The sequence below is a fragment of the Oncorhynchus mykiss genome, chromosome 12, assembly GCF_013265735.2.
Source record: "Oncorhynchus mykiss isolate Arlee chromosome 12, USDA_OmykA_1.1, whole genome shotgun sequence".
In the NCBI taxonomy this organism is placed as follows: domain Eukaryota; kingdom Metazoa; phylum Chordata; class Actinopteri; order Salmoniformes; family Salmonidae; genus Oncorhynchus; species Oncorhynchus mykiss.
The window spans coordinates 93,418,625-93,706,982 of record NC_048576.1 but is presented as its reverse complement, the minus strand read 5'-3'; the positions used below and the strand labels follow the sequence as shown (position 1 = coordinate 93,706,982).

The 288,358-nt window shown below is 42.9% G+C and overlaps 9 protein-coding genes and 1 long non-coding RNA gene across 26 annotated transcripts in view; 5 read left to right on the top strand and 5 right to left on the bottom strand.

Moving 5' to 3' along the window:
- Window positions 1-23,845: 23,845 nt before the first annotated feature.
- Window positions 23,846-38,701, top strand: LOC110487422 (NACHT, LRR and PYD domains-containing protein 3; the record flags this gene model as incomplete). Its single annotated transcript, XM_036939554.1, has 9 exons — window positions 23,846-25,746; window positions 29,654-29,827; window positions 30,391-30,567; window positions 30,746-30,971; window positions 31,254-31,270; window positions 31,562-31,735; window positions 37,380-37,550; window positions 37,639-37,688; window positions 37,817-38,701. Coding segments are annotated over 9 exons (3,426 nt in total), but the record flags the coding sequence as incomplete, so codon positions are not given.
- Window positions 38,702-46,293: 7,592 nt separating this feature from the next.
- Window positions 46,294-79,457, top strand: LOC110487463. 6 transcript variants are annotated; one of them, XR_005035210.1, is made up of 8 exons: window positions 46,509-47,418; window positions 48,176-48,227; window positions 48,387-48,412; window positions 51,540-51,873; window positions 64,971-65,081; window positions 70,284-70,941; window positions 71,045-71,156; window positions 79,292-79,457. It is a non-coding gene; the product is annotated as an uncharacterized LOC110487463 (long non-coding RNA). The 6 variants fall into 6 exon arrangements; XR_005035213.1 differs by lacking the exon at window positions 48,387-48,412 and having other exon boundaries at window positions 70,284-70,379; window positions 70,769-70,941; window positions 79,292-79,451; XR_005035211.1 differs by lacking the exons at window positions 46,509-47,418; window positions 48,387-48,412 and adding an exon at window positions 46,294-46,378.
- Window positions 79,458-104,843: 25,386 nt separating this feature from the next.
- Window positions 104,844-162,146, bottom strand: LOC110534257 (DNA polymerase delta catalytic subunit-like). Its single transcript, XM_036939243.1, has 27 exons — window positions 162,000-162,146; window positions 158,470-158,656; window positions 158,020-158,133; window positions 157,542-157,682; window positions 157,099-157,224; window positions 156,564-156,732; window positions 154,313-154,427; window positions 154,104-154,233; window positions 149,471-149,637; window positions 149,254-149,358; window positions 147,508-147,648; window positions 139,248-139,358; window positions 138,791-138,982; window positions 138,602-138,690; window positions 138,152-138,268; window positions 136,916-137,029; window positions 134,742-134,889; window positions 133,073-133,168; window positions 132,822-132,959; window positions 132,193-132,368; window positions 129,445-129,597; window positions 129,162-129,264; window positions 128,908-129,040; window positions 128,022-128,135; window positions 125,503-125,555; window positions 108,122-108,219; window positions 104,844-105,096 (listed from the first exon to the last, which is right to left on the bottom strand). The coding sequence occupies exons 2-27, from the start codon at window positions 158,654-158,656 to the stop codon at window positions 105,009-105,011; spliced, it is 3,318 nt and encodes a 1,105-aa protein (XP_036795138.1). The 5' UTR covers window positions 162,000-162,146; the 3' UTR covers window positions 104,844-105,008.
- A 3,634-nt stretch (window positions 162,147-165,780) lies between these two features.
- LOC110487423 (glycogen [starch] synthase, muscle) lies at window positions 165,781-193,129 on the top strand. Of its 5 annotated transcripts, none has more exons than XR_005035207.1 (17): window positions 165,781-165,965; window positions 170,667-170,785; window positions 174,552-174,733; window positions 176,534-176,725; window positions 181,396-181,581; window positions 182,731-182,875; window positions 183,142-183,259; window positions 185,585-185,705; window positions 187,085-187,191; window positions 187,317-187,376; window positions 188,077-188,269; window positions 188,746-188,872; window positions 189,285-189,380; window positions 189,645-189,808; window positions 189,887-189,967; window positions 191,289-191,859; window positions 191,998-193,129. XR_005035207.1 is itself a non-coding variant. In XM_036939245.1 (16 exons), the coding sequence occupies exons 2-16, from the start codon at window positions 170,668-170,670 to the stop codon at window positions 191,535-191,537; spliced, it is 2,139 nt and encodes a 712-aa protein (XP_036795140.1). In that variant the 5' UTR covers window positions 165,781-165,965; window position 170,667; the 3' UTR covers window positions 191,538-193,129. The 5 variants fall into 5 exon arrangements, 1 of the variants encoding a protein (XP_036795140.1); XR_005035205.1 differs by having other exon boundaries at window positions 191,975-193,129; XR_005035204.1 differs by having other exon boundaries at window positions 191,952-193,129.
- A 635-nt stretch (window positions 193,130-193,764) lies between these two features.
- Window positions 193,765-203,691, bottom strand: aspdh (aspartate dehydrogenase domain containing). The gene is made up of 8 exons (XM_036939261.1): window positions 203,593-203,691; window positions 202,065-202,124; window positions 200,909-201,053; window positions 200,745-200,829; window positions 200,180-200,329; window positions 197,984-198,207; window positions 194,834-194,973; window positions 193,765-194,716 (listed from the first exon to the last, which is right to left on the bottom strand). Exons 2-8 carry the CDS (start codon window positions 202,117-202,119, stop codon window positions 194,679-194,681), a joined length of 837 nt encoding a protein of 278 aa, XP_036795156.1. The 5' UTR covers window positions 202,120-202,124; window positions 203,593-203,691; the 3' UTR covers window positions 193,765-194,678.
- A 1,825-nt stretch (window positions 203,692-205,516) lies between these two features.
- Window positions 205,517-209,668, top strand: LOC118937787 (lysoplasmalogenase-like). The gene is made up of 3 exons (XM_036939262.1): window positions 205,517-205,791; window positions 205,953-206,196; window positions 208,487-209,668. Exons 1-3 carry the CDS (start codon window positions 205,741-205,743, stop codon window positions 208,939-208,941), a joined length of 750 nt encoding a protein of 249 aa, XP_036795157.1. The 5' UTR covers window positions 205,517-205,740; the 3' UTR covers window positions 208,942-209,668.
- Window positions 209,669-209,967: 299 nt separating this feature from the next.
- LOC110487438 (hsp70-binding protein 1) lies at window positions 209,968-216,407 on the bottom strand. 3 transcript variants are annotated; one of them, XM_036939257.1, is made up of 8 exons: window positions 216,211-216,407; window positions 215,458-215,588; window positions 215,129-215,327; window positions 213,181-213,405; window positions 212,781-212,936; window positions 211,169-211,259; window positions 210,966-211,077; window positions 209,968-210,116 (listed from the first exon to the last, which is right to left on the bottom strand). In XM_036939257.1, exons 2-8 carry the CDS (start codon window positions 215,575-215,577, stop codon window positions 210,036-210,038), a joined length of 984 nt encoding a protein of 327 aa, XP_036795152.1. In that variant the 5' UTR covers window positions 215,578-215,588; window positions 216,211-216,407; the 3' UTR covers window positions 209,968-210,035. The 3 variants fall into 3 exon arrangements, with proteins under 3 accessions (XP_036795152.1, XP_036795151.1, XP_036795150.1); XM_036939256.1 differs by having other exon boundaries at window positions 211,169-211,265; window positions 215,458-215,583; window positions 216,211-216,405; XM_036939255.1 differs by having other exon boundaries at window positions 211,169-211,265; window positions 216,211-216,404.
- A 2,043-nt stretch (window positions 216,408-218,450) lies between these two features.
- LOC110487430 (elongation factor Tu, mitochondrial) lies at window positions 218,451-233,860 on the top strand. Its single transcript, XM_036939253.1, has 10 exons — window positions 218,451-218,562; window positions 219,186-219,232; window positions 219,465-219,609; window positions 219,825-219,991; window positions 223,428-223,697; window positions 224,794-224,926; window positions 227,495-227,599; window positions 228,396-228,547; window positions 233,189-233,308; window positions 233,418-233,860. The coding sequence occupies exons 1-10, from the start codon at window positions 218,493-218,495 to the stop codon at window positions 233,586-233,588; spliced, it is 1,380 nt and encodes a 459-aa protein (XP_036795148.1). The 5' UTR covers window positions 218,451-218,492; the 3' UTR covers window positions 233,589-233,860.
- Window positions 233,861-234,394: 534 nt separating this feature from the next.
- LOC110487416 (NACHT, LRR and PYD domains-containing protein 12) lies at window positions 234,395-273,759 on the bottom strand. 6 transcript variants are annotated; one of them, XM_036939236.1, is made up of 16 exons: window positions 273,362-273,484; window positions 272,519-272,627; window positions 267,936-268,875; window positions 266,031-266,144; window positions 265,855-265,920; window positions 260,511-262,262; window positions 260,180-260,353; window positions 259,878-260,051; window positions 248,809-248,982; window positions 245,357-245,470; window positions 245,144-245,257; window positions 244,881-244,946; window positions 242,644-244,410; window positions 242,315-242,488; window positions 235,558-235,731; window positions 234,465-235,324 (listed from the first exon to the last, which is right to left on the bottom strand). In XM_036939236.1, exons 3-16 carry the CDS (start codon window positions 268,100-268,102, stop codon window positions 235,312-235,314), a joined length of 5,043 nt encoding a protein of 1,680 aa, XP_036795131.1. In that variant the 5' UTR covers window positions 268,103-268,875; window positions 272,519-272,627; window positions 273,362-273,484; the 3' UTR covers window positions 234,465-235,311. The 6 variants fall into 6 exon arrangements, with proteins under 6 accessions (XP_036795133.1, XP_036795134.1, XP_036795131.1 ...); XM_036939235.1 differs by lacking the exons at window positions 272,519-272,627; window positions 273,362-273,484 and adding an exon at window positions 273,538-273,759; XM_036939234.1 differs by lacking the exon at window positions 272,519-272,627 and having other exon boundaries at window positions 273,362-273,515.
- A 12,815-nt stretch (window positions 273,760-286,574) lies between these two features.
- LOC110487420 overlaps window positions 286,575-288,358 on the bottom strand; it is a 17,366-nt gene continuing 15,582 nt past the window's right edge. The window contains exons 16-17 of the mRNA XM_036939553.1: window positions 288,284-288,358; window positions 286,575-288,045 (exon numbers count right to left, since the gene is read on the bottom strand). The exon at window positions 288,284-288,358 is cut by the window's right edge and continues 86 nt beyond it. Coding sequence (XP_036795448.1) covers window positions 288,285-288,358 — 74 coding nt within the window. The 3' untranslated portion in view covers window positions 286,575-288,045; window position 288,284. The remainder of the gene's footprint in view (window positions 288,046-288,283) is intronic.

The following is a 288,358-nucleotide window of genomic DNA, read 5'->3' as shown; positions in this document are numbered from 1 at the left end:
GTATACTAACCAGTCAACATCATGACAGAACATACTTAATGTACAGTATACTAACCAGTCAACATCATCATCATGACAGAACATACTTCATGTACAGTATACTAACCAGTCAACATCATCATCATGACAGAACATACTACATGTACAGTATACTAACCAGTCAACATCATGACAGAACATACTTAATGTACAGTATACTAACCAGTCAACATCATCATCATCATGACAGAACATGCTCCATGTACAGTATACTAACCAGTCAACATCATCATGACAGAACATACTACATGTACAGTATACTAACCAGTCAACATCATGACAGAACATACTTCATGTACAGTATACTAACCAGTCAACATCATCATCATGACAGAACATACTACATGTACAGTATACTAACCAGTCATCATCATGACAGAACATACTTCATGTACAGTATACTAACCAGTCAACATCATCATCATCATGACAGAACATACTACATGTACAGTATACTAACCAGTCAACATCATGACAGAACATACTTCATGTACAGTATACTAACCAGTCAACATCATGACAGAACATACTTCATGTGCAGTATACTAACCAGTCAACATCATGACAGAACATACTTCATGTACAGTATACTAACCAGTCAACATCATGACAGAACATACTTCATGTGCAGTATACTAACCAGTCAACATCATGACAGAACATACTTCATGTACAGTATACTAACCAGGCAACATCATGACAGAACATACTTCATGTACAGTATACTAACCAGTCAACATCATCATCATGACAGAACATACTTCATGTACAGTATACTAACCAGTCAACATCATGACAGAACATACTTCATGTGCAGTATACTAACCAGTCAACATCATGACAGAACATACTTCATGTGCAGTATACTAACCAGTCAACATCATGACAGAACATACTTCATGTACAGTATACTAACCAGTCAACATCATCATCATGACAGAACATACTTCATGTACAGTATACTAACCAGTCAACATCAACATCATGACAGAACATACTTCATGTACAGTATACTAACCAGTCAACATCATCATCATCATGACAGAACATGCTCCATGTACAGTATACTAACCAGTCAACATCATGACAGAACATACTTCATGTACAGTATACTAACCAGTCAACATCATGACAGAACATACTTCATGTGCAGTATACTAACCAGTCAACATCATGACAGAACATACTACATGTACAGTATACTAACCAGTCAACATCATCAACATCATGACAGAACATACTTCATGTGCAGTATACTAACCAGTCAACATCATGACAGAACATACTTCATGTACAGTATACTAACCAGTCAACATCATCATCATGACAGAACATACTTCATGTACAGTATACTAACCAGTCAACATCATCATGACAGAACATACTTAATGTACAGTATACTAACCAGTCAACATCATCATGACAGAACATACTTCATGTACAGTATACTAACCAGTCAACATCATGACAGAACATACTTCATGTACAGTATACTAACCAGTCAACATCATGACAGAACATACTTCATGTACAGTATACTAACCAGTCAACATCATCATGACAGAACATACTTCATGTACAGTATACTAACCAGTCAACATCATGACAGAACATACTTCATGTGCAGTATACTAACCAGTCAACATCATGACAGAACATACTTCATGTACAGTATACTAACCAGTCAACATCATGACAGAACATACTTCATGTACAGTATACTAACCAGTCAACATCATCATGACAGAACATACTTCATGTACAGTATACTAACCAGTCAACATCATGACAGAACATACTTCATGTGCAGTATACTAACCAGTCAACATCATGACAGAACATACTTCATGTACAGTATACTAACCAGTCAACATCATGACAGAACATACTTCATGTACAGTATACTAACCAGTCAACATCATGACAGAACATACTTCATGTGCAGTATACTAACCAGTCATCATCATGACAGAACACACTTCATGTACAGTATACTAACCAGTCAACATCATCATCATGACAGAACATACTTCATGTGCAGTATACTAACCAGTCAACATCATGACAGAACACACTTCATGTACAGTATACTAACCAGTCAACATCATCATCATGACAGAACATACTTCATGTACAGTATACTAACCAGTCATCATCATGACAGAACATACCTCATGTACAGTATACTAACCAGTCAACATCATCATCATGACAGAACATACTTCATGTGCAGTATACTAACCAGTCAACATCATGACAGAACACACTTCATGTACAGTATACTAACCAGTCAACATCATCATCATGACAGAACATACTTCATGTACAGTATACTAACCAGTCAACATCATGACAGAACATACTTCATGTACAGTATACTAACCAGTCAACATCATCATCATCATGACAGAACATACTTAATGTACAGTATACTAACCAGTCAACATCATGACAGAACATACTTAATGTACAGTATACTAACCAGTCAACATCATCATCATGACAGAACATACTTCATGTACAGTATACTAACCAGTCAACATCATCATCATGACAGAACATACTTCATGTACAGTATACTAACCAGTCAACATCATGACAGAACATACTTAATGTACAGTATACTAACCAGTCAACATCATCATCATCATGACAGAACATGCTCCATGTACAGTATACTAACCAGTCAACATCATCATGACAGAACATACTACATGTACAGTATACTAACCAGTCAACATCATGACAGAACATACTTCATGTACAGTATACTAACCAGTCAACATCATCATCATGACAGAACATACTACATGTACAGTATACTAACCAGTCATCATCATGACAGAACATACTTCATGTACAGTATACTAACCAGTCAACATCATCATCATCATGACAGAACATACTACATGTACAGTATACTAACCAGTCAACATCATGACAGAACATACTTCATGTACAGTATACTAACCAGTCAACATCATGACAGAACATACTTCATGTGCAGTATACTAACCAGTCAACATCATGACAGAACATACTTCATGTACAGTATACTAACCAGTCAACATCATGACAGAACATACTTCATGTGCAGTATACTAACCAGTCAACATCATGACAGAACATACTTCATGTACAGTATACTAACCAGGCAACATCATGACAGAACATACTTCATGTACAGTATACTAACCAGTCAACATCATCATCATGACAGAACATACTTCATGTACAGTATACTAACCAGTCAACATCATGACAGAACATACTTCATGTGCAGTATACTAACCAGTCAACATCATGACAGAACATACTTCATGTGCAGTATACTAACCAGTCAACATCATGACAGAACATACTTCATGTACAGTATACTAACCAGTCAACATCATCATCATGACAGAACATACTTCATGTACAGTATACTAACCAGTCAACATCAACATCATGACAGAACATACTTCATGTACAGTATACTAACCAGTCAACATCATCATCATCATGACAGAACATGCTCCATGTACAGTATACTAACCAGTCAACATCATGACAGAACATACTTCATGTACAGTATACTAACCAGTCAACATCATGACAGAACATACTTCATGTGCAGTATACTAACCAGTCAACATCATGACAGAACATACTACATGTACAGTATACTAACCAGTCAACATCATCAACATCATGACAGAACATACTTCATGTACAGTATACTAACCAGTCAACATCATGACAGAACACACTTCATGTACAGTATACTAACCAGTCAACATCATCATGACAGAACATACTTCATGTGCAGTATACTAACCAGTCAACATCATGACAGAACATACTACATGTACAGTATACTAACCAGTCAACATCATCATCATGACAGAACACACTTCATGTACAGTATACTAACCAGTCAACATCATGACAGAACATACTTCATGTACAGTATACTAACCAGTCAACATCATGACAGAACATACTTCATGTGCAGTATACTCAATGCAAAATAATAAGAGAAGAAATACTATGATATGAAAAGTATGAGATGACACACAAGAACTGATAAGAGGGACACCTGTTCAGAAGTACAACATACATAATACTAAATGGCTAATTAAACCTGGTTTTAACAAATCATTCTATTCTAATACTACAGCTATATTTTTCTCGATAGTGGAGTCTTCACATCCAGACCACCACAAGGGACTATCAAATACCCTTCATGGTGATTCAGATCCTCCTACTGTGTGTGTATTCATACTACTGTGTGTGTATTCATACTACTGTGTGTGTATTTATACTACTGTGTGTGTATTTATACTACTGTGTGTGTATTTATACTACTGTGTGTGTATTCATACTACTGTGTGTGTATTCATACTACTGTGTGTGTATTTATACTACTGTGTGTGTATTTATACTACTGTGTGTGTATTCATACTACTGTGTGTGTATTCATACTACTGTGTGTGTATTTATACTACTGTGTGTGTATTTATACTACTGTGTGTGTATTTATACTACTGTGTGTGTATTTATACTACTGTGTGTGTATTTATACTACTGTGTGAGATCTCTAACCAAATCCTTCCAATGTATGTATTTATTTTAGTACCTACCAATGAACTAAAAAATTATATAGAAGCACTCTTACCATGTTAAACAGGAGTCCAGTAACAGAGACTCTTACCATGTTAAACAGGAGTCCAGTAACAGAGACTCTTACCATGTTGAACAGGAGTCCAGTAACATAGACTCTTACCATGTTGAAACAGGAGTCCAGTAACAGAGACTCTTACCATGTTAAACAGGAGTCCAGTAACAGAGACTCTTACCATGTTAAACAGGAGTCTAGTAACAGAGACTCTTACCATGTTAAACAGGAGTCCAGTAACAGAGACTCTTACCATGTTAAACAGGAGTCCAGTAACAGAGACTCTTACCATGTTGAAACAGGAGTCCAGTAACAGAGATTCTTACCATGTTGAAACAGGAGTCCAGCCAGAGCTCTTTCTCACCGTCACTAGAAAATAAATGTAGACAGACACTGATGGAACTTCCTCTTCTCTTTTTGTCATAGTTTTTCCTTAGTATTTCACGCTGAATAATTACCAGGCCGAAAATATACCTTTAGGTGTGTGTGTGTGTGTGTGTGTGTGTGTGTGTGTGTGTGTGTGTGTGTGTGTGTGTGTGTGTGTGTGTGTGTGTGTGTGTGTGTGTGTGTGTGTGTGTGTGTGTGTGTGTGTGTGTGTGTGTGTGTGTGTGTGTGTTTTTTCTCCTATTTTTGTGGGTACCTAAAATCAATAAAACAAGTACAATTCTCCATCGTGGGGACATTTCCCTCATCCCTTCCCTAAGAGGACAAAGGCTATTTTAAACTTAGGGGTTAGGGTTGGGGTTACAATTAAGGTTAGAGTTAGTGGCTTATTAGTGGGCAGTCTCATGAAAACCCCACAGCACCTCACTATACCTTATAGTGGTTTATTAGTAGACAGTCTCATGAAAACCCCACAGCACCTCACTAGACCTTATAGTGGTTTATTAGTAGACAGTCTCATGAAAACCCCACAGCACCTCACTAGACCTTATAGTGGTTTATTAGTAGACAGTCTCATGAAAACCCCACAGCACCTCACTAGACCTTATAGTGGTTTATTAGTAGACAGTCTCATGAAAACCCCACAGCACCTCACTAGACCTTATAGTGGTTTATTAGTAGACAGTCTCATGAAAACCCCACAGCACCTCACTAGATCTTATAGTGGTTTATTAGTAGACAGTCTCATGAAAACCCCACAGCACCTCACTAGACCTTATAGTGGTTTATTAGTAGACAGTCTCATGAAAACCCCACAGCACCTCACTAGATCTTATAGTGGTTTATTAGTAGACAGTCTCATGAAAACCCCACAGCACCTCACTAGACCTTATAGTGGTTTATTAGTAGACAGTCTCATGAAAACCCCACAGCACCTCACTAGACCTTATAGTGGTTTATTAGTAGACAGTCTCATGAAAACCCCACAGCACCTCACTAGACCTTATAGTGGTTTATTAGTAGACAGTCTCATGAAAACCCTACAGCACCTCACTAGACCTTATAGTGGTTTATTAGTAGACAGTCTCATGAAAACCCCACAGCACCTCACTAGACCTTATAGTGGTTTATTAGTAGGCAGTCTCAACCGTATGAGTGAAAGGTGGATAAGACTTCTTCTTCATCTTATGCTGTAATAACGAAGCTGTTTTATTCTGACTCTGTCCTTACAGAACTCATACAGAGAGTTAAAGAGGAACATAAAGCCAGTCTGAAGAAGAAGTTTAGGTTTGTGTTTGAAGGCACTGCAGAGGAAGAAACTCCCCTCAACAGCATAAAAGTATACCCAGTTATCAAAATTTACTGTGATTAATAACTACGAGAAACCGTGTCATGTCATGTGAAACCGTGTCACTGTCATGTGCATATTTTGTTAATCACCTATATAATTACTATTTTTTTGAATCACAGTTATTAATTAATTTAATCATAATTTTTTTTATTTATCCGTTATTTTACCAGGACAGTTGACTGAGAACACGTTCTCATTGTAACGGTCGTCGTATGAAGGAGAAGAGGAGGACCAATACGTAGCGTGGTAAGTGTCCATATTTAATAGAACAAACTGAACACGACAAAATACAAAAATAACAAACCGAAACAGTTCAGTGTGGAACACACAGACACAGGAAACAATCACCCACAACTCAAAAGTGAAACCAGGCTACCTAAGTATGGTTCTCAATCAGGGACAACGATTGACAGCTGCCTCTGATTGAGAACCATACCAGGCCAAACACAGAATCCCAAATTATAGAAAAAGGAACATAGACTGCCCACCCCAACTCAAGCCCTGACCATACTAAAACAAAGACAAGACAAAGGAACTAAGGTCAGAACGTGACGCTCGTTTACAGCAACGACCTGGGGAATAGTTACAGGGGAGAGGAGGGGGATTAATGAGCCAATTGTAAATTGGGGATTACTAGGTGACCGTGATGGTTTGAGGGTCAGATTGTGAATTTAGCCAGGACACCGGGGTTAACACCCCTACTCTTACGATAAGTGCCATGGGATGTTAATGTGTTGATATTCTCCGTAGGCTCGACCTGTTGGTTGTTATAATGGAACGTAAAATAACTGTCTCAGGCGTGGCTATACCGAACCCCCTGCCCCGTGGCTATGTAAGGTCCATGACAGGGGTTTGGGCGCAGTAGCCCTTGAGCCCGACAGGAACGAGCAATCCTTCTCCAAACAATCCGTGACCTATATTCACAAGATTATAAACACAGGCCTATGACATTACTTCATTAGAAGTGTAGCCTACATAAAACACCGTGCCATTACGCACACATTCGGCTGCTGGCTGAACTGTTACTCTCTAAAATATACTATACAAGGTGTTGGTATAGGCAGGGGCCTGAGTATAACATTGCAGTGAATTCAAAGGTTACCATAACAGGGCCTGATGCACGCAACTTCATGTCCCTTTGCAGTCTGACAACGCACCATGGCCGTTAGAATGTTATTGCAAATAAATTCATAAAAAATCCTACAATGTGATTTTCTGGATTTTTCTTTTCTCATTTTGTCGGTCATAGTTGAAGTGTACCTATGATGAAAATTACAGGCCTCTCTCATCTTTTTAAGTGGGAGAACTTGCACAATTGGTAGCTGACTAAATACTTTTTTTGCCCCACTGTATGTAGCCTGTTAATATTTGTTACGGTTTTCACATGCCAACCGTTGTTATGCTACTTTATTGATAAAGCAACACACACAGTATTTAAATACTTGGATGGCTCACAACTTCCTCCGGCTAAATCAAGAGAAGACCGAGCTACTTATTATTGGAGCCAAAGCGCACAGAGAGAATCTGGACTTTAAAACAGCAGGTAAAACACCTAGGTGTCATTTTAGATTCTGAACTCCATTTCCATTACACATTAGAAATGTAACCAAATAGCTTTTTACCACCTTAGAAACGGCCGCACCTTGGCAATGTTCCTATCTCAGGCTGATACAGAGAGACTCATCCATGCTTTTATTACAAGCAGGCTTGACTACTGTAATGCTCTCCTGTCTGGTCTACCCAAGAAAGCCATTGGTCAACTGCAAAACATACCGAATGCTGAAACACGGGTACTGACCAAAACCAGACAGAGAGCACACATTACACCGGTATTAACCCTTGTGTGGTGTTCATGTTTTTCACCCAATGTTCGTGGGTCGGATGGACCCACAACATTATTGAGTTTAAAACAATACAGCCATAACAATTTACGTAAAAAATACTTAATACTTGACTTGAATCAATTACAAGCAATATATGATCTGCCAGATCACATTTATCAATAAAAATGCTATTCATTTTTTTAAATAAAATGTGATTTTTGTAAACAAAAATCAATTATAATCAAGACATGGAATAAGTCATGTTTATCTTGAAAAAATATAAATGAACAAGGTTGTCATCACTATTGATGTTTATTGCTTTGAACTGAACAAATTGGAAGGACAAATGTTACATACAGTATTTGATGGAAATGATAAATGAGCCCCATTGGACACAAATTAAGGCCTTTCTACACACTACCTGAGGGACTGGAGTTTTACTGTGTGTGTGTTGCAAATGTATTTCTTGCATTTGATGCACGTGTACTGTGTCTTCCTGTCCTTCTTGGGTCCACACACATCGCAGTGCTTCTTCTTGTTGCTACCGGCTGCAATCTAGAATGATGAAAACACTTAGTTCAGGAATTTTACTAACATCTCACTCACACATATAGTTACAGCAGGCCAAGGTAGGAGATTCAGACACACACACATGCAACAACATCACTCACACTTACTTCTGGTATTGGAGTTGTTGGTTCTGTGGGTCTTACGGATGGGGCACCAGCATCCTCCTCACGAAGGCTGCAGAAGCTGGGGTCCTTGGGACATGTTGCCTCCTCTGGATTTGAGGTCTTACCAATGCCTTGCCCAGCTCCTCGAGAAAGAGCCGTCTCCTCTGGAGCTTCCCTCTGTTCCAATCTGGGTTCATCCAGATGACAAATGCGTTGTATGCCGAGATGTCCAAGATGTTGAAGAATATCACAAGTGGCCAGCGCAGCTGCAGCCAGTCACCAGCTTGTCTAAATTGTCCACCCTCCTGTTGTGGCATTGTAAATCATTATGATTTCTGGATTTTGATGTTCCTGGCCACAGATTCTCCCATCCCTATGCAGCGTACTCATGAGTACCACATTTTTTGCCTTTCTTTGGCACATGACACTAGGGACGTGTCGGCCGTGAACACAAACTTGGAGGAATTGATAGGCCTGTTCCGTGTATTCAACAGCTGAGGTGGGAGCTCTGGCTTGTTTTTTCCTACTGTTCCTTCCATCGTCAGCTTCCTCTTGAGGAGCTCCTGTCCCAGCTTGTGCGAAGTGAAAAAGTTATTGCATGTGATGCTGTGGCCACAAAGTCCCTGTGTCACGTCCAGGACAACCCACATCCATTGATTGGTTCTTCTCAGGGGCTCCTCCATCTGGCTTCCCTGTATACACTTGCAAGTTCCACACACGTGATGAAGCAGCATCACAGGCAGCCCATACCTTGATTCCATATTTTGCGGGTTTAGACAGTACGTACTGCCTGAAGGGGAAGCGGCCCCTAAATGGCATAAGCTGCTCGTCAACAGTAACGTTGGGCCGAGGGTTGTAAAACAGGGGGAGGCGGTCCACCCACTTGACCCACACTGACCTGATGCAGCTAGCTTGTCTCTGCCACCAAGCTGGTCTGGTGTCTCAGTTATCGAGATGAATAATCCTGGAAATAATGTGAAGTTTTCCAGAGACATTGTTGCACGGAAAAGTTCTCTGCCAGTTTCTGCATCCCACAGGGATCCTGTGGATTCCCCATTGGATATGAAAACACCAGCAAGGATAAGAACCCCAAAGTATGCATGTAAATGAGTTTGGTCCATCTCCTTCCATCTCTCTCCAAAATCACACCTTCCCTTCAAATTAGTGCAGTTCAGAATGATTTTTTGGATGGTGTCTGGGAGGAACAATTCAAAAGAAGACTTTATGTCCTACAGGCTGCTGATGAGCTGGTCCTGGGGCTGATGGGCTAGTCCTGGGGCTGGTTGCTGATGGGATGGTCCTGGCTGCTGATTGGGCTGGTCCTGGGGCTGGCTGCTGATGGGCTAGTCCTGGGGCTGGCTGCTGATGGGCTGGTCCTGGTTGCTGATGGGCTGGTCCTGGGGCTGGCTGCTGATGGGCTAGTCCTGGGGCTGGCTGCTGATGGGCTAGTCCTGGGGCTGATGGGCTGGCTGCTGATGGGCTGGCTGCTGATGGGCTAGTCCTGGGGCTGATGGGCTGGCTGCTGATGGGCTGGCTGCTGATGGGCTAGTCCTGGGGCTGGCTGCTGATGGGCTGGCTGCTGATGGGCTAGTCCTGGGGCTGGCTGCTGATGGGCTGGCTGCTGATGGGCTAGTCCTGGGGCTGGCTGCTGATGGGCTGGCTGCTGATGGGCTAGTCCTGGGGCTGGCTGCTGATGGGCTGGTCCTGGGGCTGATGGGCTGGTCCTTGGGCTGGCTGCTGATGGGCTGGTCCTGGGGCTGGCTGCTGATGGGCTGGCTGCTGATGGGCTAGTCCTGGGGCTGGCTGCTGATGGGCTGGCTGCTGATGGGCTAGTCCTGGGACTGGCTGCTGATGGGCTGGCTGCTGATGGGCTAGTCCTGGGGCTGGCTGCTGATGGGCTGGTCCTGGGGCTAATGGGCTGGTCCTGGGGCTGGCTGCTGATGGGCTGGTCCTGGGGCTGATGGGCTGGGTGCTGATGGGCTGGTCCTGGGGCTGCTGCTGATGGGCTGGTCCTGGGGCTGATGAGCTGGTTGCTGATGGGCTGGTCCTGGGGCTGGCTGCTGATGGGCTGGTCCTGGGGCTGATGGGCTGGTCCTGGGGCTGGCTGATGATGGGCTAGTCCTGGGGCTGGCTGCTGATGGGCTGGTCCTGGGGCTAATGGGCTGGCTGCTGATGGGCTGGCTGCTGATGGGCTAGTCCTGGGGCTGGCTGATGATGGGCTGGCTGCTGATGGGCTGGTTGCTGATGGGCTGGTCCTGGGGCTGGCTGCTGATGGGCTAGTCCTGGGGCTGGCTGCTGATGGGCTGGCTGCTGATGGGCTGGTCCTGGGGCTGGCTGCTGATGGGCTAGTCCTGGGGCTGGCTGCTGATGGGCTAGTCCTGGGGCTGGCTGCTGATGGGCTAGTCCTGGGGCTGGCTGCTGATGGGCTAGTCCTGGGGCTGGCTGCTGATGGGCTAGTCCTGGCTGCTGATTGGGCTGGTCCTGGCTGCTGATTGGGCTGGTCCTGGCTGCTGATTGGACTGGTCCTGGGGCTGGCTGCTGATGGGCTGGTCCTGGCTGCTGATGGGCTAGTCCTGGCTGCTGATGGGCTGGTCCTGGCTGCTGATGGGCTGGTCCTGGCTGCTGATTGGGCTGGTCCTGGGGCTGGCTGTTGATTGGGCTGGTCCTGGGGCTGGCTGCTGATGGGCTAGTCCTGGCTGCTGATGGGCTGGTCCTGGCTGCTGATTGGGCTGGTCCTGGCTGCCGATTGGACTGGTCCTGGGGCTGGCTGCTGATGGGCTGGTCCTGGCTGCTGATGGGCTAGTCCTGGCTGCTGATTGGGCTGGTCCTGGGGCTGGCTGCTGATGGGCTTGGTCCTGGCTGCTGATGGGCTGGTCCTGGCTGCTGATTAGTCTGGTCCTGGCTGCTGATTGGGCTGGTCCTGGGGCTGGCTGTTGATTGGGCTGGTCCTGGGGCTGGCTGCTGCTAAGGAGCCACACATGTCAAGATATTTATTTGTTGTGTCCCTCCCCCAATTTGTGTGGAAAAACACTGCATTTTTTACAATGTATCAAAAATAAAGTATTGTAATAGCATTGTTCAGGTTCCTGCAAGACATTGTGTAGTTTCACACACTTCAAAGGTTAAAGAGAGCGAGAAAAGTGGGAGATAGCACCAATAACCTGTCTGTCTGTCTGCCCATGTTGAAACAGCAGGCCCAGTGAGGAGGAAGACAGTGAAGACACACAACAAACCTTTGTTTCATTTTGACATTTTTACCAACACACACACACACACACACTTTTTCACACTTTTATTACCCTCAGGCGGACACAAACACTACATATGTAATATAAATGTGTAGGGGGGTGCAGTGTGCACCCAATGAAAATGTGTTATTTTAGTCCAATGAGTCTCAGGTTGAAAAAATAATGAATTGTATAATTTTTATTTTAGTAAACATTTAAAATGAATCATGACACAAGGCGAGACCCAGATGCAGACACAGGAGGCAGATGGTTGGAGTCTTACAATATTTATTAATCCAATAGGGTAAGGCATGAGAATGGTCGTGGACAGGCAAAAGGTACCGAGTCAAAAAGGTACCGAAGGGCAGGCAGAATCAAGGTCAGGGCAGGCAGGATGATCAGGCAGGTGGGAAAGTAGTCCAGAGTCAGGCAGGATGATCAGGCAGGTGGGAAAGTAGTCCAGAGTCAGGCAGGATGATCAGGCAGGTGGGAAAGTAGTCCAGAGTCAGGCAGGATGATCAGGCAGGTGGGAAAGTAGTCCAGAGTCAGGCAGGGGTCAAAACCGGGAAGACTATCAAAAAGGATAGCAAAAGGTGTACAGCAAAAAACACACTGGCTGATTTGACTAACATACAAGACAAACTGGCACAGAGAGAAAGGAAACACAGGGATAAATACACTGGTACAGAGAGACAGGAGAAACACAGGGATAAATACACTGGGGAAAATAGCAACACCTGGAAGGGGTGGAGACAATCACAGAAACAGGTGAAACAGATCACGGCGTGACAAAATGAGTCCCACAGACCCGAACACCACACAAGGGTCTCTGCAATGGCTGCCTGTGAGTTTTAGAATACATTTTAAGATTATTCTGTTGGTTTTCAAATCAATCCACAGTCATGCACCCCAATACATATCAGACATGCTTTTAAGTTATGTACCCAGTAGGTCCCTCAGGTCCTCTGGCACTGGCCTTTTAACTATCCCAAAGCCCAGGACCAAGAGGCATGGAGAGGCAGCCTTTTAACTATCCCAAAGCCTAGGACCAGGAGGCATGGAGAGACAGTCTTTTAACTATCCCAAAGCCTAGGACCAAGAGGCATGGAGAGACAGCCTTTTAACTATCCCAAAGCCCAGGACCAAGAGGCATGGAGAGGCAGCCTTTTAACTATCCCCAAGCCTAGGACCAGGAGGCATGGAGAGACAGTCTTTTAACTATCCCAAAGCCTAGGACCAAGAGGCATGGAGAGACAGCCTTTTAACTATCCCAAAGCCTAGGACCAAGAGACATGGAGAGGCAGCCTTTTAACTATCCCCAAGCCTAGGACCAGGAGGCATGGAGAGACAGCCTTTTAACTATCCCAAAGCCTAGGACCAGGAGGCATGGAGAGACAGCCTTTTAACTATCCCAAAGCCTAGGACCAAGAGGCATGGAGAGACAGCCTTTTAACTATCCCAAAGCCTAGGACCAAGAGGCATGGAGAGACAGCCTTTTAACTATCCCAAAGCCCAGGACCAAGAGGCATGGAGAGGCAGCCTTTTAACTATCCCCAAGCCTAGGACCAGGAGGCATGGAGAGACAGCCTTTTAACTATCCCAAAGCCTAGGACCAGGAGGCATGGAGAGACAGTATTTTAACTATCCCAAAGCCTAGGACCAAGAGGCATGGAGAGACAGCCTTTTAACTATCCCAAAGCCTAGGACCAGGAGGCATGGAGAGACAGCCTTTTAACTATCCCAAAGCCTAGGACCAGGAGGCATGGAGAGACAGCCTTTTAACTATCCCCAAGCCTAGGACCAAGAGGCATGGAGAGACAGCCTTTTAACTATCCCCAAGCCTAGGACCAAGAGGCATGGAGAGACAGCCTTTTAACTATCCCAAAGACTAGGACCAAGAGGCATGGAGAGGCAGCCTTTAGTTACTATACCCCCTGCCTCTGGAATAGCCTGCCAGAGAACATGAGGGGGGCTGAAACTGAGTACATTATTTAAAGATCTTAAAACAAACATTTTTAGCTTTACTTTTGCTTTCAGTTTTAAATAGTTATTATTTTGTTTTTTTAATCCTCTTTTATGTTTTTATTTTCAGATTTTAGATTTTTTTTCCCTGTGAAGTGCATTGTATTTTAGCTCATTCATGTCTAAAATGTGTTATATAAATAGAGCTTGATTTGAGTTCCAGAATTAGTGGGCATTGGAATGACCCTGGTGCTTCCTCCACTGCAGCCTCCTCAGCAGTTTATTAAATCCTTTGCAGGAGCAATATTTTCTTCCAGGCTTTTTCCCTTGGAAAGGGTAGTGACTATTAATACATTAATATAATAATTAAACAGATGGAGTTTTGGAAAAGGAGGTACTTTAGTCAAAACACCTCCATCTAGTGGATGTATAGTGCCATTACAATGAGTAGGAAATCACTATTCAAGACAAGGCTGGAGGAACATACTGTTTCTATAAAATAATGAATAAATGATGGAGGGGATTTGTTTTACAGGTAGCCTAGTGGTTAGAGTGTTGGGCCAGTAACCGAAAGGTTGCTGGATTGAATCACCGAGCTGACAACATAAACATTGGTTGTTCATTCCCTGTTCCCCGGTAGGCTGTCATTGTAAATAATAATTTGTTCTTAACTGACAAACAATTGAAAGCAAAATGTACAGAATTGTCAACAAAAAGAACACATCAAAAGCAAAACCCCCAAAACTTATAAGCAAATAATTTTAAAGCGAGAGCAAAACTCTATGACAAATATTTGAAAACGAATGCAAAAATGGTTTTCGGTTCAACTTTCCCAGCAACCAATCCTATTGAATACATGTTGCCTACGCTCTTGCCTGCATGTACTACCTTTTGGTTACGCTACTCGTATATTTTCTTTCGATGTCTGTTTCTTTGCTTAAACTGCCAGTCTTTTAGATTGCAAGTTGTACCATTATTTTCCCATGAGGCGTAGACAATGAGTCTCCATTAGTCTGCTAGTTTTGGAGTGACGGTTCGTCTTAACCCAATCAATGATTTGATGTGTCATTGGCTCTGACCCTTCTAACTACTTAGGTAAACATATGAATTACCTGTTGCACAACGTTCGGCGCAGGTGTTGGTAACAGGTTCGCCATGTTCAGAATATAGGGGAAGATTTGGCGCGTAGTGGTGAAGTCAGACCGTCTACTTAAGTAGGCAATAGAAAAAAAGCATGTCTTTTTTTTCTCATTGAGATAATATCTCTTTTCCAAGAGAGACCTGGTCCAATAGCAGCAGGGGGAACAACGTTTCAGACAAAACAACTTACATACACTAACACAACATTAAACAAAACTATAAACACACATACAGTACAACAATTACATATTACATTAAAAACACAAACATCTTGACTAAAAACAGCTGGCCTAAAAACAATTACACTCTTCTATGATATATACATCGATCAAGTGTTTAAACTCCACCAACGAAACTAGATCATCACATTTTAAAATGTTCAGGAGAGAATTCCAGGACCACGGTGCTAAGTAACTAAAACTATTTCTACCATGACCTGTAATAATTTTTGGTACTGTTAGAAGCAAATCAGAATGTAATTGATATTTTAATACAATGCCAAAAAAGATGCAACACTGTTTCTGGGTGGACCCTCTGCATTTACCAGTTGGCTCACCAATAGGATATTATGTGGGAACCAATATTCTAGAACGGCGCTTATCTTCGTAGAGATTGTTTGTTGACAGTCCTGCTGTGCCCTGATCTAAGATAACAACCTGCCAAGATAGGGGTTCTCTTTCTCTTTCATTCTCGCTCTCTCTGTCTTTCTTTCTCTCTCACACACACACAATAACATGACATTCACACCGCAGTAAATTTCTATTACCAGAAAGGTAAGGATCTTCTTTTAATAATTACAATATGTTCGATTTGTTTTGGAGTAACTTCTGAAGTAAATCTTTGTTGAACCGAATATTTCGATTCACCTTAAGGAGGAATGGAAACACTAGGATTTACAACACCAGCTAACTGTAAATCGCCATATTGGCATTGTTGCGTCACTGGCAGGAGAGAACATTATGGAACTCCCAAAAATGGCTGAATTTACCAAGTAGCTCAGAGTCTGAGAATTCGTTTATTACAGAGAATGAAATTATGTTAGTTAGGGAGCCAATAAACCTACTGAAGCCGTTCATGTTTGAGCCGACCGTTGCCCGAGATCAGAGTTTGTTTTCGTAGCAGTAACAACACAGATATGCCGCCTGAAACACCTCAGCTAGAGGGTCTGCGTAGCAAAACTAACAGGTGTGAGTGGGGATGCTGCCAGATAGAGTAGGAGTGTGTGTGTGTGTTGTAGAGAGATGGTGGCGAAACAGCACAAAATCCCAGCGGATGGTGGCTGTATTACATCCAGTCAGAGGTTCCAGTCAGTCTGTCTGGATGGTGGCTGTATTACAGCCAGTCAGAGGTTCCAGTCAGTCTGTCTGGATGGTGGCTGTATTACATCCAGTCAGAGGTTCCAGTCAGTCTGTCTAGATGGTGGCTGTATTACATCCAGTCAGAGGTTCCAGTCAGTCTGTCTGGATGGTGGCTGTATTACATCCAGTCAGGTTCCAGTCTGTCTGGATGGTGGCTATATTACATCCAGTCAGGTTCCAGTCAGTCTGTCTGGATGGTGGCTGTATTACATCCAGTCAGAGGTTCCAGTCAGTCTGTCTGGATGGTGGCTGTATTACATCCAGTCAGGTTCCAGTCAGTCTGTCTGGATGGTGGCTGTATTGCATCCAGTCAGGTTCCAGTCAGTCTGTCTGGATGGTGGCTGTATTACATCCAGTCAGGTTCCAGTCAGTCTGTCTGGATGGTGGCTGTATTACATCCAGTCAGAGGTTCCAGTCAGTCTGTCTGGATGGTGGCTGTATTACATCCAGTCAGGTTCCTGTCAGTCTGTCTGGATGGTGGCTGTATTACATCCAGTCAGAGGTTCCAGTCAGTCTGTCTGGATGGTGGCTGTATTACATCCAGTCAGGTTCCAGTCAGTCTGTCTGGATGGTGGCTGTATTACATCCAGTCAGGTTCCAGTCAGTCTGTCTGGATGGTGGCTGTATTACATCCAGTCAGAGGTTCCAGTCAGTCTGTCTGGATGGTGGCTGTATTACATCCAGTCAGAGGTTCCAGTCAGTCTGTCTGGATGGTGGCTGTATTACATCCAGTCAGGTTCCAGTCAGTCTGTCTGGATGGTGGCTGTATTACATCCAGTCAGGTTCCAGTCAGTCTGTCTGGCGATGTATTTATTGGACGTGTTACTAATCGTTATGAAGGACTTCCTGGCTGAAGAGGTTTGTCGACCAGTCTGCCAGTCGACCAGTTAAATAATTGGTGACATTTTGCTTGATTATAAATAGTTTAAGGTTAATATCTGTAGTGGGTAGGTGCTCAATATATATATAATCAGTATCCTATAGAGATGTTTTATCAGCGCTGTTTGGCGCTATGGTAACACATTTACCTTTAGATTAGATGACCGGAGTTGGAATCGCAGACATCATGATTCATGAAATCTCTTTCTAACCAAATATGGGGCGTGCTCATTATGTGATTTAGTTTCGATATCAGACTAACTTTTCTTATGATTTTTCCAGTTCACCCTATGGGCAAAAGGGAGAATTGGACGAGGTGTACGGAATCTCATCCCTGAGTGTGTCGTTTCTTCTATATGTAAAAATAGTATTAGTTAGCTTGTCTGGTATAAACAACAGGTTCAAGCGTAACCAGATAAAACTACTTTCAATACGTACTAATCCCATGTCCCTGCCGCTACAGAGACTTCAACCAGCTTCCACTGCCATCTATTGGAAAGGAATGGTAACCACGCTGGGCAGCTAGTTGGCAGAGTTAAAGTAGACTTCAATAATATATGCCATTTAGCAGACTCCTTTATCCAAAACGAACAGGGTACATGGTCGTGGAAACAGATCAGAAACAGGATTACAATTTTGATATCATGGATGGTCAGTCCTTGCATCTATAGCTCTGTCTATGAATTTGTGAGTGGTTACATTTCTCCAGCCCCGTCCCTCAGCTTTTTACTGAATAAGGAGCAGGGAGAACACTTATTGTTTCTACTGATGATTCCCACCTTAAGAAAATAAGATGCAGATTAAATACACACCAAAATATGTTCCAGATACTATAAATGTCCCATCACTCAGACAGTTAGTGAATACACAGCATCCAGCACAGCAAACAATCAAATGTATTTTACAAAAGCCCTTTTTACATCAAAATAATAACCACAGTGGTTATAGAGGGTGCAACAGTTCAACACCTCAGGAGCAAATGTCAGTTGGCTTTTCATAGCTGAGCATTCATAGGTTGAGAGAGAGTCGAAACAGCAGGATCGGGACAAAGTAGCACATCCATTGAAACGGGTAAAAAAATGTGTGGAAAAACTATTCCACTCCGATTCCCTTAATGGGTGGGTGTTTTTTAGAATTAGCTGTTGAATCGCCTGCTCCTTCTCAGAACACCAGCCCGCTCCCCCAAAGTGATTGATAGTATATATATATTGGCTCGCTCTGTGATGATTGTGATTCTGAGCTCTCAGGTTCACACAGCGAGTTCTGGTCTTCAATGACCTCACTCTCCGTCAACTCCATCTGTGGCGTATAGGGGACTCAGTATCAGAATACAGGACTTGGTTGTATACTGATGGTCGTGAGCACAATCTAGCTGGGCCCTGAGTTCTTCAGTGATCTTCTCCACCGCAGCGCAGGAACACTCTGGCACCCAGGGGTCAGTTTGGCATGCTGTACTAACCGTTCTTTCCTGTTGGTAGATAACAAATAAGGCACCTATTAGGCTATAGTTAGTTGAAGTCGGAAGTTTACATACACTAGCCAAATACATTTAAACTCAAGTTTTTCACAATTCCTGACATTTCATCCAAGTAAAAATCCCCTGTCTTAGGTCAGTTAGAATCACCACTTTATTTTAAGAATGTGAAATGTCAGAATAATAGTAGAGGATTTTTATTTAAGCTTTTATTTCTTTCATCACATTCCCAGTGGGTCAGAAGTTTACATACACTCAATTAGTATTTGGTAGCATTGCCTTTAAATTGTTTAACTTGGGTCAAACCTTTTGGGTAGCCTTCCACAAGCTTCCCACAATAAGTTGGGTGAATTTTGGCCCATTCCTCCTGACAGAGCTGGTGTAATTGAGTCAGGTTTGTAGGCCTCCTTGCTCGCACACACTTTTTCAGTTCTGCCCACACATTTTTTTATAGGATTGAGGTCAGGGCTTTGTGATGGCCACTCCAATACCTTGACTTTGTTGTCCTTAAGCCATTTTGCCACAACTTTGGAAGTATGCTTGGGGTCATTGTCCATTTGGAAGACCCATTTGCGACCAAGCTTTAACTGATGTCTTGAGATGTTGCTTCAATATATCCATATAATTTTCCTCCGTCATGATGCCATCTATTTTTTTAAGTGCACCAGTCCCTTCTGCAGAAAAGTACCCCCACAACATGATGCTGCCACCCCCGTGCTTCACGGTTGGGATGGTGCTCTTCGGCTTGCAAGCATCCCCCTTTTCCCTCCAAACATAACGATGGTTATTACGGCCAAACAGTTCTATTTTTGTTTCATTAGACCAGAGGACATTTCTCAAAAAAGTACAATCTTTGTCCCCATGTGCAGTTGCAAACCGTTGTCTGGCTTTTTTATGGCGGTTTTGTAGCAGTGGCTTCTTCCTTTCTGAGCGGCCTTTCAGGTTATGTCGATATCGGACTCGTTTTACTGTGGATATAGATATTTTTGTACCTGTTTCCTCCAGCATCTTCACAAGGTCCATTGCTGTTGTTCTGGGATTGATTTGCACTTTTCGCACCAAAGTACACTCATCTCTAGGAGACAGAACGCGTCTCCTTCCTGAGCGGTATGATAGCTGCGCGGTCCCATGGTGTTTATACTTGCGTAGTATTGTTTGTTCAGCTGAATGTGGTACAAAATTGCTCCCAAGAATGAACCAGACTTGTGGAGGTCTACAGTTTTTTTCTACGGTCTTGGCTGATTTCTTTTGATTTTCCCATGATGTCAAGCAAAAAGGCACTGAGTTTGAAGTTAGGCCTTGAAATACATCCACAGGTATACCCCCAATTGACTCAAATGATGTCAATTAGCCTATCGGAAGCTTCTAAAGCCATGACATAATTGTCTGGAACTTTCCAAGCTGTTTTAAGGCACAGTCAACTTAATGTATGTAAACTTCTGACCCACTGGAATTGTGATACAGTGAATTAATAGTGAAATAATCTGTCTGTAAACTATTGTTGGAAAAATGACTTGTGTCATGCACAAAGTAGATGTCCTAACCGACTTGCAAAAACTATAGTTCGTTAACAAGGCATTTGTGGAGTGGTTGAAAAACGAGTTTTAATGACTCCAACCTAAGTGTATGTAAACTTCCAACTTCAACTGTATATTCAAAAATCACTACATAAACTTGAAATAAACAATAGCCTTAGAGATTTGCATGTACCTCCTCTGCCTCCTGCAGTCTCCTCCAGGATGAAAACATGTTTGGGAATGAAGATGTCATCCTGTAAACAAACGCTTTGTTCAGACAACTGAACCCCAACTTCAGTTGGTATCAACAAGCTACCTGTCTTGTATGCTTTGTCGACAGACAGACAGACAGACAGACAGACAGACAGACAGACAGACAGACAGACAGACAGACAGACAGACAGACAGACAGACAAACAAACAATACAGGGAAATGTATTTTTCATCAAACATTAGCTATGTCAACTTCAGTCTAGCTAAATGAGGTGGAGCTAACAAAACATTACAACAAAAATCTGTCAACAAAAATATATTACATTAACGTTACTTAACTATCTGAGGTGGAAGCTATCTGACATTACCTAATAACAGGAGTACACAGAAACTGTTGCAACTTTAGTTGCAGTTGAGTTGCTTGCTGACGTTATTTTCTGGGGGGGGGTGTTACACAAAACACTTCAGATGCAATTAGGTAGTTACATTCAACTATATGTAACGGATGTGAAATGGCTAGCTAGTTAGCGGTAGTGCGCGCTAATAGCGTTTCAATCAGTGACGTCACTCGCTTTGAGACCTTGAAGAAGTGGTTCCCCTTGCTCTGCAAGGGCCGCGGCTTTGAGCCCGGCGAGGGGACGAGGTAAAGTTATACTGTTTCATTGATGCTGTTGACCCGGATCACTGGTTGCTGCAGAAAAGGAGGAGGTCAAAAGGGGGGTGAGTGTAACCGATGTGAAATGGCTAGCTGGTTAGCGGTGGTGCGCGCTAATAGTGTTTCAATCGGTGACGTCAGTTGCCGCATCGAAAGTGCCCTTCATCGCAAAGTCTGCCTCCGAAGTGCTGTCTGCACATCCTACAAGCTCAAGCTGGCATGTCCTTCCTCTTTGGGACATGAAGCCACTTCTTCAAAAGTTGTGGGTCATTGGGCAGCTGATGGTAGTTTACCAAGGGATTCTTTTGGAGCCAATTCCTATAGCCTGGCGCTATACAGTTCATGTTTGAATGACTACTTGTTGTTGCCATCTTCGTTGTCCGCACCTGACCTCACTCTCTTCAATTCACTCTCCGCGTGAAAGCTCAATACCACAGACAATTTGCTATGGCAATTTAAAATAGCGCTGACCATAGCTCAAATAAACCTAGTCGGCGATCAAAATACAAAAAATATAGATGTTTTTATGTTAAATGAACATAGTTTAGTGCTTAGATCTACTTCCTAAACGGTTTCCATTCCCCTTTAAATCAGATGCTACTGATATGGTGGAACAGAAGGGTTAAGTGTTCTCGACAATTTTATCAAACTCGAATGGATTTGCAATACATAAGAGTAAAATCTATTTGTAACTGTTTTCTAGGTAACAGCTATTGTCTTTTAATTTGGTAGGGTTTAGAACACATTTTCTGAAGAATACAACAAAAATGTTGTCATGAGTTCACTCATGTTCCATAGATTGAGATTTGAGAGAAAGAGATGGGGAGCAATTGCTCCAAATGGAGGAGAGAAGATGGGGACACAACCACTTTCTCCAAAAATCAAAGAAGAAAAACGGGGTACACTGAAGGGAGGATCGCAGAGGGCAACAGTCTCATTGGTGGAGAAACGCCCTGTCAACAAAGGTGAGACCAATTTCCCTGAAATGGTTTGTCGGTTTTGCCTTGTGTTGTAGTACAAAGGGTGAGGACACAGGGGCCAGTGTTACCTCTATTTATCTCTTTGTCTCTCCTAGTCTTCCTAGCCTACAATCCCCGTTCTCACCAGCATACAATCCCCGGTTTTCCCTCACAGCTGAGGGTGGAAGCAATCTATGTGCCCCAGTGATCAGCAATAATGAAGTAGGAGGTAGCATCAACATCACTCAGAACATCACTCAGAACGTCATTCAGAACAACGGTAAAAACATAACTCTTTCTTTACATAACTGTGAGGAAAAAGTATCCACCTGCACATTTAAATTCATACTGTATTCAAGCAAGTCACCTTCAGAACTGTAGGAGAATATCATATATTTTCATTTTTTGTTCAAATTCTAGATGACTCCTCCCAGGTTGCACAATGCAGTGACACACAAAAAAGGTAAGGTGTCAAACATTTTACTTTAGAGAGTGTGTGTGTGTGTGTTTAAAATAAAAGTTTTGTGGTTGAACCCTCTCTCTCTTTCTGCAGTGAGTTGCATGGTGATCTATTCTACCTGTCCCCAGAGTGCAGAGAGACCCAAAGCGTGTCGAGGAACACACACTGCCATCCACTACCACCACAATATGAAGATAAAGACAAAGAAGACTAAATACATCTTTAATTATAAGCACATCATATTATGATGTATGACATAGGAGCTAATAGGTTATATTGCATTGTGTATTGTGCATATGCATGCACATATAATGCATTATGAAGAGGGTATTCATAGGAGATGTTACCATAGATACAGTATAAGTAAGTGTGGACTCAAAAGGAGTAGGATGAGGAATGAGTTGAATAAGATGACTACTGATAAAGGAGTAGGATGAGGAAGGGTGAATAATTAGTTGACTTCTGACAAATTAAGAAAAAAACTATGAAAACCCCACAGCACCTCACTAGACCTTATAGTGGTTTATTAGCAGACAGTCTCATGAAAACCCCACAGCACCTCACTAGACCTTATAGTGGTTTATTAGTAGACAGTCTCATGAAAACCCCACAGCACCTCACTAGACATTATAGTGGTTTATTAGTAGACAGTCTCAATGAAAACCCCACAGCACCTCACTAGACCTTATAGTGGTTTATTAGTAGACAGTCTCAATGAAAACCCCACAACACCTCACTAGACCTTATAGTGGTTTATTAGTAGACAGTCTCATGAAAACCCCACAGCACCTCACTAGACCTTATAGTGGTTTATTAGTAGACAGTCTCATGAAAACCCCACAGCACCTCACTAGACCTTATAGTGGTTTATTAGTAGACAGTCTCATGAAAACCCCACAGCACCTCACTAGACCTTATAGTGGTTTATTAGTAGACAGTCTCATGAAAACCCCACAGCACCTCACTAGACCTTATAGTGGTTTATTAGTAGACAGTCTCATGAAAACCCCACAGCACCTCACTAGACCTTATAGTGGTTTATTAGTAGACAGTCTCAACCGTATGAGTGAAAGGTGGATAAGACTTCTTCTTCATCTTATGCTCTAATAACGAAGCTGTTTTATTCTGACTCTGTCCTTACAGAACTCATACAGAGAGTTAAAGAGGAACATAAAGCCAGTCTGAAGAAGAAGTTTAGGTTTGTGTTTGAAGGCACTGCAGAGGAAGAAACTCCCCTGAACAGCATCTACACACAGCTCTATATCACGCTGGGAGAGAATGAAGGAGTTAATAAAGAACATGAGGTTTGGCAGATTGAATACACATCCAGAAGAGAAACATCGTCGGACACTCCAATCAACTCTAATGACATATTCAAACCCTTAGCTGGACAAGAGAAAGAAGAGAAGAGACCCATTAAAACTGTGCTGACAAAGGGCATTGCTGGCATTGGAAAAACAGTCTCCGTGCAGAAGTTCGTCCTTGACTGGGTCGAAGGAAAAGCCAATCAGGATTTGGATTTCATCTTTGTCCTCCCTTTCAGAGAGCTGCATTCGATCAAAGATGATGAGTTAAGTCTTCATGGACTTATAAATGACTTCCACCCTGAACTTACAGAGATAAAAGATGCAAAGATATATGCTACCAGCAAAGTTCTGTTCATCTTTGATGGTCTGGATGAAAAGCGACATCCACTAAAGTTCAATACCAAGAGGGTGACTGATGTTACAAAGACAGGTCACAATGTAGATGTACTGGTGACAAACCTCATCGAGGAGAAGCTGCTTCCCAAAGCTCTGATCTGGATAACCTCTAGACCTGCAGCAGCCAATCAGATTCCCCGTAGATACATCAACCTGGTGACAGAAGTAAGAGGGTTCGATGAGCGACAGAAAGAGGAGTACTTCAAAAAGAGGGTCAAGAATGGGGAAGTTGCCAGAAGAATCATCGCACACATTACAACATCGAGAACTTTCCAAATCATGTGCCACATACCAGTCTTCTGTTGGATTTCCGCTAAGGTTCTTGAGGAACTGTTGAGAGAAAATGTGAATGGAGAAATCCCTACAACTCTGACTGAGATGTACACTCACTTCCTGCTCATTCAAATACAGCTGGCACAAAAGGATCCTGGGCATGAGAGGGATACACAGAAGATCTGGGAATCAAATAAAGACTTCCTTCTGAAGCTGGGGAAGCTAGCGTTTGAACACCTGGAGAAACGCAATCTCATGTTCTATGAGGAAGACCTGAATGAATATGGCATTGACATCAGTGAAGTTGCAGTCTACTCTGCGTTGTGCACAGAAATCTTTAAAGAAGAGAAGGTGTACAAAAAGAAGGTGTATTGCTTCATGCATCTGACCATTCAGGAGTTTATTGCTGCCCTCTTTGTTTTCCACTGTTTCACAACCAAGAGCCTCAAGACGTCATCGAGCCTCAAGTCTTTCCTGATGGAAGGTTCAGAACCATATCTCAAAGCTATCTTGGAGAACGAGCCTGTAGACCTTCCCTTGGATGAGTTGATGGAGATTACCATGTACAATTCTGTGTCCAGAGAGAATGGAGAGATGGACATGTTCCTCCGCTTCCTTCTTGGAATGTCTATGGAATCCGTTCAGTGCCTCCTACAAGGCCTGCTGCCAAAGACAGAGAACAGTTCAGAGATTGTTAAAGAAATGAAGATAATACTCAAGGAGATGGATCTAATTGATGTCTCCCCTGAGAGGTGCCTCAATCTCTTCTCTTTGACTGAAGAAGTTAGAGACCATTCCCTACATGAAGACATTCAGAGATATCTGTCAGAAAAGGAAGCAGACAGAGAGCTCTCACCCGCTCATTGCTCAGTACTGGCCTATGTACTTCTGATGTCAGAGAAGGTGTTGGATGAGTTTGTCCTGAAGAAATATAAAACCTCCCAAAAGGGTTTTTTCAGACTTCTTCCAGCTGTGAGGAACTGCAGAAAGGCAATGTAAGAAAGATCGTCAACATTCACACATACCAAATAACAATGAATATACTGAATTGTTATTGTTTTCATTACCCATTACCTCTTTGACCCGAAATGCAATAAGCATGCTGTTGAGAAATCAGCATAGTCTGTATTTGGACGGCTGTTAGTATGGAACATATACACTGGTGTAGCTGAGTTTCTCCGGACCCCCATAAAGTCGGCATTTGGGGGACCCCCCCCCCCCCCTCCCCCATGATGTGGTTATCTTCCGTAATATGGCACGACCGTGATCAGATAAAGCGTTTGTGCTGTGTTTTTGTGCACAACTTGGTCTTACCTTTTGTTTATCCATTTTGAACAACACACTCACTCTCCAACCGAGTCCGACCTGATTCACTCACTTAAAAAAAAAAACTTGATGGCCAATTAACTGGGGAAGCAGAGGCAGGCAGCAATTAGATGCATGAAAACGATATTGTCTGATTCACCTACCACCCATGTAGATTGGACACCACGCTTGCTACATGTGGAAATTAAAAAGGAGGGTTACTGTCAAAATGATTTCTTTAAATATTTGTATAAAATTCAGACACAGGTGTGAGATGACGGGCACATGGGACCCCTGAGTATACTCGGCCCACTTGATCTCGCACGCCCAACTATAAGAGGAGAGGTAGGCTACTTAACTGAATGTTATTTTCTTAGCCAGGCCCATCTTTTCAAAGAAAACACAATTGAATGATATCCCTATTTGAGCGAAATAAGTAGTTTTGTTGTGATCACAAGAAAATCCTAATAATTTAGGTAAATAGCACCACAGTCAGGGAGAAAAATCTAAATGTTCAATCATAAATTGAGAACAATTAGTTTCCCTGGCTACTTAAACAGTAAAAAAAATAATTTCCAACCCTAGAATATAATTTCTCAACTGAAAACTGTCAACTTCTACTGGATTTCCCCTTTAAAGCTGGAATCCGCACAGCGCCACTGTTCACCCCAATACCTTTATCAGTGTTTTTGTTTTGTTTAAGAAACGGAGGAGAGGAGTGTCCGGCAGAGTGTTCTGGGGGGAACCAAACAGTGTTCGTTGTTTGAAGTAACTTCTTCGTTGTTGTAATATCCCAGAAGCACGTGGCAGTTTCACCAAGAACGGACTCCAGCTTTAATGGTGCAGACGTTCTAACGTCAGGCTTTTTTGGCCTGAATGTTTAGCACTCTGGGGGCCTCAAGTTGAATGTTTAGCACTCTGGGGGCCTCAAGTTGAATGTTTGGCACTCTGGGGGCCTCAAGTTGAATGTTTGGCACTCTGGGGGCCTCAAGTTGAATGTTTAGCACTCTGGGGGCCTCAAGTTGAATGTTTGGCACTCTGGGGGCCTCAAGTTGAATGTTTAGCACTCTGGGGGCCTCAAGTTGAATGTTTAGCACTCTGGGGGCCTCAAGTTGAATGTTTGGCACTCTGGGGGCCTCAAGTTGAATGTTTAGCACTCTGGGGGCCTCAAGTTGAATGTTTAGCACTATGGGGGCCTCAAGTTGAATGTTTGGCACTATGGGGGCCTCAAGTTGAATGTTTGGCACTCTCCAGGGATGATAAAGAAAAATCTTAAAACAATTACTGTGTATTTACAATCCCTTTCTCCAAATGGATTACTCATTTACCTAGCACTTGTCAATTTATAAATTACAGTGCATGGAAAATGCTTTTATTTCTATCGGAAAAAAATAAAGTAGATGCTTTTTCAAACACTGAACTTTTGGGGCGGCAGGTAGCCTAGTGGTTAGAGCGTTGGGCCAGTAACCGAAAGGTTGTTTGATCAAATCCTTGAGCTGACAGGGTAAAAATATGTTGTTCTACCCCTGAACAAGGTAGTTAACTCACTGTTCCTAGGCTGTTATTGTAAATAAGAATTTGTTCTTAAAAACTTCTTATGGCTGCAATCCCGTTAATGGGATCGATATGACAACTGCCAGTGAAAGTGCAGGGCGCCAAATTCAAAACAACAGAAATCTCATAATTACATGTATTTTATACCGTTTTAAAGGTAATCTTGTTGTTAATCCCACCACAGTGTCCGATTTCAAATAGGCTTTACAGCGAAAGCACCACAGACGATTATGTTAGGTCACCACCAACTCACAGAAAAACACAACCATTTTTCCAGCTAAAGAGAGGAGTCACAAAAAGCACAAATAGAGATAAAATGAATCACTAACCTTATCTGATGAAGATCATCAGACACTCATAGGACTTCATGTTCCACAATACATGTATGTTTTGTTTGATAAAGTTCATATTTATATTTTTTTAAATCTCAGTATACATTGGCGCGTTACATTCACTTGTTCCAAAAACATCCGGTGATATTGCAGAGAGCCACATCATTTTACAGAAATACTCATTGTAAATGTCAATGAAAATACAATTGTTAGACATGGAAATATCTCCTTAACCTCTCCTTAACCTCTCCTTAATGCAACCGCTGTGTCCGATTTCAAAAAAGCTTTACGGAAAAAGCAAACCATGCAATAATCTGAGAAGGCGCTCAGAAAAAGAAAAAAAAATAATCTGCCATGTTGGAGTCAACAGAAATCAGAAATAACATTATAAATATTCCCTTACCTTTGATGGTCTTCATCAGAATGCACTCCCAGGAATCCTAGTTCCACAATAAATGTTTGATTTGTTCGATAATGTCCATTATTTATGTCCAAGTAGCTACTTTTGTTAGGGCATTAGGTACACAAATCCAAACACTCGTGCAGGTCCAGCATAACGTCGGACAAAAACTTCCAAAAGTTATATTACAGGTCGTAGAAACATTTCAAACTAAGTATAGAATCAATCTTTAGGATGTTTTTATCATAAATCTTCAATAACGTTCCAACCGGAGAATTCCTATGTCTGTAGAAAAGCCATGGAACGCAGGTCGCTATCATGTGAAATGCGCGTGACCAGGACCTGGCTCTCTGCCAGACCACTGATTCAAAGAGCTCCCATCCGGCCCCACATCACAGTAGAAGCCTCATTCTAGAGACGGTTGACCTCTAGTGGAAGCCTTAGGAAGTGGATCATAACCAATATCCCACTGTGTATTCAATAGGGGCTGGGTTGAAAATTGACCAACCTCAGATTTCCCACTTCCTGTTTGGATTTCTTCTCAGGTTTTTGCCTGCCATATGAGTTATGTTATACTCACAGACATCATTCAAACAGTTTTAGAAACTTCAGAGTGTTTTCTATGCAATACTAATAATAATATGCATATATTAGCAACTGGGACTGAGGAGCAAGCCGTTTACCCTGGGCACCTCTGGGCACCTTTCATCCAAGCTACTCAATACTGCCCCTGAGGCCATAAGAAGTTTTAACTGACTTGCCTAGTTAAATAAAGATTAAATAAAATACAAAAATTCCACCTTGAACCGTCAGGTTCGCTCGACCTTCTTCATGGTTTCCTCACGCGTAAAGGTGGTGGAATTAAGTCAAGGTCAGAATAGGGTCAGTCTGTAGACACGCCTCAAGGTCAGAATAGGGTCAGTCTGTAGACACGCCTCCACCACACCTTCATTCATTCAAGCTCCACCTCAAATGATTAGTGGGTGAAAAGTATTCAAGGTCAAAAATACTCAGAGAGAATCACATAAAAAGGGAATTACATTCCATTTAAGCTCGCTTAACTCAGGTCAGAATCGGGGCCTGTGTGCAAACAGAAATTATGGAGAACTGTGCAGATCCAAATCCTCACAGGAATAATTAGGGCAGCAGGTAGTCTAGCAGTTAAGACCGATGGGCCAAGAACCGCAAGGTTGCTGGTTCGAATCCCTGAGTTGACTAGGTGAAAAGCAAGGCCCTTAACCCTATTCACTCTTGTAAGTCTGCTAAATGACTCAAATGTAGACTAAATGTAATTTTCCTCTGTTTCTGCAGAATTGAAGGCGTTTATCTGGATAGATGGTACTGTGCAGCGTTGGCCTCAGCTCTCCAGTTACCAAACTCACCATTGAGAGAACTGCACCTGATAGATTTAATCTTGATGGATTCAGAAGTGGATGTGCTCTGTACTGGACTGTCTAGCCAAGACTGTAAACTGGAAGCACTGAGGTAATTGAAGAGATTTTTTTATTTGATTTTTTAAAATAGAAAAATACATTTTATGTCAGCAAGTGCCGTTGAATGATGAGGTAGCATTTTCTTTCTTGTATGTGTTAATATTTTCTTTGTCACGACAATGACCATTTAGGCAAACATTTGCCTCAAATTGACTTATGCCTTGTTCACGTGCTAGTCGCAACTAGGAAACTCTGAAATCTTTGACTTGCTAACTGGTTGTAGTTTTACGCGTGCCGCGTTCAATTAGTTAGCAAGTCGGAAATGTAATAGTTTCCTTCTTCTGACTAGCACGTGAATGCGGCATTGATCGAGCATCTGATGCAATTATGTAAGATTTTAGTTCTGGGTGTCCAAGATGACATATTACTGCAAACCATGTGCTAATGCCACACCGAAACAAACTTTCTCATTAGTCGTCGCACCAGTCTGGCATCGATACCAGTTATGTTACGTGCATCTGTCCACAAGATATAACAGCATGTCTCACAAAACAATCTGCCTCAATGTGTTGATGAAACAAGCTGCCTTAAAATGCATTATATCTGCAATTGCAGTCTCTGCGGGAATGGACTCGTAAAAAAGGGCCGTGATAATTTGGTCTCCTCTATAAAAACAGTTCTCAGCTGCAACCTGAGAGAGCTGGGCTTGAGTAACTTCACACTGCGGGATTCTGTAGTTGAGGTACTCTCTACTGGACTAGGGAGTCAACACTGTAAACTGGAGATACTGAGGTCAGTAGTTTTTCTGTTAGTACATCGATTTGGACTGTGAATTCAAAGTCATTCATTTCTTTGTCAGGGGTTGTTTGATTTACTAAATAAATGTAGGCGTTTTGATTTAGCATGTTGGGATCTTTGAATTACAAAAAAAATGCATGTTATAATAAAATGAAATAAATCTTGTGTACAGGCTGAATCGAAATACACTAACAGACGACTTCTGTGAAGTACTAGTCTCCGCTATCAGCTCAAATTCCTCTCATTTGAAAGAGCTGGACATTGTTCACTGTGACCTGATCGATTTAAGAGTGGAGCTGCTCTCCACTGGACTCAAAAGTCCACACTGTAAACTGGAGAAATTGAGGTCAGTATGTTTCTTGTTCTCAGGTTTGTATTTCTTGAAGGATATAGGCAGGGTAGCCTAGTGGTTAGAGCGTTGGACTAGTAACCGAAAGGTTGCAAGTTCAAATCCCCGAGCTGACAAGGTACAAATCTGTCGTTCTGCCCCTGAACAAGGCAGTTAACACACTGTTCGTAGGCCGTCATTGAAAATAAGAATTTGTTCTTAACTGACTTGCCTAGTTAAATAAAGGTAAAATAAATAATGCCTGATTCTTTTTACTGATCTCCACAATCAACTCCACACTTTCAATGTTGAATAAATATGATGGAGCATTTCTAGAACATCCCGTGGACAGGCAGTGATCAGGGGGAGGTTATACCAAATACCAAGACACTAAGTACATATTCCTTGGAGCAAGGTTAACATAGCAGGTTAACAGGGATGTCATTAAGAGGCCAATGTTGATTTTAAGACAGCTACAGAGTTCAACAGCTGATATAGGAGAAAACGATGCATGGATCTAAAAACAGATCTGGGACACAGGATAAAAGGTTTGGGCCAAATCCAAGTGAACAGGTCGCTGAGTAAAACAGTTTCAATCGTGATGGTGGCTGGCAGGGACTGGGGACTTTCTGTCTTCATAAGTTTCTTCTTTTCATTTAGGCTCTATCAATGTAATCTCAATAACAAAAGTTGTGAAGCACTGGCGTCAGCTCTTCAGACCATCCCCTCACACCTGACAGAGCTGGATCTGAGTAACAATGACCTGAAGGATTCAGGAGTGAAGCTGCTGTCTACTGCACTGGGGAATCCCCACTGTAAACTGGAGACTCTGAGGTTGGTAGGCTACTCTCTTCTCTATGTTTTGTTATTATATTGATTGAATAATAACATTTGAAAATAACAACTCATTTGCATATACATATGAGCTTAATTGAATAAATTAGGACGTCATTTCTCTCTATCCAACCAACTCTTTCTAAGGTATCGGCCCAAAGAGAATTTTTATCTGCCCCATCACAATCTCCCGTCAACTTTTACTATGGCTTTTACCCAAAGACATGCGACATTAGGCTACTTATCCATGGTTGGAGTCATCTAGGGCTCTATTCAAACTGAAGCCTTACAGATTCCTTGAAAGAAATGTGAAGGTCATTTCCGATTCCGCTGACATGCAGCGTTTAACGTGAATGCATTATCCGCTAAAGCGGGAACAAAGCCTTTTATGTCCACATGGAGTTTTTTTTACAGTCAGTACAAGCTGTGTTGGAATTATAAAAATAAAAAAAAACAGTTTTGGAACTTTTCTGAGTTACAAAAGACCATCACAGACTGCTGTCATTATGCACATTCTAAAGTTCAAACAGAATACCAGAATACTTCTCTGCATGCTTTAGTGTCTAGGAAGCCAAGACCACTGGACTTGGTGTATGTAGGAGCAATTTATTTTCGTGAATAGGGTGATGAACCTAATAAAGCGGCAACTGAGTGTAGATATCACAAACAACTCCTTTTGAGCAGTGTCTGTCTGTTATACGTTTGATCAATGGGTATAATGATAAATCTGATCCCCAAGGTCCTCATAGGCTCACGTGGATATATAGAGTTGGAGGTAAGGAAAAAAATATGAAATAAGGACATTAAAATACTGCAGAATTTTGTCATCCACATACAATATGTATTTTAAAGTATAAATGCCCTTCTAAGACCACTGTCTTTCTGGATGTTTTAAAAGGTTTACAAGTAGTTATTTCTGCAAGGAATGTGAATTAAAAGGTATTTGGTAATACCTATAATGTGTGGTAGTTGCACACATCCTTGCTGAATTATGTAGAGCTGGGCCAGTTTATATTTTTTTCATGCTCTTTTGTGAAAAACCACATTTTCACAGAGGCTTTGTGCTAGCAGTTTAAGAGAGAAAGAGAGCAAATAGCATAGGGACAGCCTGGTTGAAGTCCTAGTTTTAATGATTAGTGCCAGTAGATTGCAGAGGGGTTCACATACAGTTCAGAGAAAAATCATAATGTAAACATTCATTCAGACCAAAAACAAAACATGTACTGTCCACTTCTTATATTAGTGTTTTTATTGTTATCCACCCTCTTATATATATATACCCATGCTAATATATATATATATACCCATGCTAATATATATATATATACCCATGCTAATATATATATACCCATGCTAATATATATATATATACCCATGCTAATATATATATACCCATGCTAATATATATATATATACCCATGCTAATATATATATACCCATGCTAATATATATATATACCCATGCTAATATATATATACCCATGCTAATATATATATATATACCCATGCTAATATATATATATACCCATGCTAATATATATATATACCCATGCTAATATATATATACCCATGCTAATATATATATACCCATGCTAATATATATATATATATATGTACCTATATATATATATATACCTATATAGTATGTACGTACACTACCGTTCAAAAGTTTGGGGTCACTTTGAAATGTTTTTGAAAGAAAAGCAATTGTTTTGTCCATGAAAATAACATCAAATTGATCAGAAATACAGTGTACATTGTTAATGTTGTATATGAATATTGTAGCTAGAAACGGCAGATTTCTTATGGAATATCTACATAGGCGTACAGATGCCCATTATCAGCAACCATCACTCCTGTGTTCCAATGGCACGTTGTGTTAGCTAATCCAAGTTTATCATTTTAAAAGGCTAATTGATCATTAGAAAACCCTTTTGTAATTATGTTAACTTCTTGAATCTACTTGAGACGCACATGTCCCAAGTAGGCACCTGGAAATGCAAATGCGCTACGCTAAATGCTAAATGTACTCGTTAAAACTCAAACCTTGATCAAAATTCACAAGCAGGGTATTAAATTAAAGCTACACTCGTTGTGAACCTAGCCAGCAAGTCAGATTTTTAAAATGCTTTTCGGCGAAAGCATCAGAAGCTATTATCTGATAGCATGCACCCCCCAAAATGCCAGCTCGACACGTAAACAACAGATTTTGCGATAGACGGCGCTACCCAAAACGCAGAAATAAAATATAAAACATTCATTACCTTAGACGAGCTTCTTTCTTGGCACTCCTATATGCCCCATAAACATCACTATTGGGTCTTTTTTTCGTTTAAATCGGTCCATATATACCCAAAATAGCTTTGTATTGAAGTAGTGTCATTCAGAAAAATTCATCGTTTTTAAACGCTGCGTAATTTTTTAAAATTAAAAAAGTCGACGATAAACTTTCACAAAACACTTCGAAATCCTTTTGTAATCCAACTTTAGGTATTAGTAAACGTTTATAATCTATCAAAACGATTACAGGGCGATGTCTCTTCAATAGGTCCTCACTTCAAAAACAATGCAATCTGATCTCTCCTTGAACTGCATCCGGGTGAAGACTTGAAAACTTGGGGTCAGACAGATGGATTTTCCAACAATTAATTCGATTGAAAATTAGTACAATGGCGCCATCGTGCGGAATTTGTATGAAGTGCAGGCAAATTTCCATTAAATTCTGTTGTCCTTTAACAACTGGTGGAAGTGACTTATGGAAATTATTTTTTGCTTTCAGAGAGCAGTTTTTCTTGCGTTTTTCAATGAAACACACGCTCTGTTATAGTCACAGCCGTGATTTAACCAGTTTTATAAACTTCAGAGTGTTTTCTATCCACACATACTAATCATATGCATATACTATATTCCTGGCATGAGTAGCAGGACGCTGAAAAGTTGCGCGATTTTTAACAGAATTTTCAAAAAAGGGGGGGGTAGATCTAATTAACACAGCTGAAAACTGTTGTTCTGAATAAAGAAGCAATAAAACTGGCCTTTAGATTAGTTGAGTATCTGGAGCATCAGCATTTGTGGGTTCGATTACAGGCTCAAAATGGCCAGAAACAAAGAACTTTCTTCTGAAACTCATCAGTCTATTCTTGTTCCGAGAAATTATGGCTTATTCCATGCGTGAAATTGCCAAGAAACTGAAGATCTCGTACAACGCTGTGTACTACTCACTTCATAGAACAGCGCAAACTGGCTCTAACCAGAATAGATAGAGGAGTGGGAGGCCCCGGTGCACAACTGAGCAAGAGGACAAGTACATTAGTGTCTAGTTTGAGAAACAGATGCCTCAAGTCCTCAACTGGCAGCTTCATTAAATAGTACCCGCAAAACACCAGTCTCAACGTCAACGTGCTTGCTTGCTAACCACGTTTTGCTAACTGCTAGCTTGCTAGCCCCAGTCTGCTAACTGCTAGCTTGCTAGCCCCAGTCTGCTAACTGTTAGCTTGCTAGCCCCAGTCTGCTAACTGCTAGCTTGTTAGCCCCGGACTGCTAACTGTCTGAATCGCCGTGTCCCCAGCCAGCCCAACCACTCACTGGATCCATATGATCACTCGTCCATTACTGTCCTGGTTAGTGATTACTGTCTTATTTCACTGTAGAGCCTCAAGCCCTGCTCAATATGCCTTAACCAACCATGTTGTTCCACCTCCTACATATGCGACGACATCACCTGGTTTAAACGTCTCTAGAGACTACATCTCTCTCATCATTACTCAATGCCTAGGTTCCAATGTATTCACATCTTACCTTACCTTTGTCTGTACACTATGTCTTGAATCTATGCTATCGTGCCCAGAAACCTGCTCCTTTTACTCTCTGTTCTGAACGTGCTAGATGGCCAGTTCGTATAGCCTTTAGCCGTACCCTTCTCCTACTTCTCCTCTGTTCCTCTAGTGATGTAGAGGTTGATCCAGGTCCTGCAGTGCCTAGCTCCACTCCCACTCCCCAGGTGCTCCTATTTGTTGACTTCTGTAACTGTAAAAGCCTTGGTTTCATGCATGTTAACATTAGAAGCCTACTCCCTAATTTTGTTTTACTCACTGCTTTAGCACACTCTGCCAACCCAGCTGTCTTAGCCGTGTCTGAATCCTGGCTTAGGAAAACCACCAAAAACCCTGAAATCTCCATCCCTAACTATAACATTTTCCGCCAAGATAGAACTGCCAAAGGGGGCGGTGTTGCAATCTACTGCAAAGATAGTCTGCAGCGTTCTGTCTTACTTTCCAGGTCTGTAGCCAAACAATTTGAGCTTCTACTTCTAACTTTCCAGAAACAATTCTCTCGCCGTTGTCGCTTGCTATAGACCACCCTCTGCCCCCCGCTGTGCCCTCAACACTATCTGTGAATTGATTGCTCCCCATCTATCTTCTGAGCTCGTGCTACTCGGTGACCTAAACTGGGACATGCTTAACACCCCGGCCATCCTACAATCTAAGCTTGATGGCCTCAATCTCACACAAATTATCAATGAACCTACCAGGTACAACCCCAAATTCGTAAACACAGGCACCCTCATAGATATCCTCCTAAATAACTCGCTCTCCAAATACACCTCTGCTGTTTTCAATCTGCATCTGTAATGGGTCTGCGATCAAACGACCACCCCTCATCACTGTCAAACGCTCCCTAAAACACTTCTGCGAGCAGGCCTTTCTAATTGACCTGGCCGGGGTATCCTGGAAAGACATTGACCTCATCCCGTCAGTAGAGGACGCCTGGTTATTCTTTAAAAGTGCCTTCCTCACCATCTTAAACAAGCATGCTCCATTCAAAAAATGTACAACCAGGTTTTCTCTTGGCGTGTAGTTTCCGTGTCAGTATGTTTTAATCCCCATCGATATATCAACTTTGATAAATAAACAAGTGGGTCTGAACTTTTTGTTCCATGTCCACACATTTTTTTTTTGTTACCCCTTTTTCTCCCCAATTTCGTGGTATCCAATTGTTTTACTATCTTGTCTCATCGCTACAACTCCCATACGGGCTCGGGAGAGACGAAGGTTGAAAGTCATGCGTCCTCCGAAACACAACCCAACCAAGCCACACTACTTCTTAACACAGCGCGCATCCAACCCGGAAGCCAGCCGCACCAATGTGTCGGAGGAAACACTGTGCACCTGGCAACCTTGGTTAGCGCGCACTGCGCCCGGCCCGCCACAGGAGTCGCTGGTGCGCGATGAGACAAGGATATCCCTACCGGCTAACCCGGACGATGCTAGGCCAATTGTGCGTCGCCCCACGGACCTCCCAGTCGCGGCCGGTTACGACAGAGCCTGGGTGCGAACCGCAGTACAGTGCCCTTAACCACTGCGCCACCCGGGAGGCCCATGTCTACAATTTCCAACGATACCCCCATCTTTTTGAGACATCGTTTCACACTTTTCCCCGATAGTAAAGTACAGGAGAAAAGGTGCTTTGCAAAGGTAATCTTATAAATATTGTCTATTTCTATTTTGAAAGCAATCCTATGGCAGAAAGGTGTATCATAAAGTTGGCGTGTCTTGAACCTTGTAATTTGGTCTCATGTCTGAATCTGCTGTGAGTAATAAAAGCAGGATTTATGTGCCAAAGATCGTCATTACCTCTCTTTGCAGGCTGCCGTTCTGTAGAGTCACAAAGGAAGGCTGTGATTATCTGGCTTCAGCACTAACGTCAAACCCCTCCCACCTGAGAGAGCTGGACCTGAGCTACAATTACCCAGGAGACTCAGGAGTGAAGATGCTCTCTGCTACTATGGAAGATCCAGCCTGTAGACTGAACATCAAGTAAGTGCAGTTGATGAAAATAATGCAAGATACTCTAGTAAGACCGTTGAGTATATTCACACTATCTGTTCTCCTGCCTCTCGCACAGTATTGACCAGAACGATGAGTGCTGGGTGAAACTGGAGCTGCTGAAGAAGTGTAAGAATACATTATACTTGACATAAAGTATTATACTACATATCGTTTTTAAATAGTTTGACAGCCCTGGTAACAATACACTCCTGATTTAATCCAGCTGATCCTCTCCTCTCACCTCTTGTCTACAGATGCCTGTGATCTCACACTGGACCCAAACACAGCAAACAAACACCTTTCTCTGTCTGAAGGAAACAGAGTGGTGAGATATGAGATTAAGAAACAGCCGTATCCTGATCACCCAGAGAGATTTTATGACGCTTTTCAGGTTCTTTGTAGAGAGGCTCTGACTGAGCGCCATTACTGGGAAACGGAGTCAACTGATGACGTTGTTCTCGGAGTGACGTACAAAGGAATCAAAAGAAAAGGCAGCATCTCCAATGACGTTGTCATTGGACACAATGACAAGTCCTGGTGTATGGAGTACAAAACACATTTTTGTCATAATGGCGCAGATATTACATTCCCCCCCTTTAGGAACCACTCTAGGCACAGAATAGGAGTGTATCTGGACTGGCCGGCCGGCACTCTGTCCTTCTACACGGTCCTCTCTGAAACATTGACCCATATGTACACATTCCACACCACATTCACTGAGCCCCTCTATCCAGCTTTTGGACTAGGTAGCTGTAACCCTTGCTCAGTGTCCTTGTGCCAGGTAGAGTAGCCTTCTCGGGGTCCTGGAGGAACACCTGGGTCTCCATGACAACAGTCACACACACAACCGTGGGACTTGATGCGGTTGACAGTGGTCATGACTTCAGATATGGACATTAATACATCAGATGATTAGATTATATTCCTGTGACTGTACATCCATGTTCTGTAATGTTAGTGCAGTTATGTGAAATGCTTTTGACTTTGAATAGGATACAATTTGTTGTTAAGTGTGATCAAATACTTTGTAAATATTAGTTTGTTAAATATGTGTTGCTTCAAACAGGAACCACAACACACCCGTCTGTCTGTGTACAGGAGGCCAGAGTTTCTCAAGAGAAATAAAGCTTTGGTTTAGACACTCATTTAATTTTAGCATTGACTGATATTGGTCAATGTTGGTGGTGAATATTGAAGTGAATTTGGTGGATAAACACACAACCTTCTGGACCAGATAGAGGTATTAACACACAACCTTCTAGACCAAATAGAGGTATAAACACACAACCTTCTGGACCAGACAGAGGTATAAACACACAACCTTCTAGACCAGATAGAGGTATAAACACACAACCTTCTAGACCAGATAGAGGTATAAACACACAACCTTCTGGACCAGATAGAGGTATAAACACACAACCTTCTGGACCAGACAGAGGTATAAACACACAACCTTCTGGACCAGACAGAGGTATAAACACACAACCTTCTAGACCAGATAGAGGTATAAACACACAACCTTAATTCCTATTGATTATTTTTTATACATGACAGGTTAGGAGCAGAAGCAGGGAGACTGAGTGGAGGGAATAGAAATGCGTATATGGTCCTCATATGTATTTTGACAGTAAAGCTACAATTTGGTTCTATAGTCCAGCATTTCTGGATTTGAGATCAAATATTTAATATGATGAGACAGTGTAAAATGTCACCTTTTATTTGAGGGTATATTTTATGCATATCTCTTTCATAGTTTAGAAATGAAAGCACGTTATGTATCTAGTCCCCCCATTTGAAGAAGTCTTAAGTATTCTGACCAATTCACTTAGAGCAGTGTTTTCCAACTCCGGTCCCAGAGTAGTCTACTCCCAACAGCACACATTTGGTTGTTTCCCCGGAGGTACTCGAGGACCGGAGTTGGGAAACACTGACTTAGAGTGTATTGAAGTAGACAAATCTTTAATATTTAGTCACATATTCCTTACACGTAATAACTACATCAAGTTGGTGACTCTACAAACTCGGATGCATTTTCTGTTTGTTTTGGTTGTGTGTTGGATTGTGTTTGGCCCCATAGGAGCCTGAAATGTAACCTGTTAGAAGTGAAGAACAGTAAAAAAGAAAATGACCTGCTGCTTTACCACAGACGACAGTAACACATCGGTTATCACAAAATGAGCACTACACAACGCTTTTTCTAAATAGTACAAAACCACAACCACTTTTGGTTCAATGCAACTGAGATCTTCTAGACTGAAGACAGACAACAATGACAAGACACATTTCTACAAAAATAATATAATAATCATCTGCCATTTAGAAGACACTTTTATCCAAAACAACTTAGGAATCCCGGGAATCGAACCCACTATCCTGGCATTGCAAGCGCCATGCTCTACAAACAAAACTCCATTTAGCGACTTCCATTCAACTAAATATTTCCATTCAACTACACACTGACTTTGCATTCAACTAAAGTAGGCAAAAACAACCACACATCACAATCATTGCAAGTAAAACCTTCAAGAAAATAGCAGCTATCTGAAGGGATACGTTTTTCAGACAGATGGGCAGACACTGCTGTTCTAAACATCAAGGAAGGAAGTCACACGCCTCATGATTCCAACAATTTAATACAACCATTGTTGAGAGACTCCCTTTCTTTCTTTGGATACTGTTTACCCTCCGTTACTCAGCAACTCTACAAACAGTGTGTGCATCAGCCCATGCTTTTTAAGGGACTGCTGCTCTGATAGCTTGGTTACTGGGGGTTGAACAGGCAACATCTAGTTTGTGTGTGTTAGTGTATGTAGCATACAGTGGGGCAAAAAAGTATTTAGTCAGCCACCAATTGTGCAAGTTCTCCCACTTAAAAAGAGAGAGGCCTGTAATTTTCATCATAGGTACACTTCAACTATGACAGACAAAATTAGGGGGGGAAAATCCAGAAAATCACATTGTAGGATTTTTAATTAATTTATTTGCAAATTATGGTGGAAAATAAGTATTTGGTCACCTGCAAACAAGCAAGATTTCTGGCTCTCACAGACACTCGTTACCTGTATTAATGGCACCTGTTTGAACTTGTTATCAGTATAAAAGACACCTGTCCACAACCTCAAACAGTCACACTCCAAACTCCACTATGGCCAAGACCAAAGAGCTGTCAAAGGACACCAGAAACAAAATTGTAGACCTGCACCAGGCTGGGAAGACTGAATCTGCAATAGGTAAGCAGCTTGGTTAGAAGAAATCAACTGTGGGAGCAAATATTAGGAAATGGAAGACATACAAGACCACTGATAATCTCCCTCGATCTGGGGCGCCATGCAAGATCTCACCCCGTGGGGTCAAAATGATCACAAGAACGGTGAGCAAAAATCCCAGAACCACACGGCGGGACCTAGTGAATGACCTGCAGAGAGCTGGGACCAAAGTAACAAAGCCTACCATCAGTAACACACTACGCCACCAGGGACTCTCATCCTGCAGTGCCAGACGTGTCCCCCTGCTTAAGCCAGTACATGTCCAGGCCTGTCTGAAATTTGCTAGAGAGCATTTGGATGATCCAGAAGAAGATTGGGAGAATGTCATATGGTTAGATGAAACCAAAATAGAACCTTTTTGGTAAAAACTCAACTCGTCGTGTTTAGCGGACAAAGAATGCTGAGTTGCATCCAAAGAACACCATACCTACTGTGAAGCATTGGGGTGGAAACATCATGCTTTGGGGCTGTGTTTCTGCAAAGGGACCAGGACGACTGATCCGTGTAAAGGAAAGAATGAATGGGGCCATGTATTGTGAGATTTTGAGTGAAAACCTCCTTCCATCAGCAAGGGCATTGAAGATGAAACGTGGCTGGGTCTTTCAGCATGACAATGATCCCAAACACACCGCCCGGGCAACGAAGGAGTGGCTTTGTAAGAAGCATTTCAAGGTCCTGGAGTGGCCTAGCCAGTCTCCAGATCTCAACCCCATAGAAAATCTTTGGAGGGAGTTGAAAGTCCGTGTTGCCCAGCAACAGCCCCACATCACTGCTCTAGAGGAGATCTGCATGGAGGAATGGGCCAAAATACCAGCAACAGTGTGTGAAAACCTTGTGAAGACTTACAGAAAATGTTTGACCTCTGCCATTGCCAACAAAGGGTATATAACAAAGTATTGAGATAAACTTTTGTTATTGACCAAATACTTATTTTCCACCATAATTTGCAAATAAATTCATTAAAAATCCTACAATGTGATTTTCTGGAGAAAAAAAATCTAATTTTGTCTGTCATAGTGGAAGTGTACCTATGATGAAAATTACAGGCCTCTCTCATATTTTTAAGTGGGAGAACTTGCACAATTGGTGGCTGACTAAATACTTTTTTGCCCCACTGTATGTGTGTCTACCTGGTACAGAGCACATCCTCATGGAGAGAGCCCTGACAGCGTTGACACTGTGTCCACAGGTGAGAGAAGCGCTTCTCCAGAGTACTTAAGTGGAAGATCTAGAATTCAAAGACATTCACCATTAGTAAGTATTAATCAAAGAGATTCAACATTAGTAAGTACCAGTCAGAGATTCACCATTAGAAAGTGTACTGAACAAAAATAAATGCAACATGCAACAATTTCAAAGATTTTGCTGAGATACAGTTCATATAAGGAAATCAGTCATTTGAAATAAATTCATTAGGCCCTAATCTCTGGATTTCACATCATTGGGCAAGGGTGCAGCCATGGGTGGGCATAGGGCCACCCACTGGGGAACCAGGCCCAGCCAATCAGAATGAGTTTTCCCCCACAAAAAGGGATTTATTACAGACAGAAATATTCCTCCACACACCCCCTGCCCCCTCTGATAATCCCGCTGGTGAAGAAGCCGGATGTGGAGGTCCTGGGCTGGTGTGGTTACACGTGGTCTGCAGTTGTGAGGCCGGGTGGACGTACTGCCAAATTCTCTAAAATGAAGTTGGAGGTGGCTTTTGGTAGAGAAATGAACGTTCAATTCTCTGGAAACAGCTCTGGTGGACATTCCTGCCATCAGCATGCCAATTTCAAGTTCCCTCAACTTGAGACATCTGTGGCATTGTGTTGTGTGGCAAAACTGTACATTTTAGAATGGCCTTTTATTGTTCCCAGCACAAGGTGCACCTGTGTAATGATCATGCTGTTTAATCACCTTCTTGATATGCCACGCCTGTCAGGTGGATGGATTATCTTGACAATAAGGATCAAAAGCTTACTAACAGGGATGTAGAAACATTTGTACACATACAGTGCCTTGCGAAAGTATTCGGCCCCCTTGAGCTTTGCGACCTTTTGCCACATTTCAGGCTTCAAACATAAAGATATAAAACTGTATTTTTTTGTGAAGAATCAACAACAAGTGGGACACAATCATGAAGTGGAACGACATTTATTGGATATTTCAAACTTTTTTAACAAATCAAAAACTGAAAAATTGGGCGTGCAAAATTATTCAGCCCCTTTACTTTCAGTGCAGCAAACTCTCTCCAGAAGTTCAGTGAGGATCTCTGAATGATCCAATGTTGACCTAAATGACTAATGATGATAAATACAATCCACCTGTGTGTAATCAAGTCTCCGTATAAATGCACCTGCACTGTGATAGTCTCAGAGGTCCGTTAAAAGCGCAGAGAGCATCATGAAGAACAAGGAACACACCAGGCAGGTTCGAGATACTGTTGTGAAGAAGTTTAAAGCCGGATTTGGATACAAAAAGATTTCCCAAGCCTTAAACATCTCAAGGAGCACTGTGCAAGCGATAATATTGAAATGGAAGGAGTATCAGACCACTGCAAATCTACCAAGACCTGGCCGTCCCTCTAAACTTTCAGCTCATACAAGGAGAAGACTGATCAGAGATGCAGCCAAGAGGCCCATGATCACTCTGGATGAACTGCAGAGATCTACAGCTGAGGTGGGAGACTCTGTCCATAGGACAACAATCTGTCGTATATTGCACAAATCTGGCCTTTATGGAAGAGTGGCAAGAAGAAAGCCATTTCTTAAAGATATCCATAAAAACTGTCGTTTAAAGTTTGCCACAAGCCACCTGGGAGACACACCAGAAATGTGGAAGAAGGTGCTCTGGTCAGATGAAACCAAAATTGAACTTTTTGGCAACAATGCAAAACGTTATGTTTGGCGTAAAAGCAACACAGCTGAACACACCATCCCCACTGTCAAACATGGTGGTGGCAGCATCATGGTTTGGGCCTGCTTTTCTTCAGCAGGGACAGGGAAGATGGTTAAAATTGATGGGAAGATGGATGGAGCCAAATACAGGACCATTCTGGAAGAAAACCTGATGGAGTCTGCAAAAGACCTGAGACTGGGACGGAGATTTGTCTTCCAACAAGACAATGATCCAAAACATAAAGCAAAATCTACAATGGAATGGTTCAATAATAAACATATCCAGGTGTTAGAATGGCCAAGTCAAAGTCCAGACCTGAATCCAATCGAGAATCTGTGGAAAGAACTGAAAACTGCTGTTCACAAATGCTCTCCATCCAACCTCACTGAGCTCGAGCTGTTTTGCAAGGAGGAATGGGAAAAAAATTCAGTCTCTCGATGTGCAAAACTGATAGAGACATACCCCAAGCGACTTACAGCTGTAATCGCAGCAAAATGTGGCGCTACAAAGTATTAACTTAAGGGGGCTGAATAATTTTGCACGCCCAATTTTTCAGTTTTTGATTTGTTAAAAAAGTTTGAAATATCCAATAAATGTCGTTCCACTTCATGATTGTGTCCCACTTGTTGTTGATTCTTCACAAAAAAACACAGTTTTATATCTTTATGTTTGAAGCCTGAAATGTGGCAAAAGGTCGCAAAGTTCAAGGGGGCCGAATACTTTCGCAAGGCACTGTAATTTGAGAGAAGTAAACTTTTTCTGGTGGAAAGGAGAGGGGGGTTGGTAGTGCGGGACTGGAGGAGAGGAGGTGGTGGGGGACTGGAGGAGAGGAGAGGAGAGGGGGGTGGTAGTGCGGAACTGGAGGAGAGGGGGTGGAGAGGATGGTGGAAGGAGTATAGACTAAACACCACCCACAAAACTTTGCCCTGTCTGGCAATCCCGTACTTTACCTGTTTCTGCCTCCCACGACTTGGACGAGGGGTTGGCTTTCGGCAAGGCAATGATAGAATATACAGTGGGGAGAACAAGTATTTGATACTCTTACCATGTTAAACAGGAGTCCAGTAACACAGACTCTTACCATGTTAAACAGGAGTCCAGTAACAGAGACTCTTACCATGTTAAACAGGAGTCCAGTAACAGAGACTCTTACCATGTTGAAACAGGTGTCCAGTAACAGAGACTCTTACCATGTTAAACAGGAGTCCAGTAACAGACTCTTACCATGTTGAAACAGGAGTCCAGTAACAGAGACTCTTACCATGTTAAACAGGAGTCCAGTAACAGAGACTCTTACCATGTTAAACAGGAGTCCAGTAACAGAGACTCTTACCATGTTAAACAGGAGTCCAGTAACAGAGACTCTTACCATGTTAAACAGGAGTCCAGTAACAGAGACTCTTACCATGTTGAAACAGGAGTCCAGTAACAGAGACTCTTACCATGTTGAAACAGGAGTCCAGTAACAGAGACTCTTACCATGTTGAAACAGGAGTCCAGTAACAGAGACTCTTACCATGTTGAAACAGGGGTCCAGTAACAGAGACTCTTACCATGTTGAAACAGGAGTCCAGTAACAGAGACTCTTACCATGTTGAAACAGGGGTCCAGTAACAGAGACTCTTACCATGTTGAAACAGGAGTCCAGTAACAGAGACTCTTACCATGTTGAAACAGGGGTCCAGTGGGAGCTCTTTCTCACCGTCACTAGAACAGTAGAAACACGTAGACGAACATTGATGGACTTCCTCTTCTCTTCTTCTATTTTTGTCAACGTTTTTTCCTAGTTATTTCATAATAAGTATTTGCTCACCTACCAACCAGTAAGAATTGAGTGGAACAGCATCAACATGTAACATGAAAACGAGTTCAGTTTACCTGAGTGGCCTGCTCAGTTCCCAGACCTCAACACAATAGAGCAGGGTGACAAACTCATGTCTGCGGGTTTTGGGCTTTTTCCTTTCAATTAAGATCTAGACAACCAGGTGAGGTACAAGGTTGGAGCGAAAACCTGCAAACGCTCCGTGGAATGAGTTTGACAAGTGCAATGGAGCATCATTGGAATGAGATGGAACGGGCTGTTCACAACATGAATGTACTGCTGTCCAATCTGCAGCAACTGTGTGATTCCATCATCGCGTCAGCATGGACCAACATCCCTGTGAAACGTTTCCAACACCTTGTAAAATGCCCCTAATAATTCAGGCTGTTCTGCAGGCAAAGCGGGTCTGACCCGGTACTAGATGAGTGTATCTAATAAACTGTCCAGTGAGTTTAGAGCACTTCCACCCTCAGCTGTGAGGGCATACAAGGATAGAAGAACCAACACGCAAACACATGTTTTATTGTGAAATAACTAGGAAAAAACGTTGACAAAAATAGAAGAAGAGAAGAGGAAGTCCATCAATGTTCGTCTACTCTACGTGTTTCTACTGTTCTAGTGACGGTGAGAAAGAGCTCCCACTGAACCCCTGTTTCAACATGGTAAGAGTCTCTGTTACTGGACTCCTGTTTCAACATGGTAAGAGTCTGTTACTGGACTCCTGTTTCAACATGGTAAGAGTCTCTGTTACTGGACTCCTGTTTCAACATGGTAAGAGTCTCTGTTACTGGACTCCTGTTTCAACATGGTAAGAGTCTCTGTTACTGGACTCCTGTTTCAACATGGTAAGAGTCTTTGTTACTGTGTGGCGAAATCTGCACGGAGCCTTCACCGTGCGCTGCCACTTTAAGAGCGCATGAGCAGTAAAGGAAGGAGGAAATAAAGAGAGCTCGATCAGCTCTTTGGGAAGGGGCTCTTGGGTGGCGCGACAGATTGATTGTGTGTGCGCTGTGCTGCAGAAGATGTGTTGTTTTCTGCGTGTGTAGTTTATAAAGTATTTAACTCAATCATCGGTGTGACAGTTCCAGGTCGTGGTTGTTTTCGTTTGGGATCGCGGCAGTTATGGATCGCATGGATTAGTAGCAACATTGTTGCGAAGCTTTAACATACAAACCAACGGAAGGTCAGACAGTACACCGGCACGCCCGAAGACCACAGCTAAGATCTCTCTTGTTCTCTTTCTCTTCCCTCTATCGTTCCAGTGCTTTACCCTGCAACAGACTCTATTTTTCAAATGCACTTCCCATTGAAGTTCATTAGAGGTGGACTATTATTGCCATGCCAGAAGTATTTGGGTGGACATTTTAGTTAAAAGGGAGGTTGCTTGCAAGTTGTGTATTATGTGAACTGTATTGAGGTGAGGTGTACTAATGACATGTGGCCGAGAAGATTTTGGACATTTTTAAGGCCTTTGGTGTCTATGAACACCCCCCACATTCATACCCTCTACACTCATTCACTGGAAGATAATACAGAGTATTGCAAATCCTCTGATGACTGGGTTCTTTCTTGTATGAAGTTGCTGTTAAATTGCTCTGCCATTATTAGTATTAGTATTATTGTATGAGGTATTCTTGTTGGGGTTACCCCTGTGCTGTGATGTGGGTTTTATATGGTGTGTGTTCTCTTTTCTCTCCACTGGCTATCTGGTAAACAGGCTACACTCTAGGCAGTCTCTTCTGCTGATGTGTGTGGGTCTGGTAGTGGTTCTCTCTATTCTACTCTTTTCCTTTCGGCATGGTTAATACCTGCTTGGCGCCCGAACAAAATTTTTCGTTACCCCTCTCTAATAAATACCGCTACAACTGGACTCCTGTTTAACATGGTAAGAGTACTTCTATATTATTTTATCTTCGTTCAAGTTCAACTAGTTCATTGGTAGGTACTAAAATAAATACATACATTGGAAGTATTTGGTTAGAGATCTCACACAGTAGTATAAATACACACACAGTAGTATAAATACACACACAGTAGTATAAATACACACACAGTAGTATAAATACACACACAGTAGTATAAATACACACACAGTAGTATAAATACACACACAGTAGTATAAATACACACACAGTAGTATAAATACACACACAGTAGTATAAATACACACACAGTAGTATAAATACACACACAGTAGTATAAATACTGAATCACCATGAAGGGTATTTGATAGTCCCTTGTGGTGGTCTGGATGTGAAGACTCCACTATCGAGAAAAGAGAAGTTGTAGTATTAGAATGATTTGTTAAAACAAGGTAGGTGCTACAGTCTTCAGAGGTGGGGAGAGATCTTTGAGAGGGGAAATTGACAGATGGCCGCAGAGTGAGGGACTAATTATCCTGCAGATGACTGTTAGGAACTTTTAATGTAATAAGCCAATTAGTAGTATATATGTTAGTATTATGTATGTTGTACTTCTGAACAGGTGTCCCTCTTATCAGGTCTTGTGTCCTCATACTTTTCATATCATAGTATTTCTTCTCATATACATTTTTAATTGAGTATACTGCACATGAAGTATGTTCTGTCATGATGATAATGATGATGCTTTTGTATCTTCTTCGTCATCTTGTTTCTCTGCAGGGTGCCGGAGCTCAACACTCCAACCTGGTAATCGTCCTGCTCATGCCTACAGGTACACTAGTTGAGATTAAATAACATTTTAGTTGTACTTGTTTGTTTACCCCCTGAAAAAGAATGATCTGGATTCATCAGTGTGTACTGTTTCCATTTGAAAACTAAACCTCACAGTACTTCTCTTTCTGTGGTTTCACTTGGATCTCTCCTGGAGCAGATGGCACAGATTTCAACACCACAAATGTAATTCTTACTTCTTGGAACTTATTTTTTAGTTTGTCAGTTAAAAACAAATTCACCAAAAGGGGTTGACATCCTATAGTATATAGTGTGACCATCTTCAGTATCAATTCATTTACGATGGAATTATGATTCAGCATCCTGATGTGTGACCCTAGGATGCATAGTAAACCTGACGTCCCAAGAATGCATATGAGTCAAGATGACCGGATAATGTAATATCTGTTTTATTTAGATGGGTCTAAAATATTATCCATTTTGTAGAACATCAATATTTTGAGTGATGATTTTGGACCTTTTCAATAATGATTTTACTGTTTGAAATGGTTTTAGTCTCTCTTCAACAGTTTGATACACATTTCAATGATAACATTATGATAATTCATAACGGCTATTGAAAATATTAGCATATTTCTTATAATTAATATAATTGTGAATAACAAAACAAAAACTACCTTAAACATGTTTTATAAAATTTCAAAACATTTATTTGAAAATCCAAAGTTTATCATCAATATAAATGACATCACTAACAATTGAATTTAGAAAACATGAACACTAAAATTAACTGTCTGTGTGTGTGTCATGCTTACTTATGCTGTCATAGTCCATGCATTTGTTACAAAGCATGTGACTGTGCTCTTTGCAGACGGGTGTGTTGCACTGAGATCAACCAGCAGCTGACTTTTCTATCCTTTGCGCTTGGGTAGAGCTGGCACCATTTCCTCTGATGGCCCTGGCTGCTGTGAGTGGTAGTGGCATGGCTCTCTCATCACCCTACATCTTTCCACTGCCTCAGTGATGACCTTTGGTATGTTGCAACAGCCTTCTATGAGCCTCTGCATGTGTGGGATCACAAGCTCTGTGACCAGCTCCTTGAGCTGTCGGGTGCTGTTCACACCTACCATGAAGTTGGGCTTCTGTGCCATAAAAATGGGGTAAGCATTGAGGGTGGCAACATCCAGCAGGTTGTACCACAGCACCATTGGCCACCTCCTTGACTGGCGTTTGCATGTGTAATTACGCACCATCTGATCCATAATGTCCACTACTCCTTTTGTGCAGTTATTGTATTTGATCATCTCTGGCTTCTTCTTCGCACTGGCCTCATCTACCGCTTTGTTGTCATGCAGGGTGCTCAGGAAGGCAACAGCCTTTCGCTGCTTCAGCACATAACTCACCATGGCCAAGTTGCCATTAAAACCAAACTCGGAGCAGTCTTACTGGGCATGTACTGTGTGAACTAATGTGGCTCCCGTGTGGAGACATTCCAGCTGTTCTCCTTGCCGTGTGGAGACATTCCAGCTGTTCTCCTTGCCGTGTGGAGACATTCCAGCTGTTCTCCATGCCGTGTGGAGACATTCCAGCTGTTCTCCATGCCGTGTGGAGACATTCCAGCTGTTCTCCATGCCGTGTGGCGAGGGGGGGGGGTGTTCACTCTAGTAAGACCCCTTTTTACTCAGTCTATTTGACTGGTTTTCACTCTCCTCGGAGGAGGAGTCCTCCCCATCTGTAGAATCATCTAGGACAGCTGGACTACAAGGTGCATCCACAACTCCAACTTGACCCACAGGCACATAGTCTCTGTCATCTGAATTGGATACCTCAGATTTTGACTCAGAGGCACCAATGGCTTCCTCATCCAGCATCTGTAAAACCATGTTGGTTGTATATCTGACAACATTCTTATGAGCCATTTACAACACAGTGAATAGTGAAACACAAAAATGTAGACAGTAGTTGTATACGCGCTTCAATCATTTGAAAAGTAGGTAAAACTCATAAAACATATTGTGGTTTTACCAATACTCCAATTATTTTAACATTAGTGTGGCTAAGTTTAGACCCCCCTTCCCACATACTTCTAGTCATCTTCCAACTACTCCCCCACCCCTCCTCTCTGATTAGCTGTTTTTGGGAAAAACATATCCGATCAACCAACAGACTGACTTATACTAGCTGCATGGCTAGCTGGCTAAGATCAAGATTAGGCTAGATGGCGATTATTATTATTATAATATAGTATACATTTCTCTCTAACTTCTGTAATGATGGACGTGCAAAAGTTATAAAAAAATATTCTATCTAAAGACATCATGTTTTGTGAGATCAAATTTTTGTAAAATACTTACATGTATCAGATGAGCAAAATTGGCTTCCGGTATTGTGAAATTGTTGACTGCAGATGTGTTGCCCACTGTAAATATATTCCTGACTGGAAAAATGTACTAGAATCAAAGGTTCCTATCAAATTCCATGAGAAATGTATATGGGGAAAAAATGTAAAATATGCAACCTTGGGGTAGTAATGCAAAAACTCCGTTAATCAATGAGTTAAAAAGGAGAAAAGAAAACGGTGGTTAACAAACATTAACAAGATATTTAATAAATACTTTATTAATTACACTGATTTTATTGTTGCAGCAAAAAGAAAGGTCAGTTTCAGTGCAATGTAATGAATTCCATAGGAAATACCTAGGTCATATTTGACCCACATATGAAAACTAGGGTTAGTCATGCAAAAACTATTTTTACTTAATTTAAAAAATTAAAAACAAAACTATGATGATGGAACGTTAAAGACACATTGTTTAAGGAATTCCTGGAATATTAGATGTCAATTTTGGGGGGAATCAATACAGAAAAAAACCATATGAATCCTCGGTTTTTAAAGGGCTCTTCTGTGACCATGCCCTGCTCTTGCACGCTGAGAATCACAGACCTAAGAGAGCAATTCAGGCACCTACAGCTTCCTGTTTGGGACTGACGTCACTTCTGGGGGGTGGATGGGGAATCCAGGGGTCAGGTTAAATGTGACAGGTAAATCAACAGAATTAATTAATCCACGTGAATACAGATAAAATCGTATTATCAATTCATTGTCCATTTTTCTCCATCAAATGTTCAACTTAAGGCAGCTATTTTCGGACGAGTTGTATTCGCACAAAGACCAACAAAAGCACGGATTATCCGTAATTTTAGGACACAATAAAAGAGGAGAATCTTCTAGAAGCTTTGGGGGGAGAATCTATTTTGCTTTACGTTACTGTCTGATATTTTACTGGATTGACTTGATCTAATAAAGCTATTTTGTTTGAAATCGAATCAAAATGACCCCCACTCTACCCAGGGCTCCGTGTTGATTTGACCCCTGACCTAGTTGTGGACGGTGAGTGGGCCGTCCTGACCTGTGGCTCCTGCTTCATGAGCGAGAATCCCACCTACAACTGGTATAGGGACACAACCTTTGACCTATACCAACAAGGTCAAGGTTATGGCCAACTACATGGAACTAGACCCGGTAGGCAGGGAGGATTCAGACAGCTATTCCTGTGTGGTGAGCGGCAGAGAGGATTCCCCTGGTCCGGCAGTGATCAGCAATGAGGACAGCGGGCAGTACTTCTGTAAGGCTGAGAATCAATACGGACCACTTGACTCTGCACCTGTGCATCTCAGTATAGCAGGTAAGATATCCATTTAATTAAGGCAGAATAGACCGGCCATACTGTAGGTCGGGCAAATGTCAGATGCACTGGTTTATATTTCTCCTATTGGGCCGTTCTACATGATGATTCATTGTCAGATAGGCTGGTTTATATTTCTCCTATTGGGCCGTTCTACATGATGATTATGCATTGTCAGATAGGCTGGTTTATATTTCTCCTATTGGGCCGTTCTACATGATGATTATTCATTGTCAGATAGGCTGGTTTATATTTCTCCTATTGGGCCGTTCTACATGATGATTATTCATTGTCAGATAGGCTGGTTTATATTTCTCCTAGTGGGCCGGTCTAAATGATCATTATTTGGCACGTAATAGACGCCTTCAGGAAAAAAGTTGGCCGGTGTGTTAGTAAAAAGTGGGCCGGTGTGTTAGTAAAAAGTGGGCGGTGTGTTAGTAAAAAGTGGGCCGGTGTGTTAGTAAAAAGTGGGCCGGTGTGTTAGTAAAAAGTGGGCCGGTGTGTTAGTAAAAAGTGGGCCGGTGTGTTAGTAAAAAGTGGGCCGGTGTGTTAGTAAAAAGTGGGCCGGTGTGTTAGTAAAAAGTGGGCCGGTGTGTTAGTAAAAAGTGGGCCGGTGTGTTCGTAAATCCCTGGGCTGATTTCTGGTCCCAGTCAGTCCTGCATTAAGCACTCTCAACTTGTCATCTTCTGAAGGTGGTCACCTTCACCAGGGTTGTCAGTTAAATCTTTTGATGTGAGTAGAAGTTGTCTTTATCTGGTAGTCGTCCTCTACCAGGTAAACCAGTGTGGCTAAATTATGCTTGGGTAGTATTTTCAATTATGTCATTTATAGAGACAGGAGTAGGGTGAGTGGGACACCTGGCAAAGTGGGACACATAAGCTTTGTAATGGATATCTTTGAATGTGTACATCAACATAACCAACGCCTGTATGTTAGTAAGGATGATGAAAAAAAAACTGGGTTCAGTGGGTATGGCGTCATCACGATGGGCGTGGCATCCCGTGTAATGACGTGTTTCTAGAGGCATAATGCTATGTAAAATAATATTATTTACCTCAGAACCCAATGTCAAGGTTAGAGAAATAAAAGGATAATTACTGTCTCATTTCAACATATTTTGTAATGGGATGTCATTACTACTCAACTTTTTGTAAATATTGACATTTTGAGAGTATCGCAGTATGTCAACCGCCTACTGTCAAACTGGGACACCCTGTTACTGGAAACGTGGGAACCTCTAGGCCATTTTAATGCAGAACCAACATTTCAGGGGATTATGAAATGCACGTTTTCTTAACAAAAATACATTTTCTAAACGGCCTAGAGGAGGTTCCCAGTAGGAGGTTCCCATACTGCGACATAATCGAAATGTCAATATTCTACATTTAACTAGGCAAGTCATTTAAGAACAAATTCTTATTTACAATGACGGCCTACCGGGGAACAATGGGTAAAACAGCCTTGTTCAGGGACAGGGGCAGACGGACAGATTTTTACCTTATCAGCTCGGGGCTCTAACCACTAGGTTACCTGCCACCCCAGGTAGTAAGAACCATTTACAGTAATTTTCATTGACAATTACAAAATATGTTGTAATGAGACACTGAATATCTTTTCTTAGTTTTTTTATAACCTTAATGTAATTTTACCATTATGCCTCTACAAACACGTCATTACACGGGATGTCACGCCCACCATGACGCCATATCAATTTAACCCATTTTTGTATCATCCTCACGTGCTTCCTCACTAACACACAGGCATTGGTTGTTGGTTATGTTATTGTACACATTCAAAAACGCTGTGCCAATTGTGCGCCGCCTTATGGGATTCCCAACCATCGCTGGATGTGATACTGACGCCTCTTGCACTAAAACGAAGTGCCTTAGGCCGCTGCGCCACTCGGGAGCCCAAAATGGGAAAGGGTGCAAATGTGTGTTCGCATGCGTAGGCTAAGTGACTGAAATGCATCAGAAAAGTAATGCAAAGTTCAGAAAAACATCAGAGAACTAATGTGTGTGTGTGTGTGTGTGTGTGTGTGTGTGTGTGTGGAGAAGATCTGCGTTGCTTTTAGTTGCTAGACGAATGATCATAAGAACTCACCTCAATTTAGCTAACATTTCCCAGCCTAATTGAAACCAAATATCCAAACGGAGATTCAGTGAAAACAAAAATCTGACATTGATTGATTTATCCATATGAGTTCTCATGCTTATCTCAAAGCAGCGCGATGACTCTGTCCCAATCAAAACGGGGCTGGAATTAACAATTGACCACATGGCAATTGCTTTACATTTATCACAACCAGTTACTGTTATTTTTTTAGGTAGCCTACCGGAGCACCATTGTTTTGTAATTATTATTAAGCCATCATTTCTGAATGAAAGTTGATAACAAAAGTCTTCATGTTGGATGAAATAATGTTAGAATGTAGGCTAAATACAACGCATCATCCAAATTACACGATTGCCTACACATACTGTAAGTGGCTAAAATAAAATATTTTTTAAATTTTAAAACACCAAATTAGGCCTACTTTATATTCGGTTTGTTGTGTATTTTTTAATTAATTACATGGCGTTTTTGGCATAACAGTAGCCCGACATTATCATGCTGTTATATTCGGTTTGTTGTGTAGATTACAAATTAATCATGAAGTTATCTGGCGAGACATGGCACCATTCTCCTGGCTATAACAGTTGGAAGACTTCGGGAGTTGCATGTAAGCACCGCTCTATGAACTAAGAGGCGCGTTCAGTATTTTTTTTAATAAAAAAAAAATAAAATATATATATATATATATATATATATATATATACACATTTAACATTTTTTTTTACACCGTTGAAGGAACGAAAAGATTCGGGGCTGACGCAAACTTATTCGGGGCTAAAGCCCCGAAAGCCAGGTCCTGGTGATGTCCATGCTACAGCAATAGACATTTGTTGTCCAAACAGTTTCTCCGCGATTGTATTTTTAAATGTTGCGATATGCCTGGCTGGCTCTCTGCTTTTCACTGACAGTCGCAACTCGACAATAATTGATTTGTCATTTGCAGCACGGTTGAAGGCTATGCGATTTAAAACAATCCACAGCTTTAAAAACAGAAAGAAGCTAATGATCCTCTGTGGCCAAATCATGCTTTCTGGTGTAGTAGTTCATTTAGAATGATTTCATAAATATATCGACACGAGTAAGCTAATTAGCTATATCATTTTGGCAATTTATTTAAATGTACTTTAGGAAAATCTCAGCTTAACCTTATGGACATGCCGCCTCTGTCTTTTAATGTTTCATAAACAATCACTTAACGAAGACGCTCTTCTTGTAGGCTAACCGCGCACATTCATCCACTCACAAAATAATTTCAGCATCCAAACCCCAACAGTGCACTGTGCACCTACAATTTGATGAATTGAAATCGACATTCATTATTATACATTCATTTATTACAACCAGTTACTGTGTTATTTTTTTTTTAGGTAGCCTACCGGAGCACCGTTGTTTTTAAATTAGTATTAAGACATCATTTCTGAATTAAAGTTGATAACAAAAGTCTTCATGTTGGATGAAATAATGTTAGAATGTAGGCTAAATACAACGCATCATCCAAATGTCACGATCGCTTACACATACTGTAAGTGGCTAAAATAAAATTATATTTTTTAAATTTTAAAACACCAAATTAGGCCTACTTTATATTCGGTTTGTTGTGTATTTTTTAATTAATTACATGGCGTTTTTGGCATAACAGTAGCCCGACATTATCATGCTGTTATATTCGGTTTGTTGTGTAGATTACAAATTAATCATGAAGTGATCTGGCGAGACATGGCACCATTCTCCTGGCTATAACAGTTGGAAGACTTCGGGAGTTGCATGTAAGCACCGCTCTATGAACTAAGAGGCGCGTTCAGTATTTTTTTAATAAAATTTTTTTAAAAAAAATATATATATATATATATACATTTAACATTTTTTTTTACACCGTTGAAGGAACGAAAAGATTCGGGGCTGACGCAAACTTATTCGGGGCTAAAGCCCCGAAAGCCAGGTCCTGGTGATGTCCATGCTACAGCAATAGACATTTGTTGTCCAAACAGTTTCTCCGCGATTGTATTTTTAAATGTTGCGATATGCCTGGCTGGCTCTCTGCTTTTCACTGACAGTCGCAACTCGACAATAATTAAATCAATCTTTTACTTATTTTAGGCGGGTCTAAAGAAACATTATGACATGAAGAAAATGTAGCCTGTGTCAGAACAACAATCATATTCTGACATGTCGTTATGTTAGGCCCTGATCTGGCTATGCCATATGGCTGTGGGCCACTCTAGTTCATTTAGCAGGAAAGATTTGCTTATATGTGGTATTATTTTATAGTAAAAACAAAATTGAACATAGTTAACTTAAATATAAATTATATTTTTCCCCAAACGATTTAAGGGAGTGCGCACATGCAGCTATTCTGTGTTGAGCGGTTAACGAAGAAACGTGTCCTCCTATATGCTTCATTTAGAGTTACGTATGCAACTTTAGTTGTGATGCAAAATGTTTGCCTACATGTTGAATGAAGTCTAATGCATAAAGGCTGAGAGATGCGACGAATGATTTGAAAAAAGTCGCATCAAAGGGAAGGCTCTGCTCTCTGTGCTGGCTCTTTGTTGTGCAGTCTCGAATTCACATTTTTACATGCATTTTACAATATTGTCACGCTATATTCTCAATTTAATCTGGTCTTTGCGTATAGCCTAATAATATATGTGTATATACTTTCGATTTAGAATTTCTGAAGAAAAAAAAAACTTCTTTTTTTTTTGTTGTTGCGCAACGGTGATGTGCCTAAACTTCAGAGGGAGGGGTTGTGGTCGCAATTGTAAATGAGAACTTGTTCTCAACTGGCCTACCTGGTAAAATAAAAAAAAGTAGTTTTTTGGTGTATCTGTACTTTACTGTTTACTTTTTTGAACTTTTACTTTACTACATTCCTAAAGAAAATGATGTACTTCATACATTTCCCTGACACCCAACAGTACTCATTACAATTTCAATGCTTAGCGGGACAGGAAAATTGTCTAATTCACAGATTTATCAAGATAATATCCCTGGTCATCCTTACTGCTTCTGATCTGAAGGACTCACGCTTCCTTTGTAAATTATGTCTGAGTCTGGCTATACATGGTGCGGTCTGGGTATTGAATCTCTTGATCCTCTCCCTGAGAATACTTTAATTAATTTTGATGTTGAATCATTATATACTAATATTCCACACGAGGGCGGTAACGTGACCCTAATGAACTACCTTCCAGTGCTGCATTTTAACATTGGCTGAAATAGTACTCACACATTCAGACGAAGGGTACTGCTATGGGATCCCCCATGGCTCCTAACTATGCTAATTTGTATGTGGGTTACATGGAGAAAGTCTATTTTAAATCCTCTCAAATGTTTTCTTGCCTAACATTATTTGGAAACGGTATATTGATTATATTGTTCTATACGGGAGTGATGCAAAACAGCTCCATGCTTTTCTTAACTCCTGTTCGTAGCATCTGAGATTTACTATGCAATCTGATACACGTCAAATCAGTTTTCTTGATCTTCTGCTCTTGTGTGACGATAATGTTCTATACACTGATCTTTACAGGAAACCTACTGGTCGTAACAGTTTGAGGGCTGACAGTTGTCACCCACTTCCCTTGAAAAACAGTTTGCCACACAGCCAATTCTGTCGAATCAAAAGAATTTGTAAAAAAAACAACAATCAGATTTCGACAGAAATATAGCTGAGACGCAAAGAAAATTCAAGGAGAGGGGTACAAAAATGGTCAGATTAATACTGCCATTGAGAAAATTCAAAACAAAACGAGACATGGCCTTTTTCAATGTCAAAGAACCATTATTGCGTTCTTTTTGCGCTATTCAACGTGCTCTGAACAAATTCAGGGAATCGTTCACAAACATTGGCACATTGATCGTATTCTCGCAGGGCAGAAACCTCAGATCAATTGGTAAACTCTGATTTACCACCCCAAGATATCCCTGCACAACGTCTATTTGCGCCACTACTGGATGGAAAGTACAAATTAAATGGCACGTATAAATGTTGATCCTTCAAACACCCCCAAACAGGGTAACCGATCCCAATCAAAGGTGCTATCAGGTGCTCCACTAAGGCAGTTTTTGTCTTCTAACTTGTCCTTGTGGTAAAAAACAATGGTGTGGGTAAAACAAAGCATGAATTAAAAGTACGTAACTCGGAGCGTCGTAGCACCATTAGGTGCAAAAACTCGACCCAGTTGCGGCCCACTTTTTGGAGATTTCGTCTACGTTATATTGGCATCGAACATGTCACCCTCCCCAGGAGGGGGTGACCTCGACAATTTATTGTTAAAACGAGAGGCTTTAATTTAAAGACCCTTGCTCCCTTCGGTCTCAACATAGACTTTGATCTGAAGCCATTATTGTGATTTTGCTATTGTAAATGTTTGTGGGCTTATGTAGCCAAATTGTATCTATGATCGTACACTATCCATTTATGTTTTTTGTATGCTATTTTAATGAGAATTAACCAATGATATCAGGCCACACCCGGCCATGATTACAGACACCGGTGTGTGTCTATTGACACTATATAAATGAGTCACCTCGCAGTGTTTTTCATTGTACCCTGATGAAGACAGCTTGTCTATCGAAACGTTGGACAGGCATCTGAGCTCCTAGAGTGTGGGGCTCACTTTTTATTTTTTTGAGGTCAGAGTTTTGCCTTGTGTTGTAGTACCAGGGTCAGGACACAGGGCTACCTCTTTCTCCCTCTCTCTCTCCCTCTCTCTCTCCCCTCTCTCTCTAAAAAGTGGGCCGGTGTGTTAGTAAAAAGTGGGCCGGTGTGTTCGTAAATCCCTGGGCTGATTTCTGGTCCCAGTCAGTCCTGCATTAAGCACTCTCAACTTGTCATCTTCTGAAGGTGGTCACCTTCACCAGGGTTGTCAGTTAAATCTTTTGATGTGAGTAGAAGTTGTCTTTATCTGGTAGTCGTCCTCTACCAGGTAAACCAGTGTGGCTAAATTATGCTTGGGTAGTATTTTCAATTATGTCATTTATAGAGACAGGAGTAGGGTGAGTGGGACACCTGGCAAAGTGGGACACATAAGCTTTGTAATGGATATCTTTGAATGTGTACATCAACATAACCAACGCCTGTATGTTAGTAAGGATGATGAAAAAAAAACTGGGTTCAGTGGGTATGGCGTCATCACGATGGGCGTGGCATCCCGTGTAATGACGTGTTTCTAGAGGCATAATGCTATGTAAAATAATATTATTTACCTCAGAACCCAATGTCAAGGTTAGAGAAATAAAAGGATAATTACTGTCTCATTTCAACATATTTTGTAATGGGATGTCATTACTACTCAACTTTTTGTAAATATTGACATTTTGAGAGTATCGCAGTATGTCAACCGCCTACTGTCAAACTGGGACACCCTGTTACTGGAAACGTGGGAACCTCTAGGCCATTTTAATGCAGAACCAACATTTCAGGGGATTATGAAATGCACGTTTTCTTAACAAAAATACATTTTCTAAACGGCCTAGAGGAGGTTCCCAGTAGGAGGTTCCCATACTGCGACATAATCGAAATGTCAATATTCTACATTTAACTAGGCAAGTCATTTAAGAACAAATTCTTATTTACAATGACGGCCTACCGGGGAACAATGGGTAAAACAGCCTTGTTCAGGGACAGGGGCAGACGGACAGATTTTTACCTTATCAGCTCGGGGCTCTAACCACTAGGTTACCTGCCACCCCAGGTAGTAAGAACCATTTACAGTAATTTTCATTGACAATTACAAAATATGTTGTAATGAGACACTGAATATCTTTTCTTAGTTTTTTTATAACCTTAATGTAATTTTACCATTATGCCTCTACAAACACGTCATTACACGGGATGTCACGCCCACCATGACGCCATATCAATTTAACCCATTTTTGTATCATCCTCACGTGCTTCCTCACTAACACACAGGCATTGGTTGTTGGTTATGTTATTGTACACATTCAAAAACGCTGTGCCAATTGTGCGCCGCCTTATGGGATTCCCAACCATCGCTGGATGTGATACTGACGCCTCTTGCACTAAAACGAAGTGCCTTAGGCCGCTGCGCCACTCGGGAGCCCAAAATGGGAAAGGGTGCAAATGTGTGTTCGCATGCGTAGGCTAAGTGACTGAAATGCATCAGAAAAGTAATGCAAAGTTCAGAAAAACATCAGAGAACTAATGTGTGTGTGTGTGTGTGTGTGTGTGGAGAAGATCTGCGTTGCTTTTAGTTGCTAGACGAATGATCATAAGAACTCACCTCAATTTAGCTAACATTTCCCAGCCTAATTGAAACCAAATATCCAAACGGAGATTCAGTGAAAACAAAAATCTGACATTGATTGATTTATCCATATGAGTTCTCATGCTTATCTCAAAGCAGCGCGATGACTCTGTCCCAATCAAAACGGGGCTGGAATTAACAATTGACCACATGGCAATTGCTTTACATTTATCACAACCAGTTACTGTTATTTTTTTAGGTAGCCTACCGGAGCACCATTGTTTTGTAATTATTATTAAGCCATCATTTCTGAATGAAAGTTGATAACAAAAGTCTTCATGTTGGATGAAATAATGTTAGAATGTAGGCTAAATACAACGCATCATCCAAATTACACGATTGCCTACACATACTGTAAGTGGCTAAAATAAAATATTTTTTAAATTTTAAAACACCAAATTAGGCCTACTTTATATTCGGTTTGTTGTGTATTTTTTAATTAATTACATGGCGTTTTTGGCATAACAGTAGCCCGACATTATCATGCTGTTATATTCGGTTTGTTGTGTAGATTACAAATTAATCATGAAGTTATCTGGCGAGACATGGCACCATTCTCCTGGCTATAACAGTTGGAAGACTTCGGGAGTTGCATGTAAGCACCGCTCTATGAACTAAGAGGCGCGTTCAGTATTTTTTTTAATAAAAAAAAAATAAAATATATATATATATATATATATATATATATATACACATTTAACATTTTTTTTTACACCGTTGAAGGAACGAAAAGATTCGGGGCTGACGCAAACTTATTCGGGGCTAAAGCCCCGAAAGCCAGGTCCTGGTGATGTCCATGCTACAGCAATAGACATTTGTTGTCCAAACAGTTTCTCCGCGATTGTATTTTTAAATGTTGCGATATGCCTGGCTGGCTCTCTGCTTTTCACTGACAGTCGCAACTCGACAATAATTGATTTGTCATTTGCAGCACGGTTGAAGGCTATGCGATTTAAAACAATCCACAGCTTTAAAAACAGAAAGAAGCTAATGATCCTCTGTGGCCAAATCATGCTTTCTGGTGTAGTAGTTCATTTAGAATGATTTCATAAATATATCGACACGAGTAAGCTAATTAGCTATATCATTTTGGCAATTTATTTAAATGTACTTTAGGAAAATCTCAGCTTAACCTTATGGACATGCCGCCTCTGTCTTTTAATGTTTCATAAACAATCACTTAACGAAGACGCTCTTCTTGTAGGCTAACCGCGCACATTCATCCACTCACAAAATAATTTCAGCATCCAAACCCCAACAGTGCACTGTGCACCTACAATTTGATGAATTGAAATCGACATTCATTATTATACATTCATTTATTACAACCAGTTACTGTGTTATTTTTTTTTTAGGTAGCCTACCGGAGCACCGTTGTTTTTAAATTAGTATTAAGACATCATTTCTGAATTAAAGTTGATAACAAAAGTCTTCATGTTGGATGAAATAATGTTAGAATGTAGGCTAAATACAACGCATCATCCAAATGTCACGATCGCTTACACATACTGTAAGTGGCTAAAATAAAATTATATTTTTTAAATTTTAAAACACCAAATTAGGCCTACTTTATATTCGGTTTGTTGTGTATTTTTTAATTAATTACATGGCGTTTTTGGCATAACAGTAGCCCGACATTATCATGCTGTTATATTCGGTTTGTTGTGTAGATTACAAATTAATCATGAAGTGATCTGGCGAGACATGGCACCATTCTCCTGGCTATAACAGTTGGAAGACTTCGGGAGTTGCATGTAAGCACCGCTCTATGAACTAAGAGGCGCGTTCAGTATTTTTTTAATAAATTTTTTTTAAAAAAAATATATATATATATATATATACATTTAACATTTTTTTTTACACCGTTGAAGGAACGAAAAGATTCGGGGCTGACGCAAACTTATTCGGGGCTAAAGCCCCGAAAGCCAGGTCCTGGTGATGTCCATGCTACAGCAATAGACATTTGTTGTCCAAACAGTTTCTCCGCGATTGTATTTTTAAATGTTGCGATATGCCTGGCTGGCTCTCTGCTTTTCACTGACAGTCGCAACTCGACAATAATTAAATCAATCTTTTACTTATTTTAGGCGGGTCTAAAGAAACATTATGACATGAAGAAAATGTAGCCTGTGTCAGAACAACAATCATATTCTGACATGTCGTTATGTTAGGCCCTGATCTGGCTATGCCATATGGCTGTGGGCCACTCTAGTTCATTTAGCAGGAAAGATTTGCTTATATGTGGTATTATTTTATAGTAAAAACAAAATTGAACATAGTTAACTTAAATATAAATTATATTTTTCCCCAAACGATTTAAGGGAGTGCGCACATGCAGCTATTCTGTGTTGAGCGGTTAACGAAGAAACGTGTCCTCCTATATGCTTCATTTAGAGTTACGTATGCAACTTTAGTTGTGATGCAAAATGTTTGCCTACATGTTGAATGAAGTCTAATGCATAAAGGCTGAGAGATGCGACGAATGATTTGAAAAAAGTCGCATCAAAGGGAAGGCTCTGCTCTCTGTGCTGGCTCTTTGTTGTGCAGTCTCGAATTCACATTTTTACATGCATTTTACAATATTGTCACGCTATATTCTCAATTTAATCTGGTCTTTGCGTATAGCCTAATAATATATGTGTATATACTTTCGATTTAGAATTTCTGAAGAAAAAAAAAACTTCTTTTTTTTTTGTTGTTGCGCAACGGTGATGTGCCTAAACTTCAGAGGGAGGGGTTGTGGTCGCAATTGTAAATGAGAACTTGTTCTCAACTGGCCTACCTGGTAAAATAAAAAAAAGTAGTTTTTTGGTGTATCTGTACTTTACTGTTTACTTTTTTGAACTTTTACTTTACTACATTCCTAAAGAAAATGATGTACTTCATACATTTCCCTGACACCCAACAGTACTCATTACAATTTCAATGCTTAGCGGGACAGGAAAATTGTCTAATTCACAGATTTATCAAGATAATATCCCTGGTCATCCTTACTGCTTCTGATCTGAAGGACTCACGCTTCCTTTGTAAATTATGTCTGAGTCTGGCTATACATGGTGCGGTCTGGGTATTGAATCTCTTGATCCTCTCCCTGAGAATACTTTAATTAATTTTGATGTTGAATCATTATATACTAATATTCCACACGAGGGCGGTAACGTGACCCTAATGAACTACCTTCCAGTGCTGCATTTTAACATTGGCTGAAATAGTACTCACACATTCAGACGAAGGGTACTGCTATGGGATCCCCCATGGCTCCTAACTATGCTAATTTGTATGTGGGTTACATGGAGAAAGTCTATTTTAAATCCTCTCAAATGTTTTCTTGCCTAACATTATTTGGAAACGGTATATTGATTATATTGTTCTATACGGGAGTGATGCAAAACAGCTCCATGCTTTTCTTAACTCCTGTTCGTAGCATCTGAGATTTACTATGCAATCTGATACACGTCAAATCAGTTTTCTTGATCTTCTGCTCTTGTGTGACGATAATGTTCTATACACTGATCTTTACAGGAAACCTACTGGTCGTAACAGTTTGAGGGCTGACAGTTGTCACCCACTTCCCTTGAAAAACAGTTTGCCACACAGCCAATTCTGTCGAATCAAAAGAATTTGTAAAAAAAACAACAATCAGATTTCGACAGAAATATAGCTGAGACGCAAAGAAAATTCAAGGAGAGGGGTACAAAAATGGTCAGATTAATACTGCCATTGAGAAAATTCAAAACAAAACGAGACATGGCCTTTTTCAATGTCAAAGAACCATTATTGCGTTCTTTTTGCGCTATTCAACGTGCTCTGAACAAATTCAGGGAATCGTTCACAAACATTGGCACATTGATCGTATTCTCGCAGGGCAGAAACCTCAGATCAATTGGTAAACTCTGATTTACCACCCCAAGATATCCCTGCACAACGTCTATTTGCGCCACTACTGGATGGAAAGTACAAATTAAATGGCACGTATAAATGTTGATCCTTCAAACACCCCCAAACAGGGTAACCGATCCCAATCAAAGGTGCTATCAGGTGCTCCACTAAGGCAGTTTTTGTCTTCTAACTTGTCCTTGTGGTAAAAAACAATGGTGTGGGTAAAACAAAGCATGAATTAAAAGTACGTAACTCGGAGCGTCGTAGCACCATTAGGTGCAAAAACTCGACCCAGTTGCGGCCCACTTTTTGGAGATTTCGTCTACGTTATATTGGCATCGAACATGTCACCCTCCCCAGGAGGGGGTGACCTCGACAATTTATTGTTAAAACGAGAGGCTTTAATTTAAAGACCCTTGCTCCCTTCGGTCTCAACATAGACTTTGATCTGAAGCCATTATTGTGATTTTGCTATTGTAAATGTTTGTGGGCTTATGTAGCCAAATTGTATCTATGATCGTACACTATCCATTTATGTTTTTTGTATGCTATTTTAATGAGAATTAACCAATGATATCAGGCCACACCCGGCCATGATTACAGACACCGGTGTGTGTCTATTGACACTATATAAATGAGTCACCTCGCAGTGTTTTTCATTGTACCCTGATGAAGACAGCTTGTCTATCGAAACGTTGGACAGGCATCTGAGCTCCTAGAGTGTGGGGCTCACTTTTTATTTTTTTGAGGTCAGAGTTTTGCCTTGTGTTGTAGTACCAGGGTAAGGACACAGGGCTACCTCTTTCTCCCTCTCTCTCTCCCCTGCACAGACCAACCTACAATCCCCAGTCTACCATCACAGCGCAGGGTGGAAGCATTGTAATTGCCTCAGATCAACTCCACAGTAGGAAGTGACATCAACATGTCGTCTCAGAACAAAGGTAGAAGATTTATAACTCTTCCACTTTCTATACATGCTGTGAGGAAAAAGTACCAGCTGGTACATTATTGTAGTCATACTGTATTTATGCCAGGTTTCCTCAAGACACCTTCAGAACTGTAGGAGAATATCATATGTTTTAGTCTTAAGTGTTATGTTTTGTTCAATATCTAGAGGACTCCTTCAAGGCTGCACAATGCAGTGCCACACAAGGGTAAGGCCTGTAGTGTGGGATATAGGGGTTCTGAGGGTACTGCAGCACCCCCCTGATAAATCAGAATACAAAATGAACAAGTAGTGCACTGGCCCTTCACTAGTCCTGTATGAGCAGACCTTAATAGTCATCAGCAGCGCTGTGCGAAAACGTTCTCCTCCCCATATAACATTCTCCACCACATCGTTTCCTGTGTGTTGTGGTTGAAACCTCTCACTCCCTTTTCTTTAACTAGTCATGCAGCTGTTAATAAATCATTGACAATCTGCCAATTATGTTCCTGTTATTACATCAAGGGGAGAACATATACATCCAATCAAATTGATTTAAAACCTCTTTAATCCTTTCACATTCTTGACAGATTTGTCAAATTGTGTAGCACAAAAAAAAACGCTTCTTTCCATGCATTTATGGCAGTGTTTGTTGCCTTGTGAGGGGAAAATAATTCAGACAAATGACATGCTCTCCTAAAACTGGTTATAATTCCAGTTCTGTTAGTGATATTAAGATTCTAACAGACGGTGTGACTTATTTTTAGGAAAAGTCAAGGACTGAGTGGAGCATGACTTTAAATGGCAGAGTAATAAATGCATACATTTTATGAGCAGCCACAATGGCTGCTTTAGCGGTTCTAGTGTTAATTATTTTGTAAATATTTCGAAAACATTTTCACTTTGGCCGGTGTGTTAGTAAAAAGTGGGCCGGTGTGTTAGTAAAAAGTGGGCCGGTGTGTTAGTAAAAAGTGGGCCGGTGTGTTCGTAAATCCCTGGGCTGATTTCTGGTCCCAGTCAGTCCTGCATTAAGCACTCTCAACTTGTCATCTTCTGAAGGTGGTCACCTTCACCAGGGTTGTCAGTTAAATCTTTTGATGTGAGTAGAAGTTGTCTTTATCTGGTAGTCGTCCTCTACCAGGTAAACCAGTGTGGCTAAATTATGCTTGGGTAGTATTTTCAATTATGTCATTTATAGAGACAGGAGTAGGGTGAGTGGGACACCTGGCAAAGTGGGACACATAAGCTTTGTAATGGATATCTTTGAATGTGTACATCAACATAACCAACGCCTGTATGTTAGTAAGGATGATGAAAAAAAACTGGGTTCAGTGGGTATGGCGTCATCACGATGGGCGTGGCATCCCGTGTAATGACGTGTTTCTAGAGGCATAATGCTATGTAAAATAATATTATTTACCTCAGAACCCAATGTCAAGGTTAGAGAAATAAAAGGATAATTACTGTCTCATTTCAACATATTTTGTAATGGGATGTCATTACTACTCAACTTTTTTTAAATATTGACATTTTGAGAGTATCGCAGTATGTCAACCGCCTACTGTCAAACTGGGACACCCTGTTACTGGAAACGTGGGAACCTCTAGGCCATTTTAATGCAGAACCAACATTTCAGGGGATTATGAAATGCACGTTTTCTTAACAAAAATACATTTTCTAAACGGCCTAGAGGAGGTTCCCAGTAGGAGGTTCCCATACTGCGACATAATCGAAATGTCAATATTCTACATTTAACTAGGCAAGTCATTTAAGAACAAATTCTTATTTACAATGACGGCCTACCGGGGAACAATGGGTAAAACAGCCTTGTTCAGGGACAGGGGCAGACGGACAGATTTTTACCTTATCAGCTCGGGGCTCTAACCACTAGGTTACCTGCCACCCCAGGTAGTAAGAACCATTTACAGTAATTTTCATTAACAATTACAAAATATGTTGTAATGAGACACTGAATATCTTTTCTTAGTTTTTTTATAACCTTAATGTAATTTTACCATTATGCCTCTACAAACACGTCATTACACGGGATGTCACGCCCACCATGACGCCATATCAATTTAACCCATTTTTGTATCATCCTCACGTGCTTCCTCACTAACACACAGGCATTGGTTGTTGGTTATGTTATTGTACACATTCAAAAACGCTGTGCCAATTGTGCGCCGCCTTATGGGATTCCCAACCATCGCTGGATGTGATACTGACGCCTCTTGCACTAAAACGAAGTGCCTTAGGCCGCTGCGCCACTCGGGAGCCCAAAATGGGAAAGGGTGCAAATGTGTGTTCGCATGCGTAGGCTAAGTGACTGAAATGCATCAGAAAAGTAATGCAAAGTTCAGAAAAACATCAGAGAACTAATGTGTGTGTGTGTGTGTGTGTGTGTGTGTGTGTGTGTGTGTGGAGAAGATCTGCGTTGCTTTTAGTTGCTAGACGAATGATCATAAGAACTCACCTCAATTTAGCTAACATTTCCCAGCCTAATTGAAACCAAATATCCAAACGGAGATTCAGTGAAAACAAAAATCTGACATTGATTGATTTATCCATATGAGTTCTCATGCTTATCTCAAAGCAGCGCGATGACTCTGTCCCAATCAAAACGGGGCTGGAATTAACAATTGACCACATGGCAATTGCTTTACATTTATCACAACCAGTTACTGTTATTTTTTTAGGTAGCCTACCGGAGCACCATTGTTTTGTAATTATTATTAAGCCATCATTTCTGAATGAAAGTTGATAACAAAAGTCTTCATGTTGGATGAAATAATGTTAGAATGTAGGCTAAATACAACGCATCATCCAAATTACACGATTGCCTACACATACTGTAAGTGGCTAAAATAAAATATTTTTTAAATTTTAAAACACCAAATTAGGCCTACTTTATATTCGGTTTGTTGTGTATTTTTTTAATTAATTACATGGCGTTTTTGGCATAACAGTAGCCCGACATTATCATGCTGTTATATTCGGTTTGTTGTGTAGATTACAAATTAATCATGAAGTTATCTGGCGAGACATGGCACCATTCTCCTGGCTATAACAGTTGGAAGACTTCGGGAGTTGCATGTAAGCACCGCTCTATGAACTAAGAGGCGCGTTCAGTATTTTTTTTAATAAAAAAAAAATAAAATATATATATATATATATATATATACACATTTAACATTTTTTTTTACACCGTTGAAGGAACGAAAAGATTCGGGGCTGACGCAAACTTATTCGGGGCTAAAGCCCCGAAAGCCAGGTCCTGGTGATGTCCATGCTACAGCAATAGACATTTGTTGTCCAAACAGTTTCTCCGCGATTGTATTTTTAAATGTTGCGATATGCCTGGCTGGCTCTCTGCTTTTCACTGACAGTCGCAACTCGACAATAATTGATTTGTCATTTGCAGCACGGTTGAAGGCTATGCGATTTAAAACAATCCACAGCTTTAAAAACAGAAAGAAGCTAATGATCCTCTGTGGCCAAATCATGCTTTCTGGTGTAGTAGTTCATTTAGAATGATTTCATAAATATATCGACACGAGTAAGCTAATTAGCTATATCATTTTGGCAATTTATTTAAATGTACTTTAGGAAAATCTCAGCTTAACCTTATGGACATGCCGCCTCTGTCTTTTAATGTTTCATAAACAATCACTTAACGAAGACGCTCTTCTTGTAGGCTAACCGCGCACATTCATCCACTCACAAAATAATTTCAGCATCCAAACCCCAACAGTGCACTGTGCACCTACAATTTGATGAATTGAAATCGACATTCATTATTATACATTCATTTATTACAACCAGTTACTGTGTTATTTTTTTTTTAGGTAGCCTACCGGAGCACCGTTGTTTTTAAATTAGTATTAAGACATCATTTCTGAATTAAAGTTGATAACAAAAGTCTTCATGTTGGATGAAATAATGTTAGAATGTAGGCTAAATACAACGCATCATCCAAATGTCACGATCGCTTACACATACTGTAAGTGGCTAAAATAAAATTATATTTTTTAAATTTTAAAACACCAAATTAGGCCTACTTTATATTCGGTTTGTTGTGTATTTTTTAATTAATTACATGGCGTTTTTGGCATAACAGTAGCCCGACATTATCATGCTGTTATATTCGGTTTGTTGTGTAGATTACAAATTAATCATGAAGTGATCTGGCGAGACATGGCACCATTCTCCTGGCTATAACAGTTGGAAGACTTCGGGAGTTGCATGTAAGCACCGCTCTATGAACTAAGAGGCGCGTTCAGTATTTTTTTAATAAAAAAATTTTAAAAAAAAAATATATATATATATATATACATTTAACATTTTTTTTTACACCGTTGAAGGAACGAAAAGATTCGGGGCTGACGCAAACTTATTCGGGGCTAAAGCCCCGAAAGCCAGGTCCTGGTGATGTCCATGCTACAGCAATAGACATTTGTTGTCCAAACAGTTTCTCCGCGATTGTATTTTTAAATGTTGCGATATGCCTGGCTGGCTCTCTGCTTTTCACTGACAGTCGCAACTCGACAATAATTAAATCAATCTTTTACTTATTTTAGGCGGGTCTAAAGAAACATTATGACATGAAGAAAATGTAGCCTGTGTCAGAACAACAATCATATTCTGACATGTCGTTATGTTAGGCCCTGATCTGGCTATGCCATATGGCTGTGGGCCACTCTAGTTCATTTAGCAGGAAAGATTTGCTTATATGTGGTATTATTTTATAGTAAAAACAAAATTGAACATAGTTAACTTAAATATAAATTATATTTTTCCCCAAACGATTTAAGGGAGTGCGCACATGCAGCTATTCTGTGTTGAGCGGTTAACGAAGAAACGTGTCCTCCTATATGCTTCATTTAGAGTTACGTATGCAACTTTAGTTGTGATGCAAAATGTTTGCCTACATGTTGAATGAAGTCTAATGCATAAAGGCTGAGAGATGCGACGAATGATTTGAAAAAAGTCGCATCAAAGGGAAGGCTCTGCTCTCTGTGCTGGCTCTTTGTTGTGCAGTCTCGAATTCACATTTTTACATGCATTTTACAATATTGTCACGCTATATTCTCAATTTAATCTGGTCTTTGCGTATAGCCTAATAATATATGTGTATATACTTTCGATTTAGAATTTCTGAAGAAAAAAAAAACTTCTTTTTTTTTTGTTGTTGCGCAACGGTGATGTGCCTAAACTTCAGAGGGAGGGGTTGTCAGGTTCTCAGGTTTTAACCGCCCTTCCTCCGCAGTCACATCCTCACCATATTTCACACTACACGGTCAATTTATCATAGAAGGTAAGAATTTCCCTTAATTACAATAGATTCGTTTTGGTGTAATATTTGGAGTAAATCTTTGTTGAACCTATATCTGTGTACTTGACAATTTATCAAACTGGGATGGCTTTGAAATACTTTGAAGCTTCAAAGAGATTTAGGAAATATGTTATACTCTAAAATAGTGTATGAACATAACTAGTGCTTTGTCACATTTGGCATTTCACCCTACAGTGGAAATTGTCACCCTTTATACACCATTTATAAAGTATGAAATATGCTTAGATTTGTGAAGCATTTATGGAGTGCTTATGAAGGCTTTATTATGTACACTATATAAAGCCTTAAAGTTGTACTTTGTTTAAAGTGAGACCAAAATATGTTCTCATGAGTTCACTCATGTTCCATAGATTGAGACGTGAGAGAAAGAAATGTGGTGCATTTGCTTCAAAGGGAGGAGAGAAGATGGGGACACTACCACTTTCTCCAAAGAGAGTTTGTCTTGTGGAAGAAAAAAGGGAGACACTGAAGGGAGGATAGCAGAGGACAACCGTCTCATTGGTGGAGAAATGCCCTGTCAAAAGTGAGGACGATTTCGATTAAATGTTTGAGGTCAGAATTTTACCTTGTGATACCAGGGTAAGGACACAGGGTTACCTCTTTCTCCCCCTCTCTCCCCTGCACAGACCAACCTACAATCCCCAGTCTACCATCACAGTGCAGGGTGGAAGCATTGTAATTGCCCCAGAGATCAACTCCACAGTAGGAGGTGACATCAATATCAACATTGGAACAAAGGTATAAACTTGTAACTCTTCCACTTTCTATAAATGGCTGTGAGGAAAAAAGTATCTGGGTGGCAGGAAGCCTAGTGGTTAGAGCATAGGGCCAGTAACAAAGGTTGGTGGATCGAATTTCTGAGCTGACAAGGCAAAACAAATCTGTGGTTCTGAGCATGTCAAGTTAACCTATTGTTCCTAGGCCATCATTGCAAATAAGAATTTGTTCTTAACTGACTTGTTCAGTTAAATAAATAAAACAATTGCAGACTGAAAAAGCCATTAGCAGCGCAGGAAGAAACCTTCCAACCAAAGTTGCCTGTGTTAAAGGAGAAGTTGTTGTTAAACCCTCTCAATTTAAGGGTATGGGGAAACATACGTTTACAATGCCTAAGCAAATGAAATAGAGGAAATAAACAATGAAAATCAACATTAAACATTACACTCACACAAGTTCCAAAAGAATAAAGACATTTCAAATGTCATTATGTCTCTATGCAGTGTTTTTTTAAATTTATTTTTATTTCACCTTTATTTAACCAGGTAGGCTAGTTGAGAACAAGTTCTCATTTGCAACTGCGACCTGGCCAAGATAAGGCATAGCAGTGTGAACAGACAACACAGAGTTACACATGGAGTAAACAATTAACAAGTCAATAACACAGTAGAAAAAAGGGGAGTCTATATATACATTGTGTGCAAAAGGCATGAGAAGGTAGGCAAATAATTACAATTATGCAGATTAACACTGGAGTGATAAATGATCAGATGGTTATGTACAGGTAGAGATATTGGTGTGCAAAAGAGCAGAAAAATAAATAAATAAAAACAGTATGGGGATGAGGTAGGTGAAAATGGGTGGGCTATTTACCAATAGACTATGTACAGCTGCAGCGATCGGTTAGCTGCTCAGATAGCAGATGTTTGAAGTTGGTGAGGGAGATAAAAGTCTCCAACTTCAGCGATTTTTGCAATTCGTTCCAGTCACAGGCAGCAGAGAACTGGAACGAAAGGCGGCCAAATGAGGTGTTGGCTTTAGGGATGATCAGTGAGATACACCTGCTGGAGCGCGTGCTACGGATGGGTGTTGCCATCGTAACCAGTGAACAGAGATAAGGCGGAGCTTTACCTAGCATGGACTTGTAGATGACCTGGAGCCAGTGGGTCTGGCGACGAATATGTAGCGAGGGCCAGCCGACTAGAGCATACAAGTCGCAGTGGTGGGTGGTATAAGGTGCTTTAGTGACAAAACGGATGGCACTGTGATAAACTGCATCCAGTTTGCTGAGTAGAGTGTTGGAAGCAATTTTGTAGATGACATCGCCAAAGTCGAGGATCGGTAGGATAGTCAGTTTTACTAGGGTAAGTTTGGCGGCGTGAGTGAAGGAGGCTTTGTTGCGGAATAGAAAGCCGACTCTTGATTTGATTTTCGATTGGAGATGTTTGATATGGGTCTGGAAGGAGAGTTTACAGTCTAGCCAGACACCTAGGTACTTATAGATGTCCACATATTCAAGGTCGGAACCATCCAGGGTGGTGATGCTGGTCAGGCGTGCGGGTGCAGGCAGCGAACGGTTGAAAAGCATGCATTTGGTTTTACTAGCGTTTAAGAGCAGTTGGAGGCCACGGAAGGAGTGCTGTATGGCATTGAAGCTCGTTTGGAGGTTAGATAGCACAGTGTCCAAGGACGGGCCGGAAGTATATAGAATGGTGTCGTCTGCGTAGAGGTGGATCAGGGAATCGCCCGCAGCATGAGAAACATCATTGATATATACAGAGAAAAGAGTCAGCCCGAGAATTGAACCCTGTGGCACCCCCATAGAGACTGCCAGAGGACCGGACAGCATGCCCTCCGATTTGACACACTGAACTCTGTCTGCAAAGTAATTGGTGAACCAGGCAAGGCAGTCATCCGAAAAACCGAGGCTACTGAGTCTGCCGATAAGAATACGGTGATTGACAGAGTCGAAAGCCTTGGCAAGGTCTATGAAGACGGCTGCACAGTACTGTCTTTTATCAATGGCGGTTATGATATAATTTAGTACCTTGAGCGTGGCTGAGGTACACCCGTGACCGGCTCGGAAACCAGATTGCACAGCGGAGAAGGTACGGTGGGATTCGAGATGGTCAGTGACCTGTTTGTTGACTTGGCTTTCGAAGACCTTAGATAGGCAGGGCAGGATGGATATAGGTCTGTAACAGTTTGGGTCCAGGGTGTCGCCCCCTTTGAAGAGGGGGATGACTGCGGCAGCTTTCCAATCCTTGGGGATCTCAGACGATATGAAAGAGAGGTTGAACAGGCTGGTAATAGGGGTTGCGACAATGGCGGCGGATAGTTTCAGGAATAGAGGGTCCAGATTGTCAAGCCCAGCTGATTTGTACGGGTCCAGGTTTTGCAGCTCTTTCAGAACATCTGCTATCTGGATTTGGGTAAAGGAGAACCTGGAGAGGCTTGGGCGAGTAGCTGCGGGGGGGGGGGGGGGGGGGGGGGCTGTTGGCCGAGGTTGGAGTAGCCAGGCGGAAGGCATGGCCAGCCGTTGAGAAATGCTTGTTGAAGTTTTCGATAATCATGGATTTATCGGTGGTGACCGTGTTACCTAGCCTCAGTGCAGTGGGCAGCTGGGAGGAGGTGCTCTTGTTCTCCATGGACTTCAGTGTCCCAGAACTTTTTGGAGTTGGAGCTACAGGATGCAAACTTCTGCCTGAAGAAGTTGGCTTTAGCTTTCCTGACTGACTGTGTGTATTGGTTCCTGACTTCCCTGAACAGTTGCATATCGCGGGGACTATTCGATGTTAGTGCAGTCCGCCACAGGATGTTTTTGTGCTGGTCGAGGGCAGTCAGGTCTGGAGTGAACCAAGGGCTATATCTGTTCTTAGTTCTGCATTTTTTGAACGGAGCATGCTTATCTAAAATGGTGAGGAAGTTACTTTTAAAGAAAGACCAGGCATCCTCAACTGACGGGATGAGGTCAATGTCCTTCCAGGATACCCGGGCCAGGTCGATTAGGTCGATTGTTGTGGTGATGTGCAATTTTAAAAAACATTTTTTTTAACCTTTAATTTAGCTAGGCAAGTCAGTTAAGAACAAATTATTATTTACAATGACGGCCTAGGAACAGTGGGTTAACTGCCTGTTCAGGGGCAGAACGACAGATTTGTACCTTGTCAGCTCGGGGGTTTGAACTTGCAACTTCCGGTTACTAGTCCAACGCTCTAACCACTAGGTACAAAAGGGAAAATAAATCAACATAAATATGGGCTATATTTACAACAGTGTTTGTTCTTCACTGGTTGACCTTGTGGCAACAGGTTATTGTTCAGCCAATAGATATGTGGGTTCATCAAAATTGGATTTGTTTTTGAAATCTTTGGTGTGTAATCTGAGGGAAATATGTGTCTATTGTCATAGATTTGGCAGGGGAAGTGCTGCTCAATTTCCACATTTTGTGGGCAGTGTGCACATAGCCTGTCTTCCCTTGAGAGCCAGGTCTGCCTTCGGCGGCCTTAATCAAATCAAAGTTTATTGGTCACATACACATGGTTAGCAGATATTAATGCAAGTGTAGCGAAATGCTTGTGCTTCTAGTTCCAACAGTGCAGTAATATCTAACAATTCCCAACAACTACCTAATACACACATCTAAAGGGGTGAATGAGAATATGTACATATAAGTATATGGATGGCCAAGTGGCATAGGCAAGGTGCAGTAGATGGTATAAAATACAGTATATACATGTGATGAGTAATGTAAGATATGCAAACCCTTATTAAAGTGGCATTATTTAAAGTGCCATTGTTTTAAAGTGACTAGTGATCAATTTAAGTGTCCAGTGATTGGGTCTCAGTGTAGGCAGCAGCCTCTGAGGTAGTGATTGCTGTTTAACAGTCTGATGGCCTTGAGATTGAGAAACAGCTTCTAACTCGCGGTCCCAGCTTTGATGCACCTGTACTGACCTTGCCTTCTGGATGATAGCGGTGTGAACAGGCAGTGGCTCAGGTGGTTGTTGTCCTTAATCTTTTTGACCTTCCTGTGACATCGGGTGCTGTAGGTGTCCTGGAAGGGCAGATAGTTTGCCCCCAGTGATGCGTTGTGCAGACCGCACTACCCTCGGGAGAGCCTTGCGGTCGAGAGCGGTTCAGTTGCCGTACCAGGCTGTCATACAGCCCGACAGGATGCTCTCGATTGTGCATCTTTAAAAGTTTGCCCGGGTTTTGGTTGACAAGCCAAATTTCTTCAGCCTCTGGTTGGACCATTTCAGTTGGTCTGATGCGTACGCCGAGGAACTTAACTTTTCACCTTCTCCACTGCTGTCCCTTCGATGTGGATAGGGCGGTGCTCCCTCTGCTGTTTCCTGAAGTCCACGATCTTCTCCTTTTGTTGAGGTTGAATTAGTGTTTTCCTGACACTACACTCCGAGTGCCCTCACCTCCTCCCTGTCTCGCCGTTTCTTGGTGATCAAGCCCACTACTGTTGTGTCGTCCGCAAACTTGATGATTGAGTTGGAGGCATGCATTGGCCACGCAGTCATGGGTGAACAGGGAGTACAGGAGAGGGCAGAGCACACAACCTTGTGGGGCCCCAGTTTTGAGGGTCAACAAAGTGGAGATGGTTTCCTATCTCCACCACCTGGGTGCGGCCCGTCAACGTCCAGGACCCAGTAGCACAGGGAGGGGCTCAGACCCAGGGCCTCCAGCTTGATGATGAACTTGGAGGGTACTATATTGTTGAATACTGAGCTGTAGTCAACGAACAGCATTCTTACATAGGTATTCCTTTTGTCCAGATGGGATAGGGAAGTGTGCAGTGCGATTGCGTCATCTGTGGACCTGTTGGGGCGGTATGCAAACTGAAGTGGGTCTAGGGTGCCCGGTAATGTGGCTGTGATATGATCCTTGACTAGCCTCTCAAAGCATTTCATGATGACAGATGTGAGTGCTACGGGGCGGTAGTAATTTAGTTCTGTTATCTTTTGTTCCTGTACCCAAGAAGGCAATGGTAGGCATCTTGAAGCATGTGGGGACAGCAGACTGGGATAGGGAGCGATTAAATATGTCCGTAAACACACCAGCCAGCTGGTCTGCGCAGGCTCTGAGGACGCGGCTGGGGAGGCCGTCTGGGCCTGGAGCCTTGCGACGATTAACATGTTTAAATGTTTTACTCACATCAGCCACTGAGAAGGCGGGGGGCGCGCAGTCTTTGTCAGCGAGTCGCAACAGTGGCACTGTATCTTCAAAGCGTGCAAAGAAGGTGTTTAGTTTGTCTGGAAGCAAGACGTCGGTGTCCGTGACGTGGCTGGTTTTCTTTTTGTAGTCCGTGATTTCCTGTAGACCCACATCTTGTGTCTGAGCCGTTGAATTGAGACTCCACCTTGTCTCTATATCGGCATTTAGCTTGTTTGATTGCCTTGCGGCGGGAATAACTACACTGTTTATATTCAGCCATATTACCAGACCTCTATCCATGGTAAAATGCAGTGGATCACGCTTTCAGTTTTTCACGAATGCCGCCATCCATCCACGGTTTCTGGGTAGTTTTTAATAGTCACCGTGGGTACGACATCTCCAATGCACTTATTTATAAACTCACTCACCGAGTCAGCATATAGATCAATGTCATTCTCAGAGGCTGACCGGAACATATTCCAGTCTTGGAGCTTGGCTTCCAATTGGTCAGACCAGCGTTGACTGGTTCTCGCCACTGGTACATCCTGTTTGAGTTTCTGCCTATAGGCTGGGACGAGCAAGATGGGGTCGGATTCTCTGAAGAGGGGGCTTTGTATGCATCGCGGAAGTTAGAGTAGCAGTGGTTGAGAGTATTAGCCCTAAGTGTCGTGCAATCAATATGCTGATAAAGTTAGGTAACATTGATCTCACATTTGATTTGTTAAAATCCCCAGCTACAGTAAATGCAGCCTCCGGGTATATAGTTTCCATTTCACATAGAGTCCAGTGAAGTTCCTTGAGGGCCGTCTTGGTGTTCGCTTCCCAGAGAGGTGTTTATCTCTGTTGGCACGATGCATGGAGAAGCCTGGTGGGTGGACCGATTCCGACAACCTATCCTATCCTGAGAGGCATGTTTCAGTGAAACAGAATGTTAGTCTCTGTCTCTCTGGAAGACAACCCTCGCTCTAATGTTGTCTAGTGACTGGACATCGCTCCCCGCTCCCGAGTATTCTACTCGCCAATGTGCCCGTTTATGAAGCCTGACCAGAAGACCACTCCATCTGCCCCTTCTGCATTGCAGTTGGTTTTGTCAGCTGCTGAGATTTGATCCATTGTCCTGGGTGGTGGCCCGAAGAGAGGATCTGCTTCTGGAAAGTCGTATTCCTGGTCATAATGTTGGCAAGTTGACGTTGCTTTCTAAAAATATACACACACACACACACACACACACACACACACACACACACACACACACACAATGCAAGGTCGCAATTGTAAATGAGAACTTGTTCTCAACTTGCCTACCTGGTTAAATAAAGGTGAAATAAAAAAATCCATTCCCCACCCCCAAGAACCTCCCAATACACCAACAACCAAGAAAATTAACTAAAGAGAGAAAAAGAGACCGAAAACAACAATGCAAAAAACAAAAAGGACAACAAGGACAACTAAAATCATAACAGCAATGCCAACTGTATATGTCTGGCACTATTACATGTATGTGTTTTGTATGAGTTTATTTGAATGAGAATGTGTGTAAATGCATGTGTACAAACACCTGCACATCAGCCTCGCCCATACCCGGGCGTGAACCAGGGACCCTCTGCACACATCAACAACAGACACCCACGAAGCATCGTTACCCATCGCTCCACAAAAGCTGCGGCCCTTGCAGAGCAAGGGGACCCACTACTTCAAGGTCTCAGAGCAAGTGACGTCACCGATTGAAACGCTATTTAGCGCGCACCACCGCTAACTAAGCTAGCTATTTCACATCCGTTACACAGGCAAACCGGCATTAGCTGTAAAAACACTGCCCCTCAGTGTTATTCAAACATACTTTTTTACTCATATCTTAGAATGATGATCAATCTCCCGCACAGCAACTCTACTCCAACTTTTCTCCAATTCCACATCCCAACCCTCAACTTCCCTTAGCCCATCCCACCTATCTCTGCTGGTCACCCTCTTCGGATTTCTATGCAACATCTTTCAACTATGCTGTGATGTTTAACGTACATTTTCTATCCAATCGAAGAGAATCCACAGATTGCGAGTTGAAGATAAATACGTTTACTAAGAGTAATAATTGACTGACCCGGTCTCTCCAGATCTCCTAACAGTACTATTTCTAGGGTCAATTTTACATCAATGTAATGCATTTTCAGCCGTTCCTGAACCAGAGACCAGAAACGGGCTACATGAGGGCAATACCAAACTAAATGCTCTATTGATTCTGTATCACAACAAACTCTGCAGTGCTTTGATGATATTATGCCCCAAATATTCAACATTTTGTTGGTGGCAAGAATTCTATGTCATTTTAGCTGAAGAGCATGAAGTCTTGAATCTTGCGTCATTTTATATATCAACTCATACACCCTGTACCATGGAATCGGTACATCAAAAATCTCTACCCAACTATTTTGCAATCTGTATGGCACAGTTGTCAACATCCTGGTCCTCAAAGGAAACTGGTATACTTTCCTATTGATGCTATTTTTATTGTGTTTGTGAACAGAGCCCCAGGACCAGCTTGCTTATCTCTCTCTAGGTGATGGCTTTGTTGTGGAATGTATGGGAATCACTTCCTTTTAGGTGGTTGTAGAATTTCACGGCTCTTTTCTGGATTTTGATCATTAGCGGGTATCAACCTAATTCTGCATGCATTTATTTTAGTCTTACTGAGATTTACTGTCAGGGCCCAGGTCTGGCAGAATCTGTGCAGAAGATGGGTGCTGCTGTAGGCCCTCTTTGGTTGGGGACAGAAGTACCAGATCAGCAGCAAACAGACAGATTCTAGTAGGGTGAGGCCAGGTGCTGCAGACTTTTCTACTGCCCTCGCCAATTCATTGATATACATGTTGAAGTGGGTGGGGCTTAAGCTTCCTCCCTGTCTCACCCCCCCCCCCCGTCCCTGTTGTTTGCCAATTTTAACAGAACACTTGTTTGTACATGGATTTTATGTCACGCTCTCTCTCTTCCTGCAGTAAGTGTCCATGTGACCTGTCCCCAGTGTGAAGAGATCCAGAACACATCGGGGAACACTCCCATCCAGCTGTTAATAAATCATTGACAATAATTCTCTAATTCGTTTCATGTTGTTACATCAAGGAGAGAACAAACATTCAATAAAATTCACAAGTTGATTTAAAACCTGTTTAATTCTTTCATTCTTGACAGATTTGTCAAATTGTGACAAAAAAAATCACTTATGGCAGTGTTGCTTGTCGACATTTGGCTTCTGGTGAGGGGAAAACCATTCACGTGTATTCCAGAGTGGGTCTGTGTAACATATGTTGATGTGGGTCTGTGGTAACTGTCCAATGTCAGTGTATGCTGCTGGTACAGACATTGCACTTTTAGGTGAATTAAAGGATTCCTGCACTGCCTATGAAGTGAATATAGAGCATCTCCCATTTCGGAAATGTCATCTAATTTATTTTATTTATTTACCTAAGTTATCTTTAGATTGTAAAAAAAAAACTTGGAGCTTGACATCACTCTGGGAGTCACATTAACGATGTACCTGAAAAGTAACTTTAAAACACACCTGTATACCAGTTGTGTATACCTGGTACAGAGCACATCCTCATGGAGAGAGCCCTGACAGCGTTGACACTGTGTCCACAGGCGAGAGAAGCGCTCCTCCAGAGTACTTAAGTGGAAGATCTAGAATTCAAAGAGATTCACCATTAAGTACAAATCAGGAGAGATTCACCATTAAGTACAAATCAGGAGAGATTCACCATTAAGTACAAATCAGGAGAGATTCACCATTAAGTACAAATCAGGAGAGATTCACCATTAAGTACACTGAACAAAAATATATGTAAAATGCTACAATTTCTAAGATTTTGCTGAGCTACAGTTCATTAAAAGGAAATCAGTCAATTTAAATAAATTCATTAGGCCCTAATCTATGGATTAACATGACTGGGCATGGGGTACGGCCATGGGTGAGCCTGGGAGGGCTTAGGGTCACCCACTGGGGAGCCAGGCCCACAAGGGCTTTAGACAGAAATACTCCTCCGCACCTTCCCGTAGTGTTGAGAATGTAAGTCAACACATTAACCACGAGGTTAACATCCCATAGTATATAGTGTGAGCATCTTCAGTGTCACTTCATTTATGATGGAATTACAATTCAGCATCCTGATGTGTGACTTACACCCCCAAGAGAGTCTGCTACTTAAAGGTCTCTTCTGTGACCATGCCCTGCTCTTCCACACTGAGAATCACAGACCTGAGAGAGCGATTCAGACACCTACAGCTTCCTGTTTGGGACTGACGTCATTGCTAGGGGGTGGATGAGGAATCCAGGAGTCAGGTTAAATATGACAGGTAAGGCCACGGCATGAATTCATCCACATGAATACAAAATAAAATCGTATTATCTATTCATCATTGTCTGTTTTTGTCCGACAAATATTCAACTCAAGACAGCTATTTTCTGACAAGTTGCATATGCACAAGGTTTTTTTTTTAGGCCAACAAAAGCACATGCTGTTTTTGACTGACAATCATTTCCTCTGTCCGCCATCCGTCATCCGTCAGCAAATGACTACCGTTGAAAAAAGCATTGGCTTCATCTGTAATGTTAGGAAAAAATAATCTTCTGGAAGCTTTGGGAGGAGAATATATTATGTTTTATGTTACTGTCTGTTATTTTGCTGGATTGACTTGATCGAATAAAGCTATTTTGTTTGAAATCACTCTACCCAGGGCTCCATGTTGATTTGACCCCTGACCTAGTTGTGGATGGCGAGTGGGCCGTCCTGACCTGTGGCTCCTGCTTCATCAGCGAGAATTCCCACCTACAACCGGTACAGGGACAAACAGTCTTTGACCTATACCAACAAGGTCAAGGTTATGGCCAACTACCTGGAACTAGACCCGGTAGGCAGGGAAGATGCAGGCAGCTACTCCTGTGTGGTGAGCGGCAGAGAGGATTCCCCTGGTCCGGCAGTGATCCTTGTAGTGGGATGTAAGTAGTGTATAGAGAGGATATTAGAAATGTATGAATTTCATCTGTTATGTCACTATCAAATCATCTATTAGTTCTGAGAGTCAGCGACCCAAAAATGGCTTTGTTTACTGACCTACATCTTAGCATTAGCTTGAAAAACAACGAAGGGGTATACTACAGCTAACTTTGATAAACAACCAGAAATAACCATTGATTTTCTGATTCATTAAGAAAGCTGAACTTCAATGTGTGTTTTTGGTTGTTCAGTCAATTAGACCATGTCATTTTAAGCTTGTTTTCTATGAATAAAACATTATTTTAGAATATTTAGTTAGCTGGCTAACTCATTGACCCTGCTTCGTAGTAACCCCCTCTGGAGTGGAAGGACCCCAGTCAGCATGTGCTAAATAACATGCCATGAACAGCTCAATGTCACCACAACATGAGCTGTGGGTGTTAATCTAGATGTCACAAACTCTCTTCATTTTCTTCTCCAGACTTCCCAAAGAACACCTCAGTGTCAGTCACAGTCAGTCCCCCTGGTGAAATAGTGGAGGGCAGATCAGTGACTCTGACCTGCAGCAGTGATGCCAACCCACCAGTGGACAAATACACCTGGTACAAGAAGAATGAAGAACAGCCAGGGTTCTCAGAAACAGGATCAGGGCAGAGTTACATCATCCTTAACATCAGCAATGAGGACAGCGGGCAGTACTTCTGTAAGGCTGAGAATCAATACGGACCACTTGACTCTGCAACTGTGCATCTCAGTATAGCAGGTAAGATATCCATTTAATTAAGGCAGAATAGACCGGCCATACTGTAGGTCGGGCAAATGTCAGATGGGCTGGTTTATATTTCTCCTATTGGGCCGTTCTACATGATGATTATTCATTGTCAGATAGGCTGGTTTATATTTGGCCTAACAATAGGGGCCTTGAGGAAAAAAGTGGGCTGGTGTGTTAGTAAATCCCTGGGCTGATTTCTGGTCCCAGTCAGTCCCTGCATTAAGCACTCTCAACTAGTCAACTTCTGTAGGTGGTCACCTTCACCAGGGTTGTAGGTTAAATGTTTTGATGTGAGTAGAAGATGTCTTCATCTGTTAGTCGTCCTCTCCCAGGTAAACCAGTGTTGGCAGCTTGATCTCTCCTACTCATCTTCTACGGCATACTGAAGAAGAGGTGAGTCCATTAGGATAGCAGGGTTGGACAGGGCCGTCACCATAGTTTCATAACATTCAGGGCTCAGTCCTGAAGACCTGGTGCTGAGGGGTTTGTAGGTCTGAGAAAAAAAAGTGCCGTTTCTAAATAATTTCCTGCAATTCTACATCATTTTACATGACTGGAGACATTACATTCATATTTTTTATACCACACAAATGATCAAAATGACAAGCTACTCTGAAATGTACAAACTGAGATCAATAAAACGAATGACCAATGTCTTAAATGCAACCAATAGTATAGACCAATGAAAAGAGTGGACCCACAGATCTCAGGCCTAAAGTATGAGGAAATTATAGTCCATCACCTTTCCAGTGCCACTCCCCTATTCATACAGATTCTTCCCTCAATTGTATTTTGAAAAATTGTCAAAACTTCCAGATACCGCGTGCTGTTAATTGACAGCCACAACTCAACAACCAGCTGTTTTATATTTGCACGGCTGCCCAATTGCGTGATTCACGACTGTTGGCAAAACACAATCTACAGCAATTAATTTAAATTATGCTAAATTATGCTGGTGTAGTATTTTCAATTATGTCATTTATTTATAGAGACAGGAGTAGGGTGAGTATTGGTTAAGTGGGACACCTGGCAAAGTGGGACACATAAGCTTTGTAATGGATTCTTTAAATGTGTACAACAACCAATGTCTGTGTTAGTGAGGAAGTATGTGGTGATAAAAATGGGTTCATTTGGTATGACATCATCATGGTGGGCGTTGCATCCCGTGTAATGACGTGTCTGTAGAGCCAAGATGGTATGTAAAATGACATTGGGTTCTAAGGTAAATAATGTTAAGGTTATAAAAACTAAGAAAGGATATTCAGTTTCTCATTACAATATATTTTGTAATGGGATGTCATTGTAAATCAAAATGACTAAATGGTTTTGTTACTAAACTTTTTTAGAATATTGATATTTTGAGTGTCGCAGTACGTCAACCGCCTACTGTCAAACTGGGAACCCCTAGGCCATTTTAATGCAGAAAAAAATGAAATACATTTTCTAAATAGGATCAAATGTTTAATTTTCTTCAAATCTGCTAAAGCTGCATTTTACTTAAAGATATTACCTCACCAACATAAAAAAAAAAAAATCGTCATGCACCAGATGAAAACATCATGACTGGTTTTGTTTATGCCACATTAAAATGCATTAGCGGCGTGTCCATAAGGTTAAGCTTTTCCTAAAGTAAATTGAATTAAATTGCCAAAATGATAGCCTAATTAGCTAACTCCTGTCTATACATAAATATTTGAAATCATTCAAAATAAGCTACTACACCAGAAAGCATGATTTGGCCACAGAGGATCATTAGCTTCTTTAAAAAGCTGTGGATTGTTTTACTCTTACAGCCGAGCCGGCAGGGCCAGCAATTTGGGAAGCGCGCTGCAAATGAAAAATGTATTATTGTTGAGTTGCGACTGAGACCCAGCCAGGCATATCGCTATATTTAAAAATACAATCGCGAAGACGCTGTTTGGACAACAAATGTATATTTCTGTACAATGGACATCAGCAGGACCTGGCTTTTGAGTCAGTCCGGAATCTTTAACGTTGCTGCAATGGTTATACAAAAAAATGTGCCGCCGGAATGCGCCTCTTAGTTCATAGAGCTGTAGTTACATGAAACTCCCGAAGTCTTCCCGAATGTTATAATTAGGATTGTGGTGCTGCGGGTGCACAGCAGAGCGACGCTCCAAACTTCTCAGAATTGTGCCATGTCTCGCAAGATCACTTAATGATTCATTAGGATTCAACATAACAATCCGAATACAATAGCATGATAATGTCAGGCTACTGTTGTACCAAAAACACCATGTCATTTCTTATGACAATTTAGGATGATTGTGCTGAAATGTTGGATTGTATTTCTCATGCGGTGGCTGTTTAACTCCATGTGCTCAGTGTGATTAGTTAGGCCGGTTAGTCACTCTTATTTACATCATTCAAGACGATCGAAATACATATTCCCATAAAACTAATTGGGATCAAATAGTTGACTGCATGCAGCATGGACGTTTCACCTGTAAAACGTGAAGAATTATCATTCGGGATTGACAGTGATGATGACCTAATTTATAATAAAGTAGGCCTAATTTGGTGTTTTAGGATTAAAAAAATAGAACATGTTCCTTTAGCCACTTACAGTATGTGTAAGCAATCGTGTAATTTGGATGATGCGTTGTATTTAGCCTACATTCTAACATTATTTCATACAAAAGTCTTCATGCTGGTATCAACTTTAATTCAGAAATTATGTGTTAATACTAATTTTAAAACAATGGTGCTCCGGTAGGCTACCTAAAAAAATAACAGTAACTGGTTGTAATAAATGCACAGCAATTGCCATGTGGTCAATTGTTAATTCCAGCACATTGTCATTGTTTTTTTATTTGACCTTTATTTAACTAGGCAAGTCAGTTAAGAACAAATTATTATGTTCAATGGCGGCCTAGGAACAGTGCCTTGTTCAGGGGCAGAACGACAGATTTTTACCTTGTCAGCTCGGGGATTCGATCTTGCAACCTTTCGTTTTATAGAAGAATTTGTTATTAACTGACTTGCCTAGTTAAATAAATGTTACAGAAAAAATAGGCTTCAAGTCATTTGACATATTGTTTTATTGTTTCAAAAGGTAATCGTTTCAATAACTATATAGCTGAAACCAATATCGGCTTCAAAGACTTACTGAATTGATTCTCGTAATTGTAGGCTAGGCTACATTCTGATAGATTATTTTAAATGTTGTTGTTACTTGACCACAAGGGATGTAATTAATAAGAATTGTTGATTCATTTATTAGGCTTTGGGGAGAGCACAGCGCATGGAAGAGAACATAGCGCAGCAGAAAGGGGTGCTGGAAGTGATGCAGAGAAATTGAAATACATTTGCCAAATTATATAATTAGGGTGAGTATTGGTAAAGTGGGACACTTTCTGAGAATTCGTTTTCCGGAACACCTAACAGAATCATCCCATTGTCTTAACCCCCAACATGATAGTATTCTAAATAGCTTAAAATCTCTACTACACTAAACAATTTTTTAAATAAATATATAAATATTAAACACCGGTTGAATTACTTCTTCAAACACAAATTGTGCGAAGACTACATTTTTTTAAGTCGATAAGGGCAAATTGGGACACCTTGGTTGGAAAAGCGGGACAGTTAATTATGTATTGTAAAGAAGGATACATGAGTATATGAGTAATTTCAATATTTGAATGATAAACTTCTATTATTAATACAAATGAAATGTATTAAAACATTCTTTATTTATTTTTGTGGAACATTAAGAATGATCATGTATTGTTATTGTGATTATCATTATTATGTATTATAAATATTATGTGTTATTATAATAATAATAATTAATTATAATGATATGATAGTCTGTATGTAATTACAGCATATAATTAAAATACAGGGAACTTCATCTAGGCCTATCAGCTCAAGACTACAAACACTAATGGACATTTTATAGAATGAAACCAGAAAGACCTTACCCCTCAACAATTGCAATAACTGTTTTATTGTAAAATACAGCAAAATGAACGTTTTAGTCATCATACATCATATGGTTATGAATATAGCCAGGTTTTTTTTTATGCTGGTGAGGTAATATCTTTCTAAGTAAAATTCTGCTGTAGCAGATTTGAGGAAAATTCAATTAAACATTTGATCCTGTTTATAATATGTATTTCTGTTAAGCAAACATGTATTTCATAATCCCCCGAAATATTTTTTTTTTAGCACTAAAATGGCCTAGAGGAGATTCCCAGTTTGACAGTAGGCGTTGACATACTGCGACACTCTCAAAATGCCAATATTCAAAAACAGTTGAGCATTAAGAAATGTATTTACAGTAACTTTGATTGACAATAACATCCCGTTACAAAATGTTATGAATATAATTTCTTCGTTTTTTATAATCTTAACATTATTTACCTGAGAACCCAACGTCATTTTACATTCCATTATACACACACGGGGTGACACGCCCACCATGATGACGTCATACAAATTAAACACATTTTTTTTTATCATCCTCACTAACACACAGGCATTGGTTGTTGTACACATTCAAAGACGCTGGGCCAAATGTGCGCTGCCCTGTGGGACTCCCAATCACGGCCTGATGTGATACAGCCTGGATTCGAACCAGGTACTATAGTGACGCCTCTTGAGATAGTGCCTTAGACCGCTTTAATTTTACATGAACCATTATGCCTCTACAAACACGTCATTACACGGGATACCACGCCCACCATGATGACGTCATGCCAGTTGAACCCATTTTTTAAATCATCCTCACTAACACACTTACCACACATTGGTTGTTGGTTATGTTATTGTTATGTACACATTCAAAAACGCTGTGCCAATTTTGCGCCGTCTTATGGGATTCCCAATCACCGCTGGATGTGATACTGACGCCTCTTGCACTAAGACGAAGTGCCTTAGACCGCTGCGCCACTCGGGAGCCCAAAATGGGAGACGTGTGCTAATGTGTTCGCATGCGTAGGTTAAGTGACTGAAATGCATCAGAAAAGTAATGAACATTTCAGAAAAAACATCAGGGAAGCTCATCAGGTAGGCTATAGGACTAATGTGTGTGTGTGGAGAAGATCTGCGTTGCTTTCAGTTGCTAGACGAACGGTCATGAGAACTCACCTCGATTTAGATAACATTTCCCAGTCTAATTGTAACCAAATATCCAAACGGAGATTCAGTGAAAACAAAAATCTGACATTGATTTGATTCTCAAAGCAGCGCAATGACGCTTCCCAATCAAAACGGTGCTGGAATTATCAGTTGACCACATGGTAACTGCTTTACATTTATTATAAACAGTGGTGTAGTGCTGTTTGTTTAGGTTGCAGGTAGCCTGCCGGAGCACCATTGTTTTGTAATTATTATTAAGCCATCATTTCTGAATGAAAGTTGATACCAACATGAAGACTTTTGGATAAAATAATGTTAGAATGTAGGCTAAATACAACGCATCTCCAAATTGCACAATTGCCTACACATACTGTTAGTGGCTAAAGGAACATGTTCTATTTTTTTAATCCTAAAACACCAAATTAGGCCTACTTTATTATAAATTAGGTCATCATCACTGTCAATCCCGAATGATAATTCTTCACGTTTTACAGGTGAAACGTCCATGCTACATGCAGTCAACCATTTGATTCCAATTAGTTTTACAGTAATATGTATTTCGATCTTATTGAATGGTGTTCCTAGGCCGTCATTGAAAATAAGAATTTGTTCTTAACTGACTTGCCTGGTTAAATAAAATGTAAACACGGGTGGCTAACCGGCCTAACTAATCCCTCTAATCCCATGGAGATAAACACAGCCACATTTCAGCACAATCATCCTAAATTGTCATAAGAAATGACATGGTGTTTTTGGTATAACAGTAGCCTGACATTATCATGCTGTTATATTCGGTTTGTTATGTAGATTACTACTTAATCATGAAGTGATTTTGTGAACAGCACCATTGAGAAGTGTCGGAGCGTCGCCTTGCTGTGCACCCGCAACACTACACCCTGATTATAAGAGTCGGAAGACTTCGCGAGTTTCAAGTAACCACCGCTCTATGAACTAAATGGCGCATTCAGGTGACAACAGTTGGGCTCCGGAGCATCTCAATGCTTGAGGCTGCATCACAACCTGCGGTGATTGGGAGTCCCATAGGGCGGCGCACAATTGGCCCAGTGTCGTCCGGGTTTGGCCGGTGTAGGCAGTCATTGTAAATAACAATTTGTTCTTAACTGACTTGACTAGTTAAATAAAGGGTAAATTAAAAAAATTCGACTACAATTTGTTTTTCACCATTACAGCAGCGCAGAAGATTCGGGCTGACCCAAAATAATTCCGGGCTAAAGACCCTGAAGCCAGGTGCTGGTCATTGCTACAGCAAGACATTTGTTTTCTAAACAGTTTCTCCGTGATTGTATTTTTAAATATTGGCATAGGGATATGTCTGGCTGGGTCTCTGCTTTTCACTGATGTCAAAACTCAACAATCATAATCTGTGTCATTTGCAGCGCCCGCCGCCAAATTCCCGACCGTAGGCTTTGCGATTTAAAATCATCCACAGCTAAAGAAAGAAAGAAAAGCTAATGATCTTCTGTGGCCAAATCATGCTTTCTGGTGTAGTTGTAACTTTACATTTTTTAAATTTAGCTAATTAGGCTATATCATTTTGACAATTTAATTAAATTTACTTCAGGAAAAGCTTAACCTTATGGCCACGCCGCCTATGCATTTTAATGTGGCATAAACACAACCAGTCACGATCAGATTGTCAAACAAGACGCTCCTGTAGACTACCGGCACACATTTGCCCACTCACAAAATAATATCGGCATCAAAATCTCAACAGTGCACCGCAATTTGATGAATTGAAAGATACATCTGTTACAAAACACCTACGTGTACTGCAATGACATTCTGCGATTTTCATTAGGTTTACACTTGTAGCCTGAATTGATGCGTCCACTGTTGACCACCCGTGCCTCGGTCTCCGCCACTTATCTCCGCCTTGTCAGTGATCGTCTGAGCCACTCATCTCCGCCTTGACAAAATGTTAAGTGTTTTCCTCAAACCCCAACGCAATTTGGAGCGTTTACCACCCGGTTTCCAGTCAAGTCGCGATCACAATTAATACATGTCCAAACAACGACAAATTACACCATTAAATAACATTACTGCATCTCAGCCGCAATGTTATTTCATGATGTAATAGCCTGTAGTTGTTTGGACAAGTATTAATTGTAATCGGCTGACGTTTTACCGTTACCGCATACCCACACTATTTATTTTTATAACCTTAATTTAACTAGGAAAGTCAGTTAAGAACACATTCTTATTCACAATGACGCCACCTGTGGCTGCCTGTGGGGACTGGGATTACAAATAACAAATACAATATAAATACCAACAAAACACACAGGGCGACGCTCCGCCACTTCTCAATGTGCCGTTCAACAAGAGAGACAAAACACAACATAAAGAGAGACCTAAGACAACATAACAAGGCAGCAACACACGACAACACGGCATGGTAGCAACAACAAAACATGGTCAATCAGGAAAGCGAGGTATGTCGGTGTGAATCGAACCCATAACCTTGGCGTTATAAGCACCAAGCGCCAACTGAGCCACACGGGATAATGTTTATAATGTTTGCACTCTGCTTATTCCACCACTTGGTAATGTGACTACATGTGGTCATGGCAGTTCATACATTTAGGCACTCTGTCAAGCAAAGGTTCATATGGATCAATCTCAGACTGTTTGTGGAAATGACCCCACACGTGGTTTAATATACACAGTATTGTGTCAACGAATGATTGATACGCTCCCAGAGATGCTAGTCCCGTGTGGCTCAGTTGGCGCTTGGTGCTTATAACGCCAAGGTTATGGGTTCGATTCACACCGACATACCTCGCTCTACCCTACTTTATTATTTTTTGTACTGGTCAGTACAAAAAAGCGAGGTATGTTATCACAATTGCATAATACATGCATAATACATGCATAATACATCACAATGGTATAAATGTCATACCAAATGAAAGACGGAAGTCTTGGGAACATATTTTGTATTCATTACATCTTCATATCTTATTTCAGTACGGAGTTTTCGACCGTTAAATAGAGTGTGCACTATTTATTTTTCCTCATCAGCGGGTACATTGTCACTTTGGATTATCAACAAATAAGAACTAATTCATTGTGAATATTTATTTTAATTTCAACTTCATTAAAGGACTCAAAAAAACAAACAATCATGCCTTTCACTCAAAAACAATAATGCTGGCAGAGCACACATTAATTAAGTGGCACGACCACTTTACTTAACTTTTAAATCGAACGTTCTCTGCCGTGCACATAGATCCACGGTAAATGTTGGAATCGGAATGGCATGTAATGCTGCAGATAAGACTTAAAACATTTAAAGCAAGTTAACAAAACAGACGTGATGTTTAAACACAGGAATGCACGGTTTTGTAACAGCCTATACGACATACATCCCGATCAGACTCATCTTCAGAGTCACAGTTCTGGCACACATACACTGCCTGGCCTGAGGTGCAAGCATTGGCCCAGTTGTTGCATCTCACACACTTCACCCAAATCTCCTTTGGAAGGCCGTTTTAAAATGGCTCCACACAGATGAGGCAGAAGCACTCTTCTTCATCTGATGATGACTCTTCTACAATTTTTTTTTTTAGCTGTCTTCTTGTTCTTTGCAGTTCCAGATTTTGACTCTCCTCCTTGCTTCCTTTTCTTCTGAAACAGCCTTTTGCTATATTGTGCCTTATTCTTTTCCATTTCTAGTGTCTGCTTCATTGGTATGTCAGTTAGAATTGCTGTTTTGCTCAGTTTTCTTCCTTTGCAAGCTGGTTTTCGGGGGCCAGCTTTTGGATATGGCCGGATGTCCTCTGGAGCTGGTAGTCTGCTGTCAGTGTAACGGATGTGAAACTGCTAGCTTAGTTAGCGGTGGTGCACGCTAAATAGAGTTTCAATCGGTGACGTCACTTGCTCTGAGAGCTTGAAGAAGTGGTTCCCCTTACTCTGCAAGGGCCGCGGCTTTTGTGGAGCGATGGGTAACGATGCTTCAAGGGGTGACTGTTGTTGATGTGTGCAGAGGGTCTGGTTCGCGCCCGGGTATGGGCGAGGGGACGGTCTAAAGTATACTGTTACATCAGCTGGGCAAGGGTGAGCTGGTGCTATCATATGAACTGGGTAGGTCTGTGTCTGAGCTCGTGCTAGGCAGGGCTGGAATGGTGCTGGGGCCTGGCAGGGCCATTTGCACACACAGATTTTCTATTGGGTTATTGACTGTTTATTCTATGTGTAACTTTGTTGTTTGTCTCACTGCTTTGCTTTATCTTGGCCAGATCGCAGTTGTAAATGAGAACTTGTTCTCAACTGGCCTACCTGGTTAAATAAAGGTGTTCTCAACTGGCCTACCTGGTTAAATAAAGGTGTTCTCAACTGGCCTACCTGGTTAAATAAAGGTGTTCTCAACTAGCCTACCTGGTTAAATAAAGGTGTTCTCAACTAGCCTACCTGGTTAAATAAAGGTGTTCTCAACTGGCCTACCTGGTTAAATAAATCAAATAAAAGGGATGGAATGTTGCTGGGGCTTGGCAGGGCTGGGTTCTGAATGGGGCGATCTTTAACATAGGATGGCGCAAACTCGGTTTCCAGAAATACATCACTGTTGTAAGGTTGTACCCCAGCCACCCTAAAGCCAGCCCGAATGTTCAAGGGGGTTGCAGCCAGAGGATAGGCGATTGCCACAATCCCAGGAGTCATACATTTACATTGTCTTCCCGGAATTGCCCCTCATCCAGGCATCACACGCAGTGTTGATGTGCCTCTTCAGCGGCCCGTAGACAGACCTGTCTAATGGTTGAAGCCGATGAGAGCAATGGGGTGGGAACGACAGCATAATTGCTATTTTCTTTGGCATAATTGAGTACATCAGTGGACAGATGAGACTTGTGGTTTTGTCCGAAAGGAGGAAACAGGGCTTCTCCTTTGAGCACTTCATATTCTCGACGAAATGTTCCAGGAAGTCAACAAAGTGCACATCTTTCATCCACCCAGAGGGATTTGCGGCCCAAAATAAATGTCAGCTGACCTAGTAACATACTGAACAAGCTGCATCTCCAAATCAGGTGAAAAAACCTGCCGTGGCTTTGATTAGCCAACCACTGTTGTTGGCATGGCTGTCTGACTTTCAACTCCTTCTCTGGTAAACTTATGACAATACCGAGTCAGATTACAGTAATGTATGTCAAAATCCTTGGCTGTACTCCTAATTGATGTGTTATGCAGCCTCACTGTCTTTAACATTATGCCAGGTGGTGTGCTGCCATTCTGTTTTTATTTGATCATTTCTAACCATCTTTCCTTCCTTCCAAAATACATTTCCTCATGACATATTCATTACAGGCTTACTACACCCACCTCCCTGTCTACTATCCTTGTTGCCACAATGCAACTCATGACACTGTATGAAGTAGTGTGCATGTCTGTGGATATACTGTTTCATACAGTAGGCATGTAGTGTGTTGCTACACACATACCAGAGCCTGTCTTGTGTAGTTCAGGGATATGTCTGCTGCTCTAAACTATACGTATATATAATAATCCATTTACAGTAACATGTAATACTATTACCAGAGCTGATGTCACAATGTCACCATGTTCTATGTGTCTGTATACTATTACCAGAGCTGATGTCACAATGTCACCATGTTCTATGTGTCTGTATACTATTACCAGAGCTGATGTCACAATGTCACCATGTTCTATGTGTCTGTATACTATTACCAGAGCTGATGTCACAATGTCACCATGTTCTATGTGTCTGTATACTATTACCAGAGCTGATGTCACAATGTCACCATGTTCTATGTGTCTGTATACTATTACCAGAGCTGATGTCACAATGTCACCATGTTCTATGTGTCTGTATACTATTACCAGAGCTGATGTCACAATGTCACCATGTTCTATGTGTCTGTATACTATTACCAGAGCTAATGTCACAATGTCACCATGTTCTATGTGTCTGTATACTATTACCAGAGCTAATGTCACAATGTCACCATGTTCTATGTGTCTGTATACTATTACCAGAGCTGATGTCACAATGTCACCATGTTCTATGTGTCTGTATACTATTACCAGAGCTGATGTCACAATGTCACCATGTTCTATGTGTCTGTATACTATTACCAGAGCTGATGTCACAATGTCACCATGTTCTATGTGTCTGTATTCTATTACCAGAGCTGATGTCACAATGTCACCATGTTCTATGTGTCTGTATACTATTACCAGAGCTGATGTCACAATGTCACCATGTTCTATGTGTCTGTATACTATTACCAGAGCTAATGTCACCATGTTCTATGTGTCTGTATACTATTACCAGAGCTGATGTCACCATGTTCTATGTGTCTGTATACTATTACCAGAGCTGATGTCACCATGTTCTATGTGTCTGTATACTATTACCAGAGCTAATGTCACCATGTTCTATGTGTCTGTATACTATTACCAGAGCTAATGTCACCATGTTCTATGTGTCTGTATACTATTACCAGAGCTAATGTCACCATGTTCTATGTGTCTGTATACTATTACCAGAGCTGATGTCACCATGTTCTATGTGTCTGTATACTATTACCAGAGCTAATGTCACCATGTTCTATGTGTCTGTATACTATTACCAGAGCTAATGTCACCATGTTCTATGTGTCTGTATACTATTACCAGAGCTGATGTCACAATGTCACCATGTTCTATGTGTCTGTATACTATTACCAGAGCTGATGTCACAATGTCACCATGTTCTATGTGTCTGTATACTATTACCAGAGCTAATGTCACCATGTTCTATGTGTCTGTATACTATTACCAGAGCTGATGTCACAATGTCACCATGTTCTATGTGTCTGTATACTATTACCAGAGCTGATGTCACAATGTCACCATGTTCTATGTGTCTGTATACTATTACCAGAGCTGATGTCACAATGTCACCATGTTCTATGTGTCTGTATACTATTACCAGAGCTAATGTCACCATGTTCTATGTGTCTGTATACTATTACCAGAGCTGATGTCACAATGTCACCATGTTCTATGTGTCTGTATACTATTACCAGAGCTGATGTCACAATGTCACCATGTTCTATGTGTCTGTATACTATTACCAGAGCTGATGTCACAATGTCACCATGTTCTATGTGTCTGTATACTATTACCAGAGCTGATGTCACAATGTCACCATGTTCTATGTGTCTGTATACTATTACCAGAGCTGATGTCACAATGTCACCATGTTCTATGTGTCTGTATACTATTACCAGAGCTGATATCACAATGCCACCATGTTCTATGTGTCTGTATACTATTACCAGAGCTGATGTCACAATGTCACCATGTTCTATGTGTCTGTTTACTGGGGCAAGTTGTCACATGTGAAGACTTGCCCCAAGGTCATCGAGACAACTTGTCCCAAACTGACATGTGTGCTAATGTTTTCTAAATCTCAAAGTTAAGACTGCAGCTGAAGTATCAAAAGACACATTACTGTCTCCTCTACTCAGTGCAAAATTGTAATTTTGAACATTCATATCTAAAAGTATTTTTTTCATAATGTAAAGTGCCAATATTTTACTTTGAAGGAGAAAAATAAGAAACTTGTGCTCACCTCAGATTAGTGACTGACCAAATGTGAACAGGAAGTTGACCATAGAACATGTAGTCACACAAAGTAGCTATTCTAGTGTTGGAGGTATGAACAACTTAACCGTGTGACAACTTACCTCGCTCATCCCTACAAAAAATGAATGCACTCACTTACTGTAAGTCACTCTAAATAAGAGCGTCTACTAAATGACTAAAATGTAAAATGCTTAGTGATACTGAGTCAAGCGCAGTGCATGTACTGTAGAAAGAAAAGAGGAAGCGAGAGAATCACACCGGTAACTTATTTCAGCCCCACCCCAACACCCTCCTATTTCAGCCACATCCGTTACTGACAGGTGTTTAAAATCGAGCACACAGCCATGCAATTTTCATAGACAAACATTGCCAGTTGAATGGCCTTACTGAACAGCTCAGTGACTTTCAAAGTGGCACCGTCATAGGATACCACTTTTCCAACAAGTCAGTTCTTCAAATTTCTGCCCTGCTCGAGCTGCCCCGGTCAAATCAAATTTATTTATATAGCCCTTCGTACATCAGCTGATATGTCAAAGTGCTGTACAGAAACCCAGCCTAAAACCCCAAACAGCAAGCAATGCAGGTGTAGAAGCACGGTGGCTAGGAAAAACTCCCTAGAAAGGCCAAAACCTAGGAAGAAACCTAGAGAGGAACCAGGCTATGTGGGGTGGCCAGTCCTCTTCTGGCTGTGCCGGGTGGAGATTATAACAGAACATGGCCAAGATGTTCAAATGTTCATAAATGACCAGCATGGTCAAATAATAATAATCACAGGCAGAACAGTTGAAACTGGAGCAGCAGCACAGCCAGGTGGACTGGGGACAACAAGGAGTCATCATGCCAGGTAGTCCTGAGGCATGGTCCTAGGGCTCAGGTCCTCCGAGAGAGAGAAAGAGAGAATTAGAGAGAGCATACTTAAATTCACACAGGACACCGGATAGGACAGGAGCAGTCCTCCAGATATAACAAACTGACCCTAGCCCATCGACACAAACTACTGCAGCATAAATACTGGAGGCTGAGACAGGAGGGGTCAGGAGACACTGTGGCCACATCCGATGATACCCCCGGACAGGGCCAAACAGGAAGGATATAACCCCACCCACTTTGCCAAAGCACAACCCCCACACCACCAACTTACCATCCTGAGACAAGGCCGAGTATAGCCCACAAAGATCTCCGCCACGGCACAACCCAAGGGGTGCCTCAACCCACTCAAGTGACGGGAAGATCACATCAGTGACTCAACCCACTCAAGTGACGCACCCCTCCTAGGAACGGCATGAAAGAGCTGTAGTGTAAGTGCTGTTATTGTGAAGTGGAAAGGTCGAGGAGCAACAAAGGGAAATGGTTGTCTGCACAAGATCCGCAACAGGAAGGAAGCCTGACATAATTTTTTAAATGTAACCTTTATTTAACTAGGCATGTCAATTAAGAACAAATTCTTATTTACAATGATGGCCTACTGGGGAACAAATCAAAGTTTATTTGTCACGTGCTCCAAATACAACAGGTAGACCTCACAGTGAAATGTTTACTTACAGGCCCTAACCAACAGTGCAATTTTGAAGTAAAAATAGGTACTAAGTGAACAATAGATAAGTAAAGAAATAAAAACAACATCAAAAAGACAGTGAAAATAACAATAACGAGACTATATACAGGCACCGGTTAGTCGGGCTAAATGAGGTAATATGTACATGTAGGTATAGTTAAAGTGACAATGACTTTGATTAAGTATTTTAGGTCAGAGTTTTGTGTTGTAGTACCAGGGTAAGGACACAGGGTTATCTCCCTCTCTCTCTCCCTCCCTCTCTCTCTCCCCTGCACAGGGTTATCTCCCTCTCTCTCTCTCTCTCTCCTGCACAGGGTTATCTCCCTCTCTCTCTCCCCTGCACAGGGTTATCTCCCTCTCTCTCTCTCTCTCTCCCCTGCACAGGGTTATCTCCCTCTCTCTCTCTCCTGCACAGGGTTATCTCCCTCTCTCTCTCTCCTGCACAGGGTTATCTCCCTCTCTCTCTCCCCAGCACAGGGTTATCTCCCTCTCTCTCTCTCCTGCACAGGGTTATCTCCCTCTCTCTCCCTCCTGCACAGGGTTATCTCCCTCTCTCTCCCCTGCACAGGGTTATCTCCCTCTCTCTCTCCCCTGCACAGGGTTATCTCCCTCTCTCTCTCCGTCTCTCCCCTCTGCAGGGTTATCTCCCTCTCTCTCTCCCTCGCTCTCTCCCCTGCACAGGGTTATCTCTCTCCCTCTCTCTCTCCCCTGCACAGGGTTATCTCCCTCTCTCTCCCTCTCTCCTGCACAGGGTTATCTCTCTCCCTCTCTCTCGCCCCTGCACAGGGTTATCTCTCTCCCCTGCACAGGGTTATCTCTCTCCCCTGCACAGGGTTATCTCTCTCCCCTGCACAGGGTTATCTCTCTCCCCTGCACAGGGTTATCTCCCTCTCTCTCTCTCTCTCCCCTGCACAGGGTTATCTCTCTCTCTCTCTCTCTCTCTCTCCCCTGCACAGACCAACCTACAATCCCCAGTCTACCATCACAGCGCAGGGTGGAAGCATTGTAATTGCCTCAGATCAACTCCACAGTAGGTGACATCAACATGTCGTCTCAGAACAAAGGTAGAAGATTTATAACTCTTCCACTTTCTATACATGCTGTGAGGAAAAAGTACCAGCTGGTACATTATTGTAGTCCTACTGTATTTATGCCAGGTTTCCTCAAGTCACCTTCAGAACTGTAGGAGAATATCATGTGTTTTGTTCAATATCTAGAGGACTCCAAGGTTGCACAATGCAGAAATTTGGCCTGTCACCTAAAACCCTCAAACTTTTATAGATGCACAATTGAGAGCATCCTGTCGGGGTGTATCACCGCCTAGTACGGCAACTGCACCACGCACAACCGCAGGGCTCTCCAGAGGGTGGTGAGGTCTGCACAACGCATCACCGGGGGCAAACTACCTGCCCTCCACGACACCTACACCACCCGATGTCACAGGAAGGCCAAAAAGATCAAAGGAAAACAACCGAGCCACTGCCTGTTCACACCGCTATCATCTAGAAGGTGAGGTCAGTACAGGTGCATCAAAGCAGGGACAGAGAAACAGCTTCTATCTCAAGGCCATCAGACTGTTAAACAGTCACCACTAGCACAGAGGCTGCAGCCTACATACACAGACTTGAAATCATTGGCCACTTTAATAAATGGAACACTCCTGCAGCGCCAGCTGTGCCATCAGAGTCCCTGGTTTCGCGCCCAGGCTCTGTCGTAACCGGCCGCGACCGGGAGGTCCGTGGGGCGACGCACAATTGGCTTAGCGTCGCCCGGGTTAGGGAGGGCTTGGTCGGTAGGGGTGTCCTTGTCTCATCGCGCACCAGCGACTCCTGTGGCGGGCTGGGCGCAGTGTACGCTAGCCAAGGTGGCCAGGTGCACGGTGTTGCTTGTCCATATATTTATATATTCTTAATTCCATTCCTTTACTTAGATGTGTGTGTATTTGTTGTGACATTGTTAGATATTACTGCACTGTCGGAACTAGAAGCACAAGCATTTCACTACACCCGCAATAACATCTGCTGAACATGTGACAAATAAAATTTGATTTGAGGAATGGCTTCCATCTGGCCACTGTGCTGCAGAGATGGTTGTCCTTCTGGAAAGTTCTCCCATCTCCACAGAGGAACTCTAGAGCTCTGTCAGAGTGACCAGCAGGTGCTTGGTCACCTCCCTGACCAAGGCCCTTCTCCCCCGATTGCTCAGTTTGGCTGGGCAGCCAGCTCTAGGAAGAGTCTTGGTGGTTCCAAACTAATTACATTTAAGAATGATTCGGTCCACTGTGTTCCTGGGGACCTTCAATGCTGCAGAATTGTTTTGGTACGCTTCCCCAGATCTGTGCCTCGACACAATCATGTCTCAGAGCTCTACGGACAATTCCTTCGACCTCATGGCTTGGTTTTTGCTCTGACATGCACTGTTAAATGTGGGACTTTATATAGACAGGTGTGTGCCTTTCCAAATAATGTCCAATCAATTGAATTTACCATCGGTGTACTCCAATCAAGGTGTAGAAACATCTCAAGGGCTCTCATAAAGTGTTTGATTAGATTTTAGATTGCATTGATGTCAGAGTGATTAGAGGGACAAGAGTGCCAAGCAGTTATCCAGGCTATTAATGACCATCAGCAGCATCAGATGTAAAGAAGCCTAATTACCGTGACTAAACGGTCATGTGGAATTTGACTGCCATCATGACTCGTGACCGCCGGTGTGGTGGTAATACGGTGGCCTGAACACTGAACAACAATGAGACAGCCTATAGGGAGGAGGTCTGGCAGTGTGGTTCCAGGACAAAAACCTCTCCCTCAACATGATCAAGACAAAGGAGATGATCGTGGACTACAGGAAAAGGAGGGCCGAGCACGCCCCCATTCTCATCGACGGGGCTGTAGTGGAGCAGGTTGAGAGCTTCAAGTTCCTTGGTGTCCACATCACCAACAAACTATTACGGTCCAAGCTAGAGGTCGACCGATTAATCAGGGCCGATTTCAAGTTTTCATAACAATCAGATTTTTTTTACACCTTTATTTAACTAGGCAAGTCAGTTAAGAACAAATTCTTATTTTCAATGACGGCCTAGGAATGGTGGGTTAGCTGCCTTGTTCAGGGGCAGAACGACAGATTTTTACCTTGTCCGCTCGGTGATTAGCTTTTGTAATCTTCCGGTTACTAGTCCAACGCTCTAACCACCTGCCTTACATTGCACTCCACAAGGAGCCTGCATGGCAGGCAACCTGTTACGCGAGGGCAGCAAGAAGCCAAGGTAAGTTGCTAGCTAGCATTAAACTTATAAAAACAATCAATCTTCACATAATCACTAGTTAACTATACATGGTTGATGATATTACTAGTTTATCTAGCGTTGCATATAATCGATGCGGTGCCTGTTAATTTCTCATCGAATCACAGCCTACTTCGCCAAACGGGTGATGATTTTGCACTGTCGTTGTACCAAACCTTACCACAAACATCAATCAATGCACGAGTGCATATTTAGTTAATATTGCGTGCTAACATGCATTTCTTATAATTAGGGAAATCATGTCACTTCTCTTGCGTTCCGTGCAAGCAGTCAGGGTATATGCAGCAGTTTGGGCTGCCTGGCTCGTTAAATTCTGAAGTCCATTTAATCCTAACAAAGACCGTAATTAATTTGCAAGAATTGTACGTAATTATGACATAACATTGAAGGTTGTTCAATGTAACAGGAATATTTAGACTGATGGATGCCACCCGTTAGATAAAATACGGAACGGTTCCGTATTTCACTGAATGAATAAATGTTTTGTTTTCGAGATGATAGTTTCCGGATTCGACCCTATTAATGACCTAAGGCTCGTATTTCTGTGTTATGTTATGGCTCTTGGGTTTCCAATCATTGTCTGTTTTCCAAATGGAACCCTATTCCCTACGTAGTGCACTACTTTTGACTCAAGCCTTATGGGCCCTCATCAAAAGTAGTGCACTACATAGGGAATAGGGTGCCATTTGGAAAACACATTCATTCTGTTCCCCTGCACATGTTTGATAGAGCAGTCTGACTGAGTGATGGTAGGCAGCAGCAGGCTCGTAAGCATTCATTCAAACAGCACTTTCTTGCGTTTGTCAGCAGCTCTTCGACTTCAAGCCCATCAACTCCCGAGATTAGGCTGGTGTAACTGATGTGAAATGGCTTGCTAGTTAGAGGGGTGCGCGCTAATTGCGTTTCAATCGGTGACGTCACTCGCTCTGAGACTTGGAGTAGTTGTTCCTCTTGCTCTGCAAGGGCCGTTTTGTGGAGCGATGGGTAACGATGCTTCGAAGGTGGCCGTTGTCGATGTGTTTCTGGTTCGAGCCCAGGTAGGGGCGAGGAGAGGGACGGAAGCTATACTGTTACACTGGCAATACTAAAGTGCCTATAAGAACATCCAATAGTCAAAGATATATGAAATACAAATGGTATAGAGAAATGGTTCTATAATTCCTATAATAAGTACAACCTAAAACTTCTTACCTGGGAATATTGAAGACTCATGTTAAAGGAACCACCAGCTTTCATATGTTCTGAGCAAGGAACTTAAATGTTATCTTTTTTACTTTCTTCTCCAACACTTTGTTTTTGCATTATTTAAACCAAATTGAACATGTTTCTTGATTTTATTGATGTATTAAGTTAAAATAAGTGTTCATTCAGTATTGTTGTATTTGTCATTATTACAAATAATAACATTTAAAAAATCGTCCGATTAATCGGTATCGGGTTCGAAAAATGATAATCGGTCGAATTCTAGTCCAAGCACACCAAGACAGTTGTGAAGAGGGCACAAAAACACCTATTCCCCATCAGGAGAAATATCTGGCATGTGTCAGAAGGTTTTACAGCTGCACCATCAAGAGCATGGTTACATCAGCACCTGGTATGGCAACTGCTCAGCATTCGACTGCACGGCACACAGAGGGTAGTGCGTACCACCCAGTACATCACTGGGGCCAAGATTCCTGCCGTCCAGGCCCTCTATATACCAGAGGAAGGCCCTAAAAATGGTCAAAGACTCAGGCCACCCTAGTCATAGACTGTTCTCTCTGCTACCTGCACGGCAAACGGTACAGGAGCGACAGGCTCATACCCCAAAGCCATAAGACTGCTGAACAGTTAATCAAATGGCTACCCAGACTATTTGTATTACGCTGCTGCTACTTGCTGTTTTATCTATGCAGTCACTTTACCCCTACATGTACATATTACTGACTAACCTGTACCCCCTGTATTTAGCCTCGTTATTGTTATTGTGTTACTTTCTTTTTTACTTTAGTTAATTTAGTACATTTTTTAAACTCTTATTTTTATTAACTGCATTGTTGGTTAATGGCTTGTAAGCAAGCATTGTATTTGGTGCATGTAACAAATACAATTTGATTTGAAATAATTCACTCAGGTAAAACAGCATAGCTGTTTCATTCCTTTCTTAAAATGTACTGACAGTTGCAACAGTCACCTGACATGCATGGCTCTTGCCCACAGGACCGTTCGTCCGAGAGCGACGTTGATCGCCGCGTGACCCCAGACCTCCAGCATCCATCTATTCAGGTAAAACAACATGGCAATTGAAATTGCATGAACTTAGAAGGTAGACTGACATCTTTAAACAGTAGGGACCTTAACTCTCAACTTTTGTGGCAAAAGGTAACTGCGATAATAACTTAGCCATCTTAGAAGTTGGCAGGTTTTTAGGTAAAATGGGAATGTAGTTCCTCAACAGGTCAGATATTTGAAGGTGGTGTTTACAATATCCACAATATATTTAATGCCGAGTGCCAAACAAAGACTCATACAGTCACATTTTCTAAAAACTTGGTATGGCCAGGATCAAACACCCAGCCTTTTGACTTCAAAACAGAAACTCTTACCACACGACTACAGGGTAGGCTCAGTATTTGGGAACAATATCACAGTACAGGTTGATGACAGAGATGCAAGCCAACAAGAGCTGTCTTCTCATTATTCACCTTCTGCATTTGTCTGTTTCTTAGTGATCTACCTTCCTTCATGTTAACACTACGGCTATAAGCCTCCTTCTGACCTGGGTATCTGTTGTGCTTACAGGTAGACAACACGGGGGGACAAGGCAGGGACATCAGAAATCAAGTCGGAGGACGAAAATGCAACATCTATCCAAATGCAAAAATGACTGCACAAGTACTGGACAGTTTCAGGACAAGTTTCTAAATGTCCTTGAGTGGCCCAGCCAGAGCCCCGACTTGGACCGATCGAACATCTCTGGAGAGACCTGAGTTATCGGCATATTCAACACCGTTCATGAAATATATTACCTTCAACAGTGTTATCCTGTGATAAAGCCATCAATGTTTTGTGATTTTTGGTGTCGTAAAAATGTTAGCTAACAGGTTAGCAATTAGCATGTTAATCGGCATCATTACCATGGTCTCCCAAGTGGCGCAGCAGTCTAAGGCACTGCATCTCAGTGCTAGAGGCATCACTACAGACCCTGGTTCAATTCCAGGCTGTATCACAATCCAGCCGTGATTGGGAGTCCCATAGGGTGGCGCACAATTGGCCCAGCGTCGTCTTGGTTTGGCCGGTGTAGGCCATCATTGTAAATAAGAATTAGTTCTTAACTGACTTGACTACTTAAAGACGTATTAGCACCTTACTATTTTGTTTAAAAAAAGACAGCAATTTTTCATTGGGTTAATCCTGTGGACTCTTAAATGGTTCTTCACCAAATGTCTCAATTCGTTTTACTGATTAATATTTTTTGAGAAAGTAGAAATGTTTACGTCAAATTAAACTTTAACTTCAGTGAATGACAAACACTTGGAGTTTGTTGCAGAAATGCACTTGGCAAGTAAAGGAAGAAATACACAAGATGGGTTGAATAAAAAATATATATATATTTTAGACATGCATTTGATTTTTTACAAATAAATCTCAACCTCCCTTGTCACAGAAATCCACTGTACACACCTGCAGTGGAACCAGTGTTGGCAGAAGTCACAGCACACCCATGGCACCGTGGGCCTACACTCCTGCGGGGAGCTTGCAGGCAGATCACTCTCCCTGCAGCAAGCACATCAGATGGTCTTTTATTTGAAAAAAATAATCAAATTGATTAACATGGTTTGCAATGTATAAGTACTACAGCAACAATAGTAATTGACAACTGAGAGGGATACAAAACAACAGATTATTTAGTACCCGAAGGAGGTGCCCATGGGTGGCAGGTAGAGTTTATCTCTCCCTTTTATTTGCTGTAGTTGAGAGAAAAAGTAGTGTTAGAGCCTGTTTCATGAAAAACATTTTCAAAATGTATACATCAATACATCTGGAGGAAGCTGCAGAAGTTGGAGGAGGTGGACATGCTTTGAGGGCTGGTGCTATGTAAAGAGAAAGAACATCTTTAAAGATTTGTAGTTTTATAAAACACAAAAATACTTAAACATATGTTACCTGTGGAGATGGCTGTATTCGAATTGCAGGGGTCAGGGACACCAGACGAGGCTGCTGTGGTGGTGTTACCAGGGGAGATGGAGGGGGCAGTTGGTCCACGAACTGGAACAGGGCCTAGGACTGGAGCAGAGGCTGAAACTGGAGCAGGGACTCGGGCTGGGACCGGAGCAGGAACAGGGGCTGAGGGTCCTCCTGTGGTCACTGGAGAGGAGGTGCTGGTGGAAGTCACAGTGCAACTGGTTCCAGGAGGCAGTGCTGGGACCGAGACGGCATTAAATGGGACCCTTCAATGGCTGAAGGGTCAAAAGGGAAGAGGCCACAGTTCCAAAACATAGTGCCCCGGGGATCCAGCACCTTGTGCCTGCTCTGGTCGCTACAAAACCCTCATTAAACACCAATGGTATTCACTATTCAGGATGTTTTACAGCTTTGTCATTTAACAATTTCATTTGACATGATGAAGTCACAAAGGGCCGGAGATAATTACAGACACCTGTGATAATCTGAAGTACCTAAAAGGGCCACTAGATTATACTTTCCAATTTAATTTAACTAGGCAAGTCAGTTAAGAACAAATTATTATTTACAATGATGGCCTACCCCGGCCAAACCCAGACGACGCTGGGCCAATTGTGCGCCGCCCTATGGGACTCCCAATCAAGGGCAGATGTGATTCAGCCTGGATTTGAACCAGGGACTGTAGTGTCACCTCTTGCACTGAGGGAGCCCAATTACAAATTATTCTTAAAATTCTGGTAGTTTACTGGGAAACGTATAAAGTTCCCAGTAACATGCCGTCCCTTTGCAAGCCCTACCCTAGACCAGAACTCCTACTGAGATGCTTCATAAATACAGGCCTTAGTCTACATCAACACAGCATGGGAACCCTGAAATGTAGTTTATTAGAAGTGTATAGTAACAAATGACTGCTGCTTTGCACAGGTTATCGTAAAATACCCACTACACAACTTTCAGTACTCAACACATTACAACATCCACCACCATACTTTTGGTTCAATGCAACTGAGGCCTTCTAGACTGTAGACAGACAAGAATGACAACACAATTCTACAAAAAGATGCCATTTATTTGGATTCATATTTCAAGAAAATAGAGAATAAGTGTAACATTTACAATTCTTGCAAGACAATAGAGTACAAATCCTTTCCAGGAGAGGGAACGAGGGGGAGAGGGGGGAGCCGGTGAATATGGAGTCTGTTGGTTCTGTCTCTCACCATCCAAAGCGAGACACCAGCTTCTCCTGATCATCCAGATCTTTCTGCACCTTCTTCCTCATGTAGAATATGGGACAGTCCCGGCTGGGTAGAGGGAGACACAGCAACATTGACTTAATATCATATACAGTGGGGCAAAAAAGTATTTAGTCAGCCACCAATTGTGCAAGTTCTCCCACTTAAAAAGATGAGGCCTGTAATTTTCATCATAGGTACACTTCAACTATGACAGACAAAATGAGAGTAAAAAATCCAGAAAATCACATAGTAGGATTTTTAATTTATTTATTTGCAAATTATGGTGGAAAATAAGTATTTGGTCAATAACAAAAGTTTAACCCAATACTTTGTTATGTACTCTTTGTTGGCAATGACAGAGGTCAAACGTTTTCTGTAAATCTTCACAAGGTTTTCACACACTGTTGCTGGTATTTTGGCCCATTCCTCCATGCAGATCTCCTCTAGAGCAGTGATGTTTTGGGGCTGTTCAACTCCTTCCAAAGATTTTCTATGGGGTGGAGATCTGGAGACTGGCTAGGCCACTCCAGGACCTTGAAATGCTTCTTACAAAGCCACTCCTTCGTTGCCCGGGCGGTGTGTTTGGGATCATTGTCATGCTGAAAGACCCAGCCGCGTTTCATCTTCAATGCCCTTGCTGATGGAAGGAGGTTTTCACTCAAAATCTCACGATACATGGCCCCATTCATTCTTTCTTTTACACGGATCAGTCGTCTTGGTCCCTTTGCAGAAAAACAGTCCCAAAGCATGATGTTTCCACCCCCATGCTTCACAGTAGGTATGGTGTTCTTTGGATGCAACTCAGCATTCTTTGTCCGCTAAACACGACGAGTTGAGTTTTTACCAAAAAGTTATATTTTGGTTTCATCTAACCATATGACATTCTCCCAATCTTCTTCTGGATCATCCAAATGCTCTCTAGCAAACTTCAGACGGGCGTGGACATGTACTGGCTTAAGCAGGGGGACACGTCTGGCACTGCAGGATTTGAGTCCTGGCAGCGTAGCGTGTTACTGATGGTAGGCTTTGTTACTTTGGTCCCAGCTCTCTGCAGGTCATTCACTAGGTCCCCCCCGTGTGGTTCTGGGATTTTTGCTCACCGTTCTTGTGATCATTTTGACCCCACGGGGTGAGATCTTGCGTGTCTTGGCCATAGTGGAGTTTGGCTGTTTGAGGTTGTGGACAGGTGTCTTTTATACTGATAAGTTCAAACAGGTGCCATTAATACGGAGGACAGAGGAGCCTCTTAAAGAAGAAGTTACAGGTCTGTGAGAGCCAGAAATCTTGCTTGTTTGTAGGTGACTAAATACTTATTTTCCACCATATTTTGCAAATAAATTCATTTAAAATCCTACAATGTGATTTTCTGATTTTTTTTCTGTCATAGTTGAAGTGTACCTATGATAAATTACAGGCCTCTCTCATCTTTTTAAGTGGGAGAATTTGCACAATTGGTGGCTGACTAAATACTTTTTTGCCCCACTGTATGTTGATGTGTATTTCAGAGTGGGTCTGTGTGTAACAGATATGTTGATGTGGGTTTATGTGTGGTGAGTGTATTTCAGAAGTGAATATAGAGTATCTCCCATGTCAGAAGTGAATATAGAGTATCTCCCATGTCAGAAGTGAATATGGAGCATCTCCCATGTCAGAAGTGAATATAGAGTATCTCCCATGTCAGAAGTGAATATAGAGCATCTCCTGTTTCAGAAGTGAATATAGAGTATCTCCCATGTCAGAAGTGAATATAGAGTATCTCCCATGTCAGAAGTGAATATAGAGTATCTCCCATGTCAGAAGTGAATATAGAGTATCTCCCATGTCAGAAGTGAATATAGAGCATCTCCTGTTTCAGAAGTGAATATAGAGTATCTCCCATGTCAGAAGTGAATATAGAGTATCTCCCATGTCAGAAGTGAATATAGAGTATCTCCCATGTCAGAAGTGAATATAGAGTATCTCCCATGTCAGAAGTGAATATAGAGTATCTCCCATGTCAGAAGTGAATATAGAGCATCTCCTGTTTCAGAAGTGAATATAGAGTATCTCCCATGTCAGAAGTGAATATAGAGTATCTCCCATGTCAGAAGTGAATATAGAGTATCTCCCATGTCAGAAGTGAATATAGAGCATCTCCTGTTTCAGAAGTGAATATAGAGTATCTCCCATGTCAGAAGTGAATATAGAGTATCTCCCATGTCAGAAGTGAATATGGAGCATCTCCCATGTCAGAAGTGAATATAGAGTATCTCCCATGTCAGAAGTGAATATAGAGCATCTCCTGTTTCAGAAGTGAATATAGAGTATCTCCCATGTCAGAAGTGAATATAGAGTATCTCCCATGTCAGAAGTGAATATAGAGTATCTCCCATGTCAGAAGTGAATATAGAGTATCTCCCATGTCAGAAGTGAATATAGAGTATCTCCCATGTCAGAAGTGAATATGGAGCATCTCCCATGTCAGAAGTGAATATAGAGTATCTCCCATGTCAGAAGTGAATATAGAGCATCTCCTGTTTCAGAAGTGAATATAGAGTATCTCCCATGTCAGAAGTGAATATAGAGTATCTCCCATGTCAGAAGTGAATATAGAGTATCTCCCATGTCAGAAGTGAATATAGAGCATCTCCTGTTTCAGAAGTGAATATAGAGTATCTCCCATGTCAGAAGTGAATATAGAGTATCTCCCATGTCAGAAGTGAATATAGAGTATCTCCCATGTCAGAAGTGAATATAGAGTATCTCCCATGTCAGAAGTGAATATAGAGTATCTCCCATGTCAGAAGTGAATATAGAGTATCTCCCATGTCAGAAGTGAATATGGAGCATCTCCCATGTCAGAAGTGAATATAGAGTATCTCCCATGTCAGAAGTGAATATAGAGTATCTCCCATGTCAGAAGTGAATATAGAGTATCTCCTGTTTCAGAAATGTCACCTAAGTATTTATTTACTGAAGTTATCTTTAGATTGTAAACAAACTTGGAGCTTGACATCAACCTGTGAGAGTCACATTAACGATGTACCGGGAAGTAACTTTCAAACACACACATCTGTATACCAATTGTATGCATTTGTGTGTGTGTGTGTACCTGGTACAGAGCACATCCTCATGGAGAGAGCCCTGACAGCGTTGACACTGTGTCCACAGGCGAGAGAAGCGCTCCTCCAGAGTACTTAAGTGGAAGATCTAGAATTCAAAGAGATTCACCATTAGTAAGTATTAATCAGAGAGATTCACCATTAGTAAGTATTAATCAAAGAGATTCAACATTAGTAAGTACTAGTCAGAGATTCACCATTAGTAAGTATTAATCAAAGAGATTCAACATTAGTAAGTACTAGTCAGAGATTCACCATTAGTAAGTATTAATCAGAGAGATTCAACATTAGTAAGTACCAGTCAGAGATTCACCATTAGAAAGTGTACTGAACAAAAATAAATGCAACAATTTCAAAGATTTTGCCGAAATACAGTTCATATAAGGAAATCAGTCAATTTGAATAAATTCATTATGGATTTCCCATGACTGGGCGGGGGTACAGCCATGGGTGGGCATAGGGTCACCCACTGTGAAGCCAGGTCCAACCAATCAGAATTAGTTTTTCCCCACAAAAGGGCTTTATTACAAACTAAAACTCCTCCGCAACCCCCCCTCCGACGATCCCACAGGAGAAGAAGCCAGATGTGGAGGTCCTGGGCTGGCGTGGTTCCATGTAATCTGCGGTAGTGAGGCCGGTTGGATGTACTGCCAAATTCTATAAAACAACTTTGGTGGCGGCTTATGGTAGAGAAATGCATATTAAATTCTCTGCTAACAGCTCTGGTGGTCATTCCTGCAGTCATCATGCCAATTGCATGCTCCCTGTGGCATTGTGTTGTGTGACAAAACTGCATATATTAGAATGGACTAAATAAGAAGATTATAGTAGTATAAACAGCAGAGGCTGCACAAATATTACTACTCTTATAGAGACCAGTGGAAGGACCAAGGGAATAGAGCTTCAAGGTAAATATTACTACTCTTATAGAGACCAGTGGAAGGACCAAGGGAATAGAGCTTCAAGGTAAATATTACTACTCTTATAGAGACCAGTGGAAGGACCAAGGGAATAGAGCTTCAAGGTAAATATTACTACTCTTATAGAGACCAGTGGAAGGACCAAGGGAATAGAGCGTCAAGGTAAATATTACTACTCTTATAGAGACCAGTGGAAGGACCAAGGGAATAGAGCGTCAAGGTAAATATTACTACTCTTATAGAGACCAGTGGAAGGACCAAGGGAATAGAGCTTCAAGGTAAATATTACTACTCTTATAGAGACCAGTGGAAGGACCAAGGGAATAGAGCTTCAAGGTAAATATTACTACTCTTATAGAGACCAGTGGAAGGACCAAGGGAATAGAGCGTCAAGGTAAATATTACTACTCTTATAGAGACCAGTGGAAGGACCAAGGGAATAGAGCGTCAAGGTAAATATTACTACTCTTATAGAGACCAGTGGAAGGACCAAGGGAATAGAGCGTCAAGGTAAATATTACTACTCTTATAGAGACCAGTGGAAGGACCAAGGGAATAGAGCGTCAAGGTAAATATTACTACTCTTATAGAGACCAGTGGAAGGACCAAGGGAATAGAGCGTCAAGGTAAATATATGGGTGTTTGCTTGGTTTAAAGAGTTATAAAGAAGTGTGTTAAGTGATTTACCTCTGCAACATTACTTGGCATAGCATAGCACATTAAGGATTGATTGAGCATTATTGATGTATTGGGACTGTATAACCATTGAATTGTAATAACGTGTCATAACAGGATTAGGCAAATAGCCCTGAATCCTAAGAATTTCCAGTGAAGACTGATCAACTTCACTAGAAATTGTTGGAACAGGTAGAAATTAATTATAAAATGATTAAGAAACACCAGTCTCTATTCAAAGTGTATAACTACTTTGAAATTGTATTATTTCCTTTGGAAAGTAAAGCTAACATAGTGCGTAAATGACACTATGGACGTTGTATGAGAAATAAGAAAGTACTATAGAGTTTATAACTAAATAGGAAATCTATACAAACCTCAAGGTGAAGGTATGGAAACAGGAGTGAATTATTTTCAACATCGTCAGCGCAGGCAGATGATGGTGGAAAGTCAGAGAGAAAATCTGGGTCAGAATAGATTTCCTCAAGTAGGAAATGCAGTAGTCGTGAATAGCAGAAAATGGTCGGAATTAACCTTCAAATGGCAAGCAGCCCTTAATAAAATAAAATTAAATAAAAAAATAAAAACTGCTAGGATTCGCTCCCCAAGAGAGGCAGACTTGGTGGAGTAAAGCAGGAACCCAAGCAGAAATAGGGGGAAGGCAGGCAGAACTCGTAGTAATACGAAATTGGGTTCTAATACAAGTCATCCCAGAAAAAGAAGAGGGGCCAGAGGATGTCAGTGTGTATTGTGGCAAAGTGGCCTTCTATGCACAGCCCTGGTACCCCATGGCAATGGCCTTGCTATAAGATGGGACTCCAACCAATCTAGGAGACACTAGTGTAATGTTGAGAGCCATGCAGGGAGACTCATGTTAAGTATTTAGGACAGAAAAAAAGATGAAGGTAGAAAAATAGTGATTCTATACGCATTAAATTTAATTATGAAAATAAATATGTTACAGTTCTTAGGGATAATAAAGTACTGTAGATAATGGATCCCATACTACGCAACATATATAAAATTATTGATGAGACTGAGTTAAGATTAACCCAGGTTATTGTTAGATAAAATACAGTGGACCCCCGAAAGAGAGATTTCATTAGTACAGAAAACATATGCTATGTTTAGCAGTGTTTTGGCCTTAAATAATCATTTGAAGGTTTGTCTCTAAATAGTAGAAAGATGACAAGAATATATGGCATCTGTTGTGACCCAGGGTCATTGAGAGTATCGGGTTAATTAAGTTGAACTATATAATTATCTTATAGGTTACTACATAGAAATGTTGAGTTCTATAAAATTCATTAGTGCAAACAGGGAGACAGTGAGACAATATTTGGAAACAGAAACCATATCTGGTACTGACAGCTGCGGCAACAGGAAGCAGATGCGGAGGCGAAAAAGGACGGTTTTAAACAACAGCCATTAAAGCAGCAGTTAAAACGAGGAAGTTAAACATAGACATAACTACATTGAAAGAGATAGATAGTGACACGTGCAAATGTATTAGGTCAGTTAGACACTGACACAGGAGTAGGGGAATGGGACTTTACATGGAAGTAAATAATGTAAAGAGAGGCTAGTCAAAGAAAAAAAAAGACAGCCGAAGTGCAAAGAGGGGACACCTCAGGATGGACTTCAAAAAGATATGAAAATAATAAACCACTTAGGGATAAATATGCTACAAGGAGAAGAAAATCTCCTCAGCATATCGGACGTTTACAAGTAAGGGGAGTCATAAATATGAACCATTTTTAACCTGTTAATGTTCCAGAACAAATAGAGAGAGTCAGAACAGAAGCGGCCTTACCAGAGAAACATATTCATCAAATAATAGAAAAGCTAGGTAAGAGAAAAGTACAGCAGTTTAAAAAGGACTGTGGAACCCTGGGACCGAGTTCGCACACAAAATAATTGGAGGAGTATATAAGCCAGGGAAGTAATGCAAAATAGCCAGACACAAAAGAGGCCTTAACCAAGTTGAATACTGCAGGCATGAAGCTTAACTAAACCAAAAGTTAAACAGGGCAAAAGGAAGTGAGCTTTCTCAGGTTTACAATTAGCGATGGTGCAAGCAAGAGTTACCTAGAGACAGTACAGGATATGATAAAACCACAGACAGTGAATGAAATGTAGCAGTGCCTAGGCAAGCTAGGCTACGTCCGCAACCACATACCAGGCTACAGCAGAGTTGCAAAACACTGCTATAAAGGTTTTATAAGAAGAGAGGACCAAATAGATAAATAAACAGTTTGTCAGAGAAGCTCTAGTTTGGATAGAAGAAATGGAACATCATGGGGAAGCTAAAAGACATGTCAGGCCAGGCACAAACTAATGAACCCAGAAATACACACCTCTATGGATCTTTGTGAAACCAGAGGGAGATGGGTTTCTGTGGTAAACAACTGAACGGCCCAGTAATGAAATATACTTCAGAAGGAGCAAAAATGGCGCTGCTTGAGATCTATTGGAATAAGATTGTAGCTCTGGCACAAGGTCAACAAATAATCATAAACGATAATGAATTGAATAACCTATGGGCAGCCAATAATACCAAAAAGATGCTAGGGGTGACCACTACCACTTGGGATAAGTGGAGAAATGTGGTGGGAACAAAAGGGGTGGTCTTTATTGCAGATAAAGGTGGGGAACAAGAAGATGAACCCCCAACATCAGAGAGGAAAAGACACAAGGTCCCAAAAGAAAAACCTAGGGACATAGTTGTGTTCACAGATGGCAGTGAAAAGGCAGAAAAGACCAGATGGGGCTTTATAGTAAAAATAAAGCTACAGGAGACACAGTAATGAAACAAAGCAGAATCATCACAGGCACGGCACAAAAAGCAGAAGTGATGGCAGTGTTAGAGGCCCTTTTACACTGCACAGGGGCCAACTTAAAGAGAACAGTTACTACTGTGCACAGGCCATGACCTCAGGGAAAAACATTTGGCAGAATAATGGGTAGAAGCAGACTTTAACCAACTAGGAAACAGAGAAGTAGATGAACTAGTCCAGATGGGCCGAATAGTCCTCTACAAACAGGAAAGAGATAAGCTTAAAGCACTTCATGAAGATTGGGGACATTTGGGTTCACAGATATTTATGAAGAGGCTAAAAAATGAGGGCATATTATATACTAGAGAGGAAGTTCTAGATATATGCGCTCAGTGTGCTACCTGCCAGTGTAGCCGGTGCTATATACTGCACCGCTGTAACTCTGCGTTGTGTGTGGTTGATAGAGACCATAAACGTGGACTTTGGAGATCAGGTAGTTTTAATAAAGCAGAACTCACTCTCTGCATCCTGCATCTGCATCCAAAAGGAAATAAAACATTTGTAGAGCACATCTGTTCTGAGAATCGTCGCCTCTTTCTCTCTCAGTGCATCAAAATGATTTGAAATACAAAAATTAATACACTCTCTCCTTATTATACATAACATATTTTACATTGATAAAACCACATACCTGCATCCAAAATGAAATAAAACATTTGTAGAGCACATCTGTTCTGAGAATCGTCACCTCTTTCTCTCTCAGTGCATCAAAATGATTTTCGAATACAAAAATTAATACACTCTCTCCTTATTATACACAACATATTTTACATTGATAAAACCACATACCTGCATCCAAAAGGAAATAAAACATTTGTAGAGCACATCTGTTCTGAGAATCGTCGCCTCTTTCTACAACAGATGCACAATAGGAGGGACTGGGATCATTCGAGGAGCTAGCCATCGTTCACACATACTAATACCTTAGCTAGCTATTAACCACATGTTGAATTCAGAATGTTGATATCATCCTAAAAAGTACAATTACAAGTGCATCTTAACAATACCATCCACTTACGAGTAACCTCTAAATATACATCATTATTCATGAACAAAACATTGTGTGTATGACTTTGTACTTAAAAGAATCAAACTTTTCTGAAGACAGAAAAAGCGTGCCTACCTCTCTCAGTGCATCAAAAATGACTTGAGCACGAGCACGCCGGGCAAAACGTAAGTACACACTCCCCTTCTCCCAGGATGCAGGCATGCATAACAAATCAACACGACATATTCATATATGAACCTGGTGAAATTCACATAGTACTTTAACAACTGTTACATTAGGAGCAAAAGGTTAGCAACCTAGGCAGGACAGCAGGTCAACACATTAAATGCAATACACCATGGAAGCAGATAGCATTAGATACTATGGGTCCTATGAAGGTGGCCACCTCGTTGGGGAACAGGTACGCTATAGTCGCGGTGTGTATGGCTACAGGAAACACTGGGGGCCTAAGCTAGTACAAGCCTGTGTGGAGCTAAATTTAACTCCCACAGAAGCAGGACCCAGCCCTAGGGAATTGATGGGATTACCCAACATTAGCACGATGGTGGAAATAGCTAATGCGCAGTCTCCCCCTCTACTTTGTGTGTTACAGGTGGGGGACTGGATTAGGATTAAGAAACCACCAGGAGCTGACACCGGGGATAGAGTTATCCCCCAAAAATACGGGAAAAAACAACAAATAATTGGGGTGATCAGTGCAAACACGATCAAAGTAAACGGTGATATAACCGTAGATATCTCCCAATTTAAAAAAGTATGTCCACCCAGGAGCTAGTACCAGAATGGTTGCATCTGTTGACCTGCAGGTCGGGACTGCAGGTGCGCCGCTCGGGTGATATAATTTGGGTGGCCTCACATACAAGGCATGAAGACCTGGCTAAAGTTGGAGTCATGGTAGCAGCAAACACTAGGGTATTGTGGCAGAAGAGTAGATGCCTAGACCCGGGGGGGCTAGGTTATATGAACACAGCACCCTGTGATATGTGTGGAGAACCCACAGGAGAAGTCCAATATGAAGGACCAGCTAATAGGAGTATTAGACAAGTAGCCACAGGTAGTGACAATGGCGAAAAAGGAGGAAGACAGAGAGTTGGACGTGTCCTATGGTGTAGGAAATGCGGGAGAGAAGTATTCCCAAATTGCATGTTAGGGGCACAGGTGGTCACAGGAAACTGGGATCCCCAAAAATGCGTCTGCAGGTGGACGCATAGGGGGTTGCTGAAGGCAAAAGACTGCATGGAGTGCAGACACCAACAGATTCATGGTGATACGGAGCTACTGAAAGGAAGCTTACTTGAGAATGGAGGACCCCCTTTGGCCGGTAGAGCCATTTCAACAAAGGGGGGGGAGTGAGCACTGGTTGGAGGAAAGGAAAAGAAACTCGATACCCCTTACGGGATACGGAACTCAACCAGGAGATCCAACCTGTTGGATGTTGGTAGATGGGGAATTCTCCAAATGGAATCCCAGGGAATACCTCAGTCAGTTGCTATTAAACAGGCGTGACTGGGAACAAGATTATGATTATAATATAGATAATAATCATGAAAGGTACAACCATCATGTGGTTATCAGACGATGTTTGGTGGGAGGGTACGAGCAGAGCAGTCAGGGAACTCCATTGGGGGAGAGTAATGAGAAAAGAAAAGACGATGGACTGTGTTACAAGGCTCATGGAAGTGGAAGACACTGAGCCGGTGCAAGGAGACAAAAGAAAGAGGCACATGGTCAAGTTGGGGTGGCAGCTGTATATTGCCCAAGACCCAAGAACCAAATTGGACTGTGTATACTCCTGCCATATGCTGGTAGACAGGAAGGCAGTTCCTGGAGAGGGAAGGGGTAGAAATGAAACTGCCCCTCCTGAGCCACAAGGGAAACTGAGACGATTGATAAACCTATTAAAAATAAAAACGACCACTGACATGCAAGACTCTGGAGAGAGCATGTCAAGGCAAAGGGACACAGGCCACACTAGGTCTCCCATCTATAAAAAGTAAGAAACTAATATACCCCTACTCTGTCTCCACAGGGAAGCATGAGGCTGGGGGAATATAGAACCAGGCATAGGGAGTGTAAGGTAGGATGGTGTTGGTGGGTAAGTATTCTTTCCACCATAATCATAGTGCCAAGTGCTATAGTATTTGGATTAACCCTAGGGGTTATCTATGAGCAACAAGAAAGATAAGTACTAAAAAGCATAGAAATAGAGCAGGAAAGATGCCAGAGTAGCATCCCCACTTATCTTTACCAAAAGATGGGGAATACCAATACAGCACCCCAATAAATAGGACAGACTGTCTGGGATATCCATCGGTAAAATTAAAACAAAAATGGAATAATACCCACTGGAACGATACCTGGAACAATAATAACAGTCTGGCGGTACTATGGAAATCAATAACTAACGACACCCTGCAAGGACGGCTAGTAAACAGAACCCAAGGAGCAGCGTTAGTTAATCAAACCTGTAAAAATTGCCAATATACGAACTCTTATAAAGGGGGCCAATGGAAAGGGCAACTAGGAGATAGTAGCAACGTGACAGATTACATTTATTTACGATCAAGCCACTCAGAGTCAGTCGTGGACAGAGGTGGAGTGCCACGGCCCTCAGGCCGCTCTGCACACCACGACCTGGCCTCCATTCTTCAAAACTCTGTCTATTACTATGGCACCCCAGAGCCCAGCTGTCTCGGAAAAAAACAGGAGCAGTATGAGTAACCTAACCACACCAGCTGCAAGCACAACAGTAACCACAAGCGTTCCAAGAGCCAGTGGTACAGAAAACACGCCTAGCATAAATAGCTCAGCTAACACACCAGCAGAAGCACAAAAACAAACACAGAAAACACAGGAAATCACAGAAACACTGAACGTGCTATGTGTTAAAGGCAGCGGCACCAAAGTAAAATATAGAATACGAAGAAACATGAACCATAGGGCACGAAAATCAGGGAACCCTGAAACTAAATGGTTAACAGATATAGTACTGTATTTGCACTCAGGCAATGCCTCCTCATGGGACAACATAATATTAGGAGGGAGGAATGGCATTGTTCTACCATATTCGAAAACAGAACGTATAACTACCTAGGATTCATTAGCGGCCCTATGGATAGATTCCACAGAATGGAGTATGGAATGTGGGGACACGATATCCCCCACTCCGCAAGAACCGGAGAAAAAACAATAAAATATGCTACCACAGGATGGGTATGCCTCACAACCCATAATAGTTCAAATCCGGGGATGGCCTACCCTAGGTCAACCCCATGGACCACTCTAGACCTTCAAAGTTTGTAAGAAAAATATCAACCTAGTCTAGAGATGGCACAGGAAATGTGTGCTGAGGCTCCCCTATGGAACTGGGGACAAGAACCAAACAATAGGTTCCATAGGAAAAAAGACAGCACAACAATATTATGACAAATGGGTTAAAACCCCCGCAAATAAAACAGAAGCCTGGGCAAGATATCATTGTATTTCGGCCCATGGCAATCTAAAAGAGTCAGGGATCCCCCACTTTCATAGATGGTCAGGGGGGCATTATCCCTCGCCCGGAATGTTGGGAGTAGCTCCAGCATTCGCAGGGAGAAATGAGGAAGCGAACCAACAACGGATAGATTGGGCAAACTCGAGGGGTGCGTGCCCCCTCCAGAAAATTAGTTGGGGGAGTCATTATGACGAAAATTAGAGCACAAGATAGAATGGAACATGTGCATCAGTTTGGGTATAGTTTTCCACCCATAGGCAGAGTAAACAATGATTCGTTCTTCTGGATGTACGGTTTGACCTTACAAAAATGGAACACTACTACAGGCAAAATGAGAAGAAAGGCCATAGAAGTAAATGAAACCGTAATCAGAGAAAATGAGGCCAGTAACACAGGCACCACTAGGGGGATATCAAAAACCTCAGACCCAATAGCACTGGGTTGGTCAAAAAGACCTCTGGACCCGACCCCGTTTACTGGGGGATATGTACAATTTGCATGCTATGGAGGACTTAAGTTCCATGTGAACCCAGAAGATATACCTGGAACCAGAGAACAAACCCTAAAACTGCAGAGCAGAACAGACAAACCCAAGATGACTCCCACGGGAGATTGATAGAAGTCACGAATCTGAAACCGGATGTTATTCTAAAAAGTGCATAAGGGGAGGGGTGAATAAGAGAAGTGACAGTGTTGGTTAGAAAATAATATAAGGCAGGTATCTTGAAAATTACCGGACCAAGAACTTGCTGAAATTGAAGCATGGCAGCCATTTACTCCAACCAATCTGACTTCGAGGACCAGGCTCCTGGGCAACACGATGAAATGGTAGCTAAAACTTGTCAAATATTGCAAATAATTATATGGTCAGGAGTAGCATGGAAAGATAGACAAGGACAAGGTGTAGTCACCACCCTTGCAATGACATTAACCTGTGCAGTGGCAGTGTGTCAGATATATGTGTATAGGTGGCAGGGAAGTCAGGCGCAGGAGAGTCAAACGGAGTGTAAAATGGAGTCTTTTAATGAATGTCCAAGTAACATGCTCCATAACACTAAATAGAAAAATGAATATAAACAAATATGGGTTCGAAGACCCCTCGCGCACCTATACAAAAAACACTACACTGACAATAAACAATCTCTGACAAAGACATGAGGGGAAACAGAGGGTTAAATACACAACAGGTAATGAATGGGATTGAAAACAGGTGTGTGGGAAGACAAGACAAAACCAATGGAAAATGAAAAATGGATCAATGATGGCTAGAAGACCGGTGACGTCGAACGCCGAGCACCGCCCGAACAAGGAGAGGCAGCGACTTTGGCAGAAGTCGTGACACAGTGATTAAATTCGGACTCACTGAGGAAACTGAAGTTATGTTATCCATGGTGCCTATAGTCGCGATACAAAGAATGTTTAAAGTATGTGGAAAACATTATGGACTAGTAATCATGGGAGAAACCATGTCAGTTGTGTTTAGACTGTTGGGACAAATTCGAGAATTTGAAAAGTGGAATAACGCCACAAATCAAACACAACCTCTCTGTCAGTCTATAACAGGATTTAAGTACGCAGGCTGGGGGATCGAGATGTTAATGATGATAATAGTGATGGCTCAGATAATAAAAAGCCTGAGGCGCCTTAAAAAAAGAGAGAACCAGATGAGGGTAGTAAAACTGGCCTTACCACTAACAGTGTGGATACTCATAGCGATAGGGCTCAGAATAGTGAACAACCAACGAGCGGATGTTAATGAATTAAGGCAAATCTGGGTAATGTGTTTACCAATCTTCTTTCCTACCCCCTCTCGCAGGAACGTCCTGGGGAGAGTGACGGGGTAAGAGACGGTTTATACGTAAAAACTCAGGGAAAGGAGGAGGAGAAAATAGGAGAGAAAGGTAGATGAATTAAGATTGGGGAAAGTAAGAGACTTTGGGTGAAGGAACAACCAAGGATAGTAATGATAAATTGCAGAAAATGTGGAAAGTTAGAGCCAGGAGAGCGAGCTCAAGAAAGCATACAGGGAGTGGTTCTTAGTGGAACCACCTGGATATGTCTGGGCTGTTGGGACACGCAAGTGGCCTACTTGATAGATAGAGAAGAGGAAGGGAAAGACCCATATTTAGGGGTAATCACGGCCTGGGGACCCGGGACGATGATACCTAAAGATCAGGGCAGAATAAGAGTAGCAATGGGAGAAAAGGGTAATAAAATATTAGACTACGGAACACAGGGAGAGTGGCCATTCAGGACAGCTAACTGGAAATATGGAACACAACTTTTAAAAATGTGCAACCAGAGGGAAAAGAGTCAGGGTGACCATAGAGCAGAACCAGAGGTTATGATAAAAGATTTAGAGAAATGGTGGCCCAAGGAGGACTTGGCTGCACTAGAGCAACATCCCAGCTTCAGGCCCATAGATAAAACAGGGGGAAGGTGGCACCTATCCACAATGGAAAGGTATCCCCCAAAATGGAGGCTGTTGGATCGCAACCTAGGCAGCATAGTGACAGAGAAAGGTTGGGTTGAGGAGATGAGAAAAGACCAGTTCTACCCAAGGCATAGGCCCGAGGTTAAGAAATGGGAACTTACTGAGGAGGATAGGCTACTCCAGAGAAAGGCGGGAAGGGTACCAAAGGAAGAGGTGTACCGAAAGAAAGTTAGTAAGCGAGAGCATGGAGAGGGTGCAGGAGTAGCAGTAACTAAATTAAAGAGCTTCACCCATAGACACAGGCAAGAAACGCAGCGGGACAGAAAGAAAAAGGATCAGAGGCCCAGGACAGCCACCTTTGGGGGAGGTAACCTCTCCAAGCTAATAGACAGAGAGATGGCAGAAAGGGTTAGGAAAGAACTACTGTTGGATGCCGGAGCAAGGAGGACAGGGCCCACGGGGAAGAAGGAGTGGCGCCCCATATGGGCACTACAAGCAGAAGAAAAAGCCGAAGTGAGAGAGAAGGAAAGACCAGGCAGACAGAGTGAAAGGGGAGTAGGGAACCCGCCAAGCTGGGAGAAGATGGATCAACTCTCCAGGGCAGTGATGAGATGTGAGGAAGCAGCAGGAGATCTATGGAGGGAGTTAAAATATGTAGGGGATCAGTGGGTCAAGATATTAGGACCCAGCAGAAAGTACAAGAGGGGAAGGAAGGGCAATAAGAGATAGAAATTACCAACCCCATTGTCCCCTGATTCTAGGAAAGAGATGTGAGAGAAGAATCAGAGGGAGACCAAAGTAGTGACCTTCAGATAATTATAGGAGAGTGGAGCACATTAGGGAATATGTGAAACATTGGCAGATATTCGATAAACCGGACCTAGACAACTGTTGTGAAGGGCACATGTTAAGCTGGATACCAACTGACCACCTAGATATATGTGGGAGTTGTGCAAAGAAGCTTAGAGGAAAATTGCAAGGGAGACTTTCATGGAGAGGGAAAGACTTAGAAAGTATGTGCCTAGATTGCCTGGCAGAAGGTAGAGACTGGCATGGAGAGGGAGAGACTTAGAAAGTACGTGCCTAGATTGCCTGGCAGAAGGTAGAGACTGGCATGGAGAGGGAGAGACTTAGAAAGTACGTGCCTAGATTGCCTGGCAGAAGGTAGAGACTGGCATGGAGAGGGAGAGACTTAGAATGTACGTGCCTAGATTGCCTGGCAGAAGGTAGAGACTGGCATGGAGAGGGAGAAACTTAGAAAGTACGTGCCTAGATTGCCTGGCAGAAGGTAGAGACTGGCATGGAGAGGGAGAGACCTAGATTGCCTGGCAGAAGGTAGAGACTGGCCTAAAATGAGGTTGATAGTAAAGACAGGGAACACATGGGAAGTGACAACTGATGGGGAAGAAGCCAGACTAAGAATAGTGTACTTAGGACAAGAGATAGAGTGGGATAAAAACTCAGGTAGGATAAGGATGACAGGACTAAATAATGAAATATATTACACAGGATGGACCCAAGAGAACGGACTCATGGAGCCCTCGATGCACAGGGCTCCATAGAGATAAGGATATATGGTATCAGGAGGAAGAAGAAGAAGCTTGGCCCTTTGAAAGCACATTTGCGCAGCTTATGCTAGGAGGTAGAATAGTAGCTAAAGGGCTTACCAGAGACTGGAGGTTTGTAAAGAGTAGGCACCTAATAGATAGGGAGGAGAACAGACAAGAGCAGTATGGGATGGTGCAGGCACAGGATGGGAAGGTTCTAGCAATAAAATATTTAGCCCCAGCAACAAGGAAAAGCAGGAAAAGAGGGAAGGTCCGATCTTGGAGAGGGTGTGGCAAAAGGCAAAAAAGATCAGACCCCTCCCTCAGTGGCCGGTCCAGTTCCAGGGCCACATTTATGGGATTCTAAGGCCAACTGTTGACTGGGGGATAAAATAAGAAATTGCCACAACAGCAGGTGACCAGCTGAGGGAGCCAAATGCATGGGAAACACAAGTACTGGGCATTAAACAAGAACCAACCTACAGGAAGACTGAGGAGGAGTCGTATGAACCGACCTACCAAACCAACGACCCAACGGAAGAATACCTATGGGCATCAGTGCTGAAGGAACTAACATTGGACTAAGTGCTACTTAATGTAATGGCACACTGTGTTAAGATAGATTGCACTCCCGAACATCTTTCCCCAAACTGAGGGCCTAAAAGAGGTATAAAAGGAGGAGAGATCAGTGCCTAGGCATGATCCTCTACCCATATGATTTTGACATCATAGAAAATCATCAGACCAGGTAAATTACTTTTACTATACTCTGTTTGTATTGACTACTTTGATCTCAAGGCGCGAGCAAACTATTGACTGGTATATCTTAAGAATTGTGTTGTACACTGGAATCTCACACCGCATAAGAAGAATAAGTGAACAAGTTTGTGTAAGAGAGAACTTTACCCCTCAACAGCACGAGGCGTAGAGAACTCTTGGGAGCAACAAGTTCCATCTTTGGTGTGCCAGTGACAATTGCAGTTTGGCAAGATTGAAAAAGACCAGAAATAGTTAAAGCCTCGTAGTAGCCAAGGGTCGATAAAAGGGAATCAATATCTAAACAGTAGGCAGTAAAAACCATAGGAAATTCAGACAAAATAAGAAGATTATAGTAGTATAAACAGCAGAGGCTGCACAAATATTACTACTCTTATAGAGACCAGTGGAAGGACCAAGGGAATAGAGCTTCAAGGTAAATATTACTACTCTTATAGAGACCAGTGGAAGGACCAAGGGAATAGAGCTTCAAGGTAAATATTACTACTCTTATAGAGACCAGTGGAAGGACCAAGGGAATAGAGCTTCAAGGTAAATATTACTACTCTTATAGAGACCAGTGGAAGGACCAAGGGAATAGAGCGTCAAGGTAAATATATGGGTGTTCGCTTGGTTTAAAGAGTTATAAAGAAGTGTGTTAAGTGATTTAACTCTGCAACATTACTTGGCATAGCATAGCACATTAAGTATTGATTGAGCATTATTGATGTATTGGGACTGTATAACCATTGAATTGTAATAACGTGTATAAGACCAAAAACAGAGTGACTTAATAAAAGCTTGAAACTTTGACAACTAGGCCAGATTAACGATCTGGAGAGCAAACGCCTTTGACACTCTCACTGAACAGAAAGTGACCCTGGTTATAGGTTAAAGTGATTGCACTAAAGAATATTTCATTGTGTGGACAATAATATATCTTTGGACAAGTCAAATACATATAACAATACTAGTTTCCCAGTGACTACTAGCTGACGAGCATAATAACTAACAGAAGATTAGTTATTAGGTATTGATATAAGAGAAGAAGACCCAAGGTAAGGGAGTATAGGAAGAGTCTATAAACATAAAGTAATAAAGTCCTCATCTATCCAAGGCCCCATACTAGACCGGCAAATAAGGGAGTGACAACGTGAACGAAGGAACAAACCCAACTCACGCGAAGGGCCATTACGAATACATAGAAGAGTTGGTAGGGCCGCACGGCAAGGCCCTTGTTACACCGAAGTGACTAAAATCCTACAGTACTCTGCCCAGCCAGAGGCCCTTGTTGCACCGAAGTGACTAAAATCCTAAAGTACTCTGCCCAGCCAGAGGCCCTTGTTGCACCGAAGTGACTAAAATCCTAAAGTACTCTGCCCAGCCAGAGGCCCCTGTTACACCGAAGTGACTAAAATCCTAAAGTACTCTGCCCAGCCAGAGGCCCTTGTTGCACTGAAGTGACTAAAATCCTACAGTACTCTGCCCAGCCAGAGGCCCCTGTTACACCGAAGTGACTAAAATCCTAAAGTACTCTGCCCAGCCAGAGGCCCGTTACACCGAAGTGACTAAAATCCTAAAGTACTCTGCCCAGCCAGAGGCCCCTGTTACACCGAAGTGACTAAAATCCTAAAGTACTCTGCCCAGCCAGAGGCCCCTGTTACACCGAAGTGACTCAAATCCTAAAGTACTCTGCCCAGCCAGAGGCCCCTGTTACACCGAAGTGACTAAAATCCTAAAGTACTCTGCCCAGCCAGAGGCCCCTGTTACACCGAAGTGACTAAAATCCTAAAGTACTCTGCCCAGCCAGAGGCCCCTGTTACACCGAAGTGACTAAAATCCTAAAGTACTCTGCCCAGCCAGAGGCCCCTGTTACACCGAAGTGACTAAAATCCTAAAGTACTCTGCCCAGCCAGAGGCCCCTGTTACACCGAAGTGACTAAAATCCTAAAGTACTCTGCCCAGCCAGAGGCCCCTGTTACACCGAAGTGACTAAAATCCTAAAGTACTCTGCCCAGCCAGAGGCCCCTGTTACACCGAAGTGACTAAAATCCTAAAGTACTCTGCCCAGCCAGAGGCCCCTGTTACACCGAAGTGACTAAAATCCTAAAGTACTCTGCCCAGCCAGAGGCCCCTGTTACACCGAAGTGACTAAAATCCTAAAGTACTCTGCCCAGCCAGAGGCCCCTGTTACACCGAAGTGACTAAAATCCTAAAGTACTCTGCCCAGCCAGAGGCCCCTGTTACACCGAAGTGACTAAAATCCTAAAGTACTCTGCCCAGCCAGAGGCCCCTGTTACACCGAAGTGACTAAAATCCTAAAGTACTCTGCCCAGCCAGAGGCCCCTGTTACACCGAAGTGACTAAAATCCTAAAGTACTCTGCCCAGCCAGAGGCCCCTGTTACACCGAAGTGACTAAAATCCTAAAGTACTCTGCCCAGCCAGAGGCCCCTGTTACACCGAAGTGACTAAAATCCTAAAGTACTCTGCCCAGCCAGAGGCCCCTGTTACACCGAAGTGACTAAAATCCTAAAGTACTCTGCCCAGCCAGAGGCTCCTGTTACACCAAAGTGACTAAAATCCTAAAGTACTCTGCCCAGCCAGAGGCCCCTGTTACATCGAAGTGACTAAAATCCTAAAGTACTCTGCCCAGCCAGAGGCCCCTGTTACACCGAAGTGACTAAAATCCTAAAGTACTCTGCCCAGCCAGAGGCCCCTGTTACATCGAAGTGACTAAAATCCTAAAGTACTCTGCCCAGCCAGGGGACGGGATAGAGGCTTTTGCTGCAGGTGACGGGCAAAGTCAGCACCGTGACACAGATTAACAGAACAGGTTGATATTAGTTCCTAATGAACAGGACCCAGATTAACAGAACAGGGGTGATATATTAGTTCCTAATGAACAGGACCCAGATTAACACAACAGGGTTAATATTTTAGTTCCTAATGAACAGGACCCAGATTAACAGAACAGGGTTGATATATTAGTTCCTAATGAACAGGACCCAGATTAACAGAACAGGTTGATATATTAGTTCCTAATGAACAGGACCCAGATTAACAGAACAGGGTTGATATTTTAGTTCCTAATGAACAGGACCCAGATTAACACAACAGGGTTGATATATTAGTTCCTAATGAACAGGACCCAGATTAACAGAACAGGGTTAATATTTTAGTTCCTAATGAACAGGACCCAGATTAACAGAACAGGTTGATACATTAGTGCCTAATGAACAGGACCCAGATTAACAGAACAGGTTGATATTAGTGCCTAATGAACAGGACCCAGATTAACAGAACAGGGTTGATATTTTAGTTCCTAATGAACAGGACCCAGATTAACACAACAGGGTTGATATATTAGTTCCTAATGAACAGGACCCAGATTAACACAACAGGGTTAATATTTTAGTTCCTAATGAACAGGACCCAGATTAACAGAACAGGGTTGATATATTAGTTCCTAATGAACAGGACCCAGATTAACAGAACAGGTTGATATATTAGTTCCTAATGAACAGGACCCAGATTAACAGAACAGGGTTGATATATTAGTTCCTAATGAACAGGACCCAGATTAACAGAACAGGTTGATATTAGTTCCTAATGAACAGGACCCAGATTAACACAACAGGTTGATATATTAGTGCCTAATGAACAGGACCCAGATTAACACAACAGGTTGATATATTGTACCTCTTTCTGGTACAGCTCCGACTCCTTCTTCTTACAGAAATCACACACAGCCGCTGTGGGGAGGAAAGCAGAGATTACAAATCACACAGTTTTGTGATTTCAAAACACAGTTTTGTACAACTAACCTAACACACAATTCAGTCCCATTCAAAATCCTATTTTCCCTAACCCATACCCTAACCTTAACCCCCCTAGAAATAGCATTTGACCTTGTGGGGACCAACAAAATGTTTGTTTGTTTACTATCCTTGTGGCATAGTTAAACACGTACACAAAGAGGACGTATTAGTGGGAACACACAGCCGCTGTAACATTATGGATTAGTGGGAACACACAGCCACAGTAGAAAGAGGTTGGATTAGTGGGAACACACATCCACAGTAGAAAGATGTTGGATTAGTGGGAACACACAGCCGCTGTAACATTATGGATTAGTGGGAACACACAGCCGCTGTAACATTATGGATTAGTGGGAACACACAGCCACAGTAGAAAGAGGTTGGATTAGTGGGAACACACATCCACAGTAGAAAGATGTTGGATTAGTGGGAACACACAGCCACAGTAGAAAGAGGTTGGATTAGTGGGAACACACATCCACAGTAGAAAGAGGTTGGATTAGTGGGAACCACAGCCAGTGTAGAATGATGGATTAGTGGGAACACACAGCCACAGTAGAAAGAGGTTGGATTAGTGGGAACACAGCCGCTGTAACATTATGGATTAGTGGGAACACACAGCCACAGTAGAAAGAGGTTGGATTAGTGGGAACACAGCCACAGTAGAAATAGGTTGGATTAGTGGGAACACAGCCACAGTAGAAAGAGGTTGGATTAGTGGGAACACGCAGACACAGTAGAAAGAGGATAGATTAGTGGGAACACACAGCCACAGTAGAAAGAGGTTGGATTAGTGGGAACACACAGCCACAGTAGAACGAGGTTGGATTAGTGGGAACACACAGCCACAGTAGAACGAGGTTGGATTAGTGGGAACACACAGCCACAGTAGAAAAAGGACGGATTAGTGGGAACACACAGCCACAGTAGAAAGAGGATGGATTAGTGGGAACACACAGCCACAGTAGAAAGAGGATGGATTAGTGGGAACACACAGCCACAGTAGAAAGAGGATGGATTAGTGGGAACACACAGCCACAGTAGAAAGAGGATGGATTAGTGGGAACACACAGCCACAGTAGAAAGAGGATGGATTAGTGGGAACACACAGCCACAGTAGAAAAAGGACGGATTAGTGGGAACACACAGCCACAGTAGAAAGAAGATGGATTAGTGGGAACACACAGCCACAGTAGAAAGAGGATGGATTAGTGGGAACACACAGCCACAGTAGAAAGAGGATGGATTAGTGGGAACACGCAGACACAGTAGAAAGAGGATAGATTAGTGGGAACACACAGCCACAGTAGAAAGAGGTTGGATTAGTGGGAACACACAGCCACAGTAGAACGAGGTTGGATTAGTGGGAACACACAGCCACAGTAGAACGAGGTTGGATTAGTGGGAACACACAGCCACAGTAGAAAAAGGACGGATTAGTGGGAACACACAGCCACAGTAGAAAGAGGATGGATTAGTGGGAACACACAGCCACAGTAGAAAGAGGATGGATTAGTGGGAACACACAGCCACAGTAGAAAGAGGATGGATTAGTGGGAACACACAGCCACAGTAGAAAGAGGATGGATTAGTGGGAACACACAGCCACAGTAGAAAGAGGATGGATTAGTGGGAACACACAGCCACAGTAGAAAGAGGATGGATTAGTGGGAACACACAGCCACAGTAGAAAAAGGACAGATTAGTGGGAACACACAGCCACAGTAGAAAGAAGATGGATTAGTGGGAACACACAGCCACAGTAGAAAGAGGATGGATTAGTGGGAACACACAGCCACAGTAGAAAGAGGATGGATTAGTGGGAACACACAGCCACAGTAGAAAGAGGATGGATTAGTGGGAACAGTCATTGTAGAAAGATGAATGGATTAGTGGGAACACACAGCCACAGTAGAAAGAAGATGGATTAGTGGGAACACACAGCCACAGTAGAAAGAGGATGGATTAGTGGGAACACACAGCCACAGTAGAAAGAGGATGGATTAGTGGGAACACACAGCCACAGTAGAAAGAGGATGGATTAGTGGGAACACACAGTCACAGTAGAAAGAGGATGGATTAGTGGGAACACACAGCCACAGTAGAAAGAGGATGGATTAGTGGGAACACACAGCCACAGTAGAAAGAGGATGGATTAGTGGGAACAGTCATTGTAGAAAGATGAATGGATTAGTGGGAACACACAGCCACTATAGAAAAATGGATGGCTTAGTGGGAGCACACAGTGGGAACATCCTCTTTCTACTGTGGCTGTGTGTTCCCACTAATCCATCCTCTTTCTACTGTGGCTGTGTGTTCCCACTAATCCATCCATCAAACTGATAAATTACTTCCACACACACACACACACACACACAGTACATTATTACTCTCTCTCACCATCGTCCTTCAGCACTGCTCTGCAACCGATACAGGCGCTCCTCTTGGTGGCGAAGGCCATGAGCCCCCCCACCCTGGAGGTCAACACTGTCTTACAGCGCGTGTGATCCCCCTCTGAAACACACATCAAATCAACTTTATTACTGCAATTAGTCTAATAGCAGCAGCAGTCATGGTGTGTTTGTAGTGTGAGTGACAGGGCGTAGCGAAAGGAAGAGACCCTGTGTGTGTGTGTGTGTGTGTGTGTGTGTGTGTGTGACAGAGCGTAGAGAAAGGAAGAGACTCTGTGTGTGTGTGTGTGTGTGTGTGTGTGTGTGTGTGACAGAGCGTAGAGAAAGGAAGAGACTCTGTGTGTGTGTGTGTGTGTGTGTGTGTGTGTGTGTGTGTGTGTGTGTGTGACAGAGCGTAGAGAAAGGAAGAGACTCTGTGTGTGTGCGAGTGAGAGGGCCGAGAGAAAGGAAGAGACCCTGTGTGTGTCTGTGTGCGTGTGTGTGTATGTATTTGTGCATGTGTGTGTGTGTGTGTGAGTGAGAGGGCCGAGAGAAAGGAAAAGACCCTGTGTGTGTTTGTAGTGTGAGTGACAGGGCGTAGCGAAAGGAAGAGACCCTGTGTGTGTGTGTGTGTGTGTGTGTGACAGAGCGTAGAGAAAGGAAGAGACTCTGCGTGTGTCTGTGTGCGTGTGTGTGTATGTATTTGTGTGTGTGTGAGTGAGAGGGCCGAGAGAAAGGAAAAGACCCTGTGTGTGTGTGTGTGTGTGTGTGTGTGTGTGTGTGTGTGTGTATGCGTGTGTGTGTATGTATTTGTGCATTTGTGGGTGTGTGAGTGAGAGGGCCGATAGAAAGGAAGAGACCCTGTGTGTGTGTGTGTGTGTAGCATGCTGACTCACTCAGTAAGACGCTCTCTGCTTTGCTCTCTCCCAGGATGGGCTCAAAGATGCGGAGCAGTGGCTTGGAGAGCTGTTGTTCCAGGTAGTACTGGGTGTCAATGGGAATGTTGTTCTCCAGAACATAGATTGGATCCTACACACACAATAGAAATGATTTGTTTGAATGTTAATTAATGTATACCTTTATTCGGGACACCGACAATCACATGAATATTTCCAATAGCCTCCAATAGACAGACACACACAGTTCTAACCTCAGACTTCATGTATGCTGCTACTCCTTTGGCAGCTTTGATGATGACATAGGGAACTCTGTCTCCCAGTTGGGGGGCGCTACCCGCGTCTCTCTTCTTCATCCTGCAGAGGGGTCAGAGGTTATCAACGGGTAACAAAGATAAAATAACAACTTATTTGGATGGGCTTCCATCAACCGTTCCAATCCAGCCATTACAATGAGCCTTTCCACCCCATTTCTCCCTGTACCAGCCTCCAATGTTCCTCCTCTCTCTGTGCATCTCTCCATCTCTCCCTCCTTACCTCTCAGCCAGCTCCACATGCGCCTGCTTGGCAGCGTACTCCTGGGCTGTGCGGGTCAGCTCCTTGGTGATAACCAGCTGGCTGATGTCGATGCGGTTACACAGCAGGTCAGAGATCACCTCTTTGGCGTGGGCCACCGCACCCTGGGGATCTCTGTGTAGAGAGACCAGGAGGGAGGGAGGGTAGAGAGACCAGGAGGTAGGGAGGGTAGAGAGACCAAGAGGGAGGGAGGGTAGAGAGACCAGGAGGGAGGGAGGGAGGGTAGAGAGACCAGGAGGGAGGGAGGGAGGGTAGAGAGACCAGGAGGGAGGGAGGGTAGAGAGACCAGGAGGGAGGGTAGAGAGACCAGGAGGGAGGGTAGAGAGACCAGGAGGAAGGGTAGAGAGACCAGGAGGAAGGGTAGAGAGACCAGGAGGAAGGGTAGAGAGACCAGGAGGGTGGGAGGGTAGAGAGACCAGGAGGAAGGGTAGAGAGACCAGGAGGAAGGGTAGAGAGACCAGGAGGGAGGGTCGAGAGACCAGGAGGGAGGGTAGAGAGACGAGTAGGGGAGTGAAGGAGGGTAGAGAGATGAAGGAGAGAAGGAGCAGTCATTTATTTGATTCATTTAACCAGGTTAGTCTCGTTGAAATAAAACTTTTTCAGGAGAGGCCTGAACCAAGACAGAAGCAACATCAGATTCAGACATGACATCAACCAGACAAACCTTACATCAATACAACAAGCAGCATGTCAGTAACATGAACATCAACCAGACAAACCTTACATCAATACAACAAGCAGCATGTCAGTAACATGAACATCAACCAGACAAACCTTACATCAATACAACAAGCAGCATGTCAGTAACATGAACATCAACCAGACAAACCTTACATCAATACAACAAGCAGCATGTCAGTAACATGACATCAACCAGACAAACCTTACATCAATACAACAAGCAGCATGTCAGTAACATGAACATCAACCAGACAAACCTTACATCAATACAACAAGCAGCATGTCAGTAACATGACATCAACCAGACAAACCTTACATCAATACAACAAGCAGCATGTCAGTAACATGAACATCAACCAGACAAACCTTACATCAATACAACAAGCAGCATGTCAGTAACATGAACATCAACCAGACAAACCTTACATCAATACAACAAGCAGCATGTCAGTAACATGACATCAACCAGACAAACCTTACATCAATACAACAAGCAGCATGTCAGTAACATGAACATCAACCAGACAAACCTTACATCAATACAACAAGCAGCATGTCAGTAACATGACATCAACCAGACAAACCTTACATCAATACAACAAGCAGCATGTCAGTAACAAACATGTACACAACACAAATATCTAGATTGTTGTCCAATATTCTGAAATGTTCCGCAGCGACAAATGAAAACAAGTTTCTTATTGGACATGTTAAGATAGTGCCTCCCAGTTTCACTCTGTTACAGACCTACTGAACAGGACCCGTCTATCAGAATGTTCCAGGTGGCAGCTACCCGTCTATCAGAATGTTCCAGGTGGTACGGTCCCATCTATCAGAATGTTCCAGGTGGTACGTCCCCGTCTATCAGAATGTTCCAAGTGGTACGGACCCGTCTATCAGAATGTTCTAGATGGTACCTACCCGTCTATCAGAATGTTCTAGATGGTACCTACCCGTCTATCAGAATGTTCTAGATGGTACCTACCCGTCTATCAGAATGTTCTAGATGGTACCTACCTGTCTATCAGAATGTTCTAGATGGTACCTACCTGTCTATCAGAATGTTCTAGATGGTACCTACCTGACTATCAGAATGTTCTAGATGGTACCTTACCTGTCTATCAGAATGTTCTAGATGGTACCTACCCGTCTATCAGAATGTTCTAGATGGTACCTACCTGTCTATCAGAATGTTCTAGATGGTACCTACCCGTCTATCAGAATGTTCTAGATGGTACCTACCCGTCTATCAGAATGTTCTAGATGGTACCTACCCGTCTATCAGAATGTTCTAGATGGTACCTACCCGTCTATCAGAATGTTCTAGATGGTACGGACCCGTCTATCAGAATGTTCCAGGTGGTACGGACCCGTCTATCAGAATGTTCCAGGTGGTACGTCCCCGTCTATCAGAATGTTCCAGGTGGTACGGTCCCATCTATCAGAATGTTCCAGGTGGCACGGACCCGTCTATCAGAATGTTCCAGGTGGCACGGACCCGTCTATCAGAATGTTCTAGATGGTACCTACCCGTCTATCAGAATGTTCTAGATGGTACCTACCCGTCTATCAGAATGTTCTAGATGGTACCTACCTGTCTATCAGAATGTTCCAGGTGGTACCTACCTGTCTATCAGAATGTTCTAGATGGTACCTACCTGTCTATCAGAATGTTCTAGATGGTACCTACCCGTCTATCAGAATGTTCTAGATGGTACCTACCCGTCTATCAGAATGTTCTAGATGGTACCTACCTGTCTATCAGAATGTTCTAGATGGTACCTACCTGTCTATCAGAATGTTCTAGATGGTACCTACCCGTCTATCAGAATGTTCTAGATGGTACCTACCCGTCTATCAGAATGTTCTAGATGGTACCTACCCGTCTATCAGAATGTTCCCGTCTATCAGAATGTTCCAGGTGGTACGGACCCGTCTATCAGAATGTTCTAGATGGTACCTACCCGTCTATCAGAATGTTCTAGATGGTACCTACCCGTCTATCAGAATGTTCTAGATGGTACCTACCTGTCTATCAGAATGGTCTGCAGGCAGGTGTTGATCAGATTGGCCACCAGGGTACAGTTGTCCCTGCGGACCGTCTCGATACCCTTGCAGTCCATCTTGTCGTGAGTGTCGGCGCTGGAGGAGAAGTAGAGGCCTGCGTAGCGCTTCTTGTTGATCAACAGGTAGGGGTAGTACACCTGAAGGGAGGAGAGAGAGAGCGATAAGAGGGAGTTTAACTAGTCTTTATTTGACCGTAGAAGAAGCTCATAGTAGCCTCGGGTCAAGTCCAATAGGGAGAAGAGAGGAGAGAGTATGGATGTTAGTTATTTGACCATCCAAGAGAGGATGAGCATAGCTTTTTTCCAGACTAAACACTTGACCTGGGTTATGTTCATTCGAGAACACTGTCGATGCAACATCAAAAATGACGTTTTTCCTAATTGGACAACTCCAGGTTGTACCCATATAATTAAATAATATAATATAGTATTTTAATAGGGTCTCGGTGGTAGTACCTTCTGGTTTCATAATTTCCCCCACAGGGGTTAGGGTTTTCAAACAATAGTTTCACTCCATTTTAAAACGTTTCCTATCAACTGAACATGACCCAGGGCTATTAGCAACTGTGTTTTAAATGGTGAACTGGGTACCTTCTCAAACTCCAGTTTGATGGGAGGGGTGAAGTGGGAGGAGACCCACTCTGCCGCCTCCCTCCCAACCTCCATGGCCCTGCTCACAGTGTCCACGCCCAGTTTGACCATGACGGAGTCCGTGTCCCCGTAGATGACCTGACACACACACAGACAATCAAGGAGGGTTGTGAAAGTAGAACAACTAAAAAGAGGAGAAGAAAGGACAGGTTAGGATGATGTAACGACTGTCCTCCTCGCTCTCCTCTCACCTTGGCATCGGCTTGGTAACCGTTGGCGATGGTGTACTTGGATTCCACCAGCTGTTTGGTCTGCTCAATCATCTGTCTGCCAAACCCAGTAACACTCTGGAAACACAGGGAGAGGTTAGGGACACTGGTGACAGTCTGGAAACACACGGGGAGGTTAGGAATACTGGTGAAACTCTGGAAACACAGGGAGAGGTTAGGAATACTGGTGACACTCTGGAAACACAGGGAAAGGTTAGGAACACTGGTGACACTCTGGAAACACAGGGAGAGGTTAGGAACACTGGTGACACTCTGGAAACACAGGGAGAGGTTAGGAACACTGGTGACAGTCTGGAAACAAATGGAGAGGTTAGGAACACTGGTGACAGTCTGGAAACACAGGGAGAGGTTAGGAACACTGGTGACAGTCTGGAAACACAGGGAGAGGTTAGGAACACTGGTGACAGTCTGGAAACACAGGGAGAGGTTAGGAATACTGGTGACACTCTGGAAACACAGGGAGAGGTTAGGAACACTGGTGAAACTCTGGAAACACAGGGAGAGGTTAGGAACACTGGTGAAACTCTGGAAACACAGGGAGAGGTTAGGAACACTGGTGACACTCTGGAAACACAGGGAGAGGTTAGGAACACTGGTATTTCCAAGACGTGTTAAGATGTGTCCAAAGACATCAAGACATGACATGTTTATGTCTTAAGAAGTCTGAAGACATGGTGTCCTCGGATGGGGCCACAGTGTCTCCTGACCCCTCCTGTCTCAGCCTCCAGTATTTATGCTGCAATAGTTTATGTGTCGGGGGGCTAGGGTCAGTTTTTTATATCTGGAGTACTTCTCCTGTCCTATTCGGTGTCCTGTGTGAATCTAAGTGTGCGTTCTCTAATTCTCTCCTTCTCTCTCTCGGAGGACCTGAGTCCTAGGACCATGCCCCAGGACTACCTGACATGATGACTCCTTGCTGTCCCCAGTCCACCTGGCCGTGCTGCTGCTCCAGTTTCAACTGTTCTGCCTTATTATTATTCGACCATGCTGGTCATTTATGAACATTTGGACATCTTGGCCATGTTCTGTTATAATCTCCACCCGGCACAGCCAGAAGAGGACTGGCCATCCCACATATGCTCTCTCTAATTCTCTCTTTCTTTCTCTCTCTCGGAGGACCTGAGCCCTAGGACCATGCCCCAGGAATACCTGACATGATGACTCCTTGCTGTCCCCAGTCCACCTGACTGTGCTGCTGCTCCAGTTTAAACTGTTCTGCCTTTCGACCATGCTGGTCATTTATGAACATTTGAACATCTTGACCATGTTCTGTTATAATCTCCACCCGGCACAGCCAGAAGAGGACTGGCCACCCCACATAGCCTGGTTCCTCTCTAGGTTTCTTCCTAGGTTTTGGCCTTTCTAGGGATTTTATCCTAGCCACCGTGCTTCTACACCTGCATTGCTTGCTGTTTGGGGTTTTAGGCTGGGTTTCTGTACAGCACTTTGAGATATCAGCTGATGTACGAAGGGCTATATAAATACATTTGATTTGATTTGATGGTGTTGGCTGGGTATGTAAATACAAACAGGACATTGTCTGGAGTCCTACAGCTCCACTGGCCTGGGGTCCTGGTCCCAGTTTCCACTTTGAGACACTATGCTTGAGGAAACTGGGCAGGGTGCTCACCTGTGAGATCTCAAGGCAGGGCAGCTTGCCCACCTGAGCCCCTGTAAAGCCATAGACGGAGTTGGCGCTGATTTTGAGAGCGAGCTGTCGACCGTCAAGGACCTGTTTCTTGAAAGGATCCGTTTCCTTTTTCAGCTCCGCTTTGGCCCTGAAGACGGAAGGGGGTCAGAAATAACAACCACCACAACAACTTTCATTTTCATTGTCTATTCACTGTTTGTTAAGCACTGTCTATTCACTGTTTGTTAAGCACGGTTCATTCACTGTTTGTTAAGCCCTGTCTATTCACTGTTTGTTAAGCCCTGTCTATTCACTGTTTGTTAAGCCCTGTCTATTCACTGTTTGTTAAGCACTGTCTATTCACTGTTTGTTAAGCACTGTTCATTCACTGTTTGTTAAGCACGGTTCATTCACTGTTTGTTAAGCACTGTCTATTCACTGTTTGTTAAGCCCTGTCTATTCACTGTTTGTTAAGCACTGTTCATTCACTGTTTGTTAAGCACGGTTCATTCACTGTTTGTTAAGCACTGTTCATTCACTGTTTGTTAAGCCCTGTCTATTCACTGTTTGTTAAGCACGGTTCATTCACTGTTTGTTTAGCACGGTTCATTCACTGTTTGTTAAGCACGGTTCATTCACTGTTTGTTAAGCACTGTCTATTCACTGTTTGTTAAGCCCTGTCTATTCACTGTTTGTTAAGCACGGTTCATTCCCTGTTTGTTAAGCACGGTTCATTCCCTGTTTGTTAAGCACTGTTTGTTAAGCACGGTTCATTCCCTGTTTGTTAAGCACTGTTTGTTAAGCACGGTTCATTCCCTGTTTGTTAAGCACTGTTCATTCACTGTTTGTTAAGCCCTGTCTATTCACTGTTTGTTAAGCACGGTTCATTCCCTGTTTGTTAAGCACTGTTCATTCACTGTTTGTTAAGCCCTGTCTATTCACTGTTTGTTAAGCACGGTTCATTCACTGTTTGTTAAGCACGGTTCATTCACTGTTTGTTAAGCACTGTCTATTCACTGTTTGTTAAGCCCTGTCTATTCACTGTTTGTTAAGCACGGTTCATTCCCTGTTTGTTAAGCACGGTTCATTCCCTGTTTGTTAAGCACTGTTTGTTAAGCACGGTTCATTCCCTGTTTGTTAAGCACGGTTCATTCACTGTTTGTTAAGCACGGTTCATTCACTGTTTGTTAAGCACGGTTCATTCACTGTTTGTTAAGCACTGTTCATTCACTGTTTGTTAAGCACGGTTCATTCACTGTTTGTTAAGCACTGTCTATTCACTGTTTGTTAAGCACGGTTCATTCACTGTTTGTTAAGCACTGTTTGTTAAGCACTGTCTATTCCCTGTTTGTTAAGCACTGTTTGTTAAGCACTGTCTATTTACTGTTTGTTAAGCACTGTTTGTTAAGCACTGTCTATTCCCTGTTTGTTAAGCACTGTTTGTTAAGCACTGTCTATTCACTGTTTGTTAAGCACTGTTTGTTAAGCACTGTCTATTCACTGTTTGTTAAGCACTGTTTGTTAAGCACTGTCTATTCACTGTTTGTTAAGCCCTGTCTATTCACTGTTTGTTAAGCACTGTTTGTTAAGCACTGTCTATTCCCTGTTTGTTAAGCACTGTTTGTTAAGCACTGTCTATTCCCTGTTTGTTAAGCACGGTTCATTCACTGTTTGTTAAGCACGGTTCATTCCCTGTTTGTTAAGGTCTGCATGGACTGACTTTTGTCCAGGATGAATTGGCTCATACACAACTCAGCTTTGGTCATTTGACGGCACAAGAGTTAAATTCACTTTTGTGTGAGTGAAATGGGTTAAGAGCACACTTAAAAATGTCAGAAATATACAAGAACCACCTGTCATCCCCAGGCCATCTTTTGGCCATTATATTGATGTAACCTTTATCTAAGCAGGGAGTCCCATAGAGAAACAAGTCTATTTGGCAAGGGAGCCCTGCATCTCAAACCCAGCAAGCAATTACACATTAAGTTAAACAGAAACAGTTCAATCAAGACAGGAAACACAAAGAAGCAAACAAACCCAAAATTATAAGAGGAATAGTCTGCATAAAGACAGCCCTCATATACTCTATAGCAGTGTTACTGATCCTAGATCCGATTGAGACACCTAGGAGGTGCATAGACCCTCGTTTCAGCTGACTCCAGGTCAGTGCTTACTTCTTCCTGGCAGAGAGCAGGTCCTCCAGGATATCAGGCAGAAGTCCCTTCCTCACCGAGCTCTTAACAAACAGGTCTCCGGTGGGAGTCTTGATGAAGTCCTCTGGGGTCAGACTAAGGAGACAAGACACCCATGTCACTTACAAAATCAACCTAGGTCGACCAATCAAGGATGCAGTCATACAAAACTGGCTGACGTTTTCACAGCCACCTGTTGCAGAGCCCTGGCGTAGCTAGATTAGGGTTGGAATGAAAACCTACAGGAGGGTAGCTCTCCAGGAACAGGGTTGGAATGAAAACCTACAGGAGGGTCGCTCTTCAGGAACAGGCTTGGAATGAAAACCTACAGGAGGGTCGCTCTTCAGGAACAGGGTTGGAATGAAAACCTACAGGAGGGTAGCTCTTCAGGAACAGGGTTGGAGTTGAAAACCTACAGGAGGGTCGCTCTTCAGGAACAGGGTTGGAATGAAAACCTACAGGAGGGTAGCTCTTCAGGAACAGGGTTGGAATGAAAACCTACAGGAGGGTCGCTCTTCAGGAACAGGGTTGGAATGAAAACCTACAGGAGGGTAGCTCTTCAGGAACAGGGTTGGAGTTGAAAACCTACAGGAGGGTCGCTCTCTAGGAACAGGGTTGGAGTTAAAACCTACAGGAGGGTAGCTCTCTAGGAACAGGGTTGGAGTTAAAACCTACAGGAGGGTATCTCTCCAGGAACAGGGTTGGAGTGAACACCTACAGGAGGGTATCTCTCCAGGAACAGGGTTGGAGTGAACACCTACCGGAGGGTATCTCTCCAGGAACAGAGTTGGAGTTAAAACCTACAGGAGGGTATCTCTCCAGGAACAGAGTTGGATTTAAAACCTAAAGGAGGGTATCTCTCCAGGAACAGAGTTGGAGTTAAAACCTACAGGAGGGTATCTCTCCAGGAACAGGGTTGGAATTAAAACCTACAGGAGGGTATCTCTCCAGGAACAGGGTTGGAGTTAAAACCTACAGGAGGGTATCTCTCCAGGAACAGGGTTGGAGTGAACACCTACCGGAGGGTATCTCTCCAGGAACAGGGTTGGAGTGAACACCTACAGGAGGGTATCTCTCCAGGAACAGAGTTGGAGTTAAAACCTACAGGAGGGTATCTCTCCAGGAACAGAGTTGGAGTTAAAACCTACAGGAGGGTATCTCTCCAGGAACAGGGTTGGTGAGCCCTGGTTAGTGGGACAACAACAGTGACTCTCTCACCCCAGCTTCTCCGCTGAGCCCTTCTGAAGCAGGGTGGTGTAACAGAGGTTGTGGGCCATCATGATGGAGGGATACAGAGAGGAGAAATCCAGGGTGGCGATGGGGACGCTGTAGTATCTGGAGAACCCAGAGAGAGAGAGATTACTTCAACTTGATGTTTTTACCCACATAGCAGTCATAGACAGTGAAATACATAAAGGGACCACAATGGAAATAAGTCATTGACTTTACTGTGTTATCGCTGACAGCATGTATGTACTGTGTGTATATTTGTTGAACTGTCAAATACAAATAAAATCAATATTAGATTACATTAATACACAAAACTATCAAGCTAAAATCACAAGTAAAAACCATGCCAGAACACACCCTAAAACACAGAGCAGTGTTACTCACCCTTTCTCTGTCTCAATGACTAACTCCAGTAGTCTACAGAGCAGTGTTACTCACCCTTTCTCTGGCTCAATGACTGTAGCTCCAGTGTAGTCTTCACCTCCCTCCGGCTTCACCACTGGCATGACCAGCCCCTGTTTCATTGCCTAACACACACACAGACTACATCATTTTCTCGGTCCCAAACATTTAGGTGAGAACGTGTGTTCTAGGAATGTGTATTGAGAGAAAGAGTGTGTGTCTCACCTGCCGCAGTAGCTGGGACACCACTTTGATCTGCTGGCCTCTGGAGAGCAGGTAGGTGAGGGGAACCCCGGTGACTCTGGCCATCTCCATGTAGTTGATCACACACATCAGCTTCTGCAGCAGACGCAGGGGCAGGTAGGCATCCTTCAGGCAGTACACCGCCAGGCGCCTCCGGGTCTGCTCATTACCATTCTGGGATAGAAGGACGACAGGGAGGGAAAGAGAGGAAACATGAATGAGACGCTGTCAGTATCTGGGGGAAAGTCCTAATAGGAACTAATAGGCCTCCACTTGACAGAAAGTGAGCAGAGAGAGGAGAGAGAGAGCAGAGAGAGGAGAGAGTGAGAGGAGAGAGGAGAGAGAGGAGAGAGTGAGAGGAGAGAGGAGAGAGAGAGCAGAGAGAGGAGAGAGAGAGCAGAGAGAGGAGAGAGAGAGCAGAGAGAAGAGAGAGATGTACCTGCAGATCTGTGATGATAGAATGCTGAACATCCTCCTTCTGTTCTTGCAGGAAGTGGAAGCTGACAGCGTTGAGTGTGTATGAGCGCAGTTTGTAGTCCCTCAGCAGCACCTGAAGGACACACATGGACAGATCCAAAGTCAGTCAGACAGAACACTCGGAACAGTCAGAACAGTCTGTAGTCCCTCAACAGCACCTGAAGGACCCACATGGACAGATCCAGAATCAGTCAGACAGAACACTCGGAACAGTCTGTGAGAACAGAACCCTTAGAACAACAGAACAGTCTGTAGTCCCTCAGCAGCACCTGAAGAACCCACATGGACAGATCCAGTCAGTCAGACAGAACACTTGGAACAGTCTGTCAGAACAGAACCCTTAGAACAACAGAACAGTCTGTAGTCCCTCAGCAGCACCTGAAGAACCCACATGGACAGGTCCAGGGGCATAGAGTTACAGGCCTCATCTTTGTATGTATTCCATTATGGAGTCTGTCCATAGGAATCCCCACCCAGTTGACTGCTTTAAGATGGTGGAAGCTCTCAATGGCAATGTCCACGCAAAAACATGAATCCATGATGAGTCCTCTAACTATGGTCCAGGATCAGTCAGACAAAACATGAATCCATGATGAGTCCTCTAACTATGGTCCAGGATCAGTCAGATAAAACATGAATCCACTATGAGTCTAACTATGGTCCAGGATCAGTCAGACAAAACATGAATCCATGATGAGTCTAACTATGGTCCAGGGTCAGTCAGACAAAAACATGAATCCATGATGAGTCCTCTAACTATGGTCCAGGGTCAGTCAGATAAAACATGAATCCATGATGAGTCCTCTAACTATGGTCCAGGATCAGTCAGACAAAACATGAATCCATGATGAGTCCTCTAACTATGGTCCAGGATCAGTCAGACAAAACATTAATCCACTATGAGTCTAACTATGGTCCAGGGTCAGTCAGACAAAACATGAATCCATGATGAGTCCTCTAACTATGGTCCAGGATCAGTCAGACAAAACATGAATCCACTATGAGTCTAACTATGGTCCAGGGTCAGTCAGACAAAACATGAATCCATGATGAGTCCTCTAACTATGGTCCAGGATCAGTCAGATAAAACATGAATCCATGATGAGTCTAACTATGGTCCAGGGTCAGTCAGATAGAACATGAATCCATGATGAGTCCTCTAACTATGGTCCAGGGTCAGTCAGATAAAACATGAATCCATGATGAGTCTAACTACGGTCCAGGGCCAGTCAGATAAAACATGAATCCATGATGAGTCTAACTATGGTCCAGGGTCAGTCAGACAAAACATGAATCCATGATGTGTCTAACTATGGTCCAGGATCAGTCAGACAAAACATGAAACCATGATGAGTCCTCTAACTATGGTCCAGGGTCAGTCAGACAAAACATGAATCCATGATGTGTCTAACTATGGTCCAGGATCAGTCAGACAAAAACATGAATCCATGATGAGTCCTCTAACTATGGTCCAGGATCAGTCAGACAAAACATGAATCCATGATGAGTCCTCTAACTATGGTCCAGGATCAGTCAGACAAAACATGAATCCATGATGAGTCCTCTAACTATGGTCCAGGATCAGTCAGACAAAACATGAATCCATGATGAGTCCTCTAACTATGGTCCAGGGTCAGTCAGACAAAACATGAATCCATGATGAGTCCTCTAACTATGGTCCAGGATCAGTCAGACAAAACATGAATCCATGATGAGTCCTCTAACTATGGTCCAGGATCAGTCAGACAAAACATGAATCCACTATGAGTCTAACTATGGTCCAGGGTCAGTCAGACAAAACATGAATCCATGATGAGTCCTCTAACTATGGTCCAGGATCAGTCAGACAAAACATGAATCCACTATGAGTCTAACTATGGTCCAGGGTCAGTCAGACAAAACATGAATCCATGATGAGTCTAACTATGGTCCAGGGTCAGTCAGACAAAACATGAATCCATGATGAGTCCTCTAACTATGGTCCAGGATCAGTCAGATAAAACATGAATCCATGATGAGTCTAACTATGGTCCAGGATCAGTCAGACAAAACATGAATCCATGATGAGTCCTCTAACTATGGTCCAGGATCAGTCAGATAAAACATGAATCCATTATGAGTCTTCTAACTATGGTCCAGGATCAGTCAGATAAAACATGAATCCACTATGAGTCTAACTATGGTCCAGGATCAGTCAGATAAAACATGAATCCACTATGAGTCTAACTATGGTCCAGGGTCAGTCAGACAAAACATGAATCCATGATGAGTCTAACTATGGTCCAGGATCAGTCAGACAAAACATGAATCCACTATGAGTCTAACTATGGTCCAGGATCAGTCAGATAAAACATGAATCCATGATGAGTCCTCTAACTATGGTCCAGGATCAGTCAGATAAAACATGAATCCATGATGAGTCCTCTAACTATGGTCCAGGGCCAGTCAGATAAAACATGAATCCATGATGAGTCCTCTAACTATGGTCCAGGATCAGTCAGACAAAACATGAATCCATGATGAGTCTAACTATGGTCCAGGATCAGTCAGACAAAACATGAATCCACTATGAGTCTAACTATGGTCCAGGATCAGTCAGATAAAACATGAATCCACTATGAGTCTAACTATGGTCCAGGATCAGTCAGATAAAACATGAATCCATGATGAGTCTAACTATGGTCCAGGATCAGTCAGACAAAACATGAATCCATGATGAGTCTTCTAACTATGGTCCAGGATCAGTCAGATAAAACATGAATCCACTATGAGTCTAACTATGGTCCAGGATCAGTCAGACAAAAACATGAATCCATGATGAGTCCTCTAACTATGGTCCAGGATCAGTCAGACAAAACATGAATCCATGATGAGTCCTCTAACTATGGTCCAGGGTCAGTCAGACAAAACATGAATCCACTATGAGTCTAACTATGGTCCAGGGTCAGTCAGATAAAACATGAATCCATGATGAGTCTAACTATGGTCCAGGGTCAGTCAGACAAAACATGAATCCATGATGAGTCTAACTATGGTCCAGGATCAGTCAGACAAAACATGAATCCATGATGAGTCTTCTAACTATGGTCCAGGGTCAGTCAGATAAAACATGAATCCATGATGAGTCTAACTATGGTCCAGGGTCAGTCAGACAAAACATGAATCCACTATGAGTCTAACTATGGTCCAGGATCAGTCAGACAAAACATGAATCCATGATGAGTCTTCTAACTATGGTCCAGGATCAGTCAGATAAAACATGAATCCACTATGAGTCTAACTATGGTCCAGGGTCAGTCAGATAAAACATGAATCCATGATGAGTCCTCTAACTATGGTCCAGGATCAGTCAGATAAAACATGAATCCACTATGAGTCTAACTATGGTCCAGGATCAGTCAGACAAAAACATGAATCCATGATGAGTCCTCTAACTATGGTCCAGGATCAGTCAGACAAAACATGAATCCATGATGAGTCCTCTAACTATGGTCCAGGATCAGTCAGACAAAACATGAATCCATGATGAGTCCTCTAACTATGGTCCAGGATCAGTCAGACAAAACATGAATCCATGATGAGTCCTCTAACTATGGTCCAGGGTCAGTCAGATAAAACATGAATCCATGATGAGTCCTCTAACTATGGTCCAGGATCAGTCAGACAAAACATGAATCCATGATGAGTCCTCTAACTATGGTCCAGGATCAGTCAGACAAAACATGAATCCACTATGAGTCTAACTATGGTCCAGGGTCAGTCAGACAAAACATGAATCCATGATGAGTCCTCTAACTATGGTCCAGGGTCAGTCAGATAAAACATGAATCCATGATGAGTCTAACTATGGTCCAGGGTCAGTCAGATAAAACATGAATCCATGATGAGTCCTCTAACTATGGTCCAGGGTCAGTCAGATAAAACATGAATCCATGATGAGTCCTCTAACTATGGTCCAGGGTCAGTCAGACAAAACATGAATCCATGATGAGTCTAACTATGGTCCAGGGTCAGTCAGACAAAAACATGAATCCATGATGAGTCCTCTAACTATGGTCCAGTGTCAGTCAGATAAAACATGAATCCATGATGAGTCCTCTAACTATGGTCCAGGGTCAGTCAGACAAAACATGAATCCATGATGAGTCCTCTAACTATGGTCCAGGATCAGTCAGACAAAACATGAATCCACTATGAGTCTAACTATGGTCCAGGATCAGTCAGATAAAACATGAATCCATGATGAGTCTAACTATGGTCCAGGATCAGTCAGACAAAACATGAATCCATGATGAGTCCTCTAACTATGGTCCAGGATCAGTCAGATAAAACATGAATCCATGATGAGTCTTCTAACTATGGTCCAGGATCAGTCAGATAAAACATTAATCCACTATGAGTCTAACTATGGTCCAGGATCAGTCAGACAAAACATGAATCCACTATGAGTCTAACTATGGTCCAGGATCAGTCAGATAAAACATGAATCCACTATGAGTCTAACTATGGTCCAGGGTCAGTCAGATAAAACATGAATCCACTATGAGTCTAACTATGGTCCAGGATCAGTCAGACAAAAACAGGAATCCATGATGAGTCCTCTAACTATGGTCCAGGGTCAGTCAGATAAAACATGAATCCATGATGAGTCTAACTATGGTCCAGGATCAGTCAGACAAAACATGAATCCATGATGAGTCCTCTAACTATGGTCCAGGGTCAGTCAGACAAAACATGAATCCACTATGAGTCTAACTATGGTCCAGGATCAGTCAGACAAAACATGAATCCATGATGAGTCCTCTAACTATGGTCCAGGGTCAGTCAGATAAAACATGAATCCATGATGAGTCCTCTAACTATGGTCCAGGATCAGTCAGACAAAACATGAATCCATGATGAGTCCTCTAACTATGGTCCAGGGTCAGTCAGATAAAACATGAATCCATGATGAGTCCTCTAACTATGGTCCAGGATCAGTCAGACAAAACATGAATCCACTATGAGTCTAACTATGGTCCAGGATCAGTCAGATAAAACATGAATCCACTATGAGTCTAACTATGGTCCAGGATCAGTCAGACAAAACATGAATCCATGATGAGTCCTCTAACTATGGTCCAGGATCAGTCAGACAAAACATGAATCCATGATGAGTCCTCTAACTATGGTCCAGGATCAGTCAGACAAAACATGAATCCATGATGAGTCCTCTAACTATGGTCCAGGATCAGTCAGACAAAACATGAATCCATGATGAGTCCTCTAACTATGGTCCAGGATCAGTCAGACAAAACATGAATCCATGATGAGTCCTCTAACTATGGTCCAGGGTCAGTCAGATAAAACATGAATCCATGATGAGTCCTCTAACTATGGTCCAGGATCAGTCAGACAAAACATGAATCCACTATGAGTCTAACTATGGTCCAGGATCAGTCAGACAAAACATGAATCCATGATGAGTCCTCTAACTATGGTCCAGGGTCAGTCAGATAAAACATGAATCCATGATGAGTCCTCTAACTATGGTCCAGGATCAGTCAGACAAAACATGAATCCACTATGAGTCTAACTATGGTCCAGGATCAGTCAGATAAAACATGAATCCACTATGAGTCTAACTATGGTCCAGGATCAGTCAGATAAAACATGAATCCATGATGAGTCTAACTATGGTCCAGGGTCAGTCAGACAAAACATGAATCCATGATGAGTCTAACTATGGTCCAGGATCAGTCAGATAAAACATGAATCCACTATGAGTCTAACTATGGTCCAGGATCAGTCAGATAAAACATGAATCCATGATGAGTCTAACTATGGTCCAGGATCAGTCAGACAAAACATTAATCCATGATGAGTCCTCTAACTATGGTCCAGGATCAGTCAGACAAAACATGAATCCATGATGAGTCCTCTAACTATGGTCCAGGATCAGTCAGACAAAACATGAATCCACTATGAGTCTAACTATGGTCCAGGATCAGTCAGACAAAACATGAATCCATGATGAGTCCTCTAACTATGGTCCAGGGTCAGTCAGATAAAACATGAATCCACTATGAGTCTAACTATGGTCCAGGATCAGTCAGACAAAACATGAATCCATGATGAGTCCTCTAACTATGGTCCAGGGTCAGTCAGATAAAACATGAATCCACTATGAGTCTAACTATGGTCCAGGATCAGTCAGACAAAAACATGAATCCATGATGAGTCCTCTAACTATGGTCCAGGATCAGTCAGACAAAACATGAATCCATGATGAGTCCTCTAACTATGGTCCAGGATCAGTCAGACAAAACATGAATCCATGATGAGTCCTCTAACTATGGTCCAGGATCAGTCAGACAAAACATGAATCCATGATGAGTCCTCTAACTATGGTCCAGGGTCAGTCAGATAAAACATGAATCCATGATGAGTCCTCTAACTATGGTCCAGGATCAGTCAGACAAAACATGAATCCATGATGAGTCCTCTAACTATGGTCCAGGATCAGTCAGACAAAACATGAATCCACTATGAGTCTAACTATGGTCCAGGGTCAGTCAGACAAAACATGAATCCATGATGAGTCCTCTAACTATGGTCCAGGATCAGTCAGACAAAACATGAATCCATGATGAGTCTAACTATGGTCCAGGGTCAGTCAGACAAAACATGAATCCATGATGAGTCCTCTAACTATGGTCCAGGATCAGTCAGACAAAACATGAATCCACTATGAGTCTAACTATGGTCCAGGATCAGTCAGATAAAACATGAATCCATGATGAGTCTAACTATGGTCCAGGATCAGTCAGACAAAACATGAATCCATGATGAGTCCTCTAACTATGGTCCAGGATCAGTCAGATAAAACATGAATCCATGATGAGTCTTCTAACTATGGTCCAGGATCAGTCAGATAAAACATTAATCCACTATGAGTCTAACTATGGTCCAGGATCAGTCAGATAAAACATGAATCCACTATGAGTCTAACTATGGTCCAGGATCAGTCAGATAAAACATGAATCCACTATGAGTCTAACTATGGTCCAGGATCAGTCAGATAAAACATGAATCCACTATGAGTCTAACTATGGTCCAGGATCAGTCAGACAAAACATGAATCCACTATGAGTCTAACTATGGTCCAGGATCAGTCAGATAAAACATGAATCCACTATGAGTCTAACTATGGTCCAGGGTCAGTCAGATAAAACATGAATCCACTATGAGTCTAACTATGGTCCAGGATCAGTCAGACAAAAACAGGAATCCATGATGAGTCCTCTAACTATGGTCCAGGGTCAGTCAGATAAAACATGAATCCATGATGAGTCTAACTATGGTCCAGGATCAGTCAGACAAAACATGAATCCATGATGAGTCCTCTAACTATGGTCCAGGGTCAGTCAGATAAAACATGAATCCATGATGAGTCCTCTAACTATGGTCCAGGATCAGTCAGACAAAACATGAATCCACTATGAGTCTAACTATGGTCCAGGATCAGTCAGATAAAACATGAATCCACTATGAGTCTAACTATGGTCCAGGATCAGTCAGATAAAACATGAATCCATGATGAGTCTAACTATGGTCCAGGGTCAGTCAGACAAAACATGAATCCATGATGAGTCTAACTATGGTCCAGGGTCAGTCAGATAAAACATGAATCCATGATGAGTCTAACTATGGTCCAGGATCAGTCAGACAAAACATGAATCCATGATGAGTCCTCTAACTATGGTCCAGGATCAGTCAGACAAAACATGAATCCATGATGAGTCCTCTAACTATGGTCCAGGATCAGTCAGACAAAACATGAATCCACTATGAGTCTAACTATGGTCCAGGATCAGTCAGACAAAACATGAATCCATGATGAGTCCTCTAACTATGGTCCAGGATCAGTCAGACAAAACATGAATCCATGATGAGTCCTCTAACTATGGTCCAGGGTCAGTCAGATAAAACATGAATCCACTATGAGTCTAACTATGGTCCAGGGTCAGTCAGATAAAACATGAATCCATGATGAGTCCTCTAACTATGGTCCAGGATCAGTCAGACAAAACATGAATCCATGATGAGTCCTCTAACTATGGTCCAGGGTCAGTCAGATAAAACATGAATCCACTATGAGTCTAACTATGGTCCAGGGTCAGTCAGATAAAACATGAATCCATGATGAGTCCTCTAACTATGGTCTAGGGCGGGCCAGTTACCTGGAGCAGGTCAAACTGAACTCGTCCCTCCATGTTGAGGATCTTGTTCTCTCTGCGGCCCATCTGTTTGCTCTGGAAACTGGAGTCTCTCAGGACTGACTTGATGCCCAGTACTCTGCCCAGGTAGGGGAACAGCTTGACCTGGAATCAGACATATCAATCAAATACATTTTAGAACGCACTTTTATAAAACCACAGAGTGCTTCACAGACACCCAGCCTAAAACCCCAAAGAGCAACAGACACAGAGGCAGAAGCACAGAGACACAGAGGCAGAAGCACAGAGACACAGTGGCAGAAGCACAGAGGCAGAGCACAGGTACAGCTCCAGTAGTTAGACTGACAGGCAGGTACAGCTCCAGTAGTCAGACTGACAGGCAGGTACAGCTCCAGTAGTTAGACTGACAGGCAGGTACAGCTCCAGTAGTTAGACTGACAGGCAGGTACAGCTCCAGTAGTCAGACTGACAGGCAGGTACAGCTCCAGTAGTTAGACTGACAGGCAGGTACAGCTCCAGTAGTTAGACTGACAGGCAGGTACAGCTCCAGTAGTTACTGACAAGCAGGTACAGCTCCAGTAGTTAGACTGACAGGCAGGTACAGCTCCAGTAGTTAGACTGACAGGCAGGTACAGCTCCAGTAGTCAGACTGACAGGCAGGTACAGCTCCAGTAGTCAGACTGACAGGCAGGTACAGCTCCAGTAGTTAGACTGACAGGCAGGTACAGCTCCAGTAGTTAGACTGACAGGCAGGTACAGCTCCAGTAGTTAGACTGACAGGCAGGTACAGCTCCAGTAGTTAGACTGACAGGCAGGTACAGCTCCAGTAGTCAGACTGACAGGCAGGTACAGCTCCAGTAGTTAGACTGACAGGCAGGTACAGCTCCAGTAGTTAGACTGACAGGCAGGTACAGCTCCAGTAGTTAGACTGACAGGCAGGTACAGCTCCAGTAGTTAGACTGACAGCCAGGTACAGCTCCAGTAGTTAGACTGACAGGCAGGTACAGCTCCAGTAGTTAGACTGACAGGAAGGTACAGCTCCAGTAGTTAGACTGACAGGCAGGTACAGCTCCAGTAGTTAGACTGACAGGCAGGTACAGCTCCAGTAGTTAGACTGACAGGCAGGTACAGCTCCAGTAGTTAGACTGACAGGCAGGTACAGCTCCAGTAGTTAGACTGACAGGCAGGTACAGCTCCAGTAGTTAGACTGACAGGCAGGTACAGCTCCAGTAGTTAGAGTGACAGGCAGGTACAGTTCCAGTAGTTAGACTGACAGGCAGGTACAGTTCCAGTAGTTAGACTGACAGGCAGGTACAGCTCCAGTAGTTAGACTGACAGGCAGGTACAGCTCCAGTAGTTAGACTGACAGGCAGGTACAGCTCCAGTAGTTAGACTGACAGGCAGGTACAGCTCCAGTAGTTAGACTGACAGGCAGGTACAGCTCCAGTAGTTAGACTGACAGGCAGGTACAGCTCCAGTAGTTAGACTGACAGGCAGGTACAGCTCCAGTAGTTAGACTGACAGGCAGGTACAGCTCCAGTAGTTAGACTGACAGGCAGGTACAGCTCCAGTAGTTAGACTGACAGGCAGGTACAGCTCCAGTAGTTAGACTGACAGGTCCACATACAACAAGGCAATTTACAACAAATACTGCATCAACAGACATTGATCTGGCAGGTTAGACTTAGAATCTGGACGTTCTGATTCTAGAAGTTTCCAAAGAACCATGGCCAGTCTGTCTGTACTGACCTTCAGGGTAGCTGCTCTGTTCAGCAGGTAGGGAAGGTCAAAGTTCTGGATGTTGTACCCAGTGATGATGTCTGCATCCACTGTCCTCACAAACTCAGCCCAGCTCTGCAGGGGGAATACAAAGAGCCAATCAGGGGGGAACCTCCACTGCTGTTGGTCTTAAAGCAGCCAAGCTCAACTCCCCACAAGTGTGTTTGTGTGTGTGTGTATATGTTACCTGTAGTAACTGGCTCTCTTTAGTGAAGCACAGGACCTGGGAGCCCACGATGCTGGAGCAGGACTGGAGGGTGAAGACGGTGCGGATGAAAGGTTCCTTCTCTCCCTGTCGCTGCACCATGGAGGCTATCTGGATCACTGGGTCTTTCTCTGCCTCGGGAAAAATCCCTAGAAGAAGACAAGAGAGTTGGGCCAACCTTTAGAACAGTGAATACTGTTCTGATCCTAGACATTCAGTTACATAGAACAGTGTCAATTCTCCTCATGTCATGTAAACGGGGAGCTAACATGGCTGTCATAGAATGTTGTAGTGTCATGTAAATGAAGAGTTAGCATGGCTGTCATAGAATGTTGTAGTGTCATGTAAATGAAGAGTTAACATGGCTGTCATATAATGTTGTAGTGTTATGTAAATGAAGAGTTAACATGGCTGTCATAGAATGTTGTAGTGTCATGTAAATGAAGAGTTAACATGGCTGTCATAGAATGTTGTAGTGTCATGTAAATGAAGAGTTAACATGGCTGTCATAGAATGTTGTAGTGTCATGTAAATGAAGAGTTAACATGGCTGTCATAGAATGTTGTAGTGTCATGTAAATGAAGAGTTAACATGGCTGTCATAGAATGTTGTAGAGTCATGTAAATTAAGAGTTAACATGGCTGTCATAGAATGTTGTAGTGTCATGTAAATGAAGAGTTAACATGGCTGTCATAGAATGTTGTAGTGTTATGTAAATGAAGAGTTAACATGGCTGTCATAGAATGTTGTAGTGTCATGTAAATGAAGAGTTAACATGGCTGTCATAGAATGTTGTAGTGTCATGTAAATGAAGAGTTAACATGGCTGTCATAGAATGATATTTAACATGGCTGTCATAGAATGTTGTAGTGTCATGTAAATGAAGAGTTAACATGGCTGTCATAGAATGTTGTATTGTCATGTAAATGAAGAGTTAACATGGCTGTCATAGACTGATATTTAACATGGCTGTCATAGAATGTTGTAGTGTCATGTAAATGAAGAGTTAACATGGCTGTCATAGAATGTTGCAGTGTCACGTAAATGAAGAGTTAACATGGCTGTCATAGAATGATATTTAACATGGCGGTCATAGAATGTTGTAGTGTCATGTAAATGAAGAGTTAACATGGCTGTCATAGAATGTTGTAGTGTCATGTAAATGAAGAGTTAACATGGCTGTCATAGAATGATATTTAACATGGCTGTCATAGAATGTTGTAGTGTCATGTAAATGAAGAGTTAACATGGCTGTCATGGAATGTTGTAGTGTCATGTAAATGAATAGTTAACATGGCTGTCATAGAATGTTGCAGTGTCATGTAAATGAAGAGTTAACACGGCTGTCATAGAATGTTGTAGTGTCATGTAAATGAAGAGTTAACATGGCTGTCATAGAATGTTGTAGTGTCATGTAAATGAAGAGTTAACATGGCTGTCATAGAATGATATTTAACATGGCTGTCATAGAATGTTGTAGTGTCATGTAAATGAAGAGTTAACATGGCTGTCATAGAATGTTGTAGTGTCATGTAAATGAAGAGTTAACATGGCTGTCATAGAATGTCATAGTGTCATGTAAATGAAGAGTTAACATGGCTGTCATAGAATGTTGTAGTGTCATGTAAATGAAGAGTTAACATGGCTGTCATAGAATGTTGTATTGTCATGTAAATGAAGAGTTAACATGGCTGTCATAGAATGATATTTAACATGGCTGTCATAGAATGTTGTAGTGTCATGTAAATGAAGAGTTAACATGGCTGTCATAGAATGATATTTAACATGGCTGTCATAGAATGTTGTAGTGTCATGTAAATGAAGAGTTAACATGGCTGTCATAGAATGTTGTAGTGTCATGTAAATGAAGAGTTAACATGGCTGTCATAGAATGTTGTAGTGTCATGTAAATGAAGAGTTAACATGGCTGTCATAGAATGTTGTAGTGTCATGTAAATGAAGAGTTAACATGGCTGTCATAGAATGTTGTATTGTCATGTAAATGAAGAGTTAACATGGCTGTCATAGAATGATATTTAACATGGCTGTCATAGAATGTTGTAGTGTCATGTAAATGAAGAGTTAACATGGCTGTCATAGAATGATATTTAACATGGCTGTCATAGAATGTTGTAGTGTCATGTAAATGAAGAGTTAACATGGCTGTCATAGAATGCTGTAGTGTCATGTAAATGAAGAGTTAACATGGCTGTCATAGAATGTTGTAGTGTCATGTAAATGAAGAGTTAACATGGCTGTCATAGAATGTTGTAGTGTCATGTAAATGAAGAGTTAACATGGCTGTCATAGAATGTTGTAGTGTCATGTAAATGAAGAGTTAACATGGCTGTCATAGAATGATATTTAACATGGCTGTCATAGAATGTTGTAGTGTCATGTAAATGAAGAGTTAACATGGCTGTCATAGAATGCTGTAGTGTCATGTAAATGAAGAGTTAACATGGCTGTCATAGAATGTTGTAGTGTCATGTAAATGAAGAGTTAACATGGCTGTCATAGAATGTTGTAGTGTCATGTAAATGAAGAGTTAACATGGCTGTCATAGAATGTTGTAGTGTCATGTAAATGAATAGTTAACACGGCTGTCATAGAATGCTGTAGTGTCATGTAAATGAAGAGTTAACACGGCTGTCATAGAATGTTGTAGTGTCATGTAAATGAAGAGTTAACATGGCTGTCATAGAATGTTGTAGTGTCATGTAAATGAAGAGTTAACATGGCTGTCATAGAATGTTGTAGTGTCATGTAAATGAAGAGTTAACATGGCTGTCATAGAATGTTGTAGTGTCATGTAAATGAATAGTTAACATGGCTGTCATAGAATGTTGTAGTGTCATGTAAATGAAGAGCTAACATGGCTGTCATAGAATGTTGTAGTGTCATGTAAATGAAGAGTTAACATGGCTGTCATAGAATGTTGTAGTGTCATGTAAATGAAGAGTTAACATGGCTGTCATAGAATGTTGTAGTGTCATGTAAATGAAGAGTTAACATGGCTGTCATGTAAATGAAGAGCTAACATGGCTGTCATAGAATGTTGTAGTGTCATGTAAATGAAGAGCTAACATGGCTGTCATAGAATGTTGTAGTGTCATGTAAATGAAGAGTTAACATGGCTGTCATAGAATGTTGTAGTGTCATGTAAATGAAGAGCTAACATGGCTGTCATAGAATGTTGTAGTGTCATGTAAATGAAGAGCTAACATGGCTGTCATAGAATGTTGTAGTGTCATATAAATGAAGAGTTAACATGGCTGTCATAGAATGTTGTAGTGTCATGTAAATGAATAGTTAACATGGCTGTCATAGAATGTTGTAGTGTCATGTAAATGAAGAGCTAACATGGCTGTCATAGAATGTTGTAGTGTCATGTAAATGAAGAGTTAACATGGCTGTCATAGAATGTTGTAGTGTCATGTAAATGAAGAGCTAACATGGCTGTCATAGAATGTTGTAGTGTTATGTAAATGAAGAGTTAACATGGCTGTCATAGAATGTTGTAGTGTCATGTAAATGAAGAGTTAACATGGCTGTCATAGAATGTTGTAGTGTCATGTAAATGAAGAGTTAACATGGCTGTCATAGAATGTTGTAGTGTCATGTAAATGAAGAGTTAACATGGCTGTCATAGAATGTTGTAGTGTCATGTAAATGAAGAGTTAACATGGCTGTCATAGAATGTTGTAGTGTCATGTAAATGAAGAGTTAACATGGCTGTCATAGAATGTTGTAGTGTCATGTAAATGAAGAGTTAACATGGCTGTCATAGAATGTTGTAGTGTCATGTAAATGAAGAGTTAACATGGCTGTCATAGAATGTTGTAGTGTCATGTAAATGAAGAGTTAACATGGCTGTCATAGAATGTTGTAGTGTCATGTAAATGAAGAGTTAACATGGCTGTCATATAATGTTGTAGTGTCATGTAAATGAAGAGTTAACATGGCTGTCATATAATGTTGTAGTGTCATGTAAATGAAGAGTTAACATGGCTGTCATAGAATGTTGTAGTGTCATGTAAATGAAGAGTTAACATGGCTGTCATAGAATGTTGTAGTGTCATGTAAATGAATAGTTAACATGGCTGTCATAGAATGTTGTAGTGTCATGTAAATGAAGAGTTAACATGGCTGTTATAGAATGTTCTAGTGTCATGTAAATGAAGAGTTAACACGGCTGTCATAGAATGTTGTAGTGTCATGTAAATGAAGAGTTAACACGGCTGTCATAGAATGTTGTAGTGTCATGTAAATGAAGAGTTAACATGGCTGTCATAGAATGTTGTAGTGTCATGTAAATGAAGAGTTAACATGGCTGTCATAGAATGTTGTAGTGTCATGTAAATGAAGAGTTAACATGGCTGTCATAGAATGTTGTAGAGTCATGTAAATGAAGAGTTAACATGGCTGTCATAGAATGTTGTAGTGTCATGTAAATGCATCATAATGCAGAAACCTCAATGTCCCAACTCTCTGAATACATGGCTCTGCTGACAGGAGCCAGAGGACAAGCCAGTAAACACAGTCTCTCCAGTCCACAGACACCCAATCAGTACAATACAGTATAATATAGTACAATGCAGTACAGAGCACAAACCTTTTCTTCCAGCACACTCAATGTCAAAGCTGAGAACCCTGAGAGGAGCGATCCTCTGGTACTCTCCCTCTGCTGGGTGACTGATCAGCTGGGTCCATCCCACATCAACCTCATACTGACACAGAGACACCTAGGAGAGAGGAGGGAGGTATTGTAAATCTGGAACACACCCTTGGTGTGTAAAGGCCCAGAGGTCTCTATTCTCTTACCTTGCCTGGGTGGTGAGCGTCCGTCTCCCCCAAAATGCTCTCCTCCCTCACCCGGTACTTCCCTTTGGGCAGCTCAATCCAGCAGCAACCCACCACATCGCTGTCCACCATAAACCTATAGCGTCACGGGACACAGCAGACCTCATTTAACAACATAAACCTAGCACCACGGGACACAGCGGACCTCATTTAACAACACAAACCTATAGCGCCACGGGACACAGCGGACCTCATTACACAACATAAACCTATAGCACCACGGGACACAGCGGACCTCATTTAACAACATAAACCTATAGCACCATGGGACACAGCGGACCTCATTTAACAACATAAACCTATAGCGTCACGGGACACAGCGGACCTCATTTAACAACATAAACCTATAGCGCCACGGGACACAGCAGACCTCATTTAACAACACAAACCTATAGCGTCACGGGACACAGCAGACCTCATTTAACAACATAAACCTAGCGCCAAGGGACACAGCGGACCTCATTTAACAACATAAACTTATAGCACCACGGGACACAGCGGACCTCATTTAACAACATAAACCTATAGCGCCACGGGACACAGCGGACCTCATTACACAACATAAACCTATAGCACCACGGGACACAGCGGACCTCATTTAACAACATAAACCTATAGCACCATGGGACACAGCGGACCTCATTTAACAACATAAACCTATAGCGTCACGGGACACAGCGGACCTCATTTAACAACATAAACCTATAGCGCCACGGGACACAGCAGACCTCATTTAACAACACAAACCTATAGCGTCACGGGACACAGCGGACCTCATTTAACAACATAAACCTATAGCACCACGGGACACAGCGGACCTCATTTAACAACATAAACCTATAGCACCACGGGACACAGCGGACCTCATTTAACAACATAAACCTAGCACCACGGGACATAGCGGACCTCATTTTACAACATAAACCTATAGCACCACGGGACACAGCGGACCTCATTTAACAACATAAACCTATAGCACCACGGGACACAGCGGACCTCATTTAACAACATAAACCTATAGCACCACGGGACACAGCGGACCTCATTTAACAACATAAACCTATAGCACCACGGGACACAGCGGACCTCATTTAACAACATAAACCTAGCACCACGGGACATAGCGGACCTCATTTAACAACATAAACCTATAGCACCACGGGACACAGCGGACCTCATTTAACAACATAAACCTATAGCACCACGGGACACAGCAGACCTCATTTAACAACATAAACCTATAGCACCACGGGACACAGCGGATCTCATTTAACAACATAAACCTATAGCACCATGGGACACAGCGGACCTCATTTAACAACATAAACCTATAGCACCACGGGACACAGCGGACCTCATTTAACAACATCTGTACAAATGAATTTGTTCATTCTCATGAAAAACAACTGCTTACTGTGTGAATTTGGTTGAAAATACATTTCTCCCAAAAAGGTCTAAATAACTGGTTTATATAGTTTAACACTGGAAGCCCTGAGGAAGTCATTTTGTCTGCATATCAATAAAACATGTTCATCTCCTTTTAAAGTCCTGCTCCACTACTTCCTAGACTCATCCTAAATAAGTCCATTTCATTAGTGTTAGAAGCCATTTCAGGTGGACGCGCCATTTTGTTTCACTGAGCGCCAAAAAGTGACTTTTTCAAATCCTCCTAGAGTCACACGCAGGTAACACGTGTTGATTTCTATACAGTCTCAGAAAGAGCACATTCGGAGGTGTCCAACACACGTACCATTGTGAATTACCTCTCAAAATGAAAAGACGAACACTATTTCAAAATAAAAATGTTTACCAAGAATAAACCCTGTTTCATGGCCTCCACACGTGACCACGCTGCAACAGATGACCTACAGTAACATAAACTAATGACAATGGTAATGTGTTCTCTGGAATGAAATACATTCTGTATTCTAATGTTACTCATGACCGTCATAAACACAACCAAGTGATCATTTTTTCCCAAAGCATATATGAACTGTATTTATGAGACTGTCAGAGTGTTGCAGCTCGTTGAGGCAGTACGGGGGGGGGGGGGGGGGGTAAGAGAGACCCGGCAGTTTAGGGAATGAACTGGGTTAAAATGTCAAGGGAAAACCAGGACTGCTTCTTTTTTTTACTTCTCTCTCTCTCTCACACACACACGCACACACACACACACACACACACGCACACACACACACACACACACACACACCTGATCTCAAAGTCGATGTTAGCCTCGTAGGAAGAGAAGCTCTGAATGGGGAAAGGTCCAAACTTAAATCCCTGCTCCAGGAGCCTCTTCGCCGGGGCAATCAGACGAGGCATTGCCATGGTGATGCGCAGGAAGTCCGCAATCCGTTTCCCATGGTAACCATACATACCTGGAGGAGAGATGGGGAGGAAGTTATCAACTACCTTGTCAGCCTAGTCAACACCACAGCACTACAAGCTACCACACCACACACACAACCAAAAACAACAGTTCAACTGTTGACACACAGGATACTCCTCTGCATCCTGGGTAAAAGGAGGTAAGGACTGATAGAGCGTCTTTACTTCGTTCATTCAACCAATTCAAACGCTCTTTTCTTTGCTACCTGTCCAAAACATGTCCATGTTACCCTTCTGAACTTTCCTTTGCCTCAAATGACTAGTGGAATGCACCCTAAGTGTATCCAGGAGTCAGCAGTCCCACTACTAGCCTATTGCAGTGCCACCACTAGACCAGACAGGGACACTAGACATACTTTCTTTGTGTGTGATGTCCACCGCCAGCACAGTGACCGACATGTTGTCCTTGTTGTAGCGCATGTCCTTCAGCACAGCAGAGTTAAGCTCCCTTTTGAACTCACTCAAATGATCACTGGTGAACCCTGAGACAGAGAGAGGAAGGGAGGGGGAAAGTGAGAGAGAAAAAGGGGTGGATGAATTTGATATTGTTACTCCATTCCACCGACTCGGTGGACAAAATTAAAGTCATTATTTTCATGTCATTTGTGGTTGGCCCTCAGATTTAGTCCTAAATAATAATGTAGTCTTCTGCTTCTTAAAGTGACCACGACATTACTACTGTGATGCCTAGAAAACACGTATCCCACACGGTCATGCCATGCTTAGCTCACACTAATAGGTCTGATATGTAGAGTAATGTTGCGTATCATTATATTGCTCATTTTCAGAGAAAACTCACCATTGGGGGCAGGGATGTAGAAATAGGGGGCAAAGCCGTGCACGTGGCAGCACACACTGTTCCCGCTGTCAGTCACCCCAAACATGCGGATTATTGGTACATTCCCCTGAGACTGACCTGGCATGCCAGCCACAGCAGCCCCTGTTGAACAGACCATCACAAACAGTTTAGATCGGTGTCATGACTCGCACTCCTGCCTTAAAACGTGACAGAAAAATGGCCTTTAAAAGTCCATGGCAGCCTAAATATGCTCCAACTAAAACTAACCTGTTGGTCCCATGGACTGTCAGGCATTGCCTTCATATATCCATCTATGATCTTGACAGTGGTTACATTTCTCCAGCCTCATCCCTGAGCTTAATTGCAACATTCCACTCCATGTAGGCCAACATGTAGTGGAATGATGGTTTCAAACAGGTTCTGGATTCCAGGCTAGTCGAAGGGCAGAAACCCTAAACATTTCAGTGACATAGCTTACCTAAATAGTAGTCGAGGTCAATCTGTTGGAAGACCAGGGTGTCAGAGTCCGGGTTAAGAGGGGCGGCCTGTGGCCGACGCCATCGGGGGTTGAGGTCAGTAGAGAACAGCTCACCTGCAACCGGGTCAAGGGTCACATGCAGAAGACAGGAGATTGGTCAGTCAGTGTGATGTTAAAGAGGCAGGTTGGTGAAAAATGAATTAAACTCTCCACCACCAGCGTCAAATGGTAGCCTGGGTACCAGTGCGTTGAGTTATTCCACTCCTTGTCATGCTAAACATGTAGTTGGCCTACATGGAGTGGAATGACGTTTTAAACAGGTTCTGGATTTCAGGCTGGTTAAATGGCAGAAATCCTAAACATTCCAGTCATTCCAGACAATAGGAATCCCTGGTAAGACTAAAGCCTGCACAATGCACATCACCATGCGCTCTCCTCTCATCCTCTCACCAACAGGGATGACGTCATGCCCCGCCTGTCCTTCCCTCTCCTCCGCCTCCATATCGGCTTCTTCGAACAGGGCGAGTTCCTCCTCGAAGATCGACGGGCTGTCTTCCCAATCCCCGCCAGTTTTACCACGCTTGGCCTGGGACGCCCCGCCCCTCGGCAGACCGCTATTCCGCCTTTTAGCATCCATCTACAGGAGACATCAATGGGCCAACGATTAGTACTTTACACACCTTGTAAGCATTTGTATCTGTCACGTGTGAATGTTGTTTATATATTTAAAACTATATATTTATCTTATCTGATTTGCAACAACTTAAGTTCCTTCTGGAAAATTAAAGTAATTCCAGTGTATTCTATTCAACCAAATAGGCTACAACTGGTTCAGCTGGTAGAGCATGGCGCTGGCACCATTAGGTCGTGGGTTTGATTACCGCTACAGCAATCAATAAAAAAATGTTTTACCCAAAACCGTAGGTCACTTTGTATAAAAACGTTAGTTAAATAGCATGTGTATTATATAGCCAGGCCTATTTCATTCTGATTGATATAATTCACTGTCATCTGGCCACATTGATTATACAGTTGAAGTCGGAAGTTTACATACACCTTAGCCAAATACATTTAAACTCAGTTTTTCACAATTCATGACATATAATCCTCGTAAAAATTCCCTGTCTTATGTCAGTTAGGATCACCACTTCATTTTAAGAATGCGAAATGTCAGAATAATAGTAAAGAGAATGATTTTTCAGCTTTTATTTCTTTCATCACATTCCCAGTTAGTATTTGGTAGCATTGCCTTTAAATTGTTTAACTTGGGTCAAATGTTTTGGGTAGCCTTCCACAAGCTTCCAACAATAAGTTGGGTGAATTTTGGCCCATTCCTCCTGACAGAGCTGGTGTAACTGAGTCAGGTTTGTAGGCCTCCTTGCTCGCACACACTTTTTCAGTTCTGCCCACAAATTGTCTATACGACTGAGGTCAGGGATTTGTGATGGCCACTCCAATACCTTGACTTTGTTGTCCTTAAGCCATTTTGCCACAACTTTGGAAGTATGCTTGGGTCATTGTCTATTTGGAAGACCCATTTACGACCAAGCTTTAACTTCCTGACTGATGTCTTGAGATGTTGCTTCAATATATTCACATCATTTTCCTGCCTCGTGATAACATCTACTTTGGGAAGTGCACCAGTCCCTCCTGCAGCAAAGCACTCCCACAACATGATGCTGCCACCCCCGTACTTCACGGTTGGGATGGTGTTCCTCGGCTTGCAAGCATCCCCCTTATTCCTCCTAACATAACAATGGTCATTATGGCCAAACAGTTCTATTTTTGTTTCATCAGACCAGAGGACATTTCTCCAAAAAAGTACAATCTTTGTCCCCATGGGCAGTTGCAAACCGTAGTCTGGCTTTTTTTAGGCGGTTTTGGAGCAGTGGCTTCTTCCTTGCTGAGCAGCCTTTCAGATTATGTCAATATAGGACTCGCTTTACTGTGGATATAGATACTTTTGTACAGGTTTCCTCCAGCATCTTCACAGGGTCCTTTGCAGTTGTTCTGGGATTGATTTGTACTTTTCGCACCAAAGTACGTTCATCTCTAGGAGACAGAACGCGTCTCCTTCCTGAGCGGTGTGACGGCTGCGTGGCCGTTTGTACAGGTGAGCGTGGTACCTTCAGGCGTTTGGAAATTGCTCCCAAGGATGAACCAGACTTGTGGTCTTGGCGGATTACTTTTGATTTTCCCATGATGTCAAGCAAAGGGGCACTGAGTTTGAAGGTTGGCCTTGAAATACATCCACAGTTAAACCTCAAATTGACTTAAATGATGATAAATTAGCCTATCAGAAGCTTCTAAAGCCAGGACATTTTTCTGGAATTTTCCAAGCCGTTTAAAGGCACAGTCATCTTAGTGTATGTAAACTCCTGACCCACTGGATTTGTGATACAGAGTATTTCACTAATAATTCACTGTATGTATAAATTGTTGGAAAAAATTACTTGTGTCATGCACAAAGTAGATGTCCTAACTGACATGCCTAAACTATAGTTTGCTAACAAGAAATTTGTGGTTGAAAAACGAGTTTTAATGACTCCAACCTAAGTATGTAAACTTCCGACTTCAACTGTCGCTGATGAAGCTATGGTGAGCTTTCTAGCGCAGTGGCTGCCTGGGCATCAGTCAGGTGGACAGTGAAGGTTGTTGTGTTAGCTTGCTAGCCAGCTACCCTCATAGAATTCAATATTTAGGCCACTTCATTTCAATGCCCTATGATCCTTGAAATGCCTCATGAGTTTAGTAGAACGGTCTTACCCCACCATAATCCAAAATATAAGGTTGTTACAATGTCTTTTAAACAACGTAGCTATAGCTTCAAAGTATGTGTCAAACTAGCTATCACTCTGATCTCATGTAGACTGGGACTTATTAGGTTCATAGCTACATCTATGAAGTTGAGTATTACCTAGCTAGCTACAGTAGCTCCCTCATTTTTACAAAGTTATCTACATGTATCCAGCCCTGGCTATTCCTGTGAACTAACTACGGTGGTGGAGAAAGTACAACATTTTCATACTTGAGTAAAAGTAAAGATACCTTAAAAGAAAATGACTCAAATAAAAGTGAGTCACCCAGTAAAATAGTACCTGAGGAAAAGTCAGTATTTGGTTTAAATATACTTAAGTATCAAAAGCAAATGTAATTGATAAAATGTACTTAGGTGTCAAAAGTAAAAAATCATTTAAAATGTCTAATATTAATAAAACCAGACGACACGGTGTTTTTGTGTTTTTAATTTACGGATAGCCAAGTGCACAGTTCAACACTCCGACATTATTTACAAACTAAGCATGTGTTTTGTGAGTCCGCCAGATCAGAGGCAGTAGGGATGACCAGGGATGTTTGCTTGATAAGTGCGTGAATTTGACCATTTTCCCGTCCTGCTAAACATTCTAAATGTAACGAGTACAGGGAAAATGTATGGAGTAAAACGCTAATTTTTTAAGGAATGTAGTGGAGTAAAAGTAAAAGTTGTCAAAAATAAATAGTAACTAACCAAAAGAAACGACTTAAGTAGTTTACTTAAAGTATTTTACACCACTAACTATAGGAACCAAGTGGACTGTGTCTTTAACAGCTAACGTTAACTAGCTACAATAACCGAATCCAAATATCACTTTCCAACCTCATAGCTAGCTATCCGCTGATGAAGTTGAGACACTGGTAACTACTGGTCACATTTGGAAGAGGAGCAGGCATCGTTAGTAAGTAGCTATCAATATTAATAGTTACAAGCCGCAGTTGAGGTGTTTATTTGCTTCAATGTGAACTTCTCAACGTCGTTGAACAACAACACGCCTGCAAGTTAGCTATAGCTAACTAGCTAGCCCTGTTTCAGTTGTAAATAGCTAGTTACAAAGAAACAAATAGGTATACCAATTAATTATTATCCGCATGTATTTGGCAATCGGACACATGTGACATTGTTAGCTAGCTCTCGCTACTTGGCAATAAAATGTTGTAGCTACCTTTGTTCAATGTGGTGACTTCGATCAGATCTTACTTGACAACAACTCCCGCCACTTGTGCGTTTAATTCGTGAACTTCCACCCCCGGAAAGAGCGGAGGATTTCCACAGCGCACGTGGTGATTGGTCAATAGAGCGGAAACCCGTGGCTGAAAAAAGGGGTGGAAGCAGCGGCCATATTTGGTGTGGCTCAGAGACTGACAACTCTGTGTGAGCTGTGTTAGATAGCTATCATAACAATATGTTTACATTGTGGTGACACTCAATTTGAAGTCTAATCACAGAGAAGAGAGATCTCTATGAAGCTAATAACCTAAACCAATAGATGAAATAGATCTTATTCCAATTATTATATTGTTAACAAGCAATGTGGTTCACTGTATTGTATTTATCGTTACGGGTTACTAAAGGGTTTTGTGTGTGTGTGTGTGTGTGTGTGTGTGTGTGTGTGTAGGTGCATCATGCACCGCAATAATCTGAGGGTGCACAAAGTACGTGAAGATGGCTGGAGGGCACCTCAAACAGCTTTTTCCTGCAATCTACAGCCATAATCATACTTATTTCTGTGTAAACGAATACCTCAAATGTTCTGCATATCTAAGCATACCTCTTAAGCTGTCTGTCTCCTCCTGACTGGTGGTTGTTTTTTTAATGAAACTAAATATTCTTCTCTGCATCTCTGATCAAATCTAGGTAAAAGAGTTCAAGGAATTTGAGTCTTATTCCATACATTTAGCTATTACTTGATTTTCTAAACCAACCTTGCCTACTCTAACTTGATTGATATCCCGAAATGTCTTCTTGGTTGCTGCCTTTAGCAACGCTAGCATTTACACAATTGCAGTGCTTGGAATTAGCTTGCAAAAAAACTGAAAAATATGCCAGAAGCCAAAAGTTTAATAAAATTACATTTCAACTTATTTTGTTGATTGTCTGTAGGCTTGGTCTTTATGCAGGGGAGATTTGAGAGAGAAAAAACATCTAATCAAATCTAATTTTATTGTTCACATTCACCGAATACAACAGGTGTAGTAGACCTTACAGTGAAATGCTTACTTACGAGCCCCTAACCAACAATGCAGTTAAAAAAAATACAGATAAGAATAAGAAATTAAAGTAACAAGTAATTAAAGAGCAGCAGTAAAACAACAATAGCGAGACTATATACAGGGGGGTACCGGTACAGAGTCAACGTGCGGGGCCACCAGTTAGTTGAGGTAATATGTACATGTAGGATTAAAGTAAATATGCATAGATGACAACAGAGAGTAGCAGCCGTGTGAAAGAGGATGGGGAGTTGAGGCAATGCAAATAGTCTTGGTAGACATTTGATTAGGAGTCTTATGGCTTGGGGCTAGAAGCTGTTAAGAAGCTTCTAACCTCTAAGCTTCTTGGACCTAGACTTGGCGCATCAATACAACTTGCCATGTGGTAGCAGAGTAAACCGTCTATAACTAGGATGGTTGGAGTCTTGACAATTTGTAGGGCCTTCCTCTGACACCGCCTGGTATAGAGGTTCTGGGTGGCAGGAAGCTTGGCCCCAGTGATGTACTGGGCCGTTCGCACTAGCCTCTGTAGTGCCTTGCGGTCGGAGGCCGAGCAGTTGCCATTCCAGGCAGTGATGCAACCAGTAAGGATGCTCTCAATGGTGCAGCTGTAAAACCTTTTGAGGATCTGAGGACCCATGCCAAATCTTTTCAGTCTCTTGAGGGGGATTAGGTTTTGTCGTGTCCTCTTCATGACTGTCTTGGTGTGCTTGGACCATGTTAGTTTGTTGGTGATGTGGACACCAAAGAACTTGAAGCTCTCAACCTGCTCCACTGCAGCCCTGTCAATGAGAATGGGGGTGTGCTCGGTCATCTTTTTCCTGTAGTCCACAATCATCTCCTTTGTCTTGATCACGTTGAGGGAGAGGTTGTTGTCCTGGCACCACATGGTCAGGTCTTTGACCTCCTCCCTATAGGCTGTCTCGTCGTTGTCGGTGATCAGGCCAACCACTGTTGTGTCACCGACAAACTTAATGATGGTGTTGGAGTCGTGCTTGGCCATGCAGTCATGAGTGAACAGGGAGTACAGGAGGGGACTGAGCACGCAGCCCTGAGGGGCCCCCGTGTTGAGGATCAGTGTGGCGGATGTGTTGTTACCTACCCTTACCACCTGGGGGCGTCCCGTCAGGAAGTCCAGGATCCAGTTGCAAAGGGAGGTGTTTAGTCCCAGAGTTCTTAGCTTATTGATGAGCTTTGAGGGCACTATGGTGTTGAACGCTGAGCTGTAGTCAATGAATAGCATTCTCACATAGGTGCTCCTTTTGTCCAGGTGGGAAAGGGCAGTGTGGAGTGCAATAGAGATTGCATCAGTGGAACTTATAATTAAACAGACTTTCCAAACGTGGGTCTGTTGTAGACCCATGCAGTTCCTCAGCGAAGTCAGTTCCTTTCGGATTTCCTCATTTCAAAATAAAAGTCCCCCCACAAGTTCTGACTTTTTTTTGTTGCAGGTATGGCGCACCTGCAGAACTTTAATTATGACGTAAGGTAAGCGGAGAGGAAGTGGGTATACAACAGACAGACATTTGAAAAGTCTGTTTAATTTATGTTCTGTTTTTTTTACATCTCAATTTCCCCACTGCATTAGGACCAACCCTACAGACAATCTACATAGTAAATTGAAATTGAACTTCTGGCTTTGCAAGCTAATTCCTAACAAGGCTAGTATGTAAATACTACTGTTGCTAAAAGCATCTAGCTTCTTGGAGGTTGGGAGATTGGGAACCCATTGTTATATAAATATTCATACACATAGCTCATATAAACAAAGACATTCCGTCGTAAGAACACATACACCCAGCCATAAGACTGACCCCCTCTTCCTTATATAAACACACATCTCATCTCCCTCTAACTGGCCGGTCCCAAGAGCAAAGCACTTTTGCTGTGCACCAATGGGGCCCGCTCTGGCTAGAGCAAGGCCCGCCTCCAACCCTCCGACCAGTCAAGAAGACCGAAACGACAAGACTCCACCTACTTTATTCTATGTATAAAAATGTATGTAACCATTGTATAGGCCTCTTTTTCACCTGGCTCCTTGCCGAGTTATGTGAACTAGGTCCGTGCACGTAAAACTGCGGGACAAGATATCTCTGACTCATTAAAACTGTCTTTCGTTACAACTGAAATCCACTCTGTCCAGCGTCCGTGATTTGGTCTCAACTCTCCAGTATTTGAACACTAACACCATCTGGGCTAGCTAAAGCCAACTTTATAGAATTGCTAGTTGGCTAGTAGTATTTTTTTTTCTTTACCTGCAAATCTGTGTGTGTGTGTGGAGAGAGAGACATGCAAGAGGAAAAACTATAAGTTCGGTAAGGTTTCACAGCATATGAGAACTGAGAGCGGGGCTTGCTGCATGGCCAAATGTCATTCTGTAGTCACGTTGTCGGTTGTACTTTCCACTGTACTCCAATCTGACACTCAACGAACATTATAAATAACTTGCTTGCCCTTTTCTCTCCTCTTTGAAAAATAAAAAAAGACAGACCAGTTGCTCACGTTGCTCACGATTCCCCTCTACTTCGATTGACAACAAAGTCCACCAACCAGAGTCCGTGTTAGTGAACTCAGTAAACCAATTGTCCATTTTGGTTTGTGAAAACGACCCATTTCCCATGGGCGGGGCCTGTACCCCATAGAAATCAAGGGGTCAAGAACGCCATCTCATGAATAATGTGAAAAGGGCGGTACTTTAGCCGATACAACCCCGCCCCCTTACGTGCAGTAATCCGCACACAGACGTTATTTCATTTTGTCCATCAACATGACATACTGTGCATTAAACCAATGTGAATCTCCAGCATTCGCATGAGGCTTCCGCCCCCTCTGCTATCTCAAGTTTTTTTGTTGATTGATTGAAACAGATGATAACGCTGCCATAGCTTGCTTTACCGAACTTGGTACGACACCGGTTTAGGGTAAGTAACCTTCACCACTTCAGTGGGGTTGATGATAATTCCATGTTTTCTGGAACGTATAGCCTATGAGGACGTGTATTATTGCCGAGGTTAAGAGAGCGTCGTCTGCATCGCGATGTGTTTGCTGTCATAGTCAAACTGTGTTCTGGCTGGGCAAGCAGTCTTTCCTGATACAGTGTGTCGTCGCAATGTAACGGATGACAGTAAACACGTTACATTGTTATCATTATTAGTAACAAAGCGGTGTTTCATATTTATAAATGATAGTGTGTTGTTCGCTGCTGCAGTGTGTGTGTCTGTGTTGGAGGTGTGACTGAGCGGCACGAGCGAAGAGGAGGCCTCGGACAGTACTAGTAGCCATCAACCTGTTCCCAGGCAGCCCTACAGGCTTCTTTAGGATGTATAATGGACTTCATTCATAGTCAGGAAGAGAAAGTAGCCTCAGACAGTACTAGTAGCATCAACCTGTTCCCAGGCAGCCCTACAGGCTTCTTTAGGATGTATAATGGACTTCATTCATAGTCAGGAAGAGAAAGTAGCCTCAGACAGTACTAGTAGCATCAACCTGTTCCCAGGCAGCCCTACAGGCTTCTTTAGGATGTATAATGGACTTCATTCATAGTCAGGAAGAGAAAGTAGCCTCAGACATGGTCAGTGTGACAGGCTATCATGTATGATATATATTACCCTGCCCTGGCTGAGTGGGTCTCATCTGTCTTTTACAGCTCTATCATTCATCAAATGTGTGAGAGAGAGAAAAAAGGTGGATAACATTCTCTCGGTCATCACAAGTGTGTTTGTTACACTACAGTATTATGACCTGCTCTATATGAAATGTCTCTACATTTCCAACAACAGTCTGAAACCATGGGAGTTGGTTTTGCCCGAGCCACAGCATGCCAACAGTCAACCAGACTTGGGTTGCTGCAACTAGTGTCGTAAATCACCCTGCAATATTTCATCATGGTGCTGTGTGTCACCAGCATCGTTTGTTGTCCAAGCTATTTCACAGAAGCTGAGGGGTGTGTGTCACATTCAGTATTTTTCTGGCATGACAGGATTGTCTGGTCAGAACATGTCACTAAAATAGTGTAGTAACTTCCTGGTCCTAGGCTCTACTCAGAGCCCACCTGCACCTCTCTCATCCTCTCCCTCCCTTCACCTCTTCTACCTTCCCTCTCTCGTCCTCGTCCTCTCCCTCCCTCCACCTCTTCTACCTTACCCCCCTCTTCCTCGTCCTCTTCCTCCCTCCATCTCTTCTACCTTCCCTCTCTTCCTTGTCCTCTCCCTCCCTCCACCTCTTCTACCTTCCCTCTCTTCCTCATCCTCTCCCTCCCTCCACCTCTTCTACCTTCCCTCTCTTCCTCGTCCTCTTCCTCCCCCCACCTCTTCTACCTTCCCTCTCTCTTCCTCTCCCTCCCTTCACCTCTTCTACCTTCCCTCTCTGTTCCTCTCCCTCCCTCCACCTCTTCTACCTTCCCTCTCTCTTCCTCTCCCTTCCCCCACCTCTTCTACCTTCCCTCTCTCTTCCTCTCCCTCCCTTCACCTCTTCTACCTTCCCTCTCTGTTCCTCTCCCTCCCTCCACCTCTTCTACCTTCCCTCTCTTCCTCTCCCTCCCCCCACCTCTTCTACCTTCCCCCTCTTGTCTTCCACTACTTTACATTACAGTTGATGACTGTACTTCCACAAATATTTCACTCTCTCTCTCACACACAAACAGATCACACTCACGCACTCACACACACACACACACCACACAAATCACATTCTCTCTCACACACCCATATGCACACACACAACACTGCATATTGTCTCTCTCATTCTCACGCACACTCCTAGAACCCCATAAGACACAGAGGAGCTAGTTGGAACAGCCTCTTCTCATTGGCTTTTTAAAGACTGAAGGTGTGTGCCAGTCTGGCAGTTCTTTGGGCTGTGAAGGAGATTGCCAAACACTCAGCTGCCCAGCTGCTCTCCAACCGATATCCTGGTCTCAACATCTCATTTGAACATAAACCAACTCTCCCATTCTGACGTCATTTTTATCCAGCCTTCTCAGTTTGCAATGTAGACCAGTGACTCAGTCAATCAAATGTATTTAATAAATCCCTTTTGACATCAGCGGCTGACACAAATACTTCTACAGATACCCAGCCTAAAATCCCCAAAGAGCAAGCAATGTGGAAAAAGTCCCACGAGAGAGAGGTGTGTGTGTGTGTGATTATATGTGTGTATATATATATATATATCCCCCGCCACATAGACTATAGCAGCATAGATAGGAACACAGTAACAACTGTAGCAGTGATGAATAAATACATGTCCATTGGGGTGGAGGCAGGGGGGGGGGGCATGGGGAGAGCAGCAGACTAAATTACCATTGAGGGGGTGGAGGCAGAGTAAAGACTGTCGGGGGGGGGACCATAGGGAGAGCAGCAGACTAAATTACCATTGAGGGGGTGGAGGCAGAGTAAAGACTGTCGGGGGGGGGGGGACCATAGGGAGAGCAGCAGACTAAATTACCATTGAGGGGGTGTGGGGAGCAAGTGAAATAAAATATAAATAATCATTTTTGACTGGCATATATTTAGACCACGACGTCCCAGTTCTCTCTAAGCTGAGTGTACTGAGGTAGTTGTAACCATCCACTCTCTCAATGGTCTTAGCAATCTGGGTGCCAGGTGGCCTAGCGGTTAGAGGCAGGTGGCCTAGCGGTTAGAGGCAGGTGGCCTAGCGCTTAGAGGCAGGTGGCCTAGCGCTTAGAGGCAGGTGGCCTAGCGCTTAGAGGCAGGTGGCCTAGCGCTTAGAGGCAGGTGGCCTAGCGCTTAGAGGCAGGTGGCCTAGCGCTTAGAGGCAGGTGGCCTAGCGCTTAGAGGCAGGTGGCCTAGCGCTTAGAGGCAGGTGGCCTAGCGCTTAGAGGCAGGTGGCCTAGCGCTTAGAGGCAGGTGGCCTAGCGCTTAGAGGCAGGTGGCCTAGCGCTTAGAGGCAGGTGGCAAAATCAAATCCCCGAGTTGACAAGGTCAAAATCCGTCGTTCTGCCCCTGAACAGGCAGTTAACCCACTGTTCCTAGGCCGTCATTGAAAATAAGAATTTGTTCTTAACTGACTTGCCTGGTTAAATAAAGGTAAAATAAACTGATATGTAAAAATGCTGGAAAGTGAGCACACATTCACTTAAACCCTTAACCTCACTGACTCTACTCCTAACCAATGGTAACTTTTCAACCTCACTGACTCTACTCCTAACCAATGGTAACTTTTCAACCTCACCCCTTAACCTCACTGACTCTACTCCTAACCAATGGTAACTTTTCAACCTCACCCCTTAACCTCACTGACTCTACTCCTAACCAATGGTAACTTTTCAACCTCACCCCTTAACCTCACTGACTCTACTCCTAACCAATGGTAACTTTTCAACCTCACCCCTTAACCTCACTGACTCTACTCCTAACCAATGGTAACTTTTCAACCTCACCCCTTAACCTCACTGACTCTACTCCTAACCAATGGTAACTTTTCAACCTCACCCCTTAACCTCACTGACTCTACTCCTAACCAATGGTAACTTTTCAAGCTCACCCCTTAACCTCACTGACTCTACTCCTAACCAATGGTAACTTTTCAACCTCACCCCTTAACCTCACTGACTCTACTCCTAACCAATGGTAACTTTTCAACCTCACCCCTTAACCTCACTGACTCTACTCCTAACCAATGGTAACTTTTCAACCTCACCCCTTAACCTCACTGACTCTACTCCTAACCAATGGTAACTTTTCACTCTCACCCCTTAACCTCACTGACTCTACTCCTAACCAATGGTAACTTTTCAACCTCACCCCTTAACCTCACTGACTCTACTCCTAACCAATGGTAACTTTTCAACCTCACCCCTTAACCTCACTGACTCTACTCCTAACCAATGGTAACTTTTCAACCTCACCCCTTAACCTCACTGACTCTACTCCTAACCAATGGTAACTTTTCACCCTCACCCCTTAACCTCACTGACTCTACTCCTAACCAATGGTAACTTTTCAACCTCACCCCTTAACCTCACTGACTCTACTCCTAACCAATGGTAACTTTTCAACCTCACCCCTTAACCTCACTGACTCTACTCCTAACCAATGGTAACTTTTCAACCTCACCCCTTAACCTCACTGACTCTACTCCTAACCAATGGTAACTTTTCAACCTCACCCCTTAACCTCACTGACTCTACTCCTAACCAATGGTAACTTTTCAACCTCACCCCTTAACCTCACTGACTCTACTCCTAACCAATGGTAACTTTTCAACCTCACCCCTTAACCTCACTGACTCTACTCCTAACCAATGGTAACTTTTCAACCTCACCCCTTAACCTCACTGACTCTACTCCTAACCAATGGTAACTTTTCAACCTCACCCCTTAACCTCACTGACTCTACTCCTAACCAATGGTAACTTTTCAACCTCACCCCTTAACCTCACTGACTCTACTCCTAACCAATGGTAACTTTTCACCCTCACCCCTTAACCTCACTGACTCTACTCCTAACCAATGGTAACTTTTCCACCTCAATGATGACCCCCATGTCTAACTACATCTTCAGCTATTTTAGCTCTGCCAGCTGAATATACCCTTCCTTCCAAAAAACAATGTGTGTCTCTGATGACATGTCTAAACCATGTGTGTTGTTGTTCTTTCCCAGCATGCCTCTGGCTCGCAGCCTGTCCATCACCTCCCTGTCGGGGTTGGAGGAGTGGGATGAGGAGTTTGACCTGGAGGATGCTGTCCTCTTCGAGATCGCATGGGAGGTGGCCAACAAAGGTATCACTGTGTGTGTGACGACAGTATATTAGTAATAACTCTTGGTTCTCTGTGTAACGACAGTATATTAGTAATAACTCTGGGTTCTGTGTGTAATGACAGTATATTAGTAATAACTCTTGGTTCTGTGTGTAATGACAGTATATTAGTAATAACTCTTGGTTCTGTGTGTAATGACAGTATATTAGTAATAACTCTTGGTTCTCTGTGTAATGACAGTATATTAGTAATAACTCTTGGTTCTGTGTGTAATGACAGTATATTAGTAATAACTCTTGGTTCTGTGTGTAACGACAGTATATTAGTAATAACTCTTGGTTCTGTGTGTAATGACAGTATATTAGTAATAACTCTTGGTTCTGTGTGTAACGACAGTATATTAGTAATAACTCTTGGTTCTCTGTGTAATGACAGTATATTAGTAATAACTCTTGGTTCTGTGTGTAATAACTCTTGGTTCTGTGTGTAATAACTCTTGGTTCTGTGTGTAATAATAACTCTTGGTTCTGTGTGTAATAATAACTATTGGTCCTGTGTGTAATGACAGTATATTAGTAATAACTCTTGGTTCTGTGTGTAATAACTCTTGGTTCTGTGTGTAATGACAGTATATTAGTAATAACTCTTGGTTCTGTGTGTAACGACAGTATATTAGTAATAACTCTGGGTTCTGTGTGTAACGACAGTATATTAGTAATAACTCTTGGTTCTGTGTGTAATGACAGTATATTAGTAATAACTCTTGGTTCTGTGTGTAATAACTCTTGGTTCTGTGTGTAATGACAGTATATTAGTAATAACTCTTGGTTCTGTGTGTAACGACAGTATATTAGTAATAACTCTTGGTTCTGTGTGTAACGACAGTATATTAGTAATAACTCTGGGTTCTGTGTGTAACGACAGTATATTAGTAATAACTCTTGGTTCTGTGTGTAACGACAGTATATTAGTAATAACTCTTGGTTCTGTGTGTAATGACAGTATATTAGTAATAACTCTTGGTTCTGTGTGTAACAACAGTATATTAGTAATAACTCTTGGTTCTGTGTGTAATGACAGTATATTAGTAATAACTCTTGGTTCTGTGTGTAATGACAGTATATTAGTAATAACTCTTGGTTCTGTGTGTAACGACAGTATATTAGTAATAACTCTTGGTTCTGTGTGTAATGACAGTATATTAGTAATAACTCTTGGTTCTGTGTGTAATAATAACTCTTGGTTCTGTGTGTAATGACAGTATATTAGTAATAACTCTTGGTTCTGTGTGTAATAATAACTCTTGGTTCTGTGTGTAATGACAGTATATTAGTAATAACTCTTGGTTCTGTGTGTAATAATAACTCTTGGTTCTGTGTGTAACGACAGTATATTAGTAATAACTCTTGGTTCTGTGTGTAATGACAGTATATTAGTAATAACTCTTGGTTCTCTGTGTAATGACAGTATATTAGTAATAACTCTTGGTTCTGTGTTTAATAACTCTTGGTTCTGTGTGTAACGACAGTATATTAGTAGTAACTCTTGCTTCTGTGTGTAATAACTCTTGGTTCTGTGTGTAACGACAGTATATTAGTAATAACTCTTGGTTCTGTGTGTGACAACAGTATATTAGTAATAACTCTTGGTTCTGTGTGTAACGACAGTATATTAGTAATAACTCTTGGTTCTGTGTGTAACGACAGTATATTAGTAATAACTCTTGGTTCTGTGTGTAATAATAACTCTTGGTTCTGTGTGTAACGACAGTATATTAGTAATAACTCTTGGTTCTGTGTGTAATGACAGTATATTAGTAATAACTCTTGGTTCTGTGTGTAACGACAGTATATTAGTAATAACTCTTGGTTCTGTGTGTAACGACAGTATATTAGTAATAACTCTTGGTTCTGTGTGTAATGACAGTATATTAGTAATAACTCTTGGTTCTGTGTGTAACGACAGTATATTAGTAATAACTCTTGGTTCTGTGTGTAACGACAGTATATTAGTAATAACTCTTGGTTCTGTGTGTAATGACAGTATATTAGTAATAACTCTTGGTTCTGTGTGTAACGACAGTATATTAGTAATAACTCTTGGTTCTGTGTGTAATAATAACTCTTGGTTCTGTGTGTAACGACAGTATATTAGTAATAACTCTTGGTTCTGTGTGTAATAATAACTCTTGGTTCTGTGTGTAACGACAGTATATTAGTAATAACTCTTGGTTCTGTGTGTAACGACAGTATATTAGTAATAACTCTTGGTTCTGTGTGTAACGACAGTATATTAGTAATAACTCTTGGTTCTGTGTGTAATAATAACTCTTGGTTCTGTGTGTAACGACAGTATATTAGTAATAACTCTTGGTTCTGTGTGTAATAATAACTCTTGGTTCTGTGTGTAACGACAGTATATTAGTAATAACTCTTGGTTCTGTGTGTAATAATAACTCTTGGTTCTGTGTGTAACGACAGTATATTAGTAATAACTCTTGGTTCTGTGTGTAATAACTCTTGGTTCTGTGTGTAACGACAGTATATTAGTAATAACTCTTGGTTCTGTGTGTAACGACAGTATATTAGTAATAACTCTTGGTTCTGTGTGTAATGACAGTATATTAGTAATAACTCTTGGTTCTGTGTGTAATGACAGTATATTAGTAATAACTCTTGGTTCTGTGTGTAATAATAACTCTTGGTTCTGTGTGTAACGACAGTATATTAGTAATAACTCTTGGTTCTGTGTGTAACGACAGTATATTAGTAATAACTCTTGGTTCTGTGTGTAACGACAGTATATTAGTAATAACTCTTGGTTCTGTGTGTAATAACTCTTGGTTCTGTGTGTAACGACAGTATATTAGTAATAACTCTTGGTTCTGTGTGTAACGACAGTATATTAGTAATAACTCTTGGTTCTGTGTGTAATGACAGTATATTAGTAATAACTCTTGGTTCTGTGTGTAATAATAACTCTTGGTTCTGTGTGTAACGACAGTATATTAGTAATAACTCTTGGTTCTGTGTGTAACGACAGTATATTAGTAATAACTCTTGGTTCTGTGTGTAATGACAGTATATTAGTAATAACTCTTGGTTCTGTGTGTAACGACAGTATATTAGTAATAACTCTTGGTTCTGTGTGTAACGACAGTATATTAGTAATAACTCTTGGTTCTGTGTGTAATGACAGTATATTAGTAATAACTCTTGGTTCTGTGTGTAACGACAGTATATTAGTAATAACTCTTGGTTCTGTGTGTAATGACAGTATATTAGTAATAACTCTTGGTTCTGTGTGTAACGACAGTATATTAGTAATAACTCTTGGTTCTGTGTGTAATGACAGTATATTAGTAATAACTCTTGGTTCTGTGTGTAACGACAGTATATTAGTAATAACTCTTGGTTCTGTGTGTAACGACAGTATATTAGTAGTAACTCTTGGTTCTGTGTGTAATAACTCTTGGTTCTGTGTGTAACGACAGTATATTAGTAATAACTCTTGGTTCTGTGTGTAACGACAGTATATTAGTAATAACTCTTGGTTCTGTGTGTAATGACAGTATATTAGTAATAACTCTTGGTTCTCTGTGTAATGACAGTATATTAGTAATAACTCTTGGTTCTCTGTGTAATGACAGTATATTAGTAATAACTCTTGGTTCTGTGTTTAATAACTCTTGGTTCTGTGTGTAACGACAGTATATTAGTAATAACTCTTGGTTCTCTGTGTAACGACAGTATATTAGTAATAACTCTTGGTTCGTGCCTCTGTGCAGTTGGTGGGATTTACACAGTGATCCAGACCAAAGCCCGTCTGACGGCAGAGGAATGGGGAGAAAACTATTTCCTGGTTGGTCCGTACGTGGAGAGTAACGTCCGTACCCAGGTGGAGCTGATTGAGCCCACCAACCCTGCCCTTAAGAGAGCCATAGACAAGATGAATTCCAGTGGATGTAAGGTACAGACCCGCACAGAGACCCGCACAGAGACCCGCACAGAGACCCACACCAGTTTGCTGGCACTGTTAAAGTACTTAAAGGGGAAATCTGCAGTTGCTTCATCCATTTTTGATTCTTTAAGAATATAACTTATTTAAAAGCCTCATGAGCTTAGTTTAACTGTCGTACCCCACCACAACCCAAAATATACGCTTGATTTACTCCAATGTTTGTAAATATAAACAAACACCATATAAATCAAACATGGTTAAAACTATCAGTGTGATATCATGGATGGTCAGTCCATAGTTCTGTCTGAGTTTGACAGTGGTTACATTTCCCCAGCCCCACCCCTCAGCTTTTTGCCAAACTGCAGATTGTCGCTTTAAAGGAGCTGCATGTAACATTAGCAACAAAGGAGCATAAATCCATGAGAATAAAATGTGCTTTTTAGAACCCAGTGTGAAGTTTCTAATTAGAATTGGTACCTCAACTAGCCTGTGTGTGTGCAGCTTCCTGAACTACCATTGGTTCTCCATCGTGACGTTGACAACAATAGAAAAAAACATTAGCAGTACATAACTTATTCACGTCCTTGCAATTGAAGTTTTTTGGGGGATTATGATGGGGTTAAAAGCAGTATTATTCCATTTTAGGCATTTCTAAGCAGTGTCCTTCAGTTTTTAAAAAGGTTTGATCAGTTACCTCATGACGTCAACCTTGCCTCAGAAGCCCCTGTGCACCCCAAGACCCCACCTAACACTGGTCCATGGCATTGGCCTTTCCCCAGGACACACACACACACAGTCTTGTATAACTAACCTTGTGGGGACACACAAGTCAGTTCCATTCAAAATCATATTTTCCCTAACCCTAACCCTAGTTCCTAACCCTAAACTTAATTCTAACCCGAGCACTAATTCTAACCTTAACCCACAAACCTAACCTAACCCTAGTTCCTAACCCTAAACTTAATTCTAACCCGAGCACTAATTCTAACCTTAACCCACAAACCTAACCTAACCCTAGTTCCTAACCCTAAACTTAATTCTAACCCGAGCACTAATTCTAACCTTAACCCTAAACTGCCTAGAAATAGTATTTGACCTTGTGGGGACTAACAAAATGTCCCCAGTTTGTCAAATACATTTGTTTACTTCTGGTCCCCACAAGTATAGTTGAACACGTCCACACACACACAAACACACAGTGTCCCTCCTTCTCTCTGTATTTATTTCACTCTATCCTTCACTCTCTGTCCCTGTCGTTCTAATCTCTGGTATTTCTGTTAAAAGGTTAAAGGCTGTATCAGTGTCACACACACTGCTGTCTATTTCTGGTAGGCAGTCTGTAGCGTGTGTGTAGTGTGCATGTGTAGTTAATATGTGTAAGTGTGTGTGCCATACTGAGTCACTCTTTGGCATTCTAGGTGTGCATTGTCATAGCAGTGCAGTGCACCATGGGAAAGCCCTGTGTAGTGAGGTCAGATCATTTGATTGGATGAGAGCGATACTGTGCTCTAATCGTCCTCACTTCAGGACTGGAAGTTGTGGAACATATGTGTAAATCATTGTGTAAGCTCCCAGTTCTTTATGGTATAAACAACAGGAAATGGTCTTTTAATTCTCTGTACTGGGCCACAACAAATAAACATATACATGTCAAACACTCTATGTCCAGACTGTGACCACATTGAAAATATGCTAGTTGTGTTGCAACACTATGGCTAACAGCACCTGCCTGGTTAGCAAGCTACTTTAAAAACACTGACCCCAGTCTCTTTCTCACCCTTTCTCTCTCTCCCTCTCCCTTCACTCCAGGTGTACTTTGGTCGTTGGCTGATTGAGGGCAGTCCATACGTGGTGCTGATAGATGTGGCGTTTACTGCGTGGAACCTGGATAAGTGGAAAAAAGAGTTGTGGGACAACTTCTCTATCGGGGTGCCCTGGTTCGACCGCGAGGCCAACGATGCCGTCCTCTTTGGCTTCTTGACCGCCTGGTTACTAGGAGAGGTGGGTTGCTGCCACAGAGGGTCAGGGATAATGGGTTACTAGGGGAGGTGGGTTGCTGTCAGGGAGGGTCAGGGATAATGGGTTACTAGGGGAGGTGGGTTGCTGCCAGGGAGGGTCAGGGATAATGGGTTACTAGGGGAGGTGGGTTGCTGCCAGGGAGGGTCAGGGATAATGGGTTACTAGGGGAGGTGGGTTGCTGCCAGGGAGGGTCAGGGATAATGAGTTACTAGGAGAGGTGGGTTGCTGCCACAGAGGGTCAGGGATAATGGGTTACTAGGAGAGGTGGGTTGCTGTCAGGGATAATGGGTTACTAGGGGAGGTGGGTTGCTGCCAGGGAGGGTCAGGGATAATGGGTTACTGGGAGGTGGGTTGCTGCCAGGGAGGGTCAGGGATAATGGGTTACTAGGGGAGGTGGGTTGCTGCCAGGGAGGGTCAGGGTTAATGAGTTACTAGGAGAGGTGGGTTGCTGCCACAGAGGGTCAGGGATAATGGGTTACTAGGAGAGGTGGGTTGCTGTCAGGGATAATGGGTTACTAGGAGAGGTGGGTTGCTGTCAGGGAGGGTCAGGGATAATGCGTTACTGGGAAAGGTAGGTTGCTGTCAGGGATAATGGGTTACTAGGAGAGGTGGGTTGCTGTCAGGGAGGGTCAGGGATAATGGGTTACTAGGAGAGGTGGGTTGCTGTCAAGGATAATGGGTTACTAGGAGAGGTGGGTTGCTGTCAGGGATAATGGGTTACTGGGAGAGGTGGGTTGCTGTCAGGGAGGGTCAGGGATAATGGGTTACTGGGAGAGGTGGGTTGCTGTCAGGGGTAATGGGTTACTAGGAGAGATGGGTTGCTGTCAGGGATAATGGGTTACTAGGAGAGGTGGGTTGCTGTCAGGGATAATGGGTTACTAGGAGATGTGGGTTGCTGTCAGGGAGGGTCAGGGATAATCGGTTACTAGGAGAGGTGGGTTGCTGCCAGGGAGGGTCAGGGATAATGGGTTACTAGGAGAGGTGGGTTGCTGCCAGGGAGGGTCAGGGATAATGGGTTACTGGGAGAGGTGGGTTGCTGTCAGGGATAATGGGTTACTAGGAGAGGTAGGTTGCTGTCAGGGAGGGTCAGGGATAATGCGTTACTGGGAAAGGTAGGTTGCTGTCAGGGATAATGGGTTACTAGGAGAGGTGGGTTGCTGTCAGGGAGGGTCAGGGATAATGGGTTACTAGGAGAGGTGGGTTGCTGTCAAGGATAATGGGTTACTAGGAGAGGTGGGTTGCTGTCAGGGATAATGGGTTACTGGGAGAGGTGGGTTGCTGTCAGGGAGGGTCAGGGATAATGGGTTACTGGGAGAGGTGGGTTGCTGTCAGGGGTAATGGGTTACTAGGAGAGATGGGTTGCTGTCAGGGATAATGGGTTACTAGGAGAGGTGGGTTGCTGTCAGGGATAATGGGTTACTAGGAGATGTGGGTTGCTGTCAGGGAGGGTCAGGGATAATCGGTTACTAGGAGAGGTGGGTTGCTGCCAGGGAGGGTCAGGGATAATGGGTTACTAGGAGAGGTGGGTTGCTGCCAGGGAGGGTCAGGGATAATGGGTTACTGGGAGAGGTGGGTTGCTGTCAGGGATAATGGGTTACTAGGAGAGGTAGGTTGCTGTCAGGGAGGGTAAGGGATAATGGGTTACTGGGTAAGGTGGGTTGCTGTCAGGGATAATGGGTTACTATGAGAGGTGGGTTGCTGCCAGGGATAATGGGTTACTAGGAGAGGTGGGTTGCTGTCAGGGATAATGGGTTACTAGGAGAGGTGGGTTGCTGCCAGGGAGGGTCAGGGATAATGGGTTACTAGGAGAGGTGGGTTGCTGCCAGGGAGGGTCAGGGATAATGGGTTACTGGGAGAGGTGGGTTGCTGTCAGGGATAATGGGTTACTAGGAGAGGTAGGTTGCTGTCAGGGAGGGTAAGGGATAATGGGTTACTGGGTAAGGTGGGTTGCTGCCAGGGATAATGGGTTACTATGAGAGGTGGGTTGCTGCCAGGGATAATGGGTTACTAGGAGAGGTGGGTTGCTGCCAGGGAGGGTCAGGGATAATGGGTTACTGGAAGAGGTAGGTTGCTGTCAGGGATAATGGGTTACTAGGAGAGGTGGGTTGCTGCCAGGGAGGGTCAGGGATAATGGGTTACTAGGAGAGGTGGGTTGCTGCCACAGAGGGTCAGGGATAATGGGTTACTAGGAGAGGTAGGTTGCTGTCAGGGAGGGTCAGGGATAATGGGTTACTAGGAGAGGTAGGTTGCTGTCAGGGAGGGTCAGGGATAATGGGTTACTGGGAGAAGTAGGTTGCTGTCAGGGATAATGGGTTACTAGGAGAGGTAGGTTGCTGTCAGGGAGGGTAAGGGATAATGGGTTACTAGGAGAGGTAGGTTGCTGTCAGGGATAATGGGTTACTGGGAGAGGTGGGTTGCTGCCACAGAGGGTCAGGGATAATGGGTTGAATGGGGATAAGGGGGGCGTGGCCTACATACTGCTCACTGTTATAAGTAGGTGGTTCTAGCCCAGTAGTTGCCAACCTTTTCTGAGTCAAGATCACTTTCGCAGTCAAAAAGCAAGCTGAGATCTACTGCTCAGATTTATTTTTTACATTAACCTCACACAAACAGTTTTGTAGGAATGAGGTTTGGGCAGTAGGCCTTATACATTATCACAGAATACAGGCTATATGATTGGCCTGCCAATATTGTTAATCAGACCATATTTCAAAACTCGAGCTTTGATAACAAAATAGATCAGTTGGTTTAGCAGTTGTGAGTCACTGTGAAGCATGAATTTAAATAATTGTCTTTTTTATTTTACTGGACTGATGGTACCTGCAGCTGATGGTCAACGAGGCTTTTTTATTTTACTGGACTGATGGTACCTGCAGCTGATGGTCAACGAGGCTTTTTTATTTTACTGAACTGATGGTACCTGCAGCTGATGGTCAACGAGGCTTTTTTATTTTACCGGACTGATGGTACCTGCAGCTGATGGTCAACGAGGCTTTTTTATTTTACTGGACTGATGGTACCTGCAGCTGATGGTCAACGAGGCTTTTTTATTTTACCGGACTGATGGTACCTGCAGCTGATGGTCAACGAGGCTTTTTTATTTTACTGGACTGATGGTACCTGCATCTGATGGTCAACGAGGCTTTTTTATTTTACTGGACTGATGGTACCTGCAGCTGATGGTCAACAAGGCTTTTTTATTTTACTGGACTGATGGTACCTGCAGCTGATGGTCAACAAGGCTTTTTTATTTTACTGGACTGATGGTACCTGCAGCTGATGGTCAACGAGGCCAAATCACCACGTCAATGATCTTCAGGTCGAAAAGTCGGAGCTCTAGAAAGATGCCAGAGTTTCCGACTTGGAATTCTGGGTTAGATGACCGTTCAAAACTATTTTTCCCAACCACCTCTCACGATCTCTGCTCTCTCCTTCCTTTCCTCCGGTGAGACTGACCAGAGAGAGGGGACACCGTCTTCCACCTGATGGCGAAACTCGGTCGCACCGCATCTGCCTCATAAACAAATTCATGATGTTCCTGTGACCAGAGAAAGTGAAATATTCCATAATATTAAAATGGACAGGACGAGCTGCTAATAATAATAAAAGGCAGGGCTGTTGATACTTGGCTACTCTTTCATTACAGCTGCAGCCTGAGTGGAAGTACAGAGATGTGCGTTTTCTAATAGTGACAGAGCTGAATAGAAACTTCAACACTCATAAAAACAGCAGCTCTTTGCTGTATTCGTTGACAGTCTCGGTTGTCGTGGTTTTAAAAGTGATTCACGGTGATTTGAGCTTTCCGATTGGGCACTTGGTGCACTTGATTTAGTCACAGATTTGCCGGGTATGCAGAGTTTGTCTCATGGGAACACTTTGTTTACCCGGTGCGCAGGACTTTTGAATCAAGTGCACCTACCAGCAACAGCTCAACACGATCTAAAAAAGGAGTGCAATACTTTATCGTTCGTTGGCTTTTCTACAGAAGTATTTCATCGACTAGGAATGTTTTGAAGATCGCGATCGACCGGTTGGCGACCACTGTTCTAGCCAGATTAATAATGGCTTGTGTCAGTTCAAGTTTACAATTCATTAGTAACAGTATTCCGTATAAGGTTCCGTATTAACCCCACATTGTCTTCCTCCAGAATGCTGGCCCATTATATTAACCCCACATTGTCTTCCTCCAGAATGCTGGCCCATTATATTAACCCCACATTGTCTTCCTCCAGAATACTGGCCCATTATATTAACCCCACATTGTCTTCCTCCAGTATGCTGGCCCATTATATTAACCCCACATTGTCTTCCTCCAGAATGCTGGCCCATTATATTAACCCCACATTGTCTTCCTCCAGTATGCTGGCCCATTATATTAACCCCACATTGTCTTCCTCCAGTATGCTGGCCCATTATATTAACCCCACATTGTCTTCCTCCAGTATGCTGGACCATTATATTAACCCCACATTGTCTTCCTCCAGTATGCTGGACCATTATATTAACCCCACATTGTCTTCCTCCAGAATGCTGGCCCATTATATTAACCCCACATTGTCTTCCTCCAGAATGCTGGCCCATTATATTAACCCCACATTGTCTTCCTCCAGTATGCTGGCCCATTATATTAACCCCACATTGTCTTCTTCCAGTATGCAGCGCAGTGTGAGGAGCCTCCCCATATCCTGGCCCATTTCCATGAGTGGCTGGCAGGCCTGGGCTTGGCGCTGTGTAGACAAAGACAGTTGCCCGTGGCAACCATCTTCACCACCCACGCCACCCTGCTGGGACGCTACCTGTGTGCCGGCAGCGTGGACTTCTACAACAACCTCGCCGATGTGAGTGTATCTGTGTGTTTGTGTGTACACATGTGGTGATGTCATGATCTGTGGTGTGTGTTGGTCAGGGTTGGGATGTCATGTTTACTTTGTTCTGATTGCTCTGTCTTTGTGCATCTTCACCATCATTCACAGGTAACTGACCTCACAGTAAGCGTTGTGGGTCATTCTAGGTTGTTTGAAGGTCAGTTGTATCACCCTAGCTAGTATCTTTTGCCCTGATCTTAAATCAACCCCTAGTCCCCTACTTAGTATTCACTAGTGTAGATCTGAAAGGGAACTGTTACCAGATGATACCAAGCTGATGCTTCTAGAGTTAGTGGAGAACTGTTACCAGATGATACCAATCTGATGCTTCTAGAGTTAGTGGAGAACTGTTACCATACTGATACCAATCTGATGCTTCTAGAGTTAGTGGAGAACTGTTACCAGACTGATGATACCAATCTGATGCTTCTAGAGTTAGTGGAGAACTGTTACCATACTGATACCAATCTGATGCTTCTAGAGTTAGTGGAGAACTGTTACCATACTGATACCAATCTGATGCTTCTAGAGTTAGTGGAGAACTGTTACCATACTGATACCAATCTGATGCTTCTAGAGTTAGTGGAGAACTGTTACCAGACTGATGATACCAATCTGATGCTTTTAGAGTTAGTGGAGGACTGTTACCATACTGATACCAATCTGATGCTTCTAGAGTTAGTGGAGAACTGTTACCATACTGATACCAATCTGATGCTTCTAGAGTTAGTGGAGAACTGTTACCAGACTGATGATACCAATCTGATGCTTCCAGAGTTACGCAAGTGTGTGGAAGGTGGGGCGGGCAGGACCTTAGCATTTTTAGCATGTTGGTTTTTAGCATCTAGTCTGTCCTGTTTCATCGACCCTGGATTGCTCCACTAAAACAGTGAAACACTTAGTTGATGTGCTATTTACTTGGCCCACAACTGCTGAACGTTGTGGGTCAGTGTCTCCCAGCCTCTTCACCACAGCCACTACTCTAGATCAGATAGGCTTTGTTTTATGATCAAAAATAATTGAGAATACTTTTTTTTTCATGTTACTTATTCAATAAACTTTAGCTCATAGTAGGTCTTGGTGAGTGGAATTGACGATTTGGAATTGTCCTCTCTGTCTCAGTTCAACGTGGATAAGGAGGCGGGGGATAGACAGATCTACCATCGGTATTGTCTGGAGAGGACAGCGGCACGCTGCGCTCATGTTTTCACCACCGTCTCTCAGATCACAGCCGTTGAGGCAGAGCACCTGCTCAAGAGGAAACCAGGTGTGTGTGTGCATGTCTGTCACAGGAATTCCTGTCAAGTCTCTCTGTTTTTTTAACCTCTTTGTTTGTTCTTAGTTGACTGTCTGGCTAACCTCTTCTGTTATCTCTACCTCTCCTCTCTTGTTATCTCTACCCCTCATCTCCTGTTCTTTCTCTACCTCTCTTCTCTTGTTATCTCTACCTCTCTGTCTCCTGTTCTCTCTCTCTCTCTCTCTCTCTCCCTTTCCTGTTCTCCCTCTCTCTCCTTCTCCCCCGCCACCCCACAGACATAATCACCCCTAACGGGCTGAACGTGAAGAAGTTCTCTGCCATGCATGAGTTCCAGAACCTGCACGCCCAGAGCAAGAACCGTATCCAGGAGTTCATCAGAGGTCACTTCTATGGGTCAGTGGGGTCACCACCCAAACACAAATATACTATATATACATACTGCTGACCCACTGGGCACAGATGTCATTTCAATGTCTATTTTTGATTGTCATTATGTTGAGTTGTCAACTAATGTGACTTCAACAAAACATGATCACCATCACATTGGATGTAGGTTCAAAGTTGGGTGAAAAAAATAAGACATTCCCTATTTTTTTGTTGATTCAACATTATCACATTTGTTTTGTTTAAATGATGTGGAAACAATGTTAATTTAACCCGTTTTTGCCCAGTGATGGGAGTGTTACCTGTCGTATTAATAGACAACCATAGAAACAGCCTGTTGCTTGAACCTTATTGACACTATCATTTTCAGGGTTTGATACTGTGGCCATAACAGTGCAACACATGTTTTGGTCGCAAGGGTGCCAGTTACATATCTTTTTTTATCATGATTTATTCAAACAGTAATGTGCAACTGACCAAAAATAAATCAAGTTTCTGAAGAGGCAACATCGTCACGGGAATGCCCCTGTCTGTGTGTGTCAGGACTTGACATACAGGGGAGGTTTAGAAACCCTCCATCAGTGGCCCCCTGGCCAGTGGAAAACACATTTTAATAATGCTATTTTTAATCTAGGCTATATAATTTATTTAAAAAAATGGATTCCCAAAGCTTTTCGTTCGTTATGTCGGTTATTTATCACTCGCTCTGCACACGGCCTATAGATGATCTGATGCGCAGAAAGAACGCGCAGCTCTGAAACAGCTGGTTGTTGTGTTGAGGAAAGCAGTAGGAAAGATGTTACAAGTTATATCTAGCAGTAAATGCTAAGGCCAGAATGGGTATGCAACCAAGGTAAAACGTTCTTGTTGGCGATGCACAAAATCAGTCATGGAATAGCCTACCTTGAAAATCAGATATTTCTTCTCCACTATTTGGTTGTTGAAGTCATTGGTTATGGTAGCCGATTTACAACTTCTACTGCTCCAATAGAATTATTACGTGATTGAATTTCTGATCAGTTTTTGAGATTCAGGTGCTTTCGTTTGTTTCCCGCTGTTTCAATTGAAGCCTGTTGCGGTAAAACCCTATGCGGTTATTATGTTTGCTTCAACTTGGTTTTCTATACAAAGGTAGTTTGGCCGGTGTTGGAAATAAGAATTTGTTCTTAACTGACTCGATTAGTAGGTTCACTTATTTATTTTGGTGAGACCGACTAGCTACCACATGTACAGACACGTTGTTGTGTTTGTGTCAGGAGCATGCTGTCTATTTAGTCAGGCAATGTCCACATTATTGTGACATTTTAGAATGTAAAAGTTTTGTGAATGTCAATGCATAATACTATTGGTTAGGCCTATTAAAAACAGAATGCATTATTCATAGTGGAAACGCTTTGGGGGGAATTGTCTTCTTCTATAGGCTATTACAAATTTGACAATGTAGCTCCTTCAAAATTTGCCTACAATTTAAGTGCTTAAAAAAAATAATTTAAAGTCCTTGAATTTGACTTTCCGATGTCTGTATGAACCCTGTAAGGCGACTTACTCAGCCCACAAATTAAATATAAAATCACCTGCTGTCAGATCTTTTATTTTTTTCTTCGGGCCAGTAGCTTTCAGTTGGCACTGGCCCAGTGTCTCGCACATTTACCAGAATGTCAAGCCCTGCTGTGGGCTTAGCCGTTAGCGGTGCTAATGAGCGTCTAACCGTTTTGGGGTAAATGGAAAGACACTTAAAAGGTCGATACAAAGTAACCTATCTGGCAAACCTAACCTACCTGGCAGAATCATTATGATTTGCACCAATCCAGTGACCATTGTTTTGAAAACTGCATCACAAGTGACTACAGAAACACAGTTAGCCAAACACAACTGTCTGGCTGGTGCTCACCTGAATTAAAGGGGAACAACACCAAAAAAAAAACTTGACATTGCTGACAATGACAACATGCTGACATTTTGAGACTGTATCAACAGTGGACTAATTAAACAAATGTCAAAATATAGTTTGTCGTAGTTTTCTTTAATTTGCTAAGATTCTCAATCTCGTTATCAAATTCTACATACCCCAACCTTCATTTTAATGATTTAAATCTTGATTATGGAGAACAAGGGAATTAATGAATGATGTGGTTGGATGAGGGTTGGGGTCCGTTCCATTTCAATTCAGGAATTAACCTGAATTCCAATATCAATTCTCATGGAGAAGCAAATGGAATGTCGGTTTACTTTTGGAATTGACTGAATTGAAATGAAATTGACCCCAACCCTGGTCTGGACATGTGGTCAGGTGATGGTCTCATCTTGAATGGTTGTTGTTGTCCCACCCGCCAGGCACCTGGACTTCAACCTGGACAAGTGTCTGTTCCTGTTCATCGCTGGGAGGTATGAGTTCAGCAACAAAGGAGCTGATATCTTCTTGGAGGCTTTGGCCAGACTCAACTATCTACTGAGAGTAAGCTGTGTGTGTGCGTGTCCGGCACTGTGTGTGTGTGTGTGTGTACACGTGTATCAGAAAATGTGTGTGCGTTTGGAAAGTATTCAGACCCCTCAACTTTTTCCACATTTTGTTAGGTTACTGCCTTATTCTAAAATTGATTTGGGAAAAAATCCCTCATTAATCTACACACAATACCCCATAATGACAAATCAAAAACAGGTTTTTAGACATTTTTGCAAATGTATTACAACAACAAAATATTATATCAAATTGACATAAGTCTTCAGACACTTTACTCAGTACTTTTATGAAGCACCTTTTGCAGTGATTACAGCCTCGAGTCTTCTTGGGTATGACGCTACAAGCTTGGCACACTTGTATTTGGGACGTTTCTCCCATCCTTCTCTGGAGATCCTCTCAAACTCTTGTCAGGTTGGATGGGGAGCGTTGCTGCACAGCTATTTTCAGGTCTCTCCAGAGATGTTTGATTTGGTTCAAGTCCGGGCTCTGCCTGGGCCACTCAAGGACATTCAGAGACTTGTCCCAAAGCCACTCCTGCATTGACTTGGCTGTGTGTTTAGGGTCGTTGTCCTGTTGGAAGTTGAATCTTTGCCCCAGTCTGACGTCCAGAGTGCTCTGGAGCAGGTTTTCATCAAGGATCTCTCTGTACTTTGCTCCGTTCATCTTTCCCTCGTTCCTGACTAGTTTCCCAGTCTCTGCCCCTGAAAAACATCCCCACAGCAGGATGCTGCCACCACCATTCTTCACTGTAGGGATGGTGGCAGGTTTCCTCCAGACGTGACACTTCGCATTCAGGCCAAAGAGTTCAATCTTGGTTTCATCAGACCAGAGAATCCTGTCTCAGAGCTCTACAAACAATTCCTTTGACCTCATGGCTTGGTTTTTGATCTGACATGCACTGTAAACTGTGGGTCCTTCTATAGACAGGTGTGTGCCTTTCCAAATCAGGTCCAATCAATTGAATTTACCACATGTGGACTTCAAGTTGTAGAAACATCTCTAGGATGATCAATAGAAACAGGATGCACCTGAGCTCAATTTTGAGTCTCATAGCAAAGGGTCTGAATACTTATGTAAATAAGGTATTTCTGTTTATTCTCAAATAAGGTATTTTTTTAAATATTTTTTTATAGATTTGCAAACATTTCCAAAAACCTGTTTTCACTTTGTCATTATGGGTTATTGTGTTTAAAAAAAATCCATTTTAGAATAAGGCTGTAACGTAAAAAGTCAAGGGATCTGAATACCTTCTGAATGGACCGGGTGTCTGTGTGAGTGTACACACCCATTGTCTACCTGTCTGTCGGTTAGTTGGATGTATTCAAGAATCTTGCAGGTATTTACTCCCTCCCTGCCTCCTCTCTCTCCCCCAGGTCAACCACAGCGACGTGACTGTCGTTGCGTTCTTCATCATGCCTGCGCGGACCAACAACTTCAACGTGGAGACGCTGAAAGGCCAAGCAGTCAGGAAGCAGCTCTGGTAATGACAACGCCACCATGGCTGTTTCCTGCCACAGAGGGAGACACTGGCATGTGAGAAAATAATAAAACGTATGTATTTCTAGTGACTAATAACTGGACTTTGTTTTGACATCCTCATGGCAGGGATACCGCTCAAACAGTGAAGGAACGCTTCGGAAAGAAACTATATGAATCACTGCTGGTGTAAGTGGACCTCTATGAATCACTGTCCTGTAAACCCATATGAATCACTGTCCTGTAAACCCATATGAATCACTGTCCTGTAAACCCATATGAATCACTGTCCTGTAAACCCATATGAATCACTGTCCTGTAAACCCATATGAATCACTGTCCTGTAAACCCATATGAATCACTGTCCTGTAAACCCATATGAATCACTGTCCTGTAAACCCATATGAATCACTGTCCTGTAAACCCATATGAATCACTGTCCTGTAAACCCATATGAATCACTGTCCTGTAAACCCATATGAATCACTGTCCTGTAAACCCATATGAATCACTGTCCTGTAAACCCATATGAATCACTGTCCTGTAAACCATATGAATCACTGTCCTGTAAACCCATATGAATCACTGTCCTGTAAACCCATATGAATCACTGTCCTGTAAACCATTATTACTGTAAGAGAGCTTATAGACGACAGTTTGTATGAATTACTTTGTGTTAGTTAAAGAGAAGGGAAGCCCACACACATTTGATTCACGCTTATGTGTCTGCCTCTTGGCCTTCATCAGAGCTTTTGTGCTGGTTTGTATTTTACACCCTTAGTAAAATCTACCTTTGTGCTGGTTTGTATTTTACACCCTTAGTAAAATCTACCTTTGTGCCTGTTTGTATTTTACACCCTTAGTAAAATCTACCTTTGTGCTGCATTAGTGGGCAGTTGCCGGACGTGTCCAAGATGCTGAGTAAGGACGACTTCACCATGATGAAGCGTGCCATCTTTGCCACCCAGAGGCAGTGCCAGCCTCCCATCTGTACCCACAACATGCTGGAGGACAGCAACGACCCCATCCTCACTTGCATTCGCCGCATCGGCCTGTTCAACAGCTCTGCCGACCGCGTCAAGGTAGAGTGATTGATTCATTTAAATAATTTGATAATTAAACGTATTAGGCAGCTCCAGCCGGAGACGACGTTACATAGCCTATGGCAACAATCCTCCAGGATAAAAACACGGCTCATTGCCATTGTCCTCATTTGCTAGTGAGATGGCATGTGGGCTATACTGACACTTTACAAATACATAGCCGTCACACTGTGCTCTGCTCTGGTCCCTCCCGTCACACAAATGTCATTCCTATAACACTATCCTGCTACTGATGCACAGGCCAGTCATGGCTAGAAACCATTGCTCAGCCCGCTGCAGAGCTGGGGGTCAAATGGGTTCAACTGCTTCAAAATAATTCCTCTCTTCACCTTCTTCTGCACTGATTGGAAGACTTGTAAAACTGGTGTAAATAATATGGTGGAAGTGCATCTCTTTCATCTGGTCAACTCTGTCCTCATCCCCTGCTTCATTTGTGTTTCCCATCATCCTTTTAGGTGATCTTCCACCCAGAGTTCCTGTCCTCCACCTCTCCCCTCCTGCCGATGGATTATGAAGAGTTTGTAAGAGGCTGCCATCTTGGAGTGTTCCCCTCTTACTATGAACCGTGGGGATATACACCAGGTAGACTCTTATAGATACTATGAACCACCAGGTAGACTCTTATAGATACTATGAACCACCAGGTAGACTCTTATAGATACTATGAACCACCAGGTAGACTCTTATAGAACCTATGAACCACCAGGTAGACTCTTATAGATACTATGAACCACCAGGTAGACTCTTATAGATACTATGAACCACCAGGTAGACTCTTATAGATACTATGAACCACCAGGTAGACTCTTATAGATACTATGAACCACCAGGTAGACTCTTATAGATACTATGAACCACCAGGTAGACTCTTATAGATACTATGAACCACCAGGTAGACTCTTACAGATACTATGAACCATGGAGATATGGTTGTCTTGTACATTGGCTGTATGGCATATACAAGTATATTTACTTCAATCTCTCTCTTTCTCAGCTGAGTGTACAGTCATGGGGATCCCCTCAATCTCTACCAACCTCTCTGGGTTTGGCTGCTTCATGGAGGAACACATAGCTGATCCCTCAGCATACGGTGTGTTCAGAATGTGTCCAAGTCAAGGTTGTTAAGTGTCGTCCAAGGGGCTGATTAAACATTCTACATTTAGATAAGTAATGGTCCCTGTATAATATGTCGTTTAGATGAGGCTTTTATCCAAAGAGACAGTCATTCATGTTACGTTGTACGTATGGGGTGGTTCCAGTGGGAATTGAACCCACAACCTTTGGCATTACAAACGCCATTCTCTACCAACTGATCTCCAGTAGATTTGACTAATGCTGTTGTCCTCTACCTCAGGAATCTACATCCTTGATCGACGGTACAGAGGGGTTGATGAGTCATGTAACCAGCTCACGTCGTACCTGTTCCAGTTCTGTCAGCAGAGCCGGCGCGCCAGGATCATCCAGCGGAACCGCACCGAGCGCCTGAGTGACCTTCTGGACTGGAGATACCTGGGCAGGGTGAGAACTTTCACCTTTACCAAGAGAAGAAATGTCAACCGTTCTACTAATAACTATCATCTCTCCTCTCTCCTTCAGTATTACATATCAGCTCGTCACATGGCCCTGGCTAAAGCCTTCCCAGATACCTACTTCTACCAACCTCATGACTCTGACACTGTAAGTCTGTCTCTGTCTGTCTGGAGAGGAGATGCTGTTTCCTCCTTTTGGGTAACAATGGGTACTTACTTTTAATAATTTTACACCGTTGGAAACCACCTAGTACCTAATGGTGCCCGGGGGAGATGAGTAAAACATGTTCTTTATTCACTCAGTAGGAATCTGCTGTAGTGGACCTTTGTAGTTGGACTCTTCTTGTTTTATAACAGGGGTGTTTATTCAATTACCTGGAGGGCTGGGGGTTATAACAGGGGTGTTTACTCAATTACCTGGAGGGCTGGGGGTTATAACAGGGGTGTTTACTCAATTACCTGGAGGGCTGGGGGTTATAACAGGGGTGTTTACTCAATTACCTGGAGGGCTGGGGGTTATAACAGGGGTGTTTACTCAATTACCTGGAGGGCTGAGGGTTATAACAGGGGTGTTTACTCAATTACCTGGAGGGCTGAGGGTTATAACAGGGGTGTTTACTCAATTACCTGGAGGGCTGGGGGTTATAACAGGGGTGTTTACTCAATTACCTGGAGGGCTGGGGGTTATAACAGGGGTGTTTACTCAATTACCTGGAGGGCTGAGGGTTATAACAGGGGTGTTTACTCAATTACCTGGAGGGCCGAGGGTTATAACAGGGGTGTTTACTCAATTACTTGGAGGGCTGGGGGTTATAACAGGGGTGTTTACTCAATTACCTGGAGGGCTGAGGGTTATAACAGGGGTGTTTACTCAATTACCTGGAGGGCTGGGGGTTATAACAGGGGTGTTTACTCAATTACCTGGAGGGCTGAGGGTTATAACAGGGGTGTTTACTCAATTACCTGGAGGGCTGGGGGTTATAACAGGGGTGTTTACTCAATTACCCGGAGGGCTGAGTGTCTGCAAGTTTTCCTTCCTCCCTTGTACTTTATCAATTTAGGTAATTAATTAGGCACTCCCCTCACCTGGTTGTCTCTGTCCTCATTGGATACAATTTGAAAGGAACTAACAAAAGAAAGCAGACACGACCCTGACGGAATTGAGTTGGACACCCCTGGTTTATTTCATATGTGAAATAAGATATAAATCTGGATTCGTTCATTTTATGAGAAAGTGTCAGATTCAACATACTGCTATGCTACTCTGGCTGTGTTTAGACAGCCAGCCCAATTCTGATCTTTTTTTAACTAATTGGTATTTTGGCCAATCAGATCTGAAATACATCTGACGTGATTGGTCAAAAGATCAATTGGTGAACTACACATCAGAATGTGTCTGCCTGTCTAAACACAGCCATGGTGTGTTGTCTGTGTCGTACCCTCTAAAACCCACCAACCTTTCTTTTCAGGCCCAAGGTTTCCGTTACCCTAGACCGGCCTCTGTGCCCCCATCTCCGTCTCTGTCGCGCCACTCCTCCCCCCGCCAGAGCGAGGCGGAAGAAGATGATGACCGCTATGATGAAGATGCAGAGGCAGAGAAAGACCGATTGAACATCCGCCAGCCCTTGACCCTGCCCAGTAAAAAGGGTCCCGCCTTGCCTTACACCCTGCCAGGTGCCAATGGAGAGAAGAACGGAGCCACCGGTGTGAAAAACTGACTGTCTCACACACACAACATACACAAACGGACATATGCTGATACTCACTACACACACGTTACAAACACGGCACTCTTATCTTGACCGTCTCCACTTCCATAATATAGATCTGACAACTGCTGAAGAGATGAGCTCTTTACAGTGTGTTATTCATCCAGCAGCCGGAACGTCTTCCTAACCTACATGCAGCTCCGCCTCTGTGGGTATCCTGTACTGACATGGAGGAGGAGAGGGAAAGGATGGCTAGCCGGGTGATGTTTCCTTGAGTTAAAGAGCCCAGCTTTGAGATAACAAAGGGGGATAACTTGGAGTATATAGGAGGGTTACCTCTGGTCAGTAATCTAGGTTACCTCTGGTCAGTAATCTAGGTTACCTCTGGTCAGTAATCTAGGTTACCTCTGGTCAGTAATCTAGGTTACCTCTGGTCAGTAATCTAGGTTACCTCTGGTCAGTAATCTAGGTTACCTCTGGTCAGTAATCTAGGTTACCTCTGGTCCACAGGAGGCTGCTGAGGGAGGAACAGCTGGAATAATGGCTAAAACCATGTGTTTGATACCATTCCAGGTATTCTGCTCCAGCCATTACCACGAGCCCGTCCTTCCCAATTAAGGTGCCACCAACCTCCTGTGCTCTGGTCCTTAATCTAGGAATTTATGAAATCCTTGCCAGTGTTGACTAACATGAGTTGTAACTGAGGCTAAGATCAACCATATAACCAGTGGTATCATCAGGATAAAAAAAAAACTAGGGCTAATTAGTCTTGCTAACAAGGGCAAAGGCATTGGCCCACTATGTCATAGTCACACAACCAACCCAACAGCAGCAATTTTCCTGTTCAGACACTGAAGCAGTAACAGCAACCTGTTTAAACAGCAGCAGCACTTTTCCTGTCACACTGTAGCAGTAACAGCAACCCAACCAACAGCAGCACTTCCCTGGGCTAGGAAACCAATAAGCAACACATTTAGAGCTGGGCCCATAGAGTTAGACTAGATAGATAGATGTACTGTATGTAGCCCGTTTTCTGCATGGACATTGCCATTGAGGGCTTCTACCACAGATACTAAGATGAGTCCTCTTTCTAACTCTATGGCTGAGCCTCAGAACGTCCTGCCGAAGAGCCTCCTGCTGAAACAGGCTCCCATTTGTTCATAGATTCAGACCTTTCTGTGGGCGTTGTCATCGTCTCTGGGCCTTGTACTGTATTAGAACCGGCATTACTGTGTGTAAAAACTGTTGATTGGTCACCTTTTAACCTTTCAGTCAGTGAGCCTGTGTTTGAGTGTTTTTCTTTGTGTGTGTGTGAATGTATTTGTGATGGAACACGGATTCTGCCTGCACTCTGAGGTTTAGGTAAATAGGTGGGGCTTCCGTCCTGAAAAGCTAGAGGTGTTTTTAGACGACAGGCTGTATTAGAGAGGAGCGAAGGGAAAAGGTCACAGGTTTGGGTGGATCCTATTCCCAGCTGTGCACAGCCAGAAACCAAGATGAGTTGATCCAGATCCCACACTGCTGTGTCAGTTTGTTTGTTTGTTACAATCACACACCAGAGGAAGAGAAAATAAAGTATATTCTATGTATTAATGATGAAACACAGGACTCTTCTCTTTTGTTGGGGTTTCACTACAACAGGAAATACTGCGAGAGCTTGAAACTATAAGGTTTCTATCTGCACGTTTTGTTATTGACATTTGGTTATTCCTTGTTCTGTACAATGTTCTCTACATGGAGTACTATATAACTCAATTCATGTTAAGTTCAAAAGAATACAAGATAAGAATACATCATTCAAACCAATTTAGGCTTCAGAACCTTATTTTTTGCAGATAGAACCTTCTAGTTTTAAGGTCACAATGGTGTGTGTGTGGTGTCAACACCAGGGCACTACATAAAGATCCTCATACATTACTGTTAACATGTATTACAGCTCAGTAGTGGATGTAACTGCATAAGAGCTGTAAAAGATGTAGGTTGTTGCTAGACGATTGCTAATGAATGTGGTGTCTGCCATCACCCTGAGAGAGAGTTGCTCATTTAACTTGTTACTTCACAAAGTCATGTTTTAATTTGTAGAGAAAAGGAGGGAAGTGCTGCTGGGATACAGTAGTAGGATGTTGTGTAGGATGAAGGTGCAACATTTGATTCCCCAGAATTGTAGATGCAGACTTGAAGGTTTTTGTCATCCTGATACAGTCACACCATATTATATGAACAAGCCCATCTTTGTCGAGCCTGATAGTCACACCATATTATATGAAGCAAGCCCATCTTTGTCCATCCTGATACAGTCACACCATATATGAAGCAAGCCCATCTTTGTCAATCCTGATACAGTCACACCATATTATATGAACAAGCCCATCTTTGTCGAGCCTGATAGTCACACCATATTATATGAAGCAAGCCCATCTTTGTCCATCCTGATACAGTCACACCATATATGAAGCAAGCCCATCTTTGTCAATCCTGATACAGTCACACCATATTATATGAAGCAAGCCCATCTTTGTCATCCTGATACAGTCACACCATATTATATGAAGCAAACCCATCTTTGTCAATCCTGATACAGTCACACCATATTCTATAAAGCAAGGCCATCTTTGTCATCCTGATACAGTCACACCATATTCTATAAAGCAAGGCCATCTTTGTCATCCTGATACAGTCACACCATATTATATGAACAAGCCCATCTTTGTCGAGCCTGATAGTCACACCATATTATATGAACAAGCCCATCTTTGTCGAGCCTGATAGTCACACCATATTATATGAAGCAAGCCCATCTTTGTCATCCTGATACAGTCACACCATATTATATGAAGCAAGCCGAACTTTGCTCACACATGATCAGTAACTACAGACACAGCCACTGCAGACTGTTCAGTACCGTAGTGTGTGTTTCAGTACCGTAGTGTGTGTTTCAGTACCATAGTGTTGTGTAGTGTGTGTTTCAGTACCATAGTGTTGTGTAGTGTGTGTTTCAGTACCATAGTGTTGTGTAGTGTGTGTTTCAGTACCATAATGTTGTGTAGTGTGTGTTTCAGTACCATAGTGTTGTGTAGTGTGTGTTTCAGTACCATAGTGTTGTGAGTGTTTGGTTGGTAGAGGGAATTGTCTTCTGAAATCCCTCCCTCTTCAGCACAAGTAAACCCGGCCACCATGTCCCTTACACACTGAGAGAAGAAAAGGAGAGGATGGACCGTTAGACAACACAACCCTTCATGTTCTCACACTGATTCATGCGAGAGACACACACACACACACACACACACTTCTACAGCAGAACCCACCCAGTAAGCTGCTCCAGAAGGAGTTGTAGGTGGCACTCCCAGTTACAGCTCCAAGTTTGGCTGGGTTCCTCCTCACTGTATGCACTGTGAAGCCATTGGCACCAGTAACCTCCACCTCCACCACATGGTAATCACTTAGTCTAAGAGAGGGAGAGAAGCCATTGGCACCAGTAACCTCCACCTCCACCACATGGTAATCACTTAGTCTAGGAGAGGGAGAGAAGCCATTGGCACCAGTAACCTCCACCACATGGTAATCACTTAGTCTAGGAGAGGGAGAGAAGCCATTGGCACCAGTAACCTCCACCACATGGTAATCACTTAGTCTAGGAGAGGGAGAGAAGCCATTGGCACCAGTAACCTCCACCTCCACCACATGGTAATCACTTAGTCTAGGAGAGGGAGAGAAGCCATTGGCACCAGTAACCTCCACCACATGGTAATCACTTAGTCTAGGAGAGGGAGAGAAGCCATTGGCACCAGTAACCTCCACCACATGGTAATCACTTAGTCTAGGAGAGAGAGAGAAGCCATTGGCACCAGTAACCTCCACCACATGGTAATCACTTAGTCTAGGAGAGGGAGAGAAGCCATTGGCACCAGTAACCTCCACCTGCACCACATGGTAATCACTTAGTCTAGGAGAGGGAGAGAAGCCTTTGGAACCAGTAACCTCCACCTCCACCACATGGTAATCACTTAGTCTAGGAGAGTGAGAGAAGCCATTGGAACCAGTAACCTCCACCTCCACCACATGGTAATCACTTAGTCTAGGAGAGGGAGAGAAGCCATTGGAACCAGTAACCTCCACCTCCACATCAGGGTAATCACTTAGTCTAGGAGAGGGAGAGAAGCCATTGGAACCAGTAACCTCCACCTCCACATCAGGGTAATCACTTAGTCTAGGAGAGGGAGAGAAGCCTTTGGAACCAGTAACCTCCACCACATGGTAATCACTTAGTCTAGGAGAGGGAGAGAAGCCATTGGCACCAGTAACCTCCACCTCCACCACATGGTAATCACTTAGTCTAGGAGAGGGAGAGAAGCCATTGGAACCAGTAACCCCCACCTCCACATCAGGGTAATCACTTAGTCTAGGAGAGGGAGAGAAGCTATTGGAACCAGTAACCTCCACCACATGGTAATCACTTAGTCTAGGAGAGGGAGAGAAGCCTTTGGAACCAGTAACCTCCACCACATGGTAATCACTTAGTCTAGGAGAGGGAGAGAAGCCATTGGCACCAGTAACCTCCACCACATGGTAATCACTTAGTCTAGGAGAGGGAGAGAAGCCATTGGCACCAGTAACCTCCACCTCCACCACATGGTAATCACTTAGTCTAGGAGAGGGAGAGAAGCCTTTGGAACCAGTAACCTCCACCACATGGTAATCACTTAGTCTAGGAGATGGAGAGAAGCCATTGGCACCAGTAACCTCCACCACATGGTAATCACTTAGTCTAGGAGATGGAGAGAAGCCATTGGAACCAGTGACCTCCACCTCCACATGGTAATCACTTAGTCTAGGAGAGGGAGAGAAGCCAATGGCACCAGTAACCTCCACCTCCACATGGTAATCACTTAGTCTAGGAGAGGGAGAGAAGCCATTGGCACCAGTAACCTCCACCTCCACCACATGGTAATCACTTAGTCTAGGAGAGGGAGAGAAGCCATTGGCACCAGTAACCTCCACCTGCACCACATGGTAATCACTTAGTCTAGGAGAGGGAGAGAAGCCTTTGGAACCAGTAACCTCCACCTCCACCACATGGTAATCACTTAGTCTAGGAGAGTGAGAGAAGCCATTGGAACCAGTAACCTCCACCTCCACCACATGGTAATCACTTAGTCTAGGAGAGGGAGAGAAGCCATTGGAACCAGTAACCTCCACCTCCACATCAGGGTAATCACTTAGTCTAGGAGAGGGAGAGAAGCCATTGGAACCAGTAACCTCCACCTCCACATCAGGGTAATCACTTAGTCTAGGAGAGGGAGAGAAGCCTTTGGAACCAGTAACCTCCACCACATGGTAATCACTTAGTCTAGGAGAGGGAGAGAAGCCATTGGCACCAGTAACCTCCACCTCCACCACATGGTAATCACTTAGTCTAGGAGAGGGAGAGAAGCCATTGGAACCAGTAACCCCCACCTCCACATCAGGGTAATCACTTAGTCTAGGAGAGGGAGAGAAGCTATTGGAACCAGTAACCTCCACCACATGGTAATCACTTAGTCTAGGAGAGGGAGAGAAGCCTTTGGAACCAGTAACCTCCACCACATGGTAATCACTTAGTCTAGGAGAGGGAGAGAAGCCATTGGCACCAGTAACCTCCACCACATGGTAATCACTTAGTCTAGGAGAGGGAGAGAAGCCATTGGCACCAGTAACCTCCACCTCCACCACATGGTAATCACTTAGTCTAGGAGAGGGAGAGAAGCCTTTGGAACCAGTAACCTCCACCACATGGTAATCACTTAGTCTAGGAGATGGAGAGAAGCCATTGGCACCAGTAACCTCCACCACATGGTAATCACTTAGTCTAGGAGATGGAGAGAAGCCATTGGAACCAGTGACCTCCACCTCCACATGGTAATCACTTAGTCTAGGAGAGGGAGAGAAGCCATTGGCACCAGTAACCTCCACCTCCACATGGTAATCACTTAGTCTAGGAGAGGGAGAGAAGCCATTGGCACCAGTAACCTCCACCTCCACCACATGGTAATCACTTAGTCTAGGAGAGGGAGAGAAGCCATTGGCACCAGTAACCTCCACCACATGGTAATCACTTAGTCTAGGAGATGGAGAGAAGCCATTGGCACCAGTAACCTCCACCTCATGGTAATCACTTAGTCCAGGAGAGGGAGAGAAGCCATTGGCACCAGTAACCTCCACCTCCACCACATGGTAATCACTTAGTCTAGGAGATGGAGAGAAGCCATTGGCACCAGTAACCTCCACCTCATGGTAATTAGTGAATTAAGTTCTTGCACAGCTGTGCTTCAGAGTGGGGGTTCCTTAATTGAAATATATTTTGTAACACTATGGGCAGAACAAGCCCACCTCCTTGCTTGTTCTGCCCATAGTGTTACAGTGATTCCCATTGTAAAAGAGCACTCTGAATCTTGGGTTATTTATGAAGCTTTGCATACGCCGTATCCGACACAATCTCCCCCTGGACGCCAGCGAAACCCAGGGTCCCCGCTGCGATGGCCGCTGCCGCCATGGTGTTGACGTTGTTAGGGGCAACGGGACAGAGCTCTGCCACGGAGCCACTGAATAAGACCCGCCTCCCCTCATCCTCTGTCCAATCAGACAGCACATCTCCTGTCAGACGGAAACATGACGGGTGCTTGGACATCCGGATGAACAGTGCCTTCAAGCAAACAACAAGAGGAGGGGCGTGAGATTAGTAAAGAAAGAGGAGAGGAACAGAGGCAGAGGAGGGATTTAGAAAACTTGTGTTTTGTACATCAGTAATACAACAGAAACTCTAAGATTTCAAGGGAATAGAGAGCAATAGTAAGTATTTTTGTAGGAACTAACTCCACCATGGTTCGTTGGACAAAGTCTATGGGGAAATTAATGGCGTTTTTGTAGGGATTTTGGGAAAATGCAGAAAATAAAGTCTATGTAACAGCCATCTATGTATCTACAGCCATCTATGTAACAGCCACTACAACCATTCTGTATGCTCTATGTAACAGCATTCTGTCCACTACAACCATTCTGTATGTAACAGCATTCTGTCCACTACAACCATTCTGTATGCTCTATGTAACAGCATTCTGTCCACTACAACCATTCTGTATGTAACAGCATTCTGTCCACTACAACCATTCTGTATGCTCTATGTAACAGCATTCTGTCCACTACAACCATTCTGTATGTAACAGCATTCTGTCCACTACAACCATTCTGTATGCTCTATGTAACAGCATTCTGTCCACTACAACCATTCTGTATGCTTTATGTAACAGCATTCTGTCCACTACAACCATTCTGTATGTAACAGCATTCTGTCCACTACAACCATTCTGTATGCTCTATGTAACAGCATTCTGTCCACTACAACCATTCTGTATGTAACAGCATTCTGTCCACTACAACCATTCTGTATGCTCTATGTAACAGCATTCTGTCCACTACAACCATTCTGTATGCTTTATGTAACAGCATTCTGTCCACTACAACCATTCTGTATGTAACAGCATTCTGTCCACTACAACCATTCTGTATGCTCTATGTAACAGCATTCTGTCCACTACAACCATTCTGTATGCTTTATGTAACAGCATTCTGTCCACTACAACCATTCTGTATGTAACAGCATTCTGTCCACTACAACCATTCTGTATGCTCTATGTAACAGCATTCTGTCCACTACAACCATTCTGTATGCTTTATGTAACAGCATTCTGTCCAGTACAACCATTCTGTATGCTTTATGTAACAGCATTCTGTCCACTACAACCATTCTGTATGCTTTATGTAACAGCATTCTGTCCACTACAACCATTCTGTATGCTCTATGTAACAGCATTCTGTCCACTACAACCATTCTGTATGCTCTATGTAACAGCATTCTGTCCACTACAACAATTCTGCATGCTCTATGCAACAGCATTCTGTCCAGTACAACCATTCTGTCCAGTAAACCATTCTGTCCAGTACAACCATTCTGTCCAGTAAACTATTCTGTCCAGTACAACCATTCTGTCCAGTACAACCATTCTGTATGCTCTATGTAACAGCATTCTGTCCACTACAACCATTCTGTATGCTCTATGCAACAGCATTCTGTCCAGTACAACCATTCGGTCCACTACAACCATTCTGTCCACTACAACCATTATGCATGCTCTATGCAACAGCATTCTGTCCAGTACAACCATTCTGTCCAGTACAACCATTCTGTATGCTCTATGCAACAGCATTCTGTCTAGTACAACCATTCTGTATGTAACAACATTCTGTCCAGTACAACCATTCTGCATGCTCTATTCTGACATATCAGAAGATTAGAAATAGAGAACAATGACCTTCTTCACCTTTAATAACAATCTGAATTGAATCTCATATTAATGAGGTCTACACATTCTCTTATACTAACTCTTATATATTAACTTAACTATCTACATAACGTAACCAACTTAACTATTAACTATGCTATCCCTTATAAATGAATCTCATATTAATGAGGTCTACACATTCTCTTATATTAACTCTTATATATTAACTTAACTATCTACATAACGTAACCAACTTAACTATTAACTATGCTATCCCTTATAAACAAACATATTGTATTTGTTAAGTCCCCTTTCCTCCTCCCTCTTTCCCGGCACCTTTAAAGATCCACTATCATTGAGTCTCAGGATATCCTGGCCTCCCCACAATGCACCACTGGGGATATATAGGGTCCTCCCATGATGCTCTGCAGCCTGGCGCAGTTCCTGGTTCAGCTGTGGGTCTGAGAGGGCTGAAGGAGAGCCCACCTAAAACAGAGGCAGACAGAGAGAGAGAGAGGGAGGGAGGGTGTAGTAGTTACTTCATTTCTGGTGCACAGGGTAACAAATTACTTTAAAAGAAAGAAATTAGACCACAATCTGTTCAAGGACTACCTCCGTACTGTAACTTGCCGTGTTTCAGATTGGTGTGTGAGGGAAATCCTCCTTTTATCCTGTTGTCATTAGCATATACTGTTAGCATTTATTTATATAGGCATGTTATGCCAGGTGTTTTTCCAGGTTATCCATGCTAGCTAAAGAATGTTCAATAAGAGATAATGCTCTAAAGTGTTCATTTAGATGTTTTTAGAAACAGAGAGAGATCTTACTAGAAAATAGAAACAGAGAGAGAGAGAGAGAGGGATCTAACTAGAAAATAGAAACAGCGAGAGAGAGATCTTACCAGAAAATGGGCCTTAGAGAGGAATTGGACTCCAAAGTCTTTTACAATTTTGGGATGACACACCTCCACAATCACATCAGCACCCCTAGAACACAGACACACACGTTACTTGTGCACATGACATAACACACATTACAGTGTGTGTGTGTGACATGGTTCTCTACCTGTCTGTAAAGTCTGGGAGGTTGTGTAGAATGAGCTCCTCAGCCACTGATTCCCTGAGTTTGTCAGTGTTTCTGTTCCACACAAAGACCAGTGTCAGGCCCACCTGGGCCCCTTCTCTCTGGAGCCGCTCCACAAGGTACTGCCCTGAAAGTTCAACACGTTCACCTTGAATGGGCAGCGTTTACACAGGCAGAACAATTCTGATATGTTGTCCACTTACTGGCAAAGAGCTGATCTGATTGGTCAAAAGACCAATTGGTGAAAGGAATATCAGAATTGGGCTGGCTGTGTAATCACAGGAGGTTGGTGGCACCTTAATCGGGGAGAACAGTCTTGTGGTAATGACTGGAGCGATATTAGTGGATTGGTAACAAGCATATAAAACATGGTTTCCATGGTTTCCATGTGTTCGATGCCATTCCATTTGCTCCGTTCTGGCCATTATTATGTAGTATTGACTACTACATACAGTAGTAGGCAATACAAACTGAAAACCATGAATACAACAAAAGGCCTATCATAAATATACAATCAACATTATGAATACCAGTAGGTACAGATGTAGGATCTAAATTTGATCACCCTGTTGCAGGACAACTTGTAGTGTATTTCAGTTTTAAAAAGTCTTCTGAAGTTTGTAATTTCCACTCTGAAATTTCAGACTTGATTTTCCCTAACAAAAAAATGTCCTTTAATAATAATACACATAATAATCCACATTTCCTGTTGCTGCAGGATTATTTTCCTGCTGTAGCAAACTGGCTCAAATTAAGATCCTACATCTGTAGATAAAAGGTCAAACAGAACATGAACCTGGTGAACTCTCCACCCAATCAGTACATTAGTTGATCAATTAACAATCAGACAGAGAAGAAACCCAGCAGTACTTAATGTAAATGAATGACCCTGTTGTAAAGTGGTATGATTTACGAAGATGGGACCTACTGACACAGACTGACCACAGCAATCAACCCAGGGACTGCAGCTGAAAATTAGCCGGCTGGCTAAAACTGGCACTTTTATAGTAATGTTGATGAATGTGCATCTTCCCTGTAAAACCACATTTAATAAATGAATCCATTCCAGAGTGAGAACATATGAGATGTGGTGAGGAGGGAGGAAGAGAGGAGGAAGAGAGGGGAATACACCACTGACCTAAATGTCCATATCCCACAACTCCAATTCTCATCACTGGCAACATGTCAGTCATGGTTCCTGGTGAGAAAGAAGACAAGAGAAGACAAGTATATGAGTTGATAATTCCCACTGACAGTGGAGCTCTCCTTCTCTCATGACCTCACACCTCCCTCCACCCACCTCCCCATGACCTCACACCTCCCTCCACCCACCTCCCCATGACCTCACACCTCACTCCACCCACCTCCCCATGACCTCACAACTCACTCCACCCACCTCCCCATGATCTCACACCTCACCCCACCCACCTCCCCATGACGTCACACCTCACACCACCCACCTCCCCATGGTGCCAGAGAGACTGGCTCTCTCCTTCTCTCATGATCTCACACCTCACTCCACCCAACTCCCCATGGTGCCAGAGAGACTGGCTCTCTCCTTCCCTCATGATCTCACACCTCACTCCACCCAACTCCCCATGGTGCCAGAGAGACTGGCTCTCTCCTTCCCTCATGATCTCACACCTCACTCCACCCACCTCCCCATGGTGCCAGAGAGACTTGCTCTCTCCTTCTCTCATGACCTCACACCTGACACCACCCACCTCCCCATGACCTCACACCTCACCCCACCCACCTCCCCATGACCTCACACCTCACACCACCCACCTCCCCATGGTGCCAGAGAGACTGGCTCTCTCCTTCTCTCATGACCTCACACCTCACACCACCCACCTCCCCATGGTGCCAGAGAGACTGGCCCTCTCCTTCTCTCATGACCTCACACCACCCACCTCCCCATGGTGCCAGAGAGACTGGCTCTCTCCTTCTCTCATGACCTCACACCTCACACCACCCACCTCCCCATGGTGCCAGAGAGACTGGCCCTCTCCTTCTCTCATGACCTCACACCACCAACCTCCCCATGGTGCCAGAGAGACTGGCTCTCTCTTTCTCTCATGACCTCACACCTCACTCCACCCACCTCCCCATGGTGCCAGAGGGACTGGCTCTCTCCTTCTCTCATGATCTCACACCTCACACCACCCACCTCCCCATGGTGCCAGAGAGACTGGCTCTCTCCTTCTCTCATGATCTCACACCTCACACCACCCACCTCCCCATGGTGCCAGAGAGACGGGCTCTTCAAACTATCCATGACCCCTCTGACCCGGCCAATGATTGCTTGCCAGGGTTCAGGTTGTTAGGAGGCTGGACACCTGAACATCCTCACTTCCTTTCCAGGTCAGAGCCTCACTATAGATTTATACAGCCCTTCCTTCTCTCATTGGGCCATCAGCTATTGTATTATATACAGCTTTATCATTGTTTCTATTCTCTCTCTCTCTCTCTCTCTCTCTTGCTCTCTCTCTCTCAGCTCTTCATCTTTTCAAGGCCTTCTCTTAGTACCTAGACCCTATCTACTCTCTCTCTCTCTCTCTCTCTCTCAGCTCTTCATCTTTTCAAGGCCTTCTCTTAGTACCTAGACCCTATCTACTCTGGTGGTCCTCAAAACTCTCCTTTTAACAACGTTCACTGCTACTCACCGGTGAATTCCTCTCCCTGCTCTCTTTCTCTCTTTCTCTCCAAACCTTCTCCTTCGCAATCTACATTCCAACTGACACCCCTTCTCAGAGGATTGTGGGAAAGGTAGGGGTCAAAGTCCGACTCTGAGAGAACATGTTAATTATTAGTCCCTGTATCAGTGAAATTGTTGTGGGTTTTGTTTTTGAACCCACACATTTTCACAAAGTTTAGCAGCTGTGCAAGGAAGAGCTGGCAGTGAAAGGAAACTACCTGAACAAGTCATAGATTATGGACAAACCGAATGATAACTATACTGCCGTTATCTGACTGATAATATATTTGATGGATTTTATCTATATTTTGATCAACACAATTTCTGTTGGTCTTGTAATGGACACAGCAAAGCCTATGAGCTGCGCCACACACGGAAGTGATTACAGCTGAATGTGGGACAATGTAATGTACACAGTACAATGTACACAGTAGCCTAAGTCACATGCTGCCTCCAGTGGCAACACAGTCGTAGAAGCATCAAAGGAATACCATTACAACATTGTCTGTGTGTGACGTCATACCGGCATCCTGCTAGTTAATGACCTATTCTGCCCTTAGATCACCTGACCCGACAGGCCAGTTGACCCTCTTGGTGGTAGGGTTCTGGGTTCACTACAGGTTCACTATTGTTCATAGAACTAGGGTTAGAACCCTTAGTGTTGGTATGACTGAATGTATCTACTGCCACTGTGTGGACAAACTAAGTACTGCTGGTGACTGTTGCATACAGTGGTGGATAGACACACTTTAAGTAGAGTGAGTCGCTCTATTCCCCAAAATGTATCACATACCAACTAATACTTGTCTTTATTTACAACCTTGAGGCAGGAGATGATGAGAAGAATGGTTTTGATGAGATGCTGATAGAGATTGTATATTGTACAGGGATTGTTGTAGGACTGTCCCCAAGGTAATAGCCATGCTATCTGACATTGGCTACTGACACAAGTCCTCATTCTGCATGTCAGAGGGACATATTTGTAGCCTGGTCCCAGATCTGTTTGCACTTTTGCCTACTAAATCCCATTAGGAATTGGCAGTAGAGCCGAGACAGACTGGCACCCAGGCTAGCATATTTGTTCTACATAATATATATTTTCTAAATATCTGAACGTTCCACAGCCTTGTTCAGAGTCATGTGTCCTACTGAACACAGCCTTGTTCAGAGTCATGTGTCCTACTGAACACAGCCTTGTTCAGAGTCATGTGTCCTACTGAACACAGCCTTGTTCAGAGTCATGTGTCCTACTGAACACAGCCTTGTTCAGAGTCATGTGTCCTACTAAACACAGCCCGGTTCAGAGCCATGTGTCCTACTGAACACAGCCCGGTTCAGAGTCATGTGTCCTACTGAACACAGCCCGGTTCAGAGTCATGTGTCCTACTGAACACAGCCTTGTTCAGAGTCATGTGTCCTACTGAACACAGCCTTGTTCAGAGTCATGTGTCCTACTGAACACAGCCTTGTTCAGAGTCATGTGTCCTACTAAACACAGCCCGGTTCAGAGCCATGTGTCCTACTGAACACAGCCCGGTTCAGAGTCGTGTCCTACTGAACACAGCCCAGTTCAGAGCCATGTGTCCTACTGAACACAGCCCGGTTCAGAGTCATGTGTCCTACTGAACACAGCCCGGTTCAGAGTCATGTGTCCTACTGAACACAGCCCGGTTCAGAGTCATGTGTCCTACTGAACACAGCCCGGTTCAGAGTCATGTGTCCTGCTGAACACAGCCCGGTTCAGAGCCATGTCTTAATACATGGCTCTGGCCCAGTTCAACTTCACCCTCAAGTTGATGATGTCACTTATCTGGTCTAGTTGGATGGGCCAAGGGTCACTACTGGCAGAGTTGAAAAGTAAAACTGAGAGGAGGAGACATTGGGCATTGATTATAACTGAGCAATCTGACAGATAACGTGTCACTGTGATTGGTCCAAAGTTCAATGTCGACCGGCACCAAGAGACAGGGACACACTCAGACAGACTGAACCAGTGGAGAGAGAAGAGACAAGGAAGTCCAGAGGAAAAGAGAAACACATGAAATCCTCTGGAAGGAGGCAGGACTGAAGGAAACCGGTACAGCCCAGATACACACAGCTCTTGGTTCTGAGAGAGATGGACATCCTTGAAACAGCCGCCTATGACCGAAGACAGCGCAGGAACACGGTATGATCCTTACCTCTAATCACACACGCATGCACACACACACACACAAACACTTTTTTGTGTTAATGTATAATAATGTCATTATTTTAAATCTCTCATATTAACTACCTCCCTTCTTCCTCTCCTCTCGTCTCCCCTTCCTCTCTCTCTCTCTCTTTCAGTACTGTGTTCTACTACTCTCTCTCTCGCCGTTCTTCCTGGCCATCGCTGTCTACTTCTATCTGTGGATCCCTGACTCCTCCCCCTCCATCTTCGCTGCGGCTATTAAGGCCGCCCCTGTCATCTCATTGGCTCTCCTGGTGCTGAGCTACAAAGGGGGGAGGAGTCTCCTCGGCGTGGCGGGGGGCCTGATCTTCTCGGCAGGCGGAGACTGTTGCCTTATATGGCCCGAGCTGTTTCTCCATGGTAACGAGAGCTTTTTCTACTGCTACTGATAAAGTCCTGCAGACACTGCAGACATGGCAGATAGCCTAGAGGTTAGAGAGGGCAAGCCAGAAACTGGAGGTTTGGCAGTTTGAATCCCATGTCTGACTGGATGTCACTGGAGGGTTGGCAGTTTGAATCCCATATCTGACTGGATGTCACTGGAGGGTTGGCAGTTTGAATCCCATATCTGACTGGAGGGTTGGCAGTTTGAATCCCATGTCTGACTGGAGGGTTGGCAGTTTGAATCCCATATCTGACTGGAGGGTTGGCAGTTTGAATCCCATGTCTGACTGGAGGGTTGGCAGTTTGAATCCCATGTCTGATTGGATGTCACTGGAGGGTTGGCAGTTTGAATCCCATATCTGACTGGATGTCACTGGAGGGTTGGCAGTTTGAATCTTATGTCTGACTGGAGGGTTGGCAGTTTGAATCCCATGTCTGACTGGAGGGTTGGCAGTTTGAATCCCATGTCTGACTGGATGTCACTGGAGGATTGGCAGTTTGAATCCCATGTCTGACTGGAGGGTTGGCAGTTTGAATCCCATGTCTGATTGGAGGATTGGCAGTTTGAATCCCATATCTGACTGGATGTCACTGGAGGGTTGCCAGTTTGAATCCCATGTCTGACTGGAGGATTGGCAGTTTGAATCCCATATCTGACTGGATGTCACTGGAGGGTTGGCAGTTTGAATCCCATGTCTGATTGGATGTCACTGGAGGGTTGGCAGTTTGAATCCCATGTCTGAATGGAGGGTTGGCAGTTTGAATCCCATGTCTGACTGGAGGGTTGGCAGTTTAAATCCCATGTCTGACTGGAGGGTTGGCAGTTTGAATCCCATGTCTGACTGGAGGGTTGGCAGTTTGAATCCCATGTCTGATTGGATGTCACTGGAGGGTTGGCAGTTTGAATCCCATATCTGACTGGATGTCACTGGAGGTTTGGCAGTTTGAATCCCATGTCTGATTGGAGGGTTGGCAGTTTGAATCCCATGTCTGACTGGAGGGTTGGCAGTTTGAATCCCATGTCTGACTGGAGGGTTGGCAGTTTGAATCCCATATCTGACTAGATGTCACTGGAGGGTTGGCAGTTTGAATCCCATGTCTGACTGGAGGGTTGGCAGTTTGAATCCCATGTCTGATTGGATGTCACTGGAGGGTTGGCAGTTTGAATCCCATGTCTGATTGGAGGGTTGGCAGTTTGAATCCCATGTCTGACTGGAGGGTTGGCAGTTTGAATCCCATGTCTGATTGGATGTCACTGGAGGGTTGGCAGTTTGAATCCCATGTCTGACTGGAGGGTTGGCAGTTTGAATCCCATGTCTGACTGGAGGGTTGGCAGTTTGAATCCCATGTCTGATTGGATGTCACTGGAGGGTTGGCAGTTTGAATCCCATGTCTGACTGGAGGGTTGACAGTTTGAATCCCATGTCTGACTGGAGGGTTGGCAGTTTGAATCCCATGTCTGATTGGATGTCACTGGAGGGTTGGCAGTTTGAATCCCATGTCTGACTGGAGGGTTGACAGTTTGAATCCCATGTCTGACTGGAGGGTTGGCAGTTTGAATCCCATGTCTGACTGGAGGGTGGCTGGTGTGTAACGTCACTGGAGTACTCTGACATACTTCAATGACTATAAACCATGTATGGCTAATATGGTAAGGTATGCCAGCAGCATACCACCCTGCATACCACTGCTGGCTTGCTTCTGAAGCTAAGCAGGGTTGGTCCTGGTCAGTCCCTGGATGGGAGACCAGATGCTGCTGGAAGTGGTGTTGGAGGGCCAGTTGGAGGCACTCTTCCCTCTGGTCTAAAACAATGGCCCAGGGCAGTGATTGGGGACACTGCCCTGTGTAGGGTGCTGTCTTTTGGATGGGACGTTAAACGGGTGTCCTGACTCTCTGGGGTCACTAAAGATCCCATGGCACTTATCGTAAGAGATGGGGTGTTAACCCTGGTGTCCTGGCTAAATTACCAATCTGGCCCTCAAACCATCATGGTCACCTAATAAACCCCAGTTTACAATTGGCTCATTCATCCCCCTCCTCTCCCCTGTAACATATCAATAAATGGTGACATCAACTGCTGTTGTGCACTTGAGCAAGACACTCAACCCACAACTGCTGCTCTTGGGGTGTTGCACTGCAGCTGACTGTCTGCTCCAACCGCTCTGCTTGTCTTGTTGGGGAGGATAAAGCACATAGACAAATCTCTATTTTAGGTAGAATACAGGCAATAAAGTAATGTTGTTGTCTCTCTAATCCTCTCCTCAGGAATGGCCTCCTTCGCCTTGGCCCACCTGCTCTACTCCCTCACCTTCCTCTCCACTCGTTACTCCTCCCCCAGCTCCTCCTCTTCCCTGTCCTACTTCTTCTGCCTGCTCCTGTGGCTGCTGGGGGGAGGCCTCTACGCTTACCTCTTCCCTTTCCTGCAGAAGACACCGGACGCGGCCGCCCTGACTCCCAGGGTCGGGGTGTACGTGGCTCTGATCGTCCTGATGGCTACGCTGGCGGTTCGCACCCGCCGACCGCTGATCATGCTGGGCAGTTTGATCTTCATGACCTCTGACCTGACGCTGGCGCTGCAGACCTTCAAAGTGACGGAGCCCCTGGAGCACGGCAGGCACATCGTCATGACGACGTACTACCTGGCGCAGCTGCTGATCGCCGTGGGTGACATCAAGGCCGCGGAGGGCGGGGATGAGTTTGCCAAATGGAAGAAATCTTAGTTAAGGGGTCATGTGAGATAGGGGCCAGGTCCCAATTTTCCACCCTGCTCCCGAAGTGTACAAACAACTGTCCCCTTTCTCACATGGACTTTACAATGGTGGAAACTCCCTCCAGCCTACTTATACTAATCTCACGCTTTTAAATCAATGACAGGGAGTGGTTAAGTGCACAATTCTGGAAAAGGGTGGAGAATCAGGACGTTGCCATGGAAAGCAAACTTGGGACTACCATTCTCTGACTAGTCGGCAGCTATAGGAACTTCAGGCTGTTTGTTGAGACTAGACTGAGAATGAGGCAGAAAGAAGTTGAAAAAGGAAGATTCCCCCCAAAGAAAATCCTCTTTATTAAACTAAACCTCAGAGTATCAGGACAGTCTGTCCGTTTGTTGAGAAAGCTCAGGAATGGGAAACATAACCACTGCCAAAATTCAGACAGCTAGATGCAAGGACTGACATGAGACGGACTTGACAGTATTTTCCATAGTCCAGAATAAAGTTAGAAATATCATTCTCCTTCACTCTGTCTGTGAAAACAGTCCTACGGTCTTAAAGACATGATTTGAGATGTGATGCACTTCCCTTGTTAGTTGTGATTTATCAAACACATTCTGTATAACGGTCTGTTGATATGAAGAGACGATTCTCAGAAATGAAGTCCCTTATGAAAAAATAAAATGTTAATTTATTCATGATGAAATGGGGATGAAAAATAAAGGTGTGTTACATATTTCATGTTATTTCAGACGTAAGAGCTCTGCAAAAGTCACCCATTATGTTTATAGACAGAAACGTCTCAACAAAACATTGACAAACGGTGGATATTCTGAATGAAAGACAGTCATAAAAAGCCAAACACAAGAAGCCAACAGAAATGCCTTATAAAACATCTGACTAATGAAGCTGAAAGCTGCTAAATGGGTAACGCTCTCTAAAGCCTGCTACACTCTTAGATCCAGCCACCCTGTAACATGGGTCTAGATGGACAACGACATCAGCAGGTTTTCCTCAAGGAGTTAATTTAATTTAAAATAATGTCCTCCTATGTCTCCTAGCCAATGACGGCACTGCAGGAGAAGTGGAGGACCAGTTGGATTTCAGCGATCCATTCCACTGTCGTCAGGTTGCCGTCTGCAGAAACAAGCAGAACGCAAGCGCTTGCAGAACTCCAACTCTTCCTATAAAGAGGAGACCAGAGGAAGGAAATCAGACAAGATGCAGCCTAGTGGCAAATAAGTAACAATATATACCTGGCAAAAGACTGGGGAATCAATACATTATTCCATGTTATTAGCGATGCACCTTGAGAGAGGGGAAAAACCGGTGGGAAGAGTAAGAGGGCCAGAACGAAAAGGTGGTTTTAGAGAGATGGAAAGGAGACACATGGGGAGTGACAGAGGGACAGTATTAGAGATGGAGAGAAGACACATGGGGAGTGACAGAGGGACAGTATTAGAGATGGAGAGGAGACACATGGGGAGTGACAGAGGGGTGGTATTAAGGCTTCGGATGGCGTCTAGCCAGACCACTGTCCTCCTCCCTTCAAAGACAGTTGCTTGAAAAACGAGAAAAAAAGTGGCAACAGTCCCGTTTGTCCATCTTGAGATGCTGTAGTCAGTTTACACTTCCTCAAAATAGTCTGAATTCATCTACGATAACTTAAGTTATGTTATTACTTTTGACGTTTAGTTGCGCAATTTTACATCTAGTCTACATCTACATCTGTTTGGTGCAGTATTTAAAATAAAAATAAAATGTGCATGTGAACGAGTCTGTCGTTGAAGGATTAACACTTCATTTAAGACTGACGAAGGGGCATAGACTTCAGCTACCGAAATTCACTTTGCCTTGAGAAAAAAGGTCATGAACAGCCGAACCCTCGCCGAAGACCAAAAACATCACAAAACCTCATAATACATTCACAAACTGTTCCGGATGGGAAGCAATCGGACGCCTTTAGAGAGATGGAGAGGTTCATGGGTCACACGGGACGGGAGAAGGAGAAGAGTGGAGAAAAGGGTACCTACCTGACACTCCTCTCTCCCCTGCAGATCTTCAGCCCGCTGGTTGAGCATCTCCTCCAGCCCCAAGGTAGGGCTCTGACAGTCCCTCAGACCCAGAGGACTCTCCTCCACCAGGCTACAGACAGAGAGCTTTGTTTTATTGAAGCTCCATTGAGAAGACATTGAAACTTTCAAGACATTTCCCTCTGTGTGTTCACATGTATTACCAGCAGAGGGCGCCGAGCACGTGCTCGTGGAAGGAGGAGTGGGGCGTGCGTAGAACAGACACCAGCTGTTGCACCATACCCATGGAGAGAACTGTATCTGAGAGAGGGAGAGATAGTACATTGATATAGTTATGATCTAAATAACCCAGTTCAAATCATTTCTTACATCAGGAGGACACAAAGCATGATCGTCTCTAAACACCACCAATAACAACACACAGCTGCAAACAGAGTCTCTAGACACCACCAATAACACACAGCATGATCGTCTCTAAACACCACCAATAACAACACACAGCTGCAAACAGAGTCTCTAGTCTCCACCAATAACAACATACAGCTGCAAACAGAGTCTCTAGACACCACCAATAACAACACACAGCTGCAAACAGAGTCTCTAGACACCACCAATAACAACACACAGCTGCAAACAGAGTCTCTAGTCTCCACCAATAACAACACACAGCTGCAAACAGAGTCTCTAGACACCACCAATAACACACAGCATGATCGTCTCTAAACACCACCAATAACAACACACAGCTGCAAACAGAGTCTCTAGTCTCCACCAATAACAACATACAGCTGCAAACAGAGTCTCTAGACACCACCAATAACAACACACAGCTGCAAACAGAGTCTCTAGACACCACCAATAACAACACACAGCTGCAAACAGAGTCTCTAGACACCACCAATAACAACACACAGCTGCAAACAGAGTCTCTAGACACCACCAATAACAACACACAGCTGCAAACAGAGTCTCTAGACACCACCAATAACAACACACAGCTGCAAACAGAGTCTCTAGTCTCCACCAATAACAACACACAGCTGCAAACAGAGTCTCTAGTCTCCACCAATAACACACAGCTGCAAACAGAGTCTCTAGACACCACCAATAACAACATACAGCTGCAAACAGAGTCTCTAGACACCACCAATAACAACACACAGCTGCAAACAGAGACAGTCTCTAGACACCACCAATAACAACACACAGCTGCAGAGTCTCTGGTCTCCACCAATAACAACACACAGCTGCAAACAGAGTCTCTAGTCTCCACCAATAACACACAGCTGCAAACATAGTCTCTAGTCTCCACCAATAACACACAGCTGCAAACAGAGACAGTCTCTAGACACCACCAATAACAACACACAGCTGCAAACAGAGAGTCTAGTCTCCACCAATAACAACACACAGCTGCAAACAGAGACAGTCTCTAGTCTCCACCAATAACATACAGCTGCAAACAGAGTCTCTAGTCTCCACCAATAACAACATACAGCTGCAAACAGAGTCTCTAGACACCACACAGCTGCAAACAGAGAGTCTCTAGACACCACCAATAACAACACACAGCTGCAAACAGAGACAGTCTCTAGACACCACCAATAACAACACACAGCTGCAAACAGAGACAGTCTCTAGACACCACCAATAACAACACACAGCTGCAGAGTCTCTGGTCTCCACCAATAACAACACACAGCTGCAAACAGAGAGTCTCTAGTCTCCACCAATAACAACACACAGCTGCAAACAGAGAGTCTCTAGTCTCCAAATGAGTCTCGCAGTCAGACAGAGGACCTGTTAGTCACACACCTTTATGCTCTGGGTGGACTGTGAGCAGGTTGAGGAGTAAGAAAGACGACTTGGTCCTCAGTTTCTCGTTGTCAGACTGCATGCCTCTCATCAGCACAGAGAAGCCATCGTGAGAGAGGAAGGCCCGGAGACCTACTTCCTGCTCCCGCACCAGACCTGATGGAGAGAGAGAGAAAGAGTTACTGTGTGGTACTTCACTACTGCTCAGATCTAAATGAACTCCTATCAGCAACACCCAGGCCAGCAGAACTTCACTTAGATCTGAGAGGAACAGGAGATATTAGCAATATTTTAACCTTGCCTTTTGATAGGCTAGAGTTCTCTCTCATGATTCAGGATTTACCCAATGGTGGAATGTGCTCCCCATACTGTTTGTATCTATCCAAGGGGCAACACTTACAGGAGACAGCGTAGAGGGCCTTCACTCGAACGGTGGGGTGGGGATCTGAGTCAGTCAGCTGTAGCAGTTTGGGTAGCGCCCCCTTGCTGAGTAAGTGGCACTGCACTTGGGGCATGTTCTGGGCACAGGAGGCGATGAGCTGGGCACCACGCCACCTCACGCTGCCCTGAGGATGGTTCAAGCACTGCGACATACACAGGTCCAACCCACCCAGGGTCATCAGGTCTGACACACAGACAGACCAGAGACAATACACACAGTATTATTATTAATGAATAGAACTTGTCATTCATGTCCATGTTGATCTGTCTTTACTATAATATACAGTGCATTAGGAAGGTATTCAGACCCCTCAACTTTTTACACATTTTGTTACATGACAGCCTTACTCAAATTTATTACAAATGTTTTTCATCACATACTATACCCCATAATGATAGAGTAAACAGGTTTTTAGAAATGTTTGCAAATATATTAAAAAGAATAAACAGAAATACCTTATTTACACAAGTATTCAGACCCTTTGCTATGAGACTCGAAATTGAGCTTAGGTCCATCCTATTTCCATTGATATTCCTTGAGATGTTTCTACAACTTGGAGTCCACCTGTGGTAAATTAAATTGATTGGACATGATTTAGAAAGGCACAAACCGGTCTATATAAAGGTCCCGCAGTTGACAGTGCATGTCAGAGCAAAAACCAAGCTATGAGAATGAAGGAAAATTCCATAGAGCTCCGAGACAGGATTGTGTCGAAGCACAGATCTGGGGAAGTGCACCAAAAATGTCTGCAGCATTGAAGGTCCCCAAGAACAGTGGCCTCCATCATTCTTCAAATGGAAGAAGTTTGGAACCACCAAGACTCTTCCTAGAGCTGGCTACCCAGCCAAACTGAGCAATTAGGGTGGAAGGGCCTTGGTCAGGGATGTGACCAAGAACCCGATGGTCACTCTGACAGAGCTCCAGTTCCTCTGAAGATGGGAGAACCTTCCAGAAGGACAACCATCTCTGAAGCACTCCACCAATCAGGCCTTTATGGTAGAGTGGCCAGACAGAAGCCACACCTCAGTAAAAGGAGTGAAGGCCCACTTGGCATTTGCCAAAATGGACCTAAAGACTCTCAGATCATGAGAAGTAAGATTATCTAGTCTGATAAAAACCAATATTGAACTCCTTGGCCTGAATGCCAAGCAACACATCTGGAGGAAACCTGGCACCATCCCAACAGTGAAGCATGGTGGTGGCAGCAACATGCTGTGGGGATGTTTTTCAGCGGCAGAGACTGGGAGATCAGTCAGGACCGAGGGAAAGATGAACGGAGCAAAGTACAGAGAGATCATTGATGAAAACCTCCTCCAGAGCAACCTTGACCTCAGACTGGAGCGAAGGTTCACCTTCACAATGACCCTTAGCACACAGCCAAGACAACGCAGGAGTGGCGTCGGGACAAGTCCAGAGCCCAGACTTAAACCCGATTGAACATCTCTGGAGACCTGAAAATAGCTGTGCAGCGACGCTCCCCATCCAACCTGACACAGCTTGAGAAGATCTGCAGAGAAGAATGGGAGAAACTCCCCAAATACACGTGTACCAAGCTTGTAGCGTCATACCCAAGAAGATGAGGTACTAATTGCTATTAAAGGTGATTAAACAACGTACTGAGTAAAGAGTCTGAATATTTATGTAAATGTGATATTTCAGGTTTTTTTGCTGTCATTATGGGGTATTGTACGTAGTTTAATCCATTTTAGAATAAGGTAACAAAATGTGAAAAAAGGTCAAGGGGTCTGAATGCGTTCCGAATGCAATGTATAAAACTACAGCAACTTAACGTTGCATTTGATATTGTTTTAACTAGGGTCCATCAAAGACAGTGGAATCTTTCCTTTGGGTCACAAGCTGAAGTGTAATTTATTTACATCAGCACCTGTTTCTTGGCATGTCTCACCTCTGGCATTGTCTAGGTTCTCACACAGCTCTGAGAGAAACTCCAGTGCCCCTTCTGTCTCCCCCTCCTCCTCTCCCTCTCTCCCCCTCTCACACCCTCCATCTCTCAGCAGAACGCGCATACACTCCTTCATCTGTTCCACCTCGCTGTTCTGTCCTTTGGCCACTTCCGCAAGAGCTCCTTTCAACCATTCTTTCCTCTGTAACAAAAGTGACATTACGGTCAATGTAAAATTGGTTGTCAATGTAACAAGTTGTTGTGAGATCGGCTAATCTACACAGTCATCTGTAATGAAGACGACCTGGGAGGTGACTAAGAAGGACCATTACCTCCTCTGACATGGGTTCAGGGAGGGCGGGTCCATCTGCAGCAGAGCCAGCCTCCACAGCCAATCGAAGGACACCCTGGAGGTTTTGGGGATGTCTCCTGTTGCGTTGGTCTTCTGCCATGATGCTCTGTGCTGATGAGAAAAATGGGTGAAATTATTCCAGAACTTGTTTGTCAATGTATTATTCCCCAAATTTGGCACTGAATTGTGGTCAGAAAGCAAAATCAACCTATGCACTTTAACGTTCAATTAACTGCTGATTGCAATTAAGGTTCCAAACTGCTCTACAAGTTCTGACATACCATCAGTATTATTCTATCGTCTATTGATAACTTGAAATACTAATTTTAGCTAGATCTCCAGGAAGCAGCTACGGGGCATTTAAAGAGCCGCAGGTTCCTGACCACTGACACATTCCATTCTCAAATAAATCAACTAACCATAGCCTGATTTGGTATTAAAGTGGTTGTAGCGAACGTTAGCTAGGTAAGTGACAAAAAAATAGGACTTATTATCCCTGATACTAGGCCTAGCTAACAGCGAGCAAGTTGCTGGCTATGAAAGTTGTCACATAAATATCAAGCACATACAGAATAACGTTAGCTGGGTAGGTTTAGCTATTTTGAGAGCTACAGCAAAGGTCTTGGTTGGGTAGGCTACAAAGCCAGAAAGAAAGCTATCCTACTAGCTACTGTTAGCACAGTAAACAACATGTCAGGCAGTTTGACGTAGCTGGGCTGCTCTTTTTACTTGCCTGTTTGTTCAAAACGCCGAGTGTCACAATGTTAAAGTTGGTTCTTATTTCGCTGCGCTTTAATACTGTACAAGAATGTAACGGTACTAGAACATTCTAGTTGAGTCCGAAGCTAATTGCTGTGCGTAGAATCATCATGCGTTTCAGAGGAAGCCATTCTTCTTCTTCTGTGGGTTTCATGGCGGACGACAACCCCAAAAGGTGCATTGCCGCCACCAACTGGATGGGATCAAATCAATTTTTATTTGTCACATGCGCCAAGTACAACAGTGATGCAACCCGTCAGGATGCTCTTGATGGTGCAGCTGTAAAACCTTTAGAGGATATGAGAACCCATGCCAAATCTAGTCCACAATCATCTCCTTTGTCTTGATTACGTCATTGAGGGAGAGGTTGTTGTCCTTGCACCACACGGTCAGGTCTCTGACGTCTCATCGTTGTCGGTGATCAGGCCTACCACTGTTGTGTCGTCAGCAAACTTAATGATGGTGTTGGAGTTGTGCCTGGCTGTGCAGTCATGAGTGAATAGGCAGTACAGAAGGGGACTGTGGACTCACTCCTGAAGGGCCCCCATGTTGAGGATCAGTGTGGCGGATGTGTTGCTACCTACCTTTACCACCTGGGTGTGACCCGTCAGGAAGTTCAGGATCCAGTTGCAGAGGGAGGTGTTTAGTCCCAGGGTCGTTAACTGCGGTATGCAGTGATGAGCTTTGCACCATGGTGTTGAAATCTGAGCTGTAGTCAATTAATAACCTTCTCACATAGGTGTTTATTTTGTCCAGGTGGGAAAGGGCAGTGTTGAGTGCAATAGAGATTGCATCATCTTTGGATCTGTTGGTGCGGTATGCAGATTGGAGTGGGTCTAGGGTTTCTGGGATAATGGTGTTGATGTGAGCCATGATCAGCCTTCCACAGCATTTCATGGCTACAGACGTGAATGCCACGGGTCGGTAGTCATTTAGGCAGGTGACCTTAGTTTTCTTGGGCACAGGGTCTATGGTGGTCTACTTGAAACATGTTGGTATTACAGACTCCGACAGGGAGAGGTCGAAAATGTCAGTGAAGACACTTGCCAGTTGGTGAGTGCATGCTCGGAGTACACGTCCTGCAATCTGACCAGCGGCCTTGTGAATGTTAGCTTGTTATAAGGTCTTACTCACATCGACTGCGGAGAGCATGATCACACAGTCGTCCAGAACAGCTGATGCACTCATGCATGTTTCAGTGTTACTTGCCTCAAAGCGAGCATAGAAGTTATTTAGCTCGTCTGGTAGGCTCGTGTCACTGGGCAGCTCGTGGATGTGCTTCCCTTTGTAGCCTGTAATAGTTTGCAAGCCCTGTCACATTCGACCGGCATCGGAGCCGATGTATTACAATTCGATCTTATTCCTGTATTGACGCTTTGCCTGTTTGATGGTTCGTTGGAGGGCATAGAGGGATTTCTTATAAGCTTCCGGGTTAGAGTCCCGCTCCTTGAAAGCGGCAGCTCTACCCTTTAGCTCAGTGCAAATATTGCCTGTAATCCATGGCTTCTAGTTGGGGTATGTACGTACAGTCACTGTGGGGACGACGTCCTCGATGCGCTCATTGATAAAGCCAGTGACTGATGTGGTGTACTCCTCAATGCCATCGGAAGAATCCCAGAACCTATTCCAGTCTGTGCGGGCAAAACAGACTTCCTTTGAAGTTAAGTAATTCTACTGTAAACATTTACTCCAAAGTGTAACTAGGATAATGAAGGTAAGGTCAGTCTCGTCCAATACAGAGTTTTGTAAGTCAGTTCGTTACGACGTACTGGAAGGATGGGTATGTATTACCTTCATGCCCACTTGCCCAGTAACAGGAGAGAAGCACTGGACTTAAGATGGTGGACTTTGTGGCCTTTTTAGCTATGGTAATTAATGGCACTGCCAAGGTGGAGAGAAGGTCCAGGAAGATATAAATCATTGTGGATGCAGAAGAGCGGTTTCTGGGGCTGAAAGATTTCTTATCTTTCTATTATATTTAATGGAATATTGTCACAAGCCGTACCACCCAATCAGGCCCTAGAGCCTGAGAAAGGAGATAGGGAGAATTCAAAGAAGGAAGAAGTGGGAGTTTTGTTTTGTCAATGTACTATTTTTATTTGGGTGGATTAAATTAGTTTCCCTACCACGTATGGATTTTCTTTTTACCTTGTTTTGGTTTGAACCCATCCAGTTGGTGGCGGCAACACACCTTTTTGGGTTGTAGTCCGCCACATAACCCACAGACGAAGAAGAAAAAGAAACGGTCACCATGTAATGACGTCACTTTCATCCGCTTGTCAGTCCAAGATGGCGGCGCTCGTTGGGCTTCGTGCATGTTTCTCTGGTTAGTTAAAGTTATACAACGCATTGACAACCACACGCCCAATATTGTAATTTACTGCGTTCAATTATTAATAATCTTTATTTACCATTGTAATGTTTTGCTTTTTAATCGCGACGAAACGTATGTGGGGTTTGAATGAATCCTAGTGAGCAAGGATGCTGTAGCAGGCTAGCCGCTCGACTAGTTCCGCAGGCAGAGCAAGGTCACGTTAAATAATATTAGTTAAACTAGCTATCTCTTGCGTTGTGAAAACATTGGGCCTATCAGAAACGTGTCAGATACAGTTAAAAACTAAATTAATTTTCTAACGATGTAGCTAGCGTCACAAACATTTGCAGTTTGAAAGAATAACATACAGGGAACAGTAATGTGTTTTGAGGTAGCCTAGGTTATAACAGATAACTAGCCTATTCACATTATGCATGGCCTAGCTTCGTCCCGCAACATAGCTAGTTGTATATAATAAACCCAATGTCTCAACATAATCCCTTATGTAGCAGGACGAAGCTAGATGGCCCTAAGCCATGTATGTACACCTTGTGATATTTAGCTAGCGACTTCTCTTGACACAGTCGACGGTCTCGGGAGTCCACCTGATTATTAAATACATGTTGTCGTTCTAGCCCTTCAGCTTTCCTCACCGGGTCTTCTGCACAGCTCCTATAAACTGGTGAGTACCTAGACGGTGTTTTGAGTATGCATTCATTCACACATCCTATGGCTAACCAATCAGGGATATAAAATCACAGTCCTAGGGGGTAGTAATGTTTGCTGGTCTTAGTAATGCTTTGGGTGGCAAAAACTGGGTTCACGATTGCCTTTTTTGACTGATCTCCTGCCCATATGCGTCTTCTGGCCCTGCTTTCCATCAAACACTCTTCTTCATCCATTTTCTCTCTCAGTGTGCAGTGCCATTTACTCGGCGGAACTTTGCAGCAGAGGCCAAGGCCAAGAAAACATACGCAAGAGACAAGCCCCATGTGAACATTGGCACGATTGGCCATGTTGACCATGGCAAGACAACTCTAACGGCTGCCATCACCAAAGGTAACTGATGTCACCTTTTATTTTTCTCATTTTACATCTGTATTATTGAATTCAAACTAAGCAGATAACAAGCGTGCTTGAAACCCACTGAGTTACTGTGGACTGTTGACCAATCAAAGCATCTGCCATCAAAATAACAATGTTCTGTCAGATGCTGTGTGTTCTCTATATATGATGCTATTGTATGTTTCTAATTGAGCCTTTGTGGTTCCTAGTGCTGGCTGAGGCTGGAGGCGCCCGCTATAAGAAGTATGAGGACATTGACAATGCCCCTGAGGAGAAGGCCAGGGGCATCACCATCAATGCATCCCATGTAGAGTACACCACAGCCAACAGACACTATGCACACACAGACTGCCCGGGCCATGCTGACTACGTCAAGGTAACACAAGCGCCTGAACACACGTTATTCCCATTCTAAAATCCACCCTAAACCCATACCTCCTTGCTCCAGCCAAATGCCACGCTACGTCCACAGACTAGAGTTTTTTTCCCCCACAATGAGTCTGGATCTGCGTACCTACCTGACGATTTCTAGAACACAAACACAATGTAACCATTCTGATTGGTCCCAGAAACTGATGGGTTAGGCCAGAGCCAGAACACACGGGGGTAAAGTGGTGTTTTGAAAATTTGCCATTGGCTTTGATACTCTGATTGGTGAAAGACGATCCAATCACTGACGACTTTTGTTTTGTACAACCCCCCCTCATTTTGAAGTCACTACAAACCACTTCAATGATGGTAGTCTCAGACTGAAATATGTAGCGAACATAGAGCAGTGGAAGAATTCAGTTTGAGTCGTCAGGTAAACCCCTCTGTGGGTTTGAGAAGATCTGATTGGATAGTTATACGGCACAGGGATGTTCGGCATGTTGCTTAGCCATAACCCCGAGGCCCGTTTTCACAGAGTCTCAGTAGGAGTGCTGATCTAGGAACAGTTCCTCCCTCTTATTCTCTATAATTTCAGACCTGCCAACCTGCACGCAATTTGAGATCAAATTACTCCGGTTAAAAAAAAACGACTCTAAAATATACAGAACACATTATTGTTTTTGACTCAACCATCTGATGTTGGAGCTGAGCCAATCAGAGGTCCTGGGCGTGGAGAGAAAATCTCTCGCCCTCTGCTCTGTCCCGCCCCCTTTAGTATTTTTTGCTCCCTCCTGCTGGATGGCAGCTCTCCACTTCGTCTGTTGATACCACTGATGTGTGAGGAATAATGTTTGGGTAATGGATGTGTTAGTCAAGCACATAACCACTATTATTTGGTAGTTGGCTCCTTAACTAAGGCGTCATTACAAAGGAAGTAGTTAGCTACAGCGTTTAGTCAACGAAGTGAGAGCACTTTTTTTTTGCCCACAGATGCTTTGATCTCCGCCACCGTAGTAGGTGCGAGCGCATTGACGAGCAAGGAAATGTGCAGAGCATCGGTAGTTCAGTGCACGTCGCTGCGTGGATGGAAACAGACATGGCCTTGAGAGCTAATCCACTAATAGTCTTTCACTGTTAAAGATTAGTAGTCCCTTGTTAATGAATCAGTTGATCTGTCCTCTTCATATAGCTGGAGGTCAACAGTAGGCTGCTAATGATGTGATAATAGTCAGGTCAGCAATGACAATAAGGCATGTTGAATGAATGGTAGCCTGGTAGTCAGACCTCACTGGATGGATGAGGTCAGGGATGACAACAAGGCATGTTGAATGAATGGCAGCCTGGTAGTCAGACCTCACTGGATGGATGAGGTCAGGGATGACAACAAGGCATGTTGAATGAATGGCAGCCTGGTAGTCAGACCTCACTGGATGGATGAGGTCAGGGATGACAACAAGGCATGTTGAATGAATGGCAGCCTGGTAGTCAGACCTCACTGGATGGATGAGGTCAGGGATGACAACAAGGCATGTTGAATGAATGGCAGCCTGGTAGTCAGACCTCACTGGATGGATGAGGTCAGGGATGACAACAAGGCATGTTGAATGAATGGCAGCCTGGTAGTCAGACCTAACTGGATGGAAGAGGTCAGGGATGACAACAAGGCATGTTGAATGAATGGCAGCCTGCTAGTCAGACCTAACTGGATGGAAGAGGTCAGGGATGGAGATCTGGAACGTCAGCAGGACTACTACAGTCAGCAGGACTACTACAGTCAGCTGGACTACTACAGTCAGCTGGACTACTACAGTCAGCTGGACTACTACAGTCAGCAGGACTACTACAGTCAGCTGGACTACTACAGTCAGCTGGACTACTACAGTCAGCAGGACTACTACAGTCAGCAGGACTACTACAGTCAGCAGGACTACTACAGTCAGCAGGACTACTACAGTCAGCTGGACTACTACAGTCAGCAGGACTACTACAGTCAGCAGGACTACTACAGTCAGCAGGACTACTACAGTCAGCTGGACTACTACAGTCAGCAGGACTGCTACAGTCAGCTGGGACTGCTACAGTCAGCTGGGACCGCTACAGTCAGCTGGGACCGCTACAGTCAGCTGGGACCGCTACAGTCAGCTGGGACCGCTACAGTCAGCTGGGACCGCTACAGTCAGCTGGGACCGCTACATTGCATCCAGTTATTTAATTAATTTGAATTTCTGAATTTTGTCCCCAAACAAAATCAAGGCTGTTTACATTTTCACTAGACTATCCACATAAAGACAACTATTAATTAGAATGATCATTACCCCTAAATTGAACCTAGAATAATGCTGATAGCTTCATTGAGACCACTTCAGTTTTATTTAGGCTCATACAAGACTTCTGTATTGGCTACATTGTTTGATATAATTTAAGACTCTAGGTTTCAGGAAATGGCAGTTACAGGTTTTTCAGAATTGCTAAATGCTCCAACTTCCTGAGGGGGAAGTTGACTGAACCACGCCGGACCTTCCCGTACCCAACCTTTGGCCAACATCAGCACCACTTTGTCAGAAAATCCTAGGAAGAGCCCTGATTGCACATTTAAACGTATTTCTAGTTAAGGGCGGCAGGTAGCCTACTGGTTAGAGTGTTGGACTAGTAACCAAAAGGTTGCAAGATAGAATTCCTGAGCTGACAAGGTACAAATCTATTGTTCTGCCCCTGAACAAGGCAGTTAACCCACTGTTCCTAGGTCGTCATTGAAAATAAGAATTTGTTCTTACCTGGCAAGCTGAGTTGCCTGGTAAAACTAAAAACCTACTGAAGAGCAGCCAATGACCAAGTACCTTTAACAGTCTGTAGCATTCCTGCTGAGTCTTCTGCCAACATCATTATTAGGTAAAGAAACTCAAATGTGTATTTGCCTATGATTTGGGCAGTGTGGGTATCGCGTGGGGTGGCAGGTAGCCTACGAGTTAAGAACGTTGGGCCAGTAGCCAAAAGTTAGCTGGTTCAAATCCCTGAGCTGACTAGGTAATACATCTGTCTGTGCCCTTGAGCAAGGCACTTGACCATAATTGCACCTGTAAGTGGTTCTGGATAACAGTGGCTGCTAAATGACAAAAACATGTAAAAACCATTATCTGTGGTGCCGGGGGTACCGGGGGTGTTTGGCAGGTCTGTCATTTAAAAGGCAAAACCGATCCTACATCTCTACTCCTACTGAGACACTTTGTGATTACGGGACCAGAATTTTAATGGGGGTTTGAGGCTCGGGGCATTGGCTCAAGTTCACGTTCACGTTGATTTGTCACAGCAGGTATAAACAGAACAGAGAGGTGGTGACTAGCAGGCTCTTCCTCAACAATGCAGTATTCAGTATGAAAGGTAAAGAAATAGAGAATGACAGTTAGATTGTCACACAAGGTGACATGTTGACCTTTCTCCTGTAGAACATGATCACAGGCACGGCTCAGCTGGACGGCTGCATCCTGGTGGTGGCGGCCACGGACGGACAGATGCCCCAGACCAGGGAGCACCTCCTGCTGGCCCGGCAGATCGGCGTGGAGCACGTGGTGGTGTTTGTGAACAAGGCGGATGCGGTGGAGGACAAGGAGATGCTGGAGCTGGTTGAGCTGGAGATCAGAGAGCTGCTCACAGAGTTTGGCTACGACGGTGAGAACACGCCCGTCGTCATCGGCTCGGCCCTCTGTGCCCTGGAGGTGAGTGCCTGGTACGAGGTAGGGTTGTGGTGATGACAGATAGGCTGTCAGCTCGCTAGGAAGGTTGATCCATTGTATTTTATTTGACCGTTTTATAATACATACTGTTGCTTCAGCCATGTTCGTACAATAATACAAACATGCGACATAATTGATGTTTAAAAACACAAAGTCAACTGACTTATTTCAATGTGGTCATTTTACGTAGCCTCACAAATCCTCCTGACCCCGCAAGCTTACATTAAACACAAGCTTACATTAAACGCTGCAGGGGTATCAGTCTGGCAGGGGTATCAGTCTGGCAGGGGTATCAGTCTGGCAGGGATATCAGTCTGGCAGGGGTGTCAGTCTGGTAGGGCTGCGACAGCATGAGCCCCGTCTTTTCTATCACCATTGCTTCACACCAATCAGCATCCTCTGAACTATGGGATTGGTTTAGTTGATGACGGACACGTAGCACCATTGCTGACAGACAGTAGACAGACAGTAGACAGACAGTAGACAACACATGTAACGTCCTACTTACAAGGTGATGGCTAAATATAAAGCTTTACATGACAGTCTGAACTCTGCTAAATAAACTCTGCTCCCTATCAGAGCTGCTCCGTTCTGTGTGAAAGCATCTCATCTAAATTAGAGAACTGAAGGCTATCTGAGGTTACTGTATCAAGACTTTCTCTGTATTGATTCTGATGCAGTACATTCATCTCTACAGTTTGGCAAAAATATTAGGTGCAAATTCGTTAGATATATCCCTAGCTGATGTTGGGCTACAAAATTTATTTTATTCTCACGTTGATAATATTTATCTGCCTTTTTTGGCTCATTTAGCTGATTTGTCCTGCTGTTCGACATGCCTTTCTCTTGAAAAATGGCAAGTGCTTGTCTTACTTCCGAAAAATGCAGCACTGTGGCCTCTCTTCTGATTGGTTTGAAGGTGATTCAATCACTTTTGAATTTGTTTTGTGCAACGCCTCTTGGCCCAAACGGCGTCCCTTCCAGACAGATAGTGCAGCGGTAATCAGTCTGGTAATTGAGGATAACTTTTAGGTGAAACCTTACCTGTTGTCTCATCTCGTCTAACCTCCCCTCCCAGAACAAACAGCCTGACCTGGGGGTGAACGCAGTGCTGAAGCTCCTAGCAGTAGTGGATGAATACGTCCCTCTGCCCAAGAGAGAGCTGGAGAAACCCTTCCTGCTGCCCATTGAGGGAGTCTACTCCATCCCAGGTGACTGACAACTAGCTCAAATTGTAAAGAAACCCAGATTTGTCATTTAGTTAAAAAGCTGTTGCCACTACATGGTTTCTTCTCCTTTCTATGTCATTGATCTGACTCATTGTTAAGCTATTTTAAATGACATCATTCAGAAGTACTGCAGGGATAAATTCAAGCTCTTCCACTGTGCACTTCAGATAGGTGTTTCCTAATGAAAACATGACAATAGATAAAACACAGTGATAGGATCCCACTGTCCCGTGCATACAGAGCCTGCCCCCTTGTCCCGTCAGCTGTCAGTACTTCTGTCTCTGTTCTGATCTTTCTGCTGTTGTCTAACCACGTCTCTCTCTGTTCTGATCTTTCTGCTGTTGTCTAACCACGTCTCTCTCTGTTCTGATCTTTCTGCTGTTGTCTAACCACGTCTCTCTCTGTTCTGATCTTTCTGCTGTTGTCTAACCACGTCTCTCTCTGTTCTGATCTGTCTGCTGTTGTCTAACCACGTCTCTCTCTGTTCTGATCTGTCTGCTGTTGTCCAACCACGTCTCTCTCTGTTCTGATCTGTCTGCTGTTGTCCAACCACGTCTCTCTCTCTGTTCTGATCTGTCTGCTGTTGTCTAACCACGTCTCTCTCTGTTCTGATCTGTCTGCTGTTGTCCAACCACGTCTCTCTCTGTTCTGATCTGTCTGCTGTTGTCCAACCACGTCTCTCTCTCTGTTCTGATCTGTCTGCTGTTGTCTAACCACGTCTCTCTCTGTTCTGATCTTTCTGCTGTTGTCCAACCACGTCTCTCTCTGTTCTGATCTGTCTGCTGTTGTCCAACCACGTCTCTCTCTCTGTTCTGATCTGTCTGCTGTTGTCCAACCACGTCTCTCTCTCTGTTCTGATCTGTCTGCTGTTGTCCAACCACGTCTCTCTCTGTTCTGATCTGTCTGCTGTTGTCTAACCACGTCTCTCTCTGTTCTGATCTGTCTGCTGTTGTCCAACCACGTCTCTCTCTGTTCTGATCTTTCTGCTGTTGTCTAACCACGTCTCTCTCTGTTCTGATCTTTCTGCTGTTGTCTAACCACGTCTCTCTCTGTTCTGATCTGTCTGCTGTTGTCCAACCACGTCTCTCTCTGTTCTGATCTGTCTGCTGTTGTCCAACCACGTCTCTCTCTGTTCTGATCTGTCTGCTGTTGTCCAACCACGTCTCTCTCTCTGTTCTGATCTGTCTGCTGTTGTCTAACCACGTCTCTCTCTGTTCTGATCTGTCTGCTGTTGTCCAACCACGTCTCTCTCTGTTCTGATCTGTCTGCTGTTGTCCAACCACGTCTCTCTCTCTGTTCTGATCTGTCTGCTGTTGTCCAACCACGTCTCTCTCTGTTCTGATCTGTCTGCTGTTGTCCAACCACGTCTCTCTCTCTGTTCTGATCTGTCTGCTGTTGTCCAACCACGTCTCTCTCTGTTCTGATCTGTCTGCTGTTGTCCAACCACGTCTCTCTCTGTTCTGATCTGTCTGCTGTTGTCCAACCACGTCTCTCTCTGTTCTGATCTTTCTGCTGTTGTCTAACCACGTCTCTCTCTGTTCTGATCTGTCTGCTGTTGTCCAACCACGTCTCTCTCTGTTCTGATCTGTCTGCTGTTGTCCAACCACGTCTCTCTCTGTTCTGATCTTTCTGCTGTTGTCTAACCACGTCTCTCTCTGTTCTGATCTGTCTGCTGTTGTCCAACCACGTCTCTCTCTGTTCTGATCTTTCTGCTGTTGTCTAACCACGTCTCTCTCTGTTCTGATCTTTCTGCTGTTGTCTAACCACGTCTCTCTCTGTTCTGATCTGTCTGCTGTTGTCCAACCACGTCTCTCTCTGTTCTGATCTGTCTGCTGTTGTCCAACCACGTCTCTCTCTGTTCTGATCTGTCTGCTGTTGTCTAACCACGTCTCTCTCTCTGTTCTGATCTTTCTGCTGTTGTCTAACCACGTCTCTCTCTGTTCTGATCTGTCTGCTGTTGTCCAACCACGTCTCTCTCTGTTCTGATCTGTCTGCTGTTGTCCAACCACGTCTCTCTCTGTTCTGATCTTTCTGCTGTTGTCCAACCACGTCTCTCTCTGTTCTGATCTGTCTGCTGTTGTCCAACCACGTCTCTCTCTGTTCTGATCTTTCTGCTGTTGTCTAACCACGTCTCTCTCTGTTCTGATCTGTCTGCTGTTGTCCAACCACGTCTCTCTCTGTTCTGATCTTTCTGCTGTTGTCCAACCACGTCTCTCTCTGTTCTGATCTGTCTGCTGTTGTCCAACCACGTCTCTCTCTGTTCTGATCTGTCTGCTGTTGTCCAACCACGTCTCTCTCTGTTCTGATCTGTCTGCTGTTGTCTAACCACGTCTCTCTCTCTGTTCTGATCTTTCTGCTGTTGTCTAACCACGTCTCTCTCTGTTCTGATCTGTCTGCTGTTGTCCAACCACGTCTCTCTCTGTTCTGATCTGTCTGCTGTTGTCCAACCACGTCTCTCTCTGTTCTGATCTTTCTGCTGTTGTCCAACCACGTCTCTCTCTGGGTATCAACACCATTTATTAAACGTGTATTCATTCATCCCTCTTTCAGGCAGGGGTACGGTGGTGACTGGCACTTTGGAGAGGGGTGTCATTAAGAAGGGCGACGACTGTGAGTTTGTGGGGCACAACCGTGCCTTTAAGTCTGTGGTCACTGGTAAGTGAATGGGGAGCCACACCACTATAGAAAGATTGATTTCAATTTTAGAGCTGTAGCACACAGGGTAACATATGCTGTAAAACTGTGTTCATATTACTAGAATTATTCCTGTACAGTTTAACACTAATTGCTGTTCATTGTCACAGTGTACCTATAGAACTAGCTCTAACCCCTAGTACAGAGTACTGACAGAACTAGCTCTAACCCCTAGTACAGAGTGGTGACAGAACTAGCCCTAACCCCTAGTACAGAGTGGTGACAGAACTAGCCCTAACCCCTAGTACAGAGTGGTGACAGAACTAGCCCTAACCCCTAGTACAGAGTGGTGACAGAACTAGCTCTAACCCCTAGTACAGAGTGGTGACAGAACTAGCTCTAACCCCTAGTACAGTGTAGTGACAGAACTAGCTCTAACCCCTAGTACAGTGTAGTGACAGAACTAGCTCTAACCCCTAGTACAGTGTAGTGACAGAACTAGCTCTAACCCCTAGTACAGAGTGGTGACAGAACTAGCTCTAACCCCTAGTACAGTGTAGTGACAGAACTAGCTCTAACCCCTAGTACAGAGTGGTGACAGAACTAGCTCTAACACCAAGTTACAACTACAACAGTTTCTCCACTGCACTTCTAGCACCAATTACCCACTAATAAGACTACTGGACAGTTACCCAAAATATCCCTCTGGTAACCCGTCAACTCCATCCTAAACCTCAAAACATACCACCGTTCTGAGTCTAATTGTTCTTCCTTCACCTCCCTTCTCCACCTCTTTCTTTCCCTCTCTCCTCCCCAGGCATTGAGATGTTCCACCAGTCTCTGGACAGAGCAGAGGCAGGAGATAACCTGGGGGCTCTGGTCCGAGGGCTGAAGAGGGAGGACATTAGGAGAGGGATGGTTATGAGCAAACCAGGCTCCATCCAGCCCCACCAGAAAGTCCAGGCCCAGGTCTGTATCATATCATAAAGTCCAGGCCCAGATCTGTATCATATCATAAAGTCCAGGCCCAGGTCTGTATCATATCATAAAGTCCAGGCCCAGGTCTGTATCATATCATAAAGTCCAGGCCCAGGTCTGTATCATATCATAAAGTCCAGGCCCAGGTCTGTATCATATCATAAAGTCCAGGCCCAGGTCTGTATCATATCAAAAAGTCCAGGCCCAGGTCTGTATCATATCATATAAAGTCCAGGCCCAGGTCTGTATCATATCATATAAAGTCCAGGCCCAGGTCTGTATCATATCATAAAGTCCAGGCCCAGGTCTGTATCATATCATAATGTCCAGGCCCAGGTCTGTATCATATCATAATGTCCAGGCCCAGGTCTGTATCATATCATAATGTCCAGGCCCAGGTCTCTATCATATCATAAAGTCCAGGCCAAGGTGTATCATATCATAAAGTCCAGGCCCAGGTCTGTATCATATCATAAAGTCCAGGCCCAGGTCTGTATCATATCATAAAGTCCAGGCCCAGGTCTGTATCATATCATAAAGTCCAGGCCCAGGTCTGTATCATATCATAAAGTCCAGGCCCAGGTCTGTATCATATCATAAAGTCCAGGCCCAGGTCTGTATCATATCATAAAGTCCAGGCCCAGGTCTGTATCATATCATATAAAGTCCAGGCCCAGGTCTGTATCATATCATATAAAGTCCAGGCCCAGGTCTGTATCATATCATATAAAGTCCAGGCCCAGGTCTGTATCATATCATATAAAGTCCAGGCCCAGGTCTGTATCATATCATATAAAGTCCAGGCCCAGGTCTGTATCATATCATAAAGTCCAGGCCCAGGCCTGTATCATATCATAAAGTCCAGGCCTGTATCATATCATAAAGTCCAGGCCTGTATCATATCATAAAGTCCAGGCCTGTATCATATCATAAAGTCCAGGCCTGTATCATATCATAAAGTCCAGGTCTGTATCATATCATAAAGTCCAGGTCTGTATCATATCATAAAGTCCAGGCATGTATCATATCATAAAGTCCAGGCCTGTATCATATCATAAAGTCCAGGCCTGTATCATATCATAAAGTCCAGGCCTGTATCATATCATAAAGTCCAGGCCTGTATCATATCATATAGTCCAGGCCTGTATCATATCATATAGTCCAGGCCTGTATCATATCATAAAGTCCAGGCCTGTATCATATCATAAAGTCCAGGTCTGTATCATATCGTAAAGTCCAGGTCTGTATCATATCATAAAGTCCAGGCCTGTGTCATATCATAAAGTCCAGGCCTGTATCATATCATAAAGTCCAGGTCTGTATCATATCGTAAAGTCCAGGCCTGTATCATATCATAAAGTCCAGGCCTGTATCATATCATAAAGTCCAGGCCTGTATCATATCATAAAGTCCAGGCCTGTATCATATCATAAAGTCCAGGCCTGTATCATATCATAAAGTCCAGGCCTGTATCATATCATAAAGTCCAGGCCCAGGCCTGTATCATATCATAAAGTCCAGGCCCAGGCCTGTATCATATCATAAAGTCCAGGCCCAGGCCTGTATCATATCATAAAGTCCAGGCCTGTATCATATCATAAAGTCCAGGCCCAGGCCTGTATCATATCATAAAGTCCAGGCCCAGGCCTGTATCATATCATAAAGTCCAGGCCCAGGTCTGTATCATATCATAAAGTCCAGGCCCAGGTCTGTATCATATCATAAAGTCCAGGCCCAGGTCTGTATCATATCATAAAGTCCAGGCCCAGGTCTGTATCATATCATAAAGTCCAGGCCCAGGTCTGTATCATATCATAAAGTCCAGGCCCAGGTCTGTATCATATCATAAAGTCCAGGCCCAGGTCTGTATCATATCATAAAGTCCAGGCCCAGGTCTGTATCATATCATAAAGTCCAGGCCCAGGTCTGTATCATATCATAAAGTCCAGGCCCAGGTCTGTATCATATCATATAAAGTCCAGGCCCAGGTCTGTATCATATCATAAAGTCCAGGTCCAGGTCTGTATCATATCATAAAGTCCAGGCCCAGGTCTGTATCATATCATATAAAGTCCAGGCCCAGGTCTGTATCATATCATAAAGTCCAGGCCTGTATCATATCATAAAGTCCAGGCCTGTATCATATCATAAAGTCCAGGCCTGTATCATATCATAAAGTCCAGGCCTGTATCATATCATAAAGTCCAGGCCTGTATCATATCATAAAGTCCAGGCCTGTATCATATCGTAAAGTCCAGGTCTGTATCATATCGTAAAGTCCAGGTCTGTATCATATCATAAAGTCCAGGCCTGTATCATATCATAAAGTCCAGGCCTGTATCATATCGTAAAGTCCAGGCCTGTATCATATCGTAAAGTCCAGGTCTGTATCATATCGTAAAGTCCAGGCCTGTATCATATCATAAAGTCCAGGCCTGTATCATATCATAAAGTCCAGGCCTGTATCATATCATAAAGTCCAGGCCCAGGCCTGTATCATATCATAAAGTCCAGGCCCAGGCCTGTATCATATCATAAAGTCCAGGCCTGTATCATATCATAAAGTCCAGGCCCAGGTCTGTATCATATCATAAAGTCCAGGCCCAGGTCTGTATCATATCATAAAGTCCAGGCCCAGGTCTGTATCATATCATAAAGTCCAGGCCCAGGTCTGTATCATATCATAAAGTCCAGGCCCAGGTCTGTATCATATCATAAAGTCCAGGCCCAGGTCTGTATCATATCATAAAGTCCAGGTCCAGGTCTGTATCATATCATAAAGTCCAGGCCCAGGTCTGTATCATATCATATAAAGTCCAGGCCCAGGTCTGTATCATATCATAAAGTCCAGGCCTGTATCATATCATAAAGTCCAGGCCTGTATCATATCATAAAGTCCAGGCCTGTATCATATCATAAAGTCCAGGCCTGTATCATATCATAAAGTCCAGGCCTGTATCATATCATAAAGTCCAGGCCTGTATCATATCATAAAGTCCAGGTCTGTATCATATCGTAAAGTCCAGGTCTGTATCATATCATAAAGTCCAGGCCTGTATCATATCATAAAGTCCAGGCCTGTATCATATCATAAAGTCCAGGTCTGTATCATATCGTAAAGTCCAGGCCTGTATCATATCATAAAGTCCAGGCCTGTATCATATCATAAAGTCCAGGCCTGTATCATATCATAAAGTCCAGGCCCAGGCCTGTATCATATCATAAAGTCCAGGCCCAGGCCTGTATCATATCATAAAGTCCAGGCCTGTATCATATCATAAAGTCCAGGCCTGTATCATATCATAAAGTCCAGGCCCAGGCATGTATCATATCATAAAGTCCAGGCCTGTATCATATCATAAAGTCCAGGCCCAGGTCTGTATCATATCATAAAGTCCAGGCCCAGGTCTGTATCATATCATAAAGTCCAGGCCTGTATCATATCATAAAGTCCAGGCCCAGGTCTGTATCATATCATAAAGTCCAGGCCCAGGTCTGTATCATATCATAAAGTCCAGGCCCAGGCCTGTATCATATCATAAAGTCCAGGCCTGTATCATATCATAAAGTCCAGGTCTGTATCATATCATAAAGTCCAGGCCCAGGTCTGTATCATATCATAAAGTCCAGGCCTGTATCATATCATAAAGTCCAGGCCTGTATCATATCATAAAGTCCAGGCCTGTATCATATCATAAAGTCCAGGCCTGTATCATATCATAAAGTGCAGGCCTGTATCATATCATAAAGTCCAGGCCTGTATCATATCATAAAGTCCAGGCCCAGGTCTGTATCATATCATAAAGTCCAGGCCCAGGCCTGTATCATATCATAAAGTCCAGGCCTGTATCATATCATAAAGTCCAGGTCTGTATCATATCATAAAGTCCAGGCCCAGGCCTGTATCATATCATAAAGTCCAGGCCCAGGCCTGTATCATATCATAAAGTCCAGGCCCAGGTCTGTATCATATCATAAAGTCCAGGCCTGTATCATATCGTAAAGTCTAGGCCTGTATCATATCATAAAGTCCAGGCCTGTATCATATCGTAAAGTCCAGGCCTGTATCATATCATAAAGTCCAGGCCCAGGTCTGTATCATATCATAAAGTCCAGGCCCAGGTCTGTATCATATCATAAAGTCCAGGCCCAGGTCTGTATCATATCATAAAGTCCAGGTCTGTATCATATCATAAAGTCCAGGCCTGTATCATATCATAAAGTCCAGGCCTGTATCATATCATAAAGTCCAGGTCTGTATCATATCATAAAGTCCAGGTCTGTATCATATCATAAAGTCCAGGTCTGTATCATATCATAAATAAATAAAGTCCAGGTCTGTATCATATCATAAATAAATAAAGTCCAGGTCTGTATCTTCAGTTAGCAGCCCTAGAGGAGTGTGAACTCTAGGTGTACTGTATGCGTAGTGTTGCAGTCTAGTATTCCCAGTATATCGTCTTCTGAAATAATTTCCCTTTATTCAGCGTTTTAAATTTGACCCTCAACTATTTGATCAAATGAAATATGTCTGTCTAGAGCTATGGTATATAGTATTTGTGGTATATTTGTAAATTGTGTTTATGTACTCATTAATGACTCATCTGTCATTAAAACATCTCTTCATCCCAGGTCTATGTTCTGAGTAAGGAGGAGGGAGGCAGACACAAGCCCTTTGTCAGTAACTTCATGCCAGTCATGTTCTCCCTCACCTGGGACATGGCCTGCAGGGTCTACCTGGCAGGAGACAAGGTATGTGTCCATCTGTCAATCTTTTTCCCCAATGTGATTTGTGTATTCTAAAATAAAGTGTGTACCATAGTTCCAGGGCTGTGCTTTACCTTCTCCTCCTCTCTAACAGGACATGGTGATGCCAGGTGAAGACACATCTCTGACCCTCACGCTGCGCCAGCCTATGATTCTGGAGAAAGGTCAACGGTTCACTCTCAGAGATGGCAACAAAACTATTGGCACCGGCCTGGTTACTGACATACTGACCACCACAGAGGAAGACCAACACAACTGGGGCTGAGGAGAGAGAAGACAATATGGGAGGGAAGGGAGGGGGACTAATGGTGGGGGAGGAAGGGGGACTAATGGGGGGGAAGGAAGTATCTAGCTGTCCAATATTATCGGTCTTTAGACACACACACAGCAGTAAGGAGCTGCTCAGACTGCATGTCTCTCTGCTTTACTGACCAACCAGAAGACCCACAATGAGATGTTCATAGTTGTCTTTCTGTGAAAAGGCCAGACTGTCATTGTCCTCTTGTGTAATAAAATGTATTTAATAGTAAAACAGTCTGTCTGTTTTCACATCTACTTCATTGTTTGGTGACTTTCTATAATAAAGGTTTTCTAGGTTCTTTAGATTCAGGTTTGGGCAGCAATAGTCACCTGAACTAGCTGCTTCATATCCCATTTAGAAACTATTACAATATGGTATAGTAGTGAAATGTTTTTGTTCCAGGTAGCCTAGTGGTTAGAGCGTTGGACCGGAAGGACCGGAAGGTTGCAAGTTCAAACCCCGAGCTGACAAGGTACAAATCTGTCGTTCTGCCCCTGAACAGGCAGTTAACCCACTGTTCCTAGGCCGTCATTGAAAATAAGAATTTGTTCTTAACTGACTTGCCTAGTTAAAGGTAATTATTATTATTTTTAATCAATCTTAGTTGGACCAACAGAACACCTTAAATGCCTTGGCCCACATACTGTACACAATCCATGTCTCAATTCTCTGAAGGCTTAAAAATCCTTATTTAAACCTGTCTCCTCCCCTTCATCTACACTGAAGTGGATTTAACAGGTGACATCAATAAGGGATCATAGCTTTCACCACACAGGTAGACCTATTTATTACTGTAGGAACATTCATAGCTGTAATTCAATCACAGACGGACACAATGTCACACGGCAATATGAATAACAGCTTTACTTGGTATAAAGAATATGAAATACAGTTGACCAGAGATTAACACACAGGGTCACATAGAATGTCAGAAATTCTACATTTTCAAAAAGCCAAGCTGCTACAATAAAAACAAAGCCGTGTACAACACAAGACAATCCTGAGACATAATACACTGAAATACAGTCTGGTAAGATGTACAGTCACTAGGAAGACTATAAGGTTGTTGAGATGAAGACGCTGACTAAAGTAACACTGAACTACAGTCAATATGTATATAACATGTCATTATAAAAGGAGGGCTTTTTACTAAGCTAACAGAACACTGGTACAATGTTCAAACAAGAAAACTAAAAAGTGGGTCTGAACCTCTCATCCCGTTTCTTCAGCCACACCCCTCCAACCACCCACCCCTCCCCCCTAATTAACAGTCTGATGGCCTGGAGATAAAAGCTGTCCTGTCTCTCTGTCCCGGTTTTGATGCACCTGTACTGTCTCCTCCTTCTACACGGTAGCGAGGTGAACAGGTCGTGGCTCGGGGGGCTGAGATCCTTGATGATCTTCTTGGCTTTCCTGTGACACCGGGTGCTGTAGATGTCCTGGAGGGCAGGCAGTATGTCCCTGGTGACGTGTTTGTTGAGGTTATTTTCCTGGCACCACATCGCCAGAGCTCTCTGATTGATTGAGAGATTCAAGGAGCTATTATCATTGATTCAACACATTAAATATTTACATTCACGCACTTTGAAATGAATTTAGTAACTGTTGGAAAAACATGTAACTGCGGCGCACTACCACAACCAAGGATTTTGAGTTGAAGCCATTCCTTCACTGAATCTGTGAGCTGTCAATCATTTAACCTGGGAAGGAAAGAAGGGAAGTGGATCTAAGTCCTCATACAGCAGCATAGACATATAGGGGTCGTATTCACTAGACATCAAAGAGAAGAACACGGAACAAAACGGGCAGGAACTACCTGAACTTATCCAATAAGAAGCAAGCATGTGTTGAATATGACCCCGTGTCTGGATGTCTACAATGGCTTACTGATCACTATATCAGTGTGCTCATGAACCTGATCAGTAAAACTCACCGCAGTCTCTCCAGTGTATAGAGGGGATCCTCTTGTACAGAAGAGAGCAGCTTTACTCCAGAGTCTCCTGGAGTATTTCCACTCAGGTCCAGCTCCTTCAGGTGGGAGGGGTTTGACCTCAGAGCTGAAGCAAGAGAAGCACAGCCTTTCCCTGTGATGCTGCAGCCTGACAGCCTGTGGAAAGTGAGGCAGACAAGTGTCATTTTAATTTCATATGTTGAACCTTTTATTGAATTGAAATGAACACAACTAAACTGATCAATTTTGTCAAATAATGGACTGGTGCCCCGATTCATAATTTCATGTGATAATTGTACATACTCCATGACACATCTATACAAACTGCTGACAAAATGTATGCTACATCAGAGACCAAGGCCAAGATCAAATAAAATTGTATTTGTCACATGCTTCTTAAACAACAGGTGTAGACTAACAGTGAAATGCTAATTTATGGGTCCTTTTCCAAAAATTCAGTGTTAAAGATAAAAATTGAAATAGTGACAAGAGGAATTCAATCCAAGGCGTTATAGGGCAGCAACTGGACAGTCGACAATACTGACAACATTTTGCCAACACTTGTAGAGATCCCATTCACTGTAAATGTAGCGCATGTCAACTCAGGCATAAATTACCTTTGTGACTTTTAATGTCGGCTGTCCAGTGCACCGCATTGGATTAAATCCCAGGCACAAGTGAAACGTAAGTAAAACTCATTGGCTCAGCCTTCAACACCATAGTACCCTCCAAGCTTATCATTAAGTTCAGGGATCTGGGTCTGAACCCCGCCCAGTGCATCTGGGTCCTGGACTTCCTGACAGTCGTCCCCAGCTGGTGAAGGTAGGAAAAAACGCCTCCACTGTGCTGATCAACACTGGGGCCCCACAAGGGTGCGTGCTCAGCCCCCTCTGTACTTCCTGTTCACCCATGACTGCGTGGCCACGCCTCCAACTCAATCATCAAATTTGCAGACGTCACAACAGTAGTAGGCCTGATTACCAACAACGACGAGACGGCCCTCTGAGTGTGGTGTCAGGAAAATAACCACTCACCCCCCCATCTAAAACACTCACAAACCTTTACAGATGCACAATCGTGAGCATCCTGTCGGGCTGTATCAGCTCCTGGTACGACAACTGCACCGCCCTCAAGACCGCAAGGCTCTCCAGAGGGTAGTGCGGTCTGCACAACGCATCACCGGGGGCAAACTAACTGCCCTCCAGGACACCTACAGAACCCGATGTCACGGAATGGCCAAAAAGATCATCGAGGACAACAACCACCCAAGCCACTGCCTGTTCACCCCGCTATCATCCAGGCGAGGTCAGTACAGGTGCATCAAAGCTGGGACCGAGAGACTGAAAAACAGCTTCTATCTCAAGGCCATCAGACTGTTAAACAGCCATCACTTATATAGAGAGGCTGCTGCCAACATACAGACTCAAATCTCTGGCCACTTAAATACATTTAATAAAAGGTATCACTCGTCACTTTAAATAATGCCACTTTGATAATGTATACATATCCTACATACTCATCTCATATATACAGTTGAAGTTGGAAGTTTATATACACCATAGCCAAATACATTTGAACTCAGTTTTTCACAATTCCTGACATTTAATCCTAATAAAAATTCCCTGTCTTTGGTCAGTTAGAATCACCACTTTATTGTAGGAATGTGAAATGTCAGAATAATAGTAGAGAGAATGATTTATTTCAGCTTTTATTTCTTTCATCACATTCCCAGTGGGTCGGAAGTTTACATACACTCAATTAGTATTTGGTAGCATTGCCTTTAAATTGTTTAACTTGGGTCAAACGGGTCCACAAGCTTCCCACAATAAGTTGGGTGAATGTTGTCCCATTCCTCCTGACAGAGCTGGTGTAACTGAGTCAGGTTTGTAGGCCTCCTTGCTTGCACACGCTTTTTCAGTTCTGCCCGCAAACTTTCTATAGGATTGAAGTCAAAGCTTTGTGATGGTGACTCCAATACCTTGACTTTGTTGTCCTTAAGCCATTTTGCCACAACTTTGGAAGTATGCTTGGGGTCATTGTCCATTCGGAAGACCCATTTGCAGCCAAGCTTTAACTTCCTGACTGATGTCTTGAGATGTTTCTTCAATATATCCACATAATTTTCCTAACTCATGATGCCATCTATTTTGTGAAGTGCACCAGTACCTCCTGCAGAAAAGCACCCCCACAACATGATGTTGCCACCACCGTGCTTCACGGTTGGGATGGTGTTCTTCGGCATGCAAGCAGCCCCCTTTTTCCTCCAAACATAACGATGGTCATTACGGCCAAACAGTTCTATTTTTGTTTCATCAGACCAGAGGACATTTCTCCAAAAAGTACGATCTTTGTCCCCGTGTGCAGTTGCAAACCGTTGTCTGGGGTTTTTTATGGCGGTTTTGGAGCAGTGGATTATTCCTTGCTGAGTGGCCTTTCAGGTTATGTCGATATAGGACTCGTTTTACTGTGGATACAGATAATTTTCTAGCTGTTTCCTCCAGCATCTTCACAAGGTCCTTTGCTGTTGTTCTAGGATTGATTTGCACTTTTCGCACCAAAGTACGTTCATCTCTAGGAGACAGAACGCGTCTCCTTCCTGAGCGGTACGGAGGCTGCGTGGTCCTGTGGTGTTTTTACTTGCTTACTATTGTTTGTACAGATGAACGTGGTACCTTCAGGCGTTTGGAAATTGCTCCCAATGAGGAACCAGAATTGTGGAGGTCTACCATTTCTTTTGATTTTCCCATGATGTCAAGCAAAGGGGCACTGAGTTTGAAGGTAGTCCTTGAAATACATCCACAGGTAAACCTCCAATTGACTCAAATGATGTCAATTAGCCTATCAAAGCTTCTAAAGCCATGACATAATTTTCTGGAATTTTCCAGGCTGTTTAAAGGCACAGTCAACTTAGTGTATTTAAACTTCTGACCCACTGGAATTGTGATACAGTGAATTATAAGTGAAATAATCTGTCTGTAAACAATTGTTGAAAAAATTACTTGTATCATGCACAAAGTAGATGTCCTAACCGACTTGCCAAAACTATAGTTTGTTAACTTTGTTAAGGAATGTGTGGAGTGGTTGAAAAACAAGTTTTAATGATTTTAACCTAAGTGTACGTAAACTTCTGACTTCAACTGTATATACTGTATTCTATACAATCTAATGCATCTGGCCTATGTCGCACGGCCATCGCTCATCCATATATTTATATGTACATATTCTAATTCATCCCTTTACATTTGTGTGTATAAGGTAGTTGTTGTGAATTTGTTAGATTACTTGTTAGATATTACTGCATAGTCGGGAACTAGAAGCACAAAAATTTAGCAACATTCGCATTAACATCTGCTAACCATGTGTATGTGACCAATACAATTTGACATACTGTCCATAACGTCTATACATCCCATCACATATACCAGTGGAGGCTGCTGAGGGGAGGACAGCTCATAATAACATCTATACATCCCATCACATATACCTGTGGAGGCTGCTGAGGGGAGGACGGCTCATAATAACGTCTATACATCCCATCACATATACCGGTGGAGGCTGCTGAGGGGAGGACGGCTCATAATAACGTCTATACATCCCATCACATATACCGGTGGAGGCTGCTGAGGGGAGGACGGCTCATAATAACGTCTATACATCCCATCACATATACCGGTGGAGGCTGCTGAGGGGAGGACGGCTCATAATAACGTCTATACATCCCATCACATATACCGGTGGAGGCTGCTGAGGGGAGGACGGCTCATAATAACGTCTATACATCCCATCACATATACCTGTGGAGGCTGCTGAGGGGAGGACGGCTCATAATAACGTCTATACATCCCATCACATATACCAGTGGAGGCTGCTGAGGGGAGGACGGCTCATAATAACGTCTATACATCCCATCACATATACCTGTGGAGGCTGCTGAGGGGAGGACGGCTCATAATAACGTCTATACATCCCATCACATATACCAGTGGAGGCTGCTGAGGGGAGGACGGCTCATAATAACGTCTATACATCCCATCACATATACCAGTGGAGGCTGCTGAGGGGAGGACGGCTCATAATAACGTCTATACATCCCATCACATATACCAGTGGAGGCTGCTGAGGGGAGGACGGCTCATAATAACGTCTATACATCCCATCACATATACCTGTGGAGGCTGCTGAGGGGAGGACGGCTCATAATAACGTCTATACATCCCATCACATATACCTGTGGAGGCTGCTGAGGGGAGGACGGCTCATAATAACGTCTATACATCCCATCACATATACCTGTGGAGGCTGCTGAGGGGAGGACAGCTCATAATAACGTCTATACATCCCATCACATATACCTGTGGAGGCTGCTGAGGGGAGGACGGCTCATAATAACGTCTATACATCCCATCACATATACCTGTGGAGGCTGCAGAGGGGAGGACGGCTCATAATAACGTCTATACATCCCATCACATATACCTGTGGAGGCTGCTGAGGGGAGGACGGCTCATAATAACGTCTATACATCCCATCACATATACCTGTGGAGGCTGCTGAGGGGAGGACGGCTCATAATAACATCTATACATCCCATCACATATACCTGTGGAGGCTGCTGAGGGGAGGACGGCTCATAATAACGTCTATACATCCCATCACATATACCTGTGGAGGCTGCTGAGGGGAGGACGGCTCATAATAACGTCTATACATCCCATCACATATACCTGTGGAGGCTGCTGAGGGGAGGACGGCTCATAATAACGTCTATACATCCCATCACATATACCTGTGGAGGCTGCTGAGGGGAGGACGGCTCATAATAACGTCTATACATCCCATCACATATACCTGTGGAGGCTGCTGAGGGGAGGACGGCTCATAATAACGTCTATACATCCCATCACATATACCTGTGGAGGCTGCTGAGGGGAGGACGGCTCATAATAACGTCTATACATCCCATCACATATACCTGTGGAGGCTGCTGAGGGGAGGACGGCTCATAATAACGTCTATACATCCCATCACATATACCTGTGGAGGCTGCTGAGGGGAGGACGGCTCATAATAACGTCTATACATCCCATCACATATACCTGTGGAGGCTGCTGAGGGGAGGACGGCTCATAATAACGTCTATACATCCCATCACATATACCTGTGGAGGCTGCTGAGGGGAGGACGGCTCATAATAACGGCTGAAACGGAGCAAATAGAATGGCACAAGACACCTGGAAACCATGGAAACCATGTGTTTGATGTATTTGATACCATTCCACCGATTCCGCTCCAGTCATTACCATGAGCCTGTCCTCCCCAATTCAGGTGCCACCAACCTCCTGTGACATATACACATACATGCATTTATATTATTTTTTCTCCGGACTCCAACATTGCTCGTACTAATTTTTATATATTTCTTGATTCAATTTTTTTTTTTTAGATGTGTGTGTGTGTGTGTGTGTGTGTGTGTGTATTGTTGTGAATTGTTAGATATTATTACACTGTAAGAGGACCTGTCACGTCCTGACCATAAAGAACTCTTATTTTCTATGGTCGAGTAGGTCAGGGGGTGACTGTTTTTTTTTTCTAGTTATTATTTTCTATGTGGGGTTCTAGTTTAGTTTTTCTATGTTTGGGTGTTTAGTATGATTCTCAATTTGAGGCAGCTGGCTATCGTTGTCTCTAATTGGGGATCATATTAAGTAGTATTTTTCCACCTGTGTTTTATGGGATATTGTTTTGAGATAGTGTGTATTTTGAGTTAGTGCACGTAGCATCTCTGTAGTCACGGTTAGTTGTTAGTTTATTGTTTATTTGTTTGAGTTAGTGCACGTAGCATCTCTGTAGTCACGGTTAGTTTATTGTTTATTTGTTTGAGTTAGTGCACGTAGCATCTCTGTAGTCACGGTTAGTTGTTAGTTTGTTTATTTGTTTGAGTTAGTGCACGTAGCATCTCTGTAGTCACGGTTAGTTTATTGTTTATTTGTTTGTCTCTGCTTAGTTTCACTTTCAAATAAATATTATGTGGAACTCGCTGCGCCTTGGTCCGTTTCTACAAATGAACGTGACAGGACCACAATGGGAATTGGTCCCAGACTTTGTGTGTTATCCTCCATAATTTAACAATGGGAATTAGTCCCAGACTGTATTGTGTGTTATCCTCCATGACTTAACAATGGAAATATGTCCCAGACTGTATTGTGTGTTATCCTCCATGATTTAACAATGGAAATAAGTCCCAGACTGTATTGTGTGTTATCCTCCATGACTTAACAATGGAAATAAGTCCCAGACTGTATTGTGTGTTATCCTCCATGACTTAACAATGGAAATATGTCCCAGACTGTATTGTGTGTTATCCTCCATGATTTAACAATGGAAATAAGTCCCAGACTGTATTGTGTGTTATCCTCCATGATTTAACAATGGAAATAAGTCCCAGACTGTATTGTGTGTTATCCTCCATGAGCATGTATGGCTTTTCAGTTTTTGATTTGTTAAAAAAGTTTGAAATATCCAATAAATGTCGTTCCACTTCATGATTGTGTCCCACTTGATTCTTCACAAAAAAAATACAGTTTTATATCTTTATGTTTGAAGCCTGAAATGTGGCAAAAGGTCGCAAAGTTCAAGGGGGCCGAATACTTTCGCAAGGCACTGTATAACAAGAATGTACATCTTCATATTTACAACATCCACTTCACTTTGCAGTGGAGACAGTCACGAAGTCACTTACTTCAATGTTTCCAGTTTACAGTGTGGATCCTCCAGTCCAGCAGAGAGCAGCTTCACTCCTGAATCCTGGAGTTTATTGCCACTCATGTCCAGCACTCTCAGACAGCATGAATTGGATTTGAGAACAGAAGCCAGTGCATCACAGCTTTTCTTGGTAAGTTTACATTTGTTCAGCCTGTGGAAAAAAAGAAACATCTCAAGAAACACAGGTGCCAAAAAAAAATCTCCCCTTAAGGACTGAGTTGTCAGCCTAAATGGTAATGCAAACAGATGTTCATTATTATGTTACGTTAGCATGCTGTCTGGAATGTAATTTGACTAAGCACTTACAGGGCTGTTCTAGAGGATCTGACAACTGGGAGAAGTTTGAGAAGAGCATCATCTGATCTGATGTATTTCTTCAGGTCAAACACATCCAGCTTCTCGGAGGTCAGCAACATGAAGACCAGAGCTGACCACTGTCCAGATGAGAGTTTAGATTTTGAGAGACTTCCTGATCTCAGGTAGCTTTGGATCTCCTCCTCTAGAGAATGATCATTCAGTTCATTCAGACAGTGGAACAGATTGATACACCTCTCCAGGGGGAGGTTCTTTCTGATCTTCTCCTTGATGTACTTGACTGTTTTCTTGTTGCTCTGTGATCTGCTTCCTGTCTGTGTCAGTAGGCCTTGTAGGAGATGCTGATTGGACTGCAGTGAAAGGCCTAGAAGGAAGCGGAGGAAAAGGTCCAGCTGGCCATTTTCAAACTGCAAGGCCTTGTCCACTGCATCTTCATATAGACTGTTTTTGTTGCGGAGGGATCTCTCTTTAGCCATCAGATTGTTGTTGTTGTTAGTGAACATGAGGAACACATATAGTGCAGCCAGAAACTCCTGGATACTCAGATGTACAAAGCAGTACACCTTCATCTGGTTAAGCCCAGACTCTTCTCTGAAGATCTGAGTGCACACTCCAGAGTACACAGACGCATCCTTGATGTCAATGCCACACTCTCTCAGGTCTTCCTCATAGAATATCAGATTGCCTTTTTCTAGCTGTTGAAAAGCCAATTTTCCCAGTGCCTGAATCATCTCTTTATCCCAGTGAGAATCGTTGGCATGCTCTACAGGATATTTCTGAGTCCTCAGTTTTGACTGGAAGATCATGAGGTGAGCGTACATTTGAGTCAGATTCTTGGGGATCTCTTGACTCTCTGCTTCAACCAATAGTCTCTCTAGGACACTGGCTGAAATCCTACAGAACACTGGAATGTAGCACATGATGTGGAGGCTCCTTGATGTCTTTATGTGTGAGATGATTCTGCTGGCCAGGTCCTCCTCACCGATTCTCTTCCTGAAGTACTCCTCCTTCTGTAGGTCATTGAACCCTCGTACCTCTGTCACCTGGTCAACACACTCAGGTGGGATCTGATTGGCTGCTGTGGGTCGGGTGGTTATCCAAATGTGAGCAGAGGGAAGCAGATTCCCTTCGATGAGGTTTGTCAGAAGAATATCCACTGAAGTTGACTCTGTGACATCACAGCAGATCTTATTATTCTGGAAGTCCAGAGGAAGGCGACATTCATCCAGACCATCAAAAACAAACACAATATTTTTGTTTTCTGAGATTTCTGATACTTTTGTTTCTATAAAGGAGTGATGAAGTAGTTCTATCAGACTTTGATTTGTATCTCTCATCAAGTTCAGATCCCGAAAAGGAAGTGGAAAGATGATCTGGATGTCTTGATTTGCTTTTCCTTCAGCCCAGTCCAACATGAACTTCAGCACAGACACTGTTTTTCCAATGCCAGCAACTCCCCTTGTCAGCACTGTTCTGATAGGCTTGTCTTGTCCAGGTAAGGGTTTGAAGATGTCATTGAGTTGGATTGATGTCTCGTGTTCTACTGGAAACCTGCATGCTGTCTCAATCTGTCTCACCTCATGTTCATAATTGACCTCTCCACTTCCAGCTTGTGTGATGTAGAGCTCTGTGTAGATGTTGTTAAGAGGTGTTTTTTTGGCTTGTTCCTCAATGCCTTCAAATAAAGAATCTGCCCTATTCTTCAAGTAGGATTTCATTTTCACCTGGATTTCTGTCTTAGTGGAAACAGTGTTGTACCTATGTGTGGAAAAAAAGATGTTCATTGTTGAATTGAATTATATTTGTTTGGGTAAAAAAATATATAAAATATGAACTCTAACCTGAATGTGATTAATGATGAAACAGTACATGGTTTGACATCCTAGAGTTAGCTCGGCTAAGTGAAAATTAAGCCACAAAATATGGTGCAATTACTGAGAGACAATGCACTCTGCATCTCCTGATAGTTACACTCAACATTGGGTCCAGTCTCACTATTATAGTCATCATATTATTATTTTATCTACATTTCTAGTATAAAGTCAGACTGAATGATGTCCTGTAGACAATTAAAATCCTATAAGAAGCTAAATGAGGCGTCCTGAATGATGAACTGGAGGAAATTATCTGGAAATTAACAGAGTAAAGATACTAGATGTGATCAGACACATGTATGGTGAAATAAACTAGAAAACAGGTAGGATGCTGTGTAAACTATGATCACTCACACTTTGTCATCAGTAGGGACTCTGGGTTGGTGATCCATTGACTGGTCAATCTCCTCAGAGATACTGCTGGGTAGAAATGAGCACAGAGAGCAATAACATCAGTAGGGACTCTGGGTTGGTGATCCATTGACTGGTCATTCTCCTCAGAGATACTGCTGGGTAAAAATGAGCACAGAGTACAATAACATCAGTCTTTATCTATACAGAAGATGGTAAATAAAAGGAAAAGCCATCATCAAACACCATGTTATGTCTCAGTTCACCTTTTCCCAGTGGATAATTCTCCATCGCTGAAGAGAATATTTAGTCCCATTGACTGGTCACTCTTCATGGAGACACAGCCAGGTACAGGTGAGACTAGTCGGTCTGTCTTGAACCTGTTAAAAGCCACAGAAGCAGAAATAATGAACCTTCCCTCAGAACCCCCACAGAAGAAACCAGAAAAAGCATAATATATCTGAAGCACAAGGTCTCACCTTTGTTCAGTGGAAAAGTCTCCCTCCCTGAAGTGAATAGGAGGTAGCATAGACCTGTCACTCTTCATGGAGACACAGCTAGGTACAGGTGAGACTGGTCTGTCGGTCTTGATCCTGTATAAAGCAGGATGTGAGTTTACAACATACACTCTTAGAAAAAGGGGTTCCAAAAGGGTTCTTCGGCTGTCCCTATAGGATAACCCTTTGAAGAACCCTGTAACCGATGTTGGTTACAGGTAGAACACTTTTGGGTTCATTGTAGAACCTCTGTGGAAAGGGTTCTGCATGGAACCCCAAAATGTTCTACCTGGAACCACAAAGGGTTCTCCTATGGGGACAGCCGAAGAGCACCTTTTCTCTAAGTGAGTAGGAGAGTTTGAACACATCTCAGATTCTTGTAACTGTCCTTGTTATGGTTACTTATATTTGTCTTCAGTCTAAATGCTCATAACAACTAGTTACAGGTTAGTGAGATATTACATGTGTCTCCAACAAAATGCCTGATTCACTTGATCTATTGCATGAAATAAAGACAAATCATAACAATACTGACTTGTTGGATAGTTGTTACAATCTCTCAGCTCCTTCACACCTATTTGATGATCTTACCTCTTAAGTTCACTATTAGTGTCCTGTTCTGTAGGAAAACTCCTTTTAGGGGACAACGCTCCCTCACTCCCTGACAAACTCACTCCAGAAGCAGTGACTTCTTCTTCAGTCTTTTCACAGATACTAGAAGGAGGGCCTCCCCTCTCTTCTTTCTCCCCAGAGAGACTCATTCTAGAGGGAGTGCTTTTCTCCTATTTCTCCCCAGAGAGACTAATTTTGACTCCTTATAAACCCTGTTATATAAGGAGGTGGAGCTTCTTTGTCATTCAACAAGAGTCTTTCAACATCCAACTGTCATTTGGCAGAAGCATTCTGCAAATAAGCATTTTTCTTTGTTTATGATTTCATTATAGGACAACAAAGCAAAACATGGAGCAACGACTTTGATGCTGATAGCCTGATAGCCTGAGGAAACCTAAGGAGAGAATATTCCAGAAAATATATCAGTTTTGAATCCCAGCCCGAGTGAAATGTAAGTTAAACTTACCTCAGTGTCTCCAATTTACATAGCAGATTCCAGGGGTGCCACTTTTGTTTTAGAAGTGGTGGGGACATAACCTTGCGAGGGTCTGGGGGAGGATGCCCAATTGTTTTGGCCATCTAAAGCTAATTTCCTGCATTTCTACACAATCCAATATGCTGTCTCTATTTAGAACAAAAAGTCAGCAAAAATGCCCTAAGTCATCAAGCTAAGTAAGAGATCATTATTACATATGTTTAAAAGACTGACTGATCAAAGGTTCAATAATACATATTGTGTTGCACCTTTAACCAAGAGCCTAACAAATGAACAACTCTTACAGATATACAACAACAACAAATCCTCTATCAGATTTCAGCCATCAGCCCGACCAGCCAGCCCGACCAGCCAGACCGACCAGCCAGACCGACCAGCCAGACCGACCAGCCAGACCGACCAGCCAGACCGACCAGCTAGACCGACCAGCCAGCCCGAGCCACCTGCACGCCAGACCCCCACCAGTCTGGTCAATAACTCAACTCTCCCAAAACAATTTCCTTCCCAGTTCACACCTTACATTTCTTTAATTCCCAAGGGAAAGGTTTGGAAACAAAAATATAAAACAAAAAACCCCACATACACCTTAAATATACATTAACACACAGAAACAGCAAATCCTCCAAATAATTAATCGCATAGGACTAATAGTACTGTAGAGCTATTTTTACTTGCAGACAATATAGCTGGGTCACCCCGACCTGTCCCTAGGGGTCCACAACCCTGCAGCGTCCCAACCCAACACATCCCACTCAGCTTTAGGATCTAAGTGAAACATTAATTATTGGTTTTCGGGTGTGTTAGGCCAGAGTGACAACCCACAGGATGGCAGACCCCCAGGGCCAGGACTGAGCAGCCCAGCAGCTAGGGATTACCTGAATACGTATTTCCCCTCATGTGGCATGTTTTCACTACAGACCCCTTTAGTCGTACTGTATTCCATATAAGGCATCCAGATCTTATGAAAGTTGCCCAGTATACCCTTAACTGGTAATACAGTGCCTTGCGAAAGTATTCGGCCCCCTTGAACTTTGCGACCTTTTGCCACAAAACAAGTCTGTCAACCTCCAACTTCTCACAGTTATTGTTTTCAACCGTCCAAGACGGGGGGAGGGGAATGCGCTTCCCAAACTGTTCACTAAGCACTACTGCTATAGGACAACACCCATGAAAACATTTGGCAGCACAAAGACTCAAGTTACTGCCAACCATCAAGATTAAAACTGCTTTCAGAGGGCATAACCACCCCATAATCTTTCTATGGAAATAAACTATTTGCAATGGAAATTAACATCAGTTCTTGAAGGACAAGTTTAGGCAGGCATATCCAGGCTACTTCCCCATTTCCCCATTACAAGACATTGTCCACTTACTGAACTGCGCTATGGAAATGCACACCGGTGTACACACACACCATTCAAATTATTTTAAAAGTGCCATCTATTCTCCCTTCATTTAAGTAGCCTAATCACTGATTGGATCTGATTGTGGAAGTGAATGGAGCCTTTTTGTTCACCTGTCCAATTATGTCAAATCAGTGATTCTGTGAAGGAATAAGAACAAGGCTGAAATACCCAGTCGTAGTCTTCTACTACCAAGTCTCATTTTCACTTGGCTTTTGGAACAAACAATTAACAAACATGAGAAATTCAGAAAATGAAAAAGGAGGTATTTTTACTAAGCTAACAGAACACACTGAACTACAGTCAATATGTACAGACATGATGGATATAACACGATGTCATTATAACATGGCTTTTTACTGAGCTAACAGAACACACTGAACTACAGTCAATATGTACAGACATGATGGATATAACATGATGTCATTATAAAATGGCTTTTTACTAAGCTAACAGAACACACTGAACTACAGTCAATATGTACAGACATGATGGATATAACATGATGTCATTATAAAAGGAGGGCTTTTTACTAAGCTAACGGAACACACACTACACTGACACACAACAGAAACAGCAAACATCAACGAACATCAAACCACATTTACATCTATTTACATTTGAATCAAACCAAGGACTTGGATCTGAGGCCAGCGCTCCATAGTATCTCTGGGAGCTTTCAATAACGAAGCCTGGGAAGGAACGAAGTCGTCGCTCTAAGTCCTCATACAGCAGCATAGACATATAGGGGTCGTATTCACTAGACACCAAAGAGAAGAACACGGAACAAAACAAGCAGGAACTACCTGAACTTATCCAATAAGAAGCAAGCATGTGTTGAATATGACCCCGTGTCTGGATGTCTACAATGGCTTACTGATCACTATATCAGTGTGCTCATGAACCTGATCAGTAAAACTCACCGCAGTCTCTCCAGTGTATAGAGGGGATCCTCTTGTACAGAAGAGAGCAGCTTTACTCCAGTGTCTCCTGGAGTATTTCCACTCAGGTCCAGCTCCTTCAGGTGGGAGGGGTTTGACCTCAGAGCTGAAGCAAGAGAAGCACAGCCTTTCCCTGTGATGCTGCAGCCTGCCAGCCTGTGGAAAGTGAGGGAGAAAATCTACACAATATAAAAACTTCCAGAAAATATGTCCGTTTTCCATCTAAAGACAATACAATCAATGGTAAAAACTGACATTGCCTTCAATTATGACATTCGAGACCAAGGCCCAATTATGACATTAGAGACTAAGGCCCAATTATGACATTAGAGACTAAGGCCCAATTATGACATTAGAGACTAAGGCCCAATTATGACATTAGAGACTAAGGCCCAATTATGACATTAGAGACCAAGGCCCAATTATGACATCAGAGACTAAAGCCCAATTATGACATCAGAGACCAAGGCAGGAATTTAATCAGCAGTCCACTGGAAAGCTGACAGTGCTGACAATATGTTTCCATTGTTTGTGGAAATCTCATTCAATCTAAATGTAGCGCATCTCAACTCAAGCATTACCTTTGAAAGTCCCATTGTCAGCTGTCCAGTGCACTGCCTTGGATTAAATCCAGGACCAAGTGAAATGTAAGTTAAACTCCATGAGGGTTAGCCTTACCTCAGTGTCTCCAATTTACACTGTGGATTCTCAAATCCAGCACAGATGAATCTCACTCCTGAATCCTGGAGTTTATTTCCTCCCAGGTCTAGCTCTCTCAAACTTGAGGTGTTTGAGCTGAGAGTTGAAGCCAGCATTCATTCAACTTGGAGAGAGATGATGCAAATAAGTAATCCACACAAATCTATAACTAAAATAACCAGGTTTCCATCCAACCTTTTTATGTGTGCAAAGTACATTTTGGATAAAAAATGTCATGACAGGCCTGATGGAAACAGCAAATTTGTTGGTAAACTTTCCAAATGTCGACAAAACAAAATATGCTAGCCTTCTGAGTGGCGCAGCGGTCTAAGCCACTGCATCGCAGTGCTAGAGGTGTGACTACAGATCCGGGTTCGATCCGGTTGAGACGGCGCACAATTGGCACAGCGTCGTCCGGGTTAGGGAAGGGTTTGGCCTGCTGGGATGTCCTTGTCCCATCGCGCTCTAATTACTACTTGTGACGGGCAGGCGCATGAACGCTGACTTCGGTCACTTAGCTGTACGGTGTTTCCTCCAACACATTCAAATCAAATCGTTATTTGTCACATGTGCCGAATACAACAGGTGTAGTAGACCTTACAGTGAAATGCTGAATACAACAGGTGTAGTAGACCTTACAGTGAAATGCCGAATACAACAGGTGTAGTAGACCTTACAGTGAAATGCTGAATACAACAGGTGTAGTAGACCTTACAGTGAAATGCCGAATACAACAGGTGTAGTAGACCTTACAGTGAAATGCTGAATACAACAGGTGTAGTAGACCTTACAGTGAAATGCCGAATACAACAGGTGTAGTAGACCTTACAGTGAAATGCTGAATACAACAAGTGTAGACCTTACAGTGAAATGCTTACAAGCCCTTAACTAACAATGCAGTTGTAAGAAAAATGTGTGTTAAGGAAAGAAATTAGTAAGTAAAAAATAAGAAATAAAGTTACAAATAAGGAATGAGCAGCAGTAAAATAACAGTAGTCAGGCTATATACAGGGTTACTATACTATATACAGGGTACAGAGTCAATCAATGTGCGGGGGCGAGGTAATTGAGGTAATATAGATAATAAACAGAGAGTAGCAGCAGAGTAGCAGCATCGTAAAAGAGGGGGGGACGGGACAATGCAAATAGTCCGGGTAGCCATTTGATTAGCTGTTCAGGAGTCTTATGGCCTGGGGGTAGAAGTTTTTAAGAAGCCTTTTGAACCTAGACTTGGTGCTCTGGTAGTACTAGCTGTGCAGTAGCAGAGAGCGCAGTCTATGACTAGGATGGCTGGAGTCTTTGACAATTTTTATGGCCTTCCTTTGACACCGCCTGGTAAAGAGGTCCTGGATGGCAGGAATCTTGGCCCTAGTGATGTACTGGGCCTTACGCACTAACCTCTGTAGTGCATTGCGGTCGAGGAATGAGCAGTTGCCATACCAGGCAGTGATGCAACCAGTCAGGATGCTCTCGATGGTGCAGCTGTACAACTTTTTGAGGATTTGAGGACCCATGCCGAATCATTTCAGTCTCCTGAGGGAGAATAGGCTTTGTCGTGCCCTCTTCACGACTGTCTTGGTGTGTTTGGACCATGATAGTTTGTTGTTGATGTGGAATGAGGGTGTGCTCAGACCTCCTTTTCCTGTAGTCCACAATCATCATTTGTCTTGATCACATTGAGGGAGTTGTTAACCTGGCACCACATGTTCTTTTTTTCTACTGTATTATTGACTGTATGTTTTGTTTATTCCATGTGTGCTTTATCTTGGCCAGGTCGCAGTTGCAAATGAGAACTTGTTCTCAACCAGCCTACCTGGTTAAATAAAGGTGAAATTTAAAAAATATATATCTTTCATACGAATCCTAACCTTGTGACCCATTCCACACATCTGTTGTTTGTCATGCAGACTAAGGGGGTGTATATTTGCTATAAAAGTTATTTGTATCGTTTGTCTAGAGGCTCTCGATGAATCATCTAAGTGTGGTTTGTCGACCAGCAATCGTTATTGCAAAGCACTCACATCATTAACTTGTGTGTGGTGTGACATGCTTTCCTTATTAATAATTGAATAAAGATTTAGTTTAAGTATAACTCTGACTTGTGTGATAAGTTTGTCTCTCCTCATTTGATAGTAAAGAAATGAACCACCACAATAGTGGTCTCCCGAGTGGCACAGCAGTCTAAGGCACTGCATCAATAAACTCTCAATTTAATTTAGCGAATAAAGTCAACATTTTGAGAATAAAGTTGACATTTTGAGAATAAAGTTGCAGTTATATTTAATGATTCAAATTGGGGATTTTGTTAATTGCATGTCTACCTTGTTGCCTGTTGCTGTGTGTGCGCCACTGTTGAAATACCTGAGTTAGATGATCTGGTGAAACTATACTTCAGAATTGGCTTCAGTAACAAGGAAATCCTTGCTCTTTAGCACATAATAACCATCATATTATAAGTATTAGGACCAGGAAGAGGTTGTACCACCGATTATTTTCAGAAGGAAAATGGTTACATACAGTATTAGGTAGAGACGGACAGGCTGTGTGTGTATGCAGGTGTGTGTGGGTGGTGAAAAGTAGGGGAAAAACAAAACAAATGGCCATCAATTTAACGATCTAACACACTTGTTTGAACAGGCGTCACTGCACACTCACGTTTATAAATCAACTGATCTAAAAACTCACACACGCACGCACGCACACACACACACACACATCCCAAGTTTCCCCCTGGCAATTTCATACTATCATACACTCTTCTAACGGCCATAGTGCGGTATGAGCACAAACAAAAAACATTCTCATCTCTGAATGTGAAGAGAACTGGGGTTGAGTCCCTGTCAGTCTGCTGTCCCAATTTCGCTACAACGTTCTGCTGCGTAGTTTAGGACAAAACTTTGAAAGAATCTGTGCATAATAGCAACTATTAATGACCTTATCCATGGTGCTTTACTAAGAGTAGTATTTATTTCCCCCATATGGCAACTATCCTTCTAACGACTATAGGCTAGTAGGCTACGTGAGCACAGCTATTACAACACATGATCTTAGGATCCTGGAGACCGGAGGCTGTGTGTGTGTATGTGTCCCATGTCAAGCTGCTCTCCAAATTCGCTACAACACCACACTGCTATTCTACAGCCCATTATAAACCTATAGTGGCCACTGGCGTAATGCAGTTTCGAGATCGGTGTGAAAAAACTTGACTGGCCTGCACAGAGCCCTGACCTCAACCCCATCGAACACCTTTGGGATGAATTGGAATGCCGACTGCGAGCCAGGCCTAGTCGCCCAACATCAGTGCCCAACCTCACTAATGCTCTTGTGGCTGAATGGAAGCAAGTCCCTGCAGCAATGTTCCACCATCTAGTGAAAGCCTTCCCAGAAGAGTGGAGGCTGTTATAGCAGCAAAGGGGGGACCCACTCCATATTAATGCCCATGACTTTTTAATGAGACGTTTGACGAGCAGGTGTCCACATACTTTTGGTCATGTAGAGTATATAACTTTCTCACACATTATTCAAGATTCATTCAGGATTATCCATAATAATGGATCATAATAATGCATCCACATTAATGTAGAAGGGTTTAGAAACATATTACTTCAGCCAACCAGTTTTCAGAGCATTTCATATTATTCTGTACGTAAACACAATACAGACTAGAGGTCGACCGATTAATCGGAATGGCCGATTTCAAGTTTTCATAACAATCAGAAATCGGTATTTTTGGGCACCGATTTTGCCGATCAAAAAAACAACAATTATACCTTTATTTAACGAGGCAAGTCAGTTAAGAACACATTCTTATTTTCAACGATGACCTAGGAACGGTGGGTTAACTGCCTTGTTCAGGGGCAGAACGACAGATTTTCACCTTGTCAGCTCGGGGATTCAATCTTGCAATCTTACAGTTAACTAGTCCAACTCTCTAACCACCTGATTACATTGCACTCCACGAGGAGCCTGCCTGTTAAGCGAATGCAGTAGAAGCCAAGGTAAGTTGCTAGCTAGCATTAAACTTATCTTATAAAAAACAATCAATCAATCATAATCACTAGTTATAACTACACATGGTTGATGATATTACTAGTTTATCTAGCATGTCCTGCGTTGCATATAATCGATGCAACGCTGGGGGATGATTTAACAAAAGCGCATTTGCGAAAAAAGCACAATCGTTGCACGACTGTACCTAACCATAAACACCAATGCCTTTCTTAAAATCAATACACAGAAGTATATATTTTTAAACCTGCATATTTAGCTAAAAGAAATCCAGGTGAGCAGGCAATATTAACCAGGTGAAATTGTGTAATTTCTCTTGCGTTCATTGCTGGCAGAGTCAGTGTATTGGCAACAGTTTGGGCCGCCTGGCTAATTGCAAACTAATTTGCCAGAATTTTACGTAATTATGACATAACATTGAAGGTTGTGCAATGTAACAAGGATATTTCGACTTAGGGGTGCCACCCATTAGATAAAATACCGAACGGTTCCGTATTTCACTGAAATAATAAACATTGTGTTTTTGAAATTATAGTTTCCAGATTCGACCATATTAATGACCAAAGGCTCATATTTCTGTGTGTTATTATGTTATAATTAAGTCTGACTTGATAGAGCAGTCTGACTGAGCGATGGTAGGCAGCAACAGGCTCATAAGCATTCATTCAAACAGCACCTTTGTGCGTTTTGCCAGCAGCACTTCGCAAGCACAGTGCTGTTTATGACTTCAAGCCTATCAGCCGGTGTAACCGACGTGAAATGGCAAGCTAGTTAGCTGGGTGTGTGGTAGTAACGTTTCAAACGTCACTCACTCTGGGACTTGGAGTAGTTATTCCCCTTGCTCTGCAAGGGCCGGGGCTTTTGTGGAGCGATGGGAAACGCTGCTTCGAGTGTAGTCATTGTCGATGTGTTCCTGGTTCGAGCCCAGGTAGGGGCAAGGAGAGGGACGGAAGATATACTGTTACACTGGCAATACTATAGTGCCTATAAGAACATCCAATAGTCAAAGGTATATGAAATACAAATGGTATAGAGAGAAATAGTCCTATAAATACTATATTAACTACAACCTAAAACTTCTTACCTTGGAATATTGAAGTGTCATGTTAAAAGGAACCACCAACTTTCATATGTTCTCATGTTCTGAACAAGGAACTCAAACGTTAGCTTTCTTACATGACACATATTACACTTTTACTTTCTTCTCCAACACTTTGTTTTTGCATTATTTAAACCAAATTGAACATGTTTCATTTTTTATTTGAGGCTAAATATATTTTTATTGATGTATTATATTAAGTTCAAATAAGTGTTCATTCAGTATTGTTGTAATTGTCATTATTACAAATATATATAGTTTTAAATCGGCTGATTAATTGGTATCGGCTTTTTTTTGGTCCTCCAATAATCGGTATCGGCGTTGAAAAATCATAATCGGTCGACCTCTAATACCGACCATTTAGTGTGATATGTTATGTTGCGTACGGTATTATTTTAAGAATGTCCATCACCAATTTTGTATAATATGTTACGAATCTGGAAAATGTACAATATGTTACCAATTTGCAAAATGTATGATATGTTACGAATTCTAGCCAAGTGGCTACCATTAACTAACTGGCAAATATTAGCTAGGCTAGGGGTTAGGGTTAAGGTTAAGTTTTGGAGTTAGGTTAAAGGGTTCAGGTTAGGGGAAGGGTTAGCTAACATGTTATACTGAACAGAATTTTTAATGCAACAATTTCAAAGGTTTTGCTGAGCCAATTGAAATAAATTAATTAGGCCCTAATCTATGGATTTCACATGGGCAGGAGCGCAGGCATGGGTGGGCACAGGCCCAGTCAATCACAATGAGTTTTTCCCAACAAAAAGGCTTTATTACAGACAAAAATATTTACCAATTAGCTAAAGTTGTCCGTGATGAGATTTGAACTCGCATCCTTTATGTTGCTAGACATTCGCATTATACACCCAACCAACTCGCATCCGTTGGGCTGGTAGACCTTCGCGTTATACACCAAACCATCCACCCTACTTCTGTTTTTGCCTTAAGTTATCATGTGTCTTATGTAACCATACCAAATGTAACACATACTCATTTCAGTGTCCCAGATTTACATGTATTATGTTACGTCTATTCTATGAGACCAGGCTGCTGCAGCTGGCACCACATTTGTTTTCTGTGGTTTATGTTCCATCCCTGCTGTGTCATCACAGCCCTAGCAGTCATCTGTACTTTATAGCTTTTTAACTACACATATATCTGTAAACACATGGATTAACAGTAGGCTCGCCTATTTTTCTAGTGGTGCATTGTTGATAATGGGATATGTAGGAGGGTGAGCCGGTCAAGGATCGATTCAGACAAGGTGGTAAATTGTATGACAAGTGACAGTTTAATTATGAGTAAAGATATCTGGTACAACGTATACGGGCCCATTTCATTCGGTTCTTAAGGAACCAGCAGAAAAGAAGCCCCGCTAACAGTTTGCACATGTCTCATATACAGAACAGAAAGTAGGTTGATTCTAGAAGATCGGGTCTTCGGGTTGGTTCAGGCTGAGGTGTAGTCTTCTTGGATTGGCCCTGTTGGGCCGTCCGTCATCCCTCTGAGTCTTGTTGTGCCGTTCCTTGTCACACAATGTTCAGCTAAAAAAGGAGATTAGGTGTGTGCGCTGTCCTCAGTCACACAATGTTCGGCTAGAAAGGAGATTAGGTGTGTGCGCTGGTTTCTGCAAGTCAAGGCTGTCTCTTCCTCCCAATGTGTGGGTGTATGTCTTATCTGTGTGTCCTCGGCAGTTAGTGTGTGTAATGTGTGTGTGCTGTGTGTGTGGGTGTGGGAGCTATCCTGTATGGGACCTAACATGTTTTACTGTGAAAATACGTTGTCTCAGTTATAGCAATGTAATAGCAGTAGGCTGGTCACCTGCATAAGAAATAGCACTTCCTTACAGCATGTTCTTTTACGTCATTCAGAACAGTTGCCTACCTGTCTTTTGTCTCCTGCAAATAATTTTCCAGACAACTAGCCCGCATACTGTACAAGGCAGTGGAGTTTCTTTGTTGTGGCACATCCACCTGGTCTCCACAATTGACCCCCTACTCATTTTTTCCCTTTGTTTTCTCGTGTACTTTTCTGCAAAAAAAAAACCTGCGTTCAGGTTCAACGAGAGTCTTTCAGTTGTTTTTCAACCGTTCAAAACGGGTCCAACTGCTATCAGACAACACCCATAACGTATTTATTCCAAACATCTGCCAGCACAAAGACTCAATTCACTGCCAGCCATCAGGATTATAACTGCTTTCAGAGGACATACCTGCCGCGCAAACTTGCTTTCACAATACACATTCTACATATCAGTACTTGTCTTTCTTTGTTTAAGTTCCTGCATAGCCAAAGATCGAGTCCCTGGCTGGGATGTGTTCAGTATAGGCACACTAAAACAAAACATTTTGCAACGAAAAAGTAACATCTGTTCATGAGGTAGGCATATCTAGGCTACTTCTGCATTTCACATTACTAAACATTTTCCAGCAACTGAACTGCGTTTTTGAAATGCACACAGCTGTACACACACACAATGTTCAAATTATTTTATAAGTGTCATCATCCATTCTCCCTTAATTTAAGTAACCTAGTGCCGTGTAGCTCAGTTGGCCAGTTAGTAGAGAGTATGGTGCTTGCAACACCAGGGTTGTGGGTTCCATTCCCATGGAGGACCAGTACTAAGAAAATGTAAACACTCACTACTGTAAGTCACTCTGGTGAAGAGCGTCTGCTAAATGACAAAAATGAAGGTTAATTTTGTAAATGCCGAATCGCTATGGCAAGACACATCATTCACCCAAGTTTCGTAAACAAATTGGGTCAGTGGTTATATCGTTTGTGACGAACATACGAATGGAGACAGTTCCATAGTCCCCCCTCCTGATTTCATTGTGGGGGACAATAAGTCAATGTGCCACTAGAATAAATGGTATATACAGTATACCATATAGCAGTGGTAATATACACCATGTGAGCATAAACAGAATATAACAGAATCAGTTGACTTGGTGTACAGAGAGAACAAGAGAGGACCTAGTACAGAGCCCTGGGGGACAACAGTATTCTTCAAGAATATAATATAAATGACTCATGAGATTATTTCAACTGTCATACATAATCATAACCCAAAATATAAGCTGGTTTTACTTCTGTTTGTTAACAATGTAATTGTAAACAAAACACTGTATTGCCTCAAACATGGTTACATTTTAATATCAGGTATTGCATCCATAACTCTGAATATGAGTTTGATACTGGTTACATTTCTCCAGCCCCTAAAAATGTTCACTAAAACAGCAGGAGCGTGACCACTTTGTTATAGTTTAAGCCGCCGATTGCCCCCTTTAAAGACATCGAGTTCACACACTTAGGCCTATATGTGAGTATGAACATTCATAGCTGTGGAAACCAAGTCATTCAATTAATCACAGATTGACACAATGTCACACGGCAATAGGACAGTTTTACTTCATATATTTAAGGAACGTGAAATACAGGTTACCATAGATTAACACACAGGGTCACATAGAATGTAAGAAATGGTACTTGTTTTAAACCCCAAGGTGCTACAATAAAAACACATCCAAGCAATTAGTATTCAATAGTAGAAAGACTACAGAGGCCTATAATACACTGAAATAAAAAGATAGGTAATACCTACAGCAGAGTTACTTGTAAGGACAGAAACTATTCAAATATTATTTTTTGGGTAAATGCTGAATATGTCGGCTCAGTCGGAAATACAATCTGTACCGCTTCAGTTATACAGATTGAATAGCGCACCAAGTCATACCCGGCAATAGGAATAACTAACTACTATTATTCATTTTACTGTTAAAATTAAATACTACTTATATTAAATTAATTGGACTATTATTCATTTGTATTATTAATTTTGAATATACAGTAATTCAAAGATTAAAACAGGGTTACATACAATTTGAATAATTCTACATTACTATAATAAAAAAATAGATATATATTTGTAACACGCTTTTCAAAAACCCAAGGATGCTACAATAAAAATCCAAGCAATTAGTACAACACACATGACAATCCAGACATCAAATACACTGAAATAAAGCTATCAGTCTGGTAAGATGTACAACAGAGTTACTAGGAAGACAATAAGGTTGTTGAGAACCTGTGACACTGGGTGCTGTAGTTGTCCTGGAGGGCAGGCAGTGTGTCCCCAGTGATGCATTTGTTGAGGGAGAGATATTTTCCTGGCACCACTTCACCAGGGCTCTCTGATTGATTGAGCGATTAAAAAGGAGCTATCATTGTTGATTCAAAGCATTGAATATTTACATTCACGCACTTTGAAATTTATTTTGTAACTGTCCCAGAAGCATTTAACTGCAGCGCACTCCCACAACCAAGGATTTTGAGTTGAGGCCATTCCTTCACTGAATCTGTGAGCTGTCAATCATTTAACCTGGGAAGGAAAGAAGGGAAGTGGATCTAAGTCCTCATACAGCAGCTTAGACATATAGGGGTCGTATTCACTAGACATCAAAGAGAAGATCACGGAACAAAACGGGCAGGAACTACCTGAACTTATCCAATAAGAAACTAGCATGTGTTGCAAAATGTTTCGCTACAGTTTGCACAAATGAATATGATCCGGGTGTCTGGATGTCTACAATGGCTAATGGCTAATGGCTAATTGTTCACTATATTACTGTGTTCATAAAACTGTGATCTTAAAAAAACTCACCGCAGTCTCTCCAGTGAATAGAGGGGATCCTCTTGTACAGAAGAGAGCAGCTTTACTCCAGAGACTCCTGGAGTATTTCCACTCAGGTCCAGCTCCTTCAGGTGGGAGGGGTTTGACCTCAGAGCTGAAGCCAGAGAAGCACAGCCTTCCTCTGTGATGCTGCAGCCTGCCAGTCTGTGGAAAGTGAGGCAGAAAGGTACACAGTATAAAATATTACAGAAAATGTCAGTTTAGCATCTAAAGATGATACAATTAATGATAAAAACTGACAAATTGTCATTGATTATGACATCAGAGACCAAGTCCCAATTATGGCATCAGAGACCAAGTCCCAATTATGGCATCAGAGACCAAGGTTGGAATTTAATCCACGTTTTGAGCAGAGACTGGACAGCCGACAATGCTGACAACATTATCCCAATGTTTGTGGAAATCGCATTCACTCTAAATGTAGCGCATGTCGATCGAACATAAATGGGCTTTGAAAGTCACACTGTCAGTTGTCCAGTGCACTGCCTTGGATAAAGTCCAGGACCAAGTGAAATGTAAGTTAAACTCCATGAGGGTTAGCCTTACCTCAGTGTCTCCAATTTACATTGTGGATTCTCAAGTCCAGCACAGATGAATCTCACTCCTGAATCCTGGAGTTCATTTCCTCCCAGGTCTAGCTCTCTCAAACTTGAGGTGTTTGAGCTGAGAGTTGAAGCCAGCACCTCACAGGATTTCTCAGTTAGGTTGCAATCATTCAACCTGGAGAGATGATGCAGCTAAGTAATCCACACAAATCTATAACTACATTTACAACATGAAGAATATACATCTTCATATCTCCAACATCCACTTCACTTTGCAGTGGAGACAGTCACAAAGTCACTCACTTCAATGTCTCCAGTTTACAGTGTGTATCCTCCAGTCCAGCAGAGAGCAGCTTCACTCCTGAATCCTGGAGTTTATTTCCACTCATGTCCAGCACTCTCAGACAGCATGAGTTTGATTTGAGAACAGAAGCCAGTGCCTCAAAGCTTTTCTTGGTGAGTTTACATTCGTTCAGCCTGTGGAAAACATTGCTGCATCTTAAGATACCCAGGTGCCCACAAATAAATGCCCCGTTTGGGACTGAATTATCAGCCTAACTAGTCATTCAAACTGATGTTCATTATTATGTTACATTAGCATGCTGTCTGGAAACCAATTTGACTAAGCACTTACAGGGCTTTTCTAGAGGATCTGACAACTGGGAGAAGTTTGAGAAGAGCATCATCTGATCTGATGTATTTCTTCAGGTCAAACACATCCAGCTTCTCGGAGGTCAGCAACATGAAGACCAGAGCAGACCACTGTCCAGATGAGAGTTTAGATTTTGATAGACTTCCTGATCTCAGGTAGCTTTGGATCTCCTCCTCTAGAGAATGATCATTCAGTTCATTCAGACAGTGGAACAGATTGATACACCTCTCCAGGGGGAGGTTCTTCCTGATCTTCTCCTTGATGTACTTGACTGTTTCCTTGTTGCTCTGTGATCTGCTTCCTGTTGGTGTCAGTAGGCCTTGTAGGAGATGCTGATTGGACTCATGAGAAAGGCCTAGAAGGAAGCGGAGGAAAAGGTCCAGATGGCCATTTTCAAACTGCAAGGCCTTGTCCACTGCATCTTCATATAGACTGTTTTTGTTGTGGAGGGATCTCTCTTTAGCCATCAGATTGTTGTTGTTGTTAGTGAACATGAGGAACACATATAGTGCAGCCAGAAACTCCTGGATACTCAGATGTACAAAGCAGTACACCTTCATCTGGTTAAGCCCAGACTCTTCTCTGAAGATCTGAGTGCACACTCCAGAGTACACAGACGCATCCTTGATGTCAATGCCACACTCTCTCAGGTCTTCCTCATAGAATATCAGATGGCCTTTTTCTAGCTGTTGAAAAGCCAATTTTCCCAGTGCCTGAATCATCTCTTTATCCCAGTGAGAATCGTTGGCATGCTCTACAGGATATTTCTGAGTCCTCAGTTTTGACTGGAAGATCATGAGGTGAGTGTACATTTGAGTCAGATTCTTGGGGATCTCTCGACTCTCTGCTTCAACCAATAGTCTCTCTAGGACAGTGGCTGAAATCCAACAGAACACAGGAATGTGGCACATGATGTGGAGGCTCCTTGATGTCTTTATGTGTGAGATGATTCTGCTGGCCAGGTCCTCCTCACCGATTCTCTTCCTGAAGTACTCCTCCTTCTGTGGGTCATTGAACCCTCGTACCTCTGTCACCTGGTCAACACACTCAGGAGGGATCTGATTGGCTGCTGCAGGTCGGGTGGTTATCCAAATGTGAGCAGAGGGAAGCAGATTCCCTTTAATGAGGTTTGTCAGCAGAACTTCCACTGAAGTTGACTCTGTGACATCACAGCAGATCTTATTATTCTGGAAGTCCAGAGGAAGGCGACATTCATCCAGACCATCAAAAACAAACACAATATTTTTGTTTTCTGAGATTTCTGATTGTTTTGTTTCTATAAAGGAGTGATGAAGTAGTTCCATCAGACTTAGATTTTTATCTCTCATCAAGTTCAGATCCCGAAAAGGAAGTGGAAAGATGATCTGGATGTCTTGATTTGCTTTTCCTTCAGCCCAGTCCAACATGAACTTCAGCACAGACACTGTTTTTCCAATGCCAGCAACTCCCCTTGTCAGCACTGTTCTGATAAGCTTGTCTTGTCCAGGTAAGGGTTTGAAGATGTCATTGAGTTGGATTGATGTCTCGTGTTCTACTTGACAACTGCATGCTGTCTCAATCTGTCTCACCTCATTCTGATTCTTAACCTCTCCACTTCCAGCTTGTGTGATGTAGAGCTCTGTGTAGATGTTGTTAAGAGGTGTCGTTTTTCCTTGATCTTCAATGCCCTCAAATAAAGAATATGTCCTATTCTTCAAGTAGGGTTTAATTTTATCCTGGACTTCTGTTGGGTACCTATAGGTGGAAACGAAAGATACATGTTCCTTGTTGAATTGAATTAAATTGATTTGGGTAAACATTTATAATATAACTAAACTCTAATCTGGATGCGATCAATGATGAAACAGTACAGAGTTTGACATTCTATAGTTTGGTAGGCTAAGTGAAGATTATAGGACAACATTTGGTGCATTTTACTGGGAGACAACGCTATCTGCATCTCCTAATAGCTACACTAAACCTTGGGTCTCACTATTATGAACTCAGCAAAAAAATAAATGTCCTCTCACTGTCAACTGCTTTAATTTTCTTATTTTCAGCTAATTTAACATGTGTAAATATGTGTATGAACATAACAAGATTCAACATAAGATAAACAGAGACATAAACTGAACAAGTTCCACAGACATGTGACTAACAGAAATGGAATAATGTGTCCCTGAACAAAGGGGGGTCAAAATCAAAAGTAACAGGCAGTATCTGGTGTGGCCACCAGCTGCATTAAGTACTGCAGGGCATCTCCTCCTCATGGAATGCACCAGATTTGCCAGTTCTTGCTGTAAGATGTTACCGCACTATCCCACCAAGGCACCTGCAAGTTCCTGGACATTTCTGGGGGGGAATGGCCCTAGTCCTCACCCTCCGATCCAACAGGTCCGAGACGTGCTCAATGGGATAGAGATCCGGGCTCTTCGCTGGCCATGGCAGAACACTGACATTCCTGTCTTGCAGAAAATCACACACAGAACGAGCAGTATACAGTGCCTTGCGAAAGTATTCGGCCCCCTTGAACTTTGCGACCTTTTGCCACATTTCAGGCTTCAAACATAAAGATATAAAACTGTATTTTTTGTGAAGAATCAACAACAAGTGGGACACAATCATGAAGTGGAACGACATTTATTGGATATTTCAAACTTTTTTAACAAATCAAAAACTGAAAAATTGGGCGTGCAAAATTATTCAGCCCCCTTAAGTTAATACTTTGTAGCGCCACCTTTTGCTGCGATTACAGCTGTAAGTCGCTTGGGGTATGTCTCTATCAGTTTTGCACATCGAGAGACTGAAATTTTTTCTCATTCCTCCTTGCTAAACAGCTCAAGCTCAGTGAGGTTGGATGGAGAGCATTTGTGAACAGCAGTTTTCAGTTCTTTCCACAGATTCTCGATTGGATTCAGGTCTGGACTTTGACTTGGCCATTCTAACACCTGGATATGTTTATTTTTGAACCATTCCATTGTAGATTTTGCTTTATGTTTTGGATCATTGTCTTGTTGGAAGACAAATCTCCGTCCCAGGCTCAGGTCTTTTGCAGACTCCATCAGGTTTTCTTCCAGAATGGTCCTGTATTTGGCTCCATCCATCTTCCCATCAATTTTAACCATCTTCCCTGTCCCTGCTGAAGAAAAGCAGGCCCAAACCATGATGCTGCCACCACCATGTTTGACAGTGGGGATGGTGTGGTCAGCTGTGTTGCTTTTACGCCAAACATAACGTTTTGCATTGTTGCCAAAAAGTTCAATTTTGGTTTCATCTGACCAGAGCACCTTCTTCCACATGTTTGGTGTGTCTCCCAGGTGGCTTGTGGCAAACTTTAAACGACACTTTTTATGGATATCTTTAAGAAATGGCTTTCTTCTTGCCACACTTCCATAAAGGCCAGATTCGTGCAATATACGACTGATTGTTGTCCTATGGACAGAGTCTCCCACCTCAGCTGTAGATCTCTGCAGTTCATCCAGAGTGATCATGGGCCTCTTGGCTGCATCTCTGATCAGTCTTCTCCTTGTATGAGCTGAAAGTTTAGAGGGACGGCCAGGTCTTGGTAGATTTGCAGTGGTCTGATACTCCTTCCATTTCAATATTATCACTTGCACAGTGCTCCTTGGGATGTTTAAAGCTTGGGAAATCTTTTTGTATCCAAATCCGGCTTTAAACTTCTTCACAACAGTATCTCGGACCTGCCTGGTGTGTTCCTTGTTCTTCATGATGCTCTCTGCGCTTTTAACGGACCTCTGAGACTATCACAGTGCAGGTGCATTTATACGGAGACTTGATTACACACAGGTGGATTGTATTTATCATCATTAGTCATTTAGGTCAACATTGGATCATTCAGAGATCCTCACTGAACTTCTGGAGGGAGTTTGCTGCACTGAAAGTAAAGGGGCTGAATAATTTTGCACGCCCAATTTTTCAGTTTTTGATTTGTTAAAAAAGTTTGAAATATCCAATAAATGTCGTTCCACTTCATGATTGTGTCCCACTTGTTGTTGATTCTTCACAAAAAAATACAGTTTTACATCTTTATGTTTGAAGCCTGAAATGTGGCAAAAGGTCACAAAGTTCAAGGGGGCCGAATAATTTCGCAAGGCACTGTAGCTGGTGGCATTGTCACGCTGGAGGGTCATGTCAGGATGAGCCTGCAGGAAGGGAGGAGGAGGATGTCTTCCCTGTAACGCACAGTGTTGAGATTGCCTGAAATGACAACAAGCTCAGTCCAATGATGCTGTGACACACCGCCCCAGACCATGATGGACCCTCCACCTCCAAATCGATCCCGCTCCAGAGTACAGGCCTCGGTGTAACGCTCATTCCTTCGACGATAAACGCAAATCTGACCATCACCCCTGATTCGACAAAACAGCACCTCGTCAATGAAGAGCACTTTTTGCCAGTTCTGTCTGGTCCAGCGACGGTGGGTTTGTGCCCATAGGCGACGTTGTTGCCGGTGATGTTTGGTGAGGACCTGCCTTACAACAGGCCTACAAGCCCTCAGTCCAGCCTCTCTCAGCCTATTGCGGACAATCTGAGCACTTATGGAGGGATTGTGCGTTCCTGGTGTAACTCGGGCAGTTGTTGTTGCCATCCTGTACCTGTCCCGCAGGTGTGATGTTCGGATGTATCGATCCTGTGCAGGTGTTGTTACAAGTGGTCTGCCACTGCGAGGATGATCAGCTGTCATTCCTATCTCCCTGTAGCGCTGCCTTAGGCTCCTCACAGTACGGACATTGCCATTTATTGCCCTGGTCACATCTGCAGTCCTCATGCCTCCTTGCAACATGCCTAAGGCACGTTCACGCAGATAGCAGAGACCCTGGGCATCTTTCTTTTGGTGTCTTTCAGAGTCAGTAGAAAGGCCTCTTTAGTGTCGTAAGTTTTCATAGCTGTGACCTTAATTGCCTATTGTCTGTAAGCTGTTAGTGTCTTAACGACCGTTCCACAGGTGCATGTTCATTAATTGTTTATGGTTCATTGAACAAGCATGGGAAACAGTGTTTAAACCCTTTACAATGAAGATCTGTGAAGTTATTTGGATTTTTACTAATTATCTTTGAAAGACAGGGTCCTGAAAAAGGGACGTTTCTTATTTTGCTGAGTTTAGTAATCATGCAATTTTATTCACATTTCTAGTATGTCAGACTGAATGATGTTGTCCTGTAGACAAGGGATCTAATGACAAGCAAAATTAGGCTTCCTAAATGATGAATTGGAGCCTAGTATCTGGAAATTCACAGAGTAAAAAGGTACCAGATGTCAGACACATGACTGGTGAATAAAATGTATTGAAAATAGGTAGGATGCTGTGCAAACGGTTATAACTTACACTCTGTCATCAGTAGGGACTCTGGGTTGGTGATCCATTGACTGGTCATTCTCCTCAGAGATACTGCTGGGTATAAATGAGCACAGAGAGTAATAACATCAGTCTTCATCTATACAGAAGATGCTAAATAAAAGGAAAAAACATAATCAAACACCATGTTATATCTTAGGTTTCACCTTTGCCCAGTGGATAATTCTCCCTCCTTGAAGAAAATAGGAAGTCCCATCGACTGACCACTCTTCATGGAGATACCACTAGGTACAGGTGAGACTGGTCGGTCTGTCTTGAACCTGTTTAAGGCAGGATTTGAATATCCAACATAGGTGAGTTTGCACACATTTTAGATTTTTTTTTTTTATGGTTGGTTACTTATTTGTCACCAGTCAATGCACATACAGCTAGGTATAGGTTGGTGATCTAGTACATTTGTCTCCAACAAAATGTCTGTTTTGAATGAAATATCTGTTTTGAATGAAATAATGACAAACAAGATGAGAAACAAGATTCTCTGGTCTGATGAAACCAAGATCGATCTCTTCGGCCTGAAAGCCAAGCATCAAGTCTGGAGGAAACCTGGCAACCTCCCTATGGGGAAGCATGGTGGTGGCAGCATCATGCTGTGGGGATGTTTTTCAGCGCCAGGGACTGGGAAACTAGTCAGGATTGAGGGAAAGATGAACGGAGCACAGTACAGCGAGATCCTCAATGAAAACCTGTTCCAGAGCGCTCAGGACCTCAGAATGGGGAGAAGATTCACCTTACAACATGACAACGACCCTAAGCACACAGCCAAGACAACAGAGTGGCTTCGGGACAAGTTTCTGAATGTCCTTGAGTGGCCCAGCCAGAGTCTGGAGTTCAATCTTGGTTTCATCAGACCAGAGAATCTTGTTTCTCACGGTCTGAGGGTCTTCAGGTGCCTTTTGACAAACTCGTAGCGGCTGCCATGTACATTTTACTGAGGAGTGGCTTCCAGCTGGCCACTCTACCATAAAGGCTTGATTGGTGGAGTGCTGCAGAGATGGTTGTCCTTCTGGAAAGTTCTCCCATCTCCACAGAGGAACTCTAGAGCTCTTTCAGAGTGACCATCGGGTTCTTGGTCACATTCCTTGGTCACTTTCCCCCTGATTTCTCAGTTTGACCATTCGACCAGCTCTAGGAAGAGTCTTGGTGGTTCCAAACTTCTTCCATTTAAGAATGATGGAGGCCACTGTGTTCTTGGGGACCTTCAATGCTGGAGAAATGTTTTGGTACCCTTCCCCAGATCTGTGCCTCGAAACAATCCTGTCTCGGAGCTCTACGGACAATTCCATCAACCTTATGGCTTGGTTTTTGCTCTGACATGCACTGTCATTTGTGGGAACTTATATAAACAGGTGTGTGCCTTTCCAAATCATGTCCAATCAATTTAAATTTACCACAGATGGACTCCAAGTTGTAGAAACATTGAGGGTGATCAATGGAAACAGGATGCACCTCAGCTCAATTTCGAGTCTCATAGCAAAGGGTCTGAATACTTATGTAAATTAGGTATTTCTGTTTTTTGTTATAAATTTGCCATAAAATTTGCTTTATCATTATGGGGTATTGTGTGTAGATTGCTGAGGATTTTAACAAATTTGATCCATTTTAGAATAAGGTTGGAATGAAACAAAATGTGAAAAAAGTCTAGGGGTCTGAATACTTTCCCGAAGGCACTATATTCTCCAAAGATAGCACGTTCGCCAATAGAATGGATGGTAGAGGCGGTCTATCCACTTGCCAACGTAGTTTCATAAGGGTGCCCGCACAGCGGCCCCTATAGTGACATATTTTTCTCTTCCAAGTGTCGGAGATTAGGGTCTAGTCCCTGGTGAGCAGTATGTATGTCTTGCACTAAAGACTCATTGAAGTAAAAGTCTTCATCAAAATTGAGGTTAGTGATTGCTGTTCTGATGTCCAGAACCTCTTTTCGGTCACGATGGCAGAAACATTATGTACAAATAAATTAATATTATCCATTCTTCGCAACCAATACTGGTTCGTACAAGAGTTTTGACAAAATATTAGCTCCTTCACACTTACCTATTTGATGATCTTACCTCTTAAGCTCCCTGTCAGTGTCCTGTTCGGCAGGAAAACGTAGTTTAGGGGACATTGCTCCCTCAGTCCCCGAGAAACTCATTCCAGAAGCAGTGGCTTCTTCTTCAGTATCTTCACAGATACTAGAGGGAGTGCTTCCCTCCTCATACTCCCCAGAGAGACTCATTTTGGCACAGTGTACCCCACACTGGACTTTTAAAAAACAGCACTATTTGCAACACTTGTAGTGCAATAGAACATTCATTTCAAGCTTAACAGAAATACAACTTCTTAGACAGTTGAAGCTGATCTACGCTGATAGGGGGTTGTGCAAAATAAAGTCTTGGTGCTTTGTAGCCTTATTTACTTTATGCCTGTAATTCACTGTTGGTACATAATTAAGTTTTGCTAGTAGTGCAAAGGTGCAACCCAGCTTGCATCCTCCTTGCTGTCGGAAGAAAACCACCAAAACTGAAACCAGGAAATGGAAGAAAAAAAAAAGGTCCCTATTTTAACATTGAGATCCTAGAGTTGTGGATAGTTACCAAAAACATTCAATGTAACAAAAAACTTAACTGACAAATTGAGGTTTTTCTTCCGAGAGCAACAAAACTTTGCCTGTGACTTAAAAGTCTGTCATAAAGACAAACTGCTTACTTTATGTGCTATAAGTGTGTGTGGTTGATTGGGTTAGAGTTGTGATTATTACCAGTAGTGGCAGTTACACTTAGCATATTTTTATTTTACCAGGAAAGTCAGTTAAGAACAAATTCTTATTTTCAATGACAGCCTAGGAACAGTGGGTTAACTGCCTGTTCAGGGGCAGAACGACATGTTGGTTGATGATGACAACACCCGTTGAGTTAGATTTGCATTTCAAATTAACTGTGTACAAGGGGTCCTACAATGTGCCTCTCCTCGGGGGAATTCATGACAGACCTCTGATCAGGATGTGCTGATCTGTGAACACACAAAGCACTTTATTTGACACACAGCAGAGAAGTGGTTAAATTGAATGTTAAAATCCCCCAAGCTGAATGGATACTTGCCAAACTGTAGTTTCCTTTGGCTTCACTGTGGACAAGCCACTATTTTTTTCAACTGTAACTAGCCCAAATATTATGGCTTATATAGCTAATATCAGCCATACCAAACAAACTATTTTGCCACAAGTTTTGTGAAGGACATCTTAATACTGCTATTACTGCTGCTAACAGGCCTAATAATAATTATAATAATGTTAATAGTCATGTATAGCCTACACCTTCCATACTTAAAAATACAGAAAAACATGCACACAGAATCACTTTAGACTGACTAAAGGAATGGTCTGTCTTTATCTCTTAGTAATGATTTCAACAACAGAAATCCCCCCCCCCCCCCACACAAGTTTGCTGCGGTGTCCCGAATAATAATAATTCTTATTCTTATAAACGAGTAGCCTAACAAATCAGCCTACTTAAGTGTTAATAACAATAAAAATCTAGACATAATACTTGGAAATATTTAGGCTACTTTTCATTACATTTTCTATTCTTGGAAATGTTTGTTTATTTTAGTGCTGCATTGCCTATTTCATTGCCTATACTACAGGAATAAATCCCCTACAAAAAATATAGTTTTGTCCCTCACATTCGGATCATAGAAGGAGAAACTTTGCCTACCCAATCATTCCTGTTTGACATGCAGATAGGCTACTTCAGAAATACATGCCTAAGGAATATCAAGACAGAAATGCGTTCTCAGCAAGGGAGTAATTCAATCTCTTGTGATGTGTCATGGCACATTTATGTAAGCCACTTTACAAAGCAGTCTGTAACTCTATTGGAAGGATGCGACACCATTCTTCCATTCGAAATTCAATCAATGAACTCGTTTCAAGAAGCTAGGAGTATATTGCACGTCACTACTTCACAGGAGAGACATTTGAACGTATTTTTTAAATGTATTTCTTATTTTGGCAGAAATAAGCCTTCTGGAACATGTCAACTTTCATGTGCCTTAATAATAAATGTGTATGTCATCTGTAAATATGAATAAAATTGTTAAATTATGAGCCTAGTTGGTTTAGCCACAGAAAAAGTGAGCAACCTTCCCTCTAGCCATGTTTAGCTGAGATAATGGATAGGCTGGACATGCCGGGAGATGAGTTCGGATTGGTCTGCCATGTAGCATGCTTCTCTCTATGACATGAGCTGCTCAGTACGTGTTGATAATGCTTTCTACAGATGTTTTTTGAAAGATATTACGTTAGCCATCAAGAACTACAAAAGTGTTGCTACTATTCTCAACAACATTGATGCCCTGAATTTACCAGGCACTATCGACAAAGACCAGTTGGATAAAGTTGTGATGGGCTACTTTTTACACATGCCACGGTATGTGTGAACCGGAGTGACCAAACAAGAAGTGTCTGCTGTAAAGCATTCATCCATGTATATGGGGGTAAGAGTCTAGCTACATTTTCAGATATGATATGTTTCTAGTTTTGGCAGGAAGTCGTTTTCGTTGCAAGTTAAAGCGTACTGTTAGCTAGCTAACGTTAGCTTGCTACCTCGCTAGCTAACGTTACGTGTATGATCTGTGTAGTAATATTATTCATATCAGAAATCAATTTGCTATTGCTAGTTATAGCCTAATGTTAGCTATAGCTAGCCCAAACCCATCTGGACAAGAGGAATACCTATGTGAGAATGCTGTTCATCGACTACAGCTCAGCATTTAACACCATAGTACCCTCCAAACTCGTCATCAAGCTCGAGACCCTGGGGCTCGACCTCGCCCTGTGCAACTGGGTCCTGGACTTCCTGACGGGCCACCCCCCAGGTGGGGAGGGTAGGTAACAAGATCTCCACGCTGCTGATCCTCAACATTGGGGCCCCACAAGGGTGCGTTCTCAGCCCTCTCCTGTACTCCCTGTTCACCCACGACTGCATGGCCATGCACGCCTCCAACTCAATCATCAAGTTTGCAGACGACACTACAGTGGTAGGCTTGATTACCAACAACGACGAGGCAGCCTACAGGGAGGAGGTGAGGGCCCTCGGCTGTGGTGTCAGGAAAATAACCTCACACTCATCGTCAACAAAACAAAGGAGATGATCGTGGACTTCAGGAAACAGCAGAAGGAGCACCACCCTATCCACATCGACGGGACAGTAGTGGAGAGGGTAGTAAGTTTTAAGTTCCTCGACGTACACATCACGGACAAACTGAAATGGTCCAACCACACAGCCAGCGTGGTGAAGAAGGCGCAGCAGCACCTCTTCAACCTCAGGAGGCTGAAGAAATTCCGCTTGTCACCAAAAACACTCACAAACTTTTACAGATGCACAATTGAAAGCATCCTGTCGGGCTGTATCACTGCCTGGTATGGCAACTGCTCCACCCACAACCGTAAGGCTCTCCAGAGGGTAGTGAGGTCTGCACAACACATCACCGGGGGCAAACTATCTGCCCTCCGGGACACCTACACTACCCGATGTCACAGGAAGGCCATAAAGTTAATCAAGGACAACAACCACCCGAGCCACTGCCTGTTCACCCCGCTATCATCCAGAAGACGAGGTCAGTACAGGTGCATCAAAGCAGGGACCGAGAGACTGAAAAACAGCTTCTATCTCAAGGCCATCAGACAGCCATCACTAACATTGAGTGGCTGCTGCCAACATAGTGACTCAACTCCAGCCACTTTAATAATGGAAAAATTGATGTAATAAATGTATCACTAGCCACTTTAAACAATGCCACTTCATATGTTTACATACCCTACATTACTCATCTCATATGTATATACTGTACTCTATACCATCTACTGCATCTTGGCCATGCCGTTATAAACCATCACTCATTCATTTATTTTTTGTATGTACATATTCTTATAAGGTAATTGTTGTGAAATTGTTAGGTTAGATTAGGTTAGATTACTCGTTAGATATTACTGCATTGTCGGAACTAGAAGCACGAGCATTTCGCTACACTCGCATTAACATCTGCTAACCATGTGTATGTGACAAATAAAATTTGATTTGATTTATATGAACATGTGTGCATGTCTAGACAATAGTGACCCATCCACTTAGCTTGATGTGGCTGGGGGGTGGTTATAGAATATCTTTCACATGACCCATCAATTTAGACAAGTGTGTCTGGGTAAACGTCATCTAATAATGAGCAAATATTTACACAATATTTGTATCTGAACATTTTCTATTTTTTTTATCAATATTGCTAGTATGCAAGTAACCATTTTCACTGTACCGTTTACACCTTCTGTATCCTGCGCATGTGACAAATAAAACGTAGATTTGATTTTATAGTGTGTTTTTTACTAGAGACTGTAATGTGAAGAATAACATGACCTGCACCAAAGTCAGATTAGGATATAGGCCAAGGACGAGATAAAGTGTATTGTTACTACTACTTTTACCACTTTTAGTCTTGAAATATTTGGTTGTTTATGACACCTTCTTACTCACTCCTTTTAGCACATTGCCTCATATGTGAATCCTTAAAGAGATAGGTGGGGCTACGGTTTAAGAGGGTGAATAGGTGTAGACAAAGGCTGCGTTTCAAACATATAGACACACCCTCCTCCACTTACCCTCGCCTTATGCCCTTGGGGGAATCCACGCTGAAGTTAGCAATGTAAGCCCCTCAGCCCCTTGTTTGTGATTGAATTTGCGAGTGTACAATTATGTTCACTCCGGGGCCTGAAACGCCCCATAATTCTATTAGCGATGATTGTACATCCCCTAAGAAAAGTCAGCCAAAACGTATAACCAACATCAATATGGAGAAGTGAACATACAAAAGTAAAAACACATGTAAATAAATTCAATTGTGCTAATAATGCACATGACGGCACAAACAAGTATCGTAAAATTAATGATGCTTTTGTTTGGTTCGCATTTGGAAACGTTAGCTAGCGCATTCAACTTTCCCTGACATCACACTTATACATAGTAATTTTCGATTGACTTGATATCTTCGGATGGCTAGCATTCGACGTCTGCGGATGCATTGACTTCTAGCCAAGATATGAAATGACTGTAGTGCATAAGTGACACATTTCCCTGCAAGTGTTAACTGATCATACATCATGATACATAATCAGAAGTGTCCACTTAATTTAAGGGCTGAGAGGAGATGGTGTGTATTTTACATTTTTACGTGTTTGGAATGCAGCCAAAGAATATCTCTCCAGTATATGTGACAAAACATTAGCACACACTATTTCACATACAGTAGGTTTTTAAAGGACCAAAGTGGTTGGTCTGCTTTGCGTTTCCATTTGCGATGCTGGTATCGCCACAGCCCTAGCAGCTGTACTTTATGGCGTTTTAACTTCAGGTTAGGTATATCTGTAAACACATGGATTAACAGTAGACTAGCCTATTTTGTTACTGGTGCATGTTCTTTTAAGCAATTCGGAGAAGTTGCCTACCTGTCTTTTGTCTCCTGAAAATAGCATACATTTTCCAGACACAGACAACTACATCCAGCGCCTGTTGTGTGCACTTCCTTGCATACGTGTATTTTGTCTACTGCAAATACCATACATTTTCCCAGACACAGCTAACTACATTCAGAAACCTGTTATACAAGGATATGGAGTTTCACCTGAGGGGAATCCAACGAAGCAAGCTAAATCTACTCAGTGTTTTCTAAAGATAACCAGCTTCACATTCCAACTCTGGCTTCTTCCATACGACTACGGATATTGCTCTTCCGTCCGCTTGTTGCAAATTCTGATCAGGGGCAGGCTAAAAGGGGACAGATCGAAATAGTGGAGGGTTACCCCACCCCAAAAAATACTTTACATTTGGTCTTTTGCAGGTTTTAATATAAAATGTATTCCACCCTATCCACATTTCCATATCTGCTTGCATACGCCTCCCCTGTATGTGACTCGCTCTTTCATAATCAGTTGGAAGTTGCAATGGGCAATTTGCATATATATACATTGTCTTTTTGAACATTTAGATTTTTTGCAACCCTCCCCTATTCCGAAATAATAAATGAATTACAAACTAGCTAGCTAGCTATATATTGTAATGAAATAGGCAGGGAGCAGGTCTCGAACCCTCGACCCAGCCGAAGTCCAGCGCGCTATCGACTGTGCCGCAAAAGCATGCTCAAGCGGCAGAGTCGATATCCGCGCTTATAAACCCAGGGTTGTTACAATATATTTGAATCAATCTACAACAGGCTATTCAATCGGATGATTTTCCTGTTTGCCCAAATGTGTAAAAGTTACTGTATCATCCGCAGAAAAAAAAGTGTTCTTCAGGGTACACTCGCTTTTCAAAACCCATCAACAAAGTGACTGTCAGTACTGACTACACATTAGCTTGTAGATAGTTATCTTAGCTTTCTACTGTATCGATGGATTCCAAGGAGAGTGAAATCGCTAGATGTTTAAATAGTAATGATGTTGAGCTGGTTCAGTCGATCGGTGGCGTCAATTTATTGGCTACTACTTTTTTACCTGAGCCGGAGCACCAATGTCGAGACCGAGCCCCGCCTTGGGAGGCAACCGATGAAGACCACCCGTCAATTATTGTGCTTCAGTGAGTCGAGGTGAAATATGTCAGTGATGCTGTGCAACAAATTGAAAATGCTTGCATGGTCAGGTGCACTTGCAAGTCCAACGAAGGGTAGCCCTGCTATTTGCTTTTTACCCCAAAGGAGATGAGACGTGACAAGATGAATTAACTCACCAATGGTACTGTAAGTGCTTGTCATTCAATTATTATTCAATTTTTGTTGGCTGTGTGTTTCTGTGTCTGTCTAACGTTATCTGTCAGTGTCTGTGTGATGAGGCACAAGTATACTGACTAGCTGGCTAGTTTATTAAAGCCAAGTGTGGGTGAGTGAGTGAGTGGCATTAGAGGGAGAGAAGTGGAGGATGTGTAGCTAACTACTCAATGTGGCTAGTAACTTATGGGACCTGTGTGTGTGTGTGTGTGTGTGTAATTGATTGATAATGGAAGGCCGTTTGGGTATTTGCGTGTCTAAAATACACGTCAAATAACACTATTTGAAGCTTTTAATTTGATGCGTCAAATAACACAGTTCTATTATAGAATGTTGTGTGTGATGAATTTGCACGTGCAAGCCAAGCGCCACCACTACTATCAGTAGTGTTAATGATTAGTTATTGGAGAAACAAGACCAAGATGAGACTCTGGACAAGGCGAATACGGTATATTAGAGGCCGTTTATTCAAACATAATGATATCTGGCAAACGTGCAGCACGGCTCCTATTCGTCCAACCCTTAGGGAGCTTTCGGAAAAAGAGGAGGTACAACATATTTGGGCAGTTCATTTATACATTGAAATGACGTAGGTAGATTCTGGTAGTTCTGGCTCCTGGTTGGTTGTTCGTAGGTGATAGACAGTCCTCTCCAGCCTGGCGTCAGTATCCCATTGGTTCTCGACAGAGTTCTTTGTCTTTGGAGCCCATCCCAAAGGGTTTTGAGCAGTGTATATTTATGGGTTGTCAGTGTGTTTTATCTTATTCCGCCACCCTGGTGGGGGTTTCCCGTGCAGTTAGTATATTGAGAAACAGAGAGAAGGGGAGGGTATAACACAGAGTACAAGCCAAAATTGCATGGTTAAGCCCAGGCAGACAACAGTCAGTGAATGCGTCATTACATGTTTTAATATGTTATTACAACACCCCCTCTTCACGTCTATTAGACGTGACAAAAACTAAAAGTAAGAAAAATAGAACAGGACATTTTAGGAAATTTGTAGTCCCCCTCTTCACGTCTCCAAAGAGACGTGAAAATTACTCATATGTGCATGTTTCAAACTCCACCAGAGGATCCTCCTGTTGTAGGAGGGGGAACATCAGTGCAGGGTCATTATTTGGTGCAATAGCAGAAGTAATAACTCGAGAAAGCAGGGAGCGGGCACATGGGATGCAACAACAGCCACAGAGGGTTAATATTGCAACAAACACAGAGATAGAGACCAGAATAGAAGAGACCAGGACCTTATATTTACCAAATGCATCCATCCAGGAGTCCCACGTGCTGGTATCAACCCCAGAGTGGGATTTCATTTTACCATTCAGGGTACGTAGTCCTTCTAACGCAACAGTAAGACTGCCATCAGAGGCTGTGTTATTGGGGATAAATGTGCAACATTGCTCCCCAAACATAAAACATATCCCACCCTTCTCAGCCAGCAACATGTCAACGGCAATGCGATTTTGAAAAGCCATAAGGGAGGTAGCCGCCAGTTGACCATGTACGGCCTCAAAACCTTGTTGAGTCCAGTTTCCTAATTTTTGGACATTTGAAATGTATATAGTTAATGCGGTCAACATTTTTATTCACAGTGCACCACCAGCAGAGAGATGATTCAAAACCTGCGGCGACCTGGTCCACCAGCTTGTACTCATCAGGGACCCCCCTAGGAACACCTATAGCATCAATATACGTGGGATCCCCAACAGTCAGGGCTGCTTCCCGCTTGGTTCTGGTAGGCAGAAACTGTGGGTCCACAGCCTGTATCCGGGTCACCAAATCACCCACACCTATAGGGTAAACAGAGATAGGCAGTAGAAGTGTTACAAGCGCACAAGTACCCGTAGCCTTATTGGGAGGTCTGTCAAAAAGCCGAGGTCCCCCACACCACCACCAGATGTCAGCCCTGATCACTGGCTTAAAAACACCAACTACTACGATAGTATTTGTACACCAACCAACAGGGAGCAAACCTAACTGTAGTATACCCCCTGTCATGTTAATACAGGAGAATTCGGCCCTGGCAACATCAGAGGAAAATACTGGTGCCCTGTCCGTAGCGGAGACAACAGGGTAAACTGCATCCCACAAGACACAATTACCAGTCGGATTGTCTTTGTCCATAAGGGGCATTAAACATCCGATCTCAACAGTAGCCGGGACAATGCGGAGCAATGTTCTGGCACCCATGCAAACTACACAACTAGTGGGGGTTGTATTGGCTGCTTGTTCGGTCAATAATAACCAATTGTTAGACAAACCTGAGATACCTGTAGCAACCCGAATGTTCTCATCCGGGGTAGGGGTGGTGACCACTAAAACAGCAGAAGGCCACTAAAACACACAAGGTGGTGCTCTTCAACTCCTGGGGGGTGCACTTAGTGACCCCCACCTCACGCCTAGAAACGGTATGGTCTTGTGGTAGATAATAGGGAAAAGAGAGAGAGTTAGTTTCACCTGGCAGAGTAGAATTCAGTGTGTGAGTCTGTAGTGGGTGCATCTGTTGGTCTATAAGCCATGTGAGTGTACATACAGTGACTCCTCCCATGAGAAGAAAAATAACAAACAGGGGTCCGGAGATCCCCAACCGTTCCCAAGGAGTACGGTGTGACTTAGTCAGTGAATATGGGGCTGAACCTCCCATTTTCCCTGACTAAGGAGGTGCAAGATTTGGGGCCGAATGTAGACCACTTAGGTCGGTTCTGACTTCCGTCAGTGTGCGGGAAGGGGTTGGAGCTGGTGTACAATGTGTGAGGTGGTGCCAAGGTGCGCCCAATTTACCTTTGACCTGGACTGAGTGTGAAGTAACCTCCTTCACTTCGTACGGACCAGTCCACCTGGGTTCCAGCCACTTTCTCTTGTGGACCTTTACCCTTACACAGTCTCCAAGTTTTACCTTCAGTGGTGGCGTGTCCCCCGGCAGCTCCCCCTCCTGGACCTTGTGAACCTGGGTAGAGAGTGCTGCAGAGAGAACCGTCAGTTTTTTCACATAATTAGACATTACAATTTATTGCACATCAAGGGCGGGCATATGACCTCCCTCCCTTGGTGGGCCAGGCATGACTTTACCAGTCATTATCTCATGAGGAGAGAGATGGGTGCCTGACCCTGGTGAGGCTCTCATGGCCATCAACGCCAGGGGCAGGGCTTCGACCCATTTCAACTTCGACCCGGCACATACGTTTGACTTGCGCGTTCCATGAGACCTTGGGATTGTGGCCTATAACTGACTTCGCATCCTCCCCCGCCGTTGGAATTGCCTCTACCCATTTGGAAAACCTATCCACCATCACTAATAGGTATTGTTTCCCATTAACCACCTTATCCGTCCCCATGTCAGTGTAATCTATGCCAATATCCTGAAATCATGCATTAGGTAATGGGTATGAGCCCATTGGTGTTCGATATGGTTTCTTTGGGTTGTGTCTGTCACAAACATTGCATTCATCACAAAATAAATCATCGCCATGAAATAAGTCAGTCATATATTTTTTATGTGAGGGTGCCACCAGATGTGCGAGGCCTTTTGGAGGGTCTTTAGTCTGCCTTCGTGTGTGGGGCCATGTGCTTCTCATAAAAGTTCTGGGTCCATCAGTGTGGCCTGCTTCATGGGCATGGGCTGAGTCTGTATAGATATTCACAGTCTTTCCTTTTCCTCTGATGAGGGCCTGCGTCAATCCGATGATTTCAGCTAATTGGGCCGATGCTGGTTGAGGGATGATGGCTGATTGAAGGGTGACATCACGAGGTGAGCTGTTTTTTTTTATAGCTTTTGCTACTGCAGCAACGTATCTGGAGCATGTTGACTGTCCTACCTCAATGTGGTCAAGTTTGAAAGAGTAGTACATCAAGACCCTTCTCTCCCCCTCTTGTTTCTGGAATAGGACGGATGAGGTAAATCCTTCCCTTTCAGAAACATCCAAATGGAACTTGTTCTTGTAGTCAGGTGCAGTCAGAGCTGCTGCCGCTGATAGATCTGTTTTCAGGAGTGCTATGGCTGTTGATGCTTCAGCCGTCCAGGCCAGGGGTGCATGGAGGTTCCTTGATCGTAGGATGACCGGTGCTGCCACCCCCTCTGGGCCACACACAATGGTACAACACCTGATAGGTGGGGTCAGGTGCATCATGTCTTCGTCCCAGTCTGCAGTGTAGAGGCAGTCATCAGTTTCTGTTGCATTGAGTGTGCAATGGATCTCAGCCTGGGGAGTCTTATATGGGTGCAGAGTGTAGATTTGAGCTTTCAGTTGGTTAAACTTAAACTGGATGTGAGGGGTGGAAGGCCCTGTGGGTAGGCATTTTAGCCAGTACACTTCTGGGGTTTCAGACAGTGTGGGCATCTTTTATGGCCAGGGCATGGTGTTCCCTGCCATACCTTGAAACTGTGGTTGGTTGTAATCTTGCTGTTGCTGCTGCATGTGGCTGGGTCCTGGGTGGTTGTATTGTAGAGGAGGGGGTCCTCTTCCTCCTCCTCCTCCTCCTCCTGTGTTCGTGGCTTTGGGTAGTAGTGTTTTCATTGCAGTTGGTGTAGCCATGTAGAGGCTCCTCCATGTAGGCTGGGCATCTGTCCCATCAAAGCGGTCTTCCATGGCTGGTACTCAACGAAGCGTGGATCAGCTGCTGGGCGTAGGGGAAGTTGGTAGGCCCCTTCCTGCTCCTTTCAGTGCTTGTGTCAAGCCTATGATTTCAGCTAATTGTCTGTGTTTGGAGTAGAGGAGAACTGAATAAGATCGTGGCCTTCTCTCTTTAGGAGGCCCGGTTGAGATCCACCTTCCCTTCCTTGTGGGTAGTTCAGCAGGGACCCACCTGGGCCTTGTAATGCTGTGGGGCTTGAGCAATCGGGCCTTTCTTCACAGACGAGGTGGCCTTCTTGAATCCCCACAGTCATGTTCCCTTTTAGCTGTCCTCCCTGCACCATGAAGACCGGGGCCTGTATGGCTGCTGGTGTGGTGTGGGTTTTAAATGGGTTGTGTGGGAGGTATGCGAATGGATTTTGTGAATAGGGAGGTGGCACTTCAGTCTTCTCTTCCTGTGGCAGTGGCGGGTATAGAGAGAGCGGGGCCGATGGGGTGGTCACGGTGGGCGGTGGTGTGTTGTGGTTGTTGATTGTGCCTTCTCTGACGTCATCTGAGGCCCCAGCAAGCACCCCCATCATATCAGGTTTCTTTTGTGGGCGTGTCCTTTTTGTCTCCTCTATTGCCCATGTCCCTATTCTCAGCTCCGCCTCCGCTCTCTCTCTCTCCTTCGTTCCTTTCTTCTTGAAAAAATGGCTGCTATTCTTTTCTGCCTCACTCTCTTTCCCGTGCCTGACTGCCTCCTCTAATTCTCTTTCCATAGTGCTGAGTTGTTCCCTTGATGGGGCAACTCCACTAATGTAACCTGCCTGGGTCCATCTCAGTCTAATTTCCCCCCATATCGTCTTTATTGATTTATATTCCTGTTTTCCTCCTGCCCTTTCCTGTATTCTCTGATCTAAATATTCATTGAATTTGAGTTTGGGAACGGTAATTGAGGCCATATTGATGATTCCCTATGTCTGGGTCCGATAAAAAAGTATGTAAAACAATTTTTTTTTTAAACAACTAAATGTGCTAACAAGACATTGCACTATGGCCCTCAGCAACTATGTGCACTTAGCCCGTCACTTGGTCGAAACCAGCGATGTATCCCTGGTGCCAACACAGACTTATCTCTCGTGTCTCACCCTCGTGCTCACAGAGTTTTGTAGAATTACTGTACTATAATATCGAAAAGGGATATTCGCGAGATAATTATGCGTCTAGGGTATTTTACTGGAGTAATTTTACAGGTTCATACATTTCTTCTGCCTGGCGAAATGTTAGTGTCCTAAACGCCTACTTTTGGGTCAATGTCAATGCATTCAGATGCCTTCTATAATATTTGTCAAATTAATTCTAGGCAACCCCAACAGCACAAAGAGAACAGAAATCAATTCGCTACTCGGCACGGCGGCCGCACAACCCCGCCCCAACTTTTGACTCGGCGGTCAAATTTAGAGCCGGTGGTCAGTATCCCTCGGTCTCATGGAACGGTGAATCAGTGACATTAATCTGGAGAGATCAGGTTTAATTCCTTCACTCCTAGTCCAATTATTTAGCTTATTAACTGATGCTCCTAGTGGGATGCTACTCCACTGGTTCCAGTCTTAAATATACGTCTCGATCAATTAACAAAACATTTCATCATCTCATTCATATTTCATTTCACTGAGTTATCGAATCCCTCACCGTAACACCTAAACGATTGCCACATCGAAAATTGCCAGACTATTTGGACCCGATTAAAACAGTGCATCACATTCCATCAAATTCTGTTATCAAATCCTTCACCGTAACACCTAGTCGATTTAGATATCAACTATTGCCAGCCTATATGGATTAGATTTTAAACAATATATCACATCATATCACATTCTGTCCTCCAATTCCTCACCATGACACCCAGTAAATTTACATATTAACTGTTGCTGGACTATTTGAATCAGATTTGAACAATATATTTACACAGATATCATTATGCAAATGCCTTTGGTTATCGGAAAATTTTTCATAAATTTAACGGCAATTCATACTCACGCACTCAGTACTTCTGACCATAATTTGGATACTGACTATACTATAATATGCAGATTTCGATTAAACAGGTTCTGCTTACCTTTATAGTGTTGAGCTCTTTGGTCAGTTTCCTGAGGCGAGTTGAATCCCCGATGGCTCCTGTAGACAGGTCGCCCGTCCTTCTAGAATCTGTCGTCAACTTGTCTTTTCTCTCATCAAATCTATGGACCGAATTCATGGGTTTCAACCATCCTCTGCTACCAATTTGTTAATGATTAGTTATTGGAGAAACAAGACCAAGATGAGACTCTGGACAAGGCGGATACGGTATATTAGAGGCCGTTTATTCAAACATAATGATATCTGGCAAACGTGCAGCACGGCTCCTATTCGTCCAACCCTTAGGGAGCTTTCGGAAAAAGAGGAGGTACAACATATTTGGGCAGTTCATTTATACATTGAAATGACGTAGGTAGATTCTGGTAGTTCTGGCTCCTGGTTGGTTGTTCGTAGGTGATAGACAGTCCTCTCCAGCCTGGCGTCAGTATCCCATTGGTTCTCGACAGAGTTCTTTGTCTTTGGAGCCCATCCCAAAGGGTTTTGAGCAGTGTATATTTATGGGTTGTCAGTGTGTTTTATCTTATTCCGCCACCCTGGTGGGGGTTTCCCGTGCAGTTAGTATATTGAGAAACAGAGAGAAGGGGAGGGTATAACACAGAGTACAAGCCAAAATTGCATGGTTAAGCCCAGGCAGACAACAGTCAGTGAATGCGTCATTACATGTTTTAATATGTTATTACAACAGTAGCATTGTCAAAGCTGTACAAAAAAGTCTGCAAACACCGGCCACGAACGATGTGTTTACAATGCCGCATTGGTAATAAAGCATTATTTGCTCGACTTCAACTTCTGGGGTAGCTAGCTAGCTTTAGCTTGGTACCTTGCTAGTGTAACAGTATAACTTTAGACCGTCCCCTCGCCCATACCCGGGCGCGAACCAGGAACCCTCTGCACACATCAATAGCAAGGGGAACCACTACTTCAAGGTCTCAGAGCAAGTGACGTCACCGATTGAACCGCTATTTAGCGCGCACCACCGCTAACTAGCTAGCCGTTTCACATCCGTTACACCAGCACCAATACAACCAGACTGAAAATAATGACCATTATTTTCATTATTCTTAGCAATGATTTAGGAATCATTGTGAGCAAGTATTAGCTTGGTAAACACTTGTTGTTCGCCTACTGTAATTGAACTTCAGTTCATGGAAATACATAGCTAGCCAGCTACTTAACCCTGTTGCCCAAAGCTAACGTTATAAGCAGCCAGCTAGCTTCTTCTGGCAAATGAGGCAGTGTTGCTAACTCCTCAGTAAGGAAAGTAGCTACTGGCTGTCCTAAAAGTCGCCAGAAGTCGCTAAATGACATAATCACCTAATTTGTATAATCGGCCATGTGCATGTAATTGTGATGGACGCTGTAGGAGAGGCGAATAACGTCGTGGGAGAGACAAAAAGTGAGTAAAAAACACCCTAAATATGTTTAGAACCACAAATGAACTTTCTTCTGTCGATTCTTGCTTTTTTTTATATCACAATTCCAACCCTCCTCCTTTATCCGGGCTTGGGACAGGCAAAAGTGACCCAAAAGAGACACTATGGTGGAGTTAATTACTTTAAAAAAAGTATTTATTATTATTATTATTTTCTATTTTAGTTTTCTTAATTTGGTTTGGTTTTTAGCCTTATGGTCCACTTAGGAGCCTAAAAGTCATAGTAAAACAAAACATTTTAACCATAGCATTTTTTTGTTGTTGTATACCATCTACATTAACAATCTATATGAACCAAAAAGAGACAATAGAAAAAACTGTCAATGGCAATGTGAGAAAATTATGGTAACTAGTCCCTAATTCAGGTTTTTAATGTAAGCCAGTGCGGGATCAGCCAGCGGCGGCTTCCCGCATGCGCGATTCATTTGCAGTCTGGACGCGGATGGGTGAACATCTCCTGCTCTGACTACAGCTGGGAGGGACTGCTGTGCGAGGACTGGGCCGCCTGTGAGTGCTTGGGGACTTGGGTGGGGCCCACGGCAGCACCCGCTGCTCGTTGAGAAGAGTAAGAACGATACGTGCTTTCACGCCAGAGTCTCCAAAAGTCTCCAATACCAGAAAAAGTCGCCAGATTTGTCACTAGTCGCTTTTTTGAAAATGTGTCGCTAGAGGGGTTTGAATACTCGCAAAATATAGCGCCTAAGTCGCTAAATTGGCAACACTGGGCTCGACTGACCGTGTCGTGTTGTGAAGCTAGCCACAATAAGGATTCGGCACAATAGTGGAATTTGCCATTTGCCTTCAAAAGTAAAGTACCTATTTGAAAGTGATGCAGAAGGTTACAGTTGGTGGAATCATGCCATATTTAGACTAGATCATGTTAAACCAGGTTGGAATGTGTAGCAATTAAATGGGGTGTCAGTCTACTCAGTGACACCCACAGAACACAACTGTGAAGAGTTTATGCAAATATGTCACGTTCTGACCTCTATTTCTGTTGTTTTGTATTTATTTAGTATGGTCAGGGCGTGAGTTGGGTGGGCAGTCTATGTTTGTTTTTCTATGTTTTGGGGCATTTCTATGTTTTCGGCCTAGTATGGTTCTCAATCAGAGGCAGGTGTCATTAGTTGTCTCTGATTGAGAATCATACTTAGGTAGCCTGGGTTTCACTGTGTGTTGGTGGGTGACTGTTCCTGTCTCTGTGTTTGTTGTCACAGGATAGGCTGTATAGGTTTTCACGTTCCGTTTGTTGTTTTGTAGATTTGAGTTATTTCATGTATCGTTCAGTTTTCCATTAAAGAACATGAATAACCACCACGCTGCTTTTTGGTCCGCTTCTCCTCCTACAGACGAACGTCGTTACAAAATATTAGCGTTGTAGCTCTTATCACGGGACTGTGCCTGTGTGAAATCACCTCCCCAGTCAGCCTATTGTGTTTATTGACATTCATATTGCACTGTACAGCTTTACCTAAGGATTGGGGATCAATTAATTGGGGTCAGTCTACTCAATACCCAATATATTTTTTCCCACCTCACAGTTATCAGACTCTAAAACATCCACACAGTATTGTTTTTCCTCAGGAATAGTGTTCAATACATATAGGTTGACAATAAATGTGGCTCAATTCACAGTTGTTTCGGAGTGCCGGCATTAAGAGCTACGACACTAATGTTCTCTGGGTGTCACTGAGTAGACTTGATACCCCATGTCATTGATCCACAACCCATAGGTAAGGCTGTACAGTGAAATAAGTATGACCCCAATGCAATTCTACTGTATAATAAATCCAGTGTGATTTCAACATTTTTGTCAAATTAACAAATTGTCTTTTGTTGATTTTATATAACAACATTCCAACCTCATTTATTATGATCTATTCAATTATGGCATAATTCTACTATTTGTATTAATTTGCAGCACTGTCAATGACATACTTTTATTTTGAAGGCTAACCGCTAAGTCCACTATTGTGGCTAATTCTTATTGTGGCTAATTTCACATAGATGGGTCCGACCATTAATCAAATAAGAACTGTTTCATAAATTAGGGTTATTTTAGATGATGACACCTAGTTATATAGTTAGCTAGCAAACAATAGCTATGTTTTTGGGGAAGAACATTGTTTGCATCCATGACCATGACTTTTATGACCAGCACTGTAGGTGCGCGAGACAACTTTACCATCATCATAGCATACATAGACAAATCGTTGTGACCTATGAAATACGAGTGAGTGTAATCAATGTGTAATAACCATGTAAAAAATGTATGAACGCGTTAAATTAGTATGTAACGTGCAGTCATATTCAGGTCCTGATTGGTCAACAGCCTTATTTGACACGTCACATAGTGTTATTTGACGTGTATCTTTTTTGACACGTAAAGACCCAAACATCGTTCCGTAATTGATTGTGTGTGCGTGGGCACGAGAGAGAGAAGTGGGGAATGTGTAGCCCATGAAACATTTGCGGTAACTTATGGGACCTGTGTGTGTGTGGTGGGTGCTTATCTTTGTCCTATTTGTCCTAAAGACAGGTTCCGTAAATGCATGAAATGGCCATCTATAAAGTTATGTCAAACATGACCCATTTACAATACCAACAAAAGTGTGTGTGAGTGTACTTTTTGTGTGTGTTTGCGGTGTGTGTGTGTGTGTGTGGGGGGGGGGGGGGGGGGGGGGTTCATGCATGCATTTCAATAAGTGCAGGTTGTGTGTAGTATGTGTGTGTGTTATTGAAAGTGTGTTAATATTACTTAAATGTATTGGCTAGAATAGATTGACGATGACTGAATGTTAATAATTATATATTGTTATTTGTCTTATTTTTCAGATGAAAAACATCTAGTGCTCATTGGACAGATCACTGGTTCCATGAACCTCTCCAAGGAAACTGTCATCTCAAAGGAGCAAACAAGCAGAAAGGAGACATCAGATGATGTCCTATTTCCTTGCTCGCCAGCAGATCTGAAGACTCATAAGTTCTTTAGAGTAATACAACTTGATGTTTTCTGTTATTTTGGGGCTGCAACAGTATTAAAAGTGCTTCCCAAACTGTTTGCGTTGCCCTTCTGCTATAGGACAACACCCATGACGTATTTATTTATTCCAAACATCTGTCAGCACAAAGATTCAAGTCACTACCAGCCATCAGGATTTAAAACTGCTTTCAGAGGGCATAACCACCTCAAACTTGCTTTCAAAATAAACAATTTGCAACAGAAACTGAACGTCTGTTCAGGAAGTCATATCTAGGCTACTTCCCCATTTCACATTACAAAACATTTCCCAATTACTGAACTATGCGATGAACTATGAAATGCACACACACCATTCAAATTATTGTAAAAGTGCCATCATCCATTCTCCCTTCATTTAAGTAGCCTAATCACTCATTTGAATTGACTGTAGAAGTGAAAGCCAAGGAGCCCTTTTGTTGACCTGTCCAATCAGTGATTCAAGGAATGGAGGAGGGATGGATGCACATAAGGAATAAGAATGGGGCTGAAATACCCAATCCTAGTCTTCAAAGAAGAAGATATCAAATCTCATTTTCACATACAGAAAAGTAGATTTGCCCCAGACAAATGACGCAGCCCCCCCCCCCCAGCAGAGAAAACCTTAAAGACCTTGAGTCCACGCAGGTAGACCTATTCATTACTGTGAGTATGAACATTCATAGCTGTGGAGACCAAGTCATTCAATGAGTTAATCACAGATGTACACAATGTCACACAGCAATAGGAATAACATTTTTACTATTAAAATGAAATATTCATTTGGCCGTTATTCAGTTTTATTATTCATTTTGAATATATAATACAGTTTATCATAGATTAACACAGGGTTACATACACTGATAGATTATACTGAGATTAACACAGGGGTACATGCAATGTAAGTAATTCTACATTACGATAATAAAAAATACATTTGATTTGTAACACGCTTTTCAAAAACTCAAGATGCTACAATAAATAAATAAAATCCTCAAAGCAGTGTACAACACATAATCAAGACAATCCAGAGACGTCTAATACTCTGGGATATAAAGATATCAGTCTGGTAAAATGTAGCGTTACTAGTAATACAATAAGGTTGTTGAGATTAAGAAGTTTACTATAGTGACACTAGTAGAGACACTGAACTACAGTCAATATGTATAGACATGATGTCATTATAAAAGGAGGGCTTTTTACTAGGGCTGGGCTGTATACCGTTTTTTGCGATATACCAGTATTGATGCATGGACCAGTTTGGTTTTTACTTTACCTTCTATACCGGTATTTGAATGTTTGGTTTGTTAAATGTGATACGCAGTGTGTAACGTCCATTTTTATAGTTTACTTCTCTACTGGAGTCATCTCTCTCCACTCGCCCTATGTCGCTTTCCACACCGACCTAGCCACGCCCCCTGTCACTCAAGGAGAGCATTTGATGTTCCTCAACCACGAGACACTTGAGTTCATTCTGCATGGTCAATGCAACATACATCAATGCACAACTGTTGATGACAACGATGCAGTTGTCACTTTGCTTCTTAATATTAATCTACTAGCGTTCTATAATTACACAATTAGCTTGTGTTTCTTACATATGCAAACAGATAGTTAGACGCTAATCGCTAGCTAGCTAATAAATGTACTGAGTAAGAGCAAGCGTAATTAGCTATACATCCTGATAATACCAGTGATAGTGTAGACCTAAATTAGCATGTTGTTTGCACAACAGTCTTCTAAATTAAAGAGGTAAACACAAAGCAAGAATATGTTAGCTACATGAAGTAAAGATTATAGGGTCCCCTAGGAAACACCCATCAACACATTAGTTCCTACCCTGTCACAATGACTGTGGAAATGATCTCAAATGCAGAAATTTATGAAAATTATGACTTTTTTAGGGTTGAAGTTGAATTGAACAGTATAAAAAAATCATAATGGAGAAAGACCCATTGAAATCACCTAGAATATATGTTGTCACACACTACTCATAAAGCAGAATTATTTAAAAACATAAAATACTGTCTCATACAGTCATTATTATTATTATTTTTAATACCGTGATAATATTTTGGCCATATCGCGCAGCCCTACTTTTTACTAAGCTAACAGAACACACACTCCGCTGACACGCAACAGAAACAGAAAACACATCAAACCACATTTACATCTATTTACAGTTCAATCAGGACTTGGAGTGGAGTCCAGTGCTTCATAGCATCTCAGTGAGCTGTCAATCATTTAACCTGGGAAGGAAAGAAGGGAAGTGGATCTAAGTCCTCATACAGCAGCTTAGACATATAGAGGTCGTATTCACTAGACATCAAAGGGAAGAACACGTAACAAAAACAGACCTGAACTTAGAAACTAGTTTTTGTTGCAAAACCGGTTTGCATCAATGAATATAACAAAGTGTCTGGATGTCTACAATGGCTTATTGTACACTTTATCAGTGTGCTCATGAACCTGATCAGTAAAACTCACCTCAGTGTATCCAGTGTATAGAGGGGATCCTCTTGTACAGAAGAGAGCAGTCTCCTGGAGTATTTCCACTCAGGT

Coding starts and splice junctions, on each gene's coding strand:
- LOC110534257 (XM_036939243.1), bottom strand. CDS start 158,656: ATGGATGCTAAAAGGCGGAATAGCGGTCTGCCGAGGGGCGGGGCGTCC. Junction 138,983..139,247: donor CTATCATCACAGATCTGCAG/GTACATCTCTCT, acceptor CTTCTATCCCAG/AATGGTAATGAGCAGACCCG. Junction 125,556..128,021: donor AGCAGTGCTGAAGGACGATG/GTGAGAGAGAGT, acceptor TCCTCCCCACAG/CGGCTGTGTGTGATTTCTGT.
- LOC110487423 (XM_036939245.1), top strand. CDS start 170,668: ATGCCTCTGGCTCGCAGCCTGTCCATCACCTCCCTGTCGGGGTTGGAG. Junction 176,726..181,395: donor CCGCCTGGTTACTAGGAGAG/GTGGGTTGCTGC, acceptor GTCTTCTTCCAG/TATGCAGCGCAGTGTGAGGA. Junction 189,381..189,644: donor AGCTGATCCCTCAGCATACG/GTGTGTTCAGAA, acceptor CCTCTACCTCAG/GAATCTACATCCTTGATCGA.
- aspdh (XM_036939261.1), bottom strand. CDS start 202,119: ATGACTGACATGTTGCCAGTGATGAGAATTGGAGTTGTGGGATATGGA. Junction 201,054..202,064: donor TGTGGGATATGGACATTTAG/GTCAGTGGTGTA, acceptor TTGAACTTTCAG/GGCAGTACCTTGTGGAGCGG. Junction 200,830..200,908: donor CTCCCAGACTTTACAGACAG/GTAGAGAACCAT, acceptor TCTGTGTTCTAG/GGGTGCTGATGTGATTGTGG.
- LOC118937787 (XM_036939262.1), top strand. CDS start 205,741: ATGGACATCCTTGAAACAGCCGCCTATGACCGAAGACAGCGCAGGAAC. Junction 205,792..205,952: donor GAAGACAGCGCAGGAACACG/GTATGATCCTTA, acceptor TCTCTCTTTCAG/TACTGTGTTCTACTACTCTC. Junction 206,197..208,486: donor GCCCGAGCTGTTTCTCCATG/GTAACGAGAGCT, acceptor TCCTCTCCTCAG/GAATGGCCTCCTTCGCCTTG.
- LOC110487438 (XM_036939256.1), bottom strand. CDS start 215,577: ATGGCAGAAGACCAACGCAACAGGAGACATCCCCAAAACCTCCAGGGT. Junction 213,406..215,128: donor GAACCTAGACAATGCCAGAG/GTGAGACATGCC, acceptor TCTGTGTGTCAG/ACCTGATGACCCTGGGTGGG. Junction 211,266..212,780: donor AGTCCACCCAGAGCATAAAG/GTGTGTGACTAA, acceptor TCCCTCTCTCAG/ATACAGTTCTCTCCATGGGT.
- LOC110487430 (XM_036939253.1), top strand. CDS start 218,493: ATGACGTCACTTTCATCCGCTTGTCAGTCCAAGATGGCGGCGCTCGTT. Junction 219,610..219,824: donor AACGGCTGCCATCACCAAAG/GTAACTGATGTC, acceptor TGTGGTTCCTAG/TGCTGGCTGAGGCTGGAGGC. Junction 223,698..224,793: donor CGGCCCTCTGTGCCCTGGAG/GTGAGTGCCTGG, acceptor CTCCCCTCCCAG/AACAAACAGCCTGACCTGGG.
- LOC110487416 (XM_036939235.1), bottom strand. CDS start 268,102: ATGAGTCTCTCTGGGGAGTATGAGGAGGGAAGCACTCCCTCTAGTATC. Junction 245,471..248,808: donor TATACACTGGAGAGACTGCG/GTGAGTTTTACT, acceptor TGCTTTATACAG/GATCAAGACCGACAGACCAG. Junction 245,258..245,356: donor GACTTTTCCACTGAACAAAG/GTGAGACCTTGT, acceptor GGCTTTTAACAG/GTTCAAGACAGACCGACTAG.